Source organism: Urocampus carinirostris, chromosome 8, assembly GCF_059441175.1.
Source record: "Urocampus carinirostris isolate Australia breed hairy pipefish chromosome 8, RoL_Ucar_1.0, whole genome shotgun sequence".
NCBI lineage: Eukaryota > Metazoa > Chordata > Actinopteri > Syngnathiformes > Syngnathidae > Urocampus > Urocampus carinirostris.
Genome location: NC_142356.1, coordinates 30447815 through 30677166, shown reverse-complemented (window position 1 = coordinate 30677166; position 229352 = coordinate 30447815). Strand labels below are relative to the sequence as shown.

Below are 229352 nucleotides of genomic sequence, written 5' to 3'. Positions count from 1 at the left end.
AACTATCAAAACTACTTGCGACATGTTCGGAAACAGGTCCATCAGTTTTCTACACACTTTCAGAATAAGGATGACTAAGAACTTAAAGGGACAGTGTGTAATATAAAAACAAGTTCTTAAAAAGCAGAAGAAAGAATACAAACCATGGAGACTCAAAGTGACCAAACTGCACAATTTTTTTCTTTTTTTTTGCCCAGCCTTTTGCACGGTTTTTGAGGACCCGTAGCAACGAGATGGCTGAAAATCATGACAGCTCTTTGGTGAGCCTCATGTTATGTAAAATAAATGTAAATTTCTCAATTTACAAGTCTTTAAAAAATGCATGTTCATATGATAGGTAATTTATTTTTGCTTATTATGTAAATCAATATTATTGTTGTTTTTTTTTACTTTGAATTTTTTTATTACCACCAGGAGGCACTAAATAATACACACTGTCCCTCTAAATCAGGAATGGGCAAACCTTTGAGTCATGGGACACATTGTGTTGAAAAATTGGCAAAATGGCTGGGAGAAAAAAAAACTATTTTTTCTATTTATAAATAGCCTTAAATCCAAAACCCCAGCAATACACGAGGGAAGCAGATAATTCATTTTTTCTCACATTGTAGCTGCCATTTTCAAAAGACAAATCTCTATTTTTGGCAATTATTTTTAGGGCATTTTTTTTACACGTTACATTCAGACAAAATAAAAGGTGATTAGAAAAGGGAGATAAGTCTTTTTGGAGCAATGAAGATCTGCATTCATGAATAAAAAGCATGCAGACATTCACAAGTACATGGTATATTTCTTTTTTTTGTTGATAAATAAACCATTTAATTTAGTTGGTTTTGAAACGTATAGCGCTACCCCAGAGTGCCATGTCTAATCTCTCTGCAAACAATGTTCACTAAGTGTCATGATTACCGATTAGTATCACCTGGGCCCGCTCGTTGGCGCCAGCCGCTACAGACTACCTGATTGGTTCCCTGTCCTTTTTTAAACCCAGTCCTGTCACTCTCCGGTTGTCAGACCGTCTGCCAACCTCTGTTGTTACAAGGCAAGCCTTTTCGACCCTGACTCCCGCCTGTCCTGTTTATGCACCCGTTTTTGCACCTGACCGTTCCTGATCTCCCCGTTTGTCTCCGGCTACGACCAGTTTTTGATCCCGACCACATCTTCTCTCCTGTCCCGGTTTACGACCCATTTTTAATCCTGACCACGTCTGCTCTCCCGTCCCGGCTTACGACGCGTTTTTGATCCCGACCACGTCTGCTCTCCCATCCCGGCTTATGACCCATTTTTGATCCAGACCACGTTTTTGCTCTCCTGTCCCGGCTTTCGACCTGTTTTTCCGTCCGTGACACCGCCGTCTTTCGCTATGGAAGATCTTCTTCCGTATTCGGATCACGATCCGATTGCGTGAGCGGCTTGCTGCCCGCATCCAGCAAGCATCGGATCGCGGGCGCTGCCCTTCCTCTTTCTATTCAATAAACTTGTGAGAAACGTTACACAATTGGGTCTACTTTTTTGTGCTGGTCGTGACACTAAGTTATTATCAATGGAAAAAAAAACATTGTATTCTAAATTTGATAACATGCAGTGAAAAACTCCTAATGTAACACGTCTAGCTCAGTTTTTTCATTAGATTTGATATATTTTGGGATAGATATCTTCACATATGAAATAAATACCTGAAAAAAATAGCAAATATAGGAAAATGTAGCCAGCTCTTTGAATGTTGGGGTCCCCCAAAGACAAGAGTGACACTAAGTCAACACAATTTCTTTTTTTTACCATTTGATACATATTATCATTATATTTTTCAAACTTTCCTTTGGCGGGCCAGATAAAAAAGCCTGTGGAGCCACTTTTGGCCCCCTACCTGTAGTTTAACCACCTCTGTTTTGAATCATACTTATATTAGTGATTTATAATTTTAAATATTTTCTCTCTTTAGGATAAAGATTTACGAAACCAATTATAAATAACGGAAACTTGCCAATAATTTCATGCAGTTTAAACAACAATGTGGGATTCCCAAGGTTGAAGTTTAGGCCCAGTGCTTTTTAATCTTTATATGTTTTCCTTTGGAATATCATAAGAAGGCATGGCATCAGTTTCCATACAGTCTGTTTTCTGGTGACACGTACTTTGACATGTCCTCTGAAGACAGGAGTTCGATAACCTTTTAAAATTAAATTTTCAGTCAAGGATGGGGGGGGAACTTCCTACAGCTCAATCAGTACAAAACTGAGGTCTAAAAGTTTGAGGGAGAAACATTTACTAAAAGTTAAGATTTAGAACGTTTTTGACTCTGATCTTAGTTTTAATCCACAAATTTGAAATATAATCAAGATGAAATGTTTGCCATATCCCAGAGGTTCTCTATTCTGGGAATAGATCCCCACCCATTTATATATTGACACAGCCAATCAGGCATCGCTTGGTATTATTTTGCAAGGACGCGTCAGTAGTGTTTTACACACGAAGGAGAGCGAGAGAAGACTCAATAATGATCTGTTGTGAGCATAAGTGACAACGGATTTATTCATACACACACTTTTTTTAGGTAAGGAAAACATTATTTCCGTAAAAAACATTCTTTTATGTATAACATGCATGTATTGTGTCACATATTTGATATTTCGGGTGTGTAATTGTTGCACATCTCTAAGGCTATAATGATTTACTGCTTTTAAACTCCTTCCTGTGGCCTTCTACTATCGGTGTGAATAACCCTTCCTCAGTCATTTTCCTCACATGGTTAGTCTCTGCCTTGGTAGATTTTCTTACACAATTCCTATGTACATGTTTGTGTAAAATTGAAAAATTGTAATATGTGTAGGTCTTTCCTTAAAGGGCCAGTGGATATGATTTGACCACTAGATGCCATCATATTTTGCCGTTCAACCAAAAACTAGTGGTAAGAAGCACATGGAAGAATATAAACTACGGAGACTCAATGTGACCAAACTGTATCATTTTTGCCCTGCCTTTCACATTTAAATAAAAAATAAGAATAAAAAAATAAAAGATAAAAGAGTAAAAAAAGAAGGAAACAGGAAACAAAAAAGGGTAAAGAAAGGAGAATGAAAAAGAAAAAAAGCAGAAAAGAAGAAGAGAAGAAAAAATAAAGAATATAGAAAGAGAAAAAGACAGGTTATTGGTTTTTGTGTTAGCAGTAATATTATGACGGCCCCTAGCTCCCGTGTTATTTTCGATTGTTCTCAGTTATTTTCGATTGTTCTCAGCTTAGGGATGCTGCTGGAAAAGTGAATTTCCCTTCGGGGATGAATAAAGTATCTATCTATCTATCTATCTATCTATCTATCTATCTATCTAGGCGAGCCTTGTGCTATGTTGGATAAATGCAACTTTCTTGACCTAAGGTAATTTTTAAAAATGCATGTTTATGTGATTGGTCATGTATTTTTTTCTCCATATTTAAATCAATGTTATTTTTTTAAAGAATTAAGTTGTTGTTTTTTACCCACGAGGAGACACTAAATAAAACACGCTGTCTCTTTAAAGTGACCTGTCATTATTTTTAGGGTGAGAAGTTTCAAATATCAAACACAACTGCCAGTCTTGACATTTTAACTGATTATTAATCTCTTCTAGACTTCCCGAAAATTCGGCTATTTTTAGAACAGGCCCGTCACGACATTTCTTGAAATGTTGACATTTCATCCCCCCTATTTGAGATGTGAAACCGTGTATTTTGAATTCTCTATCGTATGAGTGCAAAAGATAAAAGGTTTACTGAACGCCGACTTACATCCAGTACTGAGAGTTGACAAAGCATTCCAAGTCGTCTGTGATGTCGTCATCGATGAACGCTTGAACGAGAAAAGGGAAGTTCATTTAACGTTCACAAAATGATGATTCACACTAACCCGTTTGTGACTTACCTTTTTTTGTGAAATGACCTTCCAAGTGAAAAAATTAACCAAACATACATTGCTTTGCACATAGACGCAAAACGTCTATTTACTCTTACTGCATATTTTTTCAAATTCATCGGTCAGAGGGTTTGTACATTTTTCCTTCCTTCATAAATGAAACCATCATTTATAAAGTGCATTTTATATTTACAACTACTTACTTCACTCATTACTTGCTTTTTTCTTATTTGCCTTAGTAAGTACTTGATTCAAAAAGAAATCTATCTTTATCAAAAATCAATTTTCAAGGCCTTTAAAATATCTGAATGTGTGTGAAGTATCCATTATCTGCACCGCTTATTCTCAGTAGGGTGGCACATTTATTTACATTCTTCCTTTCCGTTTTGCTTGATTGCCTTCCTTTTATGCTTCATTGATTTCATGTTAACAATGTCTGTGTATTGTTTGTTATCGCAACATCTGTTGCAGCCCTGTCATCCTGGAAGGGGGATTACTCATGTGTAGCCCCTTCCTAAGGTTTCTTCATTTTCCTCATGTTGAGGTTTTGAGTTTTTCCTTGCCCTCATGTAGGTTTTAGATCAGGGGGTGGTGTAATAATAGTCTGTAGATTGCAATACACCACTGTAGTCTGTGGTCTGAGCAGCCCTTTGAGACTCCTTGTGATTAAGGGTGTCACAAATAAACATGACTTGACTTGATTTAATGTAATGTTAATAATGTCAAATATATTGAGGCCATAAATACTTAATAAATGATTACAAATAGTTTGTCCTTTCATAGCTTTTTCCCCGATTTTGCTGCTTCCTGAAGTGTACTTTGATACGGTGGTGGTGATACGAAGGAGAAGGACGATTTGGAAATGAGTCAGCGGATCAGCGTTTGACCTGGAGCTTGTGAACGCCTGCATGGACCAGCTGGCAGAGATGGGAAACTGCGTCGTGGCCGTCATAGACTTTCTGGACTAGTTTACAGGCTGGGGGCGTCGCTGCTGTCATGCACTTTCCGGACAAATTTTCAACATGTTACCTAGTGTTTACTATGCTTGTGTATAGTAATGCTAATTGTGATTCACCGTGGTCATCCTGGAAGGGGGATTACCACTTGTGAGGTCCTTTCTCAAGGTTTCTCTTTTTCCTTACGCTGAAGTTTTGAGTTGTTCCTTGCCCGCGTGTTGGTTTAAGATCAGGCGACGGTGTCATTGTAATCCTGTGCAGTCCTTTGAGACATTTTTGTGATTAAGGGCTATATGAATGTGACTTGACTTGACTATTTTAGCATTTCAGCCAGCACTTGTTGTCAGAAAGGCCTTCACAACGAGACTTGTAGAGCCAAGGCATAAAATAAATGACGACAAAGCTATACGTTTAGCCAATCAGATTCCGAGTTGTCGGAGCCAGGGCCTTCAAGCGTACTTCGGGAAACATCAGTGGTTCGGGAAACAACGAAAAAGTGAGTAAAAATATCTGTCCACTGTTTCTGTCCAACTGGCATTTTCAGCCCTAAATAGAGTAAAAACTTATGACAGAAATACAACAGGACAGGCTGAATTTCAACATTTGTTTTGATAGCAATGGAAAGAACTCCTTGATAGAACTGAACTGCACAGCCAATCTGTACGACAGAGTCATTGAAATCTTCTTGAGGAAAGAAAGGAGGAGTACCTTTTTGTATACAAATAAAGAGGATTTTTTTTGTTGAGTAAAATATGGCAATTTTATATTGCAATTTTGTGAGGTTATCATCGATGCTTTGTAAATGTGTCGCAGCTGTAGAAGCAGTACATGTTTTATCTTATTGTCCCTGATCTAGAAGGATCAGGCTGGTTGTTGCACAGTGCATGCATTTTGAGCCATTGTACAGGCACCTGGATTGATCCTTTGTGTTGTGTTTATTTTTAATTTCATTTTTTGAATCCTAAAATATGTTGAATTATGAAATACATATTTTTTTTAAATATCAAACTACAGTCATGATCTCAGCATACAAATGTTCTATTAATGAAATTCAAAATGAATTCCACACAGGAAGGCTGGTAGGTGGATTTGAACCCATAACCCCAGAATTGTGACGCGGATGCGCTAACCACTCACCTGCAATGGCGCCTGTGCAACATAAATAAGGCTGCAAAATTCACTTGTTTTCATCAACGTGAGGGGGCGGAGGCATATTTAAGTATAACATTTACTGTTAGCAAAAGGCAAAGCTGCTTTAACGGAAGATAACTGGGAGGACTGTAAATAATTTTAAAACAATGTTGATGTTATACAGATAATCTACCGAATGACACATTTTGAATAGAAGAAAGGTAATATGCTTCCTTTTCGAAATGTGCCACTATTTGAAAATTATGTAAAGCCAGGTAAACTCAAACAGAATTCCGATTATGTTCTTGGTCTGATTGTGAATAGACTGAAACTGTTAGTTAGGTTCCCAATTAGGTTAGTCCTTTTATTTTTGGATTACTCATGCATGTATACCAATTTGACATATCTGACCACTTGTGCACATTTTGTAATTGTCATACTTAAAAGCGCTACTACTTTACGGAAAAGACTACCGCTTTTCTCCCCTTAAAAACTCCTCTCTTTTTAAAATCTACCGCTTTTTAAAAATTAAACAAGATAAAATCTTGTCTCGAAACAAGGATTTGAGTGGACACCTGCGTTACTTTGAGGCAAGACAGTCTTGGTGCGCGAATAAACCGCTCCAACTATAACATTACATTTACATTTTGGTAAAAGTTTACCACTTCCAGTTTTTAAACAAGTATATGTTATTCTTTTTTAATGTTCTGGAGACGTATTGTGTTTTATACGATAAACGGCTTTTTAACGTCAAAAGGTTGGCATATATAAATTGCTTCCCATTTAAGATACATTCAAGTTGCTCATACTGGTCTAACAGCCAAGCTCATATTTTCTAAAGCTGAGCCATGGTTGGTCTTTACCCAAGCCCAGAGAAATTCCGATGTCATCTTCACTTAAAAGAAAATGTTAAAATGACCGTGATAGAGAAAACAGGTGAATCTTTTTGGTTAATTCATAATCCACAAACATAAATTCAACCAGTATGCTGCATTCACAGTTCTTTGAAAGGATTACTGAAACAATATGGTCTGGGTTAACCTCTTGAACATGAACATTAGGTTTTCTTGCCCCAAAATATGTGTCATTTTTAATTATGCACCCAATTCACATTCTGACCACATTTAGATCTTAAGAGACTCATGCATAATTTTAACAATGTTTTGTTTTAAAAATCAGTAATTTAGTATGATATATATTAATATACCCCGCGACCCTAATGAGGATAAGCGGTAGGCTAATGAGATGAGATGAGATGAGATATATTAATATAAATTAGTTTGGATGACTTACTGTCACAAGCTGTAATGCAGAAGTTGACTGTCCAAGGATTGGTTGAGAAGCAAAAATCCTTGTCTGACAGCTGAAAGACTCCATAGTAAGTCAGGGAAGCCGTTGGATCTTCTGCATTCAGCGTTTGGGCTTGCCGTCGCCGCCGCCGCACAATAGCTTTGGCCGCTTCGTCCTCACTCCACATACCATCCACATGTTTTTTCAGCTCCTCAATCTCAGCCTGCCGTGATACCGAGAACAACTCTTCTCTGGGTTCTATGAATTCTACTGGCCCAAGGGTAGCTAACGCTAAGGTGTCGGTAAATTCAGTTAGTCTTGTAAGACTGATGGTTGCGGTGGTTGTTGATTCGGTTGGTCTTGTAATGATTGTTGTGGTTGTTGATTCAGTTGGTCTTGTTGGTGCGGTTGTTGTGGTAGTTGTTGATTCGGTTGGTCTTGTTGATGTGGTGGTTGTGGTAGTTGTTGATTCGGTTGGTCTTGTTGGTGTGGTGGTTGTGGTAGTTGTTGATTCGGTTGGTCCTGTTGATGTGGTGGTTGTGGTAGTTGTTGATTCGGTTGGTCTTGTTGGTGTGGTGGTTGTGGTAGTGGTTGATTCGGTTGGTCTTGTAGTGGTTGTTGTGGTTGTTGATTCGGTTGGTCTTGTGGTGGTTGTGGTTGTTGATTCTGTTGGTCTTGTAGTGGTTGTTGTGGTTGTTGATTCCGTTGGTCTTGTGGTGGTTGTGGTTGTTGATTCTGTTGGTCTTGTAGTGGATGTTGTGGTTGTTGATTCCGTTGTTCTTGTGGTGGTTGTGGTTGTTGATTCTGTTGGTCTTGTGGTGGTTGTGGTTGTTGATTCTGTTGGTCTTGTAGTGGTTGTTGTGGTTGTTGATTCTGTTGGTCTTGTAGTGGTTGTTGTGGTTGTTGATTCTGTTGGTCTTGTAGTGGTTGTTGTGGTTGTTGATTCCGTTGTTCTTGTGGTGGTTGTGGTTGTTGATTCTGTTGGTCTTGTGGTGGTTGTGTTGGTCGTTGATTCAGTTGGTTGGGTGGTGGTTGTAGTGGTGGTTGATTCTGTTGGTCTTGTGGTGGTTGTTGTGGTTGTTGATTCAGTTGGTCTTGTGGTAGTTGTAGTGGTTGCTGATTCAGTTGGTCTTGTGGTAGGTGTAGTGGTTGTTGATGCTGTTGGTCTTGTGGTGGTTGTGGTAGTTGCTGATTCAGTTGGTTGGGTAGTAGTTGTTGTGGTTGTCGATTCAGTTGGCCTTGTGGTTGTTGTGGTGGTTGCTGATTCAATTGGTCTTGTGGTAGTAGTGGTTGTAAAGGTTGTTGACTCTGTTGGTCGTGTTGTAGTTGTAGTGGTTGTTGATTCAGTTGGTCTTGTGGTACTGCTAGTTGATTCAGTTGGTCTTATTGGGGTGGTGGATGTGTTGGTTGTTGATTCAGTTGGACTCGTAGTATTGGTAATTGTTGATTCCAGTGGTCTTGTAGTGTTTGTGCTTGTTTGTTCACTTGATCTTGTGGTGTTTGCAATTGCTTGTTGCGTGGGACTCGTGGTAGTGTTTGTTAGGGTTTCATCTTCAGGTGAAGCTGTTGTGTTGGTTGTTACTGGAGACTCGGGAGTTCTTGTCGTGTTTAATGTTTCTGGAATCTCAGCGGGTATAGAGGATTTGGTTGGTTCTTGAGCTTCAGATGGCTCTGTGGTGTTGATTGTAGATTGAGAGGCGGGGGGAATTGTACTGTTAGTTGTACTTGGTTGTTCAGTGGGTCTTGTGGTATTACTTTGCTCTGGAGGTTGGGGGGAACTTGTTGAGTTGGTGGCATCTGGGAGTACAGGAGGTGTTGTAGTGCTAGTTGGTTGTAGAGCTTCAGCAGGTCTAATTGTGGTGATTGTTGTTAGAGGCCCAGAATCTATTGAAATGTTGGTTGATGATTCAATGGCCACGGGCACGGTCGAGACAGTCCTGACTAAGCTGGTGTCCAGGTTTGACATTTTCTCTAATTCACATATTACTGAAAAACAAAAAAGACAACATTATTAATGGCAAAGGTTTGCGTACAAATTTTCTGTGTTCTATTCAAGATCCTCACCTATTGACATGATGGTTTCTCTGAATTTTTCCAGGCCTGTAGGTAGCTTGATGGCATATTTGAGTCTGCTCTTAATTTCACATCTGCTGATCATGCGGCCCTGGGAGAAGCATGGTGCCAGAGCCGCCAGAGCCAGCAGCGGCATGAACCACTCTACCCTCATCTCAGAATCTTCTACCATGACAGAAATAATAAGTCAAAATGTAAAAGCGTTTCATAAAAATAAGCCTGAAAGGTCAGCTACAAGCCTCCCTCTGTGGAGTTTGCATGTTCTCCCTGTGCCTGAGTGTGTTTTCTCCACATCCCACATCCCCAAAACATGCATTGCAGGTTGATTGGTGGGTTCAAATTGTCCCTAGGATTGAGTGTGAGAGTGGAGGATTGTCTGTCTATACGTGCCCAGTAATTGGCTGGCAACCTGTCAGGCTGTCCCCTGCCGACTGACTGCAGTTGCCTTAGATGGACTTCTGCAGCTCCTCAGGAAGATAAGCGAATGGAAAATGTATGAAGTAAGAATGGAAACTAATGAGCCCCGCAGTATAGGATCTTCAAATAAATGGATATGTAGACCAGGACAGATAAATACAAGAAAATGGCTTGTTATTAGTTATTTTGTTTCAAATGCAGACAAATCTAACACAATCCAAGAAAGATGTTAGTTCAGCTGAAGCTTAAATTGTGAGTTTTCTACTATGCGTGAATTAATGTAACTTCAGAAAACATCTACGTAAAAAGTTAATTGATTGAACGCCCTAAATGTAGAAACTTAATTGTCATGTAATGACATGCTTAACCTGATCTTATGGAACAACAGGCAAATTTGAATTGCTTTGCGCTTTGTTATGCATTTCGTGGGAGGAGTACAATCTCATGGAAGCATATTCAAACAACAAATAAAAAGCTAATAACCTGCGATTCTGCGGCATCTGTTTTACACACTTATGCAAAGTCGGAAAACAATAGATATACAAAATGGCAGGATAAAATAACAAACTGAGAAAAGTATTGCGTAAGAGAGTCCAACACACAGATAGCGGTTTAATCTGATTGTAGAACTAAAAAAACATAATGTTATTGAATAGCATAAGCATTTAGCTTGACTGTTTTGAATATGTCAACCCCATCGATATTTCTAGGAATGTTTCAACTAGATTAGCCTAGATTATTGTATGAATAACTGATATGACATGGAATTATTGAATATTTTTCACGTCTTAAATTGCTATCAATAGACAATGGGGATGAACAAACCACATCATATCATCTAGCAACATCAGCATTGCAGTGTATTTTGGTTACCATGACAGAAGCACATGGATAAGATAACTCGTACGGTCAGCAAGGTGAAAATAGAAATAAAAATGAAATGTTCTCACCAAGTCTGAGTGTCGCTTGTGTCAGAGCAGGCTCATTTGTGTTTTTTCTTTCTCCATCTATGCGACTTAAGTGAGTGATTGTTGACAAACCTGTTTTTATTTTGTACTTTCCACATCCTTATTCGTCATTTGCCCCATTCTTTTGGATCCAAGTCAAAAGTACATGCCTTCGGTGTGTCTGAGATCTCAGAACGATCTAATGAACACGACTGATGACATTTAACGAATGCAAAACGAGTTTTCTCGGCAGTCGGTGCTTAAACTTTCATGGAAGTAGCACACTTAGTTGCTTACTTGCTATTCTGCAGACTTTTGCAAGTGACAAATATGTTCTAGTGACCGTGTAGTTACCCTATACCAGGGATTGGCAACCTAAAATGTTGAAAGAGCCATTTTGGACCAAAAGATAAATCAATAAAAACTATGTGTGGAGCCACATTAAATTAAAAGCTTTATATTAGCATTTATATGGAAGGCAACATATACTGTTATACATAAAAACACTTCTACTGCTACCTGTATCCACGGAAACCAGTACTGTTTAACGTTAAGAGTGGGCGCCGCTAGGCTGCACTTGGCACACCACAGAAAATGGTGAACAGAGTATTTCTGTTGAGGACTTCTATTACAATGAAACAAAATAAGAAATGAACAGAATATTCTGGGCTTGTGAACAGGACAAAGTCCTTTATAAACAAGCAGTGACAAAACGGCTGATCACTGTTTGCAGTAAAGACAAAAAAATCAAATTTAACTGAAATTGGATTATCCCAGACGAAGTAACAGACCTTTGTTAAAACTGGATCTAACTGGAATATACAAGTTGTATGATAAGTTTGGGAATGGATACAAGTGAACACAAGAAGTAAATGCTTCATTCAAATATATGGATAAACATATGGTATGTTTATTACAACTAAATGAATATTGTTACAATGAAATCAATGATGTTATGATTGAATAAAACAATTAAAATAACTGGAAAACTAATGCCATAATGACTACATATTCGGTGACACATTTAAGAATGTAACATGACTTTTGGAGGCAAAATGGAACAAACTGTAAATTTCAACTAAGCCAGTCCTATAAATAACAACAAGGATTTGCTTAAAACACTAGCTAAATTAGGATTTAGGAAAAAAACAATAAAAGATCTAATGTAATTTACAGTTACATACATTCATTGAATATCTGAAATTGTGATGTATAAGAAAGGTCACATTTTTTTTCCTTCGGTTTATCTCCATTTTCGCTCTGCTCGTTTGCGTTTCTGTTGTGCCAATCTCCTCCAGCCATTCAAGTCTCATTCAGGATTGTCCCATTGTTTCAATCATTTCATTTTGTTTTTGTCCCAGGTTGTTTTTACCCCGTGCCCACATATTGTCATCACTGCGTTTGTCAAATTGTGTTTATTTTTTTACATCACCCTGATATGTCTTCTACTGTTCGAAGATAGCTGGGATGGGCTCCGGCACCCCCTGTGATCCTAGTGACGATAAACAATGCAGATAATGAAAGGATGGATGAATTTTCGAAAAGGCTTTGATCCCTCTATGCTTTTTTAAGAAAAAAACTCTAAATTCTGCTTTTCTGCCTTGTAACCCCGCATTTGGGTCCTCCAGGTCAGAGAGGAATTGCAGGGAACGAAGATTGCGCAAGGCACTAAAAATTCATTTACTAAAAAAAACATATATATATTAACCAGGTAATGGGTTATTATTTCAAATATCTGCTAAACAAACACACAAATGAGAAAAGATCTTAAATAAACAAAAAGACACAGCTCAACAAGGGGAAAAGTGGCTGAATGGAGCTAATTGGTTTACATATTAACATAATACAGAAAATAGGACAGGATGTGAAGCGTATTGGGAAGTGAGGACATAAAACAAAATAAAGCTTAATGTAGAATATATTATCAAACCCTTAATTCTGATTAAAGGGTTTGGTTAATGGGAAAATTATCCTGTGTTTAATCCAGCATGACTTTATCTGTTTTTGATTTGTGGTAAGCGTACGTGCTGTTGATTTCTCTTTTTTTTATTGGCAAGATCCTGTTTGTTGGGATTTTTTTAGACAGCTCCAGTCAATAGCAGGTTCAAGTTATGTTACAGATCAAATGGTGCCATTGTATTGCTTAAAGGGACAGTCATGCATTATTTTGTGCACCCTAGTGGTAAAAAAAATAGGGAAAATAAACATTTGGTTTTAAATAATAAGCAAAAATTACATAAACTATGATGAATGTGCTTTTTGTAAAAAACTCTAAGGTTGAGAAGAAATACCTTGTGAAAGGCTGGAAAAAATATGAGAAGAAAATGGTTCAGTTTGGTCCCTATGAGTCTTCATAGTTTATTTTCATCCTTGTGTTTGTTAGCACTCGTTTTTGGTTGCACTACAACAGGCATGTCCAAAGTCCAGCCAGAGGCCAGTTACAGCCTGTGATCAAATTCCTACTGGCCCGCGGCCTGTGTCATAACATTAATAACATTATTAACATTAATTATAAATCACCAGTTCACTAGAGGATGCCCCTTGGCAACCTTGCCCCTGGCTTTCTCTGAGAATGTAAGCCTACCCCATTTCAACATGGCGACTTTATATTAGGAAAGGAAAGTTGACTGTGAGGGCCGCTGCTTCCAGGAGAAGAGGAAATTGAAATATTATTTCCACCAGAATCCAAAACAACTGCGTCTGCCTAATTTGCCAAGAGACTGTGGTTGTTTTCAAAAGCAATATATAAAAAAAATAATAATAATCACCATCATAATAATATCAAGAGGCACTGTCAGGAGAAACATGCCAAAAACATAAGGCTAACTGGAAGCGAACTTTGTTAAAAGGTGAAGCAACTGGAAGCTGTTTTAACGGCGTTTTCACAGGATCCTGCGGGTCAAATGAAAATGTTACAAATGCAAGCTAAAAGGTGGCGACCTTGATTGGCAAGAACTGCAAACCTTTCACTGAGGGTGAATTTATTAAAACGCGTTCAAAGAATGCCAGGCTGAATAGTCAGCCCTCATACATTTTTCGCTTACCAAATCTGGCTCGCTTTCTAAAATGTTTAGACGTCCCTGCACTACACAATACTGCGATATCTAGTGGTCAAATATTACAGACTGGCCCCTTGAAGATGCTTGATAATTATGTGCAACGTCTTTTACGTAGTTGCTTGCTGCTGTGTAATTCATGTAACTTTTGTTTGCAGAGAAAAAAATACTTTTACTAGTACCGGTTCTATAAGATGACAGCAAAATTACATTATGGAAATATTTTTCTGAAAATAAAAAAACAATAGGCCTCGTTGTGGTTGGGTTAATGACACAGTGAAAACAAAACACTCCCCAAATGTTAACCCATGCTATTCTTTAAAATGAAATATGTTGTTAACATTGGTCTGACCTGACATCAAATGGATGTAGGTGGCCACTAAACACGTTCCTCTGAGTTATTTTTACTTTTCAATCACACGCTTAAAATAATTTCCGGTTGAGTGTGTTCCAAAATGGGAAAGGTTGGCAAATGAAAAACTTTTTAATTTGTTGAGTGCAACAAAAGCATTTTAAGGTGAGGCGTGTGATGCCGCAACAAAAAAAAGCACCTTTTGAATTTACCATTGACAAACCGAAATTCTTGAAGGATGTTGACGATAGTGACTTTCAGAGTCCATCAGTCTTTATAAATTCCTCGAGATTCCTCAAACAAGTTTAAAGCTTGATGTGTCATGAAGATATCATACGCGTTGGAAAATCAAATGTTGATCAAAACACACGCATGCGCACACCACAAGTTGGGCTTTTAAAAGAAAGACAAATTCTCAGCAGCAATGAGAATGTGAATGGATGCTAGCTTAAAGCGATTCTTAAGTGACAACCAAAAGTGAGAAATAGGAAAAGTGATATAATGTCAGCTCAGTTACACTCCTTGAAGAAGTCTGGAATTTCGAAGCACCTCTGCCCCGCCGCTCTCAACAAATACCTGGCAGGGTAGAAAGAACAACAAAGGTTAAAAGTATAGAATTTAGCCATGCTTAATTCTATTTTATACATAATACAACAATAGTGTGTATAGGTGGACAAAACGCAACGTTAGGTCATTCTGCCCTCTCCCAAAAAGAGCCCCTTTGGTAACTTTAGCTTGATTATTTTTATATATAATTATCTAACGGTATTAAAGGTGCTTTCCGGGATTTGAAACTTTCTTACACTTTGCCGCCATCTCCTGGCGTGAACTCAGGACAGCAGCCTCAGTCAGCTCATTCATCAAGTACTGAATGTGCATTTCTTGGACACGTTTGAATAGTGGTTGCCGTTTGGGCTGGATTTGAAACAAGCCTGTTCTTTTACAATCAGTATGCTACACTAAGCAAACACTGTGATGATTAGCATATACTCGTCAACCTCCCCCCATTCTCCCTAATGTGTTTCTTGTCCCCGAAAGGTATTGCTAAAGGTAAGATATAAGATAGGTGGGTGAACAATTATATAGGCTGTTTGAATTCATTTGGGCGTTTTAACGCATAATTAATAGAGAAAGTATTCTACTTTTGACTTCCTAAGGACATCTCAAACCCCACCTTTCAGGTCAACTACACGGTCTCTTGGAGACGGTTGTGGTATTAACCCTTTGGGCAGAAATTATACATGAAATGAAAAATATTTAAATAAAAACACAAAAAGGCATGAAACAGAATTCCTCCAGCTTAAAGCAAGTTAAGTTCAAGACTTCTTAAAACTTTTCAAATGTCTTTTGAAATCAAATGTAAGACCAAGTCGACAAAAAAAAAACACAATTGGAACAAACAAGACTAACAAAACACAAATATTTCTTGCTCAAAACGCATAGTGCCTCGTACACATAGCCTGGCACAGGTGGGTAGACTTAAGATATGGGTCCAACTGAAACCACATCATCGTTTTTATAGTTCGGTTATTTAGGTCACGCAATGATGCCACCAAAGTATTTTATTAATAAATTATTAAAAAAAGACAATTGATAAATGTTACTTAATGGTTTTATATATATATATGTATATATATATATATATATATATATATATATATATATATATATATATATATATATATATAAAAGTATAAAATGGTAAGTGGTCTTTTTTTTCTCTCCACAAGTCACTTAAAATATAAAAGTCTGTTTGGACTTGTAGTTGAAAGTAAAATAATAACTTTTATCAGGCAAGTAACAAGTAAGTATAGTAATTCAAAACTGCCAAGACTACCGCTTCACACATTAGACTACCACTTTTCGCCCCTTAAAAACGCCTTCCACTTTAAAAAACAAACAAACAAACAAACAAAAACAACCACTTTTTCAAATTTAAACAACAACAGCAAATCTTGACTCGAGGCTAATATTTTAGTCAAGGTCTGCTTTATCTCGAAGCAAGATGAAATCTTTGTGCATGAATAAACCGATCCAAATGATCACATTAAATTTCTCATCTCATCTCATTAGCTACACCGCTTATCCTCAGTAGGGTCGCGGGGGTGCTGGAGCCCATTCCAACAATCATCGGGCAGTGGGCAGGGGACACCCTGAACTGGTTGCCAGCCAATTGCAGGGCACACGGAGACAGACAACTCACTCGCTCATTCACACCTAGGGACAATTTAGACCGGCCAATTCACCTGAAATGCATGTTTTTGGAATATGGGAGGAAACCGGAGTGCCCGGAGGAAACCCATGCAAGCACGGGGAGAACATACAAACTCCGCACAGGAAGTCCGGAGCTGGATTTGAACCCACGCAGGAGGTTCCCAAGACATGAACTGTGCCGCACATGCGCTAACCACTGCGCCGCCGTGCTTACATTAACATTAAATTTCTGTTTTGGTCAATTTTGCCACTTCCGGTTTTACAAGCACGTGGTGTTTTTTTTACATTTAGAATTCTATGGACGGATCGTGTTGTGTTTTGTGCGTAAAAATAGAAAAAAAAATCTTTTTAATGGCAAAAGGTTGCCATGTCTGGTCATCTTAATTATTTTGCATACATCAATAGGCGTTGGGAATTCATCTCATCTCATCTCATCATCCGTACCGCTTATCCTCATTAGGGTCGCGGGGGGGCTGGAGCCCATCCCAGCCATCTCCGGGCAATGGGCAGGGGACACCCTGAACTGGTTGCCAGCCAATTGCAGGGCACACAGGGACAGACAACTCATTCGCTCATTCACACCTAGGGACAATTTGGACCAGCCAATCCACCTGAAATGCATGTTTTTGGAATGTGGGAGGAAACCGGAGTGCCCGGAGGAAACCCACGCAAGCACGGGGAGAACATACAAACTCCGCACAGGAAGTCTGGAGCTGGATTTGAACCCACGACAGGTTCCTATGACATGAACTGTGCCGCACAAGCGCTAACCACTGCGCCGCCGTGCTTACATTAACATTAAATTTCTGTTTTGGTCAATTTTGCCACTTCCGGTTTTACAAGCACGTGGTGTTTTTTTTACATTTAGAATTCTATGGACGGATCGTGTTGTGTTTTGTGCGTAAAAATAGAAAAAAAAATATTTTTAACGGCAAAAGGTTGCCATGTCTGGTCATCTTAATTATTTTGCATACATCAATAGGCGTTGGGAATTATATTTTACAAAATCAATGACGTCAAGAATGAATGTCATTTACCAAACAAAAGAGAGATTGGCATAAAAGAGGTCAACCATATCTTGTGTTCGACGTATTTGTATGTATTTTTTGCATCAAATCTGTTCCCTACTTTAAGTAATGATGACAGTAAATTATGGTGATAATGATGATGCAGATACCTGTCTGAGAGAAGAATTTCCCAAGGTTCTTAATGTACTGTATATTCCAAATATCTTGCAATTACTGTTTTCAAGTAAGGACAACCAAATAAGTCAAGTTAAGTTATGTTTATTTGTATAGTCTTTAATCACAAGAGGTCTCAAAGGGCTGTACAGAATGGACTGTAATTACACCATCCCTACTCTACAACCTACATTAGGACAAGGAAAAACTATATCTTAGGTGTGTCTGTGGGACTTTTTACGTCTTGCGCAATTTTGCCGGCATTTAATTAAGCGTCCAACCGCGCCTCCGCAGGTTCCCATGTATGGAATTAAACTAGAGTCTGAGTTTGGAATGAAGTCGGTTTTGTTGAGGCTCACTGTTTAGTAAGACAAGTTCTGCATGATTTCCAATTACACAACATACTAAACTCTGAGCGACACTGCCCTTTTGTGGTTTTAAATAGTCATTACAGGTGTAACATGTTTCGTTAACTCATTGAAAAAATACCTGTTTTAAAGGGACAGTGTCTATTATATAGCGCCTCCTAGTGATAAAAAATAAATTAACTTCAAACAACATGGAGTTAAATACTAAGTAAAAATACATAAACAATAATACAACCATGTTTTTTTTTAAATATTCAAGTTGAGAATGTTGTATTAATTTTACATAACTTGAGCCTCACCTAAAGGAGATCTTGGTGCTACGACAACCCAAAAAACTCAAAAAGGTTTGGCACAAAAAAAGAAAACAAAAATGATACGGTTTGGTCACGTTGAGACTTTGTAGTTTGTAGTCTTCCTTGTGCTTTGTCATGCCAACTTTTTGACCTTATAAAGCGCTAGATGTTATCGCGCACTCTATTCTACCCCTCTATTTCGTGGCGATAAGGGTACCATGGCGCACAGCTTGTCAGGGTTTAATGTAGCTATCACCCAAGGAAGACACGGGTGGCGCCAAAATAAGTTGCTCAAGACCCTTGTTTACACTTTGGAGCATGAGCAACGCAAAAAAACGGCAACTACAAAGGAAAAAAATGCCATCTATCAACTTTGTCCGTGAAGGACAAAAACCATTAAACACAATAACAACAAGAAGCATCTTGCTACAGAAGGCCCGATCATGGAGTTAGACCTGGGGGAAAGACTGCAATTTCCCCGTTGTCCAGACGACCCTACGGCCAGATGTGGTCATGTGGTCTGAAAAGGCAAAGAAGATCATCCTCATAGAACTGACAGTCCCATTGGGAAGAGGGTTGTGAGGAGGCGTCCGATATAAAGAGTGCCAAATATCAGGACCTCTTGCATGAATGCAGGGGCAAAGGATGGAAGGCTTGTTTGTTCCCAGTCAAGGTCAGCAGTAGAGTATTCCCCGCCCAGTCAGTGTGAGGGATGCTCACAGCCATGGGAGTGACAGGGAGGGAGAGGAAAACAGCAGCTTGCAGGATGGGGGAGGCAGCAGAAAGAGCTTCTTGCTGGTTATGGATCAGGAGGGAGGAACTTAGCTGGAAGCCGGGAGAAAAAGATGCGCAGTGACTTGACCACCACTGCCGACTCGCTAATGGAAGGGCGTTGTGGTTCATGGTCGAAACACCTGAAGATCTTGGTAAGCACCTGATGACATCAAATCTTCCTTGTTAAAGCTACATTCACCAAAGTGATTGACGTATGAGGATTTTCGGATGTATCGACCCGTGAAACATAATCCGTCAACTGAATATTACAAAAAAAACACAAAAACAAACAACATGTTCTTGCTTGAAACCAGATGTGGCGAACATTTACCAAAATGGAAAACAGATACTTTACCCATGAAACAAATAACCTGGAGCTACAACTCTTGGGAAACTGCAACATTTGTATTTTCCAGTTAAAAGTTACTTTTGCCATAATCTTTATTTCCAAATTGGATGTGTTGATCATGTGCCATTCTACTTACAGCCAGTAACCACTGCTGATGACGCAATCCAGGTCATTTGTGAGGTCGTCATCTCTGAAAGCTGAGGAGGAAAAGAGAAGGAAGAGTCAAACAAGGGGGGACAAAACTTCACTTTATAGTTTCCATACAGAAGAGTACAAAGATGCTGACGCCATATTGTCGTGTTGCCTTGCTTTTTTGAGCCAAGGCACATTTTTTTCATCAAATAAATCTCAAGGCACACCATCCATCCAAAAACATTCAAACTAGAGTTGACCAACCCAAACAAAATTATTAAAATGTAATCATTTTACATCACGGAGGCTCTCACCGCTGCAAGTGCTGTTGCAGATGTTCTCACTCCATCGGAAAGGTGACTGACAGAAGTAGCTGTCCGAAAGTTGGAAGAGGCCGTGGTAGCCCAAAGACCATTCCGTGCCAAACATCTCACTGCCGTTGCTCAAATCGTCCTCATTGGGGCTCAGTTTTTCATCGGCGATTGCCAGAGCCTCTTCATCAAACACGTTCTCCTCTTCATTCAGATGTTCCAACAGCTTCAACCAGTCCTCCAGCTTGAAGATGGAGTTGCTTTCCGCGTTTTGGAAAAGATATTCGCCGTCCTCTTCGTAGTAGTCCAGATCCAACTGGTTAAAGAATTCTTCTTCATCTACCAGGGGAAATGGTTCTTCTTCAAGGTCTTCTTCCTGTCCCAGGTCCACACCTGAATTCGTATTTTCCTGGACATTTTCCTGGTTGTCACCATTGCTACTGTTTGTGTAATTGGTCCCATTCAGTGTTTGATTCTGGTTGCTAATGTCAGTTTGGTTGCTGGGTGTTATGGAGGTAATGGTGTTGTTGCCGGAAGGAATTGAGTTGGTGTCGCGTTGCCCATAGATCTTCAGAGCACTCGTGTTGCGCTGAGACACCCTTTCCAATTGGCAGACCACTGCGACAAAAGATAAAAAAAAACGGCAATATATGTAAGAAGAGATGAACTAATAACTTATTTGATCAAAGGCAAAATCGTCTGGCATTGCCTGGAAAATACAAGATTGGATTCAGCTGCTTGGAGCGGTCAGATGGTCGGGAGATGCAGTACTCAAATTGGCTGCCAAAGGCTTTTAGGGACCCCGAGAAGACAGACCACACGAAAGCAGATGTTTATAGATTTTGTGGATATTATTGGGGGTGCTTTCACACGAAACCTAGCTAAAGACACTTGCGGAAGCCTATAAGTCACAAACACACAAATCAGGATTTCTAAAGTCTTCTAGATTTAGATTATTCATTGGAAATCAACCAGGTTACTGCTTTCAAAAATTGGAAAAGTTAACTTTAAAGGGACAATGTATTATTAGATGTCATATTGTGTAGCGCAACTGAAAACAAGTGCTAGAAAGCCAAAGGAAAAATACTAACTATGGAGACCCAAAGAGACCAAACCGCACTATTTTCATCTCATCTCATCTCATCTCATCTCATCTCATCTCATTAGCTGCACCGCTTATCCTCAGTAGGGTCGCGGGGGTGCTGGAGCCCATCCCAGCAATCATCGGGCAGTGGGCAGGGGACACCCTGAACTGGTTGCCAGCCAATCGCAGGGCACACTGGGACAGACAACTCACTCGCTCATTCCCACCTAGGGACACTTTGGACCGGCCAATTCACCTTTGGAACGTGGGAGGAAACTGGAGTGCCCGGAGGAAACCCACGCAAGCACGGGGAGAACATACAAACTCCGCACAGGAAGTCTGGAGCTGGATTTAAACCCACGCAGGAGGTTCCCATGACATGAACTGTGCCGCACATGCGCTATCCACTGCGCCGCCCATATGAGGCTTATGTAGGGTAAAACAAATGCACATTTCTCGACCTGTGAGCATTTAAAAATCATATTTTGATGATAGTTGATGTGTTTTTTTCTTGACTCCCTATTGGTGTGTGAGTGTGTGTGTGTGTGTGTGTGTGAATGGGTAAGTGTGAAGCACATTGTAAAGCGCTTTGGGAGGACTTTATTGACTTGAAAAGCGCTATATACCGGTAAATGCAGACCATTTACCATTTACCATTTGGTAATTAAATCAATATTGTTTTTGATGTAATGAATGACGTGCTTTACCACTAGGAGGCGCTAAATAATTCACTAGGTATCTTTAAGTCCACTAACCCTAAGGCTCTGTAAAAATAAATAAATGAATAAAGGAAATCGCTAAAACTGCATTAAAAAACATCTCTTTTATTGAAACCAATGAAAATCTAGCATTTTCTAAATACTACCTTAAACAGCCTTGCATAACAGACAAATAAATCATAGTAAAAGAGAAATTGTGGAAACTATGTAATGAATCGTGAAAGGGTCCCTGTGTAATATTTGACCACTAGGTGTGATGATGAAACTTTCGAGAGACTGTGACCTAACTGCACCAGTTTTTCTCCGTATTTTTTCCTCAGCCTTTCGCAACGGTTTTTTGTTTTTGGGGGGTACCTCTAGCAGCAAGATGTCAGACAATCATGTCAGCTACCTCTAGTTGAGCGCCATGTTAGGTAAAATAAATACATATTTTTCGACTTAGGAGTATTAAAAAAACACACGTGTAATTTTGCTTGTTATTCAAATCATTATTGTTTTTTTTCTCAATAAATGAAGTTGTTTTTGTTTTCTTTTACCACTGGGGGCCACTAAATTATACACCAGGGGTGTCAAACTCATTTTAACTCGGGGGCCACACGATAGAACAAACATTCTGTCGGGGGCCGGACTAGTAGATTAAAGAGAAAGAAAAAGAGAGATAAAAGAATAAGAGAAAGAGGGAGGAAAAAGGAGAGAGAAAGAGGGGGAGAGAAACAAAAGATACAAAGTCGTTTGAAAGGGAGAAAAAAAAGGAGAGGAAGAAAGAAATCCAAAGAGAAATAGAAAGACAGAAGGAGAGAAAAGAAAGCATGAAGGGTATGATGAGAGAAAGAGAAAAGGAAAAAAGGAAGTTATAGCAAAAGAGGTTAAAAGACACAGAGAGAGAAAGAGACAAAGAGCAACAAAGGAAGAGAAAAAGAGAGTGAAAGAGACAGAGACAGAGTGGGAGAAAAGGGGTGGAAAAGAAAGAGAGAGAAATAAATACAAGTACAGTGTCTTTGTGAGAGGCACCTGGCTTTGGCAACATCAAGTTGACATATTTCAACCTGCAGCTTGTTTTTCTCTTGCGCTTCTCTGAGTGTTGTCTCGCGGGCCGGATTCAATCCCTTAGCGGGCCTGATCTGGCCCGCGAGCCGCCTGTTTGACACCTGTGTCATACACTATGTCTCTTTGAGATCAGTGCTTGCCAATGTTCCCTGGCGGATAGGTGTACTGAAAGAAATTGTCAAACTTCATCAAATACATTTTTATAGTTACATTTGTAAAAAGTGTCAAATGCAAATGTTTATCTTGTGCTAAGCTCTAAATCAGTTGTCCACAACCACCAGGCCACAGACCAGTACCTGGCCGTGGATGGTTGGTTAGCGCACAGTCCCACGGTGCGGAGGTTCACGTCCAGCTACCGCAGCCGCCCCTGTGTGGAGTTTGCATGTTCTCCCCGTGACTGCATGGGTTTCTTCCGGGCACTCTGGTTTCCTCCCACATTCCCAAAAACACTGATGTCAGGTCCTAATTGTCTCTAGGTGTGAATGAATGAGTTGAATGAATGGTTGTCTGTCTCTGTGTGCTCTGCGACTGACTGGCAACCAGTACAGGGTGTCCCCTGCCCACTGCCCGAAGAAAGCTGGGATGGATTCCAGCACCCCCGCGACCCTATTGAGGATAAGCGGTGCGGAGGATGGATGGATGGATGGATAAAAACAAAAATATCTATTCAACGTTTTTTTTTTTTTTTTAATTATCTGATTTAGGTGCTAAGCAGCCTGATTGTCTGGCTGCTTAAAAAACATTTTTTTTTATATCACGTAAAGTGATATAGCATGTAAATTTCAATTATGAAAACTTAAAAATTAAAATATTTTGCTGAAGGCTTTCTATTTTAAAATGCCGTATTTATCAATTGAATGTTGGTTTTAAGGCAGTTTTTATTGATCGAATCTTTGTTTTAAGGCCTTATTGAATTGAATGTTCCTTTTTTTAATTGAATCATGGCACTCTGGGGCTTCCATAATAACAGTCTCATTGAATACACTGGAGGCTCCACAGACTCCGCCGCTATGCTGCAAGTGACACTAGCCGAGCGTGAGAGGAGTGGGAATAGATCAGTCCTAGAAATACAAACGGACTGAACCAATTTAAGCAGTGGGGTATTTCTGACGCAGCATTTTTCACGTTTTTTGTTTTGTTTTACTTTAGTATATTTATAGCTAGCATTTTTCATGATATTTAAGCCCATCCTATCTTTTATTAAGGAAAACTTTTTAAAATGCTATTTTTGGGGGGATGCTTGGGTTGAATTTGGGGATTCTTGAGCACCCCCATAAACAGGCTGGTTACGCCTATGATCTGAATCTGGTTTTTGGGATTACTTATGTGTTACTCACGTAATTGCAGGACGATATCTTTGAAGGGTTCAGTCTGATTAGTTAGAGAGACGGCCTCGTTCAATATTTCTCTCAGCTCGCATCGGGACACAATAACTCCACGACATTCCGATGCAACCAGGAGGCAAAAAATCCCAAACAGCAGGAAAGATGTTGGTCTCATGATGCCGCCTTCTGTCAACATACGCAGGGATCATCTACAGTTAAATACAATCGTGTTTTTGCATGATTTCCATCATAAATTCAGTAACAGTAATTATCGTTGAAATATAATTGTACTAACTTCTATATTTTTGGTTCTCGTAGCGTGCCGCTTTGTCACAATAATAGTCGTAAGATTCAGGGTTTAATATGGGTGGGCAGATCGACTTAAATATGGATATTATCTATACTAAGTAAGTACCTCGTTCGGATTGATACTTTTTGTCCTAGGATCGATACTTCATCAATTTCCTCAAAATGCTCCTTCTCTTTGTAGATAGCGCAGCCCTTCTCTCTCTCACACTGCACACACTGCGGCCTAGTTGTGTGACTGACAGGTTCCCTTTTAGCACCTATCCCTAGCTGGCCTGAGGTGCATTCTTCCTGCAAAGCAAAAGAAAGGGCCAAATCTACACGCTCACCCTTATCAGAAGCTAAAAATGACAGGCAAACAGGTAGCGCAACACGGGGTGGAATTTTTTTCAACCACAAAAAAGGATAATGGCAGGTGTAACTTGTGTGGTAAAGTGGTCTGTTACCTTGGCAACACCACAAATTCATATGAACACATGAGAAAAGAGAGCAATGAGCTGCAACCATAAATGTAAACATGTCACTGTTCATGAACGAAAAACATGTAAATAAGTTGTCACTACGCTAACAGAGCCAATGAGAGACAAATGATACTTCATTTGCATTGCAGACTTTATTTTCGAAATATTGTGCAATGGGAGGTATCTTATTTCTTGTTGACATTGTAATACGGTATTTGTGTTTTTTTTAGATTGCTGCTTTTATGCTCTTACTCTTGGTTTTTGTTTTGAAACACTTGTATTAGAAATATTTTTCTATTCATACATCTTTATAGTTTTAAAGTTTGCAATGCAAAGTAGTGATTTAATAAAAATACAGTAGAAACATTTTAGTGCTGTGTTAATCAAAATTAGAAACTAACTCAAGGGCATAAGTGTTCAACTTTTCAATGATCGTGTAATTTCCTTGCGAAAAGTATCGGTATGGGATTAGTATCTATCAATACTACCCTGTATTTACTACAATCCGATCAATACCAAATTTCCCTGTAGTAGTAGAAATAGAAATATATTGAATTGAGTTCTACTTAAAGAGACAGTCATCTTGTACTTTATTCAATTAAAAAGAAACTCTTTTAAAAAAAAGTTTCAAACGTGAGCTGACACAGACAAACTGTTAACTTTTGATGATAATTTAAGTTCTTAAAGGGACAGTGTGGATGATTTAGCGCCTTTTAGTTGTAAAAAAAATCATTCATTAAAAAGGTACAATGTTGCTTTTTAATAAGAATCAAAAAAACATGAACTATGATATCATTATGCATTTTTAGAAATACTCATAGGTTGAGAAATTTGCATTTACCTAGAGGGTGACATATTGTCCTCTTGCTGCTATGGGTACTTAAAAATGTCAAAAAAGCTGGGTATAAAAAAAAAAAAACAAGTGGTCAAATGGTCTATTTTGGGTGACTTTTGATTTATTCAATTTCTAGTCAAAATAGAAGCAGCAAATTCTAGGTAGGCGACAAAACATTGACGATATCGTTTGTTTTACCTGCTTGATGCATTTTTGTTTAACAATTGCATTTATTTTAATTGTATTCCAGGGGCAAAGAATAAAATTGGAACGGTATTTTAAATTTACTCTATATTTGATGATTTTGTAGTAGTTCTAAAATTGTACTCCATCCAAAATATGTTATAAGCATCATAAAAAATATGTTTTGTTAATTTTGTAATATTATCCAGTTAAATATCTTTAATAATGTAATTATTTGATAGTATTGGTATGTCGCATAAATCAGCATTTCTAAATAATCTCAAGTTAAACAAATTTATGATTAAACAAATTATTTAATGTGTTAAGTGAGATCTGCAGTAGCCAGTACATTTTACACTATAAATCACAGGCGTCAAACAGGCGGCCCGCGGGCCAGATCAGGCCCGCTAAGGGAAAGGAATCCGGCCCGCGAGACAACACTCAGAGAAGCGCAAGAGAAAAAGAAGCTGCAGGTTGAAATATGTCAACTTGATGTTGCCAAAGCCAGGTTCCTCTCACAAAGACACTGTACTTGTATTTTCTTCCCCCCCTCTCTCTCTCTCTCTCTCTCTTTTCCACCCCTTTTCTCCCTCTCTCTGTCTCTGTCTCTTTCACTCTCTGAGTCTCTATTTTTCTCTTCCTTTGTTGCTCTTTGTCTCTTTCCCTCTCTGTGTCTTTTTAACTTAATTTGCTCTAACTTCCCTTTTTCCTTTTCTCTACTTTCTCTTTCTCTCTTCCTACCCTTTGCGCTTTCTTTTCTCTCCTTCTGTCTTTCTATTTCTCTTTGGATTTCTTTCTTCTTCTCCCTTTCTTTTCCCCCTCTCTCGCGACTTTTTATCTTTTGTTTCTCACGCTCTCTCTCTCTTTTTCTTTCTTTATCCCGCCCTGTCTCCTTTTCCCTCCCTCTTTCTCTTATTTCTTTATCTCTCTTTTTCTTTCTCTTTAATCTACTAGTCCGGCCCCCGACAGAGTGTTTCTTGTATCGTGGGCTGCACAGGTTATTGCACAGACTATTATTTCATACTACTATTACACCATCCCTGATCTGAAACCAACATGAAGGCAAGGAAAAACTCAAAAACCTCAACATGAGGAAAATGAAGAAACCTTGAGAAGGGACCGCACATGTGGTAATCCCCCTTTCAGGATGACTGCAATGGATGTTGCAATTTCAAATAATACAGAGATATTGACAACAAAAAATATAGGTTATTCATATGTTAAAGAGTAGAAGTGTGTTTTAAGCTTAGATTTAAACATTTCCACTGAGGATAGCACTTGATATAATGGGTTCAACATTTTTAGTGGCTACATGCTCACAAAGAGATAGGAGATCGACTCTCCTAAGTACCAGAAAAAAATGATACCTTAGACATACAAAAAGACCAATTAGTTTCTTAAAAACTTGCCAATTAATCATCCAACATTCTTTAGGATTTAAACATTTAGTGTAGTGTGAAGCCCGACTTCCCTATTATTTCATAAACAATCAAGGAAAAAAGTCAACACAGACCTTCAAGTTGGTGGGAGCCATGAGTCAGTGCCACTTACTTTGTTCCTCATTGCCCAAAAAACATCAACAGGGATTCCCATCCTGGTCCCAAAAGTAGAATACTGCAACAGATTGGCTTCGGTGCCTCATAAGCTTCTACTTGATCACCAAATTTTTCCGCTTTTGGTTTTTGTCTAATAATTAACTTAGATTCCCGTGTTTGCCTTTAAGTAATTTAGAAAACTTGATGCATTGACTCAATTCTAACAATACAAGACAAAAGATTATTAAAGGAAAGCTGTAATGGAGAGTAAAAAGACGCTTACCTGTCACAGTACTTTTGTGAATGGCTGTCCTTGAAAGCTTTTGTACTGACTTAAATCACGGACAAACCTGTTTTGTACACCTATTGACAACATTCTTTTATGATTCAGACTTGAAGGAAATAAAAGGCAGTCTTAAAAATAACACAGTAGCCAAACAGGATGATAGAAGAAAGGACAAAAATATTTCAGCCAGTTTTTCAAGATGGGCCTTTACATTACTTCTCCTGAAAAGCCCGAATTGTCTCAAACAATGCTTTTTCAAATAACAAAAACAATCCTTTTAATAATTGATAATACACGGTTGGAAAAATGGATTGGTCTCTCAGGAGCCGTCCTCTCGTGGTTCAAATCCTACCTCTCAGATAGGACGCACTGTGTTAAATATGGTGAAACGACATCTGAGCCCTTTAATGTTACCTGTGGTGTTCCGCAGGGTTCAGTGCTCGGCCCCCTACTTTTCAACATTTACATGCTTCCATTAGGTGATATTATTCGCAAGTACAATATCAGCTTCCACTGCTACGCAGACGACACTCAACTATATCTTCCGTTGGAGGAATCTTCCACACTAAACTGTGGAAATTTGGAGGCCTGTCTCACTGAGATAAAAGAGTGGATGTCACTCAATTTCTTGCGTCTTAACTCTGAAAAGACCGAAATGTTAGTCATTGGTCCTTCTAAATGCCGGGACTTATTCTCAAAAACTGCTGTGAACATTGACAAATGTCACATCACACAGAGTGACTCAGTTAAAAATTTAGGTGTCATATTTGACCCTGATCTATCCTTTGAGATGCATGTAAAGCAAATTACTAGAACTGCCTTCTTCCATCTTCGCAACATTGCTAAAATCCGTTCAATACTGTCTCAGTCTGATGCGGAAACAATAATTCTGTCATGGACCAGAACAAGCACTCGGATCCAATAGCGTCAGTTAAAGGATTTATTTGGACAAGGTTCGGTGGAGCAGGCTTGGGACGTCGTCTCTTGGTAGCCGAAAGCCTCTTTGGACGATATGGCAACTCCGTGGTGAAAACGCGTGACGAGTAACGTAGCAGGTAAGTCGGTGGCCGGGACGGAAGAGTAGATCGTAAACTTTTAACAGACAAGGGTCAGGCAACGAGAATCAGACTTGGAATACACAAAGGGATCGTGGTACCTTGAATGTTGGAGGCTCACTCAGGGAAACGAGGAGTACACTCGAACGTCCATCTCTGGACGCTGACAGCTTATGTAGAAAGCTTCCACCAATCAGGAAATCGCGTTCCAGCACACCAGCTGATTACCTCAGGTGGCTCCAGTTAGGTAATCACGACAGAACCCCCCCCTCAAGGGACGGCTCCAGAAGTCCCCCAGGGAAAAAAAAAATAATCCAAACACGTCACATGGAAACACCGGTAATCCAAGGAACAAAAGTCACAGGCCAGTTACGAATAATCCAAAATACATCACCAATAATCCAAAATGGAAGGCCCAGAGGTCGTCCAATGAACCCCAGAAGGTCATCATCACACCAGCGATCCCCGGGGACGGATAATAAATCCGTTTGCAGCGCACAAAACAAACAAAAAAAAAAAAATATCCACAGGTAAACTGAGAACAAACAGCACAGTACCTCAGAATTCTTCCGAGTGAATAGACACCCCTTCGTCCGCATCTGAAGGGGCGGTAGCGGGTGGGTCCGCCGGTGGAAGGGTAGCAGCGCCGGACCTACGACGACGACCACGGCGTGGCGCTGGTTGGTCAGGATGCAGTCGATGGAATTCTGCCACAAGAGATCGGTCCAGGATCTGCCTGCTGGGAATCCATGATCTCTCCTCCGGACCATATCCCTCCCAATCGACCAAGTACTGGAAGCCCCGACCCCTGCGTCGGGAGCGGAGCAGGCGGCGCACTGTATAGATAGGCTCCCCGTCCAAGGAGCGTGGAGCCGGGGGAGGAGGTGGAATGGGTGCCAACGGGCTCTGGCTGACGGGTTTGATTCGGGAGACATGAAACGTGGGGTGCACTCTCATAGATCTTGGTAGACGGAGACGGACTGCTGAGGAGTTGATAATTCTTACTATAGGAAACGGACCAAGATACCGAGGAGCCAGTTTCCTCGACTCAGCCTTCAGTGGAAGATCAGCTGATGCAAGCCACACCTTCTGGCCCACCTGGTAATTCGGAGCAGGACTCCTCCGTCGATTAGCCCCGACGGAATGAGCCTTGCTTGCCCGAAGGAGTGTGGCCCGAGCACGAGCCCAAGTTCGCCGACAACGGCGTGCGTTTGCCGTAGCTGACGGGCAGTTTACTTCCTCTTCTTGACTAGGGAACATAGGGGGTTGGTACCCATATACGCACTGGAAGGGGGACATTCCAGTGGAGGAGCTAACCAAGGAATTGTGAGCATACTCCACCCATGCCAATTGCCGAGCCCAAGACAACGGTTCACTAGAGACCATACAGCGAAGTGCCGTTTCCAAATCTTGGTTCACTCGCTCAGACTGACCATTGGATTGAGGGTGGAACCCCGATGAGAGGCTTACTGAGGCACCCAACAGACGACAGAACTCCTTCCAAAACACGGATGAGAATTGGGGACCCCGGTCAGAAACAATGTCCAGAGGGATGCCATGGAGGCGGAACACATGTTGCTGGACTATCAATGCAGTTTCCTTGGCGGAGGGGAGCTTTGGTAGTGCCACGAAATGGACCATCTTACTGAACCGGTCCACGATAGTTAGTACAGTCGTCATCCCCTCGGATACTGGCAACCCCGTCACAAAGTCCAAGGAGATGTGGGACCATGGGCGGCGGGGAACCGGAAGTGGATGTAACAGACCGGCCGGACGTTGGTGGGATGCTTTGTTCTGGGCGCACACTTGACAGGCGGAGACATATTCCCTAACGTCCTTGGCCATGGTAGGCCACCAGAAGCGTCGGGACAAGAAACTGTGAGTCCGAGCCGACCCCGGATGGCAAGAAAAGTGAGAATTGTGCCCCCATTGGAGGACCTCGGACCGTAAGGGTTCGGAGACGAATAGTCGACCCTCGGGACAGGAGCTGGGGCCCGCCTGATCGGGTAACGCCTCTCTGACTCGGGACTCGATATCCCAGGAAACTGCTGCCACCATACGGGAAGCTGGAAGGACCGTTGCGGGATCCTGAGGTGTTTCATTGGAATTCTGGAATTGCCGGGAGAGCGCGTCGGGCTTCACATTACGAGATCCGGGTCTGTAGGACAGAGTAAAGTTAAAGCGGGTGAAAAACAGGGCCCAACGTGACTGGCGAGGATTGAGCCGCTTGGCCGATCTAATATATTCTAAGTTCTTGTGGTCAGTCCAAACTATGAACGGCACCGTTACCCCCTCCAACCAATGTCGCCATTCCTCCAGGGCTAGCTTGACGGCCAACAACTCACGATCCCCTACGTCGTAGTTGCGTTCGGCCGGGGACAACCGCCGGGAAAAGAAGGCGCACGGGTGCATCTTCTGGTCCTTGTCAGACCGCTGGGACAGGACAGCACCCACTCCTACATCTGAGGCGTCCACCTCCACCACCAGTTGGCGCGCAGGGTCAGGCACCTGGAGTATGGGGGCCGTAGAGAAATGAGTTTTTAGACGGTTGAAAGCTGCATTAGCCTCGGAAGACCACCGAAATGGCTCTTTAGGGCTGGTAAGAAGCGTGAGAGGAGCTGCCACCGAACTGTAGTTCCTGATGAACCTCCGGTAGAAATTGGCAAAACCAAGGAATTGTTGGAGTTTTTTCCGAGACTCAGGGACAGGCCAAGAGGTGACTGCTGATACCTTCGCAGGATCCATCTGAAGGGTCCCCTCCGCCACGATGTAGCCCAGGAACGAGACTGTCTTGGCGTGAAACTCGCACTTCTCTGCTTTGACAAATAAAGAGTTCTCTAGGAGACGACGGAGAACCAGCTGGACATGCTTTCGGTGTTCATCGAGGGACTTTGAGAAAATTAAGATATCGTCCAGATACACAAAAACAAAACGATTAAGCACATCTCGTAAAATGTCATTTATCAAGGATTGGAAAACGGCTGGAGCATTGGTTAATCCGAACGGCATTACCAGGTACTCGTAGTGACCGGTGGGTGTGTTGAATGCTGTCTTCCACTCATCACCCTCCCGGATACGGACTAAGTGGTAGGCGTTGCGCAGATCAAGTTTAGTGAAGATCGTGGCCCCCTGTAGAAGCTCAAATGCAGAGGCAAGCAGAGGCAAGGGATAGCGATTTTTAACCGTGATTTCATTAAGGCCCCGATAATCTATACAGGGCCGGAGTGACCCGTCCTTCTTTCCCACAAAAAAGAACCCCGCCCCTGCAGGAGAAGAGGAGGGTCGAATGATACCAGCCGCCAAGGCATCGGAAATGTACTCCTCCATGGCCTTCCTCTCGGGAATGGACAGGGAGTAGAGGCGGCCCCGAGGAGGAGCGGACCCAGGCAGGAGATCAATCGCGCAGTCATAAGGTCTATGAGGGGGCAAGGAGGAGGCCTTAGCTTTACTGAAGACCTCCCGTAGGTGGTGGTAACAGGCTGGGACCTTGGACAAATTGGGTGGGGCCCTCGTGGAAACAGGATGATTTGGGTAAGGAGCGGCTCGCAGACAGGTTTGGTGACAGTCCATGCCCCATTCAAGTATCGACCCAGTGCGCCAGTCGAAATGGGGGTTGTGTTGCACCAACCAAGGATGACCCAGAACAAGGGGTTGGTTAGGGGAGTGAAGTAAATGAAATCGGATCTTCTCTCTGTGATTTCCAGACAACTGTAGTTCTATGGGTTCAGTTATTTGGGATACGGTGCCTAATAGGTGACCATCCAAAGCCCGAGCTGATACCGGGTTAGGAAGGGTTTTAACAGGTATCCCCATCTTGTGTGCGAGTGACAAATCCAGGATATTTGTTTCGGCGCCAGAATCGATCAGGGCATGGAAGGGCTGAGATGAACCGGAAATAATGAGATTTGCCCGGAGAACAGGTCTATCAGTCTTGGGGGACGATACTAAAGCCGAGCTCAATCGGACGTCCCCTATATCCGACGAGCGTTGGCTTTTAACGGGCAATTGACCACCCTATGTCCCTGGCCGCCGCAGTAAAAACATAACCGTTCGGAACGCCTTCGCTGGCGCTCTTCGACGGAGAGAAAGGTGCGGTCCACCTCCATCATCTCATGAGGTGCGGTAGAAGTGGTTGGGGGGTTCGGTATCCTACTCATGTCTTGACTTTGCCTGGTGATGGATTGGCTGGGATCTTCTCTCTCTCGGCGTCTTGCCTGGACCCTACGGTCGATCCGGGCGGTCAGTTCGATAGCGTTGTCAAGAGTTACCGGAGGAGCGTGGGATACCAATTCGTCTTTGAGATAACTGGACAAGCTATGGAGGTAGGCGTCGACCAGCGCCTCTTCGTTCCAGTGACTCTGGGCTGCTAGAGTGCGGAAGTCAATGGCATAGTCGGCAATGGAGCGTCTCCCCTGGCGGATGTTCAAGATGGAACGAGCAGCATCGACTGATGAGGAACCAGAATCAAAAACTTTAATCATTTCCTGGCTTAGCAAACTAAAAGAGGTGCATGCTGTCGCCCCTCGTTCGTATTCTGCCGTTCCCCAAAGGCGAGCTCTGCCAGTCAAATGATTTATTACATAGGCCACCTTCGTCTTTTCGTTCACAAAGGCTCGCGGTTGTAGATCAAAAATTAATCGGCAATTTATGAGAAAGGGGCGGATCTGGGCGGGCTCTCCACTGAATCTCTCTGGCGAACCTACTCGTGGTTCAACACTGCCGACCTGATCAGAAAGAGGCGGAACCGGATCTTGTGGTCGTGTTGCCGGGGAAGCTTCGCACTGTTGCTCAAAAAATTGTTGGTGACGTTGTACTTGCCGGACCAGTGTGGATACGTCATGGGCGATCTGTTGTACCGCGCCTTCGGTATGTAGTAGGCGCTGTAGCGCGGATTCCTGCTCGGCATTTCCACATTTCTCGGAGGTGGGAAAAAATGACGCTGGATCCATTTTTTTGGTTCGAGTGTTCTGTCATGGACCAGAACAAGCACTCGGATCCAATAGCGTCAGTTAAAGGATTTATTTGGACAAGGTTCGGTGGAGCAGGCTTGGGACGTCGTCTCTTGGTAGCCGAAAGCCTCTTTGGACGATATGGCAACTCCGTGGTGAAAACGCGTGACGAGTAACGTAGCAGGTAAGTCGGTGGCCGGGACGGAAGAGTAGATCGTAAACTTTTAACAGACAAGGGTCAGGCAACGAGAATCAGACTTGGAATACACAAAGGGATCGTGGTACCTTGAATGTTGGAGGCTCACTCAGGGAAACGAGGAGTACACTCGAACGTCCATCTCTGGACGCTGACAGCTTATGTAGAAAGCTTCCACCAATCAGGAAATCGCGTTCCAGCACACCAGCTGATTACCTCAGGTGGCTCCAGTTAGGTAATCACGACAAATTCATGCATTTGTTACCTCCCGTCTCGATTACTGCAATGCACTACTCTCCGGTCTCCCGAAGTCCAGAATCAAGTCTCTTCAGCTAGTACAAAATGCCGCAGCGAGGCTTTTAACTAGGACAAAAAGGTACGATCACATAACACCGATTTTGGCTAACCTGCATTGGCTCCCAGTTAGCCAAAGATGTGACTTCAAAGTTCTCTTAGTATTGTACAAAATCATACATGGACTTGCTCCCTCTTATCTTTCAGATCTGATCTGCCACTATGTCCCGGTCCGAAGCCTACGATCTGAGAGTGCTGGTCTTCTGATGATCCCGAGAGCAAAGAAGTCTTCTGCTGGTTCGAGAGCGTTCTCCATCCGGGCACCGGTGCTGTGGAATGCTCTTCCCCCTGAGATTCGATCTGCAACCTCAGTGGAAATGTTTAAATCTAAACTTAAAACTCACTTCTACTCCATTGCATACGAATAACCTACTCCTCTTGTCGGTTGAAAATAGTTTGTGTAATATAGTGTAACAATCTGTGAAGCCCTTTGAGACTCTTCGTGATTTAGGGCTATACAAATAAAAATGACTTGACTTGACTTGACTAACTATAGATATCATCATAAAAGAGCTTGTGAAACAGCATGCCTTTTTTATAGGTATAATAACCGGCGATGTAAGAAAACTTGAAACTTGAAAAAAAAGTAATTGCTTTCCCGTAAAAATACTTTTTTCCCTATACTCCAAATACAGCTTGTAACTGTAATAATAATGTAACAATATTTCCCTTATTTTAGTTTTAAATTTCAATTAATGCTAATAAAGTTGCCTGGTAATTCAATTTCCAACACGTTCAGGTATTAAAATATTCCAATTATGGGAAAAAAATGCTGTTCTTATAGAGCAGGGATCGGCAACCTATGGCATGCAAAGGGTTAACCAGTGGCACGCGAGTGCACGGCAAAATAATAATGATTATTTTTTTTAAATGCGCATTTTTTAAGAATAATAATCATCAGCTGTACTGCTTATCCTTATTAGGGTCGCGGGGGGGCTGGAGCCCATCCCAGCCATCTCTGGGCAGTGGGCAGGGGACACCCTGAACTGGTTGCCAGCCAATCGCAGGGAAAAATAATAATGATTATTTTTTAAAAATGCGCATTTTTACCTGAAATGTAGCCATTTTCAGTTGCGCGCCGTGTTAGGAAGCTTTGCGGTAGCGCCCCTCCTCTTCTGCTCCGTGTGCTAGTGTGTGTCTGCCCAGCGACTCGCAGAAGAGGAGAAATCCGTGTTTTGACCCAGCCACAGAAACACCGGCGCGTGATAAATAAATGAATAATGTCAGCTTCTTCAGTGAAAAAAATTTTGTCCTTTGACTGATGACTGGAGGCTTGTGCAAAAAATGACTGTGCTGTTTGTGCATTATGCCTCGAGAGCGATGTACCTCGCACATCAAGTGTTAAACGTCATTACGAGACAAAACATGAATTCAAGGTGTAGACATTAAAACGCGCTGTGTCCAGGTACGGCAAACAAACACAGACCCTAAAAACTTTTGTCACTGCTAAAAACACCACCACTGAAGCAAGTTATCACTTTGCTCACTGCATAGCAAAGCACAGAAAAACATTTATATATGCGACCAAATCAGCTGTTATTTCTGTTGCACTTATTTTCAAGTAGCCTTCTGCCTTGTTGCTGTTATTTCAACTTTTTATGTTTTCTTCAATAAGATTTCATTGATGAATGGTATGGTAGCTGTCCATATCACTTGTTTTTGATTGTGGTGCATTGTTGATGAAGAATGGTTGATTCTGGTTGATTCCTGTGGTAAAAAGTTGAAGCAGTGTCTGAAATAACGTCTGCCAGGGGCGTCCATCTTTTACGTCGGGCGTACAACTTACTAAACGTCTCTGCCCAGGTGGCCGACAACTTTTTCAAGAAAAAAAAATATTTTGTTTTCTTTTCTTTTTTTTTTATCAAATAAAACGTTTGCTTTACTCCGATTTCGAACTCTTCGTTCGGTTTGGAAATTTCAGAATTTCAGTTTGTTTAGCAATTTGCATACTCGGCAGCCAATCAGAAGCCTGCATCGAATAACTTTGTGCTTCCGGGCATTCCCGAGCGTAATAAGGTTGTGCATTTCCATATCATTTTCCAAAGTAGAAGCACAGAGAACACACGAAAAATTGATAAATGGTTAGGAATTGAGCCAAAACCTCAGCTCTAGAAGAAACATTCAAAAGAAGCTATCAAAATTTATGTCGCTAAAGAACTTAAAAGTACATTAAAAGCATCATGGAAAGAGGAGTTCACATGGCTTGTAGCAGACGACGCAACGCAAACATTGCATGAATGAAGATGAGAAAATACAGGTACATACTGATGGCATATGGAAAACAGCGATGTTATATACATGCAATGGATGCTATAAGTAGATTTATAATAAACTTAATTTTAAAGTGTTGTTCTGTTATATATTTTGATTATCAATCCTTAATAATTTGCAACAATGTTTTTGTTTTTTTTTGCGATTAATTGTCTTATTTTAAGTTGTGAAAAATGGGGCAGGCGACTTTATGGCTGGGCAGGCAACTTTTCAGAGTTGTCTGCCCTGGTGTTCGGTAACTTTTTGTCATGAGTTTCAGACACTGGTTGAAGTCATGGATGTCTACAGGCCTCTCCACATGTTGCTCACATTCATTTATTAAACGTTAATGTGTAACCCGGGCAGCAAGGTGGAAGACTGTGTTTGAAGTCCCAGGTTTAATTCCAGCTGCTGACATACCCTTCTGCGGAGTTTGCTTGTTTCCTCCCATCCATCCATTATCTGCACCCCTGATCCTCATTAGGGTCGCGGGGGTGCTGGAGCCCATCCCAGCTATCCTCGGGCAGGGGATACCCTGAACTGGTTGCCAGCCAGTCGCGACACACGGAGACAGACAATACTCACTTGCTGAGGGTTTCCTCCGGGCACTCCGGTTTCCTCCCACATTCCAAAAACATGCATGTCAGGTTAATTTACCGGTCCAAATTGTTTGGGGGCGGCAGTAGCTCAGGAGGTAGAGCAATCGTTTTAGGATTAAGGGATCCCAGTTCGAATCATGTTACATGTCGAAGTGTCCTTGGGTAAGACACTGAACCCCCAATACCCCCAATTAGCAGGTTAGCGCCTTACATGGCTGCACAGATCACGGCCGCTATTGGGAAATGTGAAGCACAATGTAAAGCGCTTTGGGAAGTCATTGACTTGAAAAGCGCTATATAAATGCAGATCATTTCATTTCATTTCATTTCATGTCCCTAGGTATGTTTCCTCCCACACACCAAAAACATGCATGGCTGGTTAATCGGCGATTCGTGATTTTCCGTAGGAATGAGTGTATGGACGGTTGTCTGTCAATGTGTGCTGGCAACCAGTCTTTGAGGTCGACTGACAATGCTCCAGGACCCCCGTGACCCTAATAGGGGTAAGCAGTTTGGAAGATGAATGAATGAATAACGAGTAACCCTCTCTTTAACATATTAATGTATTAGTTAAGACATTCCCTTGAAATAATGCATTTCCAATCGCTTGCATTAACCCACTGCTTCTTATTTTCTGTCATGACCCCATAGGAAGAAGAAAACCTCTTGGTGGGAATACCACTGCCCCCTAGTGGAGTGGAAGTTCAGTTCCACTTTATTCTAGGACAGTTGAAAAATGGAAAAGAGGTGAAACGCGCCCCCCAAAACAATGAACAACAGTGTACAATAATTGTCCAAATAAGGAACTAGCATCTTGTTAAATCTCCTTTGTAGTTGTCCAATATTAAAAATAGAATAAACTTATCACAAACAGAACATACAACCATGAGGACAAACAAACACAAAAAAATGAGGATTGACTCTCCCGCCGCCTTTGGTTTCTTCTGGTGGTCTAAGAAAAGAAAAGAAAAGAAAAGGAAAGTAAAGGAAAGGAAAGGGAAAGACAGACAGACAGACAGAAAAAGAAAAGAAAGACAGAAATATCTTAGACACTGTCTGACTAGATTGGTGGATTGATCGGCTCGTTTTAAAATGTTTGACTCGCTTACAAACAAACAAGAATTTAAAAAAACAATTGAATTGTCAGTGAAGTTTTAAGGAACAATGATATTTCAATGATCTTGAGCCCATTGCTTTTCTGCAGGTAATTTTTCCCATATAGCATATTTGTGGTAATTGGTTTGGGTTTATCTACAGAACATATTACCTAGACTATAAATATTGTTTATAAATAACACGAAAGCAACGTTGTTGACGCAGGTTTGTCAAACAAAGAGTCCATTCACATGTGGTGGCCACAGGATGGGTGAGTCGGTGGGAGGGGGGAAGACTATTGGTCGCGAAGATTTTGGTGACCCCCCCCCTACAAAACAAAAGTATGTTGACAATGGCCGTCCGTATATTCATGCAAAAATATATGTATATTTTTTATTTTATTTATCAAAACACTTACAAATATATGAATGTGTAGCAACGTGAGACACATTAACTGTAAACGATGTGAATATGCACACACGCACACACAGACAACAAAAGCCCTGGATGACATGAGGAGAGCGATGCTGCCTTCATGTATACTAGGTGAAACCAGTACGTCACATATAGTTCCAGCTAATTGAGTCTTTCTGCGACAGTACATGCGCTGTCACGGTTACTTACCGGCACCATAAATTCATTGATTATTTTTTTCTCCGGGTCTTTAAATGAAAACCTGAAATTTTGTAATGTAGAAAAAAACAGGAACGTAACACCGATTCGCCAGGTGGGGAACTGATACTCCTCACGTCCTACAGCACTTGAAGGCAACAACAGCATCAGCAGTAGTGGTGGAGATCCCGGCTCCTGTTAGAGAACCGGCTCTTTCAGTTCGGCTGACTGAAAAGAGCCGACTCTTTCGACTCCAAAACATAACATCGTTTTTTATTTATTTATATATTCCCAATAATAATAAATAGTTGTGCACCAAATCAATTCATTTTGAAGATGTATCTTGTTACTATATTATTGTTTCAATATACAATAAACTTTTACCTCATTTAAACTCTCAAATTGTTTATATACCAGTCACAGTCACAGGTGCATTAAAGAGTTAGAGAGGGAGAGAGGGTGGGGGGAAGAGAAAATAGGGTAAAAAAGACAGAGGGAAAGACCTAAAGAAAGAGGCTGAGAGAGTAACAGAGGGAGAAAAAGAGAAGAGAGTGAGAAAGAGGAAAAAAACACATGGAGAACATAGAGGGGAAAAATAAAAAGAGCAAAAGAGAGAGATAATAACAGAGAAAAATAGTGAGAAAGAGAGAACATGTGAGTGAAAGAAAGAAAGAGAGAAAATGGGGCAGAGAAAGAGAGATAGAAAGAAAGCAAAAAAACAGAAAGGTAGAACAAGAGATAAATAGATAGAGAAAAGAGAAAGACAAAAAGAGAAAGAGTGTATGAGAAAAAGAAGGAGAAAGATAGAAATAAATTGAGAAAGAGAGAATTCGAGCGAGAGAAAGAGAGATAAAGAGGGAAAGATAAATAGCAAAAGAGAATGAGAGAGAGCAGGAGAAAGGGAAACAGCGAGAAAAATAGGTGGGAGCGTTAAAGTCAAGTCAAGTCATGTTTATTTGTATAGCCTTTAATCACAAAGAGTCTCAAAGGGCTGCACGGGTTATTGCAAACCACAGAGAATTATTAGAGACTATTATTACACCATCCTCTGATCTAAAACCTACATGAGGGCAGGGAAATCTCAAAAACCTCAACATGAGGAAAATAAAGAAACTTTGAGGAGGGACCGCACATGTGGTAATCCCCCTTCCAGGATGACCAGGCTGCAATGGATGTTGCAATAACAAATAATACACAGATATTGTCAACATTAAAATAAAGGTTATTCATATGATATAGAATAGAAGTGTGTTTTAAGCTTAGATTTAAACATTTCCACTGAGGTTGCAGATTGAATCTCAGGGGGAAGAGCATTCCACAGCACCGGTGCCCGGATGTAAATCTGAAAGATATGAGGGAGCAAGTCCATGTATGATTTTGTGTAATACCAACAGAACCTTACAATCACATCTTAAGCTAACAGGGAGCCAATGCAGGTTAGCTAAAATCGGGGTAATGTGATCAAACTTTCTTGTTTTACTTTAAAGACCTGCTGCAGCATTTTGTACCAGCTAAAGGCTCTTGATTCTGGACAGCGGGAGACCGGAGAGTAGTGCATTACAGTAATCGAGACGTGAAGTGGCAAACGCGTGAATTATAGTCTCTGCATCTGACTGAGACAGCATAGGACGAATTTTAGTAATGTTGCGAAGATGGAAGAAAGCTGTTCTAGTAATATTCTTCACGTGTGTTTGAAAGGATGGTTCAAATATGACACCTAAATTTTTAACTGAGTCACTCTGGGTTATCTTACATTTGTCAATGTTCAGAGCAGTTTTTGAGAACAAGTCACGGCATTTAGATGGACGAATAACTAACATTTCAGTCTTTTCAGAGTTAAGGTGCAAGAAATTGAGTGACATCCATTCTTTTATCTCAGTGAGGCAGGCCTTCAAATTTCCACAGTTTAGTGGGGCAGATTCCTCCATTGGAAGGTATAGTTGAGTGTCATCTGGGTTGCAATGGAAACTAATATTACAGTAATCCCTTGGTTATCGCGGTTAATGGGGACTAAAACCACCCGCGAAAAGTGAAAATCCGCAAAATAGCAACGCCCCTTCAAAAATGCTTTAAAAAAAATAAATATATATATATAAATATATATATATATATATATTTTTTTTTTTAATTATTATTTTATTTTATTATTATTTTTTAGACCCGGTTAATGGCGACCAAAACCACCCGCGAAAAGTGAAAATCTGCGAAGTAGCGACGCCCCTTCAAAAATGCTTAATTTAAAAAAAATATATATTTTATTATTATTATTTTTTAGACCCGCAAAGCTCTGAACCCCCGAACATGGAACCGCGAAGTAGCGAGGTCCCACTGTATACTTGCGAATAATATCACCTAATGCAGGGGTCGAGAACCTATGGCTCGCGAGCCATATATGGCTCTTTCCATGAGTACCTGTGGCTCAGAAACAAATTTGATTGCCTGCAAATTTTCTCCATCTCGCTCAAAACATGAGCTTTTAATCCTGATCAAATACACGCAAAGCCAAACCAAAACTGAATATATAGGGCACGTTTTTCACTACAGTCAAGGTATCACAAAAAAAAAAAGAAAAAAAAACTCGTTTTGGCTGCACAATGCTAAAGAATCCTTTATATAAAAGCCCACTATATAATCTGTGTTCAGTGCTCAGATACCTTATGATGAATCCACAGAACAAACTCTAAAATACGCCAAAACACAGGAAAGAGAACTTAAAGTTATTTGATTGGGTGAGTGGGAGGGATGGGTGGAGCTATGCAAAAAGTGCAAGCACTCCCTCCCATCTCTCGCCCCACGCCGTATGCGCCAAAGGTAAGCACATCAGGCTCCCTGTTTGCAGAATGTTGTGACGTTTTTACAAAATAACTGCTTGCATCTGGTTTTGAAACCAATATGTATGAAAAAAAGGGTCACAATGAGTTTAACCGATCTTGAGTAATTGCAAGAAAGAGGCAAGTTTAAAGTGGTATGTTTGTTGATTTTGGGACACGGGCTCTGGCGTTGTTCTGGATTTGTATATTTGTCAGAAACTGACGGTATGTTCAGTTGATTTTTGCAATTGGGAGATGGAATAAGAGCTTGCTCTGTCCACTCCGCGCATCGGCCCGGTATTGCAGTACCTCCGGGAACGGTGCATAGGCACTGATCGCTGCTTGGCCCCGTGGCTAGGACCTTGACTCAGCCTCTTGGCTGGGAGCAAGTGTCTCGGCCTCTTGGCTTTGTAGTGTATTATGATTTGACCGAAAACAGATAATGGATAAGTGATAAAGAATATAGAACAATAAACTTCTACAAAATCCCCCACCTCACATTGTTTATTTGATGTTACTAGTGTCAATAAAATTGTTCAAACTTGAAACTTTACATATTTTTTTATCAAATCATCAAAAATAAATGTGCTGAAGACTAAGCTTCTGTCTGGGGAGCGGGTTTAGCAATTTAGTCAATTCGTCTCATAATATGTGGTTTGGCTCTTTCCCAAAATAAAATTAATATATTTTATGGCTCTTTGAGTCAAAAAAGTTCCCGACCCCTGACCTAATGGAAGCATGTAAATGCTGAAAAGAAGGGGGCCAAGTACTGAACTCTGCGGAACACCACAGGTAACACTAAAGGGCTCAGATCAATACCAAAAAGAGAGCAAGAGAGAGAAAGGGAACGTTAGAGCGTTTCGAAGGGAGCTGCCTCCTAATTGACGGAGAGTCGTCTCATTGTGCCGTTTCGTTCGCGAACGATAGATCACTAAGCAGCAGCCTTCCCGGTGGGTCAGATTTGGCTGGCTGGTCGTGACGTGCAGACTGAAGGGAGCAGAACGGAACCGAACTGGAGCGACTTTTCCTGGCGGGGCAGCGGATGCACACTAACGGGGCCTTCGTCTATCTGTCCTTCGCCGCCGCTTTACTCACACTGTCTGGCTGAATCTGGACTCGCGACCTCCGGCTATGGATCCGTCCATCTCCTCTTCTCGACACTGAGGGAGCGTCGGATGCTCGAGCGGCCGTCGAGGAGGAGGGGAGGACTGGGTGACGGCAGGCATCTTGGTAGTTTAACGACCACCAGGTGAGACGCCCGGATAAGGGCCACCGTTCACTCGGGCCGAAAGGGAGACTCGGGCGTTTTTTGTTTTTAAATAAATGAAGGTGTGTGTGGGGTAGGGGAGGGAGGTTCTTGCGGGTGAGAAGATCGGTTAGCCTGCTATGTTAGCGGTTAGCAGGGCTGCGTCTTTGGCTGGTCTGGAAAGGATGCTACCTATTCGGGGGGACAGTTGCGGCCTCGCCATACTATACCACCACCGAAGCCCCCCACCCCAAATCCCATTCATGATTGATTCGAATCAAGATGAAAGCAACACCACAGCCTCTTAAGCTAACATTAGCACCCATCACCTCCCCATCCTCCCGCTAGAATCCTCCGATCCGCCGACAAAACGGCACCTCACGCCCGGCGAATACTGCGCCCTAACTATGGCACACTTGTCGAACATATCGCGTGGTGGGCATTCTATCCTTCGATCGGGAGGCATTTGCTCGCCTTGCAAAGAAAATGGAAGCACGCCTAACGGATGCTGTTATGTAACAAATAAATGACACCACACACGCCCTTGAAACAAAAGCGTTGGTTCTGTGTATGTGCGCTTGTTGGACGCACAGGGCAAGAGTGGTGGATGAGAAAGCATCTACTTTAGTCGTCATGGTTCGGAGGGTCGGATTCTCAATTCACGACACCGGCATCTCGGCCATTGTTGGGTTTGTTGTCATCCTCCAGTGGAGACGCGTGAAGAGGCGTTAGCAGTGTGGCTGGAACCTTCACAGGGCCTTCTGCACATTTCGAGTGATGATTTAACTTGTATTTATGCAGGGTATTTGGAGAAGGTTCTCGTTTGCAAATGCCTTTCTGGTTAGAGAACAGACTATAACTGGCTCCACGACAATATTTCCCCTTTTAAGGGGCTATCCGTGTCGCACAGAGTCAAAAAGGTCAGAAAAATAATTATTGGCAAAAATGTATATATTTTTTTCACAGACTGTAGAGTGTTAACATACAATCAAATGTTCTCTAAGTTGATCTTTAAGGGATATGGTATCTTATAAAGATAAGTCAAGATACAGTAATATGGTATTTTATAAAGATAAGTCAAGATACAGTAGTTTTGGTGTTTGACCCGAGCCTCCACAAAGCATTAAACACACTTCGAGTGATGGTTAACTTTTATCAATGCTGGTGATTTGAGAGAAGATTCTCTTTACCAATGGTTATCTGGCTAAAAGGCAGGACAAAAGGCAAAATACGAGTAGACACATGGCAATGTTTCCTAGAAAGTGTCTATCCGTGTTTCGGAGTATAAAAGGTCAGAAAAAGATGAATTGGCAAAATGTAAATGTTTATTTTTGACAGGCTGCAAAGTGTTCACATTTGTTTTATCTCTCATCAAATGTTCCTTAACTTAATGGTATGATATTTTATAAAAGTGAGACAATATATAATAGTTTTGCATGTTTTTTTGAGTTTAAAATATTACCCTCCAAAACAATCTGGTCAAAAAGACACAAAGGTTCCTTAAGAGATTTATGTCTTCTATTTGATTGCAAAGTGAAAGTTGAAAAACAATTTTTTTTTTAGGTGTTGTAAAGGTGGGGTGCGGCATTTGAGGGGTCTTTAAAAAAGTGAAATACTTTCTGTATTGGGTTTCTGTTGACGATACTTTATTTTCAGCTGCACCTACAGCATGTCAAAGAAGTGAGTACACCCTTCACATTTCTGCAGAGATTTCATCATTACGTTTAATTGAACAACACCGCTTGGACACAATGAAAGGTAGTCTGTGTAAAGCTTATATAGCAGTTCAAATTTGTTTCTCCCCCCCAAAAACTCAAAATACAGCCTGTAAGTAGCAAAACAAGCCCCTGTTAACATACGTGAGTACACACTATAACGTAAAAGCCCCAGAAGTATAATATTATGTGTCGCCAAAATAATTTTGCTGAACCACCTTAATCCTCCTGGCCATGGATTTCACCAGAGTCTCACTAATTGCCACTGGAATGCTCTTCCACTCCCCCATGACAACATGACAGAGCTGCGGGATGTTTGAGATCTTGTGCTTCTCCACCTTCCCTTTAAGGATGCCACAAAGATGTTCTTTTGCATTTCGATCTCGAGCAATGCTTGGCAAGTCCATCCCTTTTACCTTTACACTCTTTAGAAAAGTCTTGGTCATCTTAGAAGTATATTTGGGGTCATTGTCAGGCTGGAACATTGCCCTGTGACCCAGTTTCTAGAGGGAGGGGATCATTCCTTGTTCCAGTATTTCACAGGACATGCTTGAGTTCATGTTTTTCTCAATGAAATGCAACTCCCCAACTCCAGTTGCACCCATGCAGTCCCAAACCATGACATTCCCTAAGCCATGCTTGACTTTAGGCACAACACAAACATCTTTTTGCTCCTCACCTTGTTGCCGCCTCACATGCTTCACATCATCTGCGCCAAATAAATTTATCTTTGTCCCATCAGACTAGAGGATCTTTTTCCAGCAATCCATTGCTTTTGTTGACAGACTTATTTTCATTATGCCATAGCAATGTTTCTTTAGTGATATTCTTCAAATACAGTCCAAACGCTGACCCAAACCCAAATAAAGATGAAAAAAGAAGAGTCAATCAAACACTTCCAAGAAATGCACATATTTGCACATGCATCATGAATGAGCTGACGTAAGCTAAGAGATGGCGATAGTGAGTAAAAAAGTTCCAAATTCTGTACAGCTTTAAACTACCCTGTTTAAGAAAAAATTCTAACCACATTTGACAAAGTAAAGGCAACAATGACTATTTCAGGACTAAATTAGTTACATATTTATCCATTGCAAAGGTGTGCGAACACAACCCAATATTAGGCATTCATTTTGGGACCAGACCAAATTCAGCCCAAAATGCTTCATCCAAAAGAGATCTGGAGCTACAGTAGGTGGGTAACGTTCACATTTCTTGGACAAAAAAATAATATGAGGGGAGTCAGTTATTTACCAATTCCCATCAATAAAATAGCCTGGTTCCTAACCATTTAGCTCATTTCAAAAGAACCCTGATTGCTTGTGTGTTACTACGGAGACGTCAAGCTACAGTACAACATGTAAGACATGATGAAAATTGCGACTGTCAGTGATCATGGAATAAAAGGTGAAGGATTGGGCAAAAACTTTGTCTGAGCTTAGCTTCCATCACACTTGGGCTCCTAAAAAAGCTCCTGATTGTAAAATAACATTTGAAATCTCTGGCATTAATGTTATGTTTCTGTATCACTTTTATCCGCTGCTTAGGCTCTTCATGTTGCTTTTAGGGATAACATTAGAAGTTATAAACCAAAAGAGAGCTAAAGTTTAGCATAATACTGTCCCAATTGTAGTTGCATGTGAATTTTTCTTCCCCCAACAAAAAAGATCATTTCCAAAAAAGAATTCTCTTACCCTGATGATGGTTTAAAGGAGATATACGTAATTTGAAACTTTTTAGTAGCGGCCGCCATCTCATGACTTGTGTCATTATTGCAGCCTCTGTTCAGTTCATTCATGATGCGTGTGCACGTACGTACATATTTTGGAAGCGCTCTAGTAAACTCATTTTAAACTTTCTTAGGGTATGGTTTGGCGTTTAGACTGTATTTGAGGAAGGTCTCTTCTTACTTTCACCATATCCATTCTACACCAATAAATAGAAACAACAAAAACCTGTGGGTACAAGCTTGACATCACTCTCCAGCCCTGCTCTCACCCCCATTTCTCCTATCTGATGTGCTCCGCCCCAAACTTCTCTGCTTTAACCAAGATCAAAACATACAAGTGTGGAAAATAAAGCATAAGGGCTATTTGAACTCAGCTATGCATTGTTAACGCATACTTATTGGAAAAAAATATTTAACTTTCAACTTTTTAAGGACACCTCAATGATGCAGCCCACCTTTAAACTTTCTCCTTGGCCTTTGTAATGGTTGTGTGTGATGATCGTGAAACTTCTGTGTGCGACGTGTCTTAAAATAGTTTGTCAGTTTACTAAATCTATCAAATAAATATTCAATAATAAATGTGCTATTGACTAAATTCTTGCTATTCTATTACTCTTTGAGACCTCAACTTCATCTCATCAATGTCATCTGGAAAAATCACCGACTGAATCCTGATTTTTCGTCTAATGGTACAAATATTTATTATCATCACCATGTTCACATCATTTTAGCAGCTTCTGTAAGAATGTTAGCTGCGGAGTAGCAGGATTCTGACCGAGTATGAGTAGTGTTGCACTAGTATGTTTGAATAGTGCATGGGCACACCTTTGGCTTAATTCTAGCATTACAATAGCACAGTTAAGCTCAATGTTGACAGCATCCTGTTAAAACTTTTTTAGTTTGTTAAACAGGGTTTGGAAACCTATGGCTCACGAGTCATATATGGCTCTTTTTATGAGTACTACATCTGGATCGGAGATACAATACGATTTGCATAATAATTTATTGAATCGTTTAATTATATTTCAGCAGCAAAGCCAGGACAATACCAATTACAGTAATCTAAGGATTCGGTCCTATATATATATAGGGCAGAGTCTTAACTACAGTTTACAGTCAAGGGGTCACAACAACACACCCTTTTTTGGCTGTACATCGCTAAAGAACTCTTTATATGGAAGTTCATTAATCAATGTATGTTCACTGTTGGGACACTTTGATGGAAACCCACAGAACAAGCTGTAAACACCCTAAAACTCTAGCAAAGCACTCAGAGCAATTTGATTGGGTCAGCGGTAGGAATGGGCAGAGCTATGCACAGTGCGTGCACACTTCTTCCCCTTGCCCAGCGCCGTCTGCACCGAATGCAAATACATTGGAATCATGTTTGAGTATTTTGTAACATCTTTACGAAAGAGCTTTGCTTGCACGCTGTTTTGAAACCATTATTTAGGACAAAAATGACAGTCAAAATGAGCCTCAACACTTGTAAGTAACTGCATAAGTGAGACAATTTTTAAGTTGTATATTTATATTTATATGGGACACAGCCTTCAGCATTGTTATCATTTCAGCGATTTTATCAAAACATCCAACGTCACACAGTGAAATAAAATGTGCTGAAGAATTGGCTTTTGCCTGAAGAGCGGGTTTGGCGGTTTTGTCTTAAAATATATGGTGTGGCTCTCTCAAAATGTTTTTAAATATCTTTATTTTTACGGCTCTTTGGGTCTAAAAGGTTCCCGACCCCTGTTGTAGAATGTGACACACGTTTTAGCAGAGCGTTAATGATTGCTTTGCTGCTGAATGATGGCCACCTTATGACCATGTTGAGCTAGTTTTCATCTCAATGGCCCGAATTCCCAACATGTCCAAGCCAAGAAAGATAAATCAAATGTCAGGAGGAACGGAAATAAGATGCATGCGAGGACGCAGCCTTTTTGATGTCTCGTGGAAGTGTGTTGCGTTCCCCCACTAAAGCAAACAATCTACTGACTTTGGCTTCATTTGTTTTGTTTCCTTCCAGGCTGACTCACCGGGGAAGCGTCTGACCATAGAAGAAGAAGAAGAAAAGAACAAAGGAGAGGAGGACACAAGAAAAGAGAGAAACAAGGAGGCGGGAGAGAGAAGGTGACAAGGAGGCGGGGACAGGTGGGCCCTAATCCTGGGACAATCTGCAAGAACGAAGAGGCGACGCCACAATGAGCGACCAGAACGTTGTCAAGGAAGGATGGGTCCAAAAAAGAGGTGACATGGCAAACTTGTTTACCAGTGTTAACTTTTTTCACCCTTTTTCAAATTTTGTGTCGGTTTTATTCCAATTTAAATTGAATGTTGAATGAACGCATTTAGTCGAAGATATCCTCTTTTTCCTCTGTCAAGTTTTAGCTGATATCAAGTCCACATAATTTCATTCATTTAGTTATACAATTTATCCATCATCCATTATCTGATTATCTGCACCGTTTATCCTCTGTAGGGTCGCAGGGGGGTGCTGGAGCCCATCCGAGCTATCTTCGGGCATTGGGCAGGGGACACCCTGAACTGGTTGCCAGCCAGTCGCAAGGCACATAGGCACAGACAATTCACTCACTCATTCACACCTAGGGACAATTTGGACCGGCCAATTAACCTAACATCCATGATTTTGGAACGTGGGAGGAAACTGGAGTGCCCGGAGGAAACCCACGCAAGCACGGGGAGAACATGCAAACTCCACACAGGAGGTTCGATGTCATGACCTCAGAACTGTGCCGCACACGCGCTAACCACTGTGCCGCCGTGCTGCCCTGTTTGTCAGCAGATGTTATCGAATTTTTCCGTCCGGTCAGAAATTAGTAAAATAAAATTTCCTCTTTTTTGGGAAAGAGAATAATGTGAATGAAAAAAAATGCTGAAATGGCTTTTTGTGATTGATTTCCTGAAATTTGTATTTTCTCCCTCTCTGTTTAAATACAAGGTTACAATAATATCAAAATCAACAATTTTATGAAAAGCATTTTTGAAGGGGGGTCGCTGCTTCGCGAATTTTCGCGGGTGGTTTTGGTCCCCATTAACCGGGTCCCAAAAATAATAATGATAAAATAAAATAATAAAAAAAAAAAAATCAGCATTTTTTAAGGGGCGTCGCTACTTAGCGGATTTTCACTTTTCGCGGGTGGTTTTGGTCCCCATTAACCGCGATAACCGAGGGATTACTGTATATATACTCCCATTAGATTCACCTTAACACAGTTACATGACATTTTTTGGGGGGAAAGATAAACAAAATCAACATACGGGTGACTATAAAGTCAGATAAAACATGAAAACTTTTTATGAATTCTCATCATACCCTATGATTCAACATGCTGGGTCATTGTGACTGAAGATTTGAACATAATCATTAACATTTTCATCTCCTTGCACTACTTTAACTAAAATGTCGATTGATTCTACTTTTGTATTTTTTTGGTGACCTTAAAGGGAGACTGTAGTATTTGACCACTTGTTTTTTTTACCACCAGGGGGCGTTAATTAATACACGCTGCCCCTTTATTTCTTCGTCTTACGTTTACCAATTGCCAAAAAATCTCTACTGATTTTAGTCTTAGTAATTGTTCCTTAGATGTTTCTTTCGTATAAATTACCGTAGTCTAGTTTTCGCCATTGAAAAATCTGTGTTGACAAAATATTTTTGTTGATGGAATTAACACTATTGTAAACTAATTCATAAATTGTATTATGTGGTAAGTCATATTTTAAAAAAAAAGAAAAGAAAAAAATAGTTCCAATTTTTTGGCACCTTTATTTAAATCTCCCAAAGAGAGCCTAATGATTTACAGTAGTCCAGTTCCAGTGTTTTCTCAAACTTTTTTGAGACAAGGCACTTTTTTTTTTAATTAAAAAAAGAAACCCAAAAGCTTTTAAAATTGATTCCTTGCAACCGTTTCAAAGGGTGATTTATCATGTTGCCTAAATTGACAGTATAACATTTTTTCCTATCATTTGCGATACCCTGGCTCAGAAGGTATACAAGTTATCATTACATAACAAGTTAACATAACAATACAAGTTAAGTCATTTCGGTTAATAATTTTAATGCATTTATAACTGGTTTTATCATATTTATAACATTTTCTTGAAAAATAATAAAATACAATTACAAGACAAAAGTAAATTCTGTTTTAACCTTTTTGTAAAATAAAAGATAATAATTGAAATCATCAAAATCGTGGAAGATTTTTACTACATTTGATTTATTTTACCATCCATTATCTGCACCGCCTATCCTAAACAGGGTTGCGACATGGCGGATGAGTGGTTAGCACGTCCGCGGCACAGTTCTGAGGTCATGGGTTGAAATCAAGCTACCAACCTTCCTGTGCGGAGTTTGCATGTTCTCCTCGTACTTGCGTGGGTTTCCTCCAGGCACTCTAGTTTCCTCAAACATTCCAAAAACATGCATTTCAGGTTTATTGGCCAGTACAAATTGTCCCTTGGTGTGAATGAGCGATTGAGTAGTCTGCCTCTGTGTACCCTGCGACTGGCTGACATCCAGTTCAGGGTGTCCCCTGCCCACTGCCTGAAGATAGCTGGGATGGGCTCTGGCACCCCCACGGCCCTACAGAGGATAAGTGGTGCAGATAATCAGATAATGAATGGATGGATGGATGTACTAAACTTTACTGTATTGTGTACAAGTAAGAAGATCACAAACCTCACTATTTTCACTAAAACCTATTGGGATTGATTGAGCGCTTGTCTTGGGACCGAGAGGTCACAGGTTCGATTCCTGGCTCCTCCAAGTTAAATGTCGAAGTGTCCTTGGGCAAGACACCCAACTATGACGCTGCTAGGTGTGAATGAGCGAGTGGGTTGTCTGTCTCTGTGTGCCCTGCGACTGGCTGGCAACCGGTTCAGGGTGTCCCCTTCCCACTGCCTAAAGACAGCTGAGATGAGCACCAGCTCCCCTGCGACTACACTGAGGATAAGCGGGGCAGAGAATGGATGAATGGATGCATGATTTATTTTACAATTGTTTTCGCGGTACAATCTCAGACAGCTTCTTGGAACAAAATAAGTAATTTAATATAGTTCCCTCACGACCGGATTATCAGTATGTAAAAAGAAAAAAAGTAATATGCAGCCACCTACTGACATAGATGAATGTTACAGGCATGTTTTTTGCCAAGATAAAGTTGGGCAATTTCCTGCGGCACACCTGAAAGGGCTCACGGCACACTAGTTTGCACTGGCACGCTGGTTAAAAAATACTAGTATAGTCCATTAAACCAGTGATGGAACATAAACGGAATGTCGTCAGAGGGGCTGATTTGAAGGAATGAATGAAACTTTATTTGGAACATGAGAAAACAAAATAAAACAAAGCAACAAGTCAAAAAACAAAAACAAATTTAACGTAACATGTCTGAAAAGAAATGGGAAGAAGAATATTCTTATTTAATTCTACCCCTTCAACTTCCTTTTTAAGCGTGTAGATCTCGTGTGTATATACAAGTAACAAGCGCCTCATGAATATACATATTTACAGACGCTCTGTGGCTGCACAGTCACTTTATCATCATCATCACCGCCACCACTTGCTAACAATAATTGTATAATGAGTAACTTAACTAAATTCACAGGTTTACTTTTGCATTACACAAATTACATGATATCAGTACCTTAAACGCATGGAGCTTAAGCTTATTCAAGGAAAGCCATTTTTTAAAGATCAAACTTTACAATCTCATAGCCATGTGTTTTGAATCCCTATTAATAAAATCAACATGTGTTAATTTCTGTGGGCAGGTGAGTACATCAAGAACTGGCGTCCTCGCTACTTTTTGCTGAAGACAGACGGTTCCTTCATCGGCTACAAGGACAAACCGCAGGATTCGGACCTGGCTTACCCACTCAACAACTTCTCAGTCGCAAGTAAGACAAAAAAACAACATACTTACGCACGTGGGACATTTTAGGATCACCAGTGTAAAGCTTTTCTTTATTTATGAAAAACATGTTTATATTCTGTTTTACTTCAGGAATAAATAAACTTATTATAAGACTCTTATATGAATGAGATCTAAGCTTGTTTCACACTGTTATTCTTTCACTCTTAGTTGACATTGACTGTGCTATTGACACCTTAAAAAAGGAAGAAAGAAAATGTGTATTTCGAGATATCAACATGTTCCACCAAACCATGTCAGTTTTTTAGGCAAAAATGTATCTGCATCATACACAGGCTATTAAATTAGCCCTTTATCTTGTACTTATGAATCCTCGAGCAACTGGACCTTAGCCTACGCAACTCTTCTGACCTGTGGGTTTACTTTCAACGAAATGGTTGCGTGAGATGACCGTGTGTGTATTTATATTTTCTTTAGAATGTCAGCTAATGAAAACTGAGCGTCCTAAACCCAACACATTCATCATCCGCTGTCTGCAGTGGACCACAGTTATTGAGAGGACGTTTCACGTGGACACACCGGACGAGAGGTGGGGCTTCATTGCTCTGATTTGTTATTAAATTACTGTAATCTATGATCCCAGAATTTGTTAAATATTCTCTCCTCTTCTAACGTTCACTTATAGTTAAGTAACGGAATGAAATCTTTTAAATCAATTGCTTTCTGTTAATATTTTGTTCTTCTTTTGTGCCTGATACCGAAAACACAGGCAAAATCCGTGAAGTACACATCATTATTTTTACAATTAGCATACCATTAAATACTCTAATGCAATGAAATTAAAGAACAAAAACATTTTACAGGCCCAAGCATTCGTTTAACAAAATAAAGTATTGTATACTGTAAACCTTTGTTTATTTATGAGCATTATCTTCAGGACTGTTAAGCCATTTAGAATATAGAGCTTAACGCAAATCCATGAAGTAGTGAAACTGTGAAAAGTAAACCACAGATAACTGTACACTGTTTTATTTACCTTTTAATATTGCAAAAGTTCGTTTTAGTATTGTCATTTTAGCACATCTTAAATATCATGATTGTCATCTAACAAAATGAGGCAATCCAACAAGCCGTAAACGTCATTATTTTAAGTGAAATAAGAATCTCACATGTGTATTACTGTAGATGGATTTTTCTTTACGCACCCATGTAATGGCTAAAATGCTTGTTGTTTTCCTGTGCGGGGTTGCCAAGTGTAAGAATTTAGAAGAAAGACAGGAAACTAGGGCGTGGGGCTTGCAGACCGAGGTCACAACAATGTGGACTTGGAGCAACATGCTATCTACGCTAACACCACCGTACCACTGAATGATCCGGTAGGGATGAGTGGGCGGAGGCCATCCAAATGGTGGCGGAGTCGCTGGCCAAGCAAGAGGAGGAGGGCATCCTGTGCAGCCCCACCTCACAGATCGAGAACGTCAATGAGGAGGAGATGGACACTTCCATCAGCCACTATAAACGGAAGGTTTGTATGTTCATGAACAATTCTGTTTGACTCTTGGCATTTCATCCATCACATTCAAGATAGGCCTTATTAAGTTTATTTTATTTTGCTGAAGTGAATGGTTTAATTATTTGTAGTTTTGGTCAATTAGATGGCGTATCTCGTTTTCAAGGCAAAAAACAAATCTAAACTATTATTTCGAAGTAGCTTTCCAGTACAATTCTGAATGTCTAACTTGTTTGTTTTTTTACCTTTTCTAAAGACAATGAACGACTTTGACTATCTGAAGCTTCTGGGAAAAGGCACCTTTGGCAAAGTCATCCTGGTGCGAGAGAAGGCCAGCGGAACTTACTATGCCATGAAGATTCTCAAGAAGGAAGTAATCATTGCCAAGGTAAGCAATCTTATGTTACAGCTCTTTCATGCTAGAGTTAAAAAGAATAGAATAAAATACAGTAGTTGAATTGTCTTTACTTTTAATGACAACAACGTTGTAAACATTGTTTGATATGAAATTAAAGATGGCACTCCAGGACTAATAGAATGAAAACATTCCTAACCCTAACCCTAAGAAAAAAGGGGATAAAAGAATGTCAGGATAATATAGGCAAATATATTTGTAGACTGGCCTGTGTTGTAAGTGCAATTTTCTTTCGTAATAGTGGATTCTAGCACAAGTGCAAAAAGTAATGAAATAATATTTTACAAGCAACAAAATTGTCAAATTATTTGATAAATACAATATGAATACCCATTTCTCTATACAAGAAAGATGAGAACCTGTCTTTGCGTCTTGTACTTGTTTTAGGGGCCGGTGGTGCCTACCAGAGGGCTACAGGTCAAATAGGTGGTGGTCGCTGCTATTTTTGGCAATTTAATATTAACTATTGTTATTGTGACATTTAAAAGACAAGTTAGATGTTTGTTATTGAATTAGGTCCAGTTATCAGAAGAAAAAAAAAAACCTGTTCAAAATGTTTGACCAAGTGGCCCTGTTGTTATAGCAGTGTTACGCGCTTGGCCAGTCATCCCCCCACACTTTTTGTTGTTGCATTTTTAAAATTCCAAACAAATAATACAAATAATTGTATTATTTAAAAAACAAAAATAATTTGAATGAGCCAGCTCGGCCCCTGAGTGGTTAGTGTGTCAGCCCCGCGGTGCAGATGTCCAGGGTTTAAGGGTCCGTGTGGAGTTTGCATGTTCTCCCAGTGCATGTGTGGGTTTCCGCCCACATTCCAAAACATGCATGGCAGGTTGATTGAGGGATCCAAATTGTCCCTAGGAATGAGTGAGCATTTGAATGGTTGTATGTTTTCGTGTGCCCTGCACTGGCTGGCAATCAGTTCAGAGTGTCCTCTGCCCACTGCCAAAAGATGGGGTCCAGCGCCCCCGTAACCCTTGAGGATGAGCGGTGCAGAAAATGGATGGGTGGATGGATTGATTAAAACAAAATAAAGACTTACTTAATGAACAGGACCTATATATATATATATATATATATATATATATATATATATATATATATATAAGATATACTTGTGACAAAAATACCCTGACTTTTGGCAATATTTCACTTTTTAAATAGAGTTCCTGCTTACACAGCTGTAGTTTCAAAAACCGCGCGAATTACGTTTAACACGATGACAGCAAAAATATATGTATTCATTTGTAACTGGGTTAACTTTGAGAATTTTTATTATTTTATCTAAATGATAATTCAGCAAATTTACTTTTTATATTAAAAACATATTCTGCCTATTGTAAAATTTGTCACAGAAATACTAGCTATTTTCATAAATGTAATGAATAAAAGTACCATATTTATTTGTGTATAACAAGCATTTTTTTTTAACTGAAAAGAACTCAAAGGGTGTGTGTTGCACACAAGGTTTTAGCGTATCTGTGCAATGATTGATCAGTCAAAAAAGCACCGAATCTTTACCACTGGTTCACCAGTGACATAGATGACATTTGAAAAGGCATTAGGTTCTATTTTGTCCCGTATGACCGCCAGAGATGGTGCTTCAAGCACGGAATTTTACCTTCGCGCTTGAAGCAGCGCCTCTGGCAAGTCGTACGGGACTCAGAGCCGGCCCAAGGCATAAGCGTGCTAAGCGGCTGCTAAGGGCCCCGCAACCGCTAGGGTGCCCCCAAGAGAGGATAACGTTTTGGGTGCCAACGTTGTCCCCATTGTCACTTTGTGTGTCCACTGTAAAATACTTGTACAGAAATGCAACAAAAATAATACACAAGCACTACAAAACTAAATATCAAATATATTGCTTAAAAAGAGGGGCCTCGTAAATTATTATGCTTTTATCCTGGAAATTAAAAAAATAGTATAGAATTACTACAAAAATACTAATACAGTAATACTGTATTACAAGATACAACTACATAATTGTTTACTCCAAAAATACTACAAAAAGACAACTACAGGAGTATTACAAAAATACTAAAGAAATATGACAAAAGTTCCACTATGGAAATACTACAAAAATACGACAAAATACTACTAAAATACTACTTTGGAAATACATCAATTATACTTCAACTGAAATACTAAAAAAAATACATAATACTAGAATATAAAAAACTAGTAGAAATATTAGTACAAAAATACTACTACAAGAGGTTTACAACAGAAATACTGCAAATTACACTTATAGTGATACGTACTACAAAAATTCTCCAATGGAAATATCACAAAAATGCTATAAAAATAAAACTACAGTAACATTGTACTACAAAAATACTACAGAAATACTACAGATATTCAAAACATTCCTATATGGAAATACTACAAAATACAAGAGATCGTACAAAAATACGAGTCAAGTCATGTTTATTTGTATAGCCCTTAATCACAAAGAGTCTCAAAGGGCTGCACAGACAACAGATTATTGCAAACCATAGATTATTATTATACCATCCCCTGATCTAAAACCTACATGAGGGGAAGGAAAAACTCAAAAACCTTAACATAAGGAAAATGAAGAAACCTTGAGAAGGGACCGCACATGAGGTAACCCCCCTTCCAGGATTGCAATAACAAATAATACACTGATATTGTCAACATGAAATATAGGTCATTCATATGCTATAGAATAGAAGTGTGTTTTAAGCTTGGATTTAAACAGTTCCACTGAGTTTGCAGATTGAATCTCAGAGGGCAAAGCATTCCACAACACTAGAGCCTGAATGAAGAACGCTCTTTTCTTGGCTCTTGGGATCACTAGTAGACAATCATTCTCAAAGCAAAGGCTCCAGACCGGAACATAGGATGAAATTAAATCTGAAAGATATGAGGGAGAAAGTCCATGTATGATTTTATATACTACCAACAGAACCTTAAAATCACATCTTAAGCTAAAATCGGGGTAATGTGATCAAACTTTCTTGTCCTAGTTAAAAGCCTTGCTGCAGAATTTTGTATCAGCTGCAGGCTCTTGATTGCGCATAAGACACAAATAAAAATGGTAATAATAACCAAATTTGCACACAAAGCACAAATCTCAACAACTTCTAGGTTTAAGCTGAGAAAGTGAAACACAATTTTGTACCGGTTTTTAATCAAAAATTAGTGTTGTGCGTTATACTGATGAATGATAAATATGGTAATATTAACCCAATTTGTCCGGAACCGTTCACACTTAGCACAAATCTAAACACAGGTGAATGTATTTGTCTGAGATGTCATCATGTGTGTGACAAGATTGTTTTTTGACTTTACAACAGGATGAAGTTGCTCACACGCTCACAGAAAGCCGGGTATTAAAAAATACTCGACATCCATTCCTAACGGTAAGGCATATCGCAGTCGAGTCATAGCAGCTTTTTAAAAAAAGAAAATGTATAATTTTATATATATATATATATATATATATATATGTATAAAATGCGCTCTTTCCCATTTGTGGTGTAGTCTCTCAAGTACTCCTTCCAGACCAAGGACCGTCTCTGCTTCGTCATGGAGTACGTCAATGGAGGAGAGGTCAGAAAAAGAGGGTTTTCTTTTCCTTTCTGTTATGTTTCTGTGACGTTAGTCACACAAAGTGCATTCACCACACTCTTAACATCCATCAAAGCAGATTAATATTACTTTTTTTACCTTCTATTTTTTCACTTAGTGTTTAGGAACGGTTATAAAGCCAAGAGGGACACGTAACATGAGATAACAAACCTCCACTTTTTGTTAGATGCACAGCAAATAATTGCCCTTTCTCGAGTTACTGTATTTATCTTTAACACAGCAAAAAAATAATGTGAAAGCAGCTACACTCGAATGAATTTATTTTACCTGAGCACTGTGGTGAAATAGACTGTGATGCCATCTTTTTTGCAGCTGTTTTTCCACCTTTCACGGGAACGAGTGTTTTCCGAAGACAGAACACGTTTCTACGGTGCCGAGATCGTCTCCGCTCTTGACTACCTGCATTCTGCAAAGATTGTCTATCGGGACCTCAAGGTGATGCGCCATTGCTCCAGTTTTGTGTTTGATAAACGTTTCAAAAACGGAATATTTGCCATTGCTTCTGCTAATAGTAAGCATAAAAAATGATCTCACAAAAGCTTCCATTACACAATTCCAAACTGCTATTCTTAATAAATGCAAAATAAGAGGCTGTTGTTGGGAGGTTTTAGTTACTAATAAAATACCACATTTTTTTTAAGTTATTTTATTGGAAAATGTCATATTTTTTTTCAGAAAGTATAGTTTAAAAATTTGTTCATAAAGTAATTTTGACTAAGAACTTCCGAACACAATATGGGATTTATGGATATTAAGCAGCGCTTATTTTTACCTGGACAGAAATTTCTCACTACAACGCAGTTCACCTTTCGCGGTCTCCCTGCCACACGGACTTTTATTATGCATTGTGTTCTGCATTCTGATTGGCTGACCTGTCCCTAAGAGAGCAGATATTGGTTAAAAAAACATAAATGTTTACAGTTACAGTATACATTAATCAAAAAAATGCTTAAGCCTGTAAAAATGTTTTTCTTTAGTTTCTGTGTGTAATAAAGTAATAATTGTATAATATTTATCAAAAAAAAAACAAAGGTTCCACTTTCATAGATATTCCCTGTTAAAGGCTCTTCTTGGAACACAATAAACAAGGCCTCACTGTAAATGTCTGTAGCTGCGTGGATATATATTATTAAACGTTTTTCAAAGTGGTATTATTAGAAAAAGAACAATTTATTTTTCAGAAAACGTTTGATATATTCAAGCTGTTAACTTAATAAATGCTAAATTCGTGATATTCCCAAAATGTAATGGTGCAGAATAGTCAAATGTATTATATAAAAGTTATGCATTTCCAAAATGCTAGCATGTTTGTCAGACTAATCATTCCTAAAGAAGTATTAAAAAAATAATCATAATAATTACCAAATTTTGGTGAAAAAATACATTTCCAAAAAGTACCATATTTTTCAGTTTTTGGGAAGTTTAATCACAGGATGTTTTTGAGTAGTTCCAACATTGCATGGCTGTCATATTGTACATATTTGAAATGTTCCTAGTCTGTTGGCTGGCAATTTGTTTATTTGTGAGCCATCCGGAATCAGAACATATGTTTCTTTTTTGAGCAGCTGGAGAACCTGATGTTGGACAAAGACGGACACATCAAGATCACCGACTTTGGCCTGTGCAAAGAAGGCATCACGGACACGGCCACCATGAAGACATTCTGCGGGACGCCCGAGTATCTGGCGCCTGAGGTCAGACTAACATACGCGCTTTAAAATAAACTTCCATTTGCTCAACAAAAAAACAATACCATTCAAAATCTAATAATTCCTAATGATTGTCCCTTTAAAATGGTTGCTTACATTAGTGTTTTCCAACCTTTTTTGAGGCACACTTTTTCTCATTAAAATTCTCAAGGCACACTACCAGTTAAAAATGTTTGAAAATGATTTACCAAATCTAGTTCCATGTTTGTTTATTTAAAGCTTACATAATCATGTTGCCTAAATTGTGTGGTCACTGTGGCTCATGAGGTAATACAGCTTATTTATTTTGGGTAATTATTTTTGCTGCAATTACTTTATTTTTAACATGTTTTTGAGGTTTTACTATATATTTATTCAGGTTTTTTTTCTTAAAGAAAGGTATTGAGTATAAGCAAAATAAGCAATAATTATCTGCTTGTAGACCAATTTTTCCAACCACGTTCTGTCTGGATTTTTATAGTAAAATAATATCAAAATCAGTAAAATAATGTGCAAGATTTTTACCAATTTGTTTTTGTATTTTTTGCAGTGCAGTCATATTGCATCCTCATACGAATAAGTTAAATATTAAATATAGATAATGAAAAATTGATTATTAAATATACTGTAATACCTCATCAGCCAATAATTAGTATCATATTTTCCAGTCTATAAGGCACACTCTAAAAAACACCCAAATTGGCCAGAAATTTAAATGTGCGCCTTATAATCCTATGCGCTTTATGGAAAAAATAAATCGGAAATGTATGTCGATGCGTTATGATATTTGATCAGTCGATATTTATCACTGACCACAAATGCATTAAATGGTGGCAAACCTGTATAGCGCAAAAGATCATTGAATCCTATCCATAAGGCCAATAGGGACATAGATGACGAAGGAAAGGGAATAGGCTTCATCTCATTACCACACTATTTATTGTCGCGCTGCCAGATACAAATGTTAGAAAAATGTGAAAACAAAGTTATTAAATTCATTTTATTTTATTTTTCTTACCTCAACTGTTGTAAGTGACAAATATTGTTGAATATGTGCAGTCAGGACGACGAAATTACTCATCACAATGCCTTTCTTTTCATTCAGTTCAGAATCCCGTGCGCTTTGCAAAAACTTTGCGAGTCTGCAATACAATACAGTAATTCAGTGGTCCTTAACCTATTCCGTACCACGTACTGGTTTAATGTCTGACAATATTTTTGCAGCCCAGACACTGAAAATATCAACAACATGGTACTATGACATAAATGCTGATGCCTTTGCATGTGTCATCAGTATCCCTAGTAGTCCGCCGCAATCAGGATTGGATTACCGTTGCATCCAAATTTTGCAATCGTGCTCAGCAATATATTTTGACTGATCAATCAATGCACCAATATGGTACTTATTTATATTTAGTGCAACCCTAGCCCTAACTGTTGTTTTGATTATGCGCGCCTTAAAGTCCGGTGTGCCTTATATGTGATAAAAATATCACAAAAGAGTTATTTTGGAGGGTGCGCCTTATAATCCAGTGCGCCTTTTTGTGCATGAATTGCTTGACAGAAAAATGAAAAAGTAATTTGCTGCCACCTACTTATTAGGGATAAATGTTATTCAGCTGGTCACTGGAAAAACAACAATATTCAGGGATCAGAATTTTCCGCGGATCCGCGGATTTCCGCTGTTTTTGAACCCCAAAGGCATTCCGACTTTTTCACTTTTTCTCTTGCGTAGCAAACAAATTCAAAATCCGACTGTCTCACTCTTTCCTTTATTGCTCTGGCGCACCCTGGCGGCCGTTAGAAAAATTGGCCGCATTGTTGCTCAAGCTGCAGGGACTGAACTGCATTTGAATTTATCTTGCAGTATTTACAAAAAAATCAGTTATGTGGGCAAATTATTTTAATCTTCTAAAAATGTTACTTAAATGATAAATATAAGCATGGTTTTGGACAAGTAAATTGCCTAAAACCCAGGAGCGTGGGGGGGTGGGGTGGTTCGGGGGGGGCTCCGCCCTGCTTTATTCCTGGACCCTGGCTATTTCAGCTGAAAATGAAAATCTCCATTCTGATCCCTGAATATTGAGCAATGGCATGCTTATTTTCCAAGATGACATTAAGCAATTTTCTGCGGCACACTAGACAAGGTTTCATGACACAGTAGTGTGCCCCGGTGCACATCTTCCTTAGTTGTTCCCATATCTGCAATTATTAACATATATACAATTGTTGGACTTTATACTATCTGAGTTTTGAATATCTCAATATTTTTGAATGCAACTTGCTGAAATCTCTCAATATTTACGCTGCACAGCAAGTCCCATTTTACCACCCGTTTATGGACGTTACTCCTCATGGTTAGACGCGCTATCTGCATTAACGTTAGCAGCATTTTAATTCTCCACTTGTGGTGCATAGCATGACATGTGCAATAAAATAAATTGATGATGGTAATGTGTATGCTAATGTTGAGCTCTCCACACGGCGGCAGGTGCTGGAGGACAACGACTACGGGCGGGCGGTGGACTGGTGGGGTTTGGGCGTGGTAACGTACGAGATGATGTGTGGCCGCCTGCCGTTCTACAACCAGGACCACGAAAAGCTTTTTGAGCTCATCCTCATGGAGGAGATCAAATTCCCTCGCACTCTGTCGGCTGACGCCAAATCGCTGCTTTCCGGGCTTCTCATCAAGGACCCGAATAAGAGGTGAGATGACGTGCGAAGTGAGAAAGTAGACAAGCGTAGGGTACAATGAAAATGTACAGTCTCTAGTGAAAGTATTGGCCCCACAAGAACTTTGTCATATTGCCACATTTCAGGCTTCAAACTTAAAGCTGAAAACTGGGAAAAAATTCTAAGAATCAACAACATGCGAGACACGATTGTGAAGCGGAACCAAATTATTTCAACATTTGCTTTTTCATTTAGAACGAAAAAACTGAAAAGTAGGTGGTGCAAAAATGTTGGCCCCCTTTTCTCCCAGTCAGCCAACTGACTCCAAAAATTCCCTGATAACTTCTGAATGATCCTGTGAACTTAAATGACTAATAAGGACAAACAAAGAGCACCTATGTGTGATTACCGTAAATTCCAGACTATAGAGCGCACCTGATTATAAGCCGCACCCACAACATTTCGGGAGGAAAACTGATTTTGTGCATACGCAAGCCGCACCTGTATATTAGCCGCACGCGCCCACATTGCAAAAATGCAACACAAACACAAAATTTACCCATACCCGACACAGTCCCAAAAATCGCAGCCGTCTAAATGAATGGAAAATGATACAGGTACTTAAGGTTTGATGCAGACCTGCTGAGTCCAGGTGCCCGTTGAAAGTAATCCAAGGAAAAAAGTGTATATTTCCAAAGGTAAGGGTGGGAAAAATATATAACCACTATTGTCGGCCACGTCCACAAACACGGTTCACCTTTACTCCACTTCCCGTCAGCCCGCGTTTGCCCCGCCCCTTCTTTCTCATTTGCTTGTGCAAAACATATCAGAATAAGTTTCTACAATAAATACATTACAAAAATATACAGTTGCAAATACATATTATACATGGTTACACATATTTACAAAGAAAGACAGTACACCGAGGGAGTTTTTAAAGCTTTAATAATATAACTTTCATCCCAAACCGTGCCTGTGAAGGGTAGCAAAACGCTACCAGCAACACGCTCGCAACACAGTAAATGGCTGTGTTAAAAAAAACATACCATAATCTTCAAACCTCACATTGTTTATTTGCTAAAAAACAAAAAAAAACAAACCAAGAAGTATTAAATTGCTGTTAAAAGTGTCGATAAAAACTCATATTGTTGGGATATGATATAATGAAATTGTGTTTTTAATTGCTGTTAAAAATGTCGAAAAATTGCTAAAACGTCATATTGTCAGATATAACGAAATTGTGAATAACGAAATTGTGAATATGCTTAATTGCTGTTAAGATTGTCGAGAAAAAATGTTCAAACCTCACATTGTTTATTTGCTGTTAGTAGTGTCAATAAAATTGTTCAAACCAAAAAATCACGGTGAACCGTCCTTATCTTCCTCCTTAGAACTTATATCATCAATGTCGTCTACCCCAGTATGGGAAAGAGACTACCGTAAATTCCGGACTATAGAGCGCACCTGATTATAAGCCGCACCGACCACATTTTAGGAGGATAACAGCTTTTGTACTTACACAAGCCGCACCCCTATATAAGCCGCATGCGCCCACATTAAAACATGTAACACAATCACAAAATTTAACCCAAACTCTACTTTGAGTCCTGCGATTTTAACCAATCATAAAGTACACAGTTCATAAACCAAAGCCAACAAAATTACGGAAAATGATACCGGTACTTAACATTGGTTGCAGACCTGCAGAGTCCGGGTCCCGTTAAAAGTAATTCAAGGGGAAAAAAGTGTATATTTCCAAAGGTAAGGGTGGGGAAAAATATATATCCACTATTGTCTGCCGTGTCCACAAACACTCACCTTTACCGGTCCCCACTTCCCGTCATCCCCCGCGTCTGTTACGCCCCTTCTTTTTAATTGGTCAGTGCAAGACTTATCAGAATAAGTGTCCAAAATAAATACAAATAAATACATTACAAAAATATACTGTTGCAAATACATATTATACATGGTTACACATATTTACAGAGAAAGACGGTACACCGAGAGAGTTTTCAAAGCTTTAATAATAATATTATAACTTTCATCCCAAACCGTGCCTGTGAAGGGTAGCAAAACGCTACTAAGAACACGCTCGCAATACAGTTAGCGGGTCTGTTAAAAAAATCATACCGTATATGTAGAAATCACGGCAAACCGTTCTCATCTTCCTCCCTATAACTAACATCATCAAAGTTGTCCTCATTTAGTATGGGAAAGAGACTTTGTCATTTAGACGTCGTCCCACGCTCCCTTGATCAAAAACACGCTCGCAAGGTAAAGTTTGCGTGCAGTAGCTCTGTTTCCTTCTTTATCGGACTGCTCGGTTGCGGTTAGCTTGCAAGCTGCGTCATGTGCCTTGAACTCGAGCGCCGCTGGCGGCTGTTAGAGAAATTACATAAATTGGCTGCATCACTGAATAAGCCGCTGGGTTGAACGTTTGGGAAAAAAGTAGCGGCTTATAGTCCGGAATTTACGGTATGTCATATAGACGTCGTCCCACGCTCCCTTATTCAAAAACACGCTAGCAACACGCCCGCAAAGTAAAGTTTACGTGCAGTAGCTCTGTTTCCTTCTTTATCGGACTGCTCGATTGCATTTAGCTTGAAAGCTACGTCATGTACCTTCCTTTTTTGCATGGTGAGGATATGTCTACGCTAATTTAATTTGTGCACAAGCTAAGAAGTTGCAGTCTTCCTCGGCGCATATATTCCACTGGTCTAAATCTTACCTTTTGTACTCGAGCGCCGCTGGCGGCCGTTAGAAAAATTACACAAATTAGCCGCATCACTGAATAAGCCGCAGGGTTGAAAGTTTGGGGAAAAAGTAGCGGCTTATAGTCCGGAATTACGGTGCATTTCCATTTAAATGCACCTGCTTTGTGATGGGCTCAAAGGTCTGTGAAAGTAGACAGTGGAGAACAGACAGTATTATGAAAACCAAAGACCACATCAGGCAGTTCTGGGATAAAGTTATGAAGTAGTTCAAAGCAGGAATGGGATAAAACAGATTTTGCAACATTTACACATCTCCCAGACCACTGAAAAGTAATATCAAAATGGAGAGCGCATAAGACCACAGTTAACATACCAAGACCTGGCTGCACATTTTAAACTTTTAGACCAAATAAGGAGAAAACTAATCAGAGAAGCAACCAAGAGAACGTGATCACATTGGATAACCTTCAGGTTTACAAAGCTGAGGTGGGACAATCGGTGAATAATACAAATATTAGTTGTACTCTGCATAAATCTGCCCTTTATGAAAGAGTGGCAAGAAGAAAGCCACTTGTGAAATAATACCATAAAAGGCCCATTTAGCATTTGCAAGAAGTCACATAGTATGTGGAACAAAGTGCTCTGGTAAGATGAGGCTAAAATATATTTTTTTGGGCTGAATGCAAAATGTTACGTTTGACGTAAGAGTCACACTGAACATCACCCTGAAAACACCATCCCAACTATCAAACATGGTGGTGTCAGCATTATAGTCTGGGGTTGCTTTTCTTAAGCAATGACTGTGAAGATCCTTAGAGTTCATGGGAAGATGGATGTATCCAAATACAGAGTGGTTTTGGTAGAAAATCTGTCTGAGTCTGCAAAAGACCCGAGAATGGGGTGCAGGTTCACCGTCCAACAGGACAAGGAGCCTAAACAAACGAAGGCCAAAATCTACAATGGAATGTTTTAAAACTAATGCCAATATTTTGCTAAGACTACTTTTCATTTTTTTTTTAATTTGATAGCACAATATAAAATGTTGAATCCATTTGGTTTCTTTTCACGATTGTGTCTCACATGTGGTTGATCTTTAAAGAGATTTTCTTTTTGTTTTTTTAAATCTAAGTCAATAAGGCTGTGTGTCAAAAAGTTCTCGTGGAGGGGGCTTACTTTTGAAAGGACTGTAAACAATGCCTGTAGCTTTGTTTTACTCATGTCTCCTCTTCTTTTACCTCTTGTCATTTACCTTCCTTTCCCTTCCTTGTTTTGTCATTTATTTATCCCGTCGCCCTCATGCTTTCGTTGTCCTTATTTCTCTTCTCATTCTTTCTTTCACCGTTTTCACTTCCTCATTTTCTGCTTCTCATTTTCCTCACCATACTTCCTCTCCACTTCCAACCTGGTGGCTCCCAGGCTGGGCGGGGGCCCAGATGACGCCAAGGAGATCATGCGACACAGTTTCTTTGTCACAGTCGATTGGCAGGACGTCTACGACAAGAAGGTGAGACTGCTTTCTGCTTGTGCAATAAACATACAGCACGGACAAAAAGCATCATAAGCATGGTAGTTTTCCATGCAAAATTTGAGTTTGACACTAAAATGTAATGAAAAATATCAACAACTTCAGGGTTCCCACAGTCTAAATGGGGTTAAAAGATTTTAACTAAGATGCCATTGAGACATCCTTGGTTGAATGCTGGTTAGCAGTTTGCACTAGAATAGGTTGCTGCAGCTTTCAATTTCTGGACTCCTTTGTTATCCTTTGAAGCCACTAATTTTTATTATCATGCTTGGAATAGTAAACAAAACAAAGGCAATATTATGTAGTGTATAACAAATGTAAAAATAATACATGTGATAAATGTCTGAAAATTTGTAGCCAGGTTTGTTAGGCTAACGTGTAGATTAGGGTTGTCCAAAATTTCTTCCCTGAGTTCAAGAAAATGAAAGAAAATCAAATAAACCAATGGCCACTTTAATTCATTGCAATTTTATTCTATCAGATCACAACCAAATCATTAAATCAGTCGATCATTTTTTGTTTTAACACAATATGACAGTTACCTTAACAGCTTTGTCAAGTCATGTTTATTTGTATACCCCTTAATCACTAGGGGTGTCAAAGGGCTGCACAGACCACCGATCATTGCGAACCACAGACTATTATTACATTGAGTAAATAGTTGAAAGTGTTTTTCCAATATCAGTATAAATTACCTAGCCTGTCGACACATCGTTACAGTCAAAATCAAAACATAAAAAAATCTACCAAAAACCATTTTTAAGCTGGAACGTGAGGCTCGTTATGTTCATAATTTTGACCTTGACAGAGCAGAAAGCGGGGGCAAAATATTTTTGCTTCTAAAATGACCATAATCCAATACAGTTATAATGCAAAAATGATGACTTTTGGATTAAAAGGACAGTGTGCATTATTTAGCTCCCTAGGGGTAAAAAAACAATTATGCACTAGATAAAGATTAAAACAGCTCGCCAGGATACTAAAATTTGCACCTGACACTTTTTGCGAACGTAAACATTACAATTTGTGATCACTAACGGGATGCATTAAGACAATTTCTTTTGGCACCTAATCCGTCTGGACACTGGTTAAGAAGCACTGCTCTTAATGATACATTATGTACTGTATAATTAAGCTTTTCCTAGAGATAAAAAAACATCATATATTTAAAAAAAAACTATTGATTTAAATAATAAGCAAAAATACATGACCTATTCTATCATATAAACGTGCATTTCTTTTAAATTCACGGATGTCTAGAAATGTACATTTATTTGACATAACACGAGTCTCACCTAGAGGGAAATGTCACAATTGCTGCTTTGCGCTTCTCCAAAGAAACAAAAACCTTGCAAAAGGCTCGGTCAAAAAATAAGAAGAAAAATAGTCTGGTCACGTCACTTTGAGTCTCCAAGACTTTCTATTCTTCCTTGTGCTGTCTAGCACTCGTTTTCTTTTGCACTACAAAATACAGCACCACCTAGTTGTCAAATAATACAAACTTTTTAACTTGCATTTTTCCACGTTTAAAATAATATACATTTTAGGGAAACAATTATACCTAGTCAGAAATTTAACTTAAAATAAATGTCGTGGGGCGGTTAGAATTGGACACTGGGCCTCAAATGACCCCAGGAACATAGTTTGGACACCGGGTTTTGATGTTATTTTCTTCTTTTATTTTTAATGACGGTGGAGTTTGTTAGAATATAGTAAAATATCACTGCATAAGCTCCAGTTATATCTGTTTTACTATTCAAATCATCACATTATTCATTTTGTTGTAGTAAATACATGTCAGGATTATCTATATATTTGAGCAAAGTATTTACTTCTGGTTGTATATTTGAGTGAAGAAGCATTTGCTTACAATTTTGTACCAGGACCCCTTCCATCATACTTAAATTCAAATGAGTCATCTGATACTGTAAAAAATACTGAAGAAATATTACAAAGATACTAGTATGAAAATACTTCTACAGAAATACTACAAAACACTACAGTAATACTATAACATATAAATACTGCCACATAAATATTACAACAGAAATAGAACTACAGTAATACCTCAAATATATTACAAAAATTCTACTATTGAAATTGTACAAAATACAGAAATATTGCAAAATACTATAAAATATAACTACAGTAATACAACAAAAATACTACAAAAATATGACTGCAAAGATTCTACAGAAATAATACAAAAAACACTACAGTAATATTATAATACAAAAATTCTGCCCCATATATATTACAACAGAATTACTACAAACATACTTCTGTAAAAGTATTACGACAGAAATACTACCAAAATACAACCACAGTTATACTACAAAAATACTATGTATACTATGCCAGAAATACTGCAAAATATACTACAAAAATATAACTACAGTAATGCAAACTAAAATACAGAAATACTACAAAGCTTCTACCAAAAAAATATAACTACAGTATTATTAAAAAACTAAATGTCAAAAGCGGTGCTAGGAATCTAATGACCGAAACAGTTTAAGGCAGTGGAGGATTTTTGACACGTCGTTCATATTTTCGTTTTGGTTTACTTAAAAAAGATATAACATTTTTCATGATATTCAAGCCTATCCTGTCCTTTATTAAGGAAAAAAGAGTTTTAAAAATGCTATAATTTCTTGGAGTGCTTGTGTTGAATTTGGGAGTTCTTGAGCTCCCCCAAAATGGGCTGGTGACACCCATGGTTTAAAATCAGATCAATTCTGTAAACTTCCACTACCCTTAGAGACTGCTCCTTCTAACCGCGCCCATGTCTTATAAGTTGCCCGATGCTTTTTGGGTAGACATGCTCTCCTGAAAGAGTTCTTTTTGTTTTTATGGTTTGATTTTTATTTACTTTTTGTTGTGTAAAATCCTCAACGAAACTGCTCTCCCCAACATTCAATTGTTTTTACACAACGCCTCGTTAAACTAGATGATGTTTTGAACTGGACACTTAGAGGAAGAATAAAGCTCCCGCCAGGTTCCAATCAATCTCGTATATGCAAAGTTGCTCTGCAATATTTCAAAAGATGTTCCAAAGCTTTTGCCAATAACGGTTCCCTTTCAGATGGTCCCGCCCTTCCAGCCTCAGGTGAGCTCTGAGACGGACACGCGCTACTTCGACGAAGAATTCACGGCGCAGACCATCACCATCACACCACCTGAGAAATGTGAGTCGCCCGTGTGCATCTTTTATCTGCTTTGTTCGTCTGTTTGTGCACTAAGCTGCAGCCAGCGAGACTTTTGACTAGGACAAGAAAGTTTGTTCATATTACCCCAATTTTTGCTGAACCTCACTAGCTCCCTGTTATTTTAAGATGGGAATTTTACGTTCTGTGTCTAACATAGAAATGGTTGCATGGACTTACCTTCTTTCTTTGATGACTAATCCCGCTCTATAACTATGTACAGATGCTCCCCTACTTTTGACCATTCGACTTCCGTAAAACGGTAGATACGAACATTTTTTTCGGGATGTCGAAAAATATCCGGACATTGCTGTGAGTTAGATTTTGTATCGTGTGCACCTTTCTCCAAGTACAGAACATTACTGTAGTGCTTATTTCTGCTGCTACAGGCGTGTGGTGGCGGTGTGAGAGGTCACCCAGCATCCACTCCGAAGAAAAAATCCGACTTCTACTTCGTAGTTCGTGTGTAAACATACAGTACTACGTGTACTGTATCTAGCGCGCTAAGAACTTTGACAGTTTTGTTTAATATCTTGCGCATCCATTCAATATGGTTGGTGTAAAATGTAAAGAAGAGGCTAGCCGTTTCTTTTGAAATGAAAGTGGAATAAGAAAGCTTGATGGGGTTGAGAAAATGGTCGGAATGCTTTTTTCCGGCCACTTTTTACCACAGAAGAGGACCTCTCAAAGCGCATCTCCCAAAAGTAAGTTAAACTCAACTTTATAGCGCATATTATTTTATGAAATGTTCTTTTTTTAGTAGAAAACAATACAGATTACTTATAAAAGCTTTAAACATACTTGTATAAACCTTAAACTTACAAAATATAGCACTGAAGCAACTTATGAACAAATTAAAGTTACGAACGATCTCCCGGAACCTATCTCGTTCATAAATTGGGCAGCATCTGTATTGTGTGTTGATGTCTAATGCAACATCCTGGAAGCGTGATTAAAACCTTCACTTTGCTGTATTCTATATTTGAGCCCTTTTCCTTTTATGAAATCTCCTAGGCAGTGTTGGGCGTGTTACTGAAAAACAGTCATTAGTTACAGTCACTAGTTACTTCATTTAAAAAGTAAATCCATGACTCCCCGGATTACTGACACCGAAAAGTAGCGCGTTACTCTGAGAGCAACTATCTAGTTACAGATTACCGTTTGTACTTGTAATGAAGCCAACCCCCTAAAACTGCTTTGAAACAGTCACATACTAAAAAAAATGGAAGAAAACGTGAACACCAACCTGTGTAGGCGGCGAACCCTATATCCCTATACATTTCTTGGTTAGTGCAAGCTTGAGAGTTAGCAAACGAACACCTTACCGAGACACACTTCATTTTGTCTCTGGGCTTTAAACCACTTGATGTCTTATTTCTCCATTTCTGGGTACTGTCCAAAATGTTTTCTTTCTTTCTCCAGGCTTGGTGTATTGCAAAAATAGTTTTTCAAAGAAAAAAAAGAAAAAATACTGTAGATTCTGTGCTCAAATTTGCCACATTGATTTCGTAGTGGCTGTTTAAGCCACACCCCTCCACACGCTATGCCTTCCATTTGCTACTGGTGACCAAATATGTGCATGCATATTTCATTGATTCCAGTATGTTATTTTATAGCTGTAAATACAGCTTGGACGCGAGTATATATGATAGGGAGAATATCAGTAGGTAGAAATTCAGCGCCCTCATACTCCGTAACTGTATTTAATTGCACTTTGTAGGTAAATGATAACACGTTTGCCTTTAGTTGCGGTTTAAGTGTTGTATGTTACATTGTGAGGCAAGGTGGTACAGTTATCGATCAGAAGACGTTGTAATTCATGATCTGCTTTTAATAAGTAGCAGAGTATGTTGTAACAACAGTTGAGTTAAAAAAAAATATTTCCAAGAGCAAGTTCCAGGAACGCGTTACAAAGGAACGTGTATCAGCACTGCTCCTCTGTTACAAAAGCGATTCACCCTAAATTGTGTGGATATCAAAGAACTGCAAATTTATTGGCTGATAGTGACATTGATGTAAACAGTGCATGAATGTAAAAATAATGAAAAACAGTGTCAAATGTTAAAAACAGAATCAACCTTACTTGCCCTCGTGTAGGTTTCAGACAAAAGGATATTGTATAGGTGGTCTGCCCTTTGAGACTTTTTGTGATTAAAGCAGGGGTTGAGAACCTTTTTGACTCAAAGAGCCATACAGGCAAAATATTTTCCTTCTTTTAAAGAGAGAGAGCCACAGCATATATTTTAAAACAAAATTCAACAAAACTGCCAAACCTGCTCTCCTGACAAAAGCTAATTGTTGAGCACATTTTATGTCATTTGATGATTTGATAAAATCTCTGAAATAATAATAATGTCAGAGCCTGTGTCCCATATGAACAAATATACCACTTTAAACCTGTCTCCTTCCCAGTTACTTAAGATTGTTGAGACCCATTTTAGGGTCGTTTGTTTCAAAAATACTAATTTCAAAACATGGTTTGTAAAAATGCCACAAAATACTGCAAATGAGGATACTGACGTATTTTCCTTCGGCGGAGAACGCGCTGGGCACGGGGAGTGCGTACACGTGTATAGCTCCGCCGTCTCTACCGCTCACCCAGTCAAATTGCTCTGGGTGCTTTGCTGGAGTTTTGGGATGTTTATGGGTTGTTTTGTGGGTTTTCATCATAAAGTGTCTCAACAGAGAACTTAGATTGCTTAATGAGTTTCCATATTAAGGATTATTTAAAGACAAAACGGGGCAAATTGGTGTGACAGCTTGACTGTAAACTGTAGTTGAGACTGTGCCAAAACCACATTTATTTTCAGTGTGTCCTGGCTTTGCACCTGCTAAAATAGGCTTTGCATGTTACAATATTGAAAATATCTGCGAAAGTTCTATTTCATCTCCTAGCCAGATGTACTCATAAAACCAGCCATATATTGCTCGCGAGCCATAGGTTCCCGACCCCTGGATTAAGGGCTACACAAACATATATGATTTGAGAATACCTAACAAGCATGATTTTGTTGTCCCCGCAGATGATGAGGACGGCATGGACGCTGCAGACAACGAGCGGCGGCCACACTTCCCGCAGTTTTCCTACTCGGCCAGCGGACGCGAGTGAAAAGCTCCGTCTTGGCCCGGCCCGGGCACGCTCGCCCCGATCCCACCTGGCCCCGAAAAACCACCGATCCTGCCTCGTCTTTACCTGCGGACGTTTTGAGGAAAACCGTAGCCCTTTTTAGGAAAAAAACAAACAGTACCAGTCTCTCCTCTCTGTGGTTCGGGCGGGCGGGCGGATAGACGGAGGCAGGCAGTCGAGATGTCTCTCGGTGGACTTTAAAGAGTTTTTGCACAGTGGGCATGCACCCACACTAAATCTGAGTCGGCCACATTTTTCTGCAGGAGGCCAACTTTGTTAGTATTTATTTTTTCTCTATCTCAGTATTATTTCACGTCCACAATGTCCTCTTCATGGTGATGACCGCCTGTTTTTTTTTTGTGTCCTAGTGGCACTCAAGCAGAAGACCTTTTGTTTTTGTTTCCTTATCTTCCCAAGAACAAACAGCACCAAAAAACGTTGCCTTACGTGTGCTCACCCTCACAGTCGCTTTGTTTCGCACGACACAAAACATGCATCACTCCCGGTTGGCCTCCGACATAACACACACAAATGTACGTTTGTTGTTGTCGTCCCGCTACCATGGAAGCAGGTTCGCAAACAAGGACAAGCGAAAACTTGAGTCTTTGGCGTTCCCATCAGCCCTTCATGCTGCTGTGTGACAAACTCCCCTCCACAAAAACAGACATGCACGTACAATGACACACTGGCCAGTATACACATGCATACACACACTGACACTTAAACTGACTCATGTACATGAAATGTACACCAATTTGTACACGACACAAAATCTATTGCAGAAATAATAGTTTAAACATTGAAGGGGAGAATGTAGTAAAATAAATTTTGAAGTTCTAATGGCAGATAAATATGCTCAACTAGATTTTTTTGTTGTTTAAATAAAACCTAAAACGAGTAAATTCACTCATTTTATAAACATAAACTACCAGTAATATTTTTCTGCTTTTTACGAAAAAAAACAGATTTACAAATATGGACAAAATAATACCTGAAATCTGCAAAAATATGACACAGGCACATTAAACGTAGACTTTACAGTGTGCATCATATACGTGGATATGCAAATACATAAATACAACACACAGACACACATTTTCGAGCCTGAACACTTCCTCCCACGCCACAATTCAGGAGTTGCGCGTGAATTTTGAAATCGATGCTGTTATTTTTGAAAAGGGGCTGCACGCTTGCCTGCAGAGTATGGAGGACCAATCTTGACATATGTGGAAATCAATGAATTTAAAAAAAATTACAAATATTTCATATAAAAAAATAAACACATATAACATAAATCACATAATACTTGCCAAATATACGACATGGACGTTATTATTAGATTTATGAATGTGGTCATGTTTTATGTAGTGTATTTTGTCATTCAAATGAGGTCAAACTCCCTGAGCTTTTCACCTATTGGTTCGTCGATGAGTGCACCGATTTGTATTTGTTGTTCTCGTTTATTTTTTTCTTTTCAGTCATGTCGCAACAAACATTACATCACAGAATAAACAAATTACCTGAAAAGAAAAAAGGGATGGTAGGTTGATGCCAAAGTCTTATAAAAGACCTTTCCCCAAAATAACTTTTGACGCTTCTTTAATCAATCATATAAACAAGTTATCATATCCCACATCATTGTAACAATCATTTCTTAATTCATTAAAAATGATCACATGATTGAATCAAATAAATACAGTATTTTACAGTTTTTCTTTTCACATCCTTCTTATTTTCTATCAACAATACAATTTGTAACACTCGAGACAAATATGCATTTTCTCGTGAAAATGTAAATTTAAAGTGGGATTTGACGTGACCAGTAGCGAGCCTCAAGAGCCCGACTAGACCAGGCGAGAGCCTGTGCCCAGCCCCCACTTCCATCGCTTTTTTGCAGTTCAGATGAAGTCAGCCTGATCACGGTTGTTCTCCGGTGTCTGTTAAATGAGGGTTTAGAGCAAAATGGCATCTTTGCTTGCTCACACTATCAACTTATTTTTTCACTGATCAATCACTAGGTGAAAATCTCGGGCAACTAGGCCTCCTCATTTGAATAACATTTTGTTGTGACAAAAGATACACGATGCATAGCAAAAATACAGATTTGAATGAAAAATTACACAAGATACATGACAAAATACACAAAAGAAATGACAAAATACATGATTAAAAAAAAAAAAAAAATACGCGACAAAATAAATACCGCAATGAATGACATAAAAAGGGCCTTGTGCGAAAATGGCACTAGTATACCTTTTCCACGATTTTTTTATGGGTGGAAGGTAGTAAGACGTTTTGTTGTTCATATTTTAATTAACTTTTTGATATTAGAATTAATAATGTTCTAACTTTCATCATTTAACTTGGCATGTGATAAAGGCCTTGACTAAATACATACCTAGTATGCCATAATTGACGTACTGACGTATTGTAAAGCTATTATTGCTTACGATATTTTGAAATCCAATATTTTTTCTGTGATGTTTCCTACAAATTCATCAGATGTTGGTAAGGCGATTATCGCATGAGAAATCTGTATACAGTAAGGCCACTATCGCATGGAATATTTTAGATAAGTATTCGCTGTTTGACAGTTGTTTTGAAAAAGTGATCACTCCTAACTAATTGATGATGTCAAAAATATGACCTAAGTTCATTGTGTTCCAGACTTAACAGCTTTAAAACTTTTTCTCAAAAAGATTAAATCTAAAACTTATTGTCAGTAATACATTTTTGCATTAATTAATATGGGCTGTATTTGCCCAAGACTCCTACGACCCTAGTGGTTGGGGGGATCCAAAACAAAAATACTACTTAGGTATCAGGTGATTTATTGATGTATTCACTTATGGCATATATTTGTGGGTATTAATTTCGACATTTGTTTCTACATATGGCAGGATCAATCCTAAAGCAGAGGGGGCTTTTTTTGGCAAGTAGTGATTTTCCGTTAGCCTCGACATTCCTATTGCAACTTGTCCAATTCACGCGGCTTGATTAACGTTTTCCAGTGCCAGAACTCAGGAGTTGTCTTATTTAATAAAGAATGAATCTTACCAGTTAGAAAACAACCTGATTCTCTCTTGACAAATGACACTATAATACCTGTTGTGGAAAAGTGGGGAGATGACGCACCATTCGTTCTTGATTAGTGTAGTTCCCGTCACACACGTGGTCACAGCCAAGTTGAGCCAACTGTACACACTCAAGGACTTTTGGTTTCGATTCCGAAAATGAACGGGTGCAAACGACGCTTCCAGACGCAAAGTTCCGTCTCATTCCAGAAACATTCCCGTGAAATGGCACCGCCCGGTGCCATGTACATATTTATGCAATACGCGCTCTTTTCTCTGACATATTTCTTTATTTTCTATTTATTTCAACCGGTCTGTCGCCACGAAGATGGACATGAGCCCCGCTTCGTTCCAACGACCCCCCCCCCCCGTTCCCCTTCCGCTGCTCCTTAGTCATGCTGTACCTGCCAGTGACGTTTGTGTACCTCCACAGGAAGGTGACATTGAAAATGGGGGGAAATAAGTGACAATTTTTCACGGATTTTCGTCATCCTCTCAGCCCCTATGCCTGTTTTTTGTTGAACTTGTTGAACCAGAATATAATTGAAAAGCACCTCGGGAAAAAGTTGTTGGATTGATGAAAATGATGATCGAGTTGGGTTCATTAACTGGTCTTTCCCCCCTTAGCTTTTTTTTTTTTTGATGGTTTGTTTTTTGTTTTCTTACCAAAACGTTAGAGCAAGAACCCAGTAGTGGACTTGCTTTGCTGTGCTAGTATTTATTTTCAACTAAATTAAAACAAAATACATTTCATCCTTGGTCTTGGTTCTCTTTATTAATTGCATGGTTGGATGTGGTGCTTGTTACATAATTCTAAAAAACGGGTTTCTGTTTATCTATGCAGAATACTTTTTGGACTGACCGATGCTTGATTTCGTATAAACTTTTACGTTAAAAGTTTGTGGTTCAATTTATGCCTACTAGAAATGCGGATGTGGTCATTGACAGAGGGACATTGTGTTTGTAAATAGATTAAGAATTGTAGGCCAAAACACATATAAACGTGCATTTTCTTTAAAAACTCACTGGTCAATAAATATGTATTTTACCTTTATTTCACGTTATAGAACAATTAGTCACCCCCTTTTATTTTCTTTACCAAGATTTAATCTTGTATTGTGCATTTGTTTGTTTGGATCGTGATATCACGCGCGTGCTAGTTTTCATTTATTCAAAGATCAAAAATAGTAAAATTAAGAAAAAAAAACGTTTTATTTAGTCAAATTATCAACCCAAACTCAAAAGTAGATACAAAAACAGTTTATTGTATAGCTTTTAAGAGAAAAGTAGGTGGATGCGGCAGACAGGCAGCTTGACAGGGACTGCAATGACGATTTCAGCCAGAAGAGAGCGTCAGTAAGTAGAATTTATTAAATTACTGACACCGCTGTTAAACTTCTGCCAAGACACCCAGGTGCTACTTAGAATTCCATATTGCCTTAAAAAGTGCGTGTGTGACTTAAGTAAAATAACAGATTGGGTTTGCTCAATATTCTCTGGTTGATTAAACTGTAGTCAGAAAATAGATACAGTGGATGCTTTGCGAGTGTCGCCTGGCTTTGGTGTCATCCAGTGGAGATGGTTAAGGCCCCAAATCATTCTTTGAAGCAATGTAGCTCATTCTTCTCTTGTGTTTCTCTCAGCATCGTCTTGCGGGCCACCAATATGGTACATTACATCTCAGTCTGTAGATGCAAGATGCTAAAATTGTATTTACCACTGCTTGACATTTTTTCCCCATTACCGGTAGCAAAGTAGTAGTTAAACAGTATAGTTTTGCCTGGACTAGCAACATACATTTTGGAAGTTCTGCCTCCTCCACACTGAGCAATTTTAATAGTGATGGAGCAGAGTGCCCAAATTTTGGTAAAACTGAAACACTTTCTGGATGCACTGTAAGTCTTGTTTTTGGAAGGGTAAAGAACACTAACTCGCTTAAATCTAGATTTTATAAATTAATGGTTGAATAATCAGGTAAATAATACATTTGTATAATTCAAGTGTACAGGGATCCCTCTTATCGCTGAGGTTGTGTTCCCCAAAAAAAACCTGTAATAGGCAAAATCTGTGACGATCTGTGAAAACAGTTTTTTTTTTACAATTTAATAATCTATTATACACTGAAAACAAACAAAAAACCCTTTTACAGGCTCTAGCAACAAACAATTATTGTATAAACGTTTTTTTCATCTATTTTTTAACAAATAACTACAGTACGTACCTTCAAATGATAAGCGTGGACTGTTGCAGAACACAATGCAAATCCGTGAAGTAGCGAAACCGTTTGAAGTTTAAAGTCTTATAGTGAGGGATTGCTGTACTTCTTATTTACTTAGTAACTTAACACTTCTAGATTACCGTAATTGCTGGAATACAATAACTGAAAAACTTTACAAAGCGCATTAAATAGTTGCAGGTAATCTTTATTACAGGACATTTTAAGATGGTCATCTTTTGGTCAAATTTGGTGTTCAACCAACTGAAAGTCAATCCCTCAACATTCCTAAGAAATATTAAAAAAAAAAAAAAAATGAACAAAAAAACATTCGCAGTCATGACTGGGACCAACCAGATTGGACTGGACATCTTCATACAAGAAGAGGTAGACTGGACCTGCTCGTTTTAGATCAAGATGGTCGGGATCTTCTCTGGTCAGCCTTGAACGGGAATAATAATCTGGACTGCATCCTTATGGCATAGACTATACCAGTTGAGACTGTGCAGGAGATCACTACATCATATGGCCATGCAAACTGCTTGCAGGTAGAGCTTAGTCTGGGAGAGCAGGCGGCCAGTCCACATCCACTGACTGTAGGATAAGAAATAGAAGCACAAATACACATTTTACAGCAAAAGACAAGCTCACCCAGTAAAGCACTCAAGGGCCCAAGCGCAAAGTGACTTAAATTGGGATGGATAACATGTGCTTCCCAGTCAAAAGATGACACCGAACATGACGCAAAAGAAACTTGTTATTAGCTCTCATTTCGTAGCAAGAAGTAGATGGCAAATGGGAGACATAAATAACATGTGGAATAAGGTGCTCTAGTCAGATGAGACAAAAATGGAACTTTTTGGGCTGAATGCAAAGCGTTACGTTCGGTAACAGTGCACATCATCCCATAATCACCATCCCCGCTGTCAAACATGGTGGTGGTAGCATCATGCTCGGGGGTTGCTTGACTCCAGCAGGGATTGGTAAGATCGTTAGCTTTGATAGGAAAATGGATGGAGCCAAATATAGGGTGATTCTGGGAGAAAACCTGTTGGGAGTGTGCAAGAGACCTGAGAATGGGACACAACCGGACAACGACCCTAAACAAAGGTAAATCTACAATGGAATGGTTTAAAACTAATAACCCAAGGTAAAGACCTCATTTCGTTGCACCAACAATTGCCCTCAAACTTTGAAAAACTTTAGCTGTTTTGTAAGGTAGAAAGGGCAAATAGTTCTGTTTCCATTTGTGCAAAACCTATAGAGACATCCTCAAAAAGACTTTGGCAGTTAACGCAGCAAAAGGAGGTCGTACAGAGTTAACTCTAAGGGGGGCAATAATTTGCAACACCTATTTTTACTGTTTATTTGTTAGCACAAAATAAAATGTTTAAAACATTTGGTTTCTTTTCACTATTGTGCCTCGCATGTTGTTGATTCCCAGAAAATATTTTGAGCTTTTTGAAACCTGAAATAAGACCATACGTCAAAGATTTTGGAGGGTGGGGCCAATGCTTTGCAAAACACTAAATGGTCCGAGTAGTAAAATGTGTCAATAATGGTACCTGTACGTCTAGTTCCAGTATGTCTGTGTGCGTGTTAAGCAGCTGACACAAGTTTGGTTTAGTCCGCCCAAAGTCTCCGTGGACAAACTCCTTGATGTAGCTAAAGCAACCATGTCAGGCTAACAACAGAAAAATGGAACTCTGGTAGACAACACAGCAATAAAGCTGAAATCATAACCAAGAAAGGATACGTTCCCGCCTGCGTTTTGAGGGTGAGTCGGAAGTGATGCTCGTCCAACAAGTCGGTGCTCATACTGTGAATGAGGCGCTGACGTACCGCCAAAGTGCGACGGTGCAGAACTCTCAGCGGTGTCTTCTGGTCCACTTTCAGGTCCTCCAGGGACAAAACACAAAGACATGGTAGATCTCAATTATTTCTCCCGCTTTCCAAAAATGGTTTCACGTTGATATGATAGTCATCGACTTACTGGGTTTGTACACCTTTTTCATCGCCAACTTAAAGCACTTTACAAGGACTTTCAAGTTTTAAGGCCAATTTTTCCAAGTACCTTCAAAGGGGGAAATCTAGTGCAGATCAAAAGGGTTTTTTGTTGTTATTGTTGACTTTAATGACTAAAAAAAGGTCGCTATCTTACTGCTAACACCAACTTTGTGCTATTCTGAACTGTTCCCATCTATGATCTATCTTTTTGTGTCAATGGGCTGGTAAAAACTGACGTGAATTATGCTTCAACAATGCACACACAGCTTTAATACCTTACTAACATGGAAAGGTGTTGGGTAACAATTTAGTTCAATACAGAAAACAAAAAAGAAAGAAGTGAATGTAAAGAGAGCAGAAAAATGAGCCAAATTTGGACTCATTTTAATGATATTGATTGCTTCGAAGCAGAGTGCATTCAATCTTTCAATCTTAGAGACTGCTGATCTTTTACTTTCATTTTTTTTGACTTGTTTTAATTTATATTTTTTGCATGTTTTTCAGGGGATCTGTCTAAATTGGTTGGATTGTTGATAGTTTTTTTGCATTTCATTTATAGCACTAAAGAGTTAATATTTGTAATTTTTATTTTATTATTCTGCAATTTGAGGGATTTTGGGTCGTTGTTGACTTTAAATATGTTCAGTTACTAATTAATTTGGGGCATAACGTCTTATGATGATATAATTAATATGATAACATATTAAAAAAAAAATCTGAGGAGGCGTTTCAGAAAGCCAAGCCGATCCAAAGGAGCCGGTTTTCTGAATTGAGCTGTCCTCTTGGGTGTGACCAGTAGACAACGCCATAATGACAAGCCAACAAAGCAGGCGTGTGTGGGTTATTTTCACGCACTTTTGGAAAAGAAATTCAGAGTGCCAAGAAACATGGAAATGGCAACAATTTCGAGCATTTTTAAGCACATCACCCAAAATTCAAGCATTTTTCTGACCTCGAAAAGTATTTTAAATTCAAACCTTTATAAGGATTTCAAGCACCCGTACTAGCCTTGGACTTAAAAATACTTGATTTATGGAAAACAATCAAAGACCTTGGTGCCTCTTTGTTCGTTAATGTTTTTTGATCAATGGTTTGGTTTGACTGTAATGGTCCAAAAAGTGGGCATTGTCCACATTTGTCCAAAATGGGCAATTTGATGTTCTCCAGTAGTTGTCACTATACAACAATTTTACTTCGGATATTAATTTTGAGCTCGATTAATAACTTTCCAATGCTTTGTTACATGCAGTTTTCTTTCTTTTTTATGACACTTGAATTAGGAGGCATTAAATGTTTGCACTCTTTACAATAAAAAAATAGCATTAACCTCTTGCTCGGTGAATTTTACCTTGAAATTCTCAAAGTGGCATTTAAAGAATGCATGTATATTGTCTTGAACCTTATTGTCAAATATGCTCTACATACAGCACAGATGAAAAAAACTTCCTATTCTCCATGTGCAAACATGCAAATAGGTAAGGCACAATAAAAATATCAGGAGTTTTTTTTTTTTTTTAAATCAAGTAATATAAAAATATATTGGTTCCAGATTTTAAAAAAAAATGTGCACATGACGAGATGAGACATTTACTACTGATGTCATGGTTGCCATGGCCCCCAATTGGTTTGACTCAGTCCGTTTTTTTCCCCATCTATTTTTGTCCTGTTTATTATTCTCTCCAGTTTTCGTTCCCGTCTAGTTTGTCCTGTTTAATTTCGATATCCTATTTCGATATCAACCATGTCTTTTCCGTCCTGTCCGGTCTCGACCCCATCTGTCCAATATCTGCGCGGGCAATTGGTATCAATCTTGTCGATCTCTGGCTTCCTGTCATTCCACACCAGACTGCTGCCTAACGTGCATGACTCCCCATTTCCCGTAATAAGGTTTGTGTGGGAGACGTCATACATTTGGGTTCTCTTCCTGTTCCGGTTCATGACAACTGAAAACGTAACGTATAGTGTCTTGGTCAAAAATTTGCCTATAGAAATAAAGCATTATTAACATTATTAGTGATCTCAACACCAAATAACATGTTTTAAGAAATATTGTTTTGGGGCCGATAGTGGACCGATATCTCATACCAATGTCTGATCAGGACACCTCTATTGTCCTCTTTGTCAAAAAAAAAAAAAAAAAAAAGAAAATCGCGCTGCAGCCTTGTCATCAACAGATAATGTAAATTGTCTTTAATGATTTACCTTTAAGTGGTTGATAAAGTCGATGTCATCTTTCTGGATGGACTTTTGTGTCCAAACCAATGCCTGGTAGGACTTGGTCTTCTCCTCCTCGCCCTCCTTCATACGGCTCATGGCGTCTCTAACCGTGCGCACACCAGGACGAAAGTTTAAGGATACCCCCCAGCACGAAAATGGAGGATTTTCACCGTCGTCAGTTTGTACCTGCTGACCATCTGCAGATCTCGGACTCGGATCTTCTCTGAAGACTCGTTGATACGCTAGGGCACGGCAAGCCATAGTCAGCATTCAAACGTTTCAAAACACGGAAAGTTTCACCCTACCTGCTGCACGTCCTTCATCTTTTCCTCGCTCAATTTGCTCTTACGTGGGTCCAGCAGTTCTAACGCAAACGGGCGACCTGAGAAAAGAGAAGATAAATATAAAAACTAATAATAGAAAGATGGAGATACGAGAAAATATAAGGAAGATGAAAGGAGGATGGGGAAAGAAGACAAGGAGGAAGCAAAGAAACTAGTCTGGGAGGAGAAGAAAACGAGTGAGAGAAAAAAAGGAAAGAAAATACAGGACTGTCAAAAAAAAATGAACATTCTAATAATGGTCTTTATTTTCTGTCATGCAATTAAGAAAGCGAAAATGTCGTTTTTTTTCCAGAGGAAAAGTTAATTTTAAGTTTTTGTAGTTTTCTATTTTCTTTGAAGGACAATCTCAGACATGAAGTAATGTCACATTGTGAGCTATATTGGTTTAGTCTAAACGTTCTATTGACACATGGCATCATCACCATTTGCTTTAGATGTTGTAAGTTCAACCCCATGGTCTGTAAATTTTGAAGTATATTATTTTGTAGTTAGATTGTTTTTTATGTATTCAACAGAAATTGCTAATTGTTTAGTGTTATTTTAATCTTTTGTACTTTCATTGTTTCTGTTTTACACTGTTTTGGATTAAAATGGAGATTGGACACTAATTTTGACTTACTTACCACACTTTATTTTATAAGTGAAGCTACTGCTGAAGTATGCAGTTAATTGCATTATAGAAATAACTATCACAATATTCTAATTTTCTGAGACAATCCTGTACAACAAAAGGTCTTTTCGCACAAAACAACCCAGAAAATTATAGAAAATGTATCCAAATAGTGGATCAAGATGTTATGACCCAATCTGGGTTATTTTGACCCAAGTACTCTTGTGTGATGATGCTGCTGCCGATGATGATGAGTAAGAGGACATGAGCCAGCTTGTTAGTTTACCGTTTCCAAGGGTGCGAACATCCACGTCTTCACGGCCGGACGATGAGAAATTAAATCCTGTATCAAAAAAGACAAAATTGCTGTTGTTGCCAAAAAATAAAACTTCTGTACTGCAGATATTAATTCACAGCCAGCAGCATCACCCGTTTTTGTTAGTCAACAAACAAAATGGTCAGCAACTTTTTTAGGCATCCCTGGCCTTTCAAACTACCGTACTCCTGGACTATAAGGTGGACCTAAAAAACCCAAATTAGCCAAAAATTTGAAGGAGCGCGCCCTTATATGCGAACAAAATTGGAAATGAGTTACCATATTTTTGCAAGTTTTGAGCTGTCAATAAAATGTATTGTTGACTTCAATTGCATTACAGTGGTGGCAATGTGATTTGAACAAAGACCACGAAAACCTTACTACCAGGCCGCTAGGGACATGGATGATTGTTCGCAATTACATTCAACAGATTACAACCCGGGATCGCATCCGGGAGAGCACAGGATCCTATATACTTGAGCATTAGGTCTTATCTCATTATCACACTATTTTAGTCACGGTACGAGATATGTAAGAGAAAAGAGAAAGGGATTACAATTAGTTTTATATAACTTTGTTTAACTTCTCAGCTCAAACTAAGTGTTGTGAGAGAAAACATTTTGAATATGTACGGCCATGTGTTTATGAATTTCGGAATAACCGAATTACTTCCCAAAATACCTTTTCTTCATTCTGTTCATGATCTCAAAGACTTTGCGAGTCGGCGATACTATACTGTATTCTAGTGGCCACTAACAATTTCTGTAACACGAACCGGTTTAATGTCTGACCATATTCTTGTGGCCTAGTCCAATGATAACGTCAACAATTAGGTACTGTGACTAAACATAGTGTAATGTTAAGATAAAACATGATACCTATTCATATGTTGTCTATACCCAGGGTTGGGTAGGGTTACTTTAACTTGATTACTTTCAATTACTTTTGGATTACTCTAATACCAAATATGCTAATAAAAGACAAAAGAAACTAAATATGAATAAAATATTATGTTGGCAAGCTGTTTGGATTTATTTTCATTTTGTTTCTATCGCATTTTATGTTAGTTTTGCCGGAGATCAAAGAGATCAAAGCCAGGAGAGAAGCTTACCACGTGTTGTGAGTCATAATTTTATTCATATTTAGTTTCTTTTGTCTTTTATTGGCATATTTGGTATTGGAGTAATCCAAAAGTAATTGAAAGTAATCAAGTTAAAGTAACCCTACCCAACTGTGTCTATACCCTAGTAGTTTAGTGAATAGGATCCGGCGCGCACCCAGCTGTGATCCGGGTTTGATTACCGTGGCATCAATAGTTTATTCAATCAATGTACAAATACGATACCTTCATATTTTTTGAACAGCCCTGGCCCTTACTGTAGTTTTAAAATTCATGCGAATTATAGTCTGGTGCGCCTTATATATGAAAACTATATCACAAAAGAGCATTTTGGGGGGGTGTACCTTATACTGCGGAAAATACAGTACTTTTGCCAAAAATATCCTACTCTAATCTTTATCCTGACCCAAATTTTTCATTAATAGGCAAACTGTGCAGCCAACAAGGGATTTGTAAACGAGATTGACCTTGTGCTGTGAAAGCGGCGAGGATGGGCGCAGCAATAAGCTCCTCGACAGATGACTCCATCCTCCGCTCACCGTTGATGAGCCATGGAGTTTGCGGCAGGCTACGGCAGAACTTGTTGTAGCGCCCTGAGTGCCGCCAAACACAATGTTTAAAAACAAAGAAAAATAAAAGCATCCCACTTAATGAGTCCCCAAAACATACCCGCCACAAAAACGGAGGCGTGGACACAGTGGACGGCCAGCGGCGTGCAGCTGTTGCCCGGACGTTTCGGCGGACTTGGCGAATGTCTGCCAAAGAAAAATAACTAACATTTTTTGTCCACTAAGGTTTTCCCAAAGAGGACCTTACTGGAGAAATTTGATGTCTGAGATCTTCTCCAGAGCTTTCACCACTGCCATCCGGGTAAATACGGACTGCGTACAAAAAGCACATGCATTTTGGCAGCAAGTGTCAAACTTTTATTTTTCCTGTTCAAAAACGATTTCAGAGTGTTCTGTTTTATGTCAAAAATTTTGAAACAGTACTTTCCATGATGGTCAACAAATCTTCAGTCCTGATTCCTTTTAGGTCTTCTTATTTGTGAAAAGAGCCATAATCTCTTTTAGGACCCTTTTTCCATTTAAAAATACAATTTCCTCAGTAAAAACACTTTCACTGTTGTGTGTTGTTCCAATCGCATGTATGAAGATTCCAGCAGAATCTAGCATTCCAACTCCAAAACTTCCCTGTGAGTTTATTTTTTAAGTCATGATCTTGCTATAGTGATACATAGTAAAAGTACTACAAGACAAATATCTTGAATATAGCTGGAAATAAAAAGATAAACACAGACTAAATGTAAATGTAAAGGATATGCATTTATATAGCGCTTTTCAAGTCAAGGAAGACCTCCCAAAGCGCTTTACAATGTGCTTCACACTTTTACCTTCTTACACACTAACTAACCAACAGCAGTATCAGCCATGCAAGGCAACTAGCATAACAAGGAGGCTGGGACGCGAACCTGCGGCCTCTTGATCCCTATACCTCCCAAGCTAATGCATGGGACACACTACAGGAAGTAGTGCCCCTGCAACCATGGCAGTTGAGGGATGAACCGTGAATTTATGGTGGACGTAAGACCCAAGTCTATCTTGCTAAGTACATCTTTTTCCACAAGGTAAATTTTCACGCCAAAGTTTTTTGTTTGAATATTTAGAAGTTCCTGCGGAGTGTCTGATCTTTGAATACACCGTGAGGCGTGGTTTTCATCAATAATGTGTCCTTCCTGGTGAGAAGCAATTTCCAATTTTAAAAAAGTATTTTAGAATAAAAACACTGCCACCGTGTCAATGGTAAGATATAATGACATAATGTCTACAGTTTATTGTGAAAGGGCTTAAAATTGCGGGATGTTTCCTTTAACAATTTCTAGCCTGATCATATCCTCGCTTTGTATGTTAACCACCATCACCCCCTAAGTTTTTCCATTTTACTTTTGCTAACAATCTTAAGGCGAGATTATTTTTTTTGTTTCATGGCTATAATATTAAACAGGGTTGGGTAGGGTTACTTTAACTTGATTACTTTCAATTACCTTTGAATTACTCCAATACCAAATATTCTAATAAAAGACAAAATAAACTAAATATGAATAAAATGACTAAATTTTGGGCAGGCTTGGGGAGTAACGGAATACATGGAACGGCAAAAATGATGTTGGGAAGCTGTTTAGATTTATCTTTATTTTGTTTCTGTCACATTTTATGTTAGTTTTGCCGGAGATCAAAGCCAGGAGAGAAAGCTTACCACGTGTTGTGAGTCATATATTTATTCATATTTAGTTTATTTTGTCTTTTATTAGCATATTTGGTATTGGAGTAATCCAAAAGTAATTGAAAATAATCAAGTTAAAGTAACCCTACCCAACCCTGATATTAAAAATCTGTTGTCCTTATTATTAACCAAATTTAATATCTGTCATCAATGGCTTGCTTCAATGTCGTCCAAATTTGAACTTGTTAATAACCGTCAACCTTAATGCAATCTGCGTGCCAGCTCACCTCTTTGTTCTTCGTGACTTTGAAGCAGTCGGGACAAGTAGACGCGCTAAAAGAAAAGGCAAAAGAAGAGTCATGTCAAATCAAAAAGGCACCAGGATGCAATGCGGTTTGGCATGGTGAAGGGCTGATGACTCACAGAAAGTGGCAGTCGCTGTCTGTTTCTGGGTGTGTGAAGCCCACGCTGACCTCCAGCGCACTCTCAAAATAAAAACACGCAAATTTCAATTATTTTTGAGTAGCTTTAAACAGTGTCTGAAACTCATGACAAAAAGTTTATCTGAGTGATTGGTTTTTACTTAGGAAAAAAAGTTAATTGCTTAAAGTATTAAAAGTTCAAATGGAAATAGTTTCATTATTTTGTAGCTACGCGTATTGCCTGTGTCTGAAACCCGTGACAAAAAGTTACCGGACACCAGGGCAGACGGCTCTGAAAAGTTGCCTGCCCAGCCATAAAGTTACCTGCCCCATTTTTCACAATGTGAAACACAATAAGACGACTAATCGCAAAAAAAACATTGTTGCAAAGTATAAAGGATTAATAACCAGAAAATATAACAGAATAACACTTTAAAATTAAGTTTATTATAAATCTACTTACAACATTTATTGCATGTATATGACATTGCTGTTTTCCATCTGTCATCAGTATGTACCTGTATTTACTCATCTTCATTCATGCAATGTTTGCATTGCATCGTCTGCTACAAGCCACATGAACTCCTCTTTCCACGATGCTCTTAATGTACGTTTACGTTTTGTAGCGTCATACATTTAGTTAGCTTCTTTTGAAACTTTCTTCTGGTGCTGAGGTTTTGGCTTGATTCCTAACCACTTATCCATTTTTCTTGCGTTCTCTGTGCGTCGACTTTGGAAAATGATATGCAAACGCACAACCTTATAACGCTCGGGAAAGTCCGGAACCAGGAAGTTATTCGATGCAGGCTTCTGATCGGCTGCCGAGTATGCAAATTGCCAAACAAAACGGGAAGTTGCCGGCCATCCGGGCGGAGACGTTTTGAAAGTTGTACGCCAGACGTAAAATATGCACGACCCGGGCATCCGGGCAGACGTTATTTTAGACACTGCTTTAAAAGTCAGAAGCTATATGAGCACTTTTTGCCAGACCAAATAATCACAAAAAAAACTAAATTCAAATGACAATGAGCCATGTTAAAAATTGGAAATACACTGAACTAAAAAACATATCAGATTTCATGTTTCATGCCGAGTTTAATAATTAAACAATGTTTAATACAAACAAGGCAAGTTTAAGGTTATGCTGCCACTTCAAAGACCTAAAATAAAAAGATGCAATTAAGGGACTTCCCTGCCATGTGCGTAAAAAGAGCCACTGTTGCCATTCATCAAACATGACATACTGTCAAATGAAAGAGAAAAAAAATAACAAATCCATGAAACAGGTACTGATGCGGGCCACTACTTATCCCTTGATACTAGGTTCACATTGGGGAATTTAAGGATCATTTCCCAATGTTTTGGTGAGATTGTTCACATGTGACTTCATCTCATGTGCGAAGGCCATAACTCGTCCGCATGTGCAGAAGGACACGTAACGTTACACGAAATGCGCTTATGTTTGTTGAAGTACCGTACTCATGGATGTTAAGAGCGGAAGGTAGTCCCCCGAAATATTGATTAAATCTAAATCTTGCTTTCCCCCCCATTAAATGTTGTTCACGCTGTGTGTGTGTAAATATTGTTAACTATCACTAGGACACTATCAGTTTATCAATGAGCGCCACTGTTGTCACAGCAGTGACGTCGTGCAACATCCAAGTATATAAGATGGGATGTTGGCTGTTCCGTGAGTTACAAAACAAAGGAGTTATCATCGTCCATGAATGTGTGAACTCATGACACTCCGTATTTTCGTCAGCCGTGGTCGTTGAATTCTCCGCTTCCTCTTGCCTGGTTGAAGGCAGAATAGTGACATCTGCAGTCTATCGATAACGTGCAGGTAGCATGAATGCGCCTTGAGTGCTCAGACGTAAGTCACATTCCAAAACCGTAAATATATATTGGATTAGTTTCGCACTCCGAGTGGCCTTAGTTTGGTGTGGAAAAAAAAAAATCAGATATGTTCCGTTCGGACTGACTTTAACAGAACAGATATAGGTCTCGTCCGTACCAAAAAAAAAAAAAAAAAAATTCAATTTCCCTGCAGTGTGAACCTAGCCTTAGACTTAATTAAGCCTTCCCGACTTCATTTCCTGCCGTCCTTTACTAGGCCACACTCTTAATGGCTTCTCACCATTTTCCCAAAAATATTGTGGGAGAAACACCTTTAACTGGGGGTCTCTTCCTTATTCTGCAGCTGGTTTATGGACTTTCTCTCCAATCGCCCACAGGCTGTGAAACCCGCCCGTCAAGTCCTTTCCACCATGATGCTGACCAACCGGATCATCCCAAGGATGTATGCTGAGCACTCTACTGTTCACCCCTGTATACCTGGGACTGTTCACTAACCCACCCCGCGAACACAATTGCATACCTGTCAACCTGTACGTTTTTGCCGTACAAAGTACTTTTATTATGCATTTTAAGACGTGTAAGACGTACAAGAAAAACGCAACATTGTCAATTATGGGTACCATCCGGTATACACCGACTATGACGAAGCGGCAAATCAATCAAGTCAAAAGAGTTCGCCGCGGTATCCTCTATCTCGGTATCGGGGTTTTTAGGTTACAAACAAAGCGAGCGGTTCGATGCTACTGTGCGCATGCATCTGCCGCCTCGGATTTCATGTGATAGTTATGTAGTGAAAGGAAGTCCCTCTCTTTTTAGAGAACCGGCTTTTTCGGCTCAACTCATTTAAGAGAGCCGCTCTCAAACGCCTCACTTGCTTTGATGCATTATGAATCATTATTGTTGTATAAAGAAGTAAAGGAAAGAAGGAAGTAAAAAAAGAAAATGAAAAAAGACAGGTTTGTGGTTATCCCTTTAATCAGTATATTACCAACAATAATTTAATGCAGAAAATGAATTAATAATTTGAATAAGAAAATTTATTATTCTACTTAATTATATTTGCATGTATTTTTTCCTTCTACAGTGAACGTCCAAGCTACTTCATTTTTGAACTTTTTTTTAATAATAAACCTCATTCATGTCGAGCAACTCAGTATCTCACAACAAAATGTTAATTAACAATATATATGATACAAAGAAACATGTACAATATAACGTTAAACTACATAAATAAACACATTTGAAAAAAAATATGGTGTAAGATTATTTTGTATTTTGTAAGGGAAACTACGACAGGTTGTAAGGGCGTGGACCCGTGGAGGTTGACAGGTATGCAATTGTGAAGTTCGACGACGACACCACCTTGGTGGGACTCGTCTTTGATAGGGATGAGACGCCATACAGGAAGGAGGTGTAGATGATGACAACGTGTTGATTGTTCAGCTATAAGCAATAATTTGAGTTAAATGATACCTTGATGGACTTCTTTTTTTTTTAACAGATACCAATTGTATTTTTATGAATACAAGAAAACCCCAGAAAGGATTTCTGAAAGAACCAAATGAGGGGAAAAAAATAATCACTTATTTATATCCAGTTTGAAGCCCTTTAGAATGAGTCCGCCCCTCACCTTGGAGACCAAGGCAATCCCGCCCAACTCCCGGGCCAGCAAATCCTGCATGATCCACTTGAAGGCCTCCTTGACCTGGATGACATCATTGCGTCCAAGCACGAGACACTTGGCTCTGGAAGATTGTGCGATAGCTCATTAAAATCACGCCACGGCAAGTCAAATTTTGCAAGTAAAAGGGTGTCCTTTACCTTACTTGCTCCTTCACGTGGAGCCAACATGAGTGCTGCAGGTGCAGAAAAATATAAAATATGTAAAAAATGTTTAGAAATAAACCAACAATTAATTTGTCCTGAACCACAGTGACTGACCTCTCGCACACACATCTGAGCAGGTAGAGAGATGGACAGCACCAGGGAATCCACCTCGTAGTTTCCCTTTTTCACAGTGTCAGCAATCTGTAGAAAGTATAACATGTTAGCTTCCATCTTCATTTTGCATTTTTCATTCTGTTGCATCTTCAAACGCAGACCATTTACATAAAATTACTAGTTGGATATTATTATTTATTTATTAAACACCATAATAATCCAAGTTTAATTCATAAAGTACATTTCATTAAATAAGTGGTTAATTTAAAAAGAGATTAATAAAAACCACGGATTTAAATTTTTTCTCAGAACACAAAGTATATCTAAAATAAACTCTACGGAATACAGAAGTGTTTAAACTTACTGAAGAAGAAAAACATGTGTGAATGTCCTCGCTACCAAACTTGTTTTTAATCAAACATGACCATCAAATACTCTTCTTATATATTATTATTCAACTACAACTACTAAAGTAGATTTTTTTATAATCAGAAAAGGTGAAATAAAAAATGTTTTTTTAAATGGGATATTAAAAATTAATAATTGATTATGAATAAAAGATGAGTAGTCAAGTCAAGTAATGTTCGATTTAAAGGTAAAATTATTCATACTCATTTCCAAGCCTCATCTGTTAGGCTGCTTTAAAATAAAATACAGCCCTTGTAATAAATAAGATATTTCTATTGAAACTGAAGCGAATTGTCTTTATAGACATTGATAACAACTTGGTGAAACGTTATATCAACTAAAAGGTTAAACATAATAAAGACATTAAAATAAGACGGTCAAGATAGTCAAAAATATTTACAATATTTAGTTCTAAGAAACGCTATAATAATACTGCAATGAAACATAGAGCAACGTAACAACAGTGCAATGAAAAGTATTGAAATAAAATAGATTTACTAATAGAATAAAACGGTATAAAATTAAATAAAATCTTCCGACTCATGAACATGTCACCTGCACAGCCTGGCTGTTGTCGCTCAGGTTCTGCAGAACACCCAAGCACACCACGCAAATGCTCGAGTCTTTGTCCGGTTCATCAAATTCTAGTTTGCTTTTTTTCTTGACTGGGTCTGAAACATCAGCATTATGGAAATTTTGGTTTTCATCTGTCAGCGTAGACTCTACGTGGGCCTCTGAAGCACCGATGAATGATCGAAGTTGTCTGAGTGTTTCCTGATTGAGAGAAGCCACACGTCACTGTTTCTGCAATATTGGGTGCGACAAATCTTTCCCGTATCTTCCATTCAACAAATATGCATCAAAAACACAAGCGTTACCTGTAATCAGACAGCGATTGTTAACCCCATGAAACTTTCGGAGTAAGGTAAAGAGTAGCAAAGTAACTTATGCCAACACCGTCACAATTGGCGGGCCATAGGGGGCCTGGCCTGCCCCACGAAAGGGCTTGGGCCTACCTACTGGAAGCCTAATCTTGTATATATATATATATATATATATATATATAGTTAGACTATGTAGCTACGCAACTGCGTCAATGTTGCCACACACGTTATGGCACACTTTGGAATAATATGAATGAATCTGTGTGAGAGAGTGAGAATTTTTGATTATGACCTTCTCCAGTCATGGATTCAACAACTGAAAACATGCGCGGGAAACAGGCAAGAGCTTAAAAAGGCATGCGACTTCAAAAGAACATTTAGCCTGTGAAGCAATGCGGTTATATTTGGAAAAACTTAGAGACACCAGGGTAGCACGGCGGAGCAGTGGTTAGTGCGTGTGCGGCACAGTTCTGAGGTCATGAGATCGAACCTCCTGTGTGGAGTTTGCATGTTCTGCCCGTGCTTGCGCGAGTTTCCTCCGGGCACTCCGGTTTCCTCCCACATTCTAAAAACATGCATGTTAGGTTAATTGGCCGGTCCAAATTGTCCCTAGGTGTGAATGAGCGAGCGAATTGTCTGTCCCTGTGTGCCCTGCTATTGGCTGGCAACCAGTTCAGGGTGTCCCCTGCCCGAAGATGGCTGGGATGGGCTCCAGCACCCCCACAACCCGACTGAGGATAAACAGTGCAGATAATGGATGGATGGATGGAGACACCAATTAAGAGAGTTCTACTCTATAGAATTCAAAACAACCGTCTTGCAACAGATGTTACATGTCAACCATAATTAATATTGTGGATTTTTTGGTTGTGAATAAACTGCCGTTAACGAAGAGGTAATCCTAATTTTGCCCGTTTGCTGGACAACAGGGACTCCATAGGGCGGTACTTGTCTCTTTTCTACTCCGTGCGCAAAGATCCAGTACTGAGCTGGATAACAAAACAAAAAAAAAAAAACAATAACACATCATGCACACTATTCAAGGCCAAAGAACAAGACAATCAAAGTGATTAGCAAAATTTTGACAGAGGAGATAGTGAGAGAAGTCGGACTAGCTGGTATTCAATTAAAGTGGATGGCACATGGGATCCTGTGGGCCCCAAAATATATATCCATAGTTGTGCGTTTTGTTGGGAAAAAAACTATGCTGCCCAAGTGCCTCTTTGCAATAGCAACATACAAAATAGGTGATTAAAGAGGTTTCCACAAGTGTTATCATTGATGAGATTATCGCCCTGGACTGTTTCAAAGCACATCATTTACGGTGTTTTTTCTCTTTGAGAGATGCGTATTGTGTTATATCCGTTTTGTGGATATTGATAAGATTTCTTCTGTATATGGTTTTAAATAAAGAAGCCTGATGTAAGCAGTTGCTGGATTTGCTGTCAGACATATTTAATGTGCATCAGTGGTGTGCAAATACATTTTGTGCTAATCATAATTTTGCCCCCCCTGATGCATTTTAAGTGACTCCCCCCTAGACTAATGTTTGGCCTTGGCTTATACAACATAATAACACAAATTTCAGATTTGTTTTTCCGTACAAGGAAAATTGCAAGTGTCTGCAAAAGTGGCGAGTAAGGACCTGGCAGGTGAGCCTGTAAGCGTCCGGAACTCCGATGCAACAAAAACGTAACACGCAGCGAGCGCAGCAGCCAGACGCCAACAACTTCCTGATGATGACCTTATCTTTCTCTTTTAAAGGCAGCATCTCCTCTTCAGTCTGCAAACACTCAACAAGTTAATTCTGTCTAAACAAAAGCACAGGAGTATCCCATTATCATATTTTAAATCAGGTCTGAATTAGCCAATATAGTAGGAATAGTTACAGCGCAGTTGAGTCAATGCGAACTATGAAGGTTTGACTATCTCAATGTTGTTGATTGAGTGTAGGTGTAAAAAAAATAATTATTCCATTAACATTACCGTTGTTTTCCCTAAAGGACATTAGTTAAAGAGCATTGTACATTTTGCATGAATACAATTTGACTTGTTTTGCATTGTTTTGACGCGATAAAGCGTGTCTTGCATAATGTGTGTGCGTCACACTGGCGTATGAACTAACTTAGCTTTAGCCGATACGGACCGTCTATGGGGTGGTGCAGACAACACGCTTATTAACGGATAACAGCCAAAACAGACAATATTTGTAAAATGCTGTCTGCTCACACATGCTAATGTCGTAAAACTACAATACTTCCGGACCTTATAGTCACACCAAGCAGGCAAGATAATCAAATTAGAGCGTCTCGTTTTCATTCATTTGTTGAACAACATTTCTCGCATTTACTTTTTTCTTTTCGAGTATTTCATCACCCAAAAATAAAAAATGAGTGAAAGTTTTCAGTCAATGCTTATAGGATGTAAATAAAATAAATTTATTTATTCACGGTACCTATCTATTTATTGAAAAAAATAAATCCATTAAAGAACATTTTCTTCACATATAATGCATGATATTTGAAATCATAAATTCTTACTGGCTACTTTAATTCTTACTGGAAAATTGCATTTACGTTACACGATATTTATTTTAGTCCGACGAGTAACGAACTGAACAATATTTAAAGAGCAAAACTGAATTACTGCATTCTTTACAATTTATTAGTCCTTAAAAATATTTCAATCAACTCACATTTCCATTATTTTTACTTTAACTCATGTTCTATCATAAATTACTAAGTGAAATCGTTATATCAATTATGGGTTTTTTTTCGGTGCTCTGCAAGTGCTGTCTGTTGACGTCATCTTTACGCTCCCTCTTCTCTGCACCTCCTGGTCGCTCTGGAAGCTTCTTTTCTGGCCCGGCTTGATGATTTAAAATCTTCTGCCATCGCCAGCCAATAGTCGAGATTTGATTCCTAGGACTCATCAGTCCTTTTCGTAAGATTATTCTCGACGTTTTAATTTCAGTATAAGTCGCGATGCCCGAAGTGATGGCTGTACCGAAGTTTTCTACTGGAGGCAAATACAATGGAGGGGCGTATGTGGACCGCGACAAGCCGGCTCAGATCCGTTTCAGCAATATTTCTGCCGCCAAAGGTAATTATAAAAGCAAAGTGTTTATAATTGTACATCTAATATGAATTTGACTACACTAATGTTTTATACGATAATACATTAATTTTGGCAGGGCCTATGTGTCATCAATTTCCCTTTGATTTGGTAAAACTAGCAGTTTTCTGTTATTTAAGACATGACTCCGAATTCAGTAGATCGTGGTGAATATCAATAAAGCAGTCTTTCTATTTTTAAACAAGTGAGAAACAATACATTCCATCTGCGGTTATCTATTTTCTACGTTTTTGTAAAAATCAAAATAATTATTTTTGATGATTCATCTCATGTTTTTGTTGTCAGCTGTGGCTGACGCCATCAGAACCAGCTTGGGCCCCAAAGGAATGGACAAAATGGTCAGTTCATCATGGCAACTGTTGTAAAGCTATTCAATGCCACCACTACCTTTTAATTTACTTCCTTGGTTTCAGATTCAGGATGAGAAAGGCGATGTGACCATCACTAATGACGGGGCCACCATCTTGAAGCAGATGCAAGTGCTGCACCCTGCGGCCAGGATGGTACATTCTGTCCAGTTGCATTATTATCGTTCAGTTACTGACTATATTCGCATGCAGGCAATAATCTGATAGAAAACGGAAGCAAATCGAAAGAATCGTTTACCGTACTTTACGCCCTAAGGCCCACCTAAAATCCTTTAATTTTTTTCAAAAGCTGATCATGCATCTTATAATACGGTGTGCCTTATATGTGGATCAATATTGAGTTGCAACAGGTCTCGCAACTACAGTAAGCAGCTCCCAACTCAACCTTCCCCCTGCAGAAATAGTGCATGGTGCATGCTGGGATATATGTACCGGCGTTTCGATTCCTAACAAATGTGTCATCATTTGAATTGGTCACTTTTCAGTGGTAAAGGAGGTGTTTTGTTTTAGCGTTTACAAATCTGTATAGACCAAATGAGGGTACAACAAAGCCTGCAACTGGACAACAAATATTTGAATCACACGTTAGGATGGTCTACAGCCTAGAGAAAATGATTTTACCTATTTGTATACGGGAATTATGTGGCTAAACAGACAGCTAGCAAAAAGCAACATCCATTGATGCACTGGTGCTATTCGGGGGATTTTGTATTTTTGTATGTTCGCATTATTGTGTTTTTTTTTTAGTACATAAATATTTGACACTGTTGGATTTGCTACACTCACGGATGTAAGGGAACCATGGTTGCGTATTATTGTTGAATGTGATTGCTGCAGGACTACGTCATTGGTGTTCTATCCCGGCTTTTTATTTTGTTTCCGACTGATCGGGGTGTTTCTGCGATAAGTACATTTTTAAATGGACAGCATATCTTGATTCCCAAGAGTTTAAGTTTTCTAATGATATGTGGCATGGCGTATTTCAGTGACTGGTGACATCGTATAGACTACGTGTCTGAGACACGTACTGTATTTGCTCCTCAAAGAGCAGACGATCGGCCGGCAGAACGTTAGGGGGTTAATAAAGTTTGACTAACCTAACAGACTGTTTTGTTGACGTTTCCACTGTAGCGCTGTATTGTCCGGTGAGCCTTTTTTAAGGAAAATGTATGGCAAAAGACTATTTTTGGGGGGTGCGCCTTACAGTGCAGAAAATAGTGTACTCGCATATGGATGCAAATAACTCCGTGTTCGGGCATAAACCGTTTAGCAGGGCGTGTGGAACAAGTGACGTCATTATGCAAATAGACTTATTTTCAGATTTTAATTCCTAACATTAAATAAAAGATGATTTCAGTCATTTCACTCACTAAATTTAACGAAGTAACGCGCTTTTTTTCCTCTGTACTCCGATGGTGAGCTCCATTCCTGCGCCTTGTGTTTACAAGATATGCTCGTACCTAGCTAGCCTAATGTATGGATTATTCATGGATGGATACAACTGTTGCAATTACAATATTCAAATTGATACACCTGTTGCACTTGGGCCTTGGGGAAACAAAATTCAAATGTCCTGGACAAATGCACATTAGAATTTTTAGCGAGTACATAGGTTTGTGTGTCATATTCAATGCTTTTGGGGCATAAAATATCCCAGGTAAAGGAGGTTGTGTGGGCGCACGTGCAATCGGATCACCCCTGTGTGCGCACAGGTAATCAAAATATGAAAGAACTAACCCAACCATTGCCATTGAAAAACACTTAAGACCTCGACCAGATTATTAGTCGCGTTTTCATTGCGTTACACACTCGGAATACTAGCAATCATTTATTTTTATTCATATTGCTGCATGTATCTGCATCTTACATGGATGACAGCAGAATGTTGTATGTTTGTGGGCTGCAGCTAGTGGAGCTTTCCAAAGCTCAGGACATCGAGGCGGGTGACGGCACAACTTCAGTGGTGGTAATTGCAGGTGCCCTCCTTGACGCTTGCTCCAAATTGCTCCAAAAAGGTAATGCAAGATGGCAAATCCCTTGTTTTGTGGCTCTGTGTGTGATTCAAGTAGGGCTGCAACTAACGATTGTTTTAATAATCTGTCAATTATCTATTCGATTAAAAAAAACCATTAATTTCCTCTTCTTTATTTAAACATTAAAATTTTGTGAACAAATAAGAAAATGGTGCTCAAGACAATCATTTACAATATTAAACAATAAAAAATCTGTCAAATGACAAACAAAATGCATGCAAATATATGCTATACAAATACACGTATATGTATTTTTTTTATGTACAGTGGGACCTCGCTACTTCGCGGTTTGACGTTCGCGGCTTCAGAGCTTCGCAGTCTATAATGGTTAAAAAAAATGTTTTGAAGTGGCTTCGCAGATTTTCACTTTTTGCAGGGGTTTTCGGCGGAACATCAGCGGGATAAGGCGGCCGGCTGGATGGGACGGGTGGGTAGCGGCGAGGGTCACTCCTGGGCCGTGCGACGGAGCAAGTTCGGCGGACGCGGCGTCACACGGCGCGACGCGAGAAAAGGTGGCGGGCGTGACGACAGGCGGCCGTCCGCGCGCGGCAGGCGAAAGGAGGCGGACGTGCGCGGGACCCCCGTAACTGTGTCTGTGTCGTGCGTATCACGCTCGAAAGTACCCGCGCTGCGGGTTAGGGGCTTGCTCGCGGGAGCGACCGAACGGCACCCGCGGTAAAAACCCTGTCGTGAATTTGTCTCTGATCGTCCCGGGCAAATGTAAAATCGCCCATCTGTACGACTCTTAGCGGTGGATCACTCGGCTCGTGCGTTGATGAAGAACGCAGCTAGCTGCGAGAACTAATGTGATTTGCAGCTGCGATTGGCTGGCAACCAGTTCAGGATGTCCCCTGCCCACTGCCTGGAGATGGCTGGGATGGGCTCCAGTCCCCCCGCGACCCTAATAAGGATAAGCGGTGCAGATAATGAGATGAGATTTTTTTTTTTTTTTTATGAAGGGTCTTCGCTACTTCGCAGATTTTCCCCTTTAGCGGGTGGTTTTGCTCACCATTAACCAGGTCTAAAAAAATACTAATTTAATTTTTTTTATGTATTAATTTTTTTTTTGGAAGGTGCGCCGCAACTTTGCGGATTTTCACTTATCGCGGGTGGTTTTGGTCCCTATTAACCGCGATAACCGAGGTCTTACTGTATATAAAGTGCAATAAAGGCAACTTTGTTGTTTAAGGCACATGAGCTTTTGGAACAAGAAATACTAATAATGCAACTCAGAAAACCCAGTGACACGTATTAACATCCCAAGTGTTTGTCAAATGACTTAACAATAAACAAAACACATACAAATCAATGGTATACTTGATGCTCATTCTAACAACCATTCTGTGGAAGTGGAGGTTTTTTAATGAGGCACATTTAAACACTGCTTAAAATTGTTTAACTGAAATCAAAAGTATTTCCTACTTACACACATACGCGCACAGTCATTGATGGGCTACCAAACAATTGTTTGCATCAGCTAGCTACCAGAGATGAAGGTTATATTTCCACTCTTAAAAACGCAGACTACGAATAAAAACAATAAATGTAGTGGCTTACCCTGCTACTGAGCTCCCTTAATCCTCACTGGTGACTCCATGATTTGATTGCTGCCTCGCCATCATGGAGCTCCCGTGCCATATCACTTTTGCAAAGCTTGCAAGTGACACACTTTTTGTTTCGGGTGCTCCCACTGTTGTGGTTTTCGGTCGAACTCCATAATCCCTGTCTGTCATGTTTCACTAGTTGATTTTGATTTTGCCTTTTGAAAATGGTGCCTCACTTTCGCACTCCACCACGTTGTGTTAAGCTCGCCAACTCACGCTGTGTGTGATGTCACTGGGTCTGTAATGTGCTAAATGACTCATAAATCGCACGACACAACAAGTTCTTTTAATGATCGATTTTAATCCATTCGTTGTTGCAGCTTTAGATTTAAGATGTTTAAGTAAATAAACTTCTATTTAGGGTGTACTTGTTGCTGATATCCTAAATTGGCTTTTAATGTCCATGTCTTCACCTGCAGGGATCCACCCCACCATCATATCTGAGTCATTCCAGAAAGCGGTAGACAAAGGTGTGGATGTGCTGATGGCCATGAGCCGGCCAGTGGAGCTGAGCGACCGTGAAACCCTGCTCAACAATGCCACCACGTCACTGTGCTCAAAGGTTGTGTCTCAGTATTCCAGCCTGCTGGCACCTATGAGCGTGGACGCCGTTATGCGTGTCATTGATCCCGCCACGGCCACTGGCGTCGACTTAAATGACATCAAAGTTATCAGGAAGCTTGGGTAAGATGCCAATGGTCCTTTTATTATTATTGTAAAAAATGTTTGATAATTAATTTGTCATTCTCTCTAAGAAGTGATTGGTGAAAATGACTGGCTTTTACTTGGTAAAATAAAAATTGTCCCCCTCAAACAGCGCTCAAGAGATAGACTATTATATCCATGATAGATGGTTGTTTTCATTATTTGGTGACTATGTTTGATCAAGGCCTCTCCAACAACATTTCTTTTGGAGGGCTGCTAATTGATATTATTACAAAATCGCTTCGCAAAATTCAATTTGAGTACTGGTTTTGTTAGGTCTAATTCACTCCAATTCAATACTATTTCTATGGACTAAAACATCCTTTCTTTATTTTACTTATTTATTTAAAGGTTATCTTTTTTTTTTTTAGTTTCTCCTAAAAATGAATGGTACATTTTGGGTGGACAATCTCGATTTGTTGTATTGAAATTATATTGGAGTATGAGAAGCAAACTTAATTCAATATTGATTATTTTTAAAACAAATTTAACCAAGCTCTTAGTCCTCCATGAAAGCAGACTGATATGTTTTCATTTCCCCCAAATAATCATTTTTGTATGTGCACTTAGCAACACTGTCCATTTGTAATAATATTAACAAGCAAAATGGCCCGGCATTTGCTGGGTTTGTCTGCCAGTGGGCGGTAGAGACTCCACATAAGCAAACCACACAAAAGCTGATGGTTGGTATTGTTTGGAGGTGCCTTGACAAGAAACCTAGCTAAAGACACTTGCAGAGGCCTTAAGTAAAAGTTTAAATTTTCATGAAATTCGGTTTTGTCGTTTGGCATACAAACACACACAAATCAGGATTTAAGTCACATACACAAGTTGGAATTTATAAAGTAGTTTAGATAGATTAATACATTTAGATTAGCTAGATAAGATTTGAGAAATTATGAACGGATCAATTTTTTTATTGTTGTTTGCAGTCAGGTCAATGTTTTCCCAAACGATCCAAAACAAATTGAAAAATGTGTAAAAATAAATGAAATAAGAATTTTCAAACTAAATTTGAAAATTGTGTTAGTGGTTCCCCCTATGTCCCGACCCGAAGCCTTCGTTTCGAGAGCGCCGGTCTCCTGGTGATCCTAAGAGCCATGAAGTGTTCCGCTGGTTCGAGAGCGTTCTCCATCCGGGCACCATTGTTGTGGAATGCTCTTCCCCCTGAGATCCGATCTGCTGCCTCAGTGGACATGTTTAAGTCTAAGCTTAAAACTCACCTCTACTCTATAGCATACGAATAACCTAAACTTCTTATATGTAATAACTTGTGAAGCCCTTTGAGACTATTTGTGATTAAGGGCCATACAAATAAAAATGACTTGACTTGCAAAAAAAAAACTATTCTAAGCCTGTAGCCTAAGGTAACACGCATGACAAATATTTGGTCATCTTGTGTTTCAGGGGCACCATTGACGACTGCGAGCTGGTGGACGGGCTGGTTCTCACCCAGAGGGTGGCGAGCGCCAGCGTCGGTCGAGTAGAAAAGGCCAAGATCGGCCTGATCCAGTTCTGCTTGTCTCCACCCAAAACAGACGTGAGTGGCCTCAAAGGAGCAAAGTCATTTCAAGTAATAATTTTTGCATGATGTCTTTTTTTCTTGTTGCAGATGGACAATCAGATTGTGGTTTCAGACTACGCCCAGATGGACCGCGTGCTTCGTGAGGAGCGCACATACATCCTTAATATGGTCAAGCAGATCAAAAAGGCTGGCTGCAACGTTTTGCTCATCCAGAAGTCCATCCTCAGGTACAATAAATGATGAACAAGGACTTAGACCGACAGCAACTCATCAATATTGTAAATCGGCAACTTTTATGATTATTGATAAATGTTTTAGAAGTCTCGTTTAAGTTCAAATTTTCGGCCAACCAACCTATTGTAATTTAAATTTCAACTTAATACTGCTTCATAGCCAATCCACTTATGCTAACTCAAATAATTGCAGGGACGCCCTGAGCGACCTCGCTCTGCACTTCCTCAATAAGATGAAGATCATGGTGGTGAAGGAAATTGAGAGGGAAGATATTGAGTTCATATGCAAGGTGAGTGAATAATTCATTTCTTTTTGTTTGCGGTAACGGGGAAAATACTAATGCCAATTCAAAAAAACACCTATGACTCTAATGTTTAAAAGTGTGAGGACTTCTTGGGCTTAGTAGTATTTCTGCAGGTTCCATCTAAACCTAGGGATGCAGTGAAATGTTTTAGGCTGAAAATGACCCAAAAAATGTACCCGGTTAGTTGTGAAAGAACAATAAAACGGAAAACGTACGGAAAAGTGATGTTATGATAATGATACGTCAAGCGCGAGGCGAACCATGTGAAGTTGGTTATCACTCAGGGAGACTTGGTGCAAGACCCGGCTACATATATTTCTTTTTGCACTCAAGAAGGGTGGAGATGGAGAATGCTGTTAAAACAAGACCTCTGTCAATATTTTACCAACAATACCAGTTTGTCACTCTGCTCCCACGTTTTTTGTTGCTGCCATCTGGACGTTGGCTAATGTTTAGATGCTAACATTACTGAGCTAACGTACTACCAGTCAGCAGTTTTAGTTCATCACTATTTTCTTTGTGAGACTTTCAGCATGCTTGTGCCTTAAGTAAATTTGCTGATGCTTAGCTGTGTGGAAAGAGATTTGATTTGTGATTTTTTTTTTTTTTACTAATTTGAAAAAGTGACCCGTTTGGAGTCTGCTCCGACTGCTGCACCACCATTATCAGCGTTATGTCCTATTCACTCTCCTGCCCACCAAAAGCAAAAAGGCCTCAGACGCATTCCATTATAAATTGGGGGAGGGGGGGCTGTTCTGTGTCGCAGTTAAACATTATTTTTCATCATAACCAGCAAGTACATAAGTAGAACAAAACTGGGTTTATTTAGCAGATTTACTTCATTAGTTGCACTTTGTTTACCAACAGAATTTTTTTTTCACATATTTAATCTTCATTATGGTTCATACCTAATGCAAACCTTAAGTTTATACTAAATGTTTTCCCAAACTTCAGTTGGGTAATCATCTGAATCCATCTTTGAAGTGGATACAAGAGGTCATTGTTTTCTAGGAAATGTGTGCGTTTTATAAAACAAAGTCATTTGATGAAAACCAAAACCCGGGAAATGTGATAATTTTGTTTCACACCCCCTAATATTAGATTTTTAAAAGTTAGATTTTTTTTTTTTTTTTGCCCTTTTGAGTCTTTATCTGAATGAAACTCATCTTTTCAGACAATCGGTACCAAACCTATTGCTCACATTGACCACTTCACTTCTGAGATGCTCGGCACTGCAGAGTTGGCTGAAGAAGTCAAGTTAGACGGATCTGGCAGCCTCATCAAGGTAGGCGCGATGGCCTTTCTGGCAAAATGAACTGTTCATGGTGACATTTCCCCTTGTCCTCAGATCACCGGCTGCACCAACCCCGGTAAGACAGTGAGCATTGTGGTGAGGGGCTCAAACAAGCTTGTGCTCGAGGAGGCTGAGCGATCCATCCACGACGCGCTCTGTGTCATACGATGCCTGGTCAAGAAAAGGTCAGTTCTTGTGTGTCTGCTTGTTCCAATGCAAACTAATTTTTATCAGTTTTGTTAAAAAGATATTTAAATGGAAAAGGATTTTTAATGGAAATAATTTCAGCCCACATGATGTTGATTTTTAAATTGTAGGAAGTAAAATGCAATTTAGTGGAATTGTTTAGGCAGATGTTTGGAGCCACTAAAAAAAGGAAGCCCTTCTGGTAAATGCAGTGAATCATTTCAAACCAATAATTTTTTTAGTGGGCCATTAAAGTCATTACAACTATGCATTTTAGTCATGTGAACATATTTACTAGAATTTCCTTGAAATGTAAAAAAGCACATAGACTGAGAAAAACTTTGAGTTGATGTTCTTGCTGTCCACATCAAATCCTATAACGGAGTTTATTTTGCACACTTCATGAGCTAGGTCCCCATGCTGCTGGGGGGTGGGACAAATTGAAGGAATTCTAAATGGATCCAAGATAGTCGCTCAGATGGCTTCGGCGTTCAAGCAAACACAAACAACAAATAATTTTTTTGCCACCTGTCCTTTGCTTTTCTTTTTACTCCTCTGCTGCCTCCATCTCAATTCCAAGCCCTTTCTGTCATGTCTTCATGTTTTATGTCCTAATGGGTGATATTAGTATTGTTTTTTTTCCTTGCGTAGTAATCCCTACAGATTAGCTACACGGAAGGAAAACCAGCAGTACTAATACGGGTCATCTTTGACAACTATGTTATTCTATTTCTGGTTCATGCTGATATTTTATATCATTTGTGTGATACACTGTCGTTGGGATATTCTTAATACTTTCTGAACCTCCTTCAAAGGCGCCCTGGCACATTTCCATCGTGCTGGGGCGTAACAAGAGGAGGAACATTAACGTTGTCGTGCTCCTGTTTGCTCTCACCTGGTTGTCATGAGAGCTTGGTGAGAAGGGAGCTGTCTCACATCCCAAGTTGTCCACTCATTTAACGTATTCTTAAACTCTTAAACATGCAAAATGTGAGGAAATAGTACGTGGTTTTGCATAAAATCTCTCTATATATTTTATCGTTATGTCGGGGTTTGCTTGAAATTTAAAAATGCTACTTGACATTGCCATGGTTCTTGCCAGTCTGACTCTATAGACCACGCAATAAATGAAGATTTCTTTTAAAGTATATGAAAATGACGCCTGCTCTGGTGGCTTGTCATCATGGTGTTGTCGCGTGAAGCGTCTCCTCATACTGGTCGCACTCAAGATGCCAGCTTTACTTAGAAAACCGGCTCTTTCGGCTCCCCAACGGCTTTTTTTTTTTTTTTTTTTTTTTTTGAGGTGGGGTGTTTTAATTTTAATTTCATTTTTTAAATGATAATTTATCAATAATAATTGAACATTATGCACCAGATTATTTAGTTATTCCATATATGTTTTACAGGGGATCCCTGAAAATAAAAATATCACAGATCTACCAAAAAAAGCAAAATACAAAACGATTTGAGCTTTTTACACACTGACCAGATTTAAAGTTGGACAACACACAATCCCTGAAAACGCAAAACCTTAAAATAAAAATAAAAACTTCAGTGCTTTACATACATTTTAAAATGCAAAAATTACTAACAATTCTATTCTAACCAAATTGGGCACAGATAATTTGAAAAACACTCAAAGTAACGCTAAAAGATTTCCAAGTCTCAAAGATTAAAAGATGGTATGCACTCTGCCTCGGAGCAATCAATATCATTAAAACGAGTCCAAATTTGGTTAATTTTTCTACTTTTTATACATACATCTTTTTTTTGGTCATCTGTATTGAACCTAATTATTACCAAACATATACATAGCTTTTTCAGTGTTTTTAAACAACTTTGACATAGCCAAGCTGCGTGTGCATTGTTGAAGCAGAATGGCAAAATTCACGTCAGTTCATTGCAGCCCAATGACACTAAAAGATTGTATATCATAGATGGAACAGCTCGAAATAACACAAAGTATGCGCTAGCAGCAAGATGACAACTTAAATTTAGTCATCATGGTCGACATAAAAAATGTTTTTTTATCAGCGCTGGATTTCTTCCTTCGAAGTTACCAAAAAAAAATTCAAAAACTTTGCCTGAGAGTACTTGAATTTGGCCATGAAAAAGGTGTACAAACCCTGAACGTCATCAGAATAAAGCACGCTTGCAAGCCAATTGCCTTACAGACAGACATATCCCCGGCAAAATATACATAAATGTGCTTGGACGTAGTTTTTTGTATCCTGCTGAACTGTATTGTTTTAATTTTTGTGTTTTCTATCCAGACTGAAACCGAAAATCAAACTGCTTGCGACAATAGTAGGTGTTGTCACGTTCGTAGAAACTTGAGCCCTACATTGTAACTAAAAACAGAGTTGCATGCTAAAGTGAATCGCAAATAAACTGAAAAATGCAGTTCAATGGGAAATAAACAATACATCTAGACAGGTTTTATGTGATATTTGCAGTGTAACATCTATATTTTACACCATGAAATATATTACGTTTTTAGTATGTGCTGTTCCCGACTGACAAGTGAACTGCAATACATAATTAAGATTTGTGAATTTACCTCTATGAAAAAGGGATCAAAACTTAGAATTAGATCAGACGCTACCTCAAAAGAAGGGTCTTAGACACAACCTACCAATCTGAGATCGGGAAACGATCACTCCTCTTCAGTACGATTGTGAAGTTTGCCCTCGTCATTCGACTCAACCACTGATAAGAATTTATCCGGGTGTATATTTAATTTTCTGTTTTTTTTCTCTGAACATCTGTCTTTGTTTACAACAATTGCTGTTTGTTTCAGAGCTCGCCTCATATGTTTTGTTAATGAGTTTCGCCATTTTGAAAGTGTGTTCACTGACATCACAGTGCTACAACCAAATGGGTCAACTTTGAGACTAATTTTAATTGAGTGGCACTGCATGGGGAATATTTTGCAACATATTTGCATAATTGTGGGAAGGAACATTACATGTTCTGTGTCTAATTGAAAAAAAAAACGTTTTTGAGAATACCTTTAAGAATCAAGCTTAAGCGTCTGTGCGTTCCTGCAGGGCCCTGATCGCTGGCGGCGGTGCCCCTGAGATTGAGCTGGCTGTACGGCTGGCCGATTACTCTCGCACACTTGCCGGCATGGAGGCGTACTGCGTGCGAGCGTATGCTGACGCTTTGGAGGTGATCCCATCAACTTTGGCGGAAAATGCTGGCCTCAACCCCATCTGCACCGTCACTGAACTGCGCAACAGGCACGCCCAGGGAGACAAGATGGCTGGCATCAACGTGCGCAAGGTATCACATTCACACAAACAATTTTGGGGGGTAGTTGGTGCTTGCTCTTCCGTTGTTGATGTAGTTTGCTGCACTCCCCTTAGGGTGGTATCTCCAACATCCTCGAGGAGCTGGTGGTTCAGCCGTTACTGGTGTCCATCAGTGCGCTGACCTTGGCCACCGAGACGGTCCGCAGCATCCTCAAGATCGACGATGTGGTACGTATGTGAACCTCGTTTACACCATACTTACATTCTTAAGCGAAAACTAAACTGAAGTCTGTGTTTGTGCTTTATTTTGCAGGTCAACACCCGATAGTTATGGCGCTTGTGAAAGGAGGCTCCAACCAGCCGCCCGTGTTAGTTACTGAGGCTCTTGATAGGTTGCATAAGTTAATAAAATACTTTGTTTGCGAACTGCAAAAGTGCCGCTTCCATTTATTTGTTTGAACATTTTCATAATGTGACATGCAAATGACAATGAAGATGAGTTGAGTTTTAAGGATTTAATCTTGGTTTAAAAAATGTCATACACACGTGGTTTTACGATTTACTGTCACAAAATATCAATCAGAATTTTAAAATAAAAGGAAGTTGATCTTTTTTGAACATGTTGTCAAGAAAAACCTTGCAAAGAAATGTTCAAACATTTGGGAACGTACCGCTTGCCTAAAAAGAAGTGGGGAAAAATTCTTTGTGCATCCGGCAGGTACCTGTTGAGGGAGCTGCTTTCTTTCCACAGGAAAAAAAAGTGGTTTGGTACCAAGAGGGATGGTTGAGAAAAGTACCAATTCCAGGATTCTAGTTTTATGCCATGTGATAGTTTGTTTTCCTTGAAAAAATACTTGGTAATTGTCACCCCATTAATTTTACATGGCTGTCTTTTTGTGTAATTTCAAAATTATGCTAAAGTCTATGATGCCTTTGTGTGGTTATTCATGATGTGCTGGAAAAAGCCCCAACTCCTTGCTCATCAAAGTATTTTGATTGATGTAAATGGACCTTATAATTGTGCAATTACCACCAAAGCTATACCAAAATCATATATTTACTTTTCTCTTCAATCACTGGGTCCTGTTTGTTTTATTTTATTTTTTTAAATAAGTCCCCTGGCGTATGGAGTATTTTTGTTTTAAAACAAGATCCAAATTCTGACCTAGGTTTAGATGTTGTTCTGGTATGCTTCCCCAAAATGACACCCTATACTTATATACCGTATTTTCCACACTATAGGGTGCACCGGGTTATAGGGCGCACGCCCCAGAAATAGTTTTTGGTCCTATATCTTCCATACATAAGGCGCACCGGATTATAAGGCGCTATAATGGGAACGTCGACAAAACAGTCAGATAGTTCAGTCAAACTTATTACCCCCTCATCATTCCAAAAGCTTGTAAAGAAGCAAATACGTGTCTCAGACATATACAGAAACAGTGTCTGGACGATGTCACTCATATGCATCGTTCCAAATATCATTCGGAAGGTTAAAGTCTTGGGATTCAAGAAATGCCAACCATTCTTTAGTTTATATTTTATTTTTTGCTTGCAACTTTACTGTGCATATGACAATAAACACTTGGAATTGAGTTTAATTTAAAAATGGATATCACAGAAACATCAAGATCAGTCTGAAATAAGATACTGGGAAAATATACAGCCGGAGTAGCTCACCGAAGTCGTCGTGTTCAATAATAATGTGCAACCATGGTCCTCTTATATCCGTGAGTGTAGTAAATCCAGGAGAGTAAAATATTTACAAATACAGAATAGTAAAACATGTTTTCTCTATGCCGTAGACAACCAAAATGCTATTCACATTCATCTTTTTCGGCCAATTGCAGGCTTTGTTTTGCCCCTTTAGCCTATGCGAGCCTGTAAATGATAAAAAGGATCCGCCTCCTTTACCTCCGAATAACTTCAGCCAATAGTGATCGATTCAAATGATGATTGACACATTGGCTGGGAAATGAAACGCCAGCATATCTATCCCAGCATACACCGCGGACGACTTCGCCTTCGGGGGAAAATCTAGTCGGCGTCTGCTTGCCTTAGTTGCAAGACTTTGCGACTTAATATTGATCCATATATAAGGCGCACTGTATTATAAGGCGAATGGTCAGTTTTTGAAAAAAATAAAGGCTTTTAGGTGCGCCTTATAGTGCAGAAAATACGGTACATCGATTATGCAAAAAAAAGATACTTATAAATGCAGTAAGGAAATGTATGAAGTGCCTCTCGTGACTCGTCACTTCCTGGACAACGTAGTGTCTTGTTGCCTAGCAACGACTGCTTCCTGTCACTAAACGCCACCCCGCGCTGTCACGCGCAAACTTTAAGCTCTTCCACAGTTCTAAACGCCGTTTAATTTAAAGGCCATTTAATATCTTTATCCGTATTATTAAACATTGTGAAACAATTTAGCGTGTCAGCATGGCCAACGCGCACCGGACTAACGTGCTTGTGACTTCGTGTCTGAAGCGCCCGGTGAACCCGCACACAAGGGCGCCGCTGGCCTCCTATGAAGGGGAGAAACAGGCGCCGTACCCGGCCACCGTTTACGCGGACAACCGGGACGACTACCAGGAGAACGAAGACCAGGTGAAGTCAAGAAAAAAAAAGCTCCGTGCCAGTTTACGCCTTTGACTTTTGTCCTTAGTCATTAACGGTGTTCGGAGACTTTACCATGTGTCTTTGATACGTCAGCTCTTGTTTAAACCATCGCTTATTTACTAATTAGCATTGCGGTCTTCGAAGTTGGCTAATGTTATTACAGTTACCAAGAGTTCCCAGGGGTCTCCAACGTTGCCTGCTGACCAGTCCTGAAAATAACTTGCCAGTATCAGTGCTGGGTCACAGCGATTTTCTAGTCAAATGTTTTCTTAGTGGTTGACTGAGTATTGGACCCTGCTTCTAATAATTCACTTGTAAATAACATATAACAACATAGTAATACCATGTTCTTATTTTAGAAAACTGCTAGCCTTTTGCACTAGTTGGTGTCAAAAAAGAACCTCTCAGCTTCAAAAAGTTTGAAAACCCCTGTCATAATCTGTGGTCTGTGCGGCCCTTTGAGACTCCTTGTGATAAAGGGCTGTATAAATAAACATGACTTGACTTAGTTTTTATATATCAATGCCATCTTGTTGTGAAAATTAAAAAAAAAATGTATTAAAATGCATACATCTAAAGCTGTCGCAAGGTTTTTCACACAAGTCTCAACGCTTTATGTAGATCCTGTCAAACATGGCCCGCGAGCCAGATCGGGCGAGGTGGATGATTTAGTAATAATAATAATAATAATAGCGACCTCCCTGTTAACCGTTTTTTTTTATCAATTGAAGAAATTTTACATGTCAACCAACTCACCATCCTATACAAGCTCAACACTGCCCTCTAGCAGCCATAAAGAGCATTTGGTTTGCATTTATTTTAAAAATCATTACTTTTGATAGAAACAACATAGAGACACACTCAGAAATTTATGGTAGGCTTGACTACCAGCTCAGTAGCCTAGATGGTAGTGTGCCCGCTTTGAGACTGGGAGGTCGCTGGTTCGCGCCTCGACCGAGACATACCTAATTGGTATAATGGCGGCGCCCTCTGGCTGCGGCTGCATCGACTCGCTACAACGGGTCAGATGTATCGACATTTCGTTCTGTGTACATTGTTACAAAGAATGACAATACAAAGGAAATTATTATTATTATTATTATTATTATTATTAACCTCTTTTTTACCCATTGTTTCTGAATAAATGCATTCAACCTTCGACATTAAAAAGCGGTAGACTTTATTGTGCACTCTATTTTGCGAACGAAACACAATATCGCCAGAATATTTAAAAAGTATATACATTTAAAAAACGTGCTTGTTTAAACCGGAAGTGGCAAATCTGGAAAAAACAAAACTGAAATTAGGAGTTGGCCTTCTTTTACTGAGTGCCACTTGAGAACAAAAAGTCTGGATCCGACCCCAGAACCAAACTGAGTTTGACTTAATCTTTTAGCAATATTATATTCATATTAAACCTCCAAACACTATTTTACTTTCAGCTTGATGCAAACCAGCAGCCTCAATACTAAACCTATATCATGTATATGACTCTAGCAAATTCAGTTTGCTGAGCAAAGTTAGGTTTTGCAGCAAGAGCGTAAGTTTGGGTTTGGCATTGGTAGGGACAATGGCATTTTTTAAGTAGTCCCATAATATTGTTGGGGACCATATAGTGATTGCACTATATTGGTTAGGACATGTCCTTTCCGTCCATGCCAAAACTAAACCCTAGTTTCATTAAGCTAATTGAACCTACTGGAAAGCTAAACAAATCTATTCAAGTATTATCTGATCAATAAAGTAAACATTTCTTACAGCTTGAGTTTTTTTTATCTAGGAATGTTTCCAATTATTAGATATTGTTTAGGAATATTGTGAGCTTGAGGAAGTTTAAAAAACTCTGTTATTACCTATATATAATATGATAATGTATGTGTACTTTCTGTACAGCCCTTTGAGGCTTCTTGTGATTAAGGGCTATACAAATAAACATGACTTGACTTGACTTGTTTAGCAGAAAACCGTTACAGGGGTTTGCATCGCTTGTCGCCCTCTTGTTGCGGTCAAAAGATTTTTACTTTAGGATGTTTTTTTTGCAAGCCCCTCTTGTTATCCTTTGTCCCAAACCCTTGCTAACACAATCTTCTTTTGTATACATATTTTTTCAATTTTACAACATACCCCGCTCACTTTAGGTGACCGTCAGTTCATCCACATTGGTGTGACAAGCGGATGGGAACACGTTCCGTTCCCATCTATTCATGGGTGAGATTAGACAGCATGGTGGCAGTAATTTCAGTAATCCCTCATCCTTGTTCACCTCCCTGCTATACCCGCTGTCTGGAAGCCACCTGATGTTACCATGCTAAGCCACCCTCGGTGGGCCTTGCTCCATATGGGGACCTAATAGGCTTACATTTACTTGTACACTATCATAAAAAGAGCTCCTTTCAAAATGTGAACAAGTATGATTTACCATGTTATGTAGTAACCAGTAAGAACAAAAATGGCTGACCATAAACCAATCTAAATTGAGATATTAGTTGTGTGCAAAGTTGTCGTCGTGTGTTAAGGTTAATACCAGTAGTGAGGAGCAAATAGGTATATTCTGCTTTGTAGCTATGGAGACAATTGAGGGCCATTGAAGTAGGAAAAAATAATTGTAAGGATTGTGATGGTTTTTTTTCCTCCTCAAAATTAGACCTTTTATCTGGGATTCTTACTTTAAAACACAGAACTGACATTCTTACTTTAATTCAAAATTCAGATTTTATTTCTCTATATTACGAATTCTAAAGTGAGATTCTAATTTTATAGTAAAAAAATCTTTCACATCAGATTTCTGACTTTTAAAAGCCTTCCTTGTGTCCCAATTCTGGTTTCTAACTCATCAGATTCTATTTTTACCTTTAAACTGAGAAATCACACTTTTAAGTCATAATTGAAAGGGGGAGTCAGAACTACTAGATTTTTAAAGTAATAATGCCAATTCTGATATTTAAAGTAAGAAATCTAAGAATCAAAGACAGAATTCCGAGTAAGAGTCTGAATTCTGAGAAATAAATGAAAGATTTCGACTTTTAAAACCAGGCACTCAGTAATTCAGGTGTGCATTAAATAGCTGAAGCAGGGGTTGGAAACCCAAAATGTTGAAAGAGCCATATTGGACCTAAAAAACATGTCTGGATACGCAATAAAATAAAAGTCTTATACAACCCTTATAAGGAAGGAAACAAACACTGTAGCTATTTTCTTGATTGGGAAAATTAAATAATGTTTGTGTCCTGTTTGTCAGACAGAAACCCTATATTTTTCCAATATCAAACTTTTTTTTTTTAAAGCCACTGGGTGCAAACTCCTGAACTAAACGCTGGTGCAAGTAAGCCCTAACACCAGACAAGTTCATGTAATGAAAAAACCCTTAAACACTGATTTGCACCAAACAACGCCATTATACTTATTGGTAAATTGTGCAGTTGACATAAGGTGCAGGTGAGAACAATTTCAAAAGCAGAAAACCAAATTCATAAATTTAAAATTTTGAAATGTTGACATCTCAGACATCTGACCTTTTTATCTTAGAATTCTCACCTCATAACTACGATCAAAGTCAAAATTTCAAGAAAAATGTCTGTATCCCGCCAATCTTTTTTACTTCTTCCTCACTGGCCCTTAATTTCGGTACACACAACACTTCATATTGTCTCTCTAGGTTGTTTTAAGTAATTTTATCTCCCGCCTCCAGGTAGACCTGCATCACGAGAAAGGCGACTCACGGACGGCTTGTGAGGAGCGCATAGACATGCACAATATCTTCTTCTCCAACGAGGAATACTACAAGAAGTTGGAGGACCTGAAAAAGGCTCACCTGCGCACCATGGCCGAGCTGGAGAGCATGTACCATCACAAACTGCAGCTGCATGCCTTGGCCGCTCCAAACTCGCTACAGAAACAACACGGGTCAGTTGCTTTTTGTGAAGATGGCTTATTACCGATTCCTGGTATTGGGTCAATACTTTTATGGTAATAGGTGCTTAGGAATGCTATACAAACCATTGGAGTCCCTATTTTACAAACGCTATTTAAATGACCATAACTCCGTGACCGTTTCAACGCCTCGTCCTGATAAAGATAGGTGACAATATATGGACAACTGAGAGAAACGTTATATACAGTATAAATATATATATATATATATATATATATATATATATATATATATTGTGTGTGTGTGTATATATATATATATATATAAATATATATATATATATATATATATATATATATATATATATATATATATATATATATATATATATATATGCTGTATATATATATACATCCATTATCTGCACCGCTTATCCTCAGTAGGGTTGCTGGGGTCCTGGAGCCCATCCCAGCTATCTTCGAGCAGTGGACACCCTGAACTGGTTGCCAGCCAGTCGCAGGGCGCATAAAGACAGACAAACAACTCGTTCATTCACACCTAGGGACAATTTGGACCGGCCAATTAACCTGATGCATGTTTTTGCAATGTGGGAGGAAACTGGAGTGCCCGGAGGAAACCCATGCAAGCACGGGGAGAACATGCAAACTTCATACAGGAGCTTCGATCTCATGATTTATCTGTATATATATATATATTATATATTAAATGTGTATGTATGTGTATATATGTGTATATATGTGTGTGTATATATACATATATATATATATATATATATATATATATATATATATATATATATATATATATATATATATATCCATCCATCCATTATCTGCACCGCTTATTCTCAGTAGGGTCGCGGGGTTGTTGGAGCCCATCCCAGCTATCTTCGGGATGTGGTCAGGGTACACCCTGAAGTGGTTGCCAGCCAGTCGCAGGGCAGACAGAGACAGACAATTCGCTCGCTCATTCACACCTAGGGACAATTTGGACCGGACAATTAACCTGACATGCATGTTTCCGGGGATGTGGGAGGAAACCGGAGCACCTGGAGGAAACCCACGCAAGCACGGGTAGAACATGCAGACTCCAGTGTGTGTGTATATGTATATATATATATATATATATATATATATATATATATATATATATATATATATATATATATATATATGGTTGGTTTGATCCCTTAACCACTAATCTCATAGGGGCATCATTACCTGTGGTATGTCTCGGGAAAGTACAGACTGGTGCCGCCCATGCCTCTAGAGGCCAACTTGTTTCCACCCGGTCTTAAAGAAGACTGCTCATGAGCAGTATTTTTGTTGCAAATTAAACTCGTACACTGAAACTCGTGTTAAGAGGTGCTCGTATAAAAAGGTAACACTGTATTTGTATGTTTCAACACCAGGGGCAGCGGGTCACGACGTTTGCAGAAATCTCACTCAGCCATGGAACTCCGGAGAGATTCCGGCGCTTCTGACTGTTCGGATGAAGATGACGACACGCTTGATTCTGGTTCTGACGTGGAGAAGGGCTTGTTGTTCTCTCCCAAAGAATACATTAAGAACATGTGGACTGACTTCAAGTTATCTCCCCGAACACGCCACCTCTCCACGTCGCTGCCTGGAGGAAGCGGCGGCCTCAGGCCACGGCAAAGGGTAACTGTCCCCAAGCCCTTTCAGATGACCTTGCGTGAGGCTGAAAGGCGGCAAAAGGGCATCAAGACGCGAACAGAGGTGGAGCTGGAGAATGCAGAGCTGAAACGACAGCTCGAGGAAATGTCCGAGTGCCACAATAAATTCCGGGCCAGTCCTGTGCCGGCACATGTTCACCTGCCGCTTTATGAGGAGCTCCAGGAGCGCCGACAAGAAAAACGGCGGAATATGCGAGAGGAGTGCCACCTCAAAACCAAGGTGAGTGAGTCTCACGGTCGGCGTGGGCAAAATGACATATTAAACTGTCAAGGGTTCAAACAGCATTGTGATCCTGTGTGCTAGTGTGCTAGGGGAATGTGTCTTGTGTGCCGCAGAACATTATCTCTTTATGAAGTAGCAAAGGGGACTTTGATAACAAATATTGTTTGATGAAGCTGTTTAAGCTAGTGCAGCAAAATAATTAAATAAATAAATCAAGAAAAAATCTTCCACATAATTCTGATTATTATTTTCCTATATTACAAAAAAAGTTAGTCGACATATTTATTTTTTGCATTTAATCAGTCTCAAAAGGCTGCAAGGATCACCTATAGAATATCATCTGATCCGAAACTTACATGAGAGGCAAAAAAAAACAGCATAAGGAAAATAATATAATTATTTTTAACATTTACTCTTGGTTGGCTGGTCGTTGTTCTAATAAAAAGCAGAATACCAAAGTACAGTATTTCCTGTTGATCTGATAACTAAATTACAACGACTTTCAGTCAAGATCCTCTGGAACTTAAATATGTGATTGTTATCTACTTGGAACAAAAACAGCAACAAATAGAACTGTGAGTCGTTCGAAAATCGAGGTTCCACTGTATTTAAAACTGCGTTTCTGTCAGTGTTGTCTGGCGGGCTGGATTCAATCTGTTGGCGGGGCTGATCCGGCCCGCAGACAGTACGTTTGACACCCCTGGCTTAAATGATGCTGGCCCTTGTCAAATTGTATAATTAATAACTTTGCTGGGTACTACCTACAAGCCCTTCAGCTTTCTGGAGAGGGAACGCCTAAAGAAGCAGCATCGACAGCAGCAGCAGCAGGACCAGCTCGCCCAAGATGCGCAGGTGAAGCCCTTCAAAGCCAAGCCGGTGCCCAGATCAGTGTATACGGCTGCAGCGGGCGATCTGAGGAAAGAGGAGCAGCTCTTCCGATCCATCAAAAAGCAGATGAGAGCACAAGAGATGCTTGACAGCGCCTCGGCACCACCCAGCACTCTTGCCACGAGACTGGCGGAAAGCAAGAAACGCAAGGCGAGGCCTCAGACCTTCAGCCACCGTCCGCGCATCAACAAGGACGTGCCCGACTTTGACGGCACCTTCAAACGCTTCCAGGAGCACATGGAGAAGACAAAAGAGGTGAAACCCACCACAGCGTGCGAACCCTTCCGGCTGACGACCGCTAAAATACCCTCGCAGAGGGAGCCCGAGCTGACCGGTGTGGGAAAGGAGTGTGGTGACAGCGGGCCACCAGTGATTCGCAGGCCGAATGTCAGGAACTCAGGCACGGCCAACTCCAGTCTCTGCTCGTCACTTTCAGGGAGCATGGAACTCCTTCCCGCCAAAGACACGGATGCCACCAAGAAACGACACCAGGCTGTCAGGTACCACGGTAGTGCCCAAAGCTCCTTCTCCACCTCCTTATTAGGAAACAGCCCCCTTAATGACTTCCATAGCGGCTGAGTTTCTTCTTGAGAAGATACGCCACCCCACTCTCCTCCCTGACCCAAAATGTGTCCCTTCATATATCCAAAGAAATTTGTCCAGTGAGTATTTCATTACTGCAGCGCTTTACAAAGAAAGCGTTCTGCATTTACAGTTTTTGCACAAACAATAAAAGAGATATTTTGTTATTTATTTATTTTTTTTAAAAAAGTTTGGTTTATCTTCATAATCCGTTTATGTCGTGATAAGGTAATAGTTTATTATACATTCAAAATAAGAAGGGAACTCATCAATTGATTCTGAACTTGCAAGGAAAACGAGAGAGGACCCAAACCTCAGCTCAGAAAATTCCAACCTCTTCTCAAAGCCCTCTCTAAGCCTTTTCTTTTAATTTTAAGCTACAAAAGCAGATCTGGCCTAAACAGTGTGGAAATCAAAGAACAACAATAGTGACAATGATGTAAACAGTGCATAAAAGTAAAAAAGCAATTAGGTATCATAGTCCAAATAACAAACGGGCATCCCATGCAATCTCCTTTGAAATTGTCTAATATTAAAAAAAAAAAACAGAAAAAACCTATCACACTGTATTTTTATGTTTCTTTTGATTGTAAATGTAAATGGTCCATGAAGCGCTTTACAATGTGCTTCACACTTACCCATTCACACACACTCACACACCGATAGCAGCGTCAGACACACAAGGCAACTACTTGCTTATCGGGGCATTAGGGATTCAGTGTCTTGCCCAAGGACACTTTGACATATAACACGGAAGAGCCGGGAATCAAACCTGTGACATCTTGATCCTAAGATGAGCGTAATCATTTTATTACTAGCTAAACTGTAATCATAGTTTTTTTGTATTTAACTTATTCCTCTTGTAAAAAAAGCATAATATAAGCAAAATTATCCGCCATATGAGACTGTTTTGCTCATTTTAAACATTATATTTTTTAGTCAAAATCATTTTTCAAAAGAAATCAGAACAGAAATTGTTCTCTTTAAAGAACTTGATTGTTCTTTTTTTGACTGGAAAAATAAAATTTAAGTAAAATTATATTTTTTCGGATATTGCAATAAGACTAATAACTCCAGTAACTTTCAGAATTATTTTAATTCTCCTGGTATAAACTTTTAGGATAAATTATCATCAATTGTATAAATAATTCGTATAATTGTCAAAATGTAAACTATTATTTGTCATTTTCATTGTTTTTCTCAATGAACGAATTATTGTTTTTTCTATTTAAGTAAAGAATTAAGTAAAGAATTAAGTAAAGCAAGCAAAATACCTGTTGAATAATGTCATATGCATCAGGATATTTTAAGTAAAAAAGTCATTCTTGAATAATTATTTGTGACTGGGTGCAGGCAGGCTCTGGAACGCAGAAGGAGAGCCGAACAGGAAGAGGCAAACTGGATAGAGAAACAGAAAGAGCGTGAGAAGAAGCTGCAGAAACTGGTGCAAAAGCGGGCCAGTGCTAATGAGCCTAACCTGGAACTTAGGCAGTTTCTCGGCAACAAACTCCTTCATTACAGGTATAAACCTTATTGTGACTTGACTTTCACCGTCAGTATAGAAAAGAAGTCAAGTCATGTTTATTTGTATCGCCCTTAAGCATCTTTGCAACAGACGAACAAAAAAATGTCATCAGAGGAAATGTTCTCATTGTCATTTAGAGAGTGGACTTGGAACAATCCAAGTTAGATACATTTGAAAGCAAAACTAGATGCTCCTGGATTCTTGCTTTTTCACACTGCTACCATCTTTCTTCTGACCTGTCAGACACCATAAATGTGCAGGTGGACTTGATCATATTAACTTCAAGTCAGAATGTACAGTGTAAACAATGAAAATAGCAGATTTTAAGAGGGTGTGTGAAAGAGGCTGCTGTGGACTATAATGCTTCTTTTGTTGCTACAATGATGACGTTTGCTGACAACACTACCTTGGCCTGTCCCTGACGGGGATGAGGCAGCTTACTGAAATGAGGTGGACACGCTGACAACGTGGTGTTTGATGAATAAACTCATACTGAACACAAAATCCAAGGAAGTCATACTCAATTTTAGGAGGACAAGCACAGACTCAGCTCCATTCATCATCAATGGAGACTGTGTAGAGTCCATTCCTTTAATTCCTGGACATGTACATCTCCGACAACCTGTCCTGGTCTGCCAACACCAGGGCTGTGGTAAGGAATGTCCAGCAGGGATTTCATTTCCTGAGAGTGCTCAGGGGGTAAAAATGAAAATGAAGCTGCTGGTTTCCTTCTATAAGCCACAGTGGAGAGCATTCTAGCGTACAGCGTCAGGGTATGCCATGAGCATGGTTGCAGATGAAAAAACAGAGTTATCAACACAGCCCAGAATATTATTGGCTGTTCCCTGCCTATTCTGGAGTACATTGCTGGCTTGCAGTCCCAGGCAGAACCAACATTATAAAGAACTCTCACCCTGGTAGGCACTGCAGGTCCCTCAAAACAAGGACGGTTTCTTCCCCAGGGCCACCATCACCCTACGCAAGCGCACAAGACTGAAAAATATATATTTTGCCTGTGTATATTAAAATGTGTAGTCATACCTCATTGATGCATTTATTTAGCAAAATTTTTAATGCACTATTGTTCCAAAGCACTTACAACAAATGCCAATCTCCAACCTTTACCTTGTGAAAGTTTTGGACTATCAATGCTGACTTTTTAAAATATTTTTCTCTTTTAAGTCTTTATTATGTGTTATTCCTGAGGCTCCATGTCTTATCTTGTTGTAAAAATTGTTCACTACATTGTTATCATTGACCATAAAGACAATTCTATATCCTAAATCAGGAAACAAGACCGCCAGCGCAGGAGGGAATATCAGCAAGAAATGAAGGAGATGGAGGATCGTGTGAAAGGTAGACCGCTGCTGCTGGAGCAAGTTGCCCAGGTACACAACAAATAGAACAGCATATAAAAGGTGCTGCTGACCATGTCCCTCTTTGCTGACACCCAATAGAAAACATCACTGAAAGGGAAAAAGCATTTGTTTTATATTTGAACACGAGTTGTCAGAAATGATGACATAGAACCAGTAATTATGGTTGTATGACTCCCAATTGTCACACGGTGTTTGTGAAAGAACATTGTGTAGGGTCGATCCTGAGATAAAATCTTACCACGGGGCCTATTTCACCTAAGAAGTTCAACAGCGCTGAATTTAATCCTGACTGCCAGGTTATGTCAGATTCAGATAGAAAACAGAATTTTTGGTTCCAGCAGAGTATAATGCCATGTAATTTTAGTTTTATTTGTAAAAATCTATCAGTAAGTAAAAGTCAACATTTTTTTTACTTAGAATAATTTAAAGGTGGGTTGCATCGTTTGAGTTGTCCTCAAAAAGTTGAAAGTAGATTTTTTTTTTTACTAAGTACCCTTATGTGATTACAATGCCCAACTGCGTTAAAAGACCATTTATAATTAACTTTCCTCCATGCCTAACTGCTTTCATTTTACTTTCACCAGAGCAAAGGGGTGGGGGATTGGAAGGAGTGACTTTATGCTCATAACTGCAGTATATTTTTGGTGTAGCATGGAAATGGTGCAAGTAATAAACGGCCCATTTCAGATTCAGTCCAAACACAATCCAAACACCTATAAAGATGAAAAATAATTTTATTCGAGCGTGTTAGGAAATGCATGTACTTGCACGTGCCACACAGAGGCTGCAATGATGACTTAAGCCAGAAGATGGTATCAGCGAGAAGAAAATCTCCAAATTTTGGACAGCACCTTAAAGTATCTGTTCAATTATAACCATCAACTCATTTATAATATAAGTAACAAAAATAACAGGAAAGGGAATTTTTAGAGTCGACTGAGGGGCATGTGATCTAGCATCACTCACCTAGTGTCTGTATGTGCAGGTTACTGATCAAATCTTTACAACCATTACAATCTGTGTCAGTTAGTCATTTGGTAGGTAAATGCATCCTTGTCATGTTTTTGTTTTGCTTCAGTAGGGCTTTGTTTGAACTGTTCCCCTAGGTTGGACTAATTAGGACCATCAAGATTTAAACTAATAGATTGAAAAACAGCTTCTACTTTTGGCCACCAATCACCTTCTGTGCTTCAAAATGCTTCTTTTGTTTAATATTACTTATTGTTATACTTTTACCCTTAACTTAAAAAAAGTCACTATCAGAATGGCACTTTTTCATATCTTTGTGCATTTCACTTTTTACAATTACAATAAATTATATTCTATTCCACTATATAACAATTTATTAATTTTGAAGGAAAGGTGGCCTGAGGCACTAGTGTTGGCCCATGTAACGTGTTACACGTGTATCTCGCGGCAGGTCTTTACAGTGTTTTGTTTTAATTATAGCTGTGATATTCAAGAGGTTCTGTTTTGGCACAACAGAAGAACGCCAAGCAGGCTGCACAGAAGCGTTTTGTTGACTCTTTGCAGCGAGTCCAACTGAGCGAAGACTTCGTCAGCAGAAAAGCGGCGGCAGGGCGGCCATACAGTCATGCTGATGCCTCAGGGTAACTATTTCGAACTGCAAAGGTGTTTGTGTGGAGTTAGGTCTCCTAGAAATTGTTCACATGGCTCTACCTTCCCTTCCCGTTTTTTCAGTGAGGCTTTGGAAAATGAAGACACCGTCCTGTTGCCTGTCCCCTACCGGAAGGTCTTCCTGGACGACGAAGACCAGGAGGAAGAAAGGGAGGAGGAAGAGGAAAAAGAAGGAGAGAGCCCAAAGGCTTCACCTGACGGCAGTGAGGATGGCGGTCACTACTCAGACGACCAAGACCACGAATGTGATAACAGTGAGAGGGACACTGAAGAGGCCGAGGAGGAGAAGCGACAGGATGATAAAGAACTTGCTTAGCTTTTGTCAGGACTAGGACAATTATTAGAATACAACCCATTTACATTGGCTTGCGAAACTATTTGGCCCCCTTGAACTTTGTGACCTTTTGGCACATTTCAGACTTCAAACATCAAGATATAAAAGTGTAATTTCTTGTGAAGCATCAACAATAAGTGGGACACAATCATTGAAGTGGAACACACTTTATTAGATATTTTAAACTTTTAACAAATAAAAAAGGAAAAATTATTCAGCCCCTTTACTTTCAGTGCAGCAAACTCTGTCCAAAAGTTCAGTGAGGAACTCTGAACGATTGAATGTTGATCTAAATGACTAACAGTGATAAATGTAATCTACCTGTGTGTAATCAATTCTCTGTATAAATGCATCTGCACTGTGATAGTCTCAGAGGTCTGTTTAAAGCACAGAGAGCATCATGGAGAACGAGGAACACACCAGGCAAGTCCGAGGTACTGTTGTGGAGAATTTTAAAGCTGGATTTGGATACAAAAAGATTTCCCAAGCTTTAAACATCCCGAGGAGCACTGTGCAAGCAATAATATTGAAATGGAAGGAGTATCAGACCACTGCAAATCTACCAAGATCGGGCCGTCCCCCTAAACTTTCAGCTCATACAAGGAGAAAACTGATCAGAGATGCAGCCAAGAGGCCCATGATCACTTTGGATGAACTGCAGAGGTCTACAGCTGAGGTTGGAGAATCTGTCCATAGGAATACAATCAGTCGCATACTGCACAAATCTGGCCTTTATTGAAGAGTGGCAAGAAGGAAGCCATTTCTTAAAGATATCCATAAAAAGTGTCATTTAAATTTTGCCACAAGCCACCGGTGAGACACATCAAACATGTGGAAGAAGGTGGTCTGGTCAGACGAGACCAAAAACAAAATTTTGGCAACAATGCAAGATGTTATGTTTGGCGTAAAAGCAGCACAGCTCATCACCCTCAATACACCGCACAGTCAAACGTGGTGGCAGCATCATGGTTTGGGCCTGCTTTTTCTCAGCAGGGACAGGGAAGATGGATAAAATTGATGGGAAGATGGATGGAGCCAAATACAGAACCCTTCTGGAAGAAAACCTGATAGAGTCCGCAAAAGACCTGAGACTGGGACGCAGATTTGTTTTCCAACAAGAAAATGATCCAAAACATAAAGCAACAGCTACAATGGAATGGTTCACCAAGACCTCCAGACCTCAATCCAATTGAGAATCTGTGGAAAGAACTGAAAACTGCTGTTCACAAACGCTTTCCATCCAACCTCATTGAGCTCGAGCTGTTTTTCAAGGAGGAATGGGCAAAAATATCAGCTTCTCAATGTGCAAAATTGATAGAGACATACCCTAAGTGACTTGCAGCTGTAATCGCAGCAAAAGGTGGCGCTAATAATAATAATAATTTCCTTGTATTGTCATTCTGTGTAACAATGTACACAGAACGAAATGTCGATTGCACCTGACCCGTTGTAGCGAGCCGATGCAGCCGCAGCCAACAGAGGGCGCCGCCGACCACTTTTTAAGTCTTAGGAATGACTCGGCCGGGGCGCGAACCACCGACCTCCCAGTCTCAAAGCGGGCGCCTTACCATCTAGGCTTATTATGTGCAAAATTGATAGAGACATACCCTAAGTGACTTGCAGCTGTAATCGCAGCAAAAGGTGGCGCTACAAAGTATTACCTCAGTGGGGCTGAATAATTTTGCACACCCACTTTTTTCGTTTTTTTAATTATTAAAAAAAGTTTAAAATATCCAATAACGTGTGTCTCACTTATTGTTGATGATTCACAAGGAATTACAGTTTTATATCTTTGTTTGAAGTCTGAAATGTCGCTAAAGGTCACAAAGTTCAAGGGGGGCAAATAGTTTCGCAAGACTCAGTAGGCTCATGCAACAATTTGAAGTCGTCATCAAGACTTCACAGCATTGACGAAATACGCCATTTTAACGACTTTCTGATTAAGTTATTACAAAAAAGACACAATAAACTATAGATTTGTGGTTAGATGAATCGGTACTATAATGGATATTATTATTGTATTTTTATGTATTGTTTCTACGATTTAAGTTCTTGTCCTCATGTGCTTGTCATCCAGTCCCTACCTCCCATCCAATCAGCTCCCCGAGGCATGTGTGTCTTGTAATGGTGTCTTGTCGGTGCGTGTATAATTTTCTTTTAGACTTTGGTCGGTCATTGTCCTTCTCAGTCATGTCTGGAACAGTCCTAGCTGCAGTTATTTTTGTTATTTCTCTGAACTTTTTTTAACAAACAAAAAAAATAAAAGGTAAACAAATTTCTAGCACATATTTACCTCTTTAAAATCAATGGTATATCTCCATTCATAATTTTGTTTTCTATTGGATAATTTTAGCTGAAGTTCCCAACGTTTGGAATCAATACTCAACGCGGGTCATTCAGTGACCAAAGAAAGGTTCACATTCTTTAAATTTTGCGCAACACCATTAGTGTGATTTTTGTTGCAGAAAAACTGACGCCAAATGCAAGGGCCAGCAGATTTTATACCATCTAAAAAAGTAAATGTGCAAATATCTGATTACATTACAATTTATTAATAATTACTATTAAAATGTTCATTGATAACAACGTAGTGAATATTGTTCACAAGATTAAACATGGTACGCTAGGATGAACATGTAATAAAGACTTAAGAAAAACAATAATATAAAACAAATGTTGACATAAATGAGCAAAAATACTTACAAGGTAGGCCTAAATCGTAAGTGCATCAGAACAACAGCTGAGTGAAAAGAAGTGCAATGACATTTTGTAAATGAAATGAAATGATGTGCATTTATATAGCGCTTTTCAAGTCAATGACTTCCCAAAGCAACCTAATTCCAAAATACAACAAGAAACAACTATGCAGTATTTGTGGAAACTGAGAAATATTTGTAATAATTAAAGGAGTGAAAAGTTCACAAGTTGCTTCTGTTTTAAACTTAATTTAAAAAGAAAAAAATTACAGTTCTTCCTATCAGCAAAATCCAACATAAAACGCTTATGCCACCCTGTGCCATAAATATTAGATCAATACAGACATGGGACCAAGTCACACATGTGCAAGTCTCAAGTAAGTCTCAAGTCTTCACCTTCAAGTCCCAAGTAAGTCCCAAGTATTTTTTTCTTGGGCAAGTCAAGTCACAAGTCAAGTCCCGAGTCTTAGATTGCCAAGTCCAAGTCAAGTCACAAGTCATAAAAACAGCGACTCGAGTCGACTCGAGTCCAAGTCACTAAGTCTCAAGTCCCCATGTCTGGATCAATACATATCCGGCGCAAATGTTCTATGTCGAAGTGTCCTTGGGCGAGACACTAAATCCCTAATGCCCCCAATAAGCAGATCGTCGCCTTGCATGGCTGCATGGCCGCTATTGGTGTGTGTGTGTGTGTGAATGGGTAGGATAAGCGCTTTGGGAGGTCTTCATTGACTTGAAAAGCACTAGCACTATATAAATGCAGACCATTTACCATTTACACTATTAATATTATTTATATATTAGGAGTACATGCAGATCATTTCAACCCAAATCAGATCACATTGTTTTTATCTTACTCTATTACCTATAAGCATTGGTGGGCATAGGCGCAGAAATCTACCCGGAGTCCTTGACAAAAAAAAATCCAAAAAGGCCGCGAGACAGATAACATAGGTGTTCCAGAAAGCTTATGGTTTAACCTTAGCCAATCAGATTCCTAGATTGCATCTGAGCGCCTGCTAGAGGCCGTTAGAAAACTGCACTGGCTTCACAAACTATGATTTACTCAGGGACGGTAATCCACCAAAGCAATCGTGCCAACAGCCGTTAAACTTGAAGGAACAAAATATATGCTGCACAAGGAAATATACTGTTGTGTTGATTTAATACAAAAGGTCGGACAAAGCCAAAGCAAGCAAGCATTTTGCAAGCGGGAAGCGGGAAAAGGTTTTTTTTCCACCATGTTCGGCCTAGAGGTAAGATCTTAAGCCCGTGCCTGAATTTACGGGCAAGTCGGGCCTATAATGTGTTCATGTTGGGCTTAGCTTCTCTCTTACTGTCTTTTTTTGTATTATCCACCTGTCATTGTTCTTGTTTGTTTCTTTCATACAGCCTTTTTTTACAGCAGGATGTAAAATTAAAATTGGATATACTGTACCTGTTTTTTTCTACAAGTGCATATGAAAAAAAAATATCGTACCTCACAAAAAGCTGGGTAGAGGATTGTCAAATGACAGCATAGAATACATATGCAAACATAGAAAAAAAAAAAACCTTCCCACCCACCGCCTGCCTTGATTTCACGTGGTTAGCTAAATGCGGGGGTACTTGAAAAGGGTAATGGGTAATTGATCTTTTTCAAGTTTCCAAGTTTCAGAAAAAACATGGTGTTCTTAAGCCACAAAGAAAACGAAAAGTACGATGTGAAGGCTACAATATCCTTTTGGGTGGATTTCAATGAAATAGAAGTGTCCGTTATACCAAATATTGTTATTGACGGGGAAGGTAGTAAATTCACCTCGACATAAGGCCAAAATAGCCCTTCCAAAAGTCGTGCAGGTTGGGGCAGCAGTAGAACATATGACTTAAATTGCAGGAGGCACCATGTCATTTACCACACCTATCCAGGACTTTGGGATAGATGAGAGAAAGTTTGGGCTTTGAGTAATGAACTCTGTACAGCACTTCAAATTGGATAAGCTCAAGCCTAGCACAGGAGGTTGAAGATTTGCTTCTAAAGATTGCTCTTACCCAAAAATAATCATGTACTTAATGACCAAGTTCTTCTTCCCACACCACCCTAGTTACAGTACAGGACTGGTAACTCAATGACAGTATGTAATTATTAATGTTTGAAATCACTCCCCTCTGTAATGGGTTAAGTAAAAACAATCGTTCCCTGTTCTGTACTAGAGATAAGGCCAGAAAAAAATGTAAAATAAAATAAAGAACCTGCAAGTAACAAAAGAAATGTGATTGAGGAAGATCATAAGAAGCTGCAAGCTTGGCATAGCTAAGAAAAACACAGCTCGCATAAAGATCTTTAAATTGTTTGATACCCGTATCCTGCCACCCACCAAACACTGGGTCCGATAGCGAAGGAAGGAACAAGTGATATTTAATGAACCAGACGAAGAAGCAGTAAAACATTTGAAGCCTGCCTAAACTGATACCAAATCTTTAAAGTATTAAGCACCATTTTATTGTCTATGTACAACTAAGTGTTTATGGGCAAAGACATGTATACAGTATTATGGCAGGAACAGAAGAACTCCTGCTAGACAAAGGTTCAAATTGACACCAGTAAGAATCATGGGCATTCAACAAAAAACAATTTTGTATATATTAGCTACCCAACAATAAAATGGAAAGTTTGGTAGTGCCAAGCTATGGCTCAGTTTACAGCTTAACAATAAACACCTGGGAATTCTAGGTTGCTTGCCGCCCAAACAAAAGAAGAGATAATTTTCTTAAGTGTATAAAAGAAACGCTTAGGCAAAAAAAAAAAAAAAACTGGGAATGATAGGAAAAGGAATGTTGGTAGTATATTTATTTTAACAACACTGCAAATCAATAAAAGGGGGAGATTATGTTCATACAATCTTATTTACTTAGATTTCATTACAAAAGACAGGCTTCATGTGTCGCACGTTCACACACTGTCGGGAATAAATAAGCGGGCACGTGACAGGGGCCAAAGTTGGCCTAATAAAATCTTAATCCGAATCCTCACAAATAATATGCAAAATTTCACTTCCAAGAACCATCTCATTGAGCCTGTTTGTTCGCGAGCGACACATTACTAGTTCAGACTGGAGCTTAGGGCCTAGGTGTAAAATTCACAGCACGTCACTGACTAAAAGATAGTGTGGTGTTTTTAATATAAAAGGTACATTTGACCTATTCTTACCATTATTTCTGTGCATTCTAGCCTTATTATTTAACAGGATGGACAGCTCAGGTTTAATTATGCTTGAGTTCAGTAATGCTACAAGGCGAGAGAGGGAATGCATTGCAGGCAAGGACCACCCAACAGAGGAATTGAACTGATATTGGAATAGCCCTAGCACATGGTCTGGGTGCTTTATCAACTGTTATTTTATGATCATTAACAAGAATCCTAACAGTTTTTTTTTGCATTCAGAACATAAAATGGTGGGGTCACACCATGTTTGAAGACATCAAATGTGGACATAAAAGCAATGACATCATCTAACACAAACTTTACTTCTGTGGATCACTAAAAGAACAAAAAGCAAAACACAGAAATCAAAGACATCATAAGTACGAAAAAAAACATCACATTTAAAAGAGCTCAATGATCTACAGCGGAGAAAAGAAAATTTGGACATTTTCATTAGGTAATACATTTTTTTCTTCATTATTTTGCATAAGAGAAGAGGATTTTTTAATGTGCTTCATAATTTGGGTTGGAAAAAAAAGTGTGTTCTCATCCATACTGCTTTTAAAAGAGAAAACTCGGTCTCAGAGTTTTTTTTTTTCTTCTGCCTTTAAATAATGTTTTCAAGAGGTCAGTGTTAATGCACTTTTGCTAAGATAGGGACAATCATACACATCTAATTTAGTCATGTATAAATACATTTCACTGGCTAAAGTGACCCAGTAAAATATTGTTTGTTTTTTTACAGTTTATAAACGGAGTATGGTAAGCTGCTTTATGGGCCACTATGCGGAAGTACAACATGGCCCAGAAACTAATTCAGATCATTGAACAACTGTATGCCAATGCCAACAGTGTGGTACTTATCAATAGTACCATTTGACTTTCGCAGCAAAACTGGAAAAGAAAATCCAGGCCATGGACATGCGATGCTACAAGAAGTTTCTAGCCATCAGCAACTTAGCCCAAATGACAAACAAAACGGTTCGCAACACCAACAGACCCTACGAAGAACTGTTGTCAACTGCGTGCAGACGGAAACTTCAGTGGTGTGGTCACATCAGAAGATCATCAGGACTGACCAAGATAGTTCCCCAGGAACCAAGAGGTCAGGAGGAGAGGAAGACCGAAAAAGAACTGGACCGACAACATTAAGGAATGGACTGGTGCCAACTTTGCCATGACCCAAGAACAAGGTAGTGACCGTCAACAGTGGACAAGGCTGTCCAGGGTTGCGGGTTAAGGGATCTGTAAACCATGATGATAAATGTATTTTCCGTTATTTTGACTGATGATTGTATGCTCATCCACACCATAAGAGAGTTGAAATTAAACAAAACAGTTTTTTTAATAACCTCTGAGTGTTTTATTTAAATTTTTCACAAAACATAAACTTAACTAAAACAAACAAACGTATTAAGCCAAAATTATATGGATGGATTTCAACAAACTGAATACTATAAAATTAGATTTTGGAATGTTATGGAATGCTATAAGGTGATATATTTAAAAAAAATGGAACATTTATTTGAAATTGCAAAGTAAGACTGATTTCTTCTCACTTAATCTGTCATGATTACGGATGTAATGCACCTGTGCCCGCTCCTTTGGCGCCAACTGCCTCGGACTCTGATTGGCTCCCTGTCACTATTTAAATCCACGTCTATCTGTTACCTGTTGTCAGTTCGTCTGCGAACCTCAGTGTACTCTAGGCATGCTTTTTTGACCCTGACTCCCAACTGTTTTTTGCTCTCGTCTGTTTCCCGGCTTAGACCCGTTTTTTGATCCTGACCATGTCTACTCTCCTCTCCTGGCTTTCGACTTGTTTCCATTCCCGTCCACGTGTTTTGCTCTCCTGTCCCGGCTACTGGCCCGTTTTTTCCGTTCCCGACACAGCCATCGCTCGCCACGGAAGTGTCACTTCAGCATTCAGAGCGACTTGCTTCCCGCGTCCAGCAATCACCGGATTGTGGGTGCAACCCTTTCCTTTCTTCCAATAAAACTGAGAGAAACATAACGCAAGTGGGCTCCTGTCTCCATTCTGGTCTGGACATAATCATTTTTTATATCTTATTTCGCGTAAAATAAACTATGCTTGATTACTTGTATACTAAATCATTGTTGTATTTATTTATTAATGGCCTATTCGTCCATCCATTGGAATTGAACTGAATTTATTTGAACTGTTTTTCATTTTTTGCACTATAGAACTGAACCGAAATTGATCGTCATTTTGCACTGCCATATGACAGCACATTTGCACCTCTTCAGACACTTCCTATATAGCCGACAGTAGCTCAATACTGGTTTTATTGCAGAGCGATCAAGTGGTAGCAGATTCGATTCCCGGCTCCTCAGAGTTATATGTTGAATCCCTAATACCCCCAATAGCAGGTAATTGCCTTGAATGGCTAACACTGATATCGGTAAATTATTGTGTAAAAAGGAAAAGTGTGAAGCACATTGTAAAGCGCTTTGGGAGTTCTTCATTGACTTGAAAAGCGCTATATAAATGCAGACAATTTACATTTACACAAATTTAATTACCTTATTTGATTCTATTTTTACTGTACATGTTTTCTTATTCCTATTTATGTGTGCACTTGTGGTGGAGTTCACATTTCGTTAAACTTGTATAATGACAACAAAGGCATTCAAATCAATTCAATTTTATATTGATATGAACATAGTCAAACACTGTCTCCAACAATATTAGACATAGCACTCTAGGGTAAAGATGTAAATAAGACTTTAAAGATAAAAAAGATAAAAGAATGTCAAGATAAAAGGTAGAAAAATATTTACAAAGACTGGCCTAAGTATGATAATAGTACAATGAAAAAGAATTGTGCATCGTAACAATAGGCGCAATGAAAAATGTGCAATACAGTATACAAAAATCTCTAAATAAGCAAGGTATGTATTTTCACAGTTTTGTGCAATCACAAAAGATAAAGATAAAACTAAGTTGTGCTCCTGTTTAAAAAAATCGCAGTACCTATGCAGTTAGGCATACGGAAAAAAAGGCTAATGGACTAGTTTTAGATTTCCAAAAATAATAGAGGAAACACCAAACTCAAAATGTATGAGAACAAAAGCCAGCATTTTTATGAACAATTAACAAGCCAATAGCCAATAGGCAACATTTAACATGGTGAAAAATGAAATTGCAGAAATAATAATTAAAAATAATTAAACGTAAAATAAAACAAATTTACATTGGAAATTTTTTACACTATGAATTACAATTTACTATTCAAAAACACTTGAAATGAACACTTTGTTTTAACAGTCGTTTGTCAATACACGCGGGGTTGCCGACGGTCTGAAATTCCTTCCTACCTTGTCGAGACGTCCTATCATAGCTAACTTGACAGCAGCAATTGTTTTATATAATCAAGTAAAACCAGCAACACTGAAACTCAGAATTATTGCAAACAGAACTTTTACTGATTATATAAAACGAGGGTTGACATGCAGACATACACTTCGTGATTCTCGTAGTCAACAAACACCATGCTAAAAAGGTACCATGGAAGAACACGCCAGGCTTAAAAGTTTTATCAGAAAACATTTTTTGAAGAAGGGAAAAATTCAAATAGGACTAAATAAAAACGAAATTCGTGAGCACTCACAGCTTACAAAGGCATAGATTGTGAGCAGCGTTGCGCGTGCATTGGTGGACAACTCGACCGGTAGGAAGGAATTTCAGAACATTTGTCCGGAAATTGACGGAAAAGCCCGAGCAGTGCCGCGTGCTGCGTCAAGCATCAGACCCCGCCCAGTAATCGCTCGTAGTTTTAAACATGGCGGCTGTGTACACTGTCCAAACTATCGTCCAGTCTCCCGCAAAGTGACTCGCTTTTAAAAAACCTCAGTCGGCTGCCGGTTGTTATTCTCCCTCCGCACGGATGCAAACGTCGACCGCCTCTTCGCTGCCACCCACAACAAGGTCCGAGCCTCGGTTGGGCCGCCAACCGCTGTAGCTTCGGTGGAGGGGCCCTTCGTCGGCTTCTTTTTGGAGCCCGGGCAGCAGCAACCTGGACGACAACCTTCCCCGGTCCACTCCGCCTTCCGCCGTCCGGAGAGATGGTTTAACTTGGGCCACTCGAGCTGTCCTCTGTGCGAATGATGTGTGAAAACTGCGCCGAGCTGGTGGAGGTTCTGAACGAAAGTGAGGGCAACCTGCTCACCCACTAACGCACACTCACACACGTATAAATGGTCTGGGCTAGCTCCATGGCTAACGTTAGCTCAGTGCAACTTGTTTTTAGATATTGACTTTGTTATTATTACATTTGGGATTACGTTTCACACACATGCTCCAGAAACAAGTCACCGATTAATTCACTCGTGCCAATTTGTCACATTTCTTGTCATTTTTTTTTCTTGTTTCTATTGTAAAGCCAATTCAAGATTTGGGCCTTGTCCGTCCAAACACAAGTGCAGGGCAAATGTCCCCGGTCGGCCCTGTCATATGTTGACGTTTTTTTTTCCACAAAGCCGTGAAAAGATGCATTTGCCCGATGTTGTTTTGCATAATTGCAGGTAGCAGCAAAGTTAGCACGACGGCTTAGTCACTTTGTTTATTTTTTTTTTGTGTCAGCTTGAGATCCTGCCTTTTGTTATGGCTACATTGATAACCATGCACAATTTTTATCAATCTTATCTCGCCTCCAGCTCTTTTTGATTTGTGGGCTCCTCTTATTTGACAATACTATTCAACCATTGTTGGTATTAGCTCGTCGGCTAAAGTTAGTGTGATACAACTGCCATCCAATCCGTTCCTTAAATCAACCCCCGTTGGTGCGATGATGTTGGCGTCGGTTGGCTATATCAACCATGGTGTTTACGTCTATAGGCATGATTAAAGTGTAAACTAGTTTGTGTTATGCGTAAAACCACGCAGTCGTTTTAGAGTCGTGACGTAAACATACCTGTCAACCTCAGTCAATTGTACCCCTCATTTATTCATGACTGCTTTTCCACTTGAGATATTAAACGTTACAAACTCAACGCTTATTTGCTTACAGCAAGACCGGCTATGTAGAATAAAACCTAAAGAATTTTTGCAAGCAAGTTTATTCTATTTTCCAAATAAATGCTCGATCGGGCATAATATTTACAAGCGAACAGGATAATATTAGCAATTTACAATGATGTTTCATCTGCTAGCAATGACCAAGACCATCCTTTGGAGCCCAAGTGTGCAAGACAAGTTTGATCTAACATAAAACACGTTTTAAAAATCCCTGGTAGAATAAAATCCCTATCAAAGATTATTGCACACAATTTAAAAAGGTAGAATAGAACATTGTTACAAAATGGGTTGAACATATTGTGATAACGAAATTGGACGTGGCACTCCAGTTCACATTTTACTATGAGGATAAGAAAAACAATTTTAAAAAGATAGAAAGTTAATTAACAGGCAGCACAGCGGCGCAGTGGTTAGCGCGTGTGCGGCACAGTTCTAAGGTCTCGGGAACCTCCTGTGTGGGTTCAAATCCAGCTACCGGACTTCCTGTGCGGAGTTTGTATGTTCTCCCCGTGCTTGCGTGGGTTTCCTCCGGGCACTCCGGTTTTCTCCCACATTCCAAAGACATGCATTTCATGTGGATTGGCCGGTCCAAATTGTCCCTAGGTGTGAATGAGCGAGCGAGTTGTCCGTCCCAGTGTGCCCTGCGATTGGCTGGGAACCAGTTCAGGGTGTCCACTGCCCAATGATTGCTGGGATGGGCTCCAGCACCCCCACGACCCTACTGAAGATAAGCGGTGCCGCTAATGAGATGACAGATGAGATAATTTACACAATATTTACACAAGAAAGTGTTGGCCTGTAGAGGCAGAAGATATTTACATTGGGTGTTAACTTACAGTATGGGATCGTATTAGTGTAATATGCGGTGGTGCAAAACAGGCAACATTGTGCAAAAAAAGCATGGCATGAATACATTATACAACTGTATGAGGTAGTGTGTTTACATTCCCCCCCAAAAAACATATGCAGGGATGAAAATCGATCAACCTCAGGAGAAATACCCCATTTTGAAGTCACAAAGTGTGACCTAGGTGAATTGTATATTTCCGAGGAGATAATGTTTTAAGGAGGGGAGGGGATATTGTGAAATTTCCCAGAGTGAATCGGTCATATGAGGTGGTGTTTGAATTCAAATCAGTGTAATTCGCGAGGGCAGGAGTACTGTATTTAGAATAGAATAGAATAGTCCCGTTCTGAGGGTTGCTAACGTGTTCGTATTGGGCACAAGGGATCGAAGTTGCTCGCTATTGATGCGTTTAGGGGCATTTAGTAAATTTGATGGATTAATTTCTGTTTTTATTTTGCAGTTATTGTTGTTCAAAATCCCCGATTTGATCGCTGTATTGTTATGTTGTGAAAATGATTTACTTAGCCTAGTAAATCTGAATAGTTCCAAGAGGTTTAGCATTCCCACTTCAAAGAGAACAAAAAACACTTTGTGTTTAAAACAATAGTAGGTTCTTGATGTCCTCTTAATGTGAACTCAAACCGAGCATATCTTGTCTTCCATGTGAAAGAGAAAGTTTGGTCTTCACTTAATAAACTATGCTACATGGTTAAAAATGGAGCACTTCTTTTTAGGGCTACAAGCAACTGCATTACCTTGGTTTCCTCCAATTCTTTCTAATGGTTACATTGTTAATTCATCCATCCATTATCCGATCTGCTTATCCTCAGTAGGATCGCGGGGGAGCTGGACCCTATCTCAGCTATCTTCGGGCAGTGGGCAGGGGACACCCTGAACTGGTTGCCAGCCAGTTGCAGGGCACACAGAGTCAGACAACTCACTCACTCACTCACTCATTCACAGCTAGGGACAAGTTGGACTGGCCAATTAACCTGACCTGCATGTTTTTTGGGAATGTGGGGGGAAACTGGAATGCCCATAGGAAACTAACGCAAGCACGGGGAGAACATGCAGACTCTTGTTCATTTATGCTAAACAAATTTAGTAATTTTATGTATTTTGTTTAGTTTGTCTTTTATCAGAAAATTTTGGTTTGGGAGTAATCCAAAAGTAATCCAGTTACATTTCTGCAATATTATGGTATTCAGATTACGTTACTGATTATATTTTTCGACAGGTAACTAGTAACTATCTGATTACATTTCTCAAGTAAGCTTCCCAACCCTGGTTGTAAGTGTATCTTAATAATAGCGCATTGATGAAATAATTCATCGTAACAGTTGTGCAATAAAAAATGGTGACGTAACATTTAGCACCAACAAAATTTCAAAATAATGAATAATGTAGGGGGTGTCCGAATGCAATATTGAGTTTGCATATCGGAGTGATATTAACCTAAATAATTGTATCAGACTATATTCAATTTTATCCCAAATCTCCCTATTTTGGTGCTCATATATAAGATGTTTTTTTTCCCAGTTTCTGCTCCTGTTCTTCTATCCAGCGTGCAACAACGCAAATTCTTATCTGCGAACATGCATGGTTTTTAAAATCAACGCCAGTGGATATTCGTTCCCACGAGGACTGCATAACAAGCTCACGGATCTGTTCTAAAAATAGTTCATGATGGGAGACGGTGTGTGTAACTGGCTGTTCAGTGTTTGTGAGATGGGGTTTTTAACCTTTTGGAGAGGGATTTAATGGGTTATTGTTAGTGTAGCCTGAAAATGGTAAAAGAAAAGACCTTTTTCAAATACAGTCCAAACGTCCCCCCAAATAAGATGAAAAATAAGAGTTTATTAGTACTTTGAGGAATGAGCGGACTGAGGCTGCGGTCATGACCTTAAGCCAGGAGATGGCGGCAGAGAATGGCAACATTTCTAGTTGATGACACCACCTTCAAGCTTACAATGTGTTTTGCTTTTTAATTCTCCTTTATGACCATGTTTTTCTGAGTTTGTGAATTTCACCTTTAGATGTCACCTATATTGTAGAATGAAGGTGGAGCGTCCTCAAACCTCTGCAAAAACACTCGGGTGTGGTTTTTATTTTTATTTTTTTTAGTAATTGCACAAACCTTCAGAGCAGTAATGAAGAATGATTCAGGTGAGAAGTTCATGAACCACTTTCCGGTGAGCCCTTCCAATACTTCTCATTTTAGGTTAAATAATGTTGGTTTGTATCACCTACCTTAGCTCACACAGTGGCAAACTGATAGATTTATGGTTGATCTGTAGCCGGCGAGGCTGCAATTAGTTATGCCGGCCTACACTTGGAACGCCTCCGTTGTCTTTACATTTTGGCATGACACAGCTGGCATATGATGTTGCTTTGTCTCTGTTTCCGCTGTCGACATTGCAAAAGGCGAACTGCTTAGACATATTAGGGTTTGAATGAGTAGCTGTTTGTTTAAATAGGCCTTCTTAAGCAAGCTGCTCTTATATGTTTGGGTTGAAACAGGAATGCGCTATATTATTCAGCCTTACTATTACTAATAATTGAAATGTAGACGTTTATGAATTGAGTCAGATGCATTCAAATCAGAATAAAACAAATCCACTACCCCTATTTATGATGATAAAATCTTTTCAAATTGTCTTGGGTGGTTGCGTCCGTGACTGAAAGTTTTGTTGTCATTGGCTGTGTTTCTGTTAGCCTAGTCGCTCCATAAATTTTGTGCCAGTAACCTTTGAACCATGACTTGCCGCTGCAGCAACCCACACATTATGTAGGCGCTATAGACAAAAACCTGGTGTACAACCTTTAATCCCCTGTGCCCCAATAATTTTTAACCCCTCTAACCCAGCACATAATTCGTCGGCTTCTTCTCCGACAACTGTTTGCACATGAATATGGGAAATTAAATATTCAATTTTGGATAAAACAACGTTGAATAACAGCAAACAAGACAAACGAGGGGAAGCAAACACAACAACCAAGAACATAATGCATCCTCTCTGCTCCAAATTGTTACGTCACCTATTTTCGAATCATGTCACCATTCAAGAAAGCAGTAACATATGGTTGGATAGAAATTCCAAATACAGTATTTTCTAATGCTCAGAAAGAGGTCATTCATAATAATGCATAATAAATGGTAACATGGATTAAACAACAAAAACACCCAGAAGAGCTGTTTGGGACCCGAAAGAGCCAGCTCTCTTTAGTATGCTAAGCCAAAAAAGCCGTTTCTCTAAAAATAATCTAAATTCCTATCCCTGCAACGGACCATTTGCTTCGTCGAGGATAAATGTAAACTTCGGTGAAAGCCGTGTGTCGTATTCAGACCGCATGCTTCAAGTCACGGTTTTCCCCGCTTCCCCGCACACTTAAAGAATTTGGCAACCAAGCGCCATAATTATCAAACATTTTTGATACTCGGCGCCAGTGACGCCGTGCCCTTTTCCTCCAAAAAGTGCCCCCGCACACCTGACATCAGAGGCAAACTGACAATGGCCAGTGGCGTCTTAGGCTGTTGGCGCTAGGTGTGCGGCGGAAAGTATTATTGTAGTGTTTTTTTTTTCTTTTTTCTAGTACTTCTGTAAAAGTACTTTTGAAGTAATTGCATACTAGTACTCCATAAGTATTTTCTAATATTACAGTAGTTGTATTTTTCTTATCAGAATGAAGACAAACTTGTGTATTGGGTCCCTGTTTAAAGCACTGAATTGATATTTAATTTTGTAGTAACTTTTTTTAGTAGTTTTGTAGTATTTCTGTAGAAGTATTTTTTTGGGAGACACGCACAGGGTCAGTGGGGACAAAGTTGGCACCAAAAAGGTTTTTTTTTTTTTTTTTTAATGTTTTATATATATATATATATGTGTGTGTCATTATATTTGGACTATTGTTTGGTGGGCCGGATGATAAAACCTGACGGGCTGCATGAGTGGTCTTCTCTATAATGAATAAATGAAATGAACTGTACAGTAAAATTTGCTTGCACTATAATGGCAGAGGTCCATTGAAAAACTAAGTGGTACGGTTTAGTGGCGGCTGATTTTTTTTTTCTCACCATGACATGTAAGCTATCATCTTGACTGTGACTTCTGGTTACTTGTCATTTGTATAAATGTTGCACTCTGGTTTCTTCTCAGTTTCCGATGCATGCGGCAGCGAGGGCGGCTTCCAACTAAAGAAGGAGCATGCACTGCGAGTTTTGGCTCACATCAACTCGTGGACGCAGAGGTGAGCTGTGGGCTACTTTATCCGTGTCCTTGCATTCCTATTTGTAAGTGTAGCATGGAAATGCAGAAAGTAAGAAAAGGCCTGTTTCTAGTATAGTCCATATGTCAACCCAAACCCCCCAAAAGATGAAAAACAAATAGTTTACCCAAGCATGTCTAAGTAATCTACTTAGTTGAATTTGCATCAAGAAAGAGCTTGACATATGCTTCAATGATGACACAAGCCAGAAGATGGCGGCAGGAAGTAAAAAAAGTCTCATTCCATAGAGCTCTTTAAGGTTCTATCCCACTACTAACAGCAATCGGCTAGCATAGCGTATCTTGGTCTAGCGGCACTCTAAAAGACTCAAACATCTAAATGGAGCGATTAACTGTCCAGTAACCACATGTTAAAGTCGAATTTAAATATAAACTCTAGATTACATCTACCACTGTTATGGTTAGGCATTTTCACTTTGCAATGCAAAGAGGTCCATTTTGGTTTTGTAATCTTTATAAAATGATACAAACTTTGGATAATTGTTGTCCTTTATGGGGAAGTGCCCAGGAATGTATTTATTAGCAGTCATTGAAGACTGAGTCTGTCTGCATACAGTGTGCAAACTGCTGTCCGGAGGAAAGTGTCTGCACCAATATCTTGAATTGCCCCATTTTCAAAGTCTACTTGGTCAACTCTTTTTGCCACAAAACATCAATATGCGTCTCCAAAGAGCATCCTATTTACCTTGGGTGCATGGTATTACTGGTGCCATAGCGACAATTGACAGCCGTCTATTTTTCTCGTAGACAATGCCTTTGCTGCTTCAAGGAGTACAAGCACCTGGAGGTTTTCAACCAGCTGGTGTATGCACTCATAAATCTGGTAGTGGGACAAATCAGTGGCCTTAGGGACCGTCTCGATCGCCGTGTCACCCCTGAGGAGGCGACAGAGCAGCAACATCACAATGAAGGGTGCACCTCCTGCGATACGCCCTGCCATCCCACCTCACCCGGAGAGGATGAGCCTGTCAACGTGGAGCGGGACTCTGCAGAAGAGGATGCAGAATCTTCGGATCGCATCCTTAATCGGAAGCAGGCTGAAACCCAGATCCAAGTGGAGCTTGAGGATGAGGATGAAGAAGAGGCGGACAAGGAAGATGGTATCAGCGGCGGAAGGTCTGGAGGTGCCCAAGAGCTCGAGGCGTTCAGCTCGTGGAGCACTGAGGAGCAAGAGAAGCTTCTGCTGTGTGCCGCAAAGATCTTTCAGATCCAGTTCCCGCTTTACACAGCCTACAAACACAACACGCATCCTACTATTGAGGTAAACAAACTTGCCACACTCGGATGAAGTTAGCTTTCTGATAAACAATTAACTGAGTCTATAGTAGTTGTATCATTAAACACAAGAACAAATTGGTTTTCAAGTTGTTTTATTTTATGTGCCATAAATGTACATAAAGGTCATTTAAACACGTGGTTTTGATGTTTTTTAGGATATATCTGCTCATGAGAGCAGCATCCTTGGCTCGTTCTGTGACATGAATGTAAGTAAATTCTAAAGTCCGAATTATCTTCATAGCAACATTTCATTCCATTTCTTTCATTTTATGTAACTAAATAACGCAGAAAATTGATGCACTAAGTTGCAAATGCAAGTAACACACTGTAAATGTTGACAGTTAAATAGAGACAAAACATTGATTTGCATGTACGTACGCTAAGATTGATAGTTTGGCTCAAGAGGTAGACATGTAATAATACACGATCAAAACAGCTGGGCCAAACATTTTCATTCAAGTTGTGATTCATGACCTGTTTCTTGATTTGGGTATAAATTAATGATAAACAGTTTGAAGAGCAGAAGCCGGTTGTCTGTGAAAAAAAGACAAAAGACTGTCCTTACCCTCTGACACTGGCTTTTACTAACCTTGGGTGAAGGACACAGGGTTCATTCCTGGGACATACCCAACGGTTAGGCCCTCCCTTAAGCCGTTGGGGGGAATGCATTAGAACTTGAGTTGCCTTTAACAACTATGTTGATTCTGTGATCAATGTGATCCATATATTGATGGAAAACAGAGACAATTTGGAAGTTCAAATCAAAGGGTTATTTAAGTAGGATAAAAGCCTTAACTTGGTCAAACAGCAATTGGGTTAGTCATTAATGTAGTTTAAGATCATTTTATATATATATATATATATATATATATATATATATATATATATATACACCGTATTTTCCGCACTATAAGGCTCACCTTCAATGAATGATATATTATAAAACTGTTTCCATACATAAGGCGCATCGCATTATAAGGCGCTATAAGTGAATGCTGGTTTAAGATCAGGTAATTGTGCAATTTTGTACCGTATTTTCCGCACTATAAGGCGCACCGGGTTATAGGGCGCCCCCCGAAAAAATAGTTTTTGGTCCTATTTTTGACATACATAAGACGCACCGGATTATAAGGCGCTACAATGGGAACGTCGACAAAACAGTCAGATAGTTCAGTCCAACTTATTACCCCCTTAACATTCCGAAAGCTTGCAAAGACGTGTCGAGAACACGTGCAGATGCGGTGTCCGTACGATGTCACTCAAATGCATCGTTCCATCATTCGGAAGGTTAAAGTCTTGGGATTCAAGAAATGCCAACCATTCCTTAGTATCTATTTTCTTTTTTGCTCGCAACTTTACTGTGCATATGACAATAAACACTTGGAATTGAGTTGAATTTAAAAATAGACACTCCATTCCATCCATTACCTGCACCGCTTATCACAGAAACATCGAGTTCAGTCTAAAACAAGATACAGGGACAATATAAAACCCGAAGTAGCTCACCGAAGTCGTTGTGTTCATAATAATGTGCAGCCAATGTCCTCTTATATCCGTGAGGGTAGTAAATCCAGGAGAATAAAATAGTTACAAATACAGAATAGAAAAAAATGCTTTCGTCTATGCTGTCAGCCACGTGCTATACACATTCATCTTTTTCGGCCAATTGCAGGCTTTGTTTCGCCGTTTAAGCCAATGCCAGCCTGTAAATGATAAAAAGGATCCGCCCCTTGACCTCCGAATAACTTTAGCCAATAGTGATCGATTCAACTGATGATTGACACATCTTTTTCGGCCAATTGCAGGCTTTGTTTTGCCCCTTTAGCCAATGCCATCCTCTAAATGATAAAAAGGATCCGCCCCTTGACCTCCGAATAACTTTAGCCAACAGTGATCGATTCAAATGATGATTGACACATTGGTTAGCCAATGAAACGCCGGTAAATAAATCCCAGCATACACCGCGTACTACTTGGCGTTCGGGGGAAAATCTAGTCGGCGGCTGCAAGTTAGTTGGAAAACTTTGCAATTTTAAAATTGATCCATAAATAAGGCGCACTGTATTATAAGGCGCATGGTCAGCTTTTGAAAGAAATAAAGGCTTTTAGGTGCGCCTTATAGTGCGGAAAATACGGTAATTGTAATCCTGTGCAGTCCTTCGAGACATTTTTGTGATTAAGGGCGTCATAAATAAATGTGACTTGACTTGGCTACAGTAGAGGATGTAGTTACGTTATGCAACCATTAGATGGTGCCGCGCTAAAGGGAATGTCAACAAAACAGTCAGATAGGTCAGTCAAACTTTATTAATAGATAACAAACAAGCTTTCCACAACTCCATTCACTCCCAAAATGAATAAACAGCTGTTTTATTATTTTCTCTGAGGTAAAGCATTTTCGCGACACATTTTTAACATCTTTGAACAACGGCAAGGCATAACATTTTACTTTTCCTCCATTTAGTAAACATGCAAAAAAACGTCTGATACTGTTATGGTAAATTAAACGTTAGTGCAATCGCAATATAGTGACACTCGTAATGTGCAAAAACAACAAGTGCAAAACAATAACAATAAAGCAATAACATAATAACTGTAAAATGTAAAACGTAAAACGTAAACACACACCAAGTAAGACCACCTCTGAATTCTTTAATGTTAAGTTCCCGTGCCAGCACTGTTGCCTTCATTCGAATAGTTATTGTACTGACACTTCTACTTGCTGCTCTTTGTTCAACAACCCACTGTTCAAGTGTGTCCTCTAACTGTGGCCATCTCGCTTTATTGCCACGGAAACTTTGTTTAGTCTTCCTTACTTGGCGCAGCTTATCCTCATGCTTCCTCCACTTCCGCACCATCGAGTTATTAATGTTGAACTCTCTCGCTGCTGCTCTATTTCCGTGTTCTACTGCGTGACTGATCGCCTTGAGTTTAAACTCTGCGTTGTAAGCGTGTCTCTTAATAGGAGCCATTTCAGGGTCTTTATACAAACGCACAAATAAAAGAGAATCGTTGTTTAATATTTCCCAGTATGCACAGCGCACTTCTTCTTCAACGCGAAAAATGGAGTCGGTGGCTGCTTCTTTTAGTTGCGAGACCTTGCAATTCAATAGTGATCCATTTATAAGGCGCACCGGATTATAAAGCGCATAGTCAGCTTTTTAAAAAAAAATCAGATTTTATGTGCGCCTTATAGTGCGGAAAATACGGTCTATATATATATATATATATAATCCGTTCCGCATGGTTGGAAATTTTAAAAGCTGTTATTGAACCTCTGCGCACACGTGACCTAACCACCTGCTAACAACATGAGGGACGGCAGTAAACCATAGTGAACAGTGGACAAAGCAAGTAACCAGACGACAACAACAAAAACTTCAACACCATTGTCACTGACTTCTATTCTATAGCATATGAATAACCTATATTTTATGTTGAAAATATCTGTGTATTATTTGCCCTCATGTAGGTCTTAGATCAGGGGATGGTATCATAATAGTCTGTGGTTTGCAATAATCTGTGGTCTGTGCAGCCCTTTTTAGACTCTTTGTGATTTAGGGCTATACAAATAAACATGACTTGACTTGACTAGTCAAACAAATATTGTGCACCCGTAAGAAGAGTTTATTCACCTTATCGGAAAGTACAAACAGCGCCATTTAGAGAAACTGAGGGAAGCATTAGCAATGCTAGCTACCAAGCCATACAGTCTGACATATTCACACACCTAAACAAAACTTCGTCTGCTTGACTTCAGTCCACACGATCTGTACCGCTAATGGAGTAAGTATCCAAATACACTGGTGATGAAAAGCTTATAAAAGTCTGGATGTTTAACAGTTCTTCATAGCTGGTATGCATTCGGAAGATTGCAGTGTTGAATCGCTGGTTAATCGCAATAAAAGCACCTCGTTTATGTGGTAAGAAAGGGCAACGGTAAGCCACTAACGTTAGCTAGTTGTCTCCAGCTAACTTAATGATATTGAGTGTCTTTGACGTGACTCGTACCTACTTAACATAAAATTCCTCGGAAATACATCAAATTTACCTTGTTTAAAATGCTCTTTTCAAATACTAGAATAATCTTTGAGTCCCTCGGTTTGATTTGAAGCTCAACATCGTTGTCTTCTGTTTTCAAAACTGATGCGATAAAATCACAAATCGGGCTTTGAACCCAGGCGGTTGGCACAGCCCGTAAATAAAAAAATGCGTGGTTCTAATGTTCTTCCGCTTAGCGTAGAAATCAACACACCGTGGCAGGCGAAAGCATTATATGGAGGGAAAGGGAGGTTTTGGATTTGATCAATATTTTGGGGGGGAAATCTGCTTAGCCTCTGGCTGAACGATATCTTTCAAATTGCTAGATACGCTACGACGTCAGCTTCCATGAGTATTTCTGCAAACAATGGACGCATTATTTGTGACGTCACGTTTCCTCTTCTGCACAAGAGGAACACTTGTAGCGTTCACACAGGAGACGCATAGAAGTCACAGGAGATCTCACTAATTATCGGATTTCACCCAAAAATGGGAATTGAGCATTAAGCTCTGCAGTGTGAACCTAGCCTTATATATATTTCGCCCACACCTCAGTCTTAAGCAGTGACGCTCACACTTGCCACACAGCCTCATGGTCTCAGCTATGTCCGCGGCTTTACATCACACACAGGGCGCACTGCACGGTAGGGCGCGCCGCACAATTTGAAGACAATCCGAGATCTTATGGACTTGAAAATACGGTACATATATCTGCAGCAAAATGCCTGTAATAAGGTACACTCATTTACTAAACAGGTCTTCATCAAAGTAATTCTTAAGTGTGTTTTTCATTTTCAGGACGTCGAGGTTCCTTTGCACCTTCTGCGCTACGTTTGTCTGTTCTGCGGTAAACACGGCCTGACTCTGATGAAGGAATGTTTCCAGGCCGGCACACCTGACAGCCTCCCCTTCCCCATTGCGCACGCCTTCATCACCATCGTGTCCAATGTGAGGACAAAAAAACAGGACTGTCTTTTTTTTGTGTGTCTCCCACTTCTGAATTTCTACTTTTGTCTGTGTGACCTTAGATCCGAATATGGCTTCACATTCCGGCCGTGATGCAACACATTATTCCCTTCCGCTCCTACGTCATCCGGTGAGCTTATTTGGTCAGATCCTACACCTGGCTATGGACACTTAATTTTTTTTGTTTTTGTTGCACCTCACGCCTCTCACTTCTGGCAATTCATGCGGCTGTTGCTAGGTATTGTGTCACCATAGCAACAGTCTCCTGGATACTGGCAACCCTCTCCTCATATGACCTGTAAAGGGGCAAACAAAGAGTCTACAATGGATACGGATAGCTAAATTAGATTCGTACCCTAGCCACCTCCATTGTTAATGTTTAAAAAAAAAAAAAAAAAAAAAAAAAGATATATATTATTCACATGTCACTGTGTTTGTATACTTCTTGACCCTAAGTATCGACCTTTAATTTTTGGCAACTACCAGTCAAGAAAAGAATACAATTTTGCTTTGCTGTAATTCATCAATTTTAAAATCGTCAATAAGAAAATGTTGTAAATTGTGAAATGGAGAGGGAGAAATTTAAAATGTATTTCAAATCACTCAAAGCTTCTGCTAAATTTTTCAACATTCATTTTAAAATTTGTTATTTGGGATTGAAATAATTTAGGCACAAGCTTCAAGTTCTCATTTTTTGCACAAGCAATGACACTACCATATTTTCCGGCCATGAGGCGTACTCAAAAACCCCACGTTGGCCAAAAATTTGAACGTGTGCCTATTAATCTGTTGCGCCTTATATGCAGACAAACTTCAAAATGTGTTGCCATGTATTTGCAATTTTTATCAGTTGATTAATTTTATCGCTGACCATAATGGTATAATAATTGTGGCAACGGAATCAAACCGGATAGCAATAGTTAGAGCAACAAATCCCAAACACCATCCTGCCAGGGACATGGATTGTTGTTCAGAATTGCATAATATTGAGTGCAGTGGGAATCGGACTCTGATAGAATAGAATAGAATATACCTTTTTTGTCATTGTTACAAAATGGGTTAAACATATTGTGACAACAAAATTGGACGTGGCACTCCAGTTTCACTTTTAACAATGAGCCTTATAATGTGGAAAATACAATAAAACAAATAAAGCAGTAGCCAGAGCCGGCCTTTCCAACTCCATGTGGCGTTATCTTCAGGTACCTGTGTCAGCTGTCCGACCAGGAACTGCGTCAGAGCGCGGCACGCAACATGGCTGACCTGATGTGGAGCACTGTAAAGGAGCCACTGGACAGCTCGTTGTGCTTTGACAAGGAGAGCCTGGATCTGGCCTTTAAGTACTTCATGTCACCAACGCTCACCATGCGGCTTGCTGGGCTCAGCCAGATCACAGTTAGTTGGCAACCTTTTTTTTCCTCTTTTTCTTTCGGGGGGGTGTTACAAACCTTGTTTTTCTAAAGAAAAATGTTCTCTGCCGCAGAACCAGCTACATACTTTCAACGATGTGTGCAACAACGAATCTCTGGTGTCTGACACTGAAACGTAAGTTGTTCTTGTGTCTGTATTTAGCGCATTCTCAATTGGTGTTCCTGTCACTTTCTCTTTTTTTTTTTTTTTTTTTTTTTGGGCGAAACCTCACCCTTTTTCCTTATGATTTTGTGAAAAGTCATTAGTCATGGCCCAAAAACTGCGCAAAAAGTATGCATAAAATGAGTATGCTCTAGATATTCGAGGGTTTTTGGCAAAAATGAATACCGTAAGCCCAGTGGGAAATCATGTTTCCAAGAGCAGATTTACTACCAGTAGGCAATTGATATCCCAAAAATAATTTTGAAAAGTTTTACAAATTGGTTAATGTATTGTCTTATGGCCCGGCTCAACACCCTGCATATTTAATATTTATTTGGCATATTAAGGAAAAAGTAAAATGAAACAATAGATACCTCAATATTTTTGGGGGTCTGCCAGTTGGGGAAAATATAGAAGTTGAAATATTGTAACGGTTTGTTTCTGAAAATATGCTACAGGGCATTTTGTGCTGCAGTCACGTGTATACCGTAAATTCCGGACTATAAGCCGCTACTTTTTTCCCAAACTTTCAACCCTGCGGCTTATTCAGTGATGCGGCCAATTGATGTAATTTTTCCAACAGCCGCCAGCGGCGCTCGAGTTCAAGGCACATGACGCAGCTTACAAGCTAAACGCAATCGAGCAGTCCAATAAAGAAGAAAACGGAGCTACTGCACGCAAACTTGACCTTGCGAGCGTGTTGCTAGCGCGTTTATGAATAAGGGAGCGTGGAACGTCGTCTATATGACAAAGTCTCTTGCCCATACTGGGGAAGACGACTTTGATGACGTCGGTTATAAGGAGGAAGATGAAGACGGTTTACCGTGGTTTCTTCAAGTATGGTGTGTTTTTTTTAACAAACCGGTTCATTGTGCTGCGAGCATGTTGCTAGTAGCGTGTTGCTACCCTTCACAGGCACGGTTTGGGATGAAAGTTATAATATTATTATTTTAAAGCTTTGAAAACTCTCTCGGTGTACAGTCTTTCTTTGTAAATATGTGTAACCATGTATAATATGTATTTGCAACTGTATATTTTTGTAATGTATTTATTTGTATTGGACACTTATTCTGATAAGTCTTGCACTGACCAATTAAAAAGAAGGGGCGTAACATACGCGGGGGGTGACGGGAAGTGGGTACCGGTAAAGGTGATTGTTTGTGGACACGGCAGACAATAGTGGATATATATTTTTCCCACCCTTACCTTTTGGAAATATACACTTTTTTTCCTTGGATTACTTTTAACGGGACCCGGACTCTGCAGGTCTGCAACCAATGTTAAGTCCCGGTATCATTTTCCGTTATTTTGGCGGCTGTGGTTTTTGAACTGCGTACTTTATGTTCAGTTAAAATTGTGGGACTCAAAATAGGGTCTGGGTTAATTTTGTGATCATGTTACATGTTTTAATGTGGGCACATGCGGCTTACATGCAGGTGCGGCTTGTGTAAGTACAAAAGCGGCTATCCTCTTAAAATGTGGTGGGTGCGGCTTATAATCAGGTGCGCTCTACAGTCCGGAATTTACGGTACTTACAATTTAGGCCAGTCTTCTAGCAATGCCTGTTATATATTTGCCTTTTTATCTTTACATTATTTTATGTTTTCTCCTTTTTAAGTATTTTATTACATGTTTATCCTTGTTTAAAAAATGTTTACTACATAGTTATCAATGACCATACTTATACATCAGTCAGTGGTGAATCAAGCCAATAAACAACTGTTCCAATCTCCAAAGCGACTCTCATAGATCACCACACTGGAGGGATCACAAGACCATGTTCTGCATGTTATATCTTGTAAAACTTCCTCTGTACCTTTTTGTCCATCTCTGGTGCCAACGCTACATTGTGTGTGCCTATCTCATGAAGTATGCATTGATTTGTATTATGTTACATGTTGACCTTATGTGTTTGCATTTCAGGTCCATAGCTAAAGATCTGGCCGACTGGTTAATCCACAACAATGTGATCGAGCACCTTTTTGGACCTAATTTGCACATTGAGGTGGGAACATAAAGTTTATAGCTAGTGCTTAGCAATGCCCTCACAAGTCACTTCACTAAACTGGGGAAAAGAGCCGTAATCTTGTTAATAAAAGTTTACAACTTTTATCAACAGCGGGTGGCATAAATGTCTGCCTTCTAGATGTTCAAAAACAGAGCAATGGATATTTTTCATTTTATTTCAAGAAGAGCAAAAAGATACTACAGTCAATCTCTCCTAAATGATATGACTGTTCAAGCAACTCACATTTTCTTATTGTATATATTTTTTTCTAGATCATCAAACAGTGCCAAGTGATCCTCAACTTTTTGGCTGCAGAGGGCCGACTAAGCACGCAGCATGTGGAATGCATCTGGGCTGCTGCTCAGGTAAAAACCTTTGCGTTCTTGAGACCTGCATCTTTTCAGTCTGGGGATTATTTTATGTGTGAAAAGACAACTTCTCGCAATGGATGCCCGACTGACAAAATTGCAAAGTTAGCTTGTCCCAATACTTGATTCACTTTTTACAGCTCGCAACAGACATATGCAGGAATTTAGCCCACAAACACATATATATATATATATATATATATATATATATATATATATATATATAATTAAAGTGGATATATATACAGACCCTCTTGGGTAATCTCTCATCAGAAAAGTTCTAAATATATTTTATGGGAGGTAAAAAGTTGCTGATAGTTGATTAAAATCAGAGTATGAAATATAGGGGTAAAGTTGCAATTCCTTTATTTTTCAAGTTTAAAACCAGTGCTTTTGTCATCTGCATTTTCTTCTTCCTAGTTAAAGCACTGCAGCCGCTACATCCACGACCTTTTCCCTTCCCTCATTAAGAACTTGGAGCCAGTACCCCTCCGACACGTACTCAATCTGGTCTCAGGTCTGCACCCCAGCGCTCACACCGAGCAGGTACCACATCTACGTCTCTGAACTCGCACTCATCAAAATTTATCGACAAGTTGTGTACTAGAAGGTTGCTTATAGTGTAAATGAAACAAATTTGATCTGTTTTGCGAATTGACAAAACGGTATAGATATTGTTCATTTTTCCTGCTTAATGTGCACTGCATTTCCCAAAATGATCAACAAAAAGAAATGCTGATTTTTAATAAAATACACAATATTGCTGCTTAAACTATGTTGTAATTTTTCCACACTATGATTTGGATTTTTTTTCAAAATGGCGGCGCCCTCTATGGCTGCGGCTGGATCTGCTCCCGACAGTTTCTCACATTCTAGTCAAAAACCCCAATCTTCGACTCAGTTTATGAGGGCGAACAAAGACAACTCTAACTGCAGATTAATATACGATCGCAGTTTTTTGCTGGATATGCGAACATCCAGAAATCCAGCGCAAATTTCGACGATCACTTTGGAGTGTTTACTTAGCCTCGGAGTGCTACGTCAACAGAACACAGCGGCCTACAAAGCAGCGAATAAAAGTGGCAAGCGGAAGCGCTGTGACCGGGGAAGGAAACGAGGTTGTCGGGCCGGGCTAACGGCTCGGCTGAAGGCCAAACCCTTCAAAACGCCTCTACCATCCATTTTCCTATCCAACGTCCGCTCCCTGGACAACAAACTGGACCATTTACAAGTGGAATTTACATCGAATCGCGAGTTGACGAACTGTTGTGCTTTAATTCTGACGGAGACATGGCTAAACTCATCTATCCCGAATGACGCTGTTAGCATTGTGGGGCTAACTGCTTTCCGCGCTGATAGAAGCGGCGAGCTCACCGGCAAAAGCAAGGGTGGCGGTCTATGCATTTATACCAACAACAATTGGTGTAGAAATGCGAAGATAATCTCGAAACACTGCTCACGAGACATTGAACTTTTGACGGTGATCTGCAGACCCTTCTACCTACCGAGGGAGTTTAGCGCGACCATCATTACTGCCGTGTACGTGCCCCCCAGCGCTAATACGAAGGAGGCAATGGACGTTCTCTACCGAACTGTGAGTGAACTGCAGCATGCTTACTCCGAGTGCATTTTTATTGCGGCGGGGGACTTTAACCAGGCCAATATGAAAACAGTTCTCCCGCATTTCCATCAGCATGTAAACTTTGCTACAAGAGGTAGGAACACATTAGACCTGGCCTACACTAACATCAAAGGTGCATATAAAGCAGCCCCCCGCCCCCACCTTGGCTCATCAGATCACCTTTCTATTATGCTAATTCCAGCATACAAGCCCCTGCTGACCAGAGAAAAACCTACAGTAAAGCAGGTGAGGGTGTGGTCTGAGGGGGCAATGGAGGCACTACAGGACTGCTTTGATTGCACTGATTGGGACATGTTTAAATCGGCTGCCACTTACAACAACAAAATAAATATAGATGAGTACGCCATTTCTGTGTCAGCCTACATCAGTAAATGCGCAGATGACGTCAGCAATAACAAAACTATATGCACCCGTGCCAATCAGAAGCCCTGGATGACTGCTGAAATACGCAAACAACTAAAAGTACGGAACCTTGCCTTTAGATCTGGTGACAAGGAGGCGCTGTTATCAGCGAGGGCTAACCTGAACCGGGCTATCAGACTAGCAAAGCGAACGCACAGTCAAAAAATCCAGGAACGTTTCCTCAGCACAACCAACACCAGGGATATGTGGAAAGGCATTCGGTCCATAACTACTTACAAGCCAACCACCGCCCCAGTGCAGAACACTAGCATGGACTTTCTGAATGACCTCAACAAATTATTTGGAAGGTTCGAGGCACAAAACGGCACCCCTGCAGCGAAAGCGGTTCCAAATCAGGACGAAGGAGCACTCCACCTGGACTCATCTGACGTGAGGAAGACCCTGAGAAGGGTCAACACAAGGAAGGCTCCAGGCCCGGACAACATTCCGGGGCGGGTACTTGGGGAGTGCGCCGATCAGCTGGCTTGTGTACTAACAGACATTTTCAACACCTCGCTAGACCAAGCCAAAGTACCATCATGCTTCAAATTTGCCAACATCATCCCAGTGCCAAAGAAACCCCAGATCTTATCATTCAACGATTACCGGCCCGTTGCACTGACTCCTATCATAATGAAGTGCTTTGAGAGACTGGTTAAAGAGCACATCACCTCCAGTCTCCCCTCCTCATTCGACCCCTTTCAGTTTGCCTACAGGACAAACCGCTCCACCAGGGATGCCATCTCCTCTGCGCTTCACCTGAGCCTGACACATCTAGAGGAGAAGAACACCCATGTGCGGATGCTGTTCCTGGACTTCAGTTCAGCATTCAACACCATCATCCCACAACATCTGGTAGACAAAATGAGACTCCTGGGTTTCAACACCCCCCTGCGGAACTGGCTGCTGGACTTCCTCTGTGACAGACCCCAATCAGTGCGGATAGGTCAGAACAGTTCAGATGTCATCTACCTCAGCACGGGCTCCCCCCAAGGCTGCGTCCTAAGCCCCTTGCTGTTCACCTTGATGACACACGACTGCGTCCCTAGGTCCGCCACAAACCACATTGTGAAGTATGCTGACGACACAACAGTGGTGGGCCTCATCAGGGACGACAACGACCTGGCCTACAGAGAGGAGGTGGAGCAGTTGGTGGGCTGGTGCAGGGACAACAGCCTGGTCCTGAATGTTGACAAAACTAAAGAGATCATTGTCGACTTTAGGAAAAACCAGCCCAACCATGCCCCACTTTGCATCAACAACAAGGCTGTGGAGGTTGTCAGCAGTATCAAGTTCCTAGGGGTGCACATTACAAACAAACTCACCTGGTCCGTGAACACTGCATCACTGGTTAAGAGGGCACAGCAGCGCCTGTACTTCCTGCGGAGGATGAGGAGAGCCCACCTGCCCCCACCCTCCCTCATCACATTCTACAGGGGCACCATAGAGAGTATCCTGACCAGCTGTATCTCTGTGTGGTGTGGAGGCTGCAGCGCTACCGACTGGGGTAGTGTGAGGAGGGTAACGAGGACAGCGGAGAAAATAATCGGGACTACACTTCCCTCCATTCAGGACATTGGCCAGAAGCGCTGCCTATCCCATGCTAAGAACATTACCGGGGACCCCTCTCACCCCCATCATGGACTGTTCACTCTGCTAGCCTCTGGGAAGAGGTACTGCAGTGTGCGGTGCAGGACCACCAGGCTCCGCAATAATCTAGTCCCCCTGGCCATTAGAATGTTAAATGGTCAATCTAACATATAGTTAACTTAAATCTATACGGCTGCTAATCTGACTTTTTGCACTACTGGCAGTTTTTTTATAGCTTGACACTCCTTGCACATTGCTCTCTGCACTATTGTAATTACAGCGTTATTGTTACAGTGTTAATGTTACTGTGTACCTGACTTGTTAACCTGACTGCCCATTTTGCACATCTGGTTAGCTACTCTTCTTGCACTATCGGCACTATGGTAAAATACTATACGTAGCCATAATACAATACAACTTTATTTATATCTGTACATTCAAGGAAACTGTGGGGGTCAGATGCATCGACATTTCGTTCTGTATACACGTGTACTAGAATGACAATAAAGTAGATCTGAATCTGAATGTGTGTAAAGATGTGCACATCTATTTTAGTGACACATAATAAATCTCCCAGTGTTTAGGTTTGTGCACTAACAGAGGCTGTCATGACATTGCAGACACTTTACCTGGCCTCCATGCTCATCAAGGCACTGTGGAACAACGCTCTGGCTGCCAAAGCCCAGCTGTCCAAGCAGAGCTCTTTTGCATCGCTGCTCAACACCAATATGGCCATGGGAAACAAGGGTTAGTTCAATTTATGTGAGACAGCCACAGAGAGCATGCTTCAAGGGGGGAATCAACCCACATTTTTCTGTTATAAGATTTTTTATATTTAAAAAAACTTAGATATACCAAAAAAAAGCAAATTTAGACTGTACACTCACCAGCCACTAGATTAGGTACACCTGTCCAACTCCTCGTTAACACTTGATTTCTAAACAGCCAATCACATGGTGCATGTAGGCATTTTCACGTGGTCAAGACAATCTTCTGCAGTTCAAACCGAGCATCAGTATGGGCAAGAAAGGTATTTGAGTGACTTTGAATGTGGCATGGTTGTTGGTTCCAGAAAGGCTGGTCTAAATGTCAGTAACTGCTGATTCAGTGAGCGCTAGTTCTGTGGACATAAAATGCCTTGATGATGCTAGACGTCAAAGGAGAATGGCTGCTTCAAGCTGATAGAAAGGCAACAGTGACTTAAATAATCACCAAGGTTGGCAGAAGAGCATTTCTGAATGCACAGTACATCAAACTTTGAGGCAGATGAATCTGGTCTGATGAATATCAATTCCTGCTGCGACATTCAAATGGTCAGAATTTTGCGTCAACAACATGAACACATAGATTTATCCTGCATTGTATCAACGGTTCAGGCTGGTGGTGTAATGGTGTGGGGAATATTTTCTTGGCACTCTTTGGACCCCTTGTTACCAATTGAGCATTGTTGCAATGCCACAGCCTACCTAAGTATTGTTGCTGGCCATGGCCCTCCCTTTATGACCACAATGTACCCAACTTCTGATAGCTTCCTTCAGCAGGATAATGCGCCATGTTATAAAGCTGGAATCATCTCAGAATGGTTTCTTGAACATGAAAATAAATTCACTATACTGTACTCAAATGGCCTCCTAAGTCAGAAGATCTCAATCCAATAGACCATCTTTGGGATATGGTGAAACAGGAGATTCGCATTATGGATGTGCAGACAACAAAGCCCAAACATTCTTATTTCATTCTGTTCTATTTGCCACTGTTTTCTTTGAATGTAAATGTAAGATTTCACCACATGTGAGTATTAATGCCCACCTTCATATCAGTTATATTAGTATTCAGCTTTTAAGTCTTCATCGATACATATACCAGAGAGTGATTTGCCACTTAAACAAAAAATTTCCATCCGATAACAGTTTAAAAAATTATTCATCACTAACAAAAGTCTCTGCATGTACAGACAAAACCGTTGGGGTGTCTGCAACAGGCGGCTCATTGATAACCGAAAATTATATAGTTTCTGTGAAAGGAAAATCATAATACAATCTTTTTTAACGTTTTACAATGAAGATAGATACTGTATATACTGCGCGCGGTGTTGCCTTAATTCTTTGCTGCTCCAAACATAAGTTATTTTTGAGAGGTCCAATTTGTCTCTTTCATTATTTTTAGTTTACAACCCCTGATGTAGGGAATGGGTGAAAATTCTAAAAAGGTGACCATTATGTCAACAATCAATGTCTCAATCCACAAAATATTCAATATTACACTTAATATAAGTGTAGTCTTGACAAAATACAAAGAGCTATGTTTCCATTTTTGAAGTACTCAATGCATGTTGCTTTTGAATGTCTCAGGCTCCCCGGCCGCCAGTCCAGACAGCAGTGACACACAGCATAGTGTCAGCAGTGACATTGATGAGCAGATGATGACCGGAAGCAAGCGTGGACAGCAAAGGCTTTCTGATACTGAGGTTTGTCTTTTTCACTCGTGGCATTTCAATCATTAAAGGTATTCCCAAACAGATTGTTTTTAATTAGGCACTGAATGTGTGGTGCTCCTCCCAATAACTATGCACATATGTTGCAAAATATTCCATGCACCAGAGGACTTAAGAATTTTAGTCTCAAAGTTGACCCATCTGGCTTGTTTGCTGTCGTGCTGTGACGTCAATGAAGGAAGACTTTCAAAATGGCTAATTTCATTTCACAACTTGTGAGGCCAGCTTGAATAGTCTAGGAATATACTGAACAGCAATTGGATACTGCTCATCTGTGCTGGAAGGATTGCAATTGTGGCTCTTCATTTGTGTCCATTGCGCCGTGCGCTGCGAGTGGTATTATTTTGTCTGCCTAACTTCTATCTGGGCTGCTGTGGTATTTCTTGTTTTGTTTACTCCCGGTTAGCGCTCTTTGGCTGCACCTTTTTCTATTGGCTAGCCTGACGATAGCAATGGTTTTGCCGTGTTCATTGTTTTTTTGTTTTTTTTATTCCTGGCCGGCTTTGTGTTTGTCACCAAAGCTGTTGCTGCTTTTTGTTGTTGGTTCCCAGATAGCCTGGCGATTCACTGTGTGTTTTTAGTTCGGCCAGCCAGAGTCTGCGGCTGCTTTTTGTTGATCGTTCCAAGTTAGCCCCCCACCCCCTCAGCTTGTGTGATTTTTGCCAGTTAGCCCATTTTTGGCTGCTCTCCCTTGGTTGTACCATGACCTCATCCAATTGCGACACAACACCTAGACATTCTCCACAAAATCTACTCAGACATCGCTCCTAACACTTGTAACCTTTTCGACTAATTTTCACCTAAAACAATGGTTCCCAAACTTTTGCAGGCTGGTGTTCCCTTGGCTCCCCAGTATAATACTATTGTGACATGTCTTCATAACCAAACAAAGTCAACATCTAACGTAAGTAACATTTGAAAAAAAGGAAATAATGAACTCTTACAAAATCGAGAACATTTGCACTGTATAAAAGATAAAATGTACGCACTTAAAATAACCCACCCAAAACAAAGTAATCAATGATAAATAAATTGTGCACACTATAAAAAGGTCAACATTGCACATTAAAATTTATCCACATACTTTTAAGGAAGTAAACATGACATGGCTGCAATTAGTGTAATATAAAATTTACCATGTGCTTCTGCAGCATGTTCATCAGTGCATAAATAAAAAGTGTTACCTCTAATTGATAATGCAGTTTTGGGGTTGGACACTGTTAGACATTTTTAGCTAATGTCACAGCATTATTTCTTTGTGCCTTTGCGAACTTTTTTGTACGGCGTGAAGGGCGCAAATGCCACTTTGATGGAGGTTTGTTTACCTCTCAGTCCACTTGTAGATGAACCTTCTTCGTCTTTTACTTAAGCCTTTTTACATGCCGTGATCATTTTTAAGGTGCTGGTACAAATGACTTGTTTCCTCTGGACCTAGCGACTACGCGAAATTAAATTTTGCAACAGGAGTTTTCTTTTGTTCCACGTCCGGTTCGTCAAAACCAAAATGGGTCCAAACAAGTGATGTATCGCCATTCTTCGGTGCAAGCTTTGTTTCCTTCACGTTCGCTGACTCTAGGACTATCTTTACGGAGTCCGCAATGACACTCAATGAGCCCACACTGTTGGTGTGACATAGTGTGGTGCTTGCAAACTTTGAATCTTGTTTATTGGCTTGTGCTATTATTAAAACTTGCCTCTGAGTGGTCGGCGCTTTTAAAACTCGAACAGTAACAATTGTGGTTGGCCTAAACTCCATCACTCATGACAAAACCTTGAAAAAAAACACAGTGCTTTGCGGTTTCACAACCGCACTATGTTCAGACTTCTGACTTCGAATTCGGACTGTTGCCCCACCCTATCGCCCCCCCTACCGCCTTCTTCTTCCTCACCGGCCCCCCAGACCTTTCCATCGCGCCCAGGGGGACGGTACTGCCCACTTTGGGAACCACTGACCTATAACAATAAGTCAACTGACTTGTAAGGGTGTTGGTGTTCCTCCAATGATGTCACAGTTTAGGATAACGAAGACAAAACATGCCGTCTTCAAAAGGCATTGCCTTAGAAAATAATTGGAAAATTCAAATTAAATGTATATCTTTTTTTGCAAAAACCATGTAATATTTTCTCAAATTTAGCATGTTTAGGAATTTGTGATTACCTTTAACCTAAGACATGGCTGGTCATAAAAGCACATCAAGCAAAAAACTCAGGTTTTAGCAGGATAAATAGTTTTAAATAATAGCTTAGCGCTTTTGATAACCAGTTTTTGGTAGACAAATTTAGCTATTTGGCTCGATATGTCACGATGAAAACTACAAATTGGAACATAATGGGGTTTTTATCATAGTTATAGAAGAATACATACCATAATGAAGTAATGATTGTCGCCTCCAGGAGTCGATGCAGGGCAGCTCTGACGAGACAGCCAACAGTGCAGAGGAAGGCAGCAGCGGACCAGGCAGCACCAGTGGCCACAGTGAGGCCTCCAGCAATGACGCAGCCTCCAGCCGAGCCAGTCAGTCAGCTGGTAGTGACGTCCCCTCGGACGACATGGCGGACGGTGAGGCCCTGAAGGAAGACGAGGAGGAAGATGACGAGGATGAGGAAGATGAAGATGAAGAAGACGAGGAGGACGAAGATGACGACGATGAAGATGATGATGAGGATGAGGATGATGAAGAAGAGGTGTCTTCGGATGGCCAGCTGCAGAAGGTGGAGGTAAGAGTCTCTTTTTGTTTGTGTGTGTAAGGTGAATAACAAATCTATGAGCAATTATCTTAAAACCCAAAACCTTCATATGGTTTAACACAGTGGTCGGCAACCTTTTCTGTATCATCGACCGGTTTAATGTCCAATAACGTTCTCGTGCCCCAACCCAATAATATTCGTAAAAATTACGATAACATTGATGATGATGTTAATAATAAGCCTCGATCAATTGTATATTCACTAGGCCAATACGGGTCTAGATGGCTTAGAAAAAGGCATTTGATTTTATGTCACCATCACACCACTTTGAACTCGCGGTACCATTTATCAACGTTTTTTGGGTTGAACTCTTTCCCATTATGCTCTATTTCTATGTTGCACACTGTGGCACTATGGGTAAAAGTAGTGTGATAAGATAAAGTCTAATGCTTTTTCAAATTCGTCTACAATAATGGGTCTAATGGTTAGGATTTGGCCACGATCTAGGTTTATTCCCATTGCATCCAATGCTGAGGAAAATTGAACAGCGGGTATGTCATTATTGATTATTTTTTGACCAATGGTCGCTCTAACACATTGCATAGTACAGACGCTTCCCTATTTACGATCATTTGTCTTACGAAACACGGTATATTCAAACATTTTTTTCGGCGTGTCGAAAAATATCTGGACTTTGCTGTAAGTCAGACTTTGTATTGTGTGCACCTTTTTCAGAGGACAGAACATTATTGTAGTGCTTCTTTCCGCCGCTTCCCCTGTAATGGAATTTTCATAAAGTGCAGGTTGACACGGTATTTTGTGGGGGTTGTGATGTCGGGCGGATTTCCGACTCATTTAACCCCAACAGCAACCGGCAAAAGTACCAGGAAGCCCTGCCCACACCAGGCGCCAACCGCGTGCGATGCCACTTATGATCGGCATTTTGCTTTTGGCATACGGTGTGCGGGGCAACTTTTTGGAGAAAAACTGCAGCGCCATTGGCATCAAGAAGCAGCCATTTTTGAAAATGTTGACGCTCGTTTGCCAAATACCTCAAGTGTGCGTGGGACAGAGGAAAATCGGAACTTCACACAATACAAAATCGGGGTTCCCTCTAATCCTTGAGGAATGATGACAAGCTAACGCCACGGGAACCACCAATGACGATGGCCCTAGCGCCGCCAAATTTATGACTCACCTTTTACGCAAAGCAGCTGTCATTTGCGTTTTCCTTTGGCGCGGAAGTAAACATGTTCTGTCATGAATTCACTGATTCATGGTAGTTGTACACTTCGTTTTCTATTAGGTAGCTCAAGAAATAAACAACATCAAACAGGTTTTCAGCAGCATGTCGTAAAAGTTTTGGTCACTGCCGCAAACCAGCAGTGGCGCTCACTCTTCAAAGCGACATCACAATCTATTCCTGTTAATTATTATAACATTCAAATCACACCACGTGCTTTTCTTCGTAATTGCTATTTGACTCTGTGGCAGTGGCTATACAGAATGGTCATTAGATCCGAAAATTGTGACTTTGGAGCAGAGCTGAAAACAACGCAGCTAAAAATGGCTTCAGGTGTGCAGGGGCACGTCGCCGTTGGCGTTCTGCTGCCAACGGTGTTGACACCGAATTCCCCATGTGGGTTGCAGCAGGCCTAACCAGAAAGTGGTTTACAGAAATATCAAAATTGGCAATAATTGAATCGGGAAGTCACAAAGGAACACTGCACATCATAATTGCATTGAGAGAAGTGGGGTAACATGAATGCAAAGAACGAGAAGTTCTATTTCATCCCTCCTGACCACCAGAGGCGGTGTTTCAAGCACTGAATGTTACCTTCGCACGTCTGCAGTCAGAGAAAGGCATACAAAATAAGTCGAGTGAAGTCATGTTTATTTGTATAGCCTTCTATCACAAGGAGTTTCAAAGGGCTCCACACAACACGGATCATTGCAAACTGCAGACTACACCATCCCCTGATCTAAAACCTACATGAGGGCAAGGGAAAAACTCAAAACCTCAACATTAGGTAAAGAACACTGATGTGTATATGTTCCAACTCTATTGTAGTTACCATAACCATCCTACAAAATAAGTCATTCAATCCTCACGCCCAGGGCCCAAACATGTGTATAAACTCCAGTCTCACCACAGGTTTGTTTTGTTTTATCTTCTCACCGCGGAATTGCATACTGCTCTCTTCTGCTCTGAGAAATTTGAGTTTTCCCCTTCTTTACTACAAGTGGCCTTGTGACTGTTTTGTTGAAGCTGCGCATTTTGCCCGCCAAAGGCTGTGTAGACTTTGTTTGCCTGCTGCCCTTGTGGCTTGCTCTTCTGAGCTGGCTTCCCTTCTTGTAGGCGATTGTGATTGTTCATTTGTTTTTTGCGGTATGTCGTGGTTGATCTGCACCTTATGGGGGAGCTGACCTCCCGGACAGCTCTGGTTCCCAATGGCCCTGCCGTTTCTGCGCCTCCTGCAGAGGTGGCTAATAGGTTTCCCCTTGGATGCAGGCGGAGGATTATGGTGTCTCATTTTGGTCTTCAGCCCTTGGCTCCTTAAAAGGACTGGGCTTTTCTCACGAGCAGCATTCTGCTTTAGGTGATCCCTGGTCACCGTGAGACGTCCTCTTGGGCTGGTGTGCCGTCCGCGGTCACGGGGTGAATTGGATGTCCATATCAATGTGCTGGAGGGAACGGACGTGTGATGAAACTGGAATTTATACACATTCCTGGACCCCAGGTGTAATAAATGATTTATTTTGTTGTGCATTTCGTAAACCGCATGTGCGCAAAAGTAACATTCAGTATTTAAAGCACCACCTTTAGGACTCATAGAACCATAGTTACATTCGAAAATTTTGATTTTGAGGTCACCTTCATGTCATGTTATGCAAGTCGGTCAAATGGACTCATCCTTATTTTTTTTAGTCTGGAAACTTAACATACTGTAAGTCGGAAGGTGAAATTATATGACTGACGCCCACCCTCATTTCTCAAAAGATCCCTAGGGGGCAAGCAGTGTCACGAAAGAGAAAGGCAGGTGATGCCTTGGGCGAGATTGCAAAAGCAAAGGTCCTCCCCTTTAGTCCGGAGACATCTGCCATCATGGCTGCTGCATCCACCTCACTGGAGAGTCGCATGATGATGATGGACACATGTATGGCATCCTCGTCCGTGCAGACCTCACACGCACCCAATGTTAGTCCACGCCAGGGACCGGTGGCGCCTCAGGATCCCTCTTGCTCGGCCCGGCCTGCCAACTTTCTAGGGGAAGCCATGGGTGGAGAGATCTTCAACTGCCGCCGCTTCATTGGTCCCCAGCATCATCACCAACACCACCACCACCATCATCATCATCATCACCACCATCATGAAGGGTAAGTTTTTGTCACAGTCTTGCAAGCAGTCTCTTTTTAATGTATACCACTTACACAATCAGGAAGTTGCTAGTGTCTCATATTTCGGCAGTTAGTGTGTTAGTTTATTTAAGAGGTGGCAATATTCAGATTTTTGAAAAAATAAATTCACTGACTCGAAGCTATCAGTATTCGGTATTTAAACATGGTTTTTTTTTGGCTAATTTTTTTTTGGCTAATTTTCTCATTTTTGTCAACACTATATTTAAAACAAACTATGCTTTATAGACAGGTTTAACTTTAAATAGTAAAAATTTGAGATCACAAACGCCCAAATTGAATGATTGCACACAATTTCTATGTACCGTAAAATCCAGACTATAAGCCGCACCCACCACATTTTAAGAGGATAACCGCTTTTGTACTTACACAAGCCGCACCTGTACATAAGCCGCATGCGCCCACATTAAAACATGTAACACAATCACAAAAGAAACCCAAACCCGACCCGCGATTGTAACTGAATATAAAGTACACAGTTCAAAAAACCACAGCCGGCAAAATAAACTGAAATTGATACCGGTACTTAAGGTTTGATGCAAACCTGCAGAGTCCAGGTCCCGTTGAAAATAATCCAAGGAAAAAAAAATGTATATTTCCAAAGGTAAGGGTGAGAAAAATATACATCCACTATTGTCCGCTGCGTCCACAAACACGTCTCACCTTTACTCCATTTCCCATCAGCCCCCGTTGTCCCCCCCCCCCCTCTTTTTGATTCACCCGTGGAAAGCATATCAGAATAAGTCTCTAAAATAAATACATTACAAAAATATACAGTTGCAAATACATATTATACATGGTTACACATATTCACAAAGAAAGACGGTACACCAAGAGTTTTCAAAGCTTTAATAATAATATTATAACTTTCATCCCAAACCGTGGGTAGCAAAACGCTTCTAGCAACACGCTCGCAACGCGGTAAACGGGTCTGTAAAAAAAATATACGGTACTTGTAGAAATCAAGGTAAACCGTCCTCATCTTCCTCCTTATAACTGATGTCATCAAAGTCGTCTTCCCCAGTATGGTAAAGAGACTTTGTCATGTAGACGTCCTCCCACGCTCCCTTATTCAATAACACGCTAGTAGCACACTCGCAAAGCAAGGTTTACATGCAGTAACTCTGTTTCCTTCTTTATCGGACTGCTCGATTGCATTTAGCTTGAAAGCTGCGGCATGTGCCTTTCTTATTGCAAGTTACATGGTGAGGATATGTCTACGCTAATTAAAATTGTGCACAGGCTAAGAAGTTGCAGTCTTCCTCGGCGCACATATTCCACCGGTCCAAATCTTACCTTTGGTACTCGAGCGCCGCTGGCGGCTGTTAGAAAAATTACATAAATTGGCCGCATCACTGTATAAGCCGCAGGGTTTAACGTTTGGGGGGAAAAGTAGCGGCTTATAGTCCGGAATTTACGGTACTTCTGATATTTTTCACCTTGGCAATAGAAGACATTTTATAAGTTTAGTGTGTGTGTGTGTGTGTGTGTGTGTGTGTGTGTGTGTGTGTGTGTGTGTGTGTGTGTGTGTGTAATATAAATACAGTATGTAATGTTTAACTATATGACTTTTCTGATGTGCTCAGTCATTCGAGTAAATTAAGCCCATATATTGACTTTGGCATGTTACTTTAAAAAAGTAATCATAGTTATATAATAAATAAATGTGACTAGTTACTCACTACTTCTTCCGGAACAAAACTGAGTTGGTAACTGAATTACTTTATCATAAAAGTAAATAGTTACTTTACAAAGAAGTTGTATGTCAAAGATTTTGAAATTTTCTAAACACTATTTGAGTCATTTGAATACAGGATAGGCAGCTAGTTGTGTTATAGAATCTTGTAATATGCATTGCACCTCACCAGCAACAGATTTATCCTACACTTGAAGTGCAACGAAAATAAACGGCAAACAATATATAAAAAAACAATCTGCTGTAAACTATAGAAAGTGAATTTAATTAATTAAATTTGACTCACAACCTGAGACAACTGGCAACTGAATCTAAAACGTTTTCCTCACAACAAAAGTCGATAATTTTAAGTGAGTTTCAATCTGTAGCATACATCAGTCTCAAGTCAGACAACTGGTCAAGTACACATGTGCAACTGTACTGTATAGAATTTTCACAACAGAAGTAAACAGTTTAACAATAAACTACAAAAAAGTGTGTTTAACACTGCAGTGTAAATCTAACGACCTGAGACAAATGAGACGTTTTGTACTTTTTTCATCAGGTATCCAGACTATCTTACCCCTTCTTAAACCAGTAATTGTGTGTGAGGAACAGAAGCTTCTCAAAGCTTGTGCAAGATACCTTGTTCTTTAACACAAAAGACACTAGGACCATGGGTTAACAACAAATCAGCTTTCGCGTAGTGCAGCGGTCAAAAAAAAATCCCCTTTGCCGTTTACGGGTCAGATACCTGTCCGACAATGCATGCATCGCCATCTTTTTACACCACCAAATTAAAATGTGCCACCCAATCGCAAAACAAGAATAAATGAATGACACACATGCATTTTGGCTCCTACGGGCGCTATTCACAAACGTTCAGGGATGATAAATAGATTCAGCAGAGTAGACTTGCTACGGCTGGTAGTTACGTCAATTTATTCAAAGTAATGCATCGCTTTTGACAGTCAGTAACGGCGTAAAAAATTGTTAGATGACCCCATTACTGAAAAAAATAACCCCATTACGTAAAAACGTTATTACCGACACTGACTGTGTGTGCGTGTAATGAAAAACTGTTGCTTTAGAAAAATGGAAAATGTCTGAATGTTGAATTAATTGTGGTCAAAATGAAAAAGCGTGAAAGCATAATGTGTGAATGCAAGGGCCTTTTGTTGCACAAAGCCGCTCTGTCACAGCTACTTTCAATGGTCTCAATGAAATGAAAATCAGTATAAAACTCAGACAACAGTGAATTAATGACTGCCAGAAAAAACTAATAGGATGGGTACTATAAATGATTAAACGATCTTGAGTTTTTTTTAATTAAAATTAAAATCCATCACAATCCTATATTGCCATATCACCCAGTCATACATTATATGGATCCAGTCGACTCTCACATGTTGTCTTGCTCACAATCGGAGCGCAAGCTGGGGAGATGGCGACTTTAAAGTACAGCGTTCAAAACAATTACAGAGAGATTTTAAACGCTCAAGCTGTCCAACCTGATATATATTTTTCTGATACTTACAGTAACCAGTATGCAATTTAATCTAATTTGCATGTAAACTGCTAACAGTGTTGAGCCCCGACTTTCTTCCTGAAATGTTTAATGTATGTATGTATGTGTGTCCACACGCACACTTAGATCTACAGTGGAGGACATGCTGAGTGCCGACGATGTGAGCTGCAGTAGCTCCCAAGTCAGCGCCAAGTCAGAGAAGAATATGGCCGATTTTGATGGTGAGGAGTCGGGCTGTGAGGAAGAATTGGTCCAGATCAATTCGCACGCTGAGCTCAGCTCACATCTACAGCAGCACCTCCCCAACTTGGCTTCCATTTACCATGAGCACCTGGTCCAAGGTGGGCACCAGGAAGCAAGTATTTTGGCGCAATGTGAAGTAGCAATGTGTCAGTGGTAATATGACACTTCAACTCCTTCCTCTATGCCTGCCTTTATCGTCCGGGGTCAGTATAGGCCTATCCTATACCCCAGCAAAACAGCGGCAAACTCCTGCAACGTTTACCTTATGTCCAAATTTGTGCCTTTACTCCAAACACTACCGCAACATGATAAAAAGTGATCGGAATAGGTATCCATTGGAGCTTAACACTGTGCCCTATTTTCTTCTTTCTATTCTCAGGTCCAGCCTTGCACAAGCATCAGTACTCGGGTGGCCACGCAGTAACCGATATTAACCTTGACAACGTCTGCAAGAAGGGGAACACACTGTTGTGGGACTTGGTGCAGGATGATAATGCTGTATGTCAGAGTGCTTTGTTTTCTTATACATAATTTGCTCCTGCTAATTTTGCTGTATATTGACTGATCGTACAAGGTTCACAGAATTGCTATTCAAATATGAAAGATTACAATTATTTTTTCTTAAAGTTCATTTTTATTGTTTCCCATTTCTATAGCCTTTAACATTCAGAATAATGCTAGGTTTGCCACGATTCACATAATGAACAAAGAGATAATTTTTTTTTTGTTTTTTTTACTTTGGTCTTAAACATTTTTCTTTTCAACAAATGGTAACTTACCACCTCATTAGGTTAAGGTCTGACACACTCCGGTTCTCTACTGTGTTCACTCTACTCACCTACCTTACTGACCGATGAAGCCAAACCAAGGAACTGATTGCCTCTGTCATTTTTATATAAATCGGTTCTCATTCCCAAACAACATTTAAAATAAGTTCTAATTCTAAATCATATCGTGTGAAACAGCTAAATCTACCTGCTATTTTATTATTTTCAAGTGGGGGGGGCATTTTGCCACTAGCTGTCACCTGGATATGATAGCTTGGATCCCATGACCTAATCAGACCATTGTTTTTCTGAACCTGAGCCGTGATTTCCCATTACACATTTTCACTTATGTTGTTATCTTAGCTTGACACCAGAAAGGTGGAGATCCTCCCCTGCACTTTTTAAATCAAAATGCCACATTTACAAATAGAGGAATCTTAAAATATGTTTTAGGATGACCTCCATTTTAAATCAAAATGGCAACCTGTTTTGTCTGTCCCAACCCATTAACTGCTATGGAAGGTTTTATATTGTGTCTAATTTTCACATTGATAACATGGTTGTAATTGCGTTCCAGAGCCACCTGTCCGAGGGTCTGATCAATGAGGCAGAGAAGTTGCTGTGCTCGCTTGTGTGCTGGTTTACAGACCGTCAGATCCGAATGCGTTTCATAGAGGGCTGTCTTGACAACCTGGCGCACCATCGGTGAGAATCCACCCCTGATATCACAACTTGGCGTGCGATGACCATAGGCCACTAATCAGGACGCTCGGTTGTATACAGGTCTGTGGTGGTCTCGCTGAGGCTCCTGCCCAAGCTTTTCGGCACATTTCAGCAGTTCGGGTCCAGCTATGACACTCACTGGATCACCATGTTAGTAACTACAAAAATTGGTTTTTTTTTCAACTTTCTATTTATATTATATATTCTGTTGCCAGGTGGGCTGAGAAGGAGCTGCACATGATGACGCTGTTCTTCGACAACCTTCAACACTACATCCAGGAGGTTCGACATCAACGCCACAATTATGCGCTGTGAGTATTGTGTTGCAACCTTTTGCCACTTTTAATTGCACCCTACCAGATAAAATGTCACCAGAATGTACTTGAAGTTGGATGAGGACCCCCTTCCTGGCTGGCACAACCTTTTTTTTGCTTGTAATGCACCACTTAAGTGATTTTATGCCTCATCTTAGGTACAGTCACAGTGCTGAGGTACAGGTGCGCCTGCAGTTCCTCACGTGTGTCTTCTCCACGCTAGGATCCCCAGACCACTTCAGTAAGATCTTCCTACCAACACACTACCCTGCTACCACTTCTACTCTAGCACCCCTTTAGTATCTTCAGCTGCCTTAGGACTGAAGGCTCATCTGATTTAAGTTGTATTCTTCCTCGAATCCAAATTTTTAAAGCTGACTGACCACACTGCTTTGTGAATGTACAGAATTGAAAAAGCCACCCATTCTCAATCTGTATATGTTAAAATAGGAATTTTTCCGGCAGTCCGAGCCGAGACCTTTTTTGTTCCTTGGTGTTGATTGTGCTGTCGTTCTGTTTTTGTCACCTTTTTTACTGCCTCTCACTGTCTCATGCTTTGAATTTTCCGTCACAGTCGCTCTAAAACTGCAAATATCTTGCAGTAAGCTATTACTTTCCAGGATCATCCAATAAAAAATGTTTGTTGAACCACTGACAAATAGCATTTTTTTCAACACTTTACATTGGTTTCCATTTGACAGCACCAACATATACAGTATCTGTTCTTAAGTTCAAGAGAATGAAACTTTTATATATTGCTCCCTATGAATATGGCAGGGTCAGAGGATGATATAAGTGGACAACAACAAAGTGCACTTCTATGCTTGTGAATTCAAATCATTTTTTACTGCAAATCAACTGTTAACTTTTTTTATAATGCTTGTTAAATTGCCTCAATTGAAAGCGTTTATTTTCCTGTTTTAACTGCCATTTAGACCACAGCTTTCACTATTACATAATCATATTTCCTGAGATCGCAATTATATCGCAAATCCAATTAATAGTTCAGTCCAGGCTGGTACTCTGAAGGGTTGTGAGATGCTGTAGTCTTGGTAACAAAGTTGTCTCTTTTGTGTCCAGGACTAAGCCTTGATCAGGTGGACATTCTCTGGCACTGCCTGGTGGAAGACTCAGAATGTTACGACGATGCACTGCACTGGTTCCTCATTCAGGTGCGCAGCAAGGACCAACACGCCATGGGCATGGAGACATACAAGCACCTCTTCCTGGAGAAGGTACGGCTGTGGTTCGTTTCTACTAATGTCACAGAATTGAAACTGCAACTTTGAATGCACATACCATGAATAAAGGTTTTCATTAACAAAGCAATAATCAAAATAATGAACACTGAATTTACATTTACAAGAGATTTATAAAATAATGTAGTTTCTGGATTATTATTCATGCTTTTTTCAAGGGTTGACTGTGTCTCGGATGTATACTGCACACCGGGACAACTTGTATAAGAAAATATATTACAAACACATGTTTGCGTGTCATATGCTACATTGTGATTTGAGTGTTGAAAACAAGGGTCATCATGTTTTCTCTTTCTCTTTGTCATTTTCTAGGCCAAAAGCTTAATTGTATCACACCAAAAACTGATGCTGTCTACTCCTGTGAACAGCGCTAGCGCGGTCTTCTATTCTAAAAACAAGCGTTAATTTTTGCTCCAAAAGTAGGCATAGTCTTGTTGAATATTTTTTTTACATTCCCAAAACCCTAAAAATGTGAGTTTTGTATAGTCTTTGGACATAATGATGCTTTTTGGGCCTGATGCGTATCATAATCTTAAGCGTTTTGTATTCTGGAAAATATTGTAAAAGTACCACTGCTTACTACATATTTAATTTGTAGCAAGTTGTTGCCAGTGTTTCTTTCTCAATTAGTGTTTGTGTCCAGATGCCTCAGCTAAAGCCAGAGACCATCAGCATGACTGGCCTGAACCTGTTCCAGCACCTTTGCAATTTGGCCCGACTGGCCACCAGCACACTAGACAATGCCGCCAGTTGCGAGGTCAGCCCCATCTTGTCTCTTCTTCTATTGTGGCTCTGCATTGCTGCTCATTGTCTTGTCTCTCTTTCTCTATTTGTGTTTAGTTATGTGGGATGGACCAGCTGTGGGGAATTGCTCTCCGAGCACAGTCCGCCGATATAAGCCGCGCCGCAATCCAGTACATCAACTCCTACTATATCAATGGTCAGCAGCTGCCTTTCACAATATTGGGAGAATTTTTTACATATGTTTTTTGTTTCCAGCAGGTAAGACAGGTCTGGAGAAGGAGCAGGAATTCATACGAAAATGCATGGAGAGTCTGCTGATTGCATCGGCCAATCTTGAGAAGGATGCCCTGTTGAGCCTGACCAGCATCGAGAGAGGCCTGCTCATGCTAAAGACACACCTGGAGGCCTTCAGGCGAAGGTAGTGTTAGCCGCATTGTACAAGAACTTAACTACTTAACTCATCTGCCCCCCCCCACCCGCCTCCCTAGGTTTGCATACCACTTGCGCCAGTGGCAAATCGAGGGCACAGGCATCAGCAGCCACCTCAAAGCGCTCAGCGACAAACAGTCCCTGCCACTCAGAATTGTCTGCCAGCCCGCTGGACTTCCTGACAAGGTCAGCTTAAATCACGCTTGATTTAAAAATGTTACCAATATGTACCCTTTGATTTCAAGATTTACTTCATGGTATATTTTGTTTATCTGAGTGATTGGTTTTTACTTAGGAAAAAAAAGTTGCTTAAAGTATTAAAAGTTCAAATGGAAATAGTTTCATCATTTTGTAGCTACGCGTATTGCCAGTGTCTGAAACTCGTGACAAAAAGTTACCGGACAGACGGCTCTGAAAATTTGCTTGCCCAGCCATAAAGTTGCCTGCCCCATTTTTCACAACTTGAAACACAGTAAGATGACTAATCACAAAAAAAAACAATGTTGCAAAGTATTAAGGATTGATAATCATAATATATAACAGAACACTACTTTAAAATTAAGTTTATTATAAATCTACTTATAACATCTTACTACTTATGACATCGCTGTTTTCCATCTGCCATCAGTATGTACCTGTATTTACTTATCTTCATTCATGCAATGTTTGCGTTGCGTCGTCTGCTACAAGCCACGTGAACTCTTTCCACAATGCTTTTAATGTACGTATATGTTTTGTAGTGTCATAAATTTTGCTTATTTTAAATCTTTCTTCTGGGGCTGATGTTTTGGCTTGATTCCTAACCACTTATCCATTTTTTCTTGTGTTCTCTGTGTGTCTACTTTGCAAAATGATATGCAAATGCACGACCTTATAACACTCGGGAAAGTCTGGAAGCACGAAGTTATTTGATGCAAGCTTCTGATTGGCTGCAGAGTATGCAAATTTTCAAACAAACCGAAATTTCCAAACCGAACGAAGATTTCGAAATTGGAATAAAGCAAATGTTTGATTTGAAAAAAAATCTTTTTCAAGGAGAAAAAAAAAAAAATTGTCGGCCACCCAGGCAGAGACGTCTTGTAAGTTGTACGCCCGACGTAAAAGATGCACTTCCCGTGCGTCTGGGCAGATGTTATTTCAGGCACTGGTATTGCAATAGATAAAAAGAGATACTGAAAATTCCAGCCCCCCTACAAGTAAAAACATTATTTTGCAAATGTTATGCCTTTTTAATATTGTTGCCTTTCCCATCAAGGGTTTTTTTCACAATTCTTGAATCTAAATTGAATTAGTGTCTTTCCCTCTAAAAAGCTTTTCAAAGAGGTTTTTTAATATATGTAGATTTAATGTCATTTGTAACAACCACTTGCAAAAGTTCCACTGATCGGTTGGAGCCCCTTTTGGGATTAGGCTTTTCCAATCACATCAACTGCGTTTAGAATGCAAAAAAAAAACATAGTTAATAGTACAACTGCTATTGTGTCAAATGGCAAAGAAAAATGTTGACGTTATTTTATTTATAAACAGATGACCATCGAGATGTACCCCAGCGATCAGGTGGCGGACTTGCGCGCAGAGGTGACTCACTGGTACGAAAATCTGCAGAAGGAACAGATGAACCAGCAGGCGCATCTGCAGGAGTTTGGTCAGAGTGGCCGGCAACCTGGAGATTTCTCAGGTCTGCTTCACGCTGTTCTCCTCTGAAGTGTTCTGCACTTCAAAAAGCAGGAAATAAATGTTTAGCAATTTTATGGTGTCTTTGGGCATGTTTACACAAGGTTACTTAAGGGTAAAAACGGAGAAATGGAAATTAATTTCACTTATAAATTGATGGTGTTACTGTGCTTCAAAATGCAAATTTAAAACCAGCCTCTAGGGCATCAAAACATTCTGACAGCATGTTCCCATATATACGCAATTGAATGTTTCACAAGTCAGTAAGATGCAACTGTACCCCTAATTCTACTTACAGGGAAATTTAGCTTTTATGAAATGTTTCGTAATGTATGGCAATGTTGGTTTCAGGTGGTCTAATGGGACCCGTTCGGATGATCTCGTCAGGCCACGAACTGACCACAGACTACGATGAGAAGACTCTCCATGAGCTTGGCTTTAAGGACATGCAGGTATCCATTGGTTTATTAATGCGTATAAGAACAAAGTTATAAACACCAAAATATTCTGCAAGCTGGCTGCATTCTTTTGAATGGTATTGAAAATAATATAGGACATTTTTGAAGAGCAAGCTGGCTTTAATGGCTCGGGAGGACACTTTGAGCATTTATTCCCTCTATGGGCTGGTAACGGATTCCCCCCACCCCTCGTGTTTATACAGAACATTTTGCAAAAAGCCCTGGATAGTTGTCACTGCCTATGTGCTGGACATGTTATGGCAATTTTTAGTCTGATTTATAGTTGTAAAACAGCCACCTAAGGAGCCTCATACTGGTATTGGATGTCAGAACCTGTACTTTCTAAAGATATCTTTAAATAAGGCTGCTTACTCTCCTTGACTCAAGCGCTTCTTCTGCCTTTAGATGGTGTTTGTGTCTCTGGGAGCGCCTCGTCGTGAGCGCAAAGGCGAAGGCATTCAGCTGCCAGCCTCATGTCTGCCCCCACCACAGAAAGAGCACATACCCATGCTGCTGCTGTTGCAGGAGCCTCACCTTACCACACTCTTCGACTTACTGGAGATGTTAGCGAGCTTCAAGGCACCCAAACCCTCTGCGGACAAGCTCCTTGATAGTCTGGAGGTGGGTCACGAGCGTGTTATGGGAGTTGCGAGAAATGCAAACTGCGGAAGAACTCTCCCAACAATAATGCATTTAAAAAGCTTACACAAATAGTTATAATTGGTATTTTCTTGACATAATTACATATGTTATTATACAAATTAGATCTTTGAGTCTTGTCTGGGGAAATCACCCCCACGCAATGTAGTATGTGGTTAGTATTGGTGTTTTTTTTTTAACACTTGGCGGGTAAGGATATAAACAAATAGGAAGGATACTTTCTTAATGCAATGTGCATTAGTCTTAAGGGAACTTAACAAAATGTTTGCAAAAACATATATTTTTTCACTGTGTTTCTTTTGAGAAAATAGGGAGAATATTTCCAGCTGCAAGGTGCATGCCTAAACCACACAAACCGAGGCCGTTTTGTTACACGAGCGCTAGCACTTACTGCCCACACTCTACCTGGCTTAGGTTGGACTCACACTATGGCCATTTCTTCCGTACCTTGCTAAGAACTGACTTACAAAACAACTCCCCATTCTAGCCCATATTCAGATTACTCTTCAAAACCATGCTTAGGCCCAACTGCCTCTAAAATATACACCATCACGTTTATTTACGCAAGATGACAAATAAGACGTTCTCAGCAGGCGATTTTTTTTTGCTGAGTCAGTAGCGCTATGGAGAGCAAACTCAAAAACACAGTACAGACGCTGCCCGACTTGCAAACGAGAAATGTTCCAGATGATCGTTCGTAAGTTGAGTTTGTTTGTAAGTTACTTCAGTGCTAATTTTTGTATGTTTAAGGCTTTTATAAGTAACCAGTATTGTTTGGTATTAAAAAAAATTCACATTTCCCTAAAATAGTATGCTCTGTAAACATAAATGAAGTAAAGTGTGACTTACTTTTGGAAGATATGCTTTGAGAGTTCCTTCTCCGTGGTAAAAAGTGGCCGAAATACAGTGTTCCAACCATTTCCTCAACCGCATACAGCTTTCTTATTCCACTTTCATTTCAGAAGAAACAGCTTGCCTCTTCTTTACATCTATTGAATGGATGCACGAGATATTAAACAATAAAAACGTCAAAGTTCTGAGCACGCTGGAGATACACTTAGCGCCGTATGTTTGCTTACGATGCAGATTTTTTATACTTCCAGGGGGATGCTGCGTGACCTCTCACAGCGTCACACTCAGGTAGTGGCGGAAAGAAGCACTACAGTAATGTCCTGTATTCGTAAAAATGTGCACACAGTAAAAAAATCTAACTTACAGCAATGTCTGAATATTTTTCAACATCCCGAAAAAATGTTCGTATCTACTGTTTTACGTGAGTCGAATGGTCGTAAGTAGGGGAGCATCTGTAGTGGGAAAGTGTATACTAGGTCAATCATACTGTGCTCTGCCTTACATCTCCCATGTCTGCCTAACTGGGGGATCATTGCCATGCTCGGGCTGTTACATTACCTCTTAATTCTGGACTGTAGTAGTAAGCGTGCTTGGGCATGTCGTGATGGCCCTAGTGTGAGTGTGCCCCTAATGAGTGACAGAAGCCTTCATTCACTTAGATCATTTCACTTGAGAGCCATCAAAAGCAGGTTAAATGCATAGAGTGAAGTCTCTTCTCTCATCTGATGTTTTCGATTAGGACAGAGAGTGAAAAATAAAGTGATTCCAGTTAGGCCAGCAGAATTACAACCCCATTTTACGAAGCATTTAATTGACTCGGCGATTTTCACAACAGGCCTAGCAATGAGTCATGTAGTCATAAGGCTGTTAAGGAAATGTAATCATCTGCAGAAACATCAAACGCTACACAAAAATTAAATGGAATTTAAAATATAACATTTTAAAAATGTATTTTTTTTATTTTTCTGGGTGACGATCAAACGCAGATGGCTCGTTGCGAAGAGCTGCACCTGCATGCTGAGAATCTCTCTCGACGAGTCTGGGAACTTCTAATGCTGCTGCCCACGTGTCCCAAGATGCTGCGAGCCTTTCAGAACCTCTCAGACGATGGCATGGTCAGAATCCGCTGTGACCATTTCAGGCATGGTTGCATGCATTTTTAGTTAACAGCACTTCAATTTTGTCTCTGCAGGATGAAGGGCCATGCTGGAAAGAGCTGCTGAGGATCAAAAGTGCCCACAAGCTGCTGTATGCGCTGGAGATCATTGAAGCACTAGGGAAGCCCAACCGACGCATCCACAGGGAGTCCACGGTCAGAGCAGCGATGTTTTTTTTTTCTTTTGTTTTTTCAGATTTCTGTTTTAGTTTACATGTGAGTCGCTTTCGAAAACGTTTACGTGTTGGAGTGGATTTTTGTTAACCCTAGTCTTTCAATCATGGCTTTTGATGTTAATTGCTTGTCATTGAAAGTTTATGGCTTGGTGACTGCAAAAGTATTGTTCACTCATCACTTTTATCAATAACTTTGAATACAATTTCCTGTTTTGGGGTTGCTGTAAAATAAATTAATAATAATTTATTAATACAAAATTATTAAAAAATAGAATAATTTGTATATTATACAAATATAATACCTTGTAATATATTTACAAGATACCACACGAGAGTTATCGCATTCAGCTCTCTACTTGACCATTCCTGATATGTGCATTTAGGGCAGCTACAGCGACTTGTACCCGGATTCTGATGATTCTAGTGAAGACCAGATTGAGAACAGCAAAAACTCTTGGAGCTGCAAGGTAATGAGACAGCAGAAAAAAACTACTGTTAGTTTCCACCTTTTCCCCTCCTTATCCCTGCTGTTTTTCCAGTTTGTTTCATCTGGAGGTCTACAGCTACTCCTAGAGATCTTTTACTCAGCCATCCTGGAGCCCAAAGATCAGGAGTCCTGGACTGTGGTGAGTTTTAAAGGGAGTCTCCTTTACCAGGTTTCCACCCTCTCCTACATTTATTCATGTGTGGTAACATTTTTCTATTTTGTCAAGTGGCTGCTAGACTGCTTGGCATGCCTGCTGAAGCTCATCTGCCAGTTTGCTGTTGACACCGCTGACCTGGACCTGGCCTACCATGATGTCTTCTCCTGGTCCGGCCTGGCTGATAGCCAACGCAAGCGGGCTTGGCCAGGGAAGTCACGGAAGTTAGCGGTAGACCATGGGAAAAGTCTTCACATCCCCAGACTTACCGAGGTGATTCTATAAATGTAGCCAGCTACATAGTAAATAAAAATCACGTTAAAGTACACACGAAAACATAAACAGGTCCGCACAAAAATCATTACATGTAAATGTATTCTATAATCCATAAGCAAACAACAATTTGTGCACTCAACTTCTTATCCAAACAAACAACTGCAACAGACGCCCAAATTAGCCATCAAACATGCACATGAATACATGCACACAGACATGCAGATCAAACACAGTTGAACACAAAATCACTGACACAAAAAATACATGTGTGTGTACATACACAATCATTCACTTACACGATAGATACAAACTATTTACAAAAGCACACCCACAATAGCACATGTACACCTAAGAATTGGTTATTAGTTGAGGCTTGGAATTGATTTAATCATAATTAACCTTCCATCGATTTGCTTTCTTACTGTTATTGTTCTTTCAGGTGTTCCTTAACCTCGTCCAAGTAAACAACATGATAGATCGGCTCATTAATGTTGCCTACACCTACGACAACCTGCCCCACCGGTGAGCAAATTAAGTTCATGGGAGTAGTTACCACTTGAACTGTTGGTCTTGGCGCCATAAACTTGTCCTATCAGTGGCACTGTTGGGGCTGTAACATTTCTGAAACGTATAGTCACAGGAAACATTGGATTTTCCATATTCTTTGTCATATCGGGACTAAGATAGACTCTAGTACAATTGTTCTTCCCATATGATTTTAACAAGGTGTCGTGCAACCACCATGGGCTTTGGCCAGGTGAAATGCTGTCTAATTTTCATGGCCTTCCTATTTGACCGATCGGATAAATTAAATCCCACCCGAAGCTACCATTATATACTGGAAGGTAATGGTTCTCCTCCAGTCCTGTCGGTAGAAAAAAATGCTCTCATTTGCTACCAAATTACAACAAGAGCAGCAATGAGAAAATTATGAACAAGGAGAAAAACAATTTAATTTAGTGTAACAGTTCTTTTTTTATTGATTCTTGATTTCGACAACATCACCATCTGTGAAAATAAATTGTATATTTGTGTGAAACTTTTGCCGATACAAGCATCCATTTTCTCCAGAACAAGTGGCATGTGAATCTTGTAAAGTTAAAGATTTTTGATGTATTTTTTTGGGGTGGGGGCTTTTCTTCCAGAGTTCTGAAAGCTCAGTCGGATCACAGGTCACGACATGAAGGTGAGCAGTGTTAGATTTTGCTCCATGTTTGTCAATCGTTGGTGGGTATGTTGCTAAATATAGCTGTTAATATTATTTGACTGTACGGTGGTAGATTTTTAGCTATTTTCAGATATTTGTTGATTTTTCAATTAAATGGTCATGTTGTCCAATGTGGTTTTATGATCGCTGACAACATTGTGCATGTCTGCATAGTGACCCACTACTCAATGTGGTTGATGGTAAGCTGGGCGCACTGCTCGTCATCTGTCAAATCCAGGCTGGCCGACAGTGAGCGTTTGCATGACTGGCTCCGGAAACTCACCTTGCTGGTGCCCGAGGTGAGACTTGCATGCTAGAGTATAGTGTCCTGGGGATAAACAGAATGCTCAATATATTTGAACATAGAGGTTTTGCATTAATTGGGTGGGTTGATCATATTGACTTGGTCATTTTTAAGCAGAGTAAAATTTGGGACTATGAGGTGCACCTGATTAAAAGCCGCATCCAGTAAATTTTTAAAGGAAAAACTATATTGTACATCTATAAGCCGCACCTGACTAAAAGCATTCGAACATGAGATATTTACAAAGAAAGACAATACAGAGTTTTAATAATATCCGTTACCTTAACCCCTTGAAGTTCTAACGGCCGGTGGGCCGCCGGACTTTTGATAAACAAATATGTGTCCGTATGATGTCACCACTCATTAAAATAGTCAAGTCATATTTATTTGTTAGCCCTTAATCACAAGAGGTCTGAAAGGGCTGCACAGACTACAACTATAAAACATATTTCTACTTAGCGGCTTTTGAGTATTGCGGGGCCTTTTTGAAACGCCAGCCCCGCGGAATGAGTGATTACCGTATTTAAATTAATGCTTAGCTTCTCTCTATACCCAAATATACTTGACTTAAAAAGAGACACTGCAGGAGAAGGAGTAATTGACTGTCAGGCCTATGGAGGCAGCACACATATCTTAGGCGGCGATTGTTGACAACAGGAACTGTAAATAAATGCCGCAGCATTTATGGTATAAGTGCACTTAATTTATGGTCATTTTTCTTGTAAAATTATTTTTGTAACACACTGTTCCTGGAGGAAAAAAATAATCTCGCACAATACTCAGAAGACCTTAAGGACACTGAGGCAAGTAATGAGTGTGACGAGAGTTGTTAGAGGAAAACAACATGTCATTTGTGTGTGTATTTTAACTCTCGACATTTAATGCCTCAAATCAATGGAAAGCTTAAATTCTTGGCAGTCAAGATATATACTTAAAATATGCTCATATAGAAACATGATCGATCTGTAACAAGATACCCGAAAACTATCAAGCCGGCGAAGCTCACCATAACAACCCCTGGTCTTAAACTGTTTCGAATGGGTTGAAAGCTTGGGGATAAAAGTCACGGCTTATAGTCTTAATTTTACGGTAGCTCGCTTTCCCAAAAAATATGAGCATCCCTGTTCCAACGCAATTTTTCCCTTTTGATTCAGCCGGCAGTGCGTCACGAAGCATGCAGTGGACTTTACAAGCTCTCCTTGTCCGGCTTAGAGGGAGGAGAGTCCATCAACAGATATTTCTTGCTGCTTGCCGCCTCTACGCTGCTCAAGTTTCTGCCCGACGCACAAGCTGTCAAACCTCCTAGGGTATGCACATGTTCTAGAATCCAAAACAATACAGGACAATCTAATGTAAAAGCTTAAATAATTAGTTGAAATGAAAAATACCGACTCGAAAGTAAAAAATTGTTTTGACAAATTATCTTTTGTCAAATAAATCAACTATTGTAGTAATAAAGGAAGGAATTGTTTAGTGCAAACATCAACAAAGGCGCGCCACCGCAAAATCTATCTCGCTTGTTGTGAAGGATATCTAAATTTGCAATGGTCATGGTTTTAATATTTTTTGCCATTTTTAAGTCATATTTAAAACCCCAGAAATTGGGGTCAACGTCTCTAAAGAGCATTTGTTACAGGACCAATTATAGGTTTGTTTTCATTAACCAAGTGATGCAATCTGCCATGTCAGAGGACTTACCCACAAAACTATCCTACTGCAAGCCATGTAAATTCAGCTACTTTTGCCAGGAACTCCATTAGTTTTTAAAATGTAAAAAAATGTACTACTAACACTACATGAGTACTTAAATGTGTTTTGTTTAAAGAGGTTTAGCCACTGGATTTGTCAGATGGACCCTTTTTTTTAAAAAGTAAAATATTAATAAGGATCTCGGTGAGGTTGCATCATGGCATTTAGAAAGGTCTCAGATTTTTTAATGAAATCTTTGATTTACAATTTTTTTCTAATTTCAAACATTATTCAATTAAAAACACTTTAGATTTGATTAAAATAAGACACCTATTTAAACATTATTTTACTCTGAGGTAATAAAGAAAAACTCTTATGTAATAATTTATGCAAAATCTATTAAGGTTTACATGGTCGTTTTTTATGTGCTAATACCATGCAATGGCCTAAGGTGTAAAGCGTGCTTGTTGTGCAGATGGAGGAATATGAGGACGATCCGCCCCTCAGAAGCGGTTGCAAAGAATACTTTTGGCTACTGTGTAAGCTCATTGACAACATCCACGTCAAAGACGCCAGTCAGGTGTGGACATAATTATACGTATTTTACATGTTATATGTTATACCCTGGACAATATGATGCCATGCTTATGTTTTACTTTCAGTGAGCAATGCCTATAAGAAATGAATGTTTCTGTTGGCTAGTTTTGTTGGTGTGTTTGAACTCATGTCAGGTCTCTTCTTCTCTGTCGCTGGTGGGCTCGATGCAGACTCCCTTGCTTGACTTGGATGCTCTGGCTCGGCACCTAGCAGATTGCATACGGAGGTAGGGGCACGCAGGCGCTTAATTTGTTTGTCTTTTATCGATGCAGTTATCGGCAATGGGTCAGCATTAGCATTCATTTTAAGAACAATAATTATGCCATCACTTAGAGGCGCATCAGTTGTCTTCAAGTTAACAGGCATATGGGTTTTCTTGTGCCTCAGCCGCGAGATGCTAGACCAGCAGGACGGCAGCATCGAGGACGACGGCCTGACCGGCCTTCTGCGACTGGCCACCAGTGTCCTCAAACACAAACCTCCATTCAAGTTCTCGCGCGAGGGTCAGGACTTCCTGCGCGACGTGCATAACCTCCTCTTCCTGCTGCCCAGCCTGGCTGACCGCGCGCAGCCCAAATGCAAATCGCACGCCTCCCGTGCTGCCGCATATGACCTCCTGGTTGAAACGGTCAAAGGATCGGCTGACAATTACCGCCTGCTTCAGAACTGGGTCATGTTGCAGCATATGCAAGGTGACAGCAGGAACACAAAAATACTGGAGAAACAATTCTCTTGAAAGCAGCAATGTCGAGACTGGGGGATATTAGTTGCCTGGAGACCATTTTTTAGTGGCCCTGAAATGCAAACCACATACATTTGCCCCCAGATATGTTTATATACATTTTACAGCTTTTTATATCAATAAATATAAATCAACTTATTGCAATTTTGAAAATATACACTTTCTCATGAAATAGAGCTGGTTTATTTTTATTCCAAAGAGAGCCATTTAAGCTTCAGTTTATAAAAAAAAACAAAAAATATACATGTGACTGCTAAAAAAGAATAAAAGTGGCCCTCGCATCTTTCAATGTTTGTCTACCTCATACACACTAAGACACAGCTACATTGTTTTACCCACAAACATCTCACATTTGAAAGTCCCTTATACCAAGAAATCGGATTTTTGCAAAACATATATCAACAAAATGTATATTTAAGTATATTTTCAGGTTCCTCTGTGAACGTGCTCAACTCTCGTAAGCTACAACCTCATTGTGATTCCATTAGATTCGTCTCTATTATTTTTTTTTCCCACAATCATTTTGAATTAAACAGTCTTCATTACATAACAACGCAGTGAACATTATTTGCAACAATATTAGACTTGTCACTTCAGTATAAACACTTAACAAGACTAAAGAGAAAAATAGATAGGAGAATGTCCTGATAAATAGCCAACTATATTTACAAGGTAGTGCTTGAAGATTTGCCTTACTTGTCATAATAGTGCAATGAAAATTGTGCATCATAGCAATAATGCAATGAACTGCATAATATTTTGCAGCAACACAAAATCCCAAATAAGTCGATAAATAATATGAGTATGGATATAAGTAATGATTCTAAATAAGAACAAAGAAATTTCAAAAGGTTGTCATAGATCTTCATCCCACAAATAAAATACACTTATCCTTTTAATTTTTTCTTCCCTCCTCATTTGTATTTTGCCCATTGGCAGCCTCTCATACTCCGTACAAGTGGGACTATTGGCCCCATGACGATGTGCGTGCCGAGTGTCGCTTTGTGGGCCTCACAAACCTGGGCGCCACCTGCTACCTGGCATCGACCATCCAGCAACTCTTCATGATCCCCGAAGCCCGTCAAGCGATTTTCACTGCCAAGGTTGGCCCACCCTTTGTCCGGTTTCAACATTATCTTCACTAATAATAAGATGTGCTGATGTGTGCAGTATGCTGAGGATATAAAACACAAGACGACACTGCTGGAGCTCCAAAAGATGTTTACGTACCTCATGGTAAGACCTGCTTGTTGTTTAGGTTTGAAGGCAGCAAATGGAATAGGAGGAACAGTGGTCCAGATGAAAAGTTCTTGAGGCAAATTCCAATATTTGGCCTGAAAAAAAATCTAAAATGATGCTAAATTCATTTTTATTCCTTCTTCCCATGTAAACATTTTTTTTTAAATTGAAAAACAATGCAATTAAGTTTTAAAAATTTCAGTCTTTTTAAAATGTAACTGTACAATACAATCTTATAGCATTATAATAAACATTAGAATGGGTGACATTACTATTCAACTATATTGTTTTTGCCACCAAGTGATGACTCAGGAATCTAAACCAGAAACGCTTTCACACGTGTCAACGATGTAATTTTGGACACATATGCATTTGAAAATATCTCAGAGAATTATCATATTGAAGCTACTTTCAACATCAATAGTGTTCATGCACCATGACTACAATGTTTATCAAACAACATATATATATTTGCATATATTTCATGTTAGAGTGCATAAGAAACAATGACATTCAAACGCTAAAAAAAATGTTAACCATGTAGTTATGTGTATTATGTGTTTGTGTGCTTCCCCAAATGCAGGAAAGTGAGAGGAAAGCCTACAACCCGCGACCTTTCTGCAAGACATACACAATGGACAAGCAGCCACTCAACACGGGAGAGCAGAAGGACATGACTGAGTTCTTCACTGACCTCATCACCAAGATTGAAGAAATGTCGCACGAGCTGGTAACATGCCAATGCCTCGTCCTTTTTTTGTTCTCTTCCATACGCAAAGTCGTTTCCCCTCTTCCTCCATCTTATTTTCTTTCACATCTTTTAATACTCTGCCATTTTTGATCATTTTCATTCTTTCTGCGCTTTGCTGTTTCATCTTCTAGACATTTTTTTTTCACTTCAAATTCATATTTTAACTTAGCCTTTTTTCAACCTCCTCCCTCTTAATACTACTTTTGCTCTAGATTTTATTTCTACAAGATGTCCTTTTGTAGTCCTCCTTTCTTACCAGCTCAGTAGCCTAGATGGTAAGGCGCCCGCTTTGAGACTGGGAGGTTCGGGTTAGCCTAGATGGTAAGGCGCCCGCTTTGAGACTGGGAGGTTCGGGTTCGCGCCCCGGCCGAGTCATTCCTAAGACTTAAAAAGTGGTCGGCGGCGCCCTCTCTTGGCTGCGGCTGCATCGGGTCAGGTGCAATCGACATTTCGTTCTGTGTACATTGTTACACAGAATGACAATACAAGGAAATTATTATTATAATATTATTATTATTCCATACCCCCTTTCTCCCTTTAAAAACTGTTCCTTTCTTCCTTATTATGAATCTTTTCTTTCCTCTCCTAATTCCCTTTTCCTCTCCTCCTTCCCACTGTTATCTTTCTGTTATTCCTCTTAATTTCTTCGTCCTCCTTCAATAATTTTCCTTTTCCTTCTCATCATTTCCCACTGGTCCTCTTATTATTCTGTTCTTTCTTTTTCATGTTGTATTTTTTTAGTCATCCTCCTTTTTCATCAACTCTCATACACTTTTATTTACCCTGTGAATAACATGTAACCTTCCATTCTTCCTTTCGCTGCTCATTTTCTGTCTTTTCTTCGTCCTGTGCACTTTGCTTGTCATTCAAATGTTTTCCTACAAATTTTCACAGAAAGACACAGTGAAGACCCTGTTTGGCGGCGTCATCACCAACAATGTTGTTTCTCTGGTTAGTTTGAATACCGTGCTAGCACACAAATATACCCTTAGCTATGAAATATTTAGCATTCTGCCAACAACCCCGAGTGTAAGTCTATCACATTTTGTTTTTCTGCAGGACTGTGACCATGTGAGCCAGACAGCTGAGGAGTTCTACACTGTCAGGTGTCAAGTGGCTGACATGAAGAACATCTATGTGAGCATTACAGCTGCCATTTCAGTTGCACACAGGGTAGTGCATAGCACTTGGTAACATTTATCATTATTTGTGTCCACAAACAGGAGTCGCTAGACGAGGTGACCATCAAGGACACACTGGAGGGTGACAACATGTACACATGCTCGCACTGTGGGAAGAAGGTCCGAGCAGAGAAAAGGTCAGCATGTTTGCCTTCAACCAGACCACAAAGAATATTTTCTTTGAACTTCCAGTGGTTGTTGTTTTTTTTTTTTTTTTTTAATTCTCACCAAAATTCTTCAATTTGGGCTGCTCATTCTTCATTTTTTTCCTTTATAATTTTAGTCGATGATCTGAATCATGTGAACATGTGGCTGCAGTTTCTGTCCTCCTAGGTTGCCCCAAGGATCATTCCCGACATTCATTTTACTTTGAACTGAAAAATGACATTTTGTGTCTAAAGCACTGTAACTAAATGTCACATGCTCTCCTTTTGAATTAATTCAATCAGCATATTAAATGCATAAATTATCTGGAACATGTTGCGAATCAACCCAAGTTGTATTTAATTTTGTGCTTTTTTTGGACTTCTAAAGTACACACTCGTTGGTGTAATAATAGTCTGTAATAGTCTGGTCTGTGCAGCCCTTTGAGACTTCTTGTAATTAAGGGCCATACAAATAACTTGACTGTTTTTGTATGTTAGTTGCCAGATTGTGACATTTGACCTGGTTGACAAATTGTCTGTGCAGGGCTTGCTTCAAGAAGCTTCCCGGGATTCTGAGTTTCAATACCATGCGCTACACCTTCAACATGGTCACCATGATGAAAGAAAAGGTCAACACACATTTCTCCTTCCCACTGCGCCTGGATATGACACCCTACACGGAACACTTCCTAATGGCCAAAGGGGAGCCCAAAGATGGTATGGCATCCCTAAAATTTTAATTATTTTATATTGTTGCACACTTTGTGTTTTTAAATGTGGTGAGTCAGAGGGTAGAGGTTTATCCATGCGCACATTTGGCTGTATTTTTGCTAATATCTGTTTTTGTAATGAAGGCATTATTGGCCATTGTTTTTTTGTTTTTTTTTTGCATTTTCTTTCTGTTTCTGTTTGTTTGATTGTTTTGTGTGTATGTTTTGTATTTGTTAGACGAGTCCAAGGCATTTGAGAGTTCAGAGTATGACCTTATTGGTGTAACGGTTCACACGGGCACGGCGGATGGCGGCCATTATTACAGCTTCATACGAGACATCGTCAATCCTCACGCATACAAGAACAACAAGTGGTGAGGAGAGAGTTGCGCGCCAGCACACAAAGCATATTTTATAAATTCGGTTTTTTTCAGGTACTTGTTCAACGACGCAGAGGTGAAGCCATTCGACTCAGCCCAGTTGGCGTCGGAGTGCTTTGGCGGAGAAATGACTGTAAGTGACGCTAACTATGCGGCCCGTATCTTAAAGACCCTCAATATGCCAAATTGTCACTGTTGTCTGGCTGACAGTGGATAATAAAAATTATTTCTTTAAGTATGTTATATACAGTATAGCGATATATTTATATGCTTGTCAATCTTATACTGTGTGTCATTTCAATATCGTGCAGTGTAACTTTTGTAATGTAGTAACCCAGATCAGATTTCGCTTCCTTCATGGGAGCTTTGCATAATCACACCATTTGCTCAAACGGTCACCAAAAAGCTGTAAGCAGCTGCCTCTCCACTCAGGAAAACCTTTAACTAGTTGCTTTTCCCTCTAATCTTTTTACAAATAAATGTGATTAAAGGGTTTGATTGATCATTTCAAACTCTAAATGTTTTTTGTAGCTTTTCCAAAATTTGGTTCACTCCAATAAATGACAAGTGTTAGCATTTTATCTTCCAGACCAAGACTTACGACTCTGTCACGGACAAGTTCATGGACTTCTCCTTTGAGAAGGTAGGAGCAGCCTTGTGCCGCAAGCCCGCAGCTTAATGCGAATGAGAAGTTTACGCCCCCGTTTTTTGTGTGTGCTCCAGACACACAGCGCTTACATGTTGTTCTACAAGCGTGCCGAGCCTCCGGGGGATAACTCCAAGGAGTTCTCATTCGACGTTTCTCCAGACCTGTTGGAGGTACAGCTACTACACTTGTTTTGTCTCCTTGATCAGTTCTTATAAAATGTATGTGTGTTTTTCTCTAAAGTGGATCTGGCACGACAACATGCAGTTCCTCCAGGACAAGAATATTTTTGAGCACACCTACTTTGGGTCAGTGTGTTTGCGATACATAACAAGATTAATGCTTATATATGACCTTAACCCCGAGCTCGAATCTCTGGTGAGGTTCAGGTCGGATCGGGCCGAAAATGTCAACCATCTGTTCGGATTCTGGCCTGGCTTCCCTCTTGCTGACTTTTCTTCTTTTTTTTTTTTTTTTTATTATCCTCCCGTCATTGTTCTTTATTTTCCTTTGTGGAGTGTCCATGCGATTAATTCTTTCCCCTTTTCGTGCATCGCATCCTGCGTCTGAGCGTTCAACAAGTCCACTACTCAGCCCGACAACGGGCTACGCTGCATGAAAGAAGGTCTGAATCCAACGCGCGAATACTCCACAAAGAAAAATTAAAATAAGAACAACAACGGATGGCTAATTAAAAAAAGTCAGAAACCAAGAAGCTGCCCTCCTCCTCTCAAAAAAAGAAAATAATTCTCATGCATAGAATATGAAAACACGGGTTTGCTTTGGGCTTGGTCCCTTGAACAAAGATAATTTATCAGGTGCGGGCTGGGGCTTCAATACCCTCAGGCCAGATCAGTTTGGCTGGATTGTTTATGCCTGATCTTCTAATATAAGTGTATATCTTGTGATTTGCTGATGTACTGCAGCTTCATGTGGCATCTATGCAGCAGCATCCCCAGCACACTGCCTGACCCCAAAGCCCTCTCCTTTATGACTGCAAAGGTAACACAGATGGTTTGCACACTAGTGTTTACATTTTCAATTTTTTTCCAATATTTGTTTGCTTTTATTTTGCAGCTCAGTACGTCATTCGTCCTGGAGACTTTCATTCATTCGAAAGAAAAGGTAATTTAACAAATTGTGCTTACAATCAACTTGACATTTTGTGATTAAGGGCTATACAAATTAATGTGACTTGACTTAAGCATGTCTGAAGCTTGCACGGAATATGAATCATCAGTTGTGACATGGACAAACTCACAATGAGACATTTTGATCTTGTTTTGTTTTGTTTTTTAAAGAATAAAAAAAATCAGTTGCATAATTTAATATTAATTGAATAAATTTCACACAAATTAACAAGTTATCAAATCTTTATAGTTTAACACACAGTAGACAAGCAAGTTTTCATACTGTCAGTTGATTTTGAAAATAATTAATCTTTTTCCCTTCAATAGTCTTATTTTGTCTTCTTTATTCTTTAAGAAATGGGCAGTACAGAATTTCTTCATCAAAATTGAATTCGTAATCAAATATTTTCCTCATATATAAAGTGTTTAATTTACTTGACCTTGGCTGTACTAACCATTCATTTAACAAAGTGTATGCATATTTTTCTATACTTTGTCCATAACTCTTTACTTTAAACAAAAGATGAAAATCCACCATAGTGACAAAACTACTTAAATGTTTTTTTTCCTATTCCTTCTAAAAAAGATAAGCTTAAAAAAGTTGTTATCCTCCTTACAATCCAATTATTGCTCTCATTAACAGCCCTTGGTGCATTGAAAAAATTCACTGTATCCGTTGTATTTGTCCAATTTTAAATGTTGTGTGCGTCTTCAGCCCACCATGTTGCAGTGGATTGAACTTCTCACCAAGCAATTCAACAATAACCAGGCAGCGTGCGAGGTGTGTGTGTACATACATTTTGTTATGGTGCACAGTACACACCCCTGTTGATGATCGTTGTGTCCCTATTCCATTAGTGGTTTATGGACAGGATGGCTGATGACAACTGGTGGCCCATGCAGATCCTTATCAAATGCCCCAAACAGATTGTCAGACAGGTACTTTTTTGGTCATTATGTTGTCCCCGGTGCTTTGTTCTGAGCACTTTGTTTTTGCTGTCGTTAGATGTTCCAAAGGTTGTGCATCCACGTCATCCAGAGGCTCCGTCCTGTTCACGCCCATCTCTACCTGCAACCTGGAATGGAGGATGGGTGTGTTTTTTTTGGCCATCATTTGCTGGGGCTTACTGCTTAATTTGCGCTTTTCCATTGAGGGTTGGAGAAAGTGTGAGGTTATAAAATTGCAAATTACTTTATTCCCTCATTAAAAATACACTCTTATTAAAATACAACTAATAATAGTGCCTTTTTCTAATTTTGCGAAAAGCTCAAATAATTCCACGTTACCTTATGCAGGTCAGACGACATGGACAGCTCGGTGGAGGACATCGGCAGCCGTTCCTGCGTGACCCGCTATGTGAAGACGCTGCTGTCCATCATTGAACATGGCGTCAAGCCGCACAGCAAACACCTTACTGAGTTCTTTGCCTTCCTATACGAGTTTGCAAAGATGGGAGAGGAGGAGGTGAGTTTATGGTCTACATTTATGTATTGCTTTTCAAGTCATTGAAGACCTCCCAAAGCACTTTTACAATGTGCTTTACACTTACACACACACACACACTTACATACACTCACAGATCGATAGCGGCAACGGCCATGCAAGGCGCCTACTTGCTTATCGGGGTTATTGGTGATTCTGTATGTTGCCCAAGGACACTTCGACATTTTAACTCTGAGGAGTCAGGAATAAAACCCAAAGCTGAGGTATTTTGCAACATCTAGTTATTTCTTTCTTTTACCGTCTCATAAAAATAGACTATTGTGATAGTTATTTATCTTCTGTACTACAATAAAATCAATTTTGGAAATCATTAAACTTAAATGTTACAAGTCTTTTATTTTTATATTTTCGATAATACACTCAAATATCTTAGCTCAACATAGGAAAAAGTGTGCTAGTAGGTTATTTAATTCATTGGCAATGTTAAAATAATAAGAGGCTTGCAGTATTTCAGTGGATTAGTCATCAACCCTGAATGTATTACATTCTTTAAGTGCTTTGCAGAAAATAAAGAGCTTCATCTCAACATTCTATTTTTCTGAGACAATCCGATATGTTGCGTTTAAGTAAAATACAGACACACCTCACTACTTCGCACTTTACTTATCACTGGATCACCCCTACGCGGGGAAAAAAGCACCTTTTTACTTGAGACCTTCGATGCCAATCGTCCAATTCATATCCTAGCGTCTTTCATACTGTATTGTGACCGGACACCTGCTCTGGCTTCTTTCGCATCTTGCTAAGTGTTTGTGTCCTGGTCCGTTAGGCCAAAGCCTTTGTTCTTTCACTCTTTCGCGCGTGCACGCACACACACACACACACACACACACAGGTGGCCCGTTGCCAGGGCTTTGATTAATGTGTCACACTACTTAGCGTTGACTACTTGACTATAAGCTGCCTGTGCCCACAATGAAACATGAAATGTTTACAAAGACGGGACACAAAACGAGTTTTCAATGTTTTAATAACAAAACACACGGAGAATAGGCACAGATATGTGCTGGCCAGCTCACTTGCTTTTAACTTGAAAGCTGCATTATATGCTTTTCCTTTTGAATTTTCACAATAGTCAGTTCATTGCTAATTTGTATTTACATACAAAGTGTGTTATAGTACTATAAACTCCTATGGTGTTTATTGTCAGTTGTGAATTGTTTTCCTCAACGCCACCTGTCTCACCCTTATCTGCTTGAGCGCCGCTGGTATACATTAGCATTTTGCATAATTGTGCGACAAAAATTGCGGCTTATTGATGAAAAATTACAATATTTTCCTCATAAAACGTTTTCCCTCCGTATAATTAATACCTGCTATTCCTCACAACAATTTCTTTTTTGATAGATTAACATGACATTGTCATAATTGGCTGTTATGGCAACATATTGGACCAATTGTTTTTAAAAGAACAAAGTATGTCTCTTGTCAGTTCATGGAATACATTTAATAATAAAGCATCATGAATCAATACAAAACGTCCTAAATATAATACTGTTTTTGTTGCTGCAAAATATGCAACTTTTTGTTATGTTTTAAGTGCTGAATTTATTAAAGGGGTTATTTCACCATTGTGTAAAGAAAACTATAAAGTTTAGGTTTAGTTTAGCTTTACAAAAAGATTTCAAACTGTTTATTTTGTATGGCAGTTGCAGATTACCATCTTTTATGTTTTTTGTTTTTTTTGCAGAGCCAATTCCTGTTGTCATTGCAAGCGATCTCTATCATGGTTCATTTCTACATGGGCACCAAAGGGCCGGAAAACGTCAGTTGAAGACTGCTCCGTTAGCACCTTCCCGGAAAAACGACGCTGACCTCTCCCAAACTCTCTCCCCAGCCGCAGGTGGAGGTACTGTCTGAAGAGGAAGCCGAAGAAGAGGACGAGGAAGAGGACATCTTGTCCCTGGCTGAGGAAAAGTATCGTCCAGCCGCTTTGGAGAAGATGATTGCCCTCATTGCATTCCTGGTGGAGCAATCACGCTCAGAACGGTACTTATACACAAGGAACTATGTCTAATTTCTAAGTTTTCTGTCTCTATTATCCATACTCCCCCCCCCAAATTTTCAATTACCATTATTTTTGACCATCCACGGCATGAACACAGGCACCTGACACTGTCCCAGAGCGACATGGCAGCGCTGACAGGCGGCAAAGGATTTCCGTTCCTTTTCCAGCACATCCGAGATGGCATCAATATTCGGCAGACGTGCAACCTCATCTTCAGCCTCTGTCGCTACAACAACCGCCTGGCTGAGCATGTATGTTTTTTTTAGCTGGATTGTTTTGTTTATTTTTGCAGTGATATGGCAACCACCAACTAATGTGTTGTGGTTTCAGATCGTGTCCATGCTGTTTACCTCCATTGCAAAGTTGACACCTGAGGTAATTCCTCCTTGTTCAGAGGCATACATCAGTCACAGTCCTAACGGTGCTGGCTTAAAATTGAGTTGGAAGAACTTGAACTGTTTCAGAAGTGTCACATTCATCTTCTGGAGAGTTTTCAATGTTTTTTCACTAGAAATTTAAGATGGAAACTAGTCTCATTAAAGATACAAATAAACAAACCTGGAAGCCAATTGAAAGGACGTTTTGAAATTGAAGTAAATTGCTGTTTCTGAGTAAAAGTAGTAATTAGACATTTTTGTGGGTGGGGAATTTTTACCTGTGTTCTGGCCAGGCTGCCAATCCTTTCTTCAAGCTGCTCACTATGCTGATGGAGTTAATGGGCGGCCCACCTGGGATGCCATCTTTTGCCACGTACATCTTACAGAGGATATGGGAGGTAATGCAGTTTATACTTTCATGAATACATTTATATGTATGTAAAGAAGCCACACAAAAGCATACAAGATATGATTCACTCAAAATATTTTTTACAGAAACGCTATTCTTCCCAAAAGTGTTTTAAAAGTCATGAAGTCACTCTGCAAAATCAAAACTGTCCTAAGAAAAACATTAACAAAATGTACATTAACTTGATGGGGAAAAAATGTTCTGTAAAACAGTTTAGTAACTATCTATATAACAAAGCCATATCCCCCCAGTGGGAGGTGGCTAGAGTCAAGAATGTACATTCACCATTTATTCCTTTGCTCTTCCCAACCTGACCCCGAACATTAAGCCCACGGCACGAGCAATAATGTGTAACACGTTGCGATGACAAAGTTCCTCAACTGTTGACCTTTTTCCAAAATTGTTTATTGCTCACTTCCCAGGTGATAGAGTACAACCCGTCCCAGTGTCTTGACTGGCTGGCAGTGCAGACTCCTCGGAACAAGCTCGCCCACAGCTGGGTTCTGCAGAACATGGAGAATTGGGTTGAACGATTTCTACTGGCCCACAACTACCCTCGCGTCCGCACCTGTATGTGGGCTCCCACTCATCCTGTGAATTCATTCGAAAAGCTATTTTTGAAATTTATATAATTCATTTTACAACTTCCCCAGCGGCGGCGTACCTCCTGGTGTCCTTGATCCCCAGCAACTCTTTCCGCCAGATGTTCCGCTCCTCACGTTCGCTACACCTTCCGACACGCGAGCTGCCACTGTCGCCTGACACCACAGCCGTGCTGCACCAGGTGTACAACCTCCTGCTGGGCCTTCTGGGCCGCGCCAAACTTTACGTGGATGCTAGTGTGCACGGGACCACTAAGCTGGTGCAATACTTTAGCTTCATGACTTACTGCCTCCTCTCAAAGACTGAGAAACTCATGTTCTCCCTCTACTTCATGGACCTATGGAACCTATTCCAGGTAAGTGCAAGCGAAACTTTGAATTGTTGTTCAACTGACAATCGAGTCTTCACATCACAGCAACTTTTCATATGCTCAAGAAATCAGCCAGGCTGGTCTATCAAAACTGCTGTGACCCTAAAAATTCTTTAGGGCCTGTTTACTAAATTAGTGGAAACGGCCATTACAGTGCTCATTTTTGCGATTTTACCAACAACATTTTGATCAATTGACACAAAATCAATAACTGGACTCATGACCCAAACTAAACTGTAATCGTTTTGATTAAAATTTTGGGTTTTTCTGGGTGGGGGGATAATTACCATGCTCATACATACAAATGTGATTTGACAATGAAAGTATTTGAAACAAGTATGTAATTATAAAAAACCCAAATTGTTTCCATTTAAATTTCACTGAAATATAGATTTATAATGTAATGTTTTTTTGCTAAACAAAGCCGCGGGCATTCAGCGCCAACACTTGACATAATTCTGGGTATAAAACTTGAGACAATACCTTCTGTTTATACCCAACTATCTCCAATATTTTGTTCATTTGAAACTTTTCATTGGGGATTGAATGATATCCCCATATGTATTATTTCCCCTTTTTGACCTCTCGTTAATCTTGCATTGTGCAATGTTCTCATCCACTCATTGTCTGCCAACCCAAATGAAGAATATTTCACTTATAAAGCTGTCAATGGGAATTAGTTATGGGCCATAATTGAAAACGTAATCTTTTTATTAATACACATTTTTGTGTACATTTTTATTTTTTTAACATTTGTCTTATAATGGTGACATTGGTTCGGGCTCCTAACAGGAAAAATAATAAAATACTATTAAATATTTTAACTAAAATGTGAAGGCAAACAATATCAGATACAATTAAACAATGTCCACCTTTTTATTGTGTGCAATGGTCCTTTCATTTGATTAGCAACAAACAATGGATATAGCATTTCTCTTGTATTCATGTGCGGATTGTTTGGTTAGTGTTAAAGAAAATTGAAAATGTCATTAAAATACGAAGAATAGATTTGTGAAGTAAATGTTTCTTTTTTTTCCGTCTGTCAGTAGATGTGAGTGCTGCCTGGCACGTCGTGGCCAAATGTGCTGCCACATTTGGCGCTAACGCCATTAAATGTTGACCGCAATAGCCTTGAAAATATTGTATTTAAAATATGGAAACAACAAAAGCCAAACTAAAGAGGTCATCATAATCTTTGATGGCTCTTCCGTCTCCCGGCAGCCCAAACTATCTGAACCGGCAATCGCCACGAACCACAACAAACAGGCGCTGCTCTCCTTCTGGTACAACGTTTGCGTGGACTGCAATGAAAACGTGCGGCTAGTGGTTCAGAACCCTGCCGTGACCAAGAACATCGCTTTTAACTACATTCTGGCTGACCACGACGACCAAGAGGTGGTGCTGTTCAACCGCAGCATGCTGCCCGCATATTACGGGATCCTGCGCATGTGCTGTGAACAGTCCCCCACCTTCACGCGGCAGCTGGCCTCGCACCAGAACATCCAGTGGGCCTTCAAGAACCTGACGCCGCACGCCAGCCAGTATCCCAGGGTATGTACTCTCTCCTTTCCCGGTCTTTCTCGCAGTTGTGACGGAGGCTTCAGGTGTGCTTTGTTCAACCTTGCAGGCGGTGGAGGAGCTTTTCAACCTAATGCAGCTGTTCGTCGGGCAGCGAGCTGACATGCGAGAAGACGAGCTTGAGGATATCAAGCAATTCAAGAAGACCACCATCAGCTGCTATCTGAGATGCCTGGATGGACGCTCATGCTGGACCACCCTCATCAGGTTGCTTTGCATTTTGACTATTGGTACATTTATGTCATATTGAATTCATTAGGTTGGTGTGGGGTGGAGGACATACTAAAGGATGACAAGAATAATATTGCAATGTTATCACAATTTTGATTTAAAAAGTGTATCTGTAAAGAAAACAAGCAGGAACGGCACTTTGTAACAGCTTTGGTTTAGGGTCTTTTTGAATAGGGCTGCAGCTATTTTATTTTTTCCCCGCATATAGCCATTAGAATTATGTTTTTAATACAGAAGAAATAGATATTTTTTATTTTTAATTAACAACAGTGTTTTTATTTTTGAACAAATCAGCACAGTTGAGTAAAGCCTGGTTTCTAAGCTGCTAGCTGCTAATACAAGCAGACCAAAACATTAGAAGCAGTTAGGGTCATTATGCTCGTATTAGCAGTCCCGATACTAGTCCCAACACAACGCTAGCATTTGTGGCTGCCTGTTCTGGCGCTGGCATCAGCAGCTACCAACTGTCTCAGCATATTACACGCTTAACTAACTCCCTGAACTCCCATCTACAGCGTTAATGGTACAATGTACTATACAACTGCCACTTTGAAGACACATATTTATCACTTATCATATATATATTTTTGCATTTTTTTATCCTTTTACACATTTTTATTATTTTAATTTGTCTTTGCACTGACAGAAGCCCTCCAATATTGTTGTATTTTTGTATCATGAAAATAAATGCCTTCATTTGTTAATTTATCCATTCATATACTGTTACTTCAGTATTGTCAGCTTTATTGGAGGAAAATTTTCATTTCATCATTTTCCTTTTCTGGCTTGCTGGGCAGCATCACATTGGCCTGTCTTAAAGCGGAAATAACATTAGCCTAGTGGCTTACATAGTCGGAGCCGAAAAAGTAACTTGAATTTTCTTAGTCATTTAAAGTTAAAATTTACATGCATGGGCAAAACGACGTTGGTTATTGTAGTGAACTTCGGCAACAGTAACGGTTTTCTGTATTTTTATCTGGATGCCTCAAATCATCCGCCATTTTTAATGTTCTGCTTTTATCGTCTACCTTGTTGAGGTATGACTTACTTTGTGTAAAAATGTTTTGCCTTTGGTGTTGATTCAGTGCCTTTAGGGTCCTGCTGGAGAACGATGAGGATCGACTGCTCGTGGTCTTTAACCGAGGGCTCATCCTCATGACTGAGGTAGACTGTGCGTCATCTATGGGGTTTGCGGCAAACCCAATCGAGAGTTACGTAATGATTTGTCCCTGCAGTCATTCAACACGCTGCACATGATGTACCACGAGGCCACTGCCTGTCATGTCACAGGAGACCTGGTTGAGCTGCTCTCCATCTTCTTGTCTGTGCTCAAAGCCACCAGGCCCTACCTTCAGCGGAAAGGTAGAACTCTAATAGAGCCCCAGGTCGTTTTTCCCTTTGAGTAGGTATGCTATTTATCGTAGCTGCAACTTCAAAAAGCCTGATAAGTTTATAGTTTAGTAGACACTCAACATAAGCTTCCAATTACCTCTCCTGTAAGTCACTTACCATGTTCTAGCATAGAGAAGACTAATGGCAGGCTAAATGGGACACATGGGATACTTTGCATCACTCTATATTTGCCCAAATGTGACATAATCTTTGGCTATTTAGGGTTGGTCTTCTTTTGAGTTTTCTTCTATGATTTTTTTTCCTACCCTGCAGATGTGAAACAAGCTCTGATTCAGTGGCAGGAGAGAATTGACTTTGCCCACAAGCTCCTCACACTGCTCAACTCGTACAGCCCGCCAGAACTGCGCAACACATGCCTGGGTAAGCATCTAACATGGCAACAAGTTTGGAGAGCCCAACCCGGCCTGCCAAACCAAGTCATGGGCTCATTGTCCCCTACAGATGTGCTGAAAGAACTACTCCTACTAAGTCCACATGACTTCCTGCACACCTTAGTGCCCTTCTTGCAACACAACCACTTTACATATCACCACAGCAACATTCCCAGTAAGTGAAGCATGCTGCGCTTTGCTACACCAACAACCCATCTGAGTCTGGCTGTTGTACTTGCAGTGTCGCTAGGGCCGTATTTGCCCTGCCGAGAGAACATGAAGCTGATGGGAGCCAAGAGCAACGTCCGTCCCCCAAGGCCCGAACTGAACATGTGTCTGCTGCCATCCATGGTAGAGAGTGCCAAGGTCAGGCGGGCGTGCCTCACAGGCAACATTTTGTATCTCATTTTTAACAGGATTGAAAAGTGCTGGAATTTTGTGTGAAGTGTTTGTAAATGCTAGAAATTGTTGTCATGTTTCACTACAAGTCTGCATACAAACACTGCTCTCTCTCTCTGGTGGCTTCGCTTTGCCATTAAATTTCTTCCCTTGTAAATAACTGCAACTGGTGTTAGTTTGTATGGCATTGTACTATGAAGTTTCATCGCCCCCTACAGTTGCTCCCAAGAGGACAGGTGCATACTACACCTAAACACCTAAACATTGTGTATTAATAAAAAGATTACGTTTCAATTATGGCCCAGGCAAAAAATGAAGGTAGTAAACTGAAAATGTAAGCCGCATGTTACCGTCACTATTACAGTGAGAGATATGTCTAAAATATATTTACACATACGCTATATTGGTCAGATCCAGAAATATATTAGCGATTCTATTTAACATCTAAAATAACATGATAAAACGCTTCTGCTCATTTTCCATATCAGAGGAGTCATTGTCAGGTTGCTAGGGTTTATTTAAATCCTTGAAGAACAATGACAAGCTAACTTAATTTGGTCCATCACTGCAAAAATCAACAGTAACAACAGCACAAAAACCACATCTGTGTTGCGATCAAGCACAATTATCCACGGTCTGGTTGTCCTGGCGCTATCGTCTAGAAATATAAGCCTCAAATTTTATGCAAAGTAGCCCTCGTAGTTGGAAATATGTGGTTGTTTTTGAAATCTCTCTGGTACTCCCAATCTTGAATGGTCACAGGATTTGAAAACAACTTGGAGTGTAGTTGAAAACTCATTCAGCTCTGCAGGGGCAAGGCACCATTGGAATTTTGCCTTTCAAAGGTGTCAAGACAATATTCCTCCCTGCAGCTTAAAATCCAATGCGCCTTATACAAAGGCAAAATTGGGTTTCATCAATATCTTTGAGCATGCGGCTTTTAATCAGGTGCTCTCAATAGTCCAGAATTTAAAGACTTATTTTTTTATATAAAGGTAGGGTGCGTTGTTTGAGGTATCCCTAAAAAGTTGAAACATAAATATTCTCTCTTAAGTATGTGTTAACGATGCCCAGCTGAGTTCAAAAAGCCCTTATGCTTCATTTTCCATTGCGCCTATCTGCTTTTATCTTACATCAGGCCTATTCAGGGAAGACAAAACTCCAAAAAGAAAGAAGAAAGGAAAACAGAGGAAATAGAAGAAATGATTCGAGCGCATCTTAGAAATGCACACCAATCATGTCTTACTCTGACGCCATCTCCTGGCTTAAAATAATGATTGTAGATTCTTGTGAATTAAAGCAAAACCATCAACAATATATCAGGAATGAAATGGTTTTATTTGTGTTTTTCTCCCGTTGGGTCAGGGCAAGGACGAGGTTTACGACGGGATGCTGCTGGACTACTTCCAGTCCTACCAACAATTTATCCATCTTCTGTGCCGTGTTGCTATCAACTGCGACAAGTTCACCGACACGCTGGTCAAGCTGAGTGCGTGTCGTCCCGCCGGGCCTCCTACCACCTCTCACCCACTTGCCATTTCTCACTTTGGGTTCCTTTTCACTAGGTGTTCTGATGGCATACGAAGGTCTACCTTTGCACCTCGCCTTATTCCCCAAACTGTGGACCGAACTTTGCCAGTCACAGGTGTGAACGAACAGTCGCAGATACAGTCAAACGGGTTTTGCGGCCTCCCTCGTCCCAAACATCTTCCTCAAAATGGTACTTATGTCTTTCAGTCGCTTCTGTCCAAGACGTGCGTAAATCTACTTTGCGAGGACGCGGCTTTCAGCGAATACATCAAGTGCGTCCTGATGGACGAGCGAAGTTTCTTAAACAACAACGCAGCTTATGCCTTCCTCACATGCTTCCTGCACAAGGTCGGTGCTCACACAGACCTGAATTGCGATCAGTTGGGGATCTTTATTTCGCTTAAAACTTTATTTTCAAATTAGTTTACATTAGATCTCTGAGTGGTTTGCTTTTTATAATCGTCTTTAAAGAGACGGTGTAAATATTTTAAAACGAAATTGAGTTAATAAGCAAAATACATGAACTATGACATAAACATGCATTTTTAAGATGCCTTTAGTCCTAGAAATTAGCCTTTGTTTCACACTACATTCCTCTACTGGGAGCTGACATAATTGTCAGCCATTTTGCTACTCCAGGCACCCAAAAATGCAGAAAAATTGTGAGAGTCCAGCCATAATAAGCAGAATTAAAAATGGGTCGCTTTGAGTCTCCATAGTTTGTATTCTTCCTTGTGCTTTTAGCTCAGGCTTTTCAGTTGGACCAAACAACGACTCTCTAAATATCATGTTTGCTCAGCAATAAAGAACAGCAAAAGCAACTACTACACCAGAGTGCAATAAAGTGGGTATTGTAATATTTTGTTTTGTAGTAATGATAAATCTAGTTATCAATTTTTTTATTTATTAGTGCATATTCTGCAATCCCGCAGATAGTAGCCTTTCTCAATATCTCCAACTTCATCTGTTATTGTGCTGCTCAACTAAATAAAAATAACAACTCCCTTTTATTATGAGTGTTTATAATGCTTTTGATTATTTGTACACCTAATTCCATCCTAGTAGCACCCTAACTAGTGCCTTCATGAGTTTTTGACATTGTATTACAGCCTTTTGCAAATATTGATGAGGAATTTGAGATGCCTCTCATGCAAAAAATATATGTACACACACTTGTTTGCGAGTGAACAGTTAAGTCTCAATTCTCCTATTTTTTAGGACTTAATTAACTTCATTTTAAAAATTTTGATCTCATGCAAATCCTGGCGGTTTTCTTTAATTCTACGCTAAAAATGGCCAAAATAATAAGATTTGTTTTATTATACAGTCCGCATGACAACCCCAAAATAGATTAAAAAGGAAGAGTTCATTTGAGCGCATCTTATTTCACATACTTGCGTGTGCAACAAAAGGAGCTGCAATGATGATTTCAGGCTAAACATGGCATCAGCCATTACATTTTATTTTAAATTTGGCCAAAAAAAAGGTATACGAAACCCTGACTTTGAAATAGTTTTACACAAGGGATATTTTGTTATTTAGCGCCCCCCCAAAATATGGTCCATAAGTTTTCAATTAAATTGTGAGTAATTGGAAACTGTTGTGCTACTCACGTGTTCAGGTGCAGGTGCTGTCAGGTGCCAGTTGCTGCAGCCTGACGGACGTTTTGGTGGCCAGCGTGCTGAGCGAACACGGCGAACTGCGGCCGGAACTCGTCTCTGATTGGCCGCAGCTCAACAAGACGGCTGGCCGGCTAAACTCTGTATGTATGCATGCGCGCATCACCCCATGTCGTTTCGTTGACATACATTACGCTGTCGATGCAGGACCTTCGGGCGTTGAATCTGTTGTTGTCAGTACAAGCGGCCCCGATCCTTGACCCCGCACTTGGCCCCGCCCTCCAGGAGCTGCTAGCTCGGTGCCGCCTCTGCTTGCAACGCCGCGACCTGCTAGTGGACACAAACCACCACCGCCACGAAGACGGTATGCTTGGGGAACAGTTGTGGACATGTTGATTTAAAAATAACAGGAATTCTTTAAGTTACCCACTACTTTTTCCAAAACGTAACTGAGTTAGTAACTGAGTAAAAGTAACTAATTCCTAGGGAAACTATTTCTAAGAAGTTGAAATGTTCCGAGCAGTATTTGACAGGGATGTGATTTTTCCGCTTATTCGCGGAATTCCGCTTTTTTTATCTCCAAAAATAAAATTTTAAAATTTCCGATTTTTTAATTGGTAAAAAAAACGATTTCGTCTCGACAGCATTCCATTTTAGTGTTTCCGTAACTGAAATGAAACGTACTTGCGATTGGTTGAAGTCTCCGTGTTGACCAATAAACGCGCTTGTTATAAAGGCGTAGGAGTATGCCATTGTTCATTTCTCACACGTTTTTGCCGAGTGTTTAAAGAAAGATGTCCGAGATCGAACGCAAAGATGCTCCGCGAGTTAAAGAAATTGCTAAGATCGTAAAAAACAAGTTTCGATCGGACTGGTTAGAGAAGGAATTATCTACAAATGTTGGTGACCCCGACGTGATCCAATGTAGCGAGCAGAGACGGGAGTCGTAGGCGGAGTGTCAAACAAAGGTGCCAACGAAAGCTGCTTTAATGACATTTAAACTGGCAATAACAAAACAAACACGAGAGTGGCTAGAACCGGCCGAATTAAGAGTCCCCCTAGGAACTCGCTAACTAAACAATGGTTCCGTGGGTGAATTATGTACAACCCACTACAGTACTTTCATTTATAGATAACATCTTCTGCTATAACAAAGACATTTGTGGTATGTTCTAATATGAGTTACTTTTCATTTGGTCATGATACAATTATTTCTTCATGAAATTTGAACTCTTCAACATGATTTATGTGTTAACTTAGTAATCACATGAGTTAGATATGATGATATTCTCAGTGATAGTTTTTAAAAGCAAAGGCAGTCCAATGTTTTTTAATGTGACTGATTTTGAGTTGACTTAAACTGTAATTTTATATGGGATAGTTCAAAATACATTGAAAATTTATGCTGTTGTTTTGTCTATTTCTTTGTCATCTGAGTGCATTGAAAGTACTTAAAAACACGGAAAACCCATGTGCTCCGGGGGGCTTCGCCCGACTTGTCCCCCCACCAGGGCACTGCCCTGGCCCCCAGACCCCCGCCTAATTTTCAGATAATTTCACTTCGGTCAAATCACATCCCTGATTTGAGCCGGTTTAATAGAGAAGGACAGAACCTTGTAATATTCATTGCAAGTCACCTTATAAATTTACAAAAAAAGATATAATGCAAAACAATTTTAACCTTTTTAATGCGCAACAAATATAACTATACCAAATCGCCCAAAAATGTGTCCAGACCAATCTTAAGACGAACAAATGCGTCTCGGAGGGCACCGGCTGTGTCTTGGTGGTAAGCCGGCTTCCTTCGTTCACTTCCAAGAGCCGGCTCGTAGAGACGTTTAGCCGCTGCATCCACGGATCTCAACAGCACTGGTGGCTCACATTTTTTGCGACTCAGCCCGCATTTTCCTTTTTCTTTTGGCACATTAGTAAACACTATATTCGTATTTGCTGTCCTACCTATATGTCGTCGTTATTTTGAATATTGACATGATCCAAAAAGACGGAAAACCACGCCTCTAAAAATGGCGTCAGGTTTGCGGGGACACCACGATGTTGGCGCTCTGCACCTAAAGTAACACACCGCTTTTGACTGGCAGTAACGGTCGCGGCGTAAAGGCATTATTTAATCGTTATTCCCATCACTGATGGTGAATAGGGCTGCAAGTCTTTTTTTCTTATATTTTAACATGAGATTACGGTGGCAAATAATGGTTAAAACAACTAAAATGGGTACAATGAAATACATCTTTTGCTTGGCCTACCTAAAACAAGTTAGCCACAGTGCTTGGTCAGTAGGGACATAAATCCATTGATAAACATCGGTCTATTTTTTTTTTTTTTCACAAGCAAATAAATAATCAATTAAAATCATGCAAACAATTTTTTTATCTCTGTAAATCAGGGGTCTCAATTTTTTGGGGTATGGAGAAAACAAACAGATATAGTTGATTTTTGTACATGCCGATAGTCCTAAATCCGATGCTTCGCCAATACATAAGGAAAACGGATAAGCCGATCCTTTTTTCCATGTTTTCATTTACCTGTACAAGATGTGTTTCATTGTCATTTGTTTTTAATAAAAGGACTATTTCATCCAATTGGTTTTGAAACACAAAAAATATACACACAAGTATACTATTTTAGAGGAAAAAAACGAAGTAATAATAACTACATTTGATCATTTGCATTGAAAAAAATTAATGCAATAGGGCTGGCTACCTCAGAAGTCTTTTATTGCATGGATTTTTATATTTTGACAAATAAATTGATTTAACTCTCATGTTGTGTTAGGACCACTAACCATTGTTAAATGTTACTTGTTTCTTACTAAGGTGTGTCAGACTCTGTTTCGTTCAACTGTCTGACTGTTCTCTTTAAATGTTTTTGCATCACCGAGCTACTGCCATGATATGCAAGGTCTGCTTCGCAAATTTAATAGTCATTATATTTTCCGTTTCCAGGCTAAGATGACGAACTTTAGAGGTTTTTGTAAACGTACTCATTGTTGACAATGTCATTTCTGTCTGTTACCGCTTGAGACAGATGCTGACTGAGCAGACCAGAGCACTCCAGTCCTCGAGGGCTACATGTCCTGCATGATTTTGGAGGTTTCTCTACAGCTCTGGTGATAAGGTATCAAGCTACCAGAAGCTTGTTTGATCCCGGTGATTGGAATCACCTGAATTGGAGCAGAGAAGCCTCAAAAATCATGCAGGACACGTGGCCCCTGAGGACCGGCGTGCCCAGGTCTGCTAGTGAGTCATTTTCAGCAGGGATTAGACTCATGTAAGATGGCATACTCTGTTAGAAAAACGTGTCTGGCGACAATAGCCAACAATGGAATTCACTGTCGACTATATTATCAATGTTTTATGTTTGTTGACTATTTGTTGCAGCCGTAATGCTGATCGTCTGCATGATGGTCATTTTTTTTTTGCAGTTTGTTTGTCTAGAGATGCTGCGTTACTAATTTTTGTCATATGTTTGCTGGCGAGATCAGAGGAGGAAGGCCCTTCTCAGGTGAAGCGGCGGCGCATGAGCAGCGACGGCGAAGACGCGACGGCCCCGGATCCTTTGCCATCTTGCGACGCGGCGTTGTGCCCCGAGTCCAAGCCGGAGCATTCGGGCGCGCTGACGCCGACGAGCACCTCCGACACAGAAACCCGCGACTCGTCCTCGCTCATCGACCCGGGCACTGAGCAGGACCCGCCCTCCCCGCCAGACGCCACCTCTCCGTCACACACGGACCCCGCACCTTCCCCCAAAGCAGAAAAGACAGAGCAAGAAGAACCGGACCGGAGGACGGCGGAACCCCGAGCTCCGCCCGTCCCGGAAGACTCCGCCCTTTCGGCCGGGGAAGGGCCAGAAGACCTGTTGGACGCATTGTGCAGGACCTTAGAAGACACGATAGCGGTTGTTACTAAACTGACAGCAAAAGCCCCGCCCTCTTCGTGACGTCACTGATCTGTGAGATTTTGTTTTCTTTCCCCGTTTTGTTGCCTTGGGGTCGCACTTTTTTTTTTCTTCAAAGGGCAAAAAAAAGTGTTTTGTTGTTTTATACAGAAAGTGAGGATTTTATTTGCTGTAATTTAATTTTATTGCATTTTTACCGCTCGACCTCTGTGCCACTTTTTGTACTTTTGTCTATGACTAAGTGACGACAGCGAGATGAGTAAAAAAATGTCTGGGGTTTGTTATTTTTTTATTTTGTTTTGGGGGGGAAAAAAAGTTGCCTTGAGTAGACCTTTGTATTGGGACAAGAACACAAAGTTTACTTGGACATGAGAACCACAAGAAAAGACAAACTTGATGCCTGAAGGTGTATATGAGAACTCTAAATATATATCAAGATAAATATCTTATATATTATAAATATATGAATTCATATATGTGTGTATGGACACACACTCTTTTATGTATGTCTACATATAAGTGTGTGTGTATACACACACACAAGTGGTGCTTTAACGGACAGTGGTGCAAACAAAGCCCCCATGTCGGAGAAAGTCTGCGCTCTCAATTTTCTTGATTGCCACGCCATTCCCGGCGACCGTTCTGCTGTTGACTTTTAGCTGCTTGTTTTTTTGTTTTTTATTATTTTCAAACACAATCCATCAATAAAAAAATGTTAACAACTCACAGCCACTGAAATCCTCCAGCTGTTGTGTTTCTCTTTCGTGCTTTTGTGTCCATTTTTGATCGCTATGCTCCCATGGACACAATCGCTGTCGTCAACGTCATAAAAATCAGATGAATTTCAACTATGTTAACAGCAGAACCTGAAGTACTGTAATGTCATTACTATGAGGCGCACCATATTAAAAAGTGGAGTCTGTTTCATGTGCCATTGTGGTATTTGGCACACACATAAGGCTCACCTAATATCCAAAAACTCAACCTCAGCATGAAGAAACATGAGAAGGGGCCACACATGAGGTAATCCCCATTCAGGGTTAAAAATAGAGCGGGAACAAACCCCGATTTTAACGTTCTCGGCAATCAAAGTCCACATATATCGTTTCCGAATGGAACCGCTGTGGCAGGTTTAGTGTCCGTGTGGTGCATCTCCTTAAATATGTCTGCTCTTGCGAAAGCTTGGAAAAAACTGCCAGCATGCACGCTAGCCCAATCATATCGAATTTGCCCGGAATGATGAGCTTAAAATTTAATTTGCTTCATTTTCAAACGAACGCCATTAGCGTGACACCATTGTCTATCGATGCCATTGGCAGATAACACTGTTACCCGCACACCAGAAGCCATTTTTCAGAGAATTTTCATATTGTGTTGACCACATGTTTAGGATCCCGTGGCCATTCGAGATGCCCGCATTGATTATGCGTAGTTTCGCGATTTTATGACACAAGTTTTCTGCGTGAGAAGTAATGCACATTAAAAGAAGACTGCATGCCAATGAGAAAAATACCGTGGCATTGTAACACCGGTGTTGTTGTTCACGGTTGCTGCCTGCAAAATTCTGATCATCAGTTTCATCCGGTGTGCATGTACTTGAGAAGGGCACCCATCGCGTCACAGTTCATCAACAATGGTGATGAGTGGAACAAAACATGAGGCATAATACACTTATTATTTAGAATAGACTAGAATATACCTTTATTGTCATTGTTACAAAATGGGTTGAACATATTGTTACAACGAAATTGGACGTGGCACTCTAGTATCACATTTAACAGTGAGGATAAAAGAAAACAAAGAAGATAAAGGAACAAAGAAGATAAAGGTTATAATTTACACAATGATTACACAAGAAAGTGTGGGCCTGTTGGATGTTACATACAGTTTTGGGATCGTATTAGTGCAATATGCGGTAGTGCAAAAATAGGCAACATTGTGCAAAGTGAGCGTAGGCATGAATACAATTTTACATCTGTATGAAGTAGTGTGTTAGCAAGAGTTTTTTCATATACAATCAACACCCACACTTACCCTCTTAAAGTTAATAGTGTTCTTTGTGCGCCTTATAACATCACACACAGACATGGCGCGCTGCGTATTTAAAGAGAATTAAATACTGTTATGTGCACCTTATAATTGTGTAAATACTGCATTTTGACACTTGGCCTCAAGCTAGGGCCAATCAACTGTTTGGCATCGTTTGTAAAAGTCGTCTTCCAAAATGTATTTATACAGACTGTCACCTGTAATGAGGTATGCATTAAAGGAGGGTGAGATTTGGAGCAGCAGGGCATCTAAGTAGAACATTAAGTGCTCGAATATATTTCTCTTTTGGATGTGGGTGCAGCTGGTCGGGATCAGGATGACATTCAGCCAACAGAAATGGTTGTTTGCCTGGATGAATTTGCATAATACTTGCCGATACTTGTAAGCTCGGTGGCCTTGGTTGTATGGCGCCCGCCCCGAGACTGGGAAGTTGTGGTTCAAACCTCGGCCGAGTCATACCTAAGACTTAAACATTGGTACCCGTTGCCTCCCTGCTTGGCGTTCAGCATTAGGGGTTGAAATTGGGGGGTTTGGTCACCTAATGACTCCCAACACCTCAGTTGGGTTGAGCGAGGGGGCTGGGAATTCCCTCCTCTGAATCAATCTCCCAATAAGAGTCAGAATTGATTCTCGCCACCTCCCACTAGTGGGATATGGCTGTGGTATATAATATACAGTTGGACCTACTACTTTGCGGTTCCACGTTCACGGGTTCAGAGCTTCGTTGGTCTAAAAATAATAAAATAAAATGATTAATTTTTTTTAATTTGTTTTTTTTTAAAAGCATTTTTGAAAGGGCGTCGCTACTTCGTGGTTCCACGTTCGCGGGTTCAGAGTTTCGCAGGTCTAAAAAATAACAATAATAAAATATAATTAGCATTTTTGAAGGGGCGTCGCTACTTCGCGGATTTTCACTTTTCGCGCGTGGTTTTGGTCCCCATTAACCACGATAACCGAGGGATTACTGTATACTTGTAAGAATTGTAACTGAAGGTTGTTATTGTGTAGTTCACATTTTACAAGTTTTTCCCTTCAAATTACAATAGTTTCTATGTTAAATCAGTATTAAGCAGAATTGGATGTTGGGGCCTTCATCACTTCATCATTTGTAACCTACTAGAACTCATTCTGAATACTATTGTACTTAAAATACTAGATGTGAGATGTTTCTGTTGTAGTTATATTGTAATCCACGGTGAATAAGTCCACAGAAGACAACAGATTTGCAAATTTGCAGGAAAAAAAAAATCTAATGTTTGGCAAATTGAGCAACTTTGCCCACTGGTCACACAGGAATCAACACATAAAACCTCCAAGAGCAGCCAGGCATGAACTCCTTCTGTTCTACTCTCATGAAATTCAGCTAAAAGAGAAGCCTGGGGGTAATTTGTACTTAATGTTTGAAGTGATGTAGTACAAAGTATGATACTCAAAGTCATCTAGGTTTTTTAAAAGTAACAATACAATTATTTACTATAAAAGCAAACTCCTTTATCATTTGTGTTTAAAATTGACTACAACGATGAATATATTAAATTTAAGTGGCAATAAATCAATTGACAGAATACGTTGAAAAGGTGAACTTAATATCAACATAAAATACAGGTTATTCATATGGTATAGAGTAGAAGTGTGTTTTAAGTTTAGATTTAAATATTTCCACGGGCTATACAAATAAACATGACTTGACTTGACTATTAAGCTTATCTCGCCTTTTGAAAGACCAGTACCGTTTTTAGATATTTTTATCAGGAAAACGGCTGACAATCTCATGATCTAAAGTGTCGCTACGCGCACAATTTAGTCATGACTTCTTTTACACTGCAAGTTTCTGTATATTTTAAACAAGACACACACTCTTGAATATTCATAAGAATTCGTTTTCTACAAATCTACATATGAAAATGGAACAAAACACAATTCCACCCGGACTTCTTTGTAACATTTAGTGGTTCTTTGTATTTTATTTAGGACACACACACTCAAATACTCAGGAGAATGAATTCAATAATAATTCCATTTATTTGGTCCCCTTATTTTTTACTGACTGTACCGTCGCAGCAGAGCGTGCACCAAGTGACCTATTTTACAACGCCTGGTATTCTCAGGCAGTCTTCCATTCAAGTACCAACCAGGCCCGACCCTGCATAGCTTCCTGAGATTGGGTGTTCTCATGGTGGTATTGTCATAAACAGGTAAATTAGTTTATTAAAAATCTCTAGAAAGCTGACTAAAACAAGACGCTTGGAACTAAAGATTAAGAGGGGAAGATAGGCACATAGAGTATGTGGCAAAACAAAGAAGTGAAAACAACAGGACAGTAAGGCAACTTGGTGTTTTTCTAATGACAAGAATTACAAAGAATATGATCTCACCACAACCAGTTCAGGATGTCCCCTGCCCACTGCCCGAAGATAGCTGGGATGGGCTCCAGCACCACCGCGACCCTACTGAGGATAAGCGGTGCAGATAATGGATGGATGGATGATCTCACCAACTTCTTTCTTGGTTGAAAAGGGTTAGGGAAAACTTGTACATGACAAAAAAAAAACTCAACAGAATACAGTCTAAATAAGGCCTATGTTGCTTACCCCTGACCTAAACAGTGTCCCCACCCCTCTTCTGCCTCTGTCTGCCTGCGCATCAATAACATTGCCATCTAAGTGTAACCGCGGTGTACGTGCCCACCAAAGATCCACATTCACGCTGGACTAGATGATGAGGTTTTTATTATTACAGTTTCTGCAAATGGATGAGTCACAACATTAGCTTTTCTGCTGGCTTTGATCTCTTTGATCTCATTGCAGTTCTCTCTGGTAAGACTGCCAACAAAGCATATCAAAGAGCTTTCTTTTCACTTTACATAAAATACATTTTAGAATTTCACAATACATTTTTACATCTTTACAATTTTACAAGATACTTTTAACAAGAGATCGTATAGTGGATTTTTTTTACGTTTACAATGGATTCAACATATTTTTCTTTCGTCTGAATTTTAACCGACATCATTCTTTTTTAATGTATATGAGAAAATAGAAATAAAAACAATAATAAGTATAAAAACGGGTACAAGTTACCTGCAAATGGGTGAGTCACAACATTAGCTTTTCTGCTGGCTTTGATCTCTTTGATCTCTACAAGGGGAATTCATAATTTAGTAAAACAGAAACAAAACGAAAATAAACCTAAACAGCTTGACAATATCAATCACATTACTGTGCATGTTGAGAGATTTGTCAGCTGGGGTTATAATGTTTAAAATTAACTTCTTTTGTGGAGCACCAAAAGATGTGTCTTACCATTGCAGTTCTCTCTGGTAAGACTGCCAACAAACCCCGGCTCCCGGTCACATGTCAGAAGCCAAAACCAAACCCCACCCCATACCAGCAGATGGCACTGTTGGACTCATCATTGCAGGACATTTACCAAAAACTATACACATATTTCAGCAGGAATTTCAATAAAACAAAAGTTATTACTACACCTGTTACATAAGTCATACACGTTTGTATAACAGCTTCTTCTTTTTCAATTTCAAGTTTCTATAAACGCAGTGGCGTTAGTAACAGTAGGGGAGCCAGAGAGTCCACCCTAGCTGAACTACACAACATTATACAAATAGGATTATTTATTGCCAGTACTACATCCACTTTTCTGTGGATGGGCAGTGCGTGTCCGGGGAGGGTTTCACTGAGAACATGGGACATGGATGAGGTGGGGCAAAAATGGGTCAAATGATGAGTTGGTGAACAAAGATGAAAGTAAATATGAGACGATTTGAAGGTTTATAATAATTTTTGCTAAATTCTAAACTAATGTCAGGATATTAGCGTTAACACTCCGAATACCCGAGGTAAATTCCATCCATCTGTAACCGCGTTGTACGTGTCCCACCAAAGATCCACATTCACGCTGGACTGGATGATGAGGTTTTTATTATTACAGTTCTGCAAATGGATGAGTCACAACATTAGCTTTTTCTGCTGGGTTTGATCTCTTTGATCTCTTTGTAGTACTCTGGTTAAACTGACAACAAAGCATATCAAAGAGCTGTCTTTTCACTTTACAGAAAATACATTTTAGAATATCACAATACATTTATAAATCTTTGCATTTTAACAAGATACTTTTAACAAGAGATCGTATAGTGGATTTTTAACGTTTACAATGAATTCAACATGTTTTTCTTTACTCTGAATTTTAACCAACATCATCCTTTTTTAATGTATATGAAAAAATAGGAATAAAAACAATAATGAGTATAAAAATGGGTACAATTTACCTGCAAATGGATGAGTCACAACATTAGCTTTTTCTGCTGGGTTTGATCTCTTTGATCTCTACAAGGGGAATTAATATTTAGTAAAACAGAAACAAAACGAAAATAAATCAAAACAGCTTGACAATATCAATCACATTACTATGCATGGTGAGAGATTTGTCAGCTGGGGTTATAATGTTTAAAATTAACTTATTTTGTGGAGCACCAAAAGATATGTCTTACCTTTGTAGTACTCTGGTTAAACTGACAAAACCCCGCCTCCTGGTCACATGTTAGAAGCCAAAACCAAACCCCACCCCATACCAGCAGATGGCACTGTTGGACTCAGCATTGCAGGACATTTACCAAAAACTATACACATATTTTAGCAGGAATTTCAATAAAATAAAAGTTATTATTACACCCGTTACATACACCCCCCTGAAATTCTGCTAAATATGGGAGTGCTACACTAAAAAGAAAAAAAATCACATGCCAAAAAGGCAAATACTGATGAAAAAGAGGACACGAAAACTGGTACAGTATTACAAGGAACAAACTGAAGTGCATGTCAGTTCTAAAACTCTCCCAAAAAGGAGTGTGAAAAGAAAGGAGGCGAGCAAACTCCTAACTAAGCACAGACTCAAAGATGCCTGTTACATCTCTGAAATATCAAACATTGTTCCTGTAGTTGTAAGTGCTCACATAGGCACAATTCTTGTTTCTTACTCAAGCTTTGTTACTCAAACTGAAAGTGCATCTCTACTGAACTTAAACTAGGAACTTGCAGATATTGCGGACAGATGATTGTCACCTACCACATGGTCATTCATCTGACAAATAAGACGACTAGGAGGCCTGATGGACTGGCGGACCCTAAGACCATAACGGTTAGGTTGAGCACAAATAACCTGAGCTTGAAGGTCTGGGGCAGTCAAGTCTAAACAGTCAGTATCAGGGGAGTCTGCGTCCAGATGGTCAGTGTTCAATGGGGTCTCGTCTGGGAGACCCATACCCAAAGGGATCATGTTTTCAGAGCACTGTGATGGGCTTTCCGTATTGTCACTTGAAGTATGGTCAACATCTTGTTCGGGGATGTGCTGACTTCCTCGGCTGGATGTATCAACACTGCGAGAGTCGGACTGGGCATCAGATCTGCTGTCTAGTGAGTTATCCTCTACCTCTGGATGAACTTGCTCTTCACCTGCCTGTATCACCCAGTTTACTGTACGGACATCACTGTCTTCAACCGCGTCAGGTAAATCAGGGCATACATCACTTCCATGCATAGCAGCGTCAGACTCTGAGTGTTCAGATTCGCTGGCCAGATCATCCTCACAGGGCAAGAAGCTAACAGAGAGCAGCAAATTCCTGTGAACTACCTTCTCTTTGCCCGTCAGACAATCCTTGACTCTGTAGACATTGAGATCAGGCTTGACTGATATGACTTCATACGGGGTTGACTCCCACTTATCTGCAACTTTGCGTTTCCCCGGGACACCTCTGTTGGCGATCAACACCCGGTCTCCCACGACGAGAGGTGATCCTTTGGCCCTACGGTTGTACAGCTTGGCATGACGAGTCTGTTCTCTGAGAGTATTCCTCTGTACAATCTGAGCAGCTTCATGTAGATCTTTCTTCAGATGGCGTACAAAGTCAGAGTAGCTGACAACAGCATCATTGGTATTAGCATGTTGAAACATGACATCGACAGGGAGACGAGGGATCCTACCAAACACTAGGTAAAACGGTGCAAACCCTGTTGTCTCATGCTCTGTGCAGTTATAGCAGAATGTGAGCTGCTGCAGCATTTGTGGCCACTTTGCTTTGGGCTGAGGGGGAAGGGTTCTGATCATATCTCCCAATGTTCGGTTGAATCGTTCTGCGATGCCATTTCCCATGGGGTGGTACGGAGTGGTATGGGATTTCTGCACCCCTGCCATCTCTAGAAGCTCTTTGATCAGTTTGCTCTCAAAATTAGCTCCCTGATCAGAGTGGATACGCCGTGGGAAACCATAGACAAGGAAGAAATCCTGCCACAGACGGCGAGCAACTTGTTTGGCGGTTTGATTTCTGCAAGGGAAGGCGTGCGCCATCTTGGAGAAATGATCAGTTACGACCAGGACATCTACAGACTTGTTCTCTTGCTCAGCAGTCCAAAAGTCTATACAGACCAACTCCATAGGCTCAGAGGTGACTATGTTCTTGAGTGGTGCACGGTTGTGTGGTTCCGGTGTTTTCCCTACTACACAGCGCTGACAGGATTTGACATAATTCACAACATCACGTTCCATGCCATTCCAGAAGAATCGTTGCCGCACCAGAGACAAAGTACGGTTCTGGCCTTGGTGACCTGCTGAGTCATGTAAACCTTGAAGGACTTTCTGTTTCAATGAATCAGGCACCACAAACTGGAAGATTTTCTTGGCCATGTGAGGATCTTTCCTTATTTTGTAGAGCATGCCATTCTGTATGGTGAGTCTGCTCCAATGCTTCAGTAGTTTCATCACACTAGGCGACTCGACAGCTCTCTCACGCCTGGTAGGTCTCTTGTGTCTATGCACAAAGTACATGGTCCTGCTTATTGTGTTGTCCTGTTCTTGTAAACCAACAAGCTGACTCTGTGGGAGTGCCGTTGACTGATCTCCCTTCTGCAGAAGATTGAAGTTGGCGTCTGTTCCCATCACTTGACCCACGCCACCAGTGGACTGAGCACTGAAGACAGCAGCAACCTCTTCTGATGTCACAGAACCATTGGAGCCTGATGGAATTGCCCTTTTTACTGACTCGTCTGATGTCCCAGCACTCTCGTCTACAACAGCGTGACAATTGTTGGATACTCTGAACACCTCTTGCACAGTACTGTTGTTCACCCTGTTGACTTGGTCCAAGAGCGAAGTATAGGGCTCGGTAACAAGGCGATGACCCACACATGACCGTACAAATGGCTCACGGCTCAGAGCGTCGGCTACGATGTTCTTTGGTCCGGGAATGTACTTCAGGTCAAAATTGTATGCAGCTAGCTTCGCTACCCACCGCTGTTCACACGCATCAAGTCTTGGTTTGGTCAAAATGTATGTAAGTGGGTTATTGTCGGTCCACGTGGTAAAGTGTCTTCCTTTCAACCAATGGCTGAATTTATCACATACCGCCCATTTCAAGGCAAGAAATTCGAGCCTGTGTGCAGGGTAGTTGAGCTGGGAGCGAGAGAGCGTCTTACTTGCAAAGGCGACTGGTCTGGCTACTTTTCCACCAGGTGGCAGCTGTGACAGGACTGCTCCAATCCCATCAAAGGATGCGTCGACAGCCAGAATAAACGGCGCATCAAAATCTGGGTGGGCCAGAGTGACACCTGTCACGAGGTCGTGCTTCAGTGTTTCAAAGGCGTTCTGGCATGCATCGGACCAATCTGCAGGCGTCAGCTTCACTTGACCTTTCTTGCGGGCTCTCTTGCGCTTATGCTTGTCACCAGATTCAGATGTGAGCCTGAACAGAGGTTTTGCCTTCGCAGAACATGCTTCAATGAAGCTTTGGAAATACATCACCATGCCTAGAAAAGATCTGATTTTACTAGGGCATGGCGTCTTGCCATCCGACTCCATTAGATCAGTGACTTGTACGTCATTTATCGCTCTCACTTTCTCGGGGTCAGTCCGAATTCCATCCTCACTGATGACAGCCATGCGTTGCACCGCTTATTATCAATAGGGTTGCGTGGGTGCTGGAGCCCATCCCAGCTATCTTCGGGCAGTGGGCAGTGGACACCCAGAGCTGGTTGCCAGCCAGTCGCAGGGCACACAGGGACAGACAATTCGCTCACTCATTCACACCAAGGAACAATTCTGACTGGCCAATCAACCTGACATGCATGTTTTTTGGAATGTAGGAGGCAACCGGATTGCCCGGAGGAAACCCACGCAAGCACGGGGAGAACATGCAAACTCTACACAGGAGGTTCGATCTCATAACCTCAGAACTGTGCAGCACACACGCCAACCACTGCCCCTCCGTTCTGCCCCACTAGGTAAATTGTCTCAGATTAAAAACTTGAGCCATGTCCCGCCTGTTATTTGAAATTAATCAAAAACCTATACACCACATGAATCTACTATAGATATTTTATACGCCTAGCAAAAGCATCGCTAATAGGAAAACAAAACAAGATTGAAAACTCCAACCCCCAAGATGCACCGCAAAAGGACGTTTGCTTTTTAGTCACGTGACATACGTTTGTGTGGAGGAGACCAGTAGAAGTTTGCTAGGGGCATTGCTCAACGGCATCGCACAGCAAATATTTTACCGAAACAGCGAAGTAACAGAGGACCTGTTGAAGAGTCAACTTTATCCCGAGGCAACGGAGGAAAACTTTAAGGCATTGTACGACAAAATGAAAGCGCTCCTTAAGGTCAGAAACGCTCTAAAACATTCTTACTAAGATGAAGTCTTTTTTTACTTTAAGGTGGGATGCATTTCTTTCAGCAGTCCTTAAACAATTTGAAAATTGAATATTTTCTCTAATAAGTATGTGTTTAGAATGCCTTACTGAATTTGGCGAGCCAGTATTATTTATTTCCCGCTGCCCCTATCTGTTTTTTCTGTTAATTTAAGCAAAGCTGTTTGGTGCGGAACCCATTATGTAAGAGGAATGGGAGATGGGGGATTGCTGGAGATTGATGTCATGCTTGTCGCCACGCTAGTAGGTAAAGGTCTGCTTCATGTTGATTCTAAACACAAACCCGAAGAAAGATGAGAGAAGTCTAAGAAATGCACGTTCTTGCACCTGCATCAAGAACGATTTGACAAATGCTGCATTACAGGAAAAAGGGAAGTGGGAGTTCTCCAACCTCTGACCAGGAAAATGTCACTAAAATGACACTGGAGGTGGGAAGTCCTATAGGTACCCCGATTTCGTCTTTTGCTTCAATATGACGTCACTAGACAAAATGGCAATGCTCATGAACAAACACACAGTGAATAGGAAAACATGATTGACTCAATTACGGGGCTCAGACGCTGTTTTTCCTCCACAATTTGAGCTCTTGCGAGAAAGAAGGTTTGTTGGAGGTCCAAATGTCTTTTTATAAGCAAAATAAAGAGGAACATTTCGCGATCAGCCATCTTTGCTGTTTCCATTCGCTTGAAACGTTTGTAGGATGGATCTGGTACCATCCGAGTGGGAGGAATCCTAATCCTTACATTACAAATTTACAAGTATATATTGACCATTGATGTTCAGGGTTGGGAGGGTTACTTTAAAAATGTAATCAGTAACGTAATCCGAATACCATATTGCTGTATTGCAGCCATGTTATATGATTACTTTCAATTACTCTAGGATTTCGCCAATACTTAATATGCTAGAAAACGGCAAATTTGATATAGTAAAAATAAAATGAACACATTTTGTTTAAGATTAAATGAACACTAACCTTAAAAAATTGGAGGAAACCAAGGTCAGGTAGTTGCTTGTCGTCTTACAAAATTTTTAACCACGTAGTAAAGTTAAATAGCCAAAAATAAAACATTCTCCTTTACAAAGCAGACAATAAATGCTCTGTTTGAGTTCACATTAAGAACACGTTAGGAACCAAATATTGTTTTTAAACACAGCAACTAAATTTCCAACCAACTCTTTGATATTTTGTGTTCAAGTTTTACTTGTATAAAGTGGGCATGGCAAATCTCTTGACAATATTCAGATTTGGTTGGCTAAGTAAAACATTCTCACAGTATAGCAATACAGTGATCGTATAGTGATTTTGAACATCAATTAACTGCAAAATATGAAAAGAAGATGACCAATCAAATTATCGTATTTTCCGCACTATAGGGCGCACCGGGTTATAGGGCGCACCCCCAAAATATAGCTTTGGTCCTATATCTTCCAAACATAAGGTGCACCGGATTATAAGGCGCTACAATGGGAACGTAAGAAAACAGTCAGATAGTTCAGTCCAACTTATTACCCCCTTAACATTCCGAAAGCTTGCAAAGAAGCAAATATGTGTCATAGACACGTGCGGATGCGGTGTCTGTACGATGTCACCAAATGCATCGTTCCAAATATCATTCGGAAGGTTAAAGTCTTGGGATTCAAGAAATGCCAACCATTCCTTAGTTTCTATTTTCTTTTTCGCTCGCAACTTTACTGTGCATATGACAATAAACACTTGGAATTGAGTTTAATTTAAAAAAGACCCATCACAGAAACATCGATATCACTCTGAAACAAGATACTGGGAAAATATATAGCCGGAGTAGCTCACCAAAGTCGTTGCATTCAATAATAATGTGCAACCATGGTCCTCTTATATCCGTGAGTGTAGTAAATCCAGGAGAGTAAAATATTTACAAATACAATACAGAATAGTAAAATACTGTTAACTCTATTGCGTAGTTCTACCCAACATGCTATTCACATTCATCTTTTTCGGCCAATTGCAGGCTTTGTTTTGTCCCTTCAGCCTATGCAAGCCTGTAAATGATAAAAAGGATCCGCCACCGTTATCTCCGAATAACTTTAGCCAATAGTGATCGATTCAACTGATGATTGACACATCTTTTTCGGCCAATTGCAGGTTTTGTTTTGCCCCTTTAGCCTATGCGAGCCTGTAAATGATCAAAAGGATCCGCCCCCTTTACCTCCGAATAACTTTAGCCAATAGTGATCGATTCAAATGATGATTGACACATTGGTTAGCCAATGAAACGCCGGTATATAAATCCCAGCATACACCGCGGACTACTTCACGTTCGGGGGAAAATCTAGTCGGCGGCTGCTTGCATTAGTTGCAAGTCTTTGCGACTTAATATTGATCCATACATAAGGCACACTGTATTGTAAGGCGCATGGTCAGCTTTTGAAAAAAATTAAGACTTTTAGGTGTGTCTTGTAGTGCGGAAAATACGGTACTAAATGTCCCTGAACGCATCAATACCGCACAAGTGTGCTGCCCTCACGAAACTGCAGGCTCACGCAAATTTGACAAACTTTAAGGAGAAATAAAATAGAGTTACTCAGAAAAGTTCTTTAAACTGCAATACAGTGTGACAATTACGCAATCTGTACAATCTGATGGACGTTACTACGATGTGCGCACTCGTCATGTGTAAATCTCTGCTTTCTCTGTCTCGGGTGTCAATGACTGTGATGATGGACAAAATTCATCTATGGGCGTATTACTCATATGTAAATATAATTTTAAATGAATTCTAATCCTGCAAAGTAATCCTTATTTCAACTAAATATACCTGTATTTTGACACGTTTTTTTTTGTGTAACTGTAACGCAGTGGTTCTTAAATAGTGTGGCAGGATCCCCAGAACAAAAGTGCAATTACACCTCCACTACATTGGGGCGCAGTGTTGTTCTCCTTGGTGGAGTTTTTCGTTTACATTTCGCCTCCTGGCAGTGGCTTAAACTGTATGAAGTGTAGACACAAAGTGGAGCAGACCCTCAAGTGACTCATGCAAAAAATATTTAACATAGACACGTAGACAAGCAAAGAGGGATAGGCTAAAGAGACAAACAAAAGTCCCCTCCCGAAAGCTAATACAAGGAAGTTTGATGAAACGTACGTAGCACCTCACTGCAACCACGGAGGGAGAAGTACAAAGGCAGGTGAGCATGCTATGTTAAAAAAATTGGCAGCGGACAGCACAAAGCCAAATAAATTAAGCTTTTACTTAAAGACAATACAACCCAATCACGCTCATAAGGGCCCGGTCACACAGCCTTTCACAGGCGTATCGAGGCTGAATCACGGCCAGAAATTTCTGCCTGTGAAGCAGACGCTGTTGGACGCTTTGAGATCGCCAAACAGACGAGATACAGCCGTGCTTTACACGCGGTTGGCCGCGCAAAATAGTTTTGCACTGCTCAAAACTTTAGACCATGTGTAACCGCGGGCGGCACACGTGGTACACACGAGGTAATGACGCGGTACAGACACGGAACGACGTGCTACGGCCGCGGCCAGGGCGTGGTTACACGCGGGTAGGACGCGAAATTTTAGCGGGTAATCGTGGGTGGAGCACGGTCATAGCACGTTTGTTCTGCGCCTGTATCGCGGTGTTATCACGTGAATTAGCGTGTGTAACGCGTGTGACGGTCAAACGCCTTTCTCTGCGTATATACAGCGCGATTTGCCGTCAGTTGTGCTTGAGACGTCATGGGTTGAACATGGATCCCTGTCACCGGTTATGATTTCTACAGCCCGGCTCGGCAGCTTTTATACCCGTGGTCCACACGCGGAAATGACGCGGTGAGGATGCGGAACAGTCGCTGGCGTCTGTTTTGCGGGCATACCACCGATGAACAGCGGGTTGGCCAATTTTGCGCATTTTCCATCGCGGGCAACCACGGGCAAAAAAAAATCGCAAAATTTTACCCGCGATACAGACGCAAACGGCTGTGTGACCGGGCCCTAAGACCCTTTTGTCCTTTTTAGCGAAAATGTGCTGAAGGGCGTAGGTTTGGCATGGCTGGAAGAGACGTGTTACCATCAATATCGAGCAATCACTGTTTTGTCTCCACATTATTATGTGATCAGTTTAAAAAAAGAAGGTAGGGGCGAGATCATTTCTTCTTCCAAGGCTGGGGGGGCGTGACGGAAAATGATTGATAGGCATTGCTGAAACGGAATACAATTTAAAAAAAATCCGTATCTGAATTTCATAACGCCGTTACATGTATTCTGTTACTCCCCACCCCTGTTGACTTTATCAATAAAGTCACTGTGTCTTCATGTGTACTGTCCCAGTCAATAGCTGCAGGCGACATGGACCACGCCCAGCTGGAGGCTTTTCTCACTGCCCAGACCCGGAAACAGGGGGCGGGCAGCATCAGCCCCGAACAGACTGCTGCCCTGGCCCGCTTCTGGAAGAGCCAGCGCATGCGGGTCCGTGAGAGCATCCTGGCGCAAAGCCGCTGGGAGCCGGCTCTTAAGGGTCTGTCATGGAGGGTGGACCTCCGGACGGCAGCTGGATTTGGGAGGCCACCCCCCGAAGGGCCAGTTGCTCTGCTGGAGTTGGAGCTGACCGGCAGTGACCAGGTGAGAGTTTTTGTTGAATATCATGCTCTAAACGAGGGGTCGGGAACCTAAGGCTCGCGAGCCATATATGGCTCTTTTCATGAGTACGCATGGCTCGAAGATATAATTGATTCCATGAGAATGATTTCCATGTTGTTTTGAATATGCTTTTAAGAAGCCTATTGTGGTGCACGCGAAGCCGAACCAACGTTGAGAGAACAACCACCACTGTCCAGTATATTAGGGCACAATTTTGTTCCAAACAATGACCATACATTTCGGACCCGATTAAAAGCCGCATGTTCAAATTTAAGAACAAAACTCCATTTTGTCTTTGTACAAGCCGCACTTAAAGCTGCAGGCTTAAACAGCCTTAAAAATGAATTCATTCACATCCATTTCTTGCATCTTTAACCGCATGAGGGATTTGGCATCGTCCCCTTTGACTGCGGAACGCCAACGGCACCGCATCCCAAACCTGGCACCATTTTCAGCTGCCTCGTTTTTCAATTCTTCTCCCGAGTTGTTTACTTGTTTTCATATGATGTGACCATTGAGGATAGCAACTAGCATATTTGATTGCGAGCACATATTGTCTACTGCATGAAAGAAAACGTGAATGAGCGCTGCATTGCGTAAAATGTGAGTTTATCTCTAGACCAGTGTTTTTTTTTCTTTTTGAGCCAAGGCACATTTCTTTCATTGAAGAAAATCCCCCTAGACACTACCAGCTGAAAATGTGAAGACAAAAATGCATGTATTAACATTCCAAGTTTTTTTTTTTTTTTAACATTAAAGAATCACCTTATTTTATAACATCTTGAATTGGAATCACTTGAACACAAAGAATATAGTATTTTATAATCCTCCATATTTATTCTCACTCAGTATGAAACTTGGGCCTGTTTGGATGAACTCAGAGCTATTATTCTGGAAAGAATCGATCAAAGTCACACATGAAGCTCTTCCTCCACAGCTCTCAGTGGTGCTCTAACTTATCCTATCTCCAAGCACAATTAGCTACCTACTGCTGCTGCTGCCACTTATGTAATGAGAGACAATTACTCTGTCAGGCACTAGATCACACAGGGACACAAATTGGATAATTTCTCACAGCATACCTGGCAATATCTCATCCCGCAGTAGTTGAAAAACACTCTTCTAGACGACAGCGCCATGGAATAGTGCCAGATTGTACCACGTGGAAATTGTCTATATATTGTCATTGGTGGTTTCCGCGGCACCAATTTAATAAAGTACTGATAAAATCTCCAGTTGTGCTCCTAGTAAGTATTATTATCTCCAGACGTCACTGCGGTGTTTTGGATTTAGACTCTAAATTTTATAGTGTATGCGTTGTGGAAAAGAGCAGCTTGCCATTTTTCTTGGTGCCATCACAAATATAATTAGATAATTAGTAAATCATTTGAAACCCCTAAATATGAATTAAATTCAAGGGAACCAAATTTGTTACGGAATCATATATAGTTAAAGAGTTATCTTCTGTTGACTTGAAATGTTGTGTTTTATGATAAAACAAAGGAATGTAATTTACTTTTGTACATTTGATTCATAAGTCAATGTTGTTTCTTTTAAAAAATAAACTTCAATTTTTTCATGCAGGAATCGAACTTTGTTTCCGTGGAGATGGATGAGCACGGCGTACAGCAAGTGCTGGACAAGATGGCTGCCATCCAAGCTGCCATTGATGCCGCTGTTCACCACACTTGACACCGGAAGTCGGATAAACTCTTGCTTTCATCGTTTTGCTGAACTGGATCCCAAAAACTCTCGCATACGTTGGAATCTGAAATGGCCACCTTTCGCCAAAATCACACCACTTTGACTTGTCGGATTTGCTTGCCAGAAGAAGGACCCTTAAGATGGAACTACAGGTTCACATTGCAGATCTTAATGCTCAAGCCCGATTCACGGATGTTAACGGCGGACCGTTGTCCCCCCAAATATTAAATCCACAACCTCCATTGAATGCTGTCCGTGTGGTGTAATTTGAATGTAAATATTGTCCACTAAATGTTAGATAATAGGTATTGTCCACTACCACTAGAGGATACTATTGCTTTATCAATGAGCACTACTGCTGGTTTACAGTAGTGATGTCGTGCGACATGATATTAATGAAGTTATATGTGATGCGATCTTGACTGTTTTGTGAGTTAAAACATTTCCATGAATCTGTGAATTCATGAGACTCCGTGTTCACGTCCGCCATGGTTGTTGATTCTTCCGTTTCCTCCCGCCTGCTTAAATGCAGAATAGTGACGTCTGTCTCCTATCGATCCAGCACCCCCACGACCCTACTGAGGGTAAGCGGCGCAGAAATGGATAATTTTTTCCTTCTGGACTGATCAATCATTATTCATATCAATAAACTGAAAAAATCGAAAATTTAAAGCTAAAATTTAATCTCTGTATGTGTGGAGTCTTGCTTCTTTCATGATCAATTCTAAACAGAATACAGTATGAGGCTATGTCAAGTTGATTTGGGTAGGAAACCATAAGCACTGCCTGTAGGCTGAATAGGTAACCACCAAATTAGATTCTGAATTACGGTAAATAAATATAATATAAAGCAATTCTAGTTAGACCAATCAACCACATAACTTGACCTAGCTTTAAAGTCTTTTTTGCAAAAAAAAAACTAAGGTTTTATGCAGGCCCTTTAAAACTACTCTATGATCTTTAAAGTAAATAATATTGATCGTTTTTTTTTTTTTTGACCACAAGATAATCTCGCAAAAAAACGGTTGTCTTACACAAAATAATGGTCATTTTTAATTACACTGAACTTTTTTTTTTTTTTTGTATTAATAGCACAAATATTTAGTTTCAAACTAACTTCATTACTTAAAATCCAAACGAGGTTTGCTTGTACTGGTAAGCTAAAATAAATAACTGAAATGAAGTACCGGTACTGTCTTTTAACCCAAAATGTGTTGTTAACATAATTGTTTTGTCATTTAGGTTTTTATCCCTCTAAAAATAATGTTTGTAACTTTAAAGGGCCATTCTGTATTTTTGAGCATCTCCCAGTTGTGAAAAAAAAACCTTCATTTATTTAAAAAAAAACTATTGATTAAAAAAAAAAAAAGCATAAATACTTCAACTATCATATATTTGTGCATTTTTTAAATATAGTTCAAGAAATGTGTATTTTTTTTATTTTTTTTTACATAAAATGAGGTTTACCTAGAGTGAGCTGACATCAGTCTGCCATCTTGGTGCTAAGGATACATACAATACCAATAATAATTTATTGGATTAAAAATGGTGCGGTTTAGGGCAGCACGGCGGTGCAGTTGTTAGCGCGTGTGCGGCACAGTTCTGAGGTCATGAGATCGTACCTCCTGTGTGGAGTTTGCATGTTCTCCCCGTGCTTGTGTGGGTTTCCTCCCACATTCCAAAGACATGCATGTCAGGTTAATTAGCCGGTGCAAATTGTCCCTAGGTGCGAATAAGCGAGCGGATTGTCTGTCCCTGTCTGACCTTGCGACTGGCTGGCAACTAGTTGAGGGTCTTCCCTGCCTACTGCCCGAGGATAGCTCTGATGGGCTCCAGCAGCCCCGCAACCCTACTGAGGATAAGCGGTACAGATAATGGATGGATGGTATTCAATGTGAGTGTCCATAGTTTGTTATCTTTCTTCAGCTTTGTAGCACTTCTTTTTGATTGCACTATATCACTCAGAGACCTCTAGTAGTAAAATATTACCTACAATATATGTTATATTAGTCAACACAACTGAAATATTTGGGTATATCAGTTCATGTTTCAAGCAAAAAAAAAAATTCCAATGGAAAACGTTTGGTTCAATTCAGCCCAAAACTTTTTGTTTCCACTTTTGGGTTTTTTTTGACCAAAGTGTTTTAGGACTGTAAAAAGTATTCTACATTAGACATGGAATGACAATTGCCCTTTTCTCTGTACAGAAATTGAATATAGTCATGGAATAAATGTATTTAAAATTAATTCCTAAAGCATTTTTGACAAGCAGAAGGCATTCATGTAATTATATATGGGCTATTTCCGCCCATGATTGAAATTATGATACCATTTGTCTACCGGCGCACTATGTACTATATACGAAATCTAGTTTTAAACAAAATTGAAGTCCATATTTTAACTGAATATTTCTTTGTCCCAAGTTAAAACCTTCATCGACCTTGGTTCAGTGTCACATGGAAGTCTTTATTGCAAGCGTGTGACTCCAATTAAATGAGAGAACGTCGTGTGTGCGATTTTATAAACTCTCGTCACCATGTTCCCAAACGTTCCTTTATACACGAGTGTTGGCGATAAAGCCTCTAGAAGACCCTCCGGGGTTCTTCCCGAGGCACCCGCTCGGACGAGCAATCCATATACCTTTCAGTTGCGGCTTGGCTTTAGCGTTGCGGCTCAAGTTCGAGGGAACTGGCGGCTTCCGTGCGCGATGCTGCTGCTCAACATGTCTGCATTCTGCGTCTTCTTGGTCCTCTGCTGGAAACTTGGCCAGGTTCAAGATAGCAATGTGATTCTCAAGCTTGGCGTCCTCAGAACTAGGAGGGGTTCTGGACAATCTTTTTGGAACTCTGAGAAACGACGGTTGGACGAGAGCGGGCCTCGGGACTCGTGTGAAGCTGACCCCAGGGTGGTTATGCAGGTAATATAAAATGGATTCAAATTTTACTGTGCTGCCTTTTAACAAAACTGAGTGTGTGTGTGTGTGTCTGTGTTTTTTTTTTTAAAGAATGCATTTTTCAATATTGCAGTTATGCCATCAATAACTACCACTAGGGAAGGGATGTCAAAGACAAATGGATAGAGGGCCAAATAAAACATTTTACTCGTACAGTAGTTATTCTAATTGAACCTAGTGAATATATTCGAATATGATCAGATGTTTTTTAAAGCAATATTCTCTCATGGTTTTGTCAGTAATCCTTTTCAACAGGCACAAAAGACAGATTTATTTTTATATAAAAAATTCCATAACATGATTAATTGAAAGAAACCAGTATTATTCAGACATCAGCAGTAGTCTATGTTTTGTACTTTAGCGTAGGTGGGCTTCTTTTACTACAGAAAAAAAAACTAAAAAAAAAAAAATTATCACTTAGGGGCAATATTTTTTTAAATGCACGGTGTTTAAAAAAATTGACATCATTCGAGATGTAAATATAACACAATGTACATGATTAATCCCTCCATCCGTATTATTCTGCTTATCCGGGGTCGGGTCGCACAGCAGCTGCCTTAGCTGGGAAACCTAGACCTCTCTCCCCCTAGCCACCTTATCCAGGTCATCCGACAGCATCCCGAGGCATTTTTAGGCCAGCCTAGAGAAGTAGTTTCTCCAGAGTGTCCTGGGTTTACCCCGGGGCCTCGCGCCGATGGGAGATGCCTGGAACACCTCCCAAGGGAGGCGTCCAAACTGGGTATCTTGTTCCTTTGGTCATGACCTACAGTTCATGACCATGGTTGAGGGTAGGAACGTAGATCGACCAGTAAATCAAGAGCTTTTCTTTTCGCCTCAGCTCCTTTTTCACCCCGACAGACTGGTACGAGGTCCACATGACGGCAGATGCTGCATCTATCCGTCTGTCAATCTCCTGGTCCATCCAACCTCATTCATGAACAAGATCCCGAAATACTTGAACCTCTCCACTTGGGGCAGGATCTCATCCCCCAACTCAGAAGGAGCATGCCATTCTTTTCCGTCTGACAATTTGGGTTGCTGATCTACAAGAAGAGTGGGTACTCTGAACTGCTGTTTGATGCATAAGCACAAACAACAGTCAGCACCTGTCCCCCCACCTAAAGGCTGAGGGAGGCTACCTTCTCGTCTACCGGGGTAACCCCAACACACAGGCACTGAGCTGTGGGGCAACCAATATGCCTGTGTCTCTCGTCACGGGCAACTCCAGAGTGGAAGAGGGTCCAAATCCTCTTGAGAGGACTGGTACCAATGCCCAAGCTGTCTGTGGAAGTACGTCCGACTATATCTAATCAGAACCTTTCAACCTCACATAACTCGGGATTTTTACCCGCCAGTGAGGTGACATTCCATGTCTTAAAGGCCAGTTTCTGTAGCCAGGGATTGGTGCGCCAAAGACCCCTCCTTTGACTGCTACCAGCCCTCTGTAACACCCAATCCCACAGGTGGTGAGCTCATGGGTTGTGCCCGGCCGGACCCTGTAAGTGAAGGCCAGGCCACCAGGCGCTTGCCAGCAGACTCCAACTCAAGGCCTGGCTCCAGAGGAGTGCCCTGGTAACCCACATCTGGGCGAGGGAAATTGTTGGTTTGCATCATAAGGGTTCCATGATATGCACTTCGTCTGGCCCCTCACCGAGGACCTGTTTGTCATTGGTTACCCTACCATGAGCTTAAACCCCCAGACACTATAGCTTCTAGAATCATTGGGACACACAAACTCTTCCACCACGGCAAGGTAGTAGATCTCGGAAGGGTACATGATTAAGGTAAATTAAATAAAAAATTACAATTGTTGAAGACGATAGGATTTATTCCTCTAAATCTGAATGGGAAATTCAAAAGCATGTTCATTCTGTCAACGATTTCACAAATGTTCAATATGCGCACCCCCTGAGACACGGCATGCGTCAAGTCTGTAATTCAGCTGCTGCCAAACACACTGAAACTTATATTGGGTAACCTACTCCATCCGATTTCTTTGATTTTTCTTTTTGTATACAAATTTTCTGCTTTTGAGTTAGAACATGAACTCCACCCTTCTGACCGGCCTGTCCCTTTGTTCCACACTGGTATGCGAAATAACAAATCTTCCACTCCCGGTGTTATCAGATAACTCAATCACAGTGAAAAATAGAATTAAAGCATAGTATTAGTATCATACATTGATTTCTAACTGGCACAAGAAATAACTGACATGATCACTGTCTTTAAACTGGTGATCGATTTTTCCAAAAAGCCTTTAGAATGACCCTATAATTTTCTGAAGGGAAAATTGCTTTAAATAAAATTAATTTGTTCCTAATCTAATTAGGTGGTTACCAATTCGGCAAGCAGATGGTGCTCATGGTTTCCCACATGAATAAGTTCAAAACAGCCTCATATTGTGTCTAGCATTTATCATGAAGGAAGCAACACTCTAATCATATCACATTTTAGCTTTAAATTGTCGATTTTGCAGTTAATCGATAATCAATAATCAGTCCAAAAGAAAGGTATATAGACAAATACAAATACATAATGCATGTGGTTTGATTCTAACAAAAGTACTATTTATTTGCATGGCATAGAAAATCGAATCAAACGAAAGAATAAGGAACATTGTTGACACAAGAACCCGCGGTTAACGGTACTGATCAATAAACCTGGTTTTTAAATAATCAGCTAATTTAAATGGTCAATTATCAATTAGGGGCAGCACGGCGGAGCAGTGGTTAGCGCTTGTGCGGCACAGTTCATGTCATGGGAACCTGTCGTGGGTTCAAATCCAGCTCCAGACTTCCTGTGCGGAGTTTGTATGTTCTCCCCGTGCTTGCGTGGGTTTCCTCCGGGCACTCCGGTTTCCTCCCACGTTCCAAAAACATGCATTTCAGGTGAATTGGCCGGTCCAAATTGTCCCTAGGTGTGAATGAGCGAAAGAGTTGTCTGTCCATGTGTGCCCTGCGATTGGCTGGCAACCAGTTCAGGGTGTCCCCTGCCCACTGCCCGGAGATGGCTGGGATGGGCTCCAGCCCCCCCCGCGACCCTAATGAGGATAAGCGGTACGGCTGATGAGATGAGATTATCAATTAGCTTGTCAGCATTAATTGTTTGCCCAAAACACCAAGACAGCTTGAAGAAGTTGTGAAATCTGAAGTTTAGAGGACAAAGACGCCTTCTTTTGCCCCCATGCTCAGAGGGGACAAAGGCCGCAAAGAAAGAGCGAGTGAGAGGCGTTTGCTCCTTTCTTTTAAAGGCTGTTGTGTCACTCCCTGACGGCGTGTTCTGTCACGGGTGGGAGTTCCTGTTGATGTTTTTTTTCAAATTCTCCAATTGGTGGTTTAAGTAAGTATAGGCAAAATTTCATTCGGATACTCAATGAAATTAGTCCTCTGGCATGAAACATTTGCAAATCATAAATATTTTGATTACATATGGACACTTTGGGGTTTCAAATCTTTATTATACAGCTGGACAGTCTGGTCACTTCCTGTGTATGACTTGTGGGTATTTCGTTGTGTTGGAAAAGGTTAGGGGAAATGCCTTGTTAGCTGGGCAGTTACCTACATTGTATATGTAAATGATTTAGTGTCCTTGGAAAAGGCAGCTGTATTAGTGGTTGACTGATCCTATGTTGAACTAGATTTAAAAATTTGTTAATAGCTTAAGGATAACATTATCACAGCATAGTAAAAACACGATAAGCTGTTATTTTCGAAATACATATCAAACTGATTTCCCTTCGCTCTCAAACATAGCTTGACGCTATGAAAATTTTGGCGACCCAGTATTGGCCATTTAACAATTACAAACCTTGATTAAAGGAATGGTAAATTGCCATTAAGTGAATGCAAAATTAGGAGAAAATATGTTAATTGAATTGTATTTCTTTCAAAAAAACAGTTTTAATTTGCAGAGGAGAGTGAAATATTATGTGTATTGGTATTGACATATATTGGTATTAATTTAAATAAATATTTGATATAGCATTCCTACATAATGATATCAGTTACTGATACCACAAATAATTTTGATGCCACCCCAACAAAACAAACACAAAAAAGTGGTAGGAAAATATCATTACAAAATAAAATAGATGTCTCAATTCTCCCCTTTAATTTTGACAACAGGTCTGGGACTACAACACGCTGCCCCGCAGCTTCCAGGACTTCCTGCTCTACATGCAGTGCAGAAAGTCTAGTGTACTTCTGTCTCCAGGACCTGGGTGCCAAGAACCACATCCTTTCTTGCTGCTAGCCATCAAGTCTTTGGTGCCGCATTTTGGGCAAAGACAGGCCATTCGCCAGACGTGGGGTCGTGTCGGCGTCGTTGCCAACCGCACTATAGCCACCGTTTTCTTACTGGGCCAGACGCCGCCCGAAGACCACTACCCGGACCTTCGAGACATGCTGGGTCGGGAGGCGGAGCTTCACGGGGACCTGCTTCAATGGGAATTCAGGGACACGCCTCTCAACTCAAGCTTGAAGGAGGTGCTTTTCCTGCAGTGGTTCCATCGCAGTTGCCGCGGGACCCGATTTGTCCTGGAGGCCTACGACGACGTTTATGTTAACATTTTGCAGGTTTTCGACTTCCTGGAGGCTCTTCCTCGCGCCGGCGACAACCGCCTGTTTGTGGGGGACATCATCATGGATGGACAACCACCCAGGGATTTGGTTTTCTCAGACTTTGTCCCGCCGAGCATTTTCACAGGACCGTATCCACCCTACGCTGTATCCCGGGGCGTTCTGCTCTCCGGTGATGTGGCCGTACGCCTTCACCTCATCTCTCGGCTCATCCCGTTGTTTCCGGTCCACCAGGTTTACACAGGCCTGTGCCTCCGCAGACTTAGTCTGGTTCCACAGAAGCGCGCAGGTTTTTCCACACATATGGTCCAACAAGACCATGAGTATGATGAGGATTCTTGCGCACACAGCGAGTTTATGGTAGTGAGCGGTTGCACTGCGAAGGACATGTTAAGGATGTGGAACAGCAAAGGGATGGAGGACTGCCTGCCAACACATACCTCATAATATACAATAGAATCAGAGGTGGGTACTAAGGGGTTACATTTACTTCATTACATTTAATTGAGTAAGTTTTTGGGATATTTTGTGCTTCTGGGAGTATTTCTAAATCCCTATATGTTTTACTTTTACTTGCATAGATTTGTGAAGAAGAAACGGTACTCTTACTCCATCACATTGCGTTACATTGAACCCGTTTCTAAGTAACTTAAATCCCCTCCACGTAAGTATACGCATTTCTCAGAGTCTTTTTTTGTAAAGGCATGCAAAGTTTTATTGTCCTCTTATTGTTGGCCAGATAGGAGCACATTATGCACCTAAATAGGCAGTATCATACAATAGGGTAGTCTCATCATTCTCCACAGAATGTTCTGCATCGAACTTAGTCATTTTGAAAATAGGCTTATGTAGATACATGTAGCATGTGTTGCTTTCATTACTAGGCTTATATAAAGTTTTTTTTTTCGGTCCAATATGGCTCTTTTAACATTGTGCTTGTTGTTCTGCCTGCAGAACCTGTTAAAAGAAGTACTTGTGATTTTTACGATTATAATTTTATTGTTTATTAAAGTACCGTACTTGAATTTCATTTGATTGTTTCAATCTATTGTTAAATTATATGTAATTCATTGTAGAATAGATGGAATTTGATGATATGATAATCTGATTCAACAGTTTCTTAAAAATGAAGTTAGTTAGTACTTGAGTCGTTTGTTTCACCAAGTAATTTTTACTTTTACTCAAGTACTTATTTGGATGACTACTTTTTACTTCTATCGTTCTGAAGTAACGGTACTTTTACCCGAGTCAAATTGTTGGCTACTCTACCCACCTCTGAATAAGATGGACGCTTCATCTTCAACATCGAGATGCCATATTGGCCAACAGGCTAGCCGGACAGCCAAGCACATTCGAGAACGCCTTGATCAAACTGAGGTCATCTGAGCTGCTAAAAGCAATATAAGTTGGGCACAGGCTCTCACTTGGTCTTGTCAGGCCCTTGCATGTCACTCTTGGTACATTTACAATTCCATTGCAAGATATTTACAAGAAAATGCCTATTTGTCTCAGGTTTAACTATTGTTGACAAGAGTATGATCTATACTGTTCATCTGTAGAATTAACTTTTTTATTGTTATAGTACAAGTGCAATGAAAAAAGAGCATCGTAACAATGTCACATTTCAAATGTATCTATTTACAAAAAAAGATAAGCTATAATTTATTTGTCATTCTTGTGGACATGTATACTGTCACGGCCAGAACGGAATCAGGACCCAATTGCGTAACGTTTGCCACAAGTTTTATTGAAAGAAAGAGGAACGGCTGCGCCCACGATCCGGTGCTCGCTAGACGCGGGAAGCAAGCCGCTCTCGCAATCGGATTGTAATCCGGATACGGAAGTGGATCTTCCGTAGCAGGCGATGGCGGTGTCAGGGACCGAAAAACAGGTCAATAGCCGGGAGAGGAGAGCAAAAACGTGGTCTGGGTCAGAAACGGGTTGTAAGCCGGGACGGGAGAACAGACGTGGTCGGGAACAAAAACGGGTCGTAAGCCGGGACGGGAAAGCAGACGTGGTCGGGATCCAAAAAACAGGTCGTAGCCGGAGACAGACAGGGAGATCACGAATGGACAGGTGGAAAAAACGGGAGCAAAAACGGAACAGGCGGAAGTCAGGGTCAAAAAGGCTTGCCTTGTATCAACAGAGGTTCGCAGACAGACTGACAACAGGAGAGTGACAGCACAGGGTTTAAATAGGGGCGGGGAGCCAATCATTTGCAGCGGCTGGCGGCAAATGAGCGGGCGCAGGTGATTCCAATCGGTAATCAGAATGAAATGTCGATACATCTGACCTGCACAGTTTCTGTAAATATTCAAATACAAGTAGATAGTAAAGAGTTGGAGTATTTTGAAAAGGATAATGTACAATAGTGCTAAAGAATTGTAGAATGAAACAAGCTAGTAGGAGGATCATGGAATGTACAAAATATATGGATGTGCAGTAGATCAATAATCATAGCTATGAATACTGTACAGGGGTGCAAGAATGCAAGCGGAGCAGCTGAAGAGATGTTCAAGAGATGGGCAGTCAGGTAAACAAGTCCACTGTACAGTAACAACAGAATTGAAAACAAATTAAAAAAATGTAATTATATCTTATCAAAATAATTTAAAAACAGATGTGCGAAAGCGGCAGCATGGCGGCGCAGTGGTTAGCGGGACAGTTCTAAGGTTTTGGGAACCTCCTGTGTGGGTTCAAATCCAGCTACCGGACTTCCTGTGCGGAATTTGTATGTTCTCCCCGTGCTTGCGTGGGTTTCCTCCGGGCACTCCGGTTTCCTCCCACATTCCAAAGACATGCATTTCAGGTGGATTGGCCGGTCCAAATTGTCCCTAGGTGTGAATGAGCGAGCGAGTTGTCTGTCCCTGTGTGCCCTGCGATTGTCTGGCAACCAGTTCAGGGTGTCCCCTGCCCACTGCCTGATGATTGCTGGGATGGGCTCCAGCACCCCCGCGACCCTACTGAGGATAAGCGGTGCAACTAATAACTGATGAAATGTGCGAAAGCAGCTGGGGAGGCTTGCTATATGTGGGATTGACCGTTTGACAGTCTAATGGCTGGGGGGGACTAAACTGTTGCAGAACCTGGTGGTCCTGCACTGCAAACTGCAGTATCTCTTCCCAGAGGCTGTCTGAATTACATGTATGTGTTATTTACTTATTTGTGTATTTCCAATGAAACAATTGTATTGAATTATTTATTTGCATATGTATGGAATATATTTTAAATTGTTTGTTTTTCAAGGAACCAATTCATTTTCATCCATCTATTTATTCTGTCTATTTTTATTTATTCATTTATGTGCATTTCACTTTTCCCTTCTTCTTTGTTTTTAGTTGTTTTGTGTTGTCTTCTTTTCCCCATTTTTCCCTTTTAATTATTGCTTCCCCTTTTTTCTCCTTTCATTTTTCCCTTTAATCCCCTTTTCCCATTATTTTCTTTCCCCCCTTATTTGTTTCCTTTCCCCCTTTTTCTACCATTTTTCTTTTTTTCTTTCTTTTTTTCTTTCCTTAGTTATTCATTTTATCAATTAAATCTATATGACAGTCTTATGTTAATTGTATTATTATTATTAATGTATATATTTTTATTTACATATAATTTTATTGATTTAATTTGATTAAATGACACATGAAAATATTTAATTTCTTGCTATGTTCCTGGTGCTCTGGAATGCTCTGTCCTCTAAGATTCGATCTTCAACCTCAGTGGAACTGTTTAAACCTAAGCTTAAAACACAATTCTATTCTATAGCTTATGAATGACCAATGTTTCATGTTGACAATATCTGTTTACTGATTGTTAATGCTACTTCCATTGTAACCTGGTCATTCCGGAAGGGGGATTATCTCATGTGCGGTCCCTTCTAAAGGTTTCTTCACTTTCCTTATGTTGAGGTTTTAGTTTTTCTTTGACCTCATGTAGGTTTTAGATCAGAGGATGGTATAATAAAGGTCTATAAGCTGTAATAGTTTGTAGCCTGTACAGCCCTTTAAGACTTCTTCTGGTTAAAGGCTATACAATATACCATTTTTTCCATTTCCCCT

At 40.1% G+C, this 229352-nt stretch overlaps 8 protein-coding genes and 1 pseudogene across 15 annotated transcripts; 7 read left to right on the top strand and 2 right to left on the bottom strand.

The window, feature by feature from the left end:
* Positions 1-11589: 11589 nt before the first annotated feature.
* Positions 11590-27597, bottom strand: LOC148361595 (uncharacterized). 2 transcript variants are annotated; one of them, XM_088342334.1, is made up of 5 exons: positions 27510-27597; positions 23919-24092; positions 19735-20349; positions 19425-19485; positions 11590-14685 (listed from the first exon to the last, which is right to left on the bottom strand). In XM_088342334.1, exons 2-5 carry the CDS (start codon positions 24079-24081, stop codon positions 14619-14621), a joined length of 906 nt encoding a protein of 301 aa, XP_088198460.1. In that variant the 5' UTR covers positions 24082-24092; positions 27510-27597; the 3' UTR covers positions 11590-14618. The 2 variants fall into 2 exon arrangements, with proteins under 2 accessions (XP_088198460.1, XP_088198461.1); XM_088342335.1 differs by lacking the exon at positions 27510-27597 and adding an exon at positions 24322-24500.
* Positions 27598-41637: 14040 nt separating this feature from the next.
* Positions 41638-41763, top strand: LOC148361594 (U2 spliceosomal RNA; annotated as a pseudogene).
* Positions 41764-42363: 600 nt separating this feature from the next.
* Positions 42364-74200, top strand: akt3b (AKT serine/threonine kinase 3b). Its single transcript, XM_088342333.1, has 14 exons — positions 42364-42681; positions 48149-48369; positions 51916-52041; positions 52494-52605; positions 53397-53541; positions 53783-53914; positions 57262-57327; positions 57449-57517; positions 57869-57991; positions 59122-59250; positions 61736-61950; positions 66048-66135; positions 69242-69344; positions 72386-74200. The coding sequence occupies exons 2-14, from the start codon at positions 48324-48326 to the stop codon at positions 72469-72471; spliced, it is 1440 nt and encodes a 479-aa protein (XP_088198459.1). The 5' UTR covers positions 42364-42681; positions 48149-48323; the 3' UTR covers positions 72472-74200.
* Positions 74201-77970: 3770 nt separating this feature from the next.
* On the bottom strand, positions 77971-94397 carry pus10 (pseudouridine synthase 10). 3 transcript variants are annotated; one of them, XM_088342329.1, is made up of 18 exons: positions 94253-94397; positions 93773-93910; positions 91799-92017; positions 90836-90922; positions 90716-90750; positions 90525-90639; positions 87039-87100; positions 86903-86948; positions 85209-85273; positions 85062-85147; positions 84860-84985; positions 83243-83299; positions 82308-82384; positions 82189-82244; positions 81988-82105; positions 79535-79677; positions 79344-79443; positions 77971-78372 (listed from the first exon to the last, which is right to left on the bottom strand). In XM_088342329.1, exons 2-18 carry the CDS (start codon positions 93896-93898, stop codon positions 78334-78336), a joined length of 1557 nt encoding a protein of 518 aa, XP_088198455.1. In that variant the 5' UTR covers positions 93899-93910; positions 94253-94397; the 3' UTR covers positions 77971-78333. The 3 variants fall into 3 exon arrangements, with proteins under 3 accessions (XP_088198455.1, XP_088198456.1, XP_088198457.1); XM_088342330.1 differs by having other exon boundaries at positions 94274-94395; XM_088342331.1 differs by lacking the exon at positions 94253-94397 and adding an exon at positions 94114-94221.
* Positions 94398-94930: 533 nt separating this feature from the next.
* Positions 94931-107203, top strand: cct4 (chaperonin containing TCP1, subunit 4 (delta)). The gene is made up of 13 exons (XM_088342328.1): positions 94931-95229; positions 95548-95600; positions 95676-95765; positions 97537-97645; positions 99687-99951; positions 101380-101512; positions 101585-101724; positions 101924-102020; positions 103210-103320; positions 103384-103514; positions 106566-106800; positions 106884-106997; positions 107083-107203. The coding sequence occupies exons 1-13, from the start codon at positions 95112-95114 to the stop codon at positions 107095-107097; spliced, it is 1611 nt and encodes a 536-aa protein (XP_088198454.1). The 5' UTR covers positions 94931-95111; the 3' UTR covers positions 107098-107203.
* A 1894-nt stretch (positions 107204-109097) lies between these two features.
* Positions 109098-123821, top strand: fam161a (FAM161 centrosomal protein A). 2 transcript variants are annotated; one of them, XR_015851138.1, is made up of 9 exons: positions 109098-109376; positions 113077-113291; positions 114692-115196; positions 115968-116587; positions 118023-118190; positions 119483-119582; positions 121059-121183; positions 121275-122905; positions 123187-123821. XR_015851138.1 is itself a non-coding variant. In XM_088342327.1 (8 exons), exons 1-8 carry the CDS (start codon positions 109209-109211, stop codon positions 121525-121527), a joined length of 2154 nt encoding a protein of 717 aa, XP_088198453.1. In that variant the 5' UTR covers positions 109098-109208; the 3' UTR covers positions 121528-123821. The 2 variants fall into 2 exon arrangements, 1 of the variants encoding a protein (XP_088198453.1); XM_088342327.1 differs by having other exon boundaries at positions 121275-123821.
* A 7391-nt stretch (positions 123822-131212) lies between these two features.
* Positions 131213-201413, top strand: usp34 (ubiquitin specific peptidase 34). Of its 4 annotated transcripts, none has more exons than XM_088342326.1 (79): positions 131213-131596; positions 137468-137558; positions 138344-138857; positions 139030-139080; positions 143713-143862; positions 143943-144010; positions 145083-145275; positions 145364-145425; positions 147376-147457; positions 147733-147825; positions 148249-148374; positions 152083-152209; positions 153814-153929; positions 156351-156674; positions 159646-160022; positions 163391-163485; positions 163887-164005; positions 164852-164979; positions 165058-165147; positions 165213-165308; positions 165470-165552; positions 166392-166546; positions 167214-167327; positions 167411-167510; positions 167570-167732; positions 167803-167929; positions 169271-169421; positions 169769-169869; positions 170281-170496; positions 172374-172502; positions 172580-172699; positions 173103-173186; positions 173259-173345; positions 173433-173633; positions 174076-174158; positions 174782-174822; positions 175018-175142; positions 176302-176454; positions 177312-177416; positions 177568-177659; positions 177821-178125; positions 179115-179278; positions 179346-179411; positions 179998-180144; positions 181060-181116; positions 181225-181302; positions 181389-181483; positions 182037-182209; positions 182441-182576; positions 182637-182715; positions 183172-183225; positions 183306-183401; positions 183472-183536; positions 184155-184230; positions 184306-184353; positions 185074-185139; positions 185217-185297; positions 185365-185450; positions 185655-185823; positions 187553-187627; positions 187700-187851; positions 187968-188121; positions 188201-188245; positions 188541-188645; positions 189079-189226; positions 189310-189614; positions 190851-191180; positions 191257-191414; positions 192524-192602; positions 192674-192800; positions 193104-193211; positions 193293-193397; positions 193464-193588; positions 194987-195110; positions 195187-195266; positions 195359-195499; positions 196773-196913; positions 196978-197134; positions 200273-201413. In XM_088342326.1, exons 1-79 carry the CDS (start codon positions 131551-131553, stop codon positions 200725-200727), a joined length of 10533 nt encoding a protein of 3510 aa, XP_088198452.1. In that variant the 5' UTR covers positions 131213-131550; the 3' UTR covers positions 200728-201413. The 4 variants fall into 4 exon arrangements, with proteins under 4 accessions (XP_088198452.1, XP_088198451.1, XP_088198450.1 ...); XM_088342325.1 differs by having other exon boundaries at positions 163391-163605; positions 167573-167732; positions 177604-177659; XM_088342324.1 differs by having other exon boundaries at positions 163391-163605; positions 167573-167732.
* A 1523-nt stretch (positions 201414-202936) lies between these two features.
* On the top strand, positions 202937-218465 carry commd1 (copper metabolism (Murr1) domain containing 1). The gene is made up of 4 exons (XM_088342929.1): positions 202937-202941; positions 211214-211403; positions 215761-216051; positions 217654-218465. Exons 1-4 carry the CDS (start codon positions 202937-202939, stop codon positions 217759-217761), a joined length of 594 nt encoding a protein of 197 aa, XP_088199055.1. The 3' UTR covers positions 217762-218465.
* A 1844-nt stretch (positions 218466-220309) lies between these two features.
* On the top strand, positions 220310-225750 carry b3gnt2a (UDP-GlcNAc:betaGal beta-1,3-N-acetylglucosaminyltransferase 2a). The gene is made up of 2 exons (XM_088342928.1): positions 220310-220690; positions 224851-225750. Exons 1-2 carry the CDS (start codon positions 220310-220312, stop codon positions 225748-225750), a joined length of 1281 nt encoding a protein of 426 aa, XP_088199054.1.
* The last annotated feature ends 3602 nt before the right edge of the window (positions 225751-229352 follow it).

Excerpts from the sequence above, each read along its gene's own strand:
- LOC148361595 (XM_088342334.1), bottom strand. The coding sequence starts at position 24,081 with ATGAGACCAACATCTTTCCTGCTGTTTGGGATTTTTTGCCTCCTGGTT. Across the intron at positions 20,350-23,918 it reads AGATATCGTCCTGCAATTAC|TGGTCTGCCAATTGGAAAGG; the intron begins GTGAGTAACACA and ends CTTTTGTCGCAG. Across the intron at positions 19,486-19,734 it reads CTGCAACAGCACTTGCAGCG|CTTTCAGAGATGACGACCTC; the intron begins GTGAGAGCCTCC and ends TTTCCTCCTCAG.
- akt3b (XM_088342333.1), top strand. The coding sequence starts at position 48,324 with ATGAGCGACCAGAACGTTGTCAAGGAAGGATGGGTCCAAAAAAGAG. Across the intron at positions 57,328-57,448 it reads CTCGACATCCATTCCTAACG|TCTCTCAAGTACTCCTTCCA; the intron begins GTAAGGCATATC and ends TTTGTGGTGTAG. Across the intron at positions 59,251-61,735 it reads CCGAGTATCTGGCGCCTGAG|GTGCTGGAGGACAACGACTA; the intron begins GTCAGACTAACA and ends ACACGGCGGCAG.
- pus10 (XM_088342329.1), bottom strand. The coding sequence starts at position 93,898 with ATGCTGCCTTTAAAAGAGAAAGATAAGGTCATCATCAGGAAGTTGTTG. Across the intron at positions 86,949-87,038 it reads GACAGCGACTGCCACTTTCT|CGCGTCTACTTGTCCCGACT; the intron begins GTGAGTCATCAG and ends CTTTTCTTTTAG. Across the intron at positions 85,148-85,208 it reads TCAGACATCAAATTTCTCCA|ACATTCGCCAAGTCCGCCGA; the intron begins GTAAGGTCCTCT and ends TTTCTTTGGCAG.
- cct4 (XM_088342328.1), top strand. The coding sequence starts at position 95,112 with ATGCCCGAAGTGATGGCTGTACCGAAGTTTTCTACTGGAGGCAAATAC. Across the intron at positions 95,230-95,547 it reads CAATATTTCTGCCGCCAAAG|CTGTGGCTGACGCCATCAGA; the intron begins GTAATTATAAAA and ends TTTTGTTGTCAG. Across the intron at positions 95,766-97,536 it reads TGCACCCTGCGGCCAGGATG|CTAGTGGAGCTTTCCAAAGC; the intron begins GTACATTCTGTC and ends TGTGGGCTGCAG.
- fam161a (XM_088342327.1), top strand. The coding sequence starts at position 109,209 with ATGGCCAACGCGCACCGGACTAACGTGCTTGTGACTTCGTGTCTGAAG. Across the intron at positions 109,377-113,076 it reads ACCAGGAGAACGAAGACCAG|GTAGACCTGCATCACGAGAA; the intron begins GTGAAGTCAAGA and ends TCCCGCCTCCAG. Across the intron at positions 115,197-115,967 it reads AGTGCCACCTCAAAACCAAG|CCCTTCAGCTTTCTGGAGAG; the intron begins GTGAGTGAGTCT and ends ACTACCTACAAG.
- usp34 (XM_088342323.1), top strand. The coding sequence starts at position 131,551 with ATGATGTGTGAAAACTGCGCCGAGCTGGTGGAGGTTCTGAACGAAA. Across the intron at positions 167,930-169,270 it reads CCGCTGGACTTCCTGACAAG|ATGACCATCGAGATGTACCC; the intron begins GTCAGCTTAAAT and ends ATTTATAAACAG. Across the intron at positions 184,231-184,305 it reads TCTCCTTTATGACTGCAAAG|CTCAGTACGTCATTCGTCCT; the intron begins GTAACACAGATG and ends TTTATTTTGCAG.
- commd1 (XM_088342929.1), top strand. Across the intron at positions 211,404-215,760 it reads AAATGAAAGCGCTCCTTAAG|TCAATAGCTGCAGGCGACAT; the intron begins GTCAGAAACGCT and ends GTACTGTCCCAG. Across the intron at positions 216,052-217,653 it reads AGCTGACCGGCAGTGACCAG|GAATCGAACTTTGTTTCCGT; the intron begins GTGAGAGTTTTT and ends TTTTTCATGCAG.
- b3gnt2a (XM_088342928.1), top strand. The coding sequence starts at position 220,310 with ATGTTCCCAAACGTTCCTTTATACACGAGTGTTGGCGATAAAGCCTCT. Across the intron at positions 220,691-224,850 it reads ACCCCAGGGTGGTTATGCAG|GTCTGGGACTACAACACGCT; the intron begins GTAATATAAAAT and ends TTTTGACAACAG.